This window comes from Chrysemys picta, chromosome 3 (assembly GCF_011386835.1).
Source record: "Chrysemys picta bellii isolate R12L10 chromosome 3, ASM1138683v2, whole genome shotgun sequence".
Taxonomy (NCBI): Eukaryota; Metazoa; Chordata; order Testudines; family Emydidae; genus Chrysemys; species Chrysemys picta.
Window position 1 is genome coordinate 178,235,191 of NC_088793.1, and position 288,358 is coordinate 178,523,548.

Here is a 288,358-nt window from a genome sequence, read left to right on the forward strand (position 1 = left end):
ATTTCGTTTAGACATTAGCAAAAACGTCCTAAGTGTAAGGGTAGTTAAGCACTGGAACAAATTACCTAGGGAGGTTGTGGAATTTCTGTGACGGGAGGTTTAAGAACAGGTTAGACTAACATCGGTCAGGGATGGCCTACTTAGTCCTGTCTCAGTATATGGGACTAAACTAGATGACCTACTGAAGTTCCTTCCAGTCCTACGTTTCTATGAAAGTCCGCAGTTCAGTCATAACAATGTTAGATACTGTGACAGACCCAGACCAGTGGGGTACAGGAGTCTGGTAGAGGACAAATATATTGGTCACTGGATGAGTAGTTTTCTGTTCCCCGAGTGACCAGAGCAGGGGCTGCACTAGAGTAATCAGGAACCTGCTAAAACTAGTTAAAGCAGGCAGGCTAATTAGGACACCTGGAGCCAATTAAGAAGAAGCTGCTAGAATCAATTAATGCGGACTAATCAGAGCACGGGTTTTAAAAGGAGCTCACTTCAGTTTGTGGTGTGAGTGTGAGGAGCTGGGAGCAAGACGTGCAAGGAGCTGAGAGTGAGAGGGAGAGGGTGTGCTGCTGGAGGACTGAGGCGCACAAGCGTTATCAGACACCAGAAGGAAGGTCCTGTGGTGAGAATAAGGAAGGTGTTTGGAGGAGGCCATGGGGAAGTAGCCCAGGGAGTTGTAGCTGTCATGCAGCTTTTACAGGAGGCACTATAGACAGCTGCAGTCCACAGGGCCCTGGGCTGGAACCCGGAGTAGAGGGTGCGCCTGGGTTCCCCCCCAAACCTCCCAATTGACCTGGACTGTGGGTTCTTCCAGAGGGGAAGGTCTCTGGGCTGTTCCCCAACCCACATGGTGAATCTCTGAGGCAAGAAAATCCGCCAATAAGCGCAGGACCCACCAAGATAGAGGAGGAATTTTGTCACAATAGCTAATACCTAGTTCTAAATACTCCAAAGCCACTATTTCAATTTACTTCTAGAAATTCATAATTCAACATTAATATGAAGTTGCCACTCACTTTAACAATTCAGGTGACCCTCCAAAGGTCTAAATGATGCTTTAGGAATGACAGGAACAAATGACGTGGCTGCCATTTTGTATCCTTCATTAGAGGGTCAAAAGGATAGTGCAATGATAATCCTTAAAGTCCCCATATGTATCGGGGAGTATTAACCACAGTTTAAACTCATACAATCAGAGATTAGAAGGCTATGTTCTGTTTAGTGATTTGTCACAGACTTGCTATGTCTCCGGACCTCTCAATGGTGGTTGCTCAGTTTCCCCATATGTAAAATGGGGAATAATACTTACCCACCTCAGCAGAAATGCTGTGCAATAGACAGCTGTAAAGATAGAAACAGATCCTGGAAGGCAGCCCAGGCTGAAAAAATTAATGAAGGCTGGCATAAAAGTTGGAGGAAAAGATAACATGGAAGAGGACCATGATAAAAATGCAGTTCAACTATTAAAAACTGAGGCAAAATAGGTACTAAACTTGTATTTTGCCTTTTCACATAACAACAGGACAAGTTATTTGAGGCAGTAGAAGCCCTGAGGCACCATGTCAGTTTTTAGTCTCTTCTCTTTAGAGGTCAACTGCTGAACTCTTCAGTTGGAGTGGGACCTTGCTCATTTGAGGGTTTTTTGTTTTTTTTAAACTAAGGTTGATGTAGGACATCTTCCTCTGTAAGGTACAAGCCAACATCTATGTAGAACTCTCAATACTCAGTTAAAAAATTAAAGGTGCAAGACAATATTTTAATCTTTAAAAGTTTATCAATCTCTTATATACACATAGATTTACACAAAGTGGTTCATGAGTCCCTCCTAATATATATATATATATATATATTTTTTTTTTCTGCTGGCAAGGTTGGCTGGCGAGTATCTCTTGGCTTTCTATGAATCTGATTCATAGACTGTATTATCCTTTCAATTGGGCACTGAAAGGAGTCCATTTTCATCCGCTGTATCCAAGATCTTGCAGATGACTGGAGATTCCACCTGAACAAAAATAATCAAAAAACCCACCAAATGTTAGGTACTTTGAAACACAATGTTGTCAATTGTTTACAAAAGAAAATGCATAAGCAAGTAATTTGGGCATCACTGTTTTTGTAACTTTTTGGATAGTTATTTGTATTTGTGAAATCTGTAAGTGCAAAGTTCTTTATTTACAATAATGAAATCAAAGTAGCCTTACTCTCCCAAAACAAATACAGATTGACAAAGGGACCACTATTCGCTTAGTGCCAATTATGTATTCAGTTCAAGAGTTCACAAAAGGAGTATGCCTTAAAGAACGAACACACTGAAATCCACTGGTAGGAATGATTTTTTGAAAGTTACTTACTAACTTGTGAGTGAGTGAAAGAGTTGGCTAAAGAGAGGGTGATGGCTTGGTAGGAGACCTGGTAACAGCAAATGTCTGTTTCTCCTCAGCAAATAGCACCTGACCCCACATTTGACACATCTAGAATGCAAAGTATTCCACTCTGGGATCAGAAGGTTCTAAAAAGCTTTAGGACTTTTAGTTCACAGCTCAAGTGGTGATCTATGCAGGTCTGAAAACAGTTACAGGCAACTAACATAACACACCCTCCCTTCTCTTGAAAAAACACAGGACAAGTTTGCGAGACATTCTATACCTTGGGGGAGCATCCTATAACCCCCACATTCCTTATTTATATATAATTGTGATATTGCATATAAAGCATGCTATGTGACGTATCAGGGGAAAGATTATGATCTGCTGAAAGTCATGTTTTCTATCTAAATATGTATATCATTAATGCATATGAAGTTATAAGAATTGTGCTGTATGGTTGTCACTAAAATATGCTGTGGGTTTGGGAGGCACCCAGATACTAGCTCTCAAGAGACAATGACAAGGGAGGTAACCAACACCCAGGTGGGTGCTGCTGAACAGACATTACCAGCCATTGTCCAGCAGAGGAGCTACAATTCAATGACTAACCTGCATGAGGCCGTACCAAGCGAATTGCTCAACCTTGCCTGGGGACTCAGCAATACCCATGAGACATGCCTGGACTTGTGTTCTCCAAGCACATGGGACTGAGGATATAAAACAGAACACAGGGCCCTACGCTTGTCCTTTCTCCTGCCCCAACAAAGACATTCAGAAGACTGAAGACGGGGGAGACTGGCCAGGTTTAAGGGACAAATCTGTACATTAAGGACTGCAATATCTAGAGATGAGGGTGAGAAAAACTGCTTAATCTAGCTCAGGGGTCAGCAACCTTTCAGAAGTGGTGTGCTGAGTCTTCATTTATTCACTCTGATTTAAGATTTCGAGTGCCAGTAATACATTTTAATGTTTTTAGAAGGTCTCTTTCTATAAGTCTATAATATATAACTAAACTATTGTTGTATGTAAAGTAAATAAGGTTTTTAAAATGTTTTAAGAAGCTTCATTTAAAATTAAATTAAGATGCAGAACCCCCCAGACCAGTGGCCAGGACCCGGGCAGTGTGAGTGCCACTGAAAATCAGCTCGCGTGCCGCCTTCGGCACGCATGACATAGATTGCCTCCCCTGATCTAGATGTTGCCCAGTCTAACAGGGTTGAGAGTTTAGACTGTGTGCTTATATTTTATTTTATTATGGTAACTAACTCTGACTTTTTGCCTATCACTTAAAATCTATCTTTTGTAGTCAATAAATTTGTTTAACTGTTTATCTTTACCAGTGAGCTTGCCTGAAGTGTTTGGTAAGGGTGCTTGCTCAGGTTTATAAAGGCTGGGGTGTATTCACTTTCCATTGATGAAGTGGTGAACCAATTAATAAATTTGCACTGCTCGGTATATTCCTGAAGTACCAGGCTGGGAGCTGAGGGCATTTGGCTGTTGCCTTTCTCTGTGAGATTCAGGAGTGGCTCTGGGAGCATTCACGCAGTCTAGCTGGGCATAGACAATGCACCACAGTATTCTGTCCAGATACTATAAGAGGTTATTTCCAGTTCATTAAGAAATTGAGATTTGTTACAATTGCTTAAAAATAGATTACTTTAGAGAAAATTCTAGATGACTGAGTTACTGTAATTTAATTTTTATTTTATGTAATATTTGAACATCAACTCTTGTACTCTGTTAGAATTTTTTTCATGAGATGGAATTCAATTATATAGGGATACATTTAAAATGTCCTAAGGGAACTAGATCTCCATCTCTAACCTTAGGCTACCTTCCCTCATACCAAAGAGTGTACTCATTCAACCGGTATTTTCAGAAAAACAATATTGAGCCATATTTGTCAGGGTCCTGATCAAATCAGTTTTTATTTAGAGGTTGGAAGTATTAAAATCTGACTAGCTTAATATGCTGAATGCCTCACACAGCAAATGAAAAAGTATCTGAGATGTAGTTTTTTCCAGGCTTAACATGTTTATGATTTAGAACTATTTTAAATTTTCTTCTGAATGCTTTATTGAAGGTTACCTACAATACATTAAAATAAGATCAATTTAAGAGCTCAAGCTATTATGTGCAGACACCACCTTTACAATTTTTTTTTTCTCTCAAATATCTGAAAATCTGGTCCTGTGCTTACCAACTATCACATAAATTAGGGTTCTCTGTTTCACCTGCAATGGTTGACTACATCACTAATGCTACAAAAGCAACAAGGAACAAAAACCACAAATTTCTGCAGTGCTTCCAGTGGTAGTGGTGGAGTCATCAACCTATGCAGCAGAAACTCTGGTTTGTTAAGTAAAAATCTGTTTAGTGTAGCTTTAAATCTCTGGCAGATGCAAGTTAAAAAGGCCGTGTCAAAACTGAATATGCATAACTTCTCTAAGTGAAGTCCTGCACCTTGAGAAATCCTATTAGCTAGAAAGGGACTGTGGGCTGAGTGAATTCAAGCATATATATTTACATACCCCGAGAATGTATTGACAGGAGTGAGGCTCCAGCATGTATACTGTTACTGCATGAGGGGAATCAGATTCTTTACACCTAAAAATAGGAATGATTTGAGTAAATATTCTAAAAACCACGGAACTCTAGTAGTGGGTGAAGAGCCAAAACTTATGACTAGATGGTTTACTTAAGAGTGTAACTTACTTCAATTTCACAGTCACCTGCCTTGGCTTGTCAGTTAAGTCACAAACATCTCCATTTCCATAAAAATGAGATACCACTCTGCCAGAAAGGTTTGAAATTAGATGAGAATTTGAACACTCAGACAACATTATCACCTTAAATGCCGAAAGCAAGCTGTGAGTTGAGTAATCAGACCTTTCAAACACTCCCGCCCCCTCAAATGCAAGAAACTTAAATCTATATGAGGAAATAGAAAAAAGGGAAGAAAACACTGACAAGTTACATTTAATTTGTCTACTTCTATAGAAGCAGATAGGACTGTGATTTAACAATACTATTCTCCTTGCATCACATCCAAGAGACAGATGTTGAATTATAAATAGCTTCTTTTGTATTTTAAGTTAAGAGTGCCTTATTCAAAATACTCTGATAGTTTATTGTATTGATTAGACTATAATTTACATGGCCCTGCAGTTTGGACAATGGGGGTGTGAACTGAAGTGTGCAGTAGCCTGCTGTGCTGCAAGTTCCCTGGGTGGATGCTGCTGGTGCAAAGTAAGATACCTAGGTTTGTGTTAACACGTATGCATAGTCCAAACTGTGGGGTCAGGCAGACAAGCCCTTAGTCTACAGCTTTAAGCCTCTCCCTTTCCCTTCCTCTGCAGCAGTAAATATGAAACCAATTCTAGCACTCAGATGACATAACCAGTGGTTCTGGTGGAGGGGACTTGATTGCTCTAATGATTACTGGCTCCAAGCACTCAATATGAGAAATATTAACTTTACAACTTTATTATAATTTTCATGGGGCAATTCATCCAAAGAAAGATTTACAAAACTTTCCCCATCAAATTAAAACAAATTATATGTGCCACAGAACACAACCTCAGTGAAAACCTTAAAGGCAATAGCAATATGAAGCTAAAGCTTTCGAAAATTTTACCCCTTAAGTGTCTACATCATGTAAATGATTTGAAAATTTTACACAAGATGAATTTAGTACTAAATTAAACTGTTTTCAAACTAGTTATAAGTTCAAATGCCACAATTTATGTAAGTTATTTTAAAGGGCGAGGATGAGAATCTAATTTTCTGTTTTTAAAATGCAACATTTTCCATTCAAAAAGGAAAGTAAGATGTTCTCAACCAACATGCTAAGAACTGTTTCTCAGTACGTAAATGGTTTGTGAACAGCAATTCAAACATGCTGCACTGAAATGACAAGCTCTTTTTTTCAACATGTTATCTAAGGTTTATTCAGTCAAAAATTGACTGTACCCTTACCTAACTGTCTGCATACCATCTTCTCGGAGGTGATAAGCTCTAGCAACATTCTTCTTGGCCCATTCAATGTGTTCTTCTTTGCTCCAGGTACCAACAACTACAGAAGTTTTGCCACTTTCCTTATCCTAAAATAAGAACAAACGATGATAAAAATCTTGTATCATGAGGTTTAATGAGTTTGCTGCAGAGAGATCATTTTAAAGATGAGAAATATTAGGGAGTCAAATTTTTAATAATCCGATTTTTTTTTAATCAACTAATTGTTGGCTACATATTGTTACTGCAATCAGGAGCAGCTATGTGAGCATCATTTACTTACCGACAATAGCTTACAAATATGCCTCAGCCAGAAGAGTTGTCCTATAGCAAGAGACTTTCAGTTTTGACCACTTCTGATATTGATTAATGGCAGTGCCTGCATTTCATTGCATAAACTGAAATTGTGCCAGCTTGACATAAAATTTCTCACTGAAGTCAGGAATTTTGCCTAGTTAATATACATAGCCTATAGGCTTGTTCTACACGAACATTTAGTTCATGGCAAGCTAGGCTGAGAATCTACCCCACATTAGCCTGCTGTATGCTACTGTCCACGTGGACCCTGCTGAGATGCATTGACAGTTCGTGAGTTTTGATCTAGGGGATGGTCTACACTAGAAAATTAGATTGACCCAGCTACTTTGCTCAGGGGTATGAAAAATCTGACCTAAGTATCCATGTAGAAAGTGCTAGATTGATGGAAGAATTCTTCTGTTGAGCTACCTTCTGCCTTTTAGGGAGATTGATTTACCAGAGCAATGGGAGAACTCCATTGTAATAAGAGTCTACACTGAGGTGCAACAGCAACATAGCTGTAGCATTTTAAGTGTAGACATTGATCTAGTCCTGTTTCAAAGCGAACTAGGCTAAGTGCACTACTGAACTCTTAATGCGCATCAGCAGGCTCCGTATGGACAGCTAGTGTGCAGCAGAATCACACCCAAGCTTGCCAGAAACTGTTTGTGTAGACAAAACCTAAAGTTTTTTATATATTGGTATGTAGAATGGAGATATGGTGAAAAGAACATTTCCTATAGCTTGTTTGTAAATTAGAGGCTAAATTCCTCTCTTTTGGTCAGATTTACCATACTTATTGCCACATTTCTCCTGGACTCACTCTCCCCAAAAAACCCATAGCAAATAGCCCAGGTAGAGATTATATTTCTTATACATTGGCAGGGCTGCCCAGAGGAGGGGGCAAGTGGGGCAATTTGCCCCAGGCCCCGCAGGGGCCCCGGACGAGAATATAATATTCTATAATATTGCAACTTTTTTTTTATGGAAGGGGCCCCCAAAATTGCTTTGCCCCAGGCCCCCTGAATCCTCTGGATGGCCCTATAGATGGGCCCAAAATGTATGCTGATACTAGAAAGCATCTTAAAAGGCAGCCATCTAGGTTCCATTACTACTAGAGAAGATGATGAGAATGAACACTAAGGACTCCAACCAGAGCTAAGAAATACAAGGAAACCATGCTGCACAGCTTGTAAAATTAGTTCTTTTCCTAAAACCCAGACACAGTAGCTGATTTTAGCAATGTGAGATCAAGCAGGACCGAACAGTGAAACATCTGCTTTGACAAGTGAACTGGGGACAAAAGAGAAAGGAATTCTACTTGGACTCACATCATTTCAAAAATATTGTCACTTTCAAAAAAAAGATCTGTACAAACATTTAGAACAAAATGATCCCCTCTGTTTTCATGACTGATGCGGATTCAGCTCAGGGGAAGGGAAGGGACATAAGGGAATAGTGCTCTTCCCTCCCCCAGCAGAAGGGCTTCCCTGGGTTAAAAGAGGGAGGAGTCAGTATCAAGTGACATACTACACCCCCTGTGCGTGGTGGATATCTGCACATAAGTTAATGCTCCCGAAGCAGCATGTAATCCCTGCACCTACACTCTTGCCATTCACAAATTTAAAGCATAAGTGTGGAGTGAACCCAGTTTTATAGACAAACACTGAAAATCCTATAAGACATACCAAAGGAGTCTAATATTTTTTACACTAATAAGGAGGTGGGGAAATAGTAAAGCCATCTGAGTTAGGTAGTCAAAATAAGAATATGTTAAGCCTATAGCCTCATTCTTATAGTCTGTCCATTCATGTAAATGGATCATGTGACAGGTACAATGAAGGAGCATATTAGCTTGACATTTCTGGTATTATGACCAGTAATTAAATGGTTAATTTTGGCATTAAAACACTCATTGTACTTCCAAGTTTGTATACTAAAATTAATTTCAATATAAGTCTGCAAGACAAAAATACATCAATTGATACTGCAAAGCCAACCTTCGAATCAGAAGGACTATTTCCCCTTATTCTAAGGCACCTGTCACAACATCACTTCTATTGACAGTTAAATAGTAAGGAATGGAGCAAAGTCTGCAGGAACATGCAACCTTCAGTTTCTTTACCAGTGGATTTCTATTGCCCCAGCTCATGAGCACATTCATAAAAGCAACTGTTGGCCATCTAGTGGCAGAAGACTGCAACTGCTATTTAACATACCTCATGATATTGATGTACATATTTGCCATAGCAGAATTCATACTTCCACCAACCAACACCCTGAAAAAAGAAATGGGAATAGAGTTCAAATAATGTGAAATACATTCTTTTCTCATCTATCCTATTGTAGCTTCATAACTGTGTAATAAGGAGCATCATTGCTTTATATAGATTATTTGCCACCAATGACACCATCTACGTATGAACTCCTGGAAAGTTGTAAGTACCCAATACAATGTGTTCCTTCAGTCTTTTTCCTGAACCTCTTTTGTATTTCCTCCTCTTTCAGACATAGCAGTAGTAACAGACTCCCTCTCTCTGCTACCTACCCTCCCAATTTTTTTTGTCTTCCTGCCCTCTTTTCCAATCTCGGCTATCCATTATTTCCTATTTTACGAGGGAGAATCAAAAGAGAGATAAAGTTCTCTCTCAGCTTTCACATTCCTACCTTTCCTTCCTATCTCATTTTCCAAAAGCAGTGTTTAAGATTTCCCTCCTTAATACATTCCACACTCACTTATCTCACCATCCATGCTTCACTACAGAAGACTGAACTTCATTTGGACTTAAACTGAAATGCTAAAGAGATCCTTTAGTAAGATTACTGAAGACTCTTGTTCCACTTTCTATAAAGATTTCTTATTTCAATTCTGTTAAAGCAATAATTTAGCAACTAAGAACACCATTAAAACATTTAACAAATCAGTGGCTTTCAGAAGGTGGACAAATTCTTATTAAGTACAGCATTTAACTTTATATTTTGATCCAAGTGGATGAGCAAGACAAAAAGACTAAGGTCTGTTCAGAAACCTTTCTGAGGGTCAGAGGTGGGAAATGTCACTTCTGAAGAGGGCATTCTGGGTAGCCACTTGAAAGATAGGAAATGACTTTCATTATGGTCTTCAAATAATAAATCTATCATCTTCTCAGACACAACATTTCATCTTACAGAAGTATCAGATTTGGTAGAATTACTCTACTAGAGTTTCAGACTGTAAATAACAAAAACAAAAAATTAAGTTAGCTTTTGAATTTAGTGAAGATAAAACCTTCAGGTCAAGCTCTAGTAATTGGCAAATTACTGTGAGAAAAACACTGATGTGAGAAACACAGCAGGTCTGAGTTAACAGAAATTTTTCAGCTATCCAAGTCCACAAAGGAGAATTGAAACGTGAAACAAATATGGATTTAATAAATGCAATTGTATACAGTTTATTTCTCACCCCATGGAAGCAGTAAGAACCACTAAGAAACTCCTTTATGAGTTGGTCATCAGTCAATTTGGAGATGTGTGTTGTTCCAACAGTTAGCAACTGTTGGGATCCAACAGTAACTGGCTTATGAATGGAGGAAAATTTCTCTTCTTTTGTTGAATGTATTTCTTCCTGAAATTAAAATTCAGACATATTTAGAGTCCACATATCCTCTACTAAACACATAACTGCATGTTAGAAAGTAACTAGTATTAGAATAAATATCAAATGAGACAAGCAGCTGATAAATGTGCAAGAACTTAATAGGTCAGACATTTATTTCACTGCTTTGTGCATTAAACACTTGCATCTAAGAATAGCTGAATGAACAGAAAAGATCAAAAAAGTAATAGGAGATTTGGGGGTTATAGACTAGTAGCCCTAACTTTAACCTAGAGGTTTTTTTTTTTGTTTTTTTTTTTTTAAATATGACTGCAGCTATTGACAATTCCTGCTGGTTTGCCACAGGCTACTTGAAAGATCAATATAATTGTGCAGAGTGACAATCAGGGATATAAACAGTTGCTGTAAATTTAAGGTTACAAGTACTGTAATAAGGAAAATTAAAAAGCTATATTTTCCAGTTTAAAATTACAAAACTCCTACCTCCTTAACCCTTCTAAAAGGCATCTTCAGCATTTCTTGCTGTTGCTCCAGCTGTTCCAGATTATGGGGTTTAAGTGGGGATCCTGGCAGTGACTGGCAAAATATGTCATTCACAGGAGAAGCCCGGAACCTGTCCAAACAAGTTATAGATGCATCACCTGTTTTCTTGTAACACTTATTCCCACTATACATAAAGATATGTCAGCACACACACATTTGTTCTCAGTTTAAAAAAAAAAACTAATACATTAACACTCCAGGGTTAAACTTTGCATGCAATGTGTCAGATCAGGATTTTTTTTTTTTTTTACACTGTTGTTGCTATAAACAGACATTTCAGTTGTCGGAGTGTAAAGAAAATAAAAGTTCATTGGATCGTAACGTTCAACACTCAGGTACTTAAAAACCACTTTATTAAGAAACGTACCAAGTAATTAGTCAATGCCAGGGTTTCTCAAACTGGGGTCTCCACTTGTGTAGGGAAAGCCCCGGGTGGGCCGGGCTGTTTACCTGCCCTGTCCGCAGGTCCAGCCGATTGCGGCTCCCACTGGCCGTGGATTGCTGCTCCGGGCCAATGGGAACTGCTGGAAGCGGCATTGGCCACGGGAGATACTGGCCGCCACTTTCAGCAGCTCTCATTGGCCCGGAGCAGCGATCCACGGCCAGTGGATCGGCCGGACCTGTGGACGGGGCAGGTAAACAGCCCGGCCCGGACTGCCAGGGGCTTTCCCTACTTCAAGCGGCGACCCCAGTTTGAGAAACCCTGGACAATGCAATCTACCCTGTTTTAGCTTTCCTCAGATTATATAACATCTTACTTGCAAAAAGGCAATTTTTGCATGCACTGTTAATCAATTTTAAGTCAGGGAATTCCAAAAGAGTTAAGATTCAATGCTCAGCCTTAACTCAGCATGCTTATACATACATCTTTAAAATATGGTGTCATTATTTTCATCAAATAAAACTGAATGCAAACTAGACTTTTACACAATCTTTCATATAGTACACAAACTATGTGTGTTACTCATTTAAATTTGTCACTGAATATTTAATTAATTACTTTGGTATCATTAAATTATAAATTGAACCTTCACATGGCCAACACACAAGACATATCAAACACATTTTAATAAAGAGTTCACATTGTACTCTAGTTAAACTTGGGACAATTACATATGTCTCTAATCTTGTTCAGAATGTTCTAGGTCACTTATCTTCAACAACATAATCTTCACAAAGTAGCAGTACAAGTTCCTTGTGGGAGTGGCTACTTGGGACCCTGTTTAAAAATGAAACTATAACTCCCCCTGAGCAATGCTAGTTTAAAAGGCATTGGAATATTGACAACTACAAGAGATGGTTTTAGAAGTCACAATATCACTGCTCTTTCCTTATTTCATACAAATTAAGGCCTCTTCAAAGCACCTGAAAAGCCTGAGTGAAAATTTAGAAGTACTAAATATAAGTGGAAATATTTTTACAGTACTATTGAATAATAGTATGTTAGTGATCGATACATTTGCAAAAAATATTAAATTATTGTTTCCTACAATTTTGCATTACTTTATACTCATCTGTTTTGTAAATACACATCTAGCAATTTCATAGACTTACAGGTGCTTCTGAAAAAGGGAACTGGCTTTCTGGACTATCATCAGAGTTTGTTATGTAGGAATATGCGCACTGTACAGAAGGATGTGTAACAAATTTCAGTTTGTATGTAAGATAACTGAAGTTGCTTCCTGATTAATAAGTAACTCTAGATTAAATAAACTCCATGCCTGAAGGCTGAAGAGTTAAGTATGGTGTTACTAAATCAAATAGAACTATCAAGCAATTAAATGCAATTATATATTTCTTTTCACCTTTCCCTCCCATCTGTCAGGCATGCTCTACCGCACCCCCGGAAACAAGTTCACATGCTTAGGGATAAGGACAGATTGTGCCAACAATAAGAATGGTGTATATTAAATTATATTTAGAACTAAAAAGAATACTCTTACTCTCCAACTTCAGTTGCATTACTAAGCAGTAAAGATATGAGAATGGATGGGGAGGGAAATGATTCATGGCTGAAGTACTGTCCTGAGCCACTTTGAGGAGCAACATGAAAGCCACTACAGGAAAGAAAAATGTATTTTTAATACCCCCACCTGTAGGCTGCTCTGAGCAGGGATTGAGCAGCACTTTGGGTGTGCTACTCATGCCTTTGCTAGTAATAGCATGACTGAATCAGGAGAATGAGCCCTTATGTGTTTTGTTTTAGATACATTTTCAAGGCATCCAATATTCTCACTCCTGGCCAAGAAGCCCTCCTCACCTATCTGGTAGTAAAGGTTTTGGGGTTGAACATAGATGATGGGGGAGAGGAAACAGTAACAGCAGTTAGTGGTTTTAAAAAACAAAAACAACAAAAATGAACCAAAACAAACAAACAAGCAAGCAATTTTCTAGCCCACTTTTCTTTCTTCTGAGCAGTTTTAATATTCTCATGTAATATTTGAAGTATTTCCAATTTGTCACTTGAATGGAAGTCGGTAGATCTAATCCTTAAATAAAGTTTGAAAATTCTTAAGAGTGAATCAAGAGCAGAAGAATTATAGCAATCAAAGTAGAGCAACGTATACATTCACTGGTCAGCCACTGGGATAACTATACTCTGGACAATCGTTAGGTAAATCCTTCCCCCTCAGAACATGCCAGCTATATTAGCTAGCTAAGGGATTTGCATATTTTACTGCTAGACAATAACTGCAGAAATTATGCAATTATGCCACCTACCCACAGCCAGAATGTAAGCATTTGCATCAGAGAGAAAACTATAGTTATACATCAGTAGCTGTACAGCACTGCTGTTTAATGGGGTAGTACGATACACTGACATTAAATTATTTGACAAATGTAGGACTAGATGTGGATTTACCACTAGCCCCAAAAAGCTTTGTTATATAGTTCTGCTGCATCAGGAGCAGACCGGGGCCAACTTATGACCAATTCACAATTCCTGGTTCTAAGCTTACTCTAGGCAGGGTTGGCGGGAGGGGAGAAATAGTCTGCACCAGCCCTTCATCTGGCACAGATTATTTCCACAACAGCTCACAGCTGTGTTAGCTGGTGTACTGGGAGGTGAAGTCAAGCCACAACCCACTCCTCACCTCTGCCTGCTCACTTTTACAAGATGGGGGGAGGGGAGGGAGTAGCAGCGCTATAGAGGCTGTTCTCCCCACTGTACAGTAATCTGCAGCAATGAGTGTAGCTGATGCACAAGAGCAAGGTACCTTATGTTCCGGGAAGAAAGGGAACAGGTGCATGGGGCAAGCCACGATTTTGCTCATATGAAGAAGCTACATTGTAAAGCATCCTCCTCAAGAGCAGAATAAATGTTATGTATTCAATCTTATTTCTTCTATTTCCTGACTGTGGAGCGATTAATTTCTCAGCCTGAATGATTCATGGACAATTTTTTTCCTTAATTAATTTTGAAAACACTAAGGTAAGAAAACCTGAGTTATTCATCACACAGTGCTTCTAACTTCCTTGATCTCAGCCTATCTGGCTCAACAGCTCATGAATGCAGCCATTATTAATTGAGCTCTGGTACTCGAATTGGAATTATTTTATTAACGTATGCAATAATACACTTGCACACACTGGCAATTTTTTTTGGAGATTGGAATAACCTATTAACTCCTTATCGCTCTAGCTAAAGGATGCTGCTGAGCTAAGCTCTGAATGCAGTGAACATTAAATTTGCCTGCTTTAGCAGTCAAAGAGGGCCCTGCCTGTGAGCCAAACTTCAGACTTCCAACGCTCAACTACTGAACATTTTCTTCAAGCCATGTCCAGTTTGAAATTTCTAACTTTATCCCTTTCTGAGTTAGTTGAGAGTAAAGTTTCTTTACATTTGAGCATTTTCTATATTTGAGTAATACAGAAGTGGGTGAACCAATTTTATTGAGCCTCTTCAAGAAAAAAAATCCCAAATTCACCTTTAGATAGAGACCCAGTCTGGAAAAATTTCAATCTTCAGTGAACTGGAGGAAGTTAAGAACAAGTGAAGAGACCTGGGTGGGTTTAAAATAAGAGCTGGAATTCAAACTAAACTATACCAGTGCTTTTCCTGCATAGAAAGTCAAATTCTCCATTTAAATTAGAAAATTGGTTGGTAAATAAGGATTTGACAGTGTTACTACTTATTCACGGTATTTTGCAACTATGTTTGCATAGTGCATGACTGATGTCCTTACATCAGAGAGTACTTTTATATCAATCTAGATATTCTCAAATAGGTTACAAATGACTGTCTCTCTACTCATCTCAGAACATGTTGCTATTTAAATGGAAACAGGTCATTTAAAAACAAATTTATTACTTCCACCTTCACCAAGACCTGAGTTTAGGAGTCTGTGTTGACCCTCCAAGAGCTGACAGTTGAGAGACTGTAAAACACAGGTAAGATATTTTTTAGGGATGCATTATGTCAACAATTTGTGCTGGGAAAACAGAATCCTGAACTCAGGTCTCCGCAAGTACTGTTAAATAATGGATTAATTGATTTTCATGTTTTTAAAAAGTGTAACTTATGATTAAATCTACACATACTGGTAAGAGATCTTAACACTTTTTAATAAAGCTTTTAGATCATGTGAATAGGATTAAAGTGTTCAAATACCTAATGCCAATGCAATAGAATGAAGTCCCAGTTCTAAAGCTGCCCCCTCTGTGTCAGGTGCACATAAAGTATGCATGTGTAAAAGATGGGACATGATTTCTAAAGTTAAGTGAACAAAAGCTAAGTGAACATGGAAGCAGTAGCCTAAGTCCCCTCATGTATACACAAATAGGTGACCTGCACATGTACATATGGTATTTTGCGGTATTGGCCACCAAAAGCATTCAAATATCATAAGTGAGGCCCCAAAAAGTCATGATTAGCGTAATAAGTCTTTTTTTTGTTTTGTTGAGTGTGAGAGAAAGTGGTTTTATTTATTTATTTTTAAAAAGAACTAATGTTGGACTCTTTCTTTGCCTTCTGAACCATCAGGCTGCAGTCACATCACATTCCTAAATTTTTCTTTGCAACCACAATGGCTGGAAACTTACCTTAAAAAAATCCAAACCGTGAGGCTCTTATGTGATGTCTTAACTCCAACAGCTGGAGCTTTAAGAAATACTCCAAATATTGTGAAGCTTAAGTAAAAACTGCAAGAGTTGGCAATGCTGTATTTGCAAGCTTGTTAAGCATATGCAAGGATAAAAGAAAGTGTGTCCAGTTTTGCTCAAGGAACCACAACTGCCTATAATTTTTGCACGCACAAGAGACAGCTGACTGAAAATTTGGCCCCATACGTGCAAAAGGATCACTAGAGCCAAAATGTTAAATTTGGAAACTGTACCTGTATTTAGGATGGTTGCATAAGAGAGGTGTCAATATGACCACTTCATATTCACATGTAGTAACTTCTGCTACTGATAGGATCTCATGTTTAGCTTCAGGATGACAGATATACATCACTGTACTTGATCTGGGCAGGTTTTGTCTCAAAGTACAAGGTGTACCATTTCCCATTCCTACAGGATAGTATGGGGTCATCTGCCCTTCTATGTTCTTTGTAGGAATCTAGGTGAAAGCAAAAAAGTTAATTAGAAACTGCAGTAGAGCTGTTTCACTTCTCTGTAATGGCAACACTACAGCTCATTAGATTCCATGTTTCAATAATGTTTTAATCATATTTTCATTTAGGGATTTTTTTTTCTCCTTTTGCCAAGAGGTAGAGTGTGGTAGTTAGCAGGCAGGAACTTCACAGGTAGAAGAAAGTAGAGAGTTAAGGAGCTTAATGTATAATCAGGCAAAACCAATGGTAAAGGTTAGGAGCAATAACAGTTAATAAGATAATGTAAAAGCCCAGGCAGCCTTCAGCAATAGATAGATAGAATTGGGGTAGGGATAAGCAGAGAAATAAAGTGCTACCAGGCCAAAAGATGACTGCATATATGCCCACTTTATAATGCAAAAGTTCATAGGTTCTCACATACCATGGATCTGTCTTAAATTTAAGATTTGTGGTGTTACTAAGGGTTTTTTATAAAACTTAGCACTTCAACAAGAATGTGGAAAGTAAATTAACTGTCACCTTAACCTTAACGTCCAGTGTCTTGGGACTGGACAGGGCAAAAAACTCATTGGTGGAAGAGAATAAGTGTCTCCAAAACTGGACCAGTGATCAAAAAGGGAAAAGAGCTTATTTTCTACTCACACCTGGATTAATGAACTGAACATTTATCATATCTACATTTAGTTGCCTCCATTGTTGATGGCAAAAGTGAAAGCAACGTTTTACACTTGCCTCTTTCAGATTTTCCTTTTCATCTTGATCTACAGAATAATATAAGAATGAGAGAAGTGTAAAGGTCTTTAAAATATATATAAAATAATAAAGATATGAAATTATATACAAAGTTATGCTAGGTAAGAGATTCAGTTTTAAAAATAAAGTCATTTCCTCTCAGCACACCAGCCCTGATTGTACCATACTGACATTTTCAATGTGAGACTAAGTTTGATTACTCAATTATCATTTGCTTAATACCGGTTTTCACTGAAACATGCTTGTACATTAGAAGAATGTTGTCAAATATTACATGGCAAATGTTTGTCCTAAAGTACTATAAAACTTTTATAATTTAATGTGTCAAATCTTCCTTTAATCTTAAATTTTTACTTATGTTGATATGTCTGTCACTTAGGATTTTTTTCTTTTTAAATGGATTAACTTAAATAATATTTGTTCAAAGATTTTTTTGTATACTTCGTACTTCACAGCACTTTGTGTACAGTCAGTTTCTCTATTCAACCTCACCTGTCTGTAGAAGTAGGGGCAAGAAGAAAATGCAGTTGTAAAATGAAGACACTGATAAGGGGACTGGAGCAAGCAGAATAAACTCTTTTAAAATGACTAGTTTCAAAGTTAGTGTCTCGTTAAACAAAGAAAGCCTCTTATGTTTGGGAACTCAAGACAAGCCAGATTCTGCTCTGTGGTAAGGTCACTGTGCTGGAGCAGTGCCAAGTGACCTTACTGCTGCCCTACAGGGGCAACTGACCACATCCTTCATGAGGGAATTCTTTTTGCTGGCACAGCAGACTATGCTTACATCTCCTTCCTCTCCCCACTCTCTGTGCTTAGGGAGCATGCTGGAAGCCGGGCTAGAGTGTACTGCACGCCAATGATCACTTTGTTTATTTGCCCCCAGTTGGGTGCTACAAGTGTCAACAGCTTTAGGATTCTCTAACCTGTGCCAGAGATGGGATCAGCATAATTGTTAGTGAGATAAGAAAGGAGACTTAGGGACATTTCCCCTTGAGCTGCACCAAGCTTGCTTTAGCATACCTGGGGAGTGAGGCCACAATGTTTTGGGATCCTTTCGTACCCTATTCAAGACTATGCTGGCATCAATTATGTTAATGCACAAGTATAAGTTGAGCCAAGGAATTTCAACTCCATATGAAGCATAGAAAAAAATAAAATTGTCACCTAATGGAAAAGGACAGAATAACTCAAAAAAGGATGTTAACATTTCTAAGATCCCAATCCACCTCCAGAGGTGATGCAAGTTTTACCATTGTGCACTAAATTTTATCCAAGATCTGCTAGGTACTGTACATATAACAGTCTCTGCCCTGAATTACTTAGAATTTTAAACACAAAAAACAGTCAAAAACCAAGTGAACAGGTTACAGAATACAAGCAGAGGGATTAGGACAAAGACTGGCACAGGTTCATTTTTAATATTTTGTATATATGTTCTATCCCCAACTGCCCTTCTACCTAGCCGTAATTAGTTGGCAGATTTTTTGTAGGTGGCCTGGCTGAACTGATAGGATGGGGAGAAGGTGAGGCGCCAAGAGGAAATTACCACAAACAACGGAGTTAGGAAAAGTAGCATTCCACTGTGTTCTACTTCTCTCTTCCACTGGAAAGCACATTGGACATTTTTCCATACATAATGTTCTAGCATATTTTTGTGAAAACAACAAATACCAGAATCCATCATCAGCATTTGCAAAAACCCCACAAACAAAAAAAAACAGAGACAAACCTGGGTCTGATAATGGACTCTTTATCAGCATGTTCCCAAGGTAGTACTCTTGGATGTTTATTTTCTACAACCAAAAACAAATACAATTATAGTTTTGTTTGTTAAAGCTAACTTTCCCCACATAAGCTTCAAGAGCGCTTTCTGTTCATTCCCGTCAGAATTCATTTGTAGTAACTTCAGCATCAAAGTGTCAGTTCTAAATTCTTTTATTTTTTTTGTTTGGGTCTCATAAGCTTGTACAAACATACCTGGCCAGTTTCTTTCTCTTCATGGTATTGACGAATATATTTTCCATGGCAAACTTCATAAGTCCAGTAAGATTCAATCTAAAAAAAATAATTCATGTTTTAGTCAGCAACACAAGAGTCTGGCAATCAAAATTTTCCAAAACTTTAGGACTTAATTTTGACAGATGAGTAGCAAAACCAACCCTGTCAGGAGGAGGATGGAACCCTAAAGTAGCAAAAAACTGCAGTGAATTTTCCCAGCATTCCAGGGTTAACTGTGTTCCAAATATGCATAATGTGTCACATTACTGTGGGTTTTTTTGCTGATGTTGTGAAGCATCTTTCACGTATGTGAGAGCCAAATACACCTCCACCAACCCAGAGCCAGATTGTGAGGCCGCAGCACAGACCTGCTGTGGCCACTACTATGCACTATAGGTTGCATTATTAGTTGCAGCCCACTCCCCTTCCCATGCCACTTGTGTGGAGGTGTTGGGACACTGGATCTGAACAATAATGGATATGGAATGTACTCTCCCTGGTCCATCCTCAGTGCTAACATGCCTGGGGCAAGTATTTAGTTCACCTCCACATGGTCCAAGGGGTTGTCCCTCCCCTGCTTTGTGGCCACTCTGCCCAGAACAAATGCAGAGATAAGGTAGTATGGAGGGACTTTAGTACTTGAATGAATTTTATCCCGTGAAAGAATTCTGGATAGCTAAGGCTTTGATGGTGAATCTGGTCTAATCACACTTGTCAGGGTTCACTGGCCACTTTTAAAAATGTAGCAGGTTTTTTTTTTTTTTAATGTAATAATATCAAGCAGTTATGTCTGAGAGGCAAACTTCTGGGGTCTCTGGAGGCACTTATCTTTTAGCCTTGTCATACATTCAAGGCAGGTCTTGTAACCACAAGCTGTCCTGTACACCTCTACCCCGATAGAACGCTGTCCTTGGGAGCGTTATAGGTGAAACCGCATTATATTGAACTTGCTTTGATCTGCCAGAGCGCGCAGCCCCGCCCCCCCAGAGCACTGCTTTACTGCTTTATATCCGAATTCGTGTTATATCGGGTTGCATTATATCGGGGTAGAGGTGTATTATGGTTTGCATACTGGAAGTACGATGACAAATTGTTAGTATAATCACCATATCTACAATTATTTAGAATGCAAATTTTTTAGCAACACTATTAAATATTAACGTTAATGAAGTTTATAAAGCATTCTTGCTTTAACCGCTAAATGGAATCTCATATACATATTTTAATGTTTATTGTAGTCAACTGTAAATAGGTTGAAATGTAGATGGTTTATTCTGCTAATTTGCAAATTTGAGTGAAAACAGAAAGAACATACTCTATATGAACAACTACTTTGTTTGAAAAGAGGTTCCAACAATTCTCCTGGACTAGGCCCTTTATAATCCTTTTCTTCTTCCTAGAACAAAAAAGGTTTGACATTTTTAGCTATATATGCAATATTAAAATTAAATGTACAACAGTCAGATCATTAATTTGAATAAGGAAAAAAAAATCACTTGCAAAGATTAAGATACAAAATCTCTGTCTCCAATAACATGCGGTGTGATAATTAAAAGAATCTTTAAATTTTAGTTATTAGGAAGGGACACTGAAGAAAAGTATAAGAGTCATAAATAAATCAGTCAAACCAAACAAATCCAGGAATTACAGAATTGGAACACAAACTGTAGAAATATGGCTTTTTTGTATTTTTAGAAGTACTAGAGTTCAACCTGCTGATGACAAAATAAGATACAAGCATTCAAACTGAGGTGTGAATAATTTCTATAGCACTGAAAACCATTTAGCACCTGTTTCCTAATTCAATATTTTTGTTTCAAATGTACACTAAAAAGGTAACTGTCACCAGGGTTTTCACAGAACAAAAATCTGAGTCTAATTTAAAAACAAAACAAAACGCAGAAGTAAGATTCGGTGAAAAATGATTTGTGATGTGTGCCATTAACACATGCACACATACATTAGAGAGATTTCCATTGTATTGTCTGTTAGAACTAGCAAACACTTCTTTTTTGTCAGACTTTTTTATTTGGATACTACTATTGTAGAGGTACAAGGTACAGAGGAGAGCAGAAGTGTCAGCAGCACTTATAATGGACATCATGTTGCAAATTCAAAGGTTGTGGACAATTAAGGCAATATTCTCTAATGCAAAGTTCTAGGTCTGTGAGACTCCAACCTGACCTGGTTTTCAACCTTTTTTCAAGTCACTTCTTTCTTTCCTTGCAATGGATTTGTAGATGGGCAGACCCCTATAGCTCTTCCGTGCATACCACATTCTAGCATAGTTGTGGCCTTCTCCTCAGCCTCTCTCTCTCATGGCCTTTTCTGTCTCTTTTTGTCAGATTTTCCTTTTCTATTTTATTGTTGTTGGCTCAATTTTTGCTTCCCTTCTCCACACACCTGAATGCTACATGGTGCTCTGACTCACCTGATAGAGCCATGGGGCTGGGTGGCACAATCTTGTGAGTGAGCCAAGAGCCACAGAAGAGAAGCTAAACTTGTACATGTGAGCTGATCCCACAGCTGGCTGCAAAGGCACAAGCAGCCACCTACTATTTTACATGAAGTAGCTGCAGAAGGATATCTTCAACAGGAAGTGAGGTAGATGTGAAGTTATGTAGCTTGCCTGTCCCCACTGCTTCTTCTCCTCTATCTGCCCCCTCCTGGCCTATTCTTGTGCTACTGCCTCTCCTGTGAAGAAACCACATCCCCTATTTGGGGGGAGGGGAGAACCTTCCCATAGTGACTTTTATGGGAGAAGATGAGATATTCTGAAAGCTCTGGCAGTAGTGCTTTGTTCCTACCTAGTCATCCATCATTGCACAGGAAAAAACCCAGTAATGGAGAAGCAGTAGTATTAGTTATAACTTCTGTTGCCAAAACCAGTGGTTAAAGCAACGGTCCCCAAACTGTGGGGTGCACACCTGAATGTTTGGGGGGCACATGGCCAGGCCTGGGCCAGCCCCCACAGGGGGTGGGGAGGGAGCAGCAACCAGCCCCGCTCTACCCCCAGCCTCGCTCCAATCCCAACTGCAGCTCCATGCCAACCCTAGCCCTGCTCCACCCCCAGCCACAGCTCCACTCCGCCCCCTGCTCTGCCCCCAGGTCAGCTCTGCCCTCATTCCCACTCTGCCCTGAGGCCAGCTCCTTTTCTAGCCCCAGCTCCTCCCTGATCCCAACTTCTGCCCCCAGCTCTGTCTTAAGTCCAAGCTCCTCTGAATGGAATGGAAGAGGCAGACAGATTCCATTACTGATAAGGGAGGGGGGCACGACAGGAAAAGTTTGGGCACTAGTGGGTTAAAGTAAGGGGGAAGAACAGCTTCCTGCTACCATCTTTAGCTGATATAAATAGCTTTCTTCCACAGTTTCCTGCTCCTCCATGACTCTTGTACCAAAAGTGCCCCTTCCTATTTCAATCTGCTTTAAATACCACTTATACCTAAGGCTACATTTATGTCACGGAGGTCATGGAATCCATGATTTCCAGAGACCTCCGTGACATTTTCTGCTTCAGTCCCTGGAGTTGCGGGACTGGATCTAGCAGCCAGCAGGACCCCAGCAGGGTTACAGTGATAGCCTCTTCAGGGTCCCCCTGCAAATTTCCAGGGACAGGTGACAGCCTCCTCAGGGTTCCAGTGACTGGGGACAACCATGCGGGGGGAAGAGGGGCAAAGGGAGGAGGAAAGAACCCTGCAGCTCTCAGCCACCACAGTGTCAGGAGAAACCACAGAGCCGCACCAGCAAAAGTCAGACAGGTCATGGCTTCCGTGAATTTTTGTTTATTGCCCATTACCTGTCCATGACTTTTACTAAAAACAACAACCATGACAAAAATCTTAGCCTTACTTAAACCCAATGTTATTAGTTATCCAAACAAGAGGTGATTCTAGTGGACAGTGCATCTCTCCAGCAACATTAGCTACTACAAGCACATCAAACCTGCCTTTCTACTCTCTACCTTGGCTTCTCATGCCATATCATGTCAAGTTCAAGACTAAATGGTTTGGGCTTAGAATTTCTAAAAGATCGCCTAAAGCTTCAGGATGTAGACCTTGCTCAACAGCGCCACTCCTCAGGCACAACAGAACTTTCTATCATAAGGATAAGCTAATCTGTGCAGGACATATAGCTTTTTCCAGTTTTCTTTGTCCAAGACTGTGAAATGAACTCCTGGAACTCCAGGGGTGGGCAAACTATGGCTCGCGGGCACATCTGGCCCTCGAGCTCACGCTGGGGAGTGGGATCAGGGGCCACGCCGCACGGCTCCCAGAAAGAGCGGCGTATCCCCCTCCGGCTCCTACGCATGGTGCAGCCAGGGGGCTCCGCTACACACGCTGCCCCCCGCCCCAAGCGCTGTCCCTGCAGCTCCCATTGGCCGAGACCCACAGCCAATGGGAGCTGCAGAGGTGAAGCCTGCGGACACGGCAGCATGCAGCAGAACTGCCTGACCATGCCTCTGCATGGGAGCCGGAGGGGGAATATGGAGCCTGCACCCCTGAGCCACCCCTCCCTCCCCCAGCCCTGGTCCCCCTCTCACCCTCCTGCACCCCTCAGTCCCAGACCGAAGCACCCTCCTGCACCCCAAACCCCTCATCCTCAGCCCCCCACCCACAGAACCCTCACCCCCCCAATCCGCTCTGCCCCAGCCTGGAGCCCCCTCCCGCACTCTGAACTCCTCATTTCTGGCCCCACCCCAGAATCTGCATGCCCAGCCCAGAGCCCATACCTCCTCCCACACTCCAACCCCAATTTCATGAGCATTCATGGCCCGCCACCATACAATTTCTATACTCAGATGGGGCCCTTGGGCCAAAAAGTTTGCCCGCCCCTGCACTAGAGGAAGGTGCTCAGATATTAGTGATGAAGGTGGTATAAGACTCTGTAGCTCTGGAATTAAGGCACATAACTGAGACTAGCCAACCCACCAACCATTTTGCCTAATTAAGGATGTCAAGACTGGTTCACATCAAACCCGCCAAGAACAGAACTACCATATTGTCTATAATGAACACAATTAGTTATAGAACTGCCATACTGTGAAACATTTTGCAGAGGAATTCTGTTTTAAAAAGGTAGAAAACTATTTAATTTTACAGATGTGTCACTAACAATCTGTAATTGCAACAACTTGACTTAAGCTTACCTCATCTCCGTTTGCTATCAGTGGAAGTATACATTTATATTTTTCTTTATCTACAGTTGTCATAATGATGTAATTATCTTCTTTGTACAAAACACCAGTTGTAGGCTAAAAGTAGAACAAAAACAAATCCCGTTTAGATGGATTTTTTTTTTTTTGGAAAATGCTATAAAAACTTAAATATATTCCTAGCCCTAGGTACAAAGCAGGTTATTCAAAAGAGTTCCCTGCATCTTCTCAGGTCCTAGGGATGTCAGCAGACTGCTTTTTACCATTTGCTCTGACAGTTTGTCTTCTGATCTTTGTCTTAACCTTTATTTTTGCTCCTCTGCCTTTGTCTAGACTCTCCCTACCCCCATGTTTCTCTACCATCTTTTTTCTTTCATCATATTTACTCATTCCCTCTCTTTTCCCCGTTCAATAAAAATAAGAGAACTTGTAAGACATAACTTCCAAATGAATAGTGTGATGATGGGCTATGTTGTACCTCTTTCCTCTACCTTTTCCTTGTTTTATCTAGGCTATAAAATCTTCAAGGCAGACACAGCATCTTCCTTTGCTTGAACAGAGTTTAATACAATGAACCCCAACTGCCCTTCCAAACAAAGTCTGTTATAAAATAACAGGAGTGTAGAGTAGATTAACATACTTTTCCTTTCTTTTAAATGCACATCTGAATCCCAAACTGCTTCTAACTCTGAAAAAGGCATGGCATGTTGGGGTCCCATCTTTGTATCTCAGTGACTGTCACTGCAAATATACTCAGTTTACAAATGAAGATGATTTTCCCCAACTACAGTCATGCACATTCAGCCTGGGATTTCTCTCTAGCTGGTGCATTCCACTCATGAAGGTTCCTTACATCTAATGTAGTTAACAGTCATGGTGATGATGAACAATGCATAATCCAACGTCTTCTCCTGACAAAGGCATCGGAGCTAACGAAATAAACTCGGGTCCTTTTCAGAAAATAAGCCTTTAACTAAAGATGCACGAGCAGATTTGTAGATTTAAAATATTGATCTAGTCACTCTTCTGACCATAACCCACACTGCGTGACCCCCCGCCCCGCCGGGGCTCCCACCGACGGAATCCCCCCAGGGGCCTTCTCCGCCCACGGAGCTCTCCCCGCCCGCCAGCCCGGGCGCTCCCGCACTGACCAGGCTGAAGTCGGTGCCGGGCCAGTTCACCCTGAAGGGGACATCGTCGCTGAGCTGTGGGAGAGCTCGGCCGCCGCCTCCAGCTCCAGCCCCCGCCAGGACCCCGCCTAGCAGCGCCAGCAGCGCCGCCGGTCCCAGCCGGCACCGCCTCATCCCGCCCGGCGGGGGGCTGCAGAGACCGATCGGGAGAGAGCCGGCAGCCACCCAGTCGCAACCGCAAGCAACCACCGGCCACGTCTGCTTCCGGTGGAGCGCTTAACGCCATTTCCGGGGCGGGCCGAGAGCACATCAACATCCGGGTCACGTCCGAGCAGACCCCCGCTTCCGGAGCGAGGCCGCCAGTCAAACAAGGTAAGAGGAGTTGGGGGTTGTCCTGCTGCGGCCTGGAGTTTCTGGTGGTACCCGGCCTGGCTTTCTATGGACTCCGGGTCCCCAAGCCTGGCTGGGAGCCTCCCGCTGGAGAGAACCGTTCTGCTCGCGCCTCCTCCCGGGCTCGGGCATTGGTGCTCGGCGCTGTACAGAAATGTACCCGGAGCCGGGACCGCTCGCAGGCCGCCGGGACAAGTAGCGCCTGGTGGGGCGGCCTCGCGGTGGCCGTGCGCAGGGAGGGAGTGAGCTCTTCGCGGTTGCGTTTGACTTGCAGTTACATGGCTGGGGCCGGGTGCGCGGGGCAGCCCCGAACTCGCTGCCTGCCCTTGGTCCGTCCTGCGGCGGCCCGGAGGATAACGCTCTACCGAGCCGCTTCAGAGCGCTGCCCCGCTTTGCGCTGGCGGCGGTGAATGCACTAGCGGACAGGTCGGGGCTCGGGCTCTCAACGTGGCTCATTATCACGTTCTCCTGGTTGTGTTCAGAAATACTTTTCTGCCTCTGGGTCTTCATGTGACCAAATTCTCCTCAGCGGGCTGCAGGAGGGCTGACAAGCGGGCAGTGCTGGCACCAGGGTGCAGACAGATCGTCTCTAGTCGGTCTGTCAGCGGGCCTCCCATTGGATGGTTTGCAAGCGTAACTTGTCTGGCGCGCACATACAGGTAGTGAGAGTTGGTCCTTAGCCTGGCAGATGGTCGTGTCCTTATCTCCACTGAAGTCAGTGGGAGTCCAGGGCTCTCAGCACCTCACACAAGTGGTTCCAGAGTTTGTTTCGATTTATGTGGCTGGGGGTGGGTGGGGAGTGGAAACTTTCTTTGTGCTTGCTGGCGATTTTCAGCTCTTCAGAGTTTCCTTATGTTAAGCAAATGGAGTAAAATAAAATAACTTGGACTTCTTTTTTGCTGTCCATTGTTACAGGTAATCCTCAGGGACTCTCTCTAGCTGTGGAAGTGATATGTGTTAACTAATGAAGACTAGATAAGTGTCAAAACAGGTAGGTATTCTGTTTTACTTAAACAGCCAAAGGGACAGTAGAGGTTGTTTTAAGCCCTGTGCTAAAAATGGACTCTTGGTGGAACCATTCTTTTATTAGAATACTCTAAAGCATAGTGGGGTCTGCCTTTGTCCCCTGGCTGCTACCTCATTAAGAATGTTTAATCATAATGTTAATAAGAGTGGTTAATGAGCAAACAGTGAGCCTTATTCAGAGTGTTACATGAATGTAAAGCTGATGTGTGATCAGAATATCAATTGTGTTCTGATTTACAGCAGCATGATATCAAAATCAGGTGTTCAGATGCTATTGTGATGGGAGCTATATAAATACATAGTAAAGTATTAAATTGTATTATTCTGCAGGGGGAGAAGTATGTTCTATTGAGTATTTAGATATTATATGGTAAATATCTGTTAAGCTTACATTATTGTTTACATTTAAAAGTATAAAAGATATTTTCTGAGACCTGTGTTGTTTTAATTAAATAGATTTTATCATGTCATGTTTTTACAGATTTGTGCAGTGGAAATACATTTCTTAAAAAAATTAGAATTGAAATATTTATTGGTGTGCACCCAACACCCCAAATAAACACATTAAGGAGTACCTGGCATGCTTCTAATGAATTGCACACTTGCTCTTCCCCTACTCCTTCTCTGGAATATGATATGCAAACGTTTTCAGTACTTCCTATTTGATGCAACACCATAGCGTGTATTGTACCGGTCATTTCAGACCTGCCATTGAACAGTGATGGAGACTGAAGCCTGTCTACATTGTTGATTACTCCTCCCCCCCACTCCATCCACCCAGCCAGCCACCCACATTGCAAATTGCTTTTTAGTTAAGTTAATATAGTTTGGAGGGGGGGAGGAGAGAGGGAGAGAGAGGAAGGAAGGTGTCTTATGTTCTCTCTTTAGGTAGACTCTGGTCTCTGATACTATTCAGTAATGGATCTGATGTTGCAAGCAGAATTTCAGTATTACAGGCACTTCCACTGAGGACTAGTGTATGCCTTGCTTTAGCATTCTGTCCTGTCTCTGCTGGTTTGACACTGAGAGTTAATTTATATCTTCATTTTCTGTTACACTGTTGTTAGTGCTAAATATTATGGTATCACCCAGAGGCTCCACTCAGGATAGGGGCCTTGTTGTCTTAGACACTAGATAAGAGAGAATCCTTGCCCTAGATGTCTTACAGTTTAAAAGATACAGAACAAGTGGAGCATAAGTTATAGGGATATAACATGCAACTAAATGAATGTGATGAAGAATTGGCAGAATTTTGTTAAAGCTATTTTTAGAAAGTGTATCTAACTGGAAATAGAAGCAGGGTGAGGAATGAGGGGAGTGAAGAAGTTGGAAGAATAAGGTAGTAGGAAAAGGAAAGAAGGGGAAGAGAGTCAGATCTCATCATATGCCTGGAAGGAGTCATGGCAGTGATGAGCCTTAAGGAGGATAAAGTGTGGTAGCTTTATGGCTTATAATATACTCTTCCCCTGCATAAGGAGTGGCATGGGAGAAAGTACAAAGGTGTTCTCCACCAACCAGTCAGCTTTTCCTATTAAAGACTGGGAATGTTGGAGCAAAGTCAAAGGTAGATTTTTTCAATCAGTTGTTAGAACAACTAGGTAAGGTAGGACTAAGGCCTGGTCTATATTTAAGATTTACAATATAACTATTTTGATTAGGGGTGTGTCTTTTTTACTGAAATATCTATACCTGAAAAAGCTCTAGTGTGGATACAATTATGCTATTATAAAGGTGATTTATACTGGTATATTTTATTCCTTTCCCATACAGGAATAGCATGTGTGCATTCTCTCTCTTTCTCTCTCTCTCTCTCTAGCAACTTGTTACTGATATAACTGCATCTACACTAAGGAGGTTGTACTGCTTTAACTATACTGGTGTACTTTTTAGTGTAGGCAAGCCCTACGTTGTGAAAGGCCTTAAAAATACAGAAAAGAAGCCTGTGTTTGATGTGGAAGTGAAGGGGAAGCAAGGGGAAGGATCTAAAGAGGCGTTGATGTCAGGTTGAGGAGCCAGGAAGACTATCTTAGGAGCAAATTTTGAATGGACTTGAGGGGATCAAGTTTGAGGGGAGTCAGGCCCAAAAGGGAAGAGATTATAGTAGTTTGGTTGCAAAATGACGAAGATTTGAATCGGAGTTTTAGCTGTGCGGAGAGAGGGGAAAGGCCAAATCTCAAAGATGCTGTATAGAAAGAAGCAGCAAGATTTAGATATGGCCTGAATGTATGGGTCTAGAGAGAGAGTTGAGGCAAAGGTATCGTGCATATTATGGTCCTGAGCAACAAGAACGATGATGGTGATTTCCACAGTGTTAAAGGAGGGGGAGAAGGGATGGTGGAAAGTGGCTATTTTGGCTTTGTTGAGTTTTCACTGATGGGCTGTATATGAATGATGAGATATCAAGATAAGATGCTAGAGTGAATAGAGGAAGATGAGATAGAAAGGTAGACTGGTGAGTCACTTATATAAGATGATAGTCAAAGCTATGCTTGTAGAAGAGGAGGTAGCCAAGGACAGAGCCTCGGGGAATGCCTATAGAGAGGGGGAAAGAGGAAGACAACAGCCCACTAACCGAAACACATCATAGCCAGTTGCTGTGAAGGTGATTAATGTCATATGCAGAAGATTGTTGGGCAAAAGTCAACATGGTTTCTGTAATAGATTAGTAAGACATGATTTCCTTTTAGAGTTCTTTGAAGGGGTCAGCAAACATGTGGACGGGGGGATCCAGTGGACATAGTGTACTTAGATTTCCAGAAAGCCTTTGACAAGGTCCCTCACCAAAGGCTCTTACGTAAACTAAGTTGTCATGGGATAAGAGGGAAGATCCTTTCATGGATTGAGAACTGGTTTAAAAGACAGGGAACAAAGGGTAGGAATAAATGGTAAATTTTCAGAATGGAGAGGGGGTAACTAGTGGTATTCCCCAAGGGTCAGTCCTAGGACCAATCCTATTCAACTTATTCATAAATGATCTGAAGAAAGGGATAAAAAGTGAGGTGGCAAAGTTTGCAGATGATATTAAACTGCTTAAGATAGTTAAGAGCAAAGCAGACTGTGAAGAACTTCAAAAAGATCTCACAAAACTACGTGATTGGGCAACAAAATGGGAAATGAAATTTAATGTGGATAAATGTAAAGTAATGCACATTGGGGAAAAATAACCCCAACTATACATAAAATATGATTGGGGGCTAATTTAGCTACAACTAATCAGGAAAAAGATTTTGGAGTCATCATGGATAGTTCTCTGAAGACGTCCACGCAGTGTGCAGCGGCAGTCAAAAAAGTAAACAGGATATTAGGAGTCATTAAAAAAAGGGATAGAGAATAAGATGGAGAATATCTTATTGCCCTTATATAAATCCATGGTACACCGACATCTTGAATACTGCATACAGATGTGGTCTCATCTCAAAAAAGATATACTGGCATTAGAAAAGGTTTAGAGAAGGGCAACTAAAATGACTAGGGGTTTGGAATGAGTCCCATGTGAGGAGATATTAAAGAGGCTAGGACTTTTCAGCTTGGAAAAGAGGAGACTAAGGGGGTATATAAAATCATGAGTAATGTGGAGAAAGTGAATAAGGAAAAGTTATTTTCTTATTCCCATAATACAAGAACTAGGGGTCACCAAATGAAATTAATAGGCAGCAGGTTTAAAACAAATACAGGGATGTTCTTCTTCACGCAGCGCACAGTCAACTTGTGGAACACCTTGCCTGAGGAGGTTGTGAAGGCTAGGACTATAACAGGGTTTAAAAGAGAACTGGATAAATTCATGGAGGTTAAGTCCATTAATGGCTATTAGCCAGGATGGTTAAGGAGTGGTGTCCCTAGCCTTTGTTTGTCAGAGGATGGAGATGGATGGTAGGAGGGAGATCACTTGATCATTACCTGTTAGGTTCACTCCCTCTGGAGCACCTGGCTTTGGCCACTGTCGGTAGACAGGATACTGGGCTGGATGGATCTTTGGTCTGACCCAGTGTGGCCATTCTTATGTTCTTATGATTGTGACCTTAGGTGAGGACTAAGCAAGGGGAGATAAACTTTTAAAGGTATTTTCATGGAAAAGTTGCTAGTAGTAGTTAAGAATGAGGGTAGAAAAACAGAAAAATCATACAGGAAGGAGGCCTCAGTAGCTCTAACATTATGAACCCTTTCTTGCTTGCTAAAAATTAAACTTTTTAAAAGTGCATACCTCCCGTCTACAAGGTGTCAGCCTGCCAATACTGGAAACCAAAGTCCCCTAACCACAGAACAAATAGATCATAAGCAATGAGAGTGTTTTTCCTCACGCAGCCTTGATTATGTTCCTCTACTCTGTTTTAAGACCACTGGGGAGAGAGACAAGTTCAGTTTCCATTTCTGTTCGATTTTTAGCCTGTGTGCGGAACTGGCCAGCAGTGATAGGCATTATGAGGATAATTTTTAGCTATGTGGATAGCTGTCCACTGAAAACACGATAAATCTGATTTGTGTAATGCACCAAACAACTGTCATGTGGAAACTTGTACTTACTACAAATCTTATTATAGACTTTTGATTTAGTGTTGAAAGGACCTGTCAATACAGCCAATTCACTGAACTATCCAGGCATGTTTTTTTCCTGAATCATCACCAAGGGTATATGATGAGGATTCTTCCCAACCTGGGGCAATGACAGGCTGGTCTGAGGGCTATGATTTCCACCCATAGCCTCCCACTTTATAGTCCACTTGTACAACAGAGGCAGCTGTAAATGCAGCCAAGGCCCCAATTTTTGCTGAGAATATAACATTGTTTTGTGCACATCACTGAGAATAGCTGAGGGAGAATGCAGTAACGTTCCTATCTGATTCTCACAGCTCTGCTGGCCTAAAATTGACAGGTCCATAGACTGGACTCTTGGACATCCCCAGCCTAAAGTTTTTAGCCCCTTACCTGACACATTGTAATGTAAAATCTCTTCCAATTCGGTCAGCATTCAGGAATCTTATTTCTTGTTTAGAGAGTGATCCAATGCAGTACTGACTATTTGTCACAGGAGGTGTTGCTGATGTTAAATTTTCTCTTGGTATATTCTAGCAAGAGTTCTTTCTTTTTAAAAAAGAGAATTTTGTATTTGTGCATTGTAACTATAGAAATAAAATACAAATATTGGGTATATTGCCTCTTATGATCTGACTAGTGTCTCGTTCATCATTGCCCTCTACAATCATTTACACCAGTGCAAAATAAGTGCAAAATGTTTCCGCATGTTAATTGTAACATTTTATACCTCATTAGCAGTCAAGTCTGGTCTGAACTTGAAAGTTATACTGGTATAAATATTTCAGATACCAGTGTGAATTTTTACCAAAATAGTTGTATTGGTACAAATCCTAGTATGGACTCAGTTAAACTGATGTAAAGGTGCCTTATAGCAATATAGCTTATTTTCCTTCCCACATGAAAATAAGGAGTAATGGTACAAGCACATTTATCTCAGTATAACTGCGTTCACTTCACCCACTTTAACTACATCCATATAGTTAGAGCTCTACAGCTTTTGTGAGCAGGTGAGCACGTAGTCTTGGTGAGAGTTAAACTGAAAGGGAAACAGCATTAAGGACCTCAAAATTAGGAAGGGTCAGTGTTTAGATGGAAGATGCACATAAACAGGTTAACCAAATATAGTATCTGACAATAAAGGAAGATGAAAAAGGAAGTCAGCTAAAGTCCTCAAATTAAGAAATTGTCTAGTAGAGATTAAATTAACAAATATAATTATTTTGTAGCACTCACTTCTCTTGAGGGACAACTCAACTGCATCTTTCTTTTATCTTTCATAAATGGGAATTTAGAATGACTGGGAAATTATTCTAAGTGAATTTTGAAAAACTTATTAAAAAAAATTTACAATAAGTGTTTAAGGGTTACATTTCTAAAAAGACCTGAAATCTGCAGACAAAAATGCATGCACACACTTCTTTTCAGACAACAGGATATTCAAATTCCTTCCTCTAATTGTATACCCACATTTGTAGGCATAATTGTGTGTATGTTTTTGCATGAGGACTTCTACCTGTTTTGAAATTTTGTCCCTCTCATTCATTTATAGTCACTTGTATTACAGAAATACGTATTTTGTTCTCTTTTGGATTACAGGGATTTACAAACAGTTTAAAAGTAAGTCAGGAAGTCATAATTACTGTGTCACGATTTCAGGAGCTAAGCTATTTGAATGTCCCAGGTTCTTCACAACCTGTTACTCCTAAAGCTGTGCGGCTCACTGTTTCTGATATCTGGGACCCTGCAGCACTGTGAGTGGAATCATAGAATATTAGGGGTGGATGGGACCTTAGGAGGTCATCTAGTCCAACCACCTGCTCAAAGCAGGACCAATCCCCAGACGGATTTTTGCCCTAGATCCCAAAATGGCCCCCTTAAGGATTGAACTCGCAACCCTGGGTTTAACAGGCCAATGCTCAAGCCAGTGAGCTATCCCTCCCCTGTCATGCGAGCATACACCTACATCATCAGACAAAACAGAAAGCACTAGGCAAACGGTCCTGGTGGGAGAGCTGCTGCATTTAATTTCTCAGCCTCCCTTCTCTGCCTCTTGCCTTATGAGTGGAGCTTAGACCCACACACTGGCTATGTCAGTTTTTCACCAGAAGTTAAGAAAGGATGGATGGAATTGGAAGGGATGCAGATCTGATTTCATTAAACTGATGACGTGATGTTGAACTGAATGACAGTGTTATCAGCTATTGGTGCTGGAGGACAGCATGACGTGACTATTTTTAGGCTGTGATGCTCTGGTTTTTAAAACGAAGTAATATTGACCTAAGGTGTCCTTTACTACACAGAGACAATAAATTGTTCAAGCTATTTTAAGTAAAGTTCAGAAGGGTATCATTCATCCTTTCATATTTCAGGTTAACTTTTTCAACATGTAATACATTTGCAAGGGGAAGCAACCTATTTTGTTTAGATTTGAAGTGTACGTCTGTAGGATTGATCGTAGGAGTGCCACCTTTTAAGATTTACGCCAACAGTTCTACTGGTTGCAGTGCTACATCTCTTAAGTCTCAGAGTGCGTAGTTCTATGTTTCTAATGAGAAACATGTTTGAGTATGCTAATTTCATTGCTTCTCAGTTTTTACATTTTTATGGGTGTTTAAGGAATATTGAACACTACATTCTTCTGCATGGTCAAACTAGATTGTTAGTCAACCCTGCCTAAAACAGACCTTCATCAGATTGTCAGCTTCTAGTTAGTAAGAGCCTTTATATACACTTACAATAAGAGAAAATACAGGGAATAAAAATGAGAATATGGGAAGAGTTGAGGAAAGGTTACATGGGCACTGAAGTCTTTATAAAAATGTTCTCTCCCTCCCCCCCCCCAGTTAATAAACCATTGCTGTTTTCCAGATTTTCTTCATGCTTGCCCTTAAAAAGTTGGATCTTCCCAACTTCAGTAATTGCCTCTTGCATAATGACCTTAAGCCTAAATTGTGTGTGTGTAAAGAAGTTTAAGGGCCACTTTGATTGCTCCTTCATTATGTCCTTTGGGGGATTCCTCCTCATCCTGCCACATAGCTCTGTCCTTGGTCCCCATCTCTTCTCCCTCCACATCTTTCTTGTTTGTTAACCTCATCTGAAAACAAATTCAACTGATATAACGCAACCCAATATAACACGGTAAAGCAATGCTCCAGGGGGCGGGGCTACGCACTCCAGTGGATCAAAGCAAGTTCAATAAGTTTCACCTATAGCGTGGTAAGCTTTTTTGGCTCCCGAGGACAGCATTATATCAAGGTAGAGGTGTATTTCTGTGCAGAGTACTTGCAGATCTACCTACCTGCTCCAGACTTGTCAGCTTCTGTCCAAGCTAAAGTCTCAGCCTGTCTCTCTATATCTTCTTTGGATGTGTAGCTGTTAGCTCGAGCTCAATGTGGCTAAAACAGAGCTCTTAATCTCTTTCCCCACCCCCTGCAAGCCCTTCCTGGACAACACCATCATCCTGCCTGTCAGACCTGTAAATGTGGGTGTTCTCTTCGACTGGGACTTCTCTCTAGGTCCTCACACCCAGCCGATGTCCAAGTCTTGCAGATTCTTTCTGCATAACCTCTCTAAGATATGGCCTTTCCTGTCCATCCATGCAGCTAAAATTCTTTTCTGGGCTCTCATCTTGAGCCTCAATTACTGCTACCTACTATTCTCTGGCCTTGACAAATGCAATCTTGCCCCACTCACATCCATTCAGAATGCTTCTGCATTCTCACTACATCACCTCTCTTTTTGCATCCCTCCATTACACTTCCCTTTTCTCAATTGCATCAAACTATACTATTTGTCGTTGCATTCCAGGCCCTTCACGGCCAACCTATCCTCTCTCATTTAGTATTAAGAACTTGACTCCTGCTTACAATTGCCCATGATGACAGCCTCCATTGCCCACTTGTTAAATTTTCAAACAAACATCTTCATGTTTTCTCCTGTGCTGCCCCTCGTGTGGGAGGAATGCCCTACAAACATCTGCTAAGCCACTTCATTGTTCTCCTTCAAACTCTTCCTTAAACTCTTTGCCATGATGCCTACAAAAAACTTGACAATGCTTAGGGCACTGGTGTTTTGAGACCACTAGGTATCATACCAACCAGTATTATCACACTGTTGCCTTGTAGTATTAATCGTTTGTCTCTTTTCTGCTTTCGTTGACTCCTAGGTGCTATGATAATACAGATAATTAGTAATAATAATGGTTCATATAAATAATTCCTACTATCCTCAAGGGGTGTGTGTGTTGTACTTGTGTGTGGAAGGCAATATGATCTTGAGTAAATGAAAGAACCTAATGACTTCACTGTCTCTTCAGTTATCTGCTCACCTAGCTTTTATCTGCTTTGTTTCCTGTTCATCTGCAGGAAATGTGAGGCAGGGAAGAAGTTGAAAGAAGAAAGCAAGAAAATGAATTTGTTATTAGGGAAGTATAAAGAATCTCATAACTGCAGATCTTTTCTGCTTTTTCATATTTTTCCTCATAACAAGCAGGGCAAATTTACAAGTAAATTGGAGCAGAGTTTTCTGGTTTCTCTGACACCAGCAAAGGTAGATGTGAGGCACCTCTCTGTTAAAAGTTAATAGTCTGAGAAGATGGAAAAAATATAATATTGCAGCTTCAGGTTAAAGATTTATATTGCATAGTCATCTAGTTCTGTAATTATACATTTTAATAACTGTCTTTTAGTGATCATGTTAAAGAATTTCAGGCATAGAAAAGGCTTACCCTTATATAACATGCTGCCTTCTAACTTTTCTTCACTTTGCAGCACAAATAAAGGTGAGTTCTGTAGTCATTGCAGTTCCTGTGCTCATTTGAATTTTTACAAAATAACTTAAATTTATATAACACCTTTTATTTTAGAGCTCCCCAAGTACAATGCTAGGGGATGGTCTTGACCAATAGCAGGGCAAGCTCCTCTTACAAAAGGACCATGCACATCAGATAAGACTGTTGTTCTACACAAACTGCACAGTATTTGTTTAATCAGTTTCACAGGGATGAAGGCTTTAGGTGACCATTTTGGGATTAGACCTTTATGCTGTCTCCTCAGTCATTGTTTTGGAAAGAAGTTTAGAGGTAGATTAGTGTTTGTTTTGTTTTTGTTTTTTTAAATACATATTTAGGATAGGATTAGAATCTCTAACTTTGTCACAAAAATTAGACACAACATTAACCAAAAGGAAAAAATATCAAGCACATAATGTACAGAAGATGTATATAAAATAGCTTGTGGTAAAGAATTGAGCTGATTGCATATTCAGCTCCATGTAATGGACCTTGTTTTGAAAGCAATGGTGAGGCATAGCATTGAGTGTGTCTTCTTCCCTAAGTGTATTGTTTCTAACTCCCATGCAACAAAGGGAAAAGAGAGCTTTAACTCCAGTGCTTTAACTAGTATGTTGACATTGATAATCTGACTGTTTTCTATGAACATAATAATACCTAGTTCTTATATGGCACATTCTATCAGCAGATCTCAAAATGCTTTACAAAAGGAAGTAAGTAGCATAACCAAAGCATTTATTGTCATAATATTCAGGTATTTTGAAAATGTCCCTCATAGTTGAGTCTGTTCTTAAATATGAAGGTAAAATTTCTGAAAATCTCTCTCCAACACCATTAAATAAATACGCGATGCATTTTATTGTACTGAAGTTATATGCACAAAATGGAATGTATCATTACAGGTATTATTGCAACTATTATGAATCTGGAAAAGAGATTGAACCAACAGTGTTTTGGAGATGAATAGAATTAAATTACCAAACTTAGAGCCATACAGAATCCCAATGCCCCGACACTAGTGCTTAAATAAGCATAATATTTAAGAGTATCATCATTGATGTGATTGGGGAGTTCTTGAACTGATAAAGGGGTTTATACACTTCCCCCACCGTCTCATGACAAACAAAAATAAGCCTTTGACTGAAGAGAGAAAAATTAATGAAAATGCATAGATTTTACAGCTCCATCTGATGTACGCTTTAAATTTACAACAGTGTATTCAAAGCCTAGGTATGCACAGGAAAGGAACTGCTGGCCTTTTTGAAAACAAAAATCAGTATCCCTTTGCAGTATTTACATAACATTTCTGGAACATTAAAGTATCCAATTAACATTTTGTGAGTATTTATTCTCCATGTCGAAGGGAATAATTTTTTTAAAGGATCTTGATACATTGATGTAGGTAAACTTTTTCAAACTTTGATGCCTAAAATCCTAAATCCATCTTCAGGCACCATAAGTGACTGGATTTTTCAGAGGCTCCCATTGGAGTTAGTGGAGATGCATCACCTTTTAAAATTTGGTCACTTTATTTAGGTGGCTAACATTAGCTACTGAAGTCTGAATATTCTGATCTTATACTTAGCCTTACTGTCCAGCTGAATTTACTGGGCCTGATTCTCAGCTCTGTTATTTCAATCTTGCATCAGTGAAACATAATGGAGAATAAAGACCTTTGAAACCAATAAGATCTATTTCTCATAAATTAGCAAAAAACTGAAGTATTAATGGGAGAATAGGTCCTCAGTATATATGATATGAGGCAAATCCCCTGTTCAGCTGATTAGACTGGTCCATCAAGTTTGATATTTTATGTACTCCTAATATAGTAGAATTAAAGCATTAACCTCTACTTTTGTTCTCCTGTCATTAGTAGCTTTGAAAATTTAACAGGTAGACTTGTGCTTTCTAGATCCACATTCCTTTGATAGATGCCAGAAATATGGTGACTAAAATTTACAATCCTGGTCATAAATGCAAAAGCTTTGCTTCATGTTTTAAATCAACTGTTTGAATGTATTTTATGTACTGCAGCCTATTTATGTAAGTGTCTGACTTGAATGTCATTTTGTAACATTCAGTTTACAATTTGTTTTCTATAGGTGGAAAAGTATAAATTTATAGCAATCTGTCATTTTGAGGACTTGACTTTTTTTTGGCCAGCTACAAATATAAAACTGAAAGGAAAAGAGGAAAAGACTACCTGTGTGTACAAACATAAATCATGTAATGTTTGTGCTATTACTGATGGAAAATAAGACACATTTTCATGTGATTACTGAACATACATAAATACTCTTGCTGCATGATGTGGTACTACAATACATTTCAAAGAGGACCTTTTATATATTAAAATACAAAAATATGCTTTGTTAAAGGATTAAAGAAATAACTTAAACTCTGAGAAGCAAGAAAATTCATAGTTGGGACGGAAACTCCTTATGCCTCTGTATTGCAATAGTTAGGCCAAATTCTGCCCTTAAAAGTTTGAAAAATCCCCTTGATTTTCAGTGGGATTTATGCAGGCGTATGAAGGCAATCCGTGATTAAAGATGAGTTTCAGAACATTCTTGCTATATTGCGGATTCAAGTCATATCCTCAGTTGCTTTAACAGTTTAGGTTTATTTTTGTTTACAGTAATTTTAAAATAAAAGAAATGAGGCACTGATACGGTATGGCTTATTTGTGTCAGTGTACCGTATTTTTGTTTCTAAGGGTTTGACACCATGAATAACCTAATGCATCAAGGGAAAGAGTAATTTCTTTGATAACCCAACTGTTTGCCCATTGTGTCTAATGACAAACTGTGATATACCAAGCGTAAAACTATTGATTCACTGGAATAGCTTAGTTCTAATGGAGTTGAACCTTTATACGATAAATGTTTTGCCATGTACTTACTGTACATGTACAGTAGCTGCATTAAGGACCTAATCCTGCAATCTTGACTCTGAGAGAACGACCACTTTAATGGGAACTTTGTCTGAGTGCAGGACTTGGTCCTAAAGGTAGTTTAAAGATAACCTTTTTTTTTTTTTAGAACAACTTAAACCTGAAATCACTTTAAAAAAAAATTCCCCTCAAACAAAAAATAAAGGGCCAAAGTTGATTTTCTTCACATTTTGAAAAAGAAAAATATGCTCTTTGGCTAAAATCTTGTATACCAAATTCAAACCTGAAACACCTCTGCCCCCCCATTGTTATAAACTCTTGAAAATATGGTTTTACAATGGACTCTTCTAGTGACCCTTAACTACAGTGTCTTGAATGTAACATTAAAATAAATAAGATAGTGTAGTACAGATAAACATGCCTCCAAATCATATACCCGTTGTGCAATGAAACCGTAATTCTGAAGATGAAAGGAGAAGCCTATTTGAAACTATTAAATGATTTTTATATGCAATTGAGGTTTTGGTTTCTTTCCAAGAGTTCCTTTACTAGTTTCTCTAGAGAGAAGAGATGCTCATCCACATCTTCTGGTACAAGATTCCTGATGGAATTGGCAAGTTCAAACAAGTATTCTGTGTTTCTTCCACTAGGACCAACTGCATTAAAAATCTGTTCAGCAATGTCTTCTAGGGGTGCTGGACCAAGATAGTTAGGATTATCACAAGTTCCAATATATAATAATACATTAAATGGTTTTATTGAGGGATCTTTTGGATAGAAAATGACAGTTGTAGTCCTGTAGCCTCCTTTCTCTCTGAAGTCGAGGTATGCCTTTACTTCAACTTCTTGTCCTGCAGGCAATCTGTAAGCAACACCCCATACACAACCCTGTTGAAGAACACAACCAGAAAGGTAAATCCAAACACTGAAAGGATACTAGCAATAAACTTAATTTAAAACCTATTTTGTTGGTAGAGCCCTTTCTACAAATAGTTTTCTCCCCGTCACCCTCTCCCTTCTTTATTTAGGAAAAGAGCTGAAATCAAAATGGTGGTGGTTCTTTAAGAACTCTCAGTTGACGTTAATTATGCCAAATTCTTTCTGCACCATATTACTGATATTGGGCTTAGTTTTAGAAATAAAGGAAATTTGGTGCAATTTATTTCTGCTAACATTGTCTAGTTGTTGCATCTGAATTTAGAGCACTAAACACACAGGTTCATTTCTGTTAAATAATGTTTGCTAAAGCATCAGCAGAGGGAATACAAAATGAGTTTTCACAATCTCACAAAAATAGATTAAAAATAAATTCCTTAGATGGAGTGGCAGATTTAAAAGTAATTTTCATTAGATTATTCTTTTTAGGTATGTCAAGCTTCATTTCTAAAACCTTGAATATTGCTTTATTCTGAGACCTGTATTTTAAAGGATTTGTGTTTTAATTTATATGTACCACCAGTGTGTAGAATTCAAAGAGAGAAGGCTATCTTTAAGTTTAGGTTTTATTTTCTACTATTGGGGAAATTCTGCGCATGCACATAATTAATGAGCTGCACATATTTTTAATTTTTTGCACAGAAAAAAGCTTCTGCTGAAAAGTTGCTGCAGTTCCATCTTTTGCTTACCAGAGGGAGCTGTGGTGATAGAATTCAGCAGCTCCCAGCCAGTAGCGAAGAGAGAGCACCTTCTTCACAGCACTTGTAGGGCCAGGTCAGGAGACAGGACTATGGGGAGGCAGACAGTGTGGGGTGACGGGGGTTCAGACAGGGACTCGTAAGGACTAGTCAGGGAGGACAGACTGGGGCAGGGGCTGAATGGGAATGGAGGCACAGGGCCACATAGTGACAGGGTTCGCTGAGTGGGGGCACAGAGACAGATGGGGAGCGGGTGCAGGGCCACAGGAGGTAGGGAGTGGGTGTCTGAGTAGGGGAGGAGGGACATATGTCTGATGAATGGGATAGGCTTGGGTCTGCATGGGGGAAGCTCCCTAACAGGTCCCTTCCCCCCTTCCCCCAAACAACCCATACTTCTCCCACCCACATCCAACAGCTCTCCAAGTTCACACCCAGGCTCCTTTCCAGCAATTATTTCCTCTCCCTCAGCTCTTCCGTTACCCCTGACTCCCCCCAGCCTTTGCACTGCTTCTGGGGTGTGTGGGAAATATGGTTCTCTATTGTAGTTTTAAATGAATTATTACTCAGTGTATTAATATGCCTAGTGAAGCATCTATTTGTCAAAAAAAATTCCTGAATTTTTGTCGTCTGTATTGTTACAGACGTACTTGCTGACAGGTATTTTGAAATAAATGATAAAAAAAAAAATTGAAACTGGTGTGATTATATTGTGTTATTTTGACAAATAAAATATGAAGAATTTTGCAGAATTTGAAAATATCGTGTGCAGAATTTAATTTTTTGGTGCAGAATTCCCCCAGGAGTAATTTTCTCAGAACTAAACCCTATATATCAACCCTATATGCCAACAACCCTGTTAGCAGAAATGGTATTAAAATATCTTTCAGAATCTGGATGTTTAGCTATGTGTCAGAGAGCTAGGTAGGAATTTTCGGAGGAAACGTTTTTTGGTCAGAAAATGCTGATTCATTAAAACCAAAACTTCTAGTGGAAATGTATCTTTTTCCCCCAAAAAAAAAAAAAAAAAAAAAAAAAAAGCCAACAAAAAAACCTGAAGGTTGCGCAGGTCCAGGGTGTAATTTCTGGTCAAAGATAGAAACCTGAGCCTAGAACAGCCAACAGTTTCATGCTTGGGGCACTCACCTGAGATGAGGGAGACTCAAGTTCAAGTCCCTGGTTTGACTCAGGCAGAGTAGGGACTTGAACTTGGGTCTCCCTCATCCCAAGTGAGTGCCCGAACCGCTAGGCACTTGGCTGTTTTGGGATAGTCTCTCTCTCCTTTTTTTTTTTTTTTTTTTTTTTCCAAAAATGTTTTTTGAAAGGTCTAGTATTTGTTCCAATGAGAAACAAAACCAAGGTTGAATCCTCAGTTCTTCACAAAACAGAATTCTTGTTTTCTGGCCAGCCCTAATGGTTTGTCTACAAAGCTACAATTCCAAGAGCTTTAATTTTATTTTGGCTTTGAGATAGTAATCTCTCCCTCCCTTTTATATTTTCAAACAAGAAGAGAAACCCTAGTGACTAATCCCAGTGAAATCTGTATACATACAGTGATCATGCCACCAGTGCTTAGCAGTGATTTTTAGATGAGGCCTTAATTTTTTGTTACATTCCCTGTCCAAATGTCTTCTCCTGCAACTTTCCAGAAGGCAGAAAAAAGAAATGGTGATTTCTAGGATACCCATTAAGGCAATGATATTGTTTCTTACTAAAGGAAGTTACTTATTTCTGAATTAATTGAGAAATAGCCTCAAATTTAACCTGCCCTTCATAGGGCACTACAAGAGGAATCCATTGTTGACATGAAGTTGGTATAAAAATCCTTGGAAAGTTACTTATTTTGCAGTTAGACCATATTGTGTACAACAGATATTATTAAAAATACTTCAGTCAGAAAAAGCAACTACTACATGTGTGTGACGGTTACTTGTCATAATGAACTGTTTTATTTCCTTCCCCTGGGACTGCATCTGGTTCAACCATGCAGTCTCTGATGAACCAGAGGAAACTACTGTTTTCTGTTTTATCCCTTTCAGATGTAATAGTTTTATCTTTGGCCAGTACTACTTCAAATGGGTATGTCAGTACCAGTAACACACACCTCTCCCCAGATTGTTTTCTTATGTGGATAAGCTCTAAGAGTTTGGGTGCAGGAGAAATTTCTGTTTGCTTCTAGATGCAAGTCTCCTCTTGAGCTGTGGGCTTCGTCTATTGCTTATGCATACTGATGCTGAAACAATGAGAATAAGTCTTGTTGTTGCAGAAACAAGGATGTTATAATACAACTGTTATGGGCAAAACAGTTCATGGGTTTGGTATTGGATCTAGAGGAGTACTGGCTCAGATGTCAAAAGGCGGAGGCAATATGACAGTTTCAAGGGAAGCGTTCTAGCTCCTACCCTGAGTTATTTTCCCTTTTTTAAAATAATTTTCAATGAATTACAAAGGGAGAGTGTTAAAAGCAGTTCTCCAAAACAACATTTTTAAATTCAAGTTACCTCTCCATCTTTCATTCACTTTTGTTTTAGCCATTTGCGCTCAATTTAATTACAAACAAACCAACTGTTGAATCAGTTGATGGTCTGTCTATAATGTGTGATATTCTCAAAATAACTTAAGGTTGTATCTAGATCAAGATTTAAAAAAAAAAGAAAAATCTGGTGGTTTGCATTGGGACTCCTGCGATCCCAAATAAGTTGGTTTAACAATACAAATACAGCAAAAACAAACATAACCATTCTTTGCTTATATGGAAGTGTGTGTATAACATAATGGTATCCAACAGTACTGTAGTGTGAAAAAAATTTACCAGAAAGATACAGAAAGTCACATTGACAGACACTGTACTGCATTGTGCTTGTTTTGTCAGCTACAAAAACAGTTGAAGTTTATGATTACGGTTACATTTACCTCTATTCATTGCTACCATTTCAGGGAAATGTCAATGTTACAAGTATTTTGCCTCACTGAATAATAATTAAAAGTACAGTGAATCTTCACTGTTACGTCAGGCATGAGCCCTGTTTAGACAAACTCCCTCCAAGGTGCCCAAGCCTCTGCACATTATGTACACTGGCTACACACCAGGTCCCCCTAGCCCAACTGATAACTAGGCTAGCATGTATGACCTAAAAAATGAAAACTACCTCAGCTCTTTGCAAGGAATTTATTTAAATGAGCTCCCTGCCTCTTCTCACACCACTGCTCACTAGCTTAGTGTCCTCCCTTTCCCAAATTCAGTTGTACTTGATAATCCCCCCTTCCTCCCCAGTCTAAAATAAATGAAAATCCAGGATGTCTGATGGAATTTACCAGTGGACTGTTGTGGACCCCATGTCTAATAAGAGTGGAGTGGTGACTCCTACTATTTCTCCCTCTGCACACTGATTCTTATTTGGGTTTGTGGAAAATCTTAAGTTTGGACCTTGTTTCCCCTTCCTACTTTAGCATTGCTCTGGCTCCTCTAACGTTTCCTCCGTGACAGATTGACATTTATCAGGCAGCTAGGTAAGAATCTGCCTACCATCTCCATCCCCATCTAGCCTCTTGGGCCTTACCCACAGTCTCTATTTACATATTCAATTCATCCCTGGAGCCATATTTTTCCTGGCAGCAGTTCTAAAACCAAAACCTGCATTATCATATCAGAGGGAAATCCCTGTTGAAAAAGAAGTAGCCTTTGGGTTTACATAGCTTGGGAGGCTTGGGAAACTTTAGTGGGTCAGCAACCACAAACAATTTTAGGCTGAATAGAGCTGTTAGATGGGAGAAAAGTTTGGCAAACTCTACCTATTATTTAAATCTTCTTTTGAGATTTTGTTTCCATTCTAAGACCAGTGCTCTGATTTGGGTGTCTTGAAACGAAAACAAAGAGTTGTCATATAACTATTGCAAAAAAGTGTATGCAAGATCATCCACTAGTCTCAGGTCTTTGGACAGACTAAAATGGTTCCAAAATTGTCTGTAGACTGCTGATGCTCACTTCCAGATAGTTCACAATGGTGAAGCCTCTGTCAGTCTTCAAGCAGTAATGATTCATGCTAGGTATAGCTTAATGCCAGACTCTTGGTGCTTATGGAGGTGTTTTAAATGGCTGAACTTAAACACTCATGCACCTCTGCATCCTGCACAGATTAATGTTTTCTTGCGTGGAAGCTTCTTTGTAAATTTAACTGAAAGTTCTTGGAATGCATGAAAATGTAGCAAAGGCACAGAATGATAGTGTAAAGTGACCTGGACTAATTTGAGCAGGGGAGGCTGCAGGATGGGGGATGTTTTGTGCTAATAAATGTAAAATTTACCCCCAGAGAGAGGAAATGAACAGTAGAGTTACACAACTGGGGATGTGGTGAGTTTATAAATCCCTCATTACCTGTGAGAAAGTGACAGAGCAGTACTGGCCCAAGAAGGTCCTGCCCCTCAAGAGTTGCAGAAAATGCTCCAAATGGAGGATCTGCTTAAAAGGGGACTCTTGCAGTCGAGGGGCAGAGTGAAGAAGAGGCTGCCTGCAGGAAGGAAGCCAGTTCCTCTTTCGCCAATTCCTCTTCTGGGACAGGAATCCACAGGGGAAGGCTTGGACTGTGGGTAAGGCCCAAAAGGCTAGACCTCTTCCCTCCTCTCCTCACCTTTTCCTCCCTCTTTGACAAAGGGGAATCATTGGACACTAGGAAGGGAGTTGGGAAGCCCCTACAGACTATATAGATAATTGAGACTGTTTGACCAATCTTCCACTGGGAGGGAAGCAGAGTGCTGTGACCTCACCCCAAACTGAGGAGAGAATAGGGGAGGTAGGAAATACTCCAGACCAGCTTTCCCGGCGCCATCTCCCTAGCGGGGACTGAGATACTCCTCATGTCTTCCCCCTTGGCCCTCCCTCTCCACCAAGTCCAGGCCCCAGGTCCTCGTCCCCTGCCTTCCTCCCCTTGTCTGACTGGGGGAACCTGAAGAAGGATGAGCTATAACTTAGCTGCCAGTCCCTGAGAGTGCCCCGCAAAGCCACACAAGGACTTTGGGTGCTGTTGAGCCATGGCCTGCCCTCTACTACAGGGGGACAATATGGTCTGCACCTCTGCAATAAATTTTATTTTGTGTTGTCTCATAATATTATCCTATTACATTGTTTGATTACAAGATGGTGTATTGCTTCAAGAAAAGGATGGGAGAGGATATGACCGCACAAGATTTGATGGGGGTGTTAGAACCTTTTAATTATGAAATAGCATGTACTCTGCCCAATTCTTTTCAACTGAGGGCCACAATGACAGCACCGTGCATCAGTTGAGAATTGTCTCTAACTCCATGTCAGACCTATTAGTTCCAAACTAAGGGACAGATTCTGTGATGTGCTGATATAGCTTGGTTGATATCAGTGGGAGATGAGGACACTCAGTATCCTGCAGGAATAGGCTGTAGAAAAGGACTCCTGCCATAAATTTAAATCTGGAGGAGAGAAGGAAACACAGCCTCCCCTTAGAACACCCAGATTCATAATTCATGCACTGTATAAGTCTGAGAATGATCCATGCTAGACCATTTGCATTAAGGTCATGTGTATGAAAGGATAAACGAATAGCACTCAATGATTAATATGGTTTCATATTGCAGTTCATATCCATTCAAATGGCTTGAATACATACAAACCAACTATATGAACTATACACCTTATAAAGATGACATGCTAAAAGAGGCTAAATAAATCTAGTCCTGCTACCTAAGAGTACAGTCCTGTTGCCCTAGCTCATGTGGGTAGTCCGACTGGGAGTCATGGGAACCCTTCAGTGGACGGATTAATGGTGAGCAAGAATACCGGACTAGGCCATAATAAAGCAGTTGCATGTAAAATCATGTTTCCTTGTCACAATCTGACAAGGGAGGGCGTTTGCCCAGATATCTGATCTTGTCTCCCCCAAAATAATAATAATACTTCTTGCTCTTTTATAAATCTGAAAAAAATGGAGGTTTTCTTTTACATGGACAGATTTAATGCGCAATTCTGCTGTTCTTCCATGTGTTTTACTCTGCAAATATTACAATGGGACTTTTCATGGAAAAAGGGCTTGCCCATCTGTAGTAAGACTTGCAGAATCAGGCCTCTAACCATTCCCAAAAAGGAGTTTTTTTGTTTAAGATCACAATATTCATCAGTTCATCTTTGAATCAAAGAGTTTAAGCAAGAGTTACTGTGGCTTAATCTTGACACAGGCCAGATTGTATTTTAGGGAAGCTATTTTATGGGATGTTCCATCAGAACACTGTCTCAAACTGGTAATAGCGTCCAGGTTGTATAAATTTGACAGTAGCAAAACTCTGTTTGTTTAATCAAGGCAGTTAATTTGAGTATTCAGGAAGATGCTTAAAACTCTGCCTTCAATGATCATAAAGCCAAAGCACTTTTAGTTGCTTTTAGACTAAATAGCTAAACTAGATCAGTTGAAAGCCATTATATGTACAATTTTGTATAACATTCAGATTTTAAGAACATGTTCTGAAAGGAAGAAAAAATCAGTTATTTATCTACACACTAAAAAGATAAGAAAATGCAGATTCATAGAGACGTTAAGTTCTGAATGCAGTAGGACATTCTATAGGCTTAGAATAAATATTACGTACAAAAAAGAAGTACTATACCTCAGGATCTTCAACAAGAGTCACAACTCTTCCAGGCTAAAATGAAAAGAAAGATTGCTAGTTCAGTGAAAAGCTTTTTTTGTCAAATCATTAGCAAAAGTGAAAAGTGTAATCACATCCCGTTTTCTAATATTTTCAGATTTTTTATTTGCACAACTTGCATTTGCCCCTTCAGTTACCAAACAGTCCAGGGGGAAAAGACACAAAATAAGTTAAAACTTTAAATTCAGTGGTAGGCCATAAAGATGAAGAGTGAGTTTCTGATATTTCCAGTAAGCGTGAATGATGGCGCCAAATTGTACATTCACTTAAATACTTGTCATTCCCACTGATGTTCATGGGAGCTGTGACATACATCTGAAAGCAGATTTTGGCCTTAATGGTTTATAGTACCAGAGGAGTTCTTATCCAGGGAGAGGATAAGGATAACCAGTTCCTACTGGAGTTTTTGCAGTAACATCAGTCTAAGACGTTATACTTAAACTCCAGCCTTTATCTGACAGTGTCTCTCTCTGGAGGGTGCAGGTTTTTAGGCAGACATCTTTATTGCATTGAAGTCAATGGGGAGTCACACGTGCATCTAGGAGTAGAGTTTCTCTGTTGTAAGTTGGCCCTAAAATAAAATTTAACTCAACAGGGATGAGCTCTGACCTGTCCTTATGAGTGTATATTGTTAAAAGGGGGAAAACATGAATTCATCTGGTTTATGCCAACTAGCTAACAGAGAGAAAATTAGTAGAATTGAAAGTATATAACTTTGCTCCTGTACCAATACATTTACATATAATATAGTGCGCAGACTTTGAACATGTAAAGAGCCTAGCTTGTATAGGCCAAAGCAAGATAATCAGACTTCTGGCTGACAGTCCTTGATTCTTTCTCAGAAAAAGTTGACGTTACTTTTTACGTGTACTGTAATATCTCAACTCTGATTGCTTTGCTTTCTGTTCTGGGGAAGATTGTTTAATCTATTTTTTTAAAAAAATACTGTAGTACTAAAAAGCTGTTCCTATTTAACACCATCACACTCTGGAGTTAGACAAAAACAAGAAACAAACAACAATAACTTAAAGTCCAACAGGTCCATTCCTTCCTTCCTTCTAATTTGACTTTCTTTTTGGCAATGTGCCATGTGACTCTCTTTAGCAAAATTCATTAGTAGCATTCACTTCTGCTTCAATTCATTACTTTAACATATTTGAATCCTTTGGGTAATCTCCTAGTCCAAACGTTGGGTTTTTCTTTTTCTTTCATCTTTAAGTATATCTGACAGTAGTCCATTTCTTCCATGATGATTGAGAACCACAAAATCTCTTCCCCTTCAAGTCCTCATTCAAAGTGTTTAATACTCAAAGTTGTGTCGATGCTTCAGTTTGGTAGCAGTGAATGCTCTGTATCCAAACAAACAGAAGCTAGACTTCTCAGTATTAATTTATCATAATTTTCTCTTCTTGTTTGTCTAGTGATCAAGTTTTCCATTACTTCTGAAATCACAGGGATAGAGGACTTTCATTAAGGGTGCCACCAAACACTAATTCATCAATGAGTGGTAGCGGATTTCAGTGATATGTAAGGGTAGCCCTAATAAAATAACAAAAGGATATTTGACTAGCATATCTTTTATTTGTTCAGTTTCTTCTGTCAATATTTTTTTGAATGAGTGGGCACCCCAGATATTGGAGGTAGGGAAACCTACCCCTCCACCCCCATGTCAGTGGAGGTATTAGATATATTTTTATTTTCACTGTTTTAAGATGCAACTGATGCAAATAAAAAACCCACACCAGGTTTTGTATTAAACAACAATTAAGTTATGCTGTACAAATAGTCTTATAACAATATTTTCTGTTATTTCTGCTGAGCTCTGTGTGTCTGCCTTTCTCTCTCATTCTTTTCCTAAAAGTATACTTGTATACAGGGTCTGTTACATTTAAAATTCTGTCTGTATGAGAGTTCATTTTTCTCTGTCATACTTTTCCCAAAGCTGAGTTCAGGTTTTGTTTGTTTTCTTTATGCCTATTCAGTCTGAGAATGCTGAACTATGTAGTGTTGAGTTTAATCCGCAAATATTGAGACAATGGTAGAGGACTGTTATACAAAAATTAAAAACAAATGTAATTCAAAACCTATATATTTTGTATATCTTCAAAAGCTGAGAGTTTTTTAAAACCTACTCCTCCCATATTTTTTTAAACTCCGTATTCTTGTGTTCAGATTATAAATTTCTCTGTGTAGGATTATAAGAGACATTAAAGAGCTAAATTCCCTGTATGTTTTATTCTAAATTTCTAAAGTTTTACTGACCCCAGTTGGATAGATGGACTTTGGGATACATAGCTGTGGCCAGATGTCTCTTAGATTCTGGACATGCTACTGTTTTCAATCCAGTGTTTTCGTACTTCTTGGTGGTCAATCTATAATTTCTGCTCATGTGCCCAGTAGTGTGTTAGGGCCAGATTCTGCCATTCACTTGCTCTATGGAGTGCCCTAGGTCTCTTGTAGGAATCACAAGGACTTCTGAAGGTATAAAGCACTATTCAACATGAGTAAGAGTGGAAGAATCTGTCCCATTGTTTAGCAATTTCTGATTTAGCCAAAGTATACAGGCAAACAGACTAAGATCTTTACTTGCTAGTTGAATAAAAAAATTTGGCCTATGTGATGGGCATGCTACTGGTTCCCTTCCAAGCTTGGGAATGATAGCTATTGCAAACTTTCATATAGAGGGATGGTTTTTAACTACCCTTTTAATGCCACATTAAACACAGGAGGGGGCCTACCAATTTCTTTAAAATGTATATTAACAATCTGTATGGACCAAAGGTTTGCCATTTTTCATACAGTTATGATTATATATGACTCTTTTTCTCTGAGAGATTGTTCATATGTCTGTCTAAAAATAATTCTGGAAGTTTTGCTTTATTCACATGTATTTTTTAAAAAAATGGTTCTCTTATGTAAAGTTTTTTTTTTTTTTTTTTAAATCGGGGTCGGCAACGTTCGGCACGCGGCTCGCCAGGGTAAGCACCAATCGGCCGAACCTGCTACGTCAGCAGGTAAATAAAACTGGCCCGGCCCGCCAGGGTGCTTACCCTGGCGAGCCGCGTGCCGAACATTGCCGACCCCTGTTTTAAATGGTAGATTAAATTATTTTGGATGGGAAACAATTATCTCTTCTGTATTCCTAACTGTATCTAGTTTGTATTCTTTTCTGTTTTTTCTATCCAACAGCTTATCTCATTTCCTTTTTTTGTATACCTGAGCGATCACATTTTCAGCACCTCAGTTTCCATATATGTTGCTTTGTGGATCTATCAAGATAGACAAATAGCAAACTGGAACCTCTTTTTTAGTCCATGCAGTAGTGCTTTGAGTATGTCAGTTTATTAAGCTTCGGCAGAGAAGCATAAATGGAAACAGGTACTAAAATGCATGCCTACTCGTCCTGATGCATACTCTTCAGGAAGGAAAGTGATGGCAGAGGAATGAGTTCTAAAGGCGGTGCAGAATATTTTAATTGTTGTGTAGAGTGCCTATCTTACATAAAACCACCCATGACTGACCGCATTAAATACTTACTTATGGTCCCTATATTGATGTAAACAATCAGTCAGAAATAAGAAAGTTACAGTAAAAGCTGTGTTATCTGGCCCTGTACCAACTGGAAAACTCTATAAACCAGAATTTCTAATCTTCATAGAAAGTCTGGCTTATATAGTCTGGTTCGTGTGGGTCCAGCAGGCTCCCTACCGGCTCCATGTGGCTCCCTAGAAGTGGTGACATATTCCTGCTGCTCCTAGGCGGAGGAACAACCACAAGGGGTTCAGAGTGAGGGAGGAGGCTTGGGGCAGAGGCGCGGGAGGGGGCTCGGGGTGCCGGATCCGGGGGGTGCTCACCTTGGGCGGCTCCCCACAAGCGGCAACCTGTCCCGGCTGCTCGTAGGCGGAGGCGAGGCAGGCAGCTCTGCGCACTGCCTTCGCCCGCAGGTGCCCCCCCATAACCTCCTCTCGCGCCCCAACTCGCAGCCCCTCCTGCACCCAAACTCCTTCCCAGAGCCCACACCCAACTTCCCTCCCTCTTAGTTAACCGGCATTTTTCACTTACCAGCACCCCAATTTCCCCAACATGATGGATAAAACAGCTTTTACTGTAAAAAGAATGAGAAACCATATATGTAAATGTCTTGTGTTATACCCTGAAGCTTATTAGATGAGGGCAAACTTAAAGTGAACTTCAGAGTCAGGTTCCTTCAACTGAGAAAGTTCTGCCACTGCTCCTATGGAGTAAATCTCCAGGAAGACACAGGAATCTCCTAGCTGATCTTAATGGCTGCAACAGGGTGTAGTTTGGAGATGGCCTTTCATAACCAGATTCTAAACCATTCATAGCTTTAAGGGCCTCTTCACTTCTGAGAGAAATTCCAGTGCAAATACTAAAGTCCATATGTTTGAGCCCACCTCACTCCAGGTGTACAGCCATGTTCTGCACTAGCTGGAGTTTCCAGGTAAATCTGAAGGGTAATCCCATGCATAGCAGTCCTTGGCCTGGAAGTGACAAGAGGCATGGATGACAACAGTGAGGTCTGCAGTGAAGTGGCCAGTTACCAGGGTGAATAAAAAATAAATAAATAAATAAATAAATACGGTTTTTTAATTTAAATCGGATTTTTTTGATAAAACACTTTTTGAGGAAAAAACCTATCTAAAGATAGTTTAAACTAAGATATCTTTCAGCTATAATGTATCTCATCATGGAATAGGGATTTTAAATTCTAATTCTATAGTATGAGACAATATATTCATGTAATGTTTAAGAAAAGTTTTGTAAATGACTTCCAATAGTTCATGGATTAGGGACCCAATCTTATGGGGTTCCACTGGCTTCTGTATAGAATATTTAGGTTAATCTTTCTATCTACCCAATGGGACTCAGTGCTCAGTCTAGAAGATACCATCAGAGATGCATAGTTTTGCAGTTCTCAAACTGTGAATTTGTGTCTCCAGAGGTAACATGCTTGTAAACAGCAAAAATGATTTTAAATAAATAACAGACTTCAACTCTATTGTCCCTCTGCAAATTTGTGTACACAATCAATCCCTTACCTCTCTTTAAAAGTGCAAAGTTTCAAAAAGTTCAATAAATAGAAGATTGTTGGGAGCAGAATAGATCTGGATAAGGAGAAGAAGTCTGGAGATAAATGTGAGAAGCAAGGGACATGTGCTTGTTTTCTTAAAATATTATAGGTTTGCTGTTGAAGAAAAAAATCCAGAATACTGATAATTTTTTTAAAAATTAAAAAATAAGAAGTTTGATTCTCTTCCCCCACATGCCAACTGTTAAGTCAGATCTTGGTCTTTTTATATTCTGTAGATCAGAATAAGCTGGAGCATTTAACCTAGGTCTGAATTTTGCCACAAACTCCCAAAAGATGGACACTCGACATTCCTAGATGGGAATTCTGCCCACAAACTACAAGATTCTACCTTCCACCCGTATGTTTGGTTAGCTGCCCAACAACTGGTTGATCAGTCCCAATCAGGCACAACACAAAAGGTGCTGTAGTGCTACAACAGTGCTGCACAATATGCATCTCTATAATCTTTGAATGTTTATGGCTCAAAAGTCAAATGGAGTATTTGATCAGTGGAAAAGATGACATTTGTCTGTAGACCTTTGATGGTGCTTAATCCCACATACTTTAGTTAGCATACTGAATCCTTGTATCACATATGCATTGCAACTATGAGCACACTATGCAGTTCATGAAGACAGTCTGCCAGATAATCACACCCTCTGGAACATGAGAATTTTACAGATAAGAAAACTGAGGCACAAAGATAATAGCAAGTCTGTGGCAGAGCTAGAAGTAGATCCCTTGACTCCCAAGCCTGCACTTTCAACCCCTAGACAATATTTATTGTTAAACATGCTTAGTGTAATTTCTGTGGTCTTTAACAAAGGCATGGAGAAAGAAGTTATTTCATGTTCCACTGTAGGATAGGAAGTATTCAAATTCCATGCTTTGGATACTCTATTAGTAGCATTGAATTTTGTGTATTATCTCATGAAAGATAGGCCTTGAAGCAGCTGAGGCAGAAAACAGCTGTGTTTCTATCTAGCCTAGTCTTCAACTAAGTGTCTGATGTGTTACCAGGTTATAAAGGCATTCCAAAGATTCCAGTGATAAACCACAGTGACCATACTTAATATTTATAACCCTATGACCTTAAAAATAATATATACTTTTATGTGAATAAGGCTTATAAAAATAACTTTTAGAGTGTGTGTACAGGGGGAAATACTTTACAAATTGTTGATACACTGCAAAAGCATAACTCACACTGTGTTTGAGGATTCAGTAATTCCCCAGAAAAAAAAAAAGACGCTAACTCCTCTGCAAGGCCCTAAGTAATCTTGACTCTGACCTGTAATTTCTTTTACCCTTCTCCCATTCCTTTCACCCCTACAGCTTCCTTCGTTTCCTTTTTTCCAGCTTGATTGCATACTTCCAGCTACCCTGCCTCTTATACGTCAAATGTCTTCCTGCCTAGTTTGCTCCTCTAAACCCACTTCTTCCAACAATTCCCACACATAACCTACCAGCTATTTTTCAGTGACAAGGAACATGTTTAATTGGTTTGAAGAGTGCCATGAAAATTGCTGCAAGATACTATTTTTCATAACTTTAAGTGTTTTCTGAATTTTACACAAATAACTGACATTTCTGTTTTCACAAAAAAAAATTTATACATTCATCTCTCTTTCTGGGGAAGGATATGATGTAGCAAACCACTGTCTTGTTTTCTGGTGCAGAAGTACTTAATGAAATGTCAGTGAACATCACATTAATACCTGCTAATGTACTGGCCACTCTCATGTAAGACTCTCAGACTAATCAAATCAGCATTGTAAAATATAATGGCGCTAGTCTACTTAATGCAATGTGTTTTGCAAGAAGGTATTAATAGTAATTTACATTTTTAAATTTGCCTTCATGCGCAGTGTTAACAAGAAGAACAGGAGTACTTGTGGCACCTTAGAGACTAACAAATTTATTTGAGCATAAGCTTTCGTGGGCTACAGCCCACTTTTTTGGATGCATATTCGTTGTGTTAACAAGGAATATATTTCTAATGTAGCATCCTACGTATTATATATTATGGCAGTAATAGCAAGCATTGCATTTTTAACTATTGTTTAACTACATTATTACAATAATGTAAGTTGAGCAGTTAAAGTATGAATACAAGGTCATCATTATGTTAAGCCGAGTTTTGTACAAAAAAAGCTTGCAGTCATTGTTGTACATAAAAATGCTCATTATGTCGTCTTTGTTGTACTGACTATGGAATGTTGTAGCAGCAAGTATTTTCAGTAGGTTTTTCAACTTGTAGGCTGGTATTTCACTGCTATACTTTGAAATGGGATAATAGTGTTGAAGGATTGGTTTCACCTGCAATTTATGCACTGTGAATAAATCTGTCCCTGGTGTAATTCCTTGGATTTTAATTCAGTGGCGGGCAACCTGCAGACCGCAGGCTGCACGAGGCCCGTCAGGGTAATCCACTGGCGGGCCGCGAGACAGTGTTTACATTGACTGTCCACAGGCATGGCTGCCCACAGCTCCCAGTGGCTGCAGGTTGCCCACCACTGTTTTAATGGGTTCACACCAGAGATAAACTGACCCGGTGTAAGGGACACTCCTGACTCTGCATTTGCTTAGTGTATGTTAAAAATAAAATTGTAACATCTTGTATTAGCAGCAGAGTGGCTTTCAGAGCAGTAATAAAGTCACACACAGGGCGCTGTGATACACTTGTGTAGTAGGTTGCTGGTTGCAAGTGATAAAACTTCAGAACTAATTATAAAACCTAGATAATGTATATTGTGTATTAGCTCAGTTTTATAATCAACCACAGACTACAGTGTCATCAATCTGACAAGCTAACAATCAAAGAAATTCAGATTGACTTTACATTCTTAGCTCATTTTTTTCTTTAAAGCACCAGCTCATTTAGGGTTAGATTATGCTTTTAGATCCAGCCTTGAGTCAGTGTGTAATCTGCTTTGCCCCAGTAGTAGTCATAGGAGGCATGGTGTCTCAGAGACTCTCCCCTAAGGAACAGTTCCCCTGGTGCTCCCTTCTTGTGCAGGAAAACAAGTGAGAGAGGAATCTGCCATAGCCCTTTTACAGGATTCTTCATGCACACCCACTAGAAAAGGGGTAGACAACTTATGGCACGTGTGCCAAAGGTGGGACGCGAGTTGATTTTCAGTGGCACTCACACTGCCCCAGGTCCTGGCCACTGGTCCGGGGAGCTCTGCATTTTAATTTAATTTTAAATTCTTAAACATTTTAAAAACCTCATTTACTTCACATACAACACTAGTTTAGTTATATATTATAGACTTATAGAAAGAGCCCTTCTAAAAACGTTAAAATGTATTACCGGCACGCGAAACCTTAAATTAGAGTGAATAAATGAAGACTCAGCACACCACTTCTGAAAGGTTGCCGACCCCTGCGTGACTAGAACCCACTTCGCACACTCCTCTGCACAACCATGGTAGATCAGGGCACAATCTAGTCCATAGTAAATTACAGCTATGACTTCTTTAAAGTCGCCCTGCAAAACAAAGAAATTGGGCATATGCTGTTTTTGCTGCTTTATGGTGTATAAAGGAGGTCCAAAAGGATTTCTCTGTGTCGTTTTACATTAAAAGATCTTGTCAGTCCTGGAAAAATGCTTGTCTTCTATATATGAGGGAAATTTTACAGAAAATCCCACCTGTGTTAGCATCAGTTCAGCTGCATGAGCATTATCAAAACTATGAGTGCTAAACACAAAAGTTTCAGTAATTTAATTATGTTGGTATAATTAAAGAAGTACAAACCCAGTAACATGGACACAGTTATACTGATATAACAATCTTTTTCTCGTATAGCTTATTCCAGTAGAGGAAGGGGAATAAAGCTATATCAGTAAAAGGCACATTTATACCACTAAAAGTGCATCCACATTTGGGGAGATGTACCAGTATAACTATTCCAGTAAAGAATTACAGCCATACCAAAATAGTTATATGGGTACAAAATCTCTATGTAGACCAGGCCTAAGAGGTCTTCCAGCAAATGCAGGGAAGATTGTACTTGATATTTCCTGTAGCTCCGTTTGTAGGTCTGTATTGGCATTCCAGAAGTTCATCCTGAGTTGATAAGGGTCCTAGAAATCTGAAAAAGCTCTTCAGAAATAAAATATGGATCATTATTTTGCTGTTTAATGATGGGATTGTCTTGGTGTTCAAAAAAAAAAAAAAAGACATAAAAATGTTGTATAAATTAATTACTGCTGATTCATGTTTGCATGAACCTATGCATCCTCCTTTTGAAAATGCAGCATTTCCTTTTTCAATTAGTATAATTCTTACATCTTCACTGGAGCTGCTCTCTTTCAAAGTCAGACTCCAGTTTTAGCTTGGAGTTGCCAATGATGTGTAAATGAGGTGACTGCTTTGGGGGGAAAAACCTCAATGAACAACAGAAAAGTATATTTGAATTAAATAAAATTAGCATTTATCATTTTTCTTTCATAAAGTAGGGAAACTTACTTGAATATTTGGCCCATTTTCATATACAAGGTCCAGTATGTTAATGATTAGTTAAGTATTTCTGATGACTAAATCATTAGCTACATATGCAGCTGTAAATAAAATAGCCCTGCCCCATCAATGTCATTCCCCTAATTTGCTGGATGTTTCTGTAACCTATTGTTTCCTTAGCATTTGTTGAGCTATTTAGAATTATATAAGGGTGATAGCTCTTGTGCAGAGCGATGCAGGATTTTAAAATGCAGTAAAAATATATTATGCTCCTTCCTGGGGCTTGAAAAATATACCTGTCTACAGGAAATTGGAAAGGATGCTTACAACTGGAAATTGTTTTAGACTTCATAATCCTGTGGTTTATTTTTTTTAACACCAGATTAAAAAAAAAAAATAGGATAAAATCTCTCCTCTTAGTTTTATTAAAAGGCTAAAATTTATAAAGCTCACGCAGAAGGAAGTAGTTTGCGCACATCTCTGCTTTGCTTTAGTGTCCTATTTATAGATTCATACTTCCTGCTTTTAAGATTCAACAAAAATGAGATTTATTTTCTCCTGGCTATTTTGCTAGATGCACATTATCATTTGGGATATGTTTCTTGCTGCCATTACTGTCTTAGAAGTCTTGCATTGCTTAAAAGATGTCTTATAATGTGAAAGTCTACGATTTAGCTACAAAAATTGACTTTAAGACAGTAAGGATCTCTGAACTATAAGGAGCAGTTAGCACCTAGTACATGTTGTCATCCTACAATCATAAATTGAATGTCACACTTGAAATGGTCACTTCCTAATAATTATGAAAGGAAACTATTTTGAAGCAGAAGGCATGACTTATTCTTAGGATGTATTTGGTGGTGTGTGCAAGGTAGATAGGTTTTCATAAGTTTTGAAAAAGTGCTGATAGGATCAGTATAAACACAATAAAAATTAATAACATCAGCCTCCACTAGGTACTCCCATTTTAAGTGATCACTTAAATTATTTCCTTGCACTTCTACCTTAAGTTAAAATAAGTTTCTCCCTACATGTTAGCGCAGTGCCCAACACAATGGGACCTCATTCTCCTCTGGGATCTTCGGGTGTTACCACCATATAACAAAAAATGTTGATAATAATCAATTTGCATTGGTCTCTATGTTGGCTTACGATAAACTTAATTATATAAACAGATCAAATTCAAATATATTTGTCTCAAACTTAGTACTATCACCCTGGTCTTCTTTTCCCTTCTCCATTTTGTTTTTGTTGCATCTTGTCCCTACTTATACCCAGTTCCTGGAACTGCATCCGTGTAGATGGATGCCACCGAAGTCAGTGAGGCTCCACATAGGCACAGGGGAGTCCATCTATACTGAGGCAGTTGCAGATAGGGATCTTAGACTATAAGCTCCAAGGGGCAGCAACTGTTTTAAGAGTATGTTTGTACAATGCTCAGGATGGTGAGGCCCTGGTCCTAACTGGGGCCTCCGGGCACTAATACTTTAATATAAAAATTAATACAAGTATAAGAAATGCACTGAATTTCAGTGTGTTGTTAAAATTATATAGAACGTAGGTTTCTCCAGGGAATAGTGAGTGTGTGCTGCCCACACTGATGGCAGTGGTGATGGTAATGGGATGGTTTACACAAGTGGTGAGCCAGTGTAATTGAATCCACATGTAATAGGAAAATATTAATTTTGGAGCTTTGCCAGCTTTCTTTAGAAGCCCTTTTCACATTGTGAAGTCCTTCAGTTACTCTGATACTACTCAGATTTAGAAGTGGATCAAGGAAGGATCAATTTACTTATTTCATGCCAAATGGCAAATAGTATTTGTATATAGTATTTTGGATCAGTAATTCCATTGGTAATTGCATCAGTGCTTGAGGTGAGAAATGAACTTCAGTTGAAAGCAGCAGAATGGATTTAGTTTGGGAGGTTACAAAACTAGCACTACAGGATCTGAGGCTTGGTCTACGCTACCAATTTATGTTGGTATAACTAGTCCACACCCCTGAGCAACACAGTTATACTAACCTAACTCCCTGGTGTAGATAGCACTATGTCGATGGGGGAAAGGTAGAATACGTACGCCAGTGGGAGAAGCTCTCCAGTCAATGTAGGTAGCGTCTTCAATAAGCGCTATAGCTGTGCCAGTGCAGCGCTGTATATAAGTGTAGACAAGCCCTAAGTATTGTATTGGAAATATAGGGGCATTTTCTAGTTTTGGAAGGCTGCATATGCGGAGTTCTTTGGAAGTTATGTGTATGTCTCCAAAGCCCTGACATAGCTGGTGTGGCTTTGGGATTTCTGAGGTATAACTATTACTGTAGCACAAGATTTCTCTTAATACAAAATTAGAACCAATCATTTAAAATTTCTAGCTATGCAGATGATCGTAACACTGTACTTTTAATCATATGAATATTGAAGCTGTTTTTGGCAATTATTCACAAATTACACAAATAAAGGAATACTGTGCTTCTTTGAACAATGCCATAAGAGTGAACCCATTTTACTTTTCAAAAGTTTACTTTTGTATTTCAATAGACTAACAAAATAGAGAGCTTGTACATTTATTACACTGCTCCCTGACCTCCTTCCTTCTTTAAAAGGATACTGCCAACTCAATTTTTTTGAAATTAAGCAATTAAACAAAAAAAAATCCAGTTTTTAAAGCATTCTTTTAATATATTCTGAAATTCTTTTAAAAACATTCCTTTAAAAATAGTGTTTCAACTCCTGTTTCAGATTATAGAAGGATCTTTTTAGCAAGGTTGAAACTGACTGAGGTCCCAAATATGCAAACACCAAGTGATTCCGTGAGAAGTCCCATGTAAATCAAAAGGACTTAAAAATACAAGTAACTACTTACTTGTAAATGTTGGCAAGATTGAACCCCAAGATTGAACTCTGTCTTGCAAGCTGTTTCTGCCCCCCTGTGCCAAAGCAGACCTCCATTGTGTTCGGGGTTGTTGCTCTGCATAGTGTATACCCGGCAGATCAGCTTTTGTTAGATTGGGGCCTTAATGACTATAGGGGGAAAGGGTGAAACTAACTGCACAGAATGCTGACAAATACACAAAATAAACGGGGGGAGGGGGGAGGGAATAGAGATGTTATTTGTTCTGTTAGTGTCTAACAGAAAGCTATTAGTTGTTACATGCAACTAATAGTAGGTACAAAATGTTCAGACCAGTGTGATTCTCCAGCTGATAGTGCAAAAGATTACCCAGTCACTTTGATCATGAAGATGATGTAGGAAGGTAAAAGGGGTGGTGTTTTGTATAAATTTAGGGGTGGAGGATTGTAAAGCTATATATGTGAAATTGATATTAAATATGATGCATTTGGAAGGCAGGGGAAAGATAGAGGGTGTTTTAAAACTATGAAGTTTTGAAATGATGTGAGTGTGTAGTAGAATGGAGATGGAACCTGGGTGAGAGGAGTTTGATTGCGTGTGTGAATGGGACCTGCTTGTACATGAGAGAATAGTCGAACTGTGGAAGTGTCCTTTGGTGCAGAGAGGACTTAGGGTGTGTGTAAGGAGGACCTGTGTGCCTGTAAGGGGGGGGGGGATCTGTTGGGGGTATGTGGGTGCGTGTTGGGGGTGTGGGGAGCTGCATGCAGGAATTATGTGTGTATGGGGTGTATTCTAGTGGGGGAGAATGCCTGAACTGAACGTAGGGATCGTTGGGAGGAGGGGAGGCAAAGGTTGGGGATCTCTATATATGGAGGGGAGCTGAAGAGCGGCCCGTACCTGTATTGGGGGTATGTGGAGGGGTTCCGCTATGGGATTTGGGTTAATTTCTGTATAAACTCATCGGGCTTAGCTCAGTGCTCCTTGCTTTGGATGGGACGCTGGTCAGCATAGCGTTCCCCCCTCCGCAACAGATTAAATCTCTAGAACGGGGAGAACGAATAGCAGCTGCCACCGGCACTTCCCCTCTCCTGCCCCCTGGGGGCGGATGATGGGTGCTTCCCTCCCCGGCCGGGGCACCGGCAGGACACGCTCCCTGCTCCCAGCGCTCACCTTGCCTGGCACCCCGCGGTGGTCGGTGCTGCCCTGCCAGAACCTCCTGCTATAGCCCGTGATGTACCCGACCATCTTGTCCTCGTAGGGGAAATCCACCTTCCAGATGAGGGAGCCGTAACCGAACACCCACATGGTTCTCGCCCTGCCTGCGTCCCGCCGGCCGGCAGCCGCCCCTGCCGGTCTCTGCTGCGTTTTCCCCGGAATAAGGGCAGAGCGGCCCCGGAGCGCTGCGTGTCGCACAGCGCCGCCTGCAAAGCACCATGGGGCTTGTAGTGCATGGGGCCCCTGGGCGCCTCTCCCCGGCCGGTGTCCCTGCCCTGTCCCGCCCCCGCGCGGGCGTTCGCCCCTCCGCGCTCACTCCCGGGGCTGAGGCCATGGGTAGAGGCCACGCCACTCGCAGCCCGGTGATGCTGAAATGGACTACAACTCCCAGCGTCCCTCTGGGTGCCTAGGGAACACCCCCCCCCCCGCGCTTCAAAGGGGCGGGGCGGGACGGAACGGTCCGGGGCGGGAGTGGAGAAAGTGGACCGGCTGGCTCTGCAGGGTACTCTGCCGGCCGGGGTGCCAGCGCTGGCCCTGGGCGAGCCTCGCCTGGCTGCGCCAGCCGCTGTCCGTCTCTGGCATGCGGCTCTAGGGCGGGGTACGCGAATGACGAGGCAATGCAGTAGGTTTCCTACAGATATTTTTTGTCACCTACATGTAAGACCGGTGTTTTCTCGGTTGTAGGATATATGGCATAATAAGTTACTAAGAAAGGGATTTCACGGGTCTTCCGTCTGCCCCTCTGCGGGACTCCTTGGGAGGCCCTGGATCTTGGTACCCATTTAAAGCCTGCCTTTCCTCTCTTTTGCTGTAGAGAATGTTACTAACGCATACATCCAGGGGTGCAGTAGTTGGGATTTCTTGGGTAGTCAATTACTTTTTGTCAAGGTCTAAATTTCTTGGTCAAGGTATGGTCGAGGTCCATACTCCAGAGAACATCATAAAAAACAACAATGATGGTAATAAGTAATACAAAGATGTTGGGGTCCATTCAAAAGTGCCTGCTGGTCCAGCTTTGGCCTGCAGTCTGTCTGTTGACTACCCTGCTTTAACTGGTGGGACAGCTTTCAGCAGTGATCTAAATATCAAGTTTGCAGGTCCTAGATTTTATGCAACAACTGATTCGAAGCATGTGCACAGCTCACTTCAGCCCCTTATTCTAAGCTAAGTTCCATGAAGTTTACTGCATGCAAATTTTTGGACAAGACACTTTTTTAATTACTTACTTATTTGAACAAAACAACGAGGAGTCCTTGTGGCACCTTAGAGTCTAACAAATTTATTTGGGTATAAGCTTTCGTGGGCTAGAACCCACTTCATCATATGCATGGAGTGGAAAATACACTAGCAGGTATGTTTATACATAGTACATGAAAAGTACATGAAAGATGAGAGTAACAGTAACTACACATCACACAACAAAAACAGTAACCCAGGATCCAAACCCTGCAACAAACCCCGGTGCCAACTCTGTCCACATATCTATTCAAGGGACACCATCATAGGACCTAACCATATCAGCTACACCATCAGGGCTCGTTCACCTGCACATCTACCAATGTGATATATGCTACCATGTGCCAGCAGTGCCCCTCTGCTATGTACATTGGCCAAACCGGACAGTCTCTACGCCAACGAATAAATGGACACAAATCTGACATCAGGAATTACAACATTTAAAAACCAGTAGGCGAACACTTCAATTTCCCTGCTCACTCAATAACAGACTTAAAGTGGCAATTCTTCAACAAAAAAACCTTCAAAAACAGACTCCAATGTGAAACTGCAGAACTGGAATTAATTTGCAAACTGGACACCATCAAATTAGACCTGAATAAAGACTGGGAGTGGATGAGTCATTATAAAACCTAATTTTACCATACTAATTTCCCCCTACTGTTACTCACACCTTCTTGTCAACTGTTTGAAATGGGCCACCCTCATTACCACTACATAAGTGATTTTTCCTCTGTTGGTATTCTACTGTTAATTGAATTGTCTAGTTAGACTGACCCCCCACCTGGTAAGGCAACTCCCATCTTTTCATGAAGTATGTATAAATATACCTGCTACTGTATTTTCCACTCCATGCATCTGATGAAGTGGGTTCTAGCCCACAAAAGCTTATGCCAAAATAAATGTGTTAGTCTCTAAGATGCCACAAGGTCTACTCGTTGTTTTTGCTCATACAGGCTACCACGGCTACCACTCTGAAACCTGTTACTTGTTTGAGATGCTGTGCATGGACTTAAAAGGTGGCATGGGGTCTTGTGAGAGTAGAGTTTTGCCTTCATGTCTTCTTCATTAACATTTTCTCTCCGTTATCATGTGCAGTATGCTGTCCCTTCATTTTCCACTCTAACACCAGAATTGTCTGTGCACTGTGTGTGTTTCTGAAAAAGGATGACACCAGAGCATCTGAGACATCAGATGTGCTGGAGTCCTTTCAGAATGAGACCTTATATACAAATTTAAATAATGTTTAGTGGTAATGTACTTATTTAAATAAGCAGTGTAATTTAGTGGTTAGATCATCATAGCAATTGGGAATAATGACTCAGTTCTGCTGCTGACTCAGCATGATGTTGTGTACATTAGGGAAACTTTGCAAAAAGATCCCACTCTTGCTAATGCCAATTCAGTTCCGTTGCTGTTAGCAACATTGGAAAGCATAGTGTAGACAAGCTGCTGGGTTCAGATGGTGTTTTAGGGTTTGTCCACACAATGGGTTTATTTCAGACTAACTGGCATTTTTTCAAATTAAAATGGACTGCATCCACACAACACAATTCTTCTGAATTAACTGGCTAGTTAGTGCAAACTGGATAATCCACTTTAATTCATTCCAAAATTAATTTCCAGTTGTAATATTGTGTGTAATTAATATGGAGTTTGTGTGGCTGCATCAGTATTTCAGGTTAATTTTTTCAGTCCTCCCACTGGTCGGACACTGCATTGTTTTACACCAGGACTGAACTGTCTGCTCACCTGTGTGCCCTTTGCTGCACAGGGGTCATGATGACCAGATGTTACCTCCCTATTTAAATGCTGGTGTGCAGCCAGAAACGCTCTGTTTGTGATTACACGCTCCTGGAGCATTACAGCAGTGCTATAGCAACCATGCCTTGTGCGTCTGTGGGGAGTCTTGCAGAGGTCATGGATTTTCTTGTGATCTGGGGGAAGGAATTGGTGCAGTCCTGCTTTAATAGTAGCCACAGTAATAAGAAAATATTCAAGTATATAGCTAATCAAATGACCAATTGGGGTCACTCCTTGGACTTGGCTCAATGCTGCAATAAAGGGCAGAAGCTCTGTCAGAATTATAAAAAAAAACAAGGACAGAACAAGGACCTTTGGCCATACTCAAACTACCTGCCCCTACTTTGAGGACCTGGATAGGATTTTTACCATCTAGGCCACCATTGAAGTTCAATATGTTGTGGAGAACACCAAGGAGAATCTTGACTAGTACTCTGAAGTGGAGGATTCCCTGCAAGCCAGGATTTCTTTCCCATGCAAGACCCCAAGCCTGACCTAGAGGAACAGACTTCTGATACCCAGGCAGATACCAGACTGACAGTTTTGAGGAGGGGACCTCTGCCTGTAAGTATTGCGTGCTATATTACAATAAAATGTATAGGTCATTTTAACATATTGTTCCAGGTGCCCAATGGAAGCCACCAGTTTGTGTGGATGAGAGCTCAGCTTCTCATCCCCACTTCCCTTTTACTCAGTATGGTAGCTGTGCCAGGGAATTTCAGCTCTGGAGGGATTATATCCCTGATATTTTCATTTCTCACAGCCATCTGCCACCTCATCTTCCTCATGCTCCCTCTCCTGGTCAACTGCCATGGTCTCCCAGGCTTCCTGCCCTGGTTAAAGTAGGAGTGCCAGAGTGGTTTTTTTTTTTAAAAAACAACCAAACAAAAAAACACAGCATATAATGCAGGCACATTTATTGAAGTTACAGAAAAATAATGCAGCATAAAAAATACTTTGTTTCAGAGTTTGATCAATGCCCTGAGCTTTCAGTTGTCATAGCATTTTATGAGGTATGTTTCCAAAAGGGTGACAATTAATGCATAGAGATGCATAGGCACTTGGCTAGCTGTAATAAGACCATCAGCATTGTTAACAATTACAGCAGAACTGTATTTAGCAGTATACTTTGTGCATGTTGGCAGGTGATTTTAAACAGAATTTAAGGCAAAGATAATGCTGTATATTGGCAGAAACACTGCAGAGTACACAGCCTTCTTAGGATTACTTCTGTGGGTAGCCTACCTCTTCCAGTCCTGCAGCATTTCTGGGGGTGAATAAAATCACTGCATAGATTTCTGGTTTGCTCATCCCCTTTTTCAAAAAGCCTCTTATCTGCCTCTGTATTAAGGTTGCATTGTCCAATGCTAGGACTGCCTGCAGAAGTGGACGGGCAGACAAAGTATGGCACCTGCAAACATCCTAGCCCCTGTCCTCAGCCCAGGTAGACCTCCAAATCCTTCTGCCCACCCCTAGGTTCCTTGCCCCTGCAAACCACCAGTCCAAACCCCTGAACTCTGCTGCCCACCTTAGCCAATCATAGCCAAGGCTCCTGTACAAAGGGAAATTCAGGTGAAATACTTATCTCCCCAGTTGGCAAGAGACTTGAAATAGCATTCTAGAACTGAGGAGAAAGCATCATTTTATAATTGTTGCCATGGAAACTTGAATCACTTCAATAACTACTTGTTCTGTTTCTCAGCTCCCCCTGCTTCTGCATCTGACACCCTATGGCCCCCAAGGGCAGGAACATTGTCAAATGCAGAATACCTGATCAATCAGAAAAGGGAAGACCAAAGGCGAAGCGTTTGGGGACTTTGTGACAGCATCCCAGAAGTGGGATAAGAAGACAGAAGAGTAAAGGGAAATTCTTCTTTCAGAGAGACAGGACAGAGGTTCTCCGTGCTGACCGAGAGGAAGGCAAAAAACATGCATAGAGAGGGAGAGATGCTGATACAGCTCCTGGAACACATGCAAAACCAGACTGTCTTGACTGAGAACATGTTGGCACAATGTTCTGCTACAGCACCACAATCCCAGCACAGACATGTTCTGCAGCCCATAGAGAATAACAGGTACTGGGAGCAGCAGTACCCTTCTCAAAACTCAAGCCACAGGCATTTCCCTCTCCCCACCATATCACAGGACTCTGGAAACAGTGACTTCTGGGAACCCTCCTTCACCCTTACAATGACAGATGATAGTTTCTTTTCACGCCATCCACAACCCAAGGCAAAGCCAACGTGCAGAAATCCTGCACATACAGATGCTTGTGACAAGTGTAGCACCAGAACTTTTTTCTAATGTGGTGAATATCTGCACGATGATGTTGTATAAAGTTTGCGATGTTTTGCATTGTTTTCACTGTTTTACGTTGTGGTTCATGTTGCAATGGCTAAAAATGTAGTTTTGTTCAACTAATGTTTTTGTTTGCACTGCTTGATGTTCGGTAATGGTTAATTTTGACAAAAGTTCAATAAAGGTACATAAAATACCACATATCCTGTACATGTAACAAAACACTCTTCCAAAAAAGTACCACAAAGCATTTAAAAAGCAAAATAAACTTCTGTTTAATTAAATCCCTACACACACACTAATGAAACCATGCCACAATTCAGCTGCTAGTCTCAAAGTAGGTGCACAGAGTGTCCTTGACCGTGTGGCCTTGACTATTTGCTGCAGTTTGCAGAGGGAATCTCTTGGCTGTTCATAGTATCAGTCATGAAAGTGTCTGGACCTCCATCTCCCACCCATCAGTGAGGCTCTCACAGATGTTGTGCAGACCATAGCAAGCAGTTGTCACATATGGTATATATTGCTCAGCAGTCTTCAGCCTCTCCCTCTCAGATCTCCAAACACACAGTCCATTGTCATTCTTCAGTTACTCAGGGTATATAGTAGAACAGGTCCTTTCTCTTGTTCAAGTGTCCAGGAAAAAGCTTTATATATAAATCAGGGGATTAGGAAAATAAGATGAGTCTCCAAGAATGATGGAGGGAATCAGAATACTGTTAAGGTCCATAGAGATCCTGCAGCAACTTTTTCCTTAAATAAAATAAGTGTGATTTTTGAAAGATTCTAGTGTCATGGACCTTTCCATACCATCCCACGTTAATATTGGTGAACCTGCCACAGTGATCAACTGCACCATGGAGATGTACTCATTCTTTTAATGAAGTCTGAGCTCTGGGGGTGATGAAAATGGATATAATACCTCAAATTGGTGTTGCAAGACTTAAGCAATCAATGTACCCTAGTGATGTCAGCTTCAGCAACCTTGTATTTTTTTTTCTGTCATGCCCCCTTCTGTGCATTCTTCCATGTTCCCTTTAAACCTCTTCTCAAAATTTATTTTCCAAGTCACCTCCTTTTCTTCAAATGATTGCTCATGTCAATTCCAAGTAGATGTGTACGCGCCGCCTGCACGATCGATGGAAGGTTTTTCCACTAGTGGTACCTGTTGGGTCAACTGTGGAGCCCTCTGGAGTGGCGCCATTATGGCAGCGTATGTAGGTTCCTGCCGACCTGCCGCTTCTTCAGTTCCTTAACGCCAGTGACTGTCGTTGGAGCTACTTCGTTCTCTTGCTTTGCTTTTCATAGCGAATGTTTATTCTTGTATTGTATATAGTTCTACTTAGTATAGTTTTTCTAGTATTTTAAGTAGTTAGTTCATAGACTAAAAGAACAGGAGTACTTGTGGCACCTTAGAGACTAACAAATGTATTTGAGCGTAAGCTTTCGTGGGCTACAGCCCATTTTTTCGGATGCATAGAATGGAACATATATTGAGGAGATGTATATACACATATAGAGAGCATGAAAAGGTGGGAGTTGTCTTACTTAATTGGCCTCTCAGAGTTGGTAAGACAACTCCCACCTTTTCATGCTCTCTGCTCTACCTTTCTTGGAAAGTGGCGTTCCTAATGGCTATAACATCAGCGAGGAGGGCGTCTGATGGCCGAGCCCCCTTATTCCATGTTTTATAAGAACAAGGTACAATTGCGGCTGCACCCAGCTTTCCTCCCAAGGTAGTTTTGCAATTTCACGTGAATCAGGACATCTTTCTGCCAGTGTTCTACCCTAAGCCACACGCCAATGACAGGGAACGCATATTTCATTTCCTGGATGCCAGACAGCCTTTTACATTGATCGAACAAAGCCGTTTAGGAAGTCGATGTAGCTCTTCATCGCTATTGCCGAAAGAATGAAGGGTCTCCCTGTTTCATTCAGGAGAGTCTCCTCTTGGATCATGGCCTGTATCAGAACATGCTATGACCTAGCAAAGATTCCAGCCCAAGCATTGGCAGCACACTCCACAAGAGTGTATGCTTCATCTGCAGCATTTCTGGCATAAGTCCCAATTCAGGACATCTGCAGTGCAGCAACATGGTAGTGTATCCACACCTTTATGTTGCACTATGCAATCACACAGCAGGCTAAAGATGATGTTGCGTTTGGTAGAGCCGTGGTACAGTTTGCAACTCTGTGAACTCTGACCTCTCTTCTGGGGGACTGCTAGGGAGTCAGCTATTTGGAATTGACATGAGCAATCACTCGAAGAAGAAAAAACAGTTACCTACCTTTTGTAACTGTTGTACTTCGAGATATGTTGCTCATGTCCATTCCAAGACCCACCCACCTCCCCTCTGTTGGAGTATCCGGCAAGAAGGAACTGAAAAGATGGCAGGTTGGCAGGGACCTATATACACTGCCATAAGGGTGCCACTCCAGGGGGCTCCACAGCCGACCCGACTGGTACCACTAGGGGAAAAACCTTCCGATGACTGTACACATGGTGCGCACACACCTACTTGGAATGGACATGAGCAACACATCTCGAAGAACAACAGTTACGGAAGGTAAGTAACTGTTTTTTCCATATCACTATTAAAAATCTCACTCTTGTCAAGTTGCAAACAAGAAGAAAGTTATAATATAACTGACAAACAAGCAATCTGATGTAATGGAATCAAGTTGTGCAAATATCTTACCTGAGTAACCTCATGTTCTTATTATTGTAACCCCTGTCTATCTGAGGTATATATTTTGCCCTCATTACTCTAATAATATAAAGTTATTTAAGGCATTGCTCTGCTCAGCATTGCAAGACCTAAATGATGTAGACAGCTAAGTCTCCATGACTAAGTCACTTTTTGAAATAGGACTTAGCTGTCTAAGGCTATGTCTACACTACTGGCCCCCGAATCGACACTCCGGGGATTGATGCACTGGGGTCGATTTAGCGGGTCTAGTGAAGTCGACCCCGCTACTCTACCCCAAACAAGAAGAATAAGGTACGTCGACTGGGAGTGTGTCCCGTCGACCCAGCATTGCGTGAACCCCGCGGTAAGGCGACCTAAGCTACATTGACTCCTGCTACGTTATTCACATAGGGAGTTGGCTGATGTGATTGCAGAGCCATTGACCATTATCTCTGAAAATTCGTGGCAGTTGGGGGAGGTCCCGGACGATTGGAAAAAGGCAAATATAGTGCCCATATTTAAAAAAGGTAAGAAAGAGAACCCAGGGAACTACAGATCAATCAGCCTCACTTCAGTCCCCAGCAAAATCATGGAGCAGGTCCTCCAGGAATCCATTTTGAAGCACTTGGAGAAGAGGAAGGATATCCGTAACAGTCAACATGGATTCACCAAGGGCAAGTCATGCCTGACCAACCTGATTGTCTTCTATGATGCGATAACTAGCTCTGTGGATATGGGGAAAGCGGAGGACATGATATATCTTGACTTTAGCAAAGCTTTTGATACGGTCTCCCACAGTATTCTTGCCAGCAAGTTAAAAAGGTATGGATTGGATGAATGGACTATAAGGTGGATAGAAAGCTGGCTACATTGTCGGGCTCAACAGGTAGTGATCAACGGCTTGATGTCTAGTTGGCAGCTGGTATCAAGCGGAGTGCCCCAGGTGTCGGTCCTGGGACTGGTTTTGTTCAACATCTTTATTAATGATCTGGATGATGGGATGAATTGCACCCTCAGCAAGTTTGCAGATGACACTAAGCTGGGGGAGAGGTAGATACGCTGGAGGGGTAGGGTCCAGAGTGACCTAGACAAATTGGAGGATTAGGCCAACAGAAATCTGATGAGGTTCAACAAGGACAAGTGCAGAGTCCTGCACTTAGGAAGGAAGAATCTCATGCACCGCTACAGGCTGGGGACTGACTGGCTAAACAGCAGTTCTGCAGAAAAGGACCTGGGGATTACAGTGGATGAGAAGTTGGATATGAGTCATCAGTGTGCCCTTGTTGCCAAGAAGGCCAGTGGCATATTGGGCTGTATTAGTAGGAGCATTGCCTCAGATCGAGGGAAGTGATTATTCCCCTCTATTTGGCAGTGGTGAGGCCACACCTGGATTATTGTGTCCAGTTTTGGTCCCCCCACTACAGAAGGGATGTGGACAAATTGGAGAGAGTCCAGTGGAGGGCAACGAAAATGATTAGGGGTCTGGGGCATGTGATTTACGAGGAGAGGCTGAGGGAACTGGGCTTGTTTAGTCTGCAGAAGAGAAGAGTGAGGGGGGATTTGATAGCAGCCTTCAACTATCTGAAGGGGGGTTCCAAAGAGGATGTAGCTAGGCTATTCTCAGTGGTGGCAGATGACAGAACCAGAAGCAATGGTCTCAAGTTTCTGTGGGGGAGGTCTAGATTGGATATCAGGAAACACTATTTCACTAGGAGGGTGATGAAGCAGTGGAATGGGTTACCTAGGGAGGTGGTGGAATCTCCATCCTTAGAGGTTTTTAAGGCCCAGCTTGACAAAACCCTAGCTGGGATGATTTAGTTGGTGTTGGTCCTGCTTTGAGCAGGGGATTGGACTAGATGACCTCCTGAGGTTTCTTCCAACCCTAATATTCTATGATTCTATGATTTACCACGGTAGGGAAGACATAGCTTCAATCGCTTTAAGCTTTGCAATGATGAGCAGAGCATTCCTTAACTACCTTTTAAAAATCTGGGCATGAACATCTCACAGTCTATAATGTATTCATCCTCACAATACCCCTCTGAGGCAGCAAAGTACAACAGTGCACTGAGACTAAGGCCTGGTCTACACTAACGAGATAAGTCGATCTAAGTTATGCTATGTAACTTAAGTCAACATAGCTTAGATCAATTTACAGAGGTGTCTACATGATGCTCTCCCATCGATATAGCTTCTGCCTCTTGGGAAGGTGGAGTACTGAAGTCTATGGGAGAGCACTCTCTCATTGACTTAATGTGTCTTCAACAGACAGCCTAAATCAATGCCTGCTGCATTGATTACAGAAGCTGGATTTAGCCGGCAGTGAAGACAAGCCCTAAATGATTTGTCCTAGGTCACATGGGAGGTCTGTGGTAGAGTAGGGAATTGAATCTGGATTTTTGAAGTCTTAGGCTAGCACCCTAGCCACTTAACCATCCTGCCTTACCCTCACCTATTTTCCCTGTATCACCTGTTTTATGTCTGTATATCTGCAATCAGATTCATGCAGAGCCTGACTGAAATCTGTAAGATGCTACATGGGTGGAATGGTCTATGCACCTCCAATTGCAGGATCAGGCCAAAGGTTTGTATATTCTTTTGGCCCAAGGATTGTGTCTTTACTTGTTAATATGAAGTATGTCTTGAGTGTTCAAAAATTAGTAATTTGTAAAGCATTTGAGAAATGGTATCTTTCATTCAAGGATAAGTGCAAAGTATGTATTATCCAGGGATAGTGTCAAGATAAACCAGTTTCAAAACAATTTGAAGAAAGACTTTAAATGTTACTGAAACACAAAGCAAAATTTTACCTCCCAGGATGGCAATAGTGTAAATACTGCCTAAAATTAACCCAAAAAGGGAGTTCCCATTAGATGAATTAAACTGGGCAGACCTGACAATCTTGGCTCAGATTTTAAGAATATGTTGTCTGTTGTAATTACAGACTTGCTGGACTAATAGTAACTTTTTTGCCCTCTATTCTCAGAGTGAGCTGAGGAAGGATGGATTTCACAGAGGCCTATTCAGACAGATGCTCCAGTGTTGGACTTGCAGCTAGAGAAGGAAATGTCAAAAGTTTGAGGAAACTAATTAAACAGGGATACAGCGTTGATGTTCCTGATAACAGAGGGTGGATGCCAATCCACGAAGCAGCATTTCACAACTCCAGTGAATGTCTGAAGTTGTTAATTAATGCAGGTAAGGAAAACTTGATTCAGGATGAGGCAAGTTATTTTTATTTTCCCTGCTCACTTCCCCTATAAATAGAATATAACATAAGATAAACCAACCTCATTCACTTTTTGATTTCTTTTGTGAATTTAAATGTGGTTAGGGTGAGAAAAAATATATGATAAAAATGGCACCTTTCTGCTCAAGGGTAGGAATACTCTATGGATGTCTTTGAAATATATATTCTTACTTTTCTGGAAAAAAAAGTTTTCTCTATTGTTAAGCACTGCTGATCGAATTCTGAGATCCCAAGTGGAGTTTGCAGTGCTGAAGTAGTAATTATCTTATTATATTACATAAAAAAACATGTTAAAAGAATGTTATTTAGGTTGCAAAGTCAAGCACTCATAAATAAGGAAATGCCAAATTTAAGGTTGCCAGAACCTGTTTACTTCAGATGGAACAGGAAATGCCAAACATTCTGTTCAAGTGGGGTTTACAGCGCAGGCTTTCTTTATCTCATGGACTCTGGTGATAATGTACATGTACAGCATTAATGATCATACTAGGCCTAATTTGGCCTACAGGCAACTTTGGTATTTTGACATAATGAGTCTGTCAGTCCCCAGTAACACTAACTGTCCTGCCTGATGTGAGCTCCCATAACAGAGGTCAGATCTTACATCTGAACCCAGCATCATTGCATTTGATAGTGTGGATGCTGTCTGGTTAACTACCATCGGAAGAAGCTGTTCAGCTGAAGTCCAGAACATATTGCTGCATAGCCAAGGCCCTCATTTTCAGGGAATGTATTGATCTTTATTACAAAAACTAAAGAACAGGTGAAAATTAGTGTAAAAAATTAATTTCAACGGTTTTCTGGATGTAAATATCAGGGTTAATATTGGGGGAATGGGAGGACAGAAAAAAACAAAATAAATAGAGAAAAATATAAGAATACTTCTGACCCAGCTCCCCATTCTGGAAAGAGATGACAGCTCAGTAACTTCAGAACTGGGTGTCAGGTCCAGGGGATTGCCTTGGGGTCTGCCCAGGTTACCTATCTGCCATCTTTCCTTTTGGAGCAGGGTCTGGGGAGTTCCAGCATTTCCTTTTTTTAGGAGTCGAGCACTGACATCCATAGGGTAACCAGATGTCCCGATATTATCGGGACTGTCCAAATACTGGGGTTTTGTCTTATAGAGGCAATCTATTACCCCCCACTCCCATTGCCGCCCCATCCTGATTTTTCACACTTGCTATCTGGTCAACCTAGAAATACCCACACACACATGTGCATGTGTACCTTCCACTACATTGCCTTACTTTAATAGTCTCACATTTACATTTAGACTAATGTATTAGTAACATAAACACATCTACATAATATAATATATTGTTTTTTTTTTAACATAATCAGTATTCTCATGTACTTGTGTGGTTCAAAATTAGTGTGAAAATTGGTAAAAACTTAATAACTTTTGTAAAACCTGGGAAATTTTTGGTAAAAATGGTAAATACCGAAAATGAAGGGCCTTGGGCATAGCAGAAAAGACTTGATAGGCGACTTGTGAACTAAATGGAAGAGGTGTTCCCTATTTGGACAGCAGAACTCCACCTGACTCCCTTAGGAGTCTTGATTCCTATGGTTCAGGACTATCTGCTATCCCTAAAGCATTCAGGGCTATCCATCAGCTGCATAAGGGTACAATTTACAGCAAAATCAGCTCATCATCCTCTCATTCAGGGTCACACCCTACTGTTTCCCACCCTACTGTTGCTAGATTCTTCATGTTTCCCCCAGTCTGGGAGCTTCCTCCTTCCTGGAACATCAGTATCATTTTAGTTGGTTTAATGGGGACCCCTTTTGAGCCCTGAGCAGCTTGCTCTTCACACCATTTATCTATTAAAACTGCCTTTTTAGTTGCTATACATCAGCTCAAAGGGTAGGGGAAATTCAGGTCCTCCTGGGTAGGGTTACCATATTTCAACAATCAAAAAAGAGGACGGGAGGAGCCCCGCCCTAGCCCCGCCCCTGTCCTAGCCCCGCCCCGTCCTGTCCTAGCCACGCCCCTGCCCCTTCCACTCCCTCCCACTTCCTGCCCCTTCAGAACCCCCAACCCTCCCCCCCACTCCTTGTCCCCTGACTGCCCCCCAGGACTCCACCCCCTCCCTAAGCCTCCCTGCTTCTTGTCCCCTGACTGCCTCCTCCTGAGACCTTCCCCACATCCTAACTGGCCCCCTAGGACCCTACCCCCTACCTGTCCCCTGACTGCCCCAACCCTTATCCACACCCCCACCCCCTGACAGCCCCCCCCAGAACTCCTGACCCATCTAAACCCCTCTGCTCCCTGTCCCCTGACTGCCCCCTCCTGGGACCCCTGCTCCTAACTGCCCTCCAGAACCCCACCCCCTACCTAAGCCTCCCTGTTTCTTGTCCCCTAACTGCCCCCTCCTGAGACCCCCCCACCTGTACCCTGACTGCCCAAAACCTTACACCCCCCAACCCCCAGACAGCCCCCCCTGAACTCCCTGACCCATCCAACCCTCCCCCCTGTTCCCTGTTTCTTGACTACCCCCCCCACCCCAGAACCTCCCTGCCGCTTCTCTGGCCCCCGGCCCCCTTACTGTGCTGCAGAGCAGCGCGCTCGGCAGCGGGGGAGAGCAGCAGGGTCGGAGCTCCAGACCAGCGATCAGTGAATGCAGGGAGGGAGGGGGAGGAGGGGAGTGGTGTCAAGTTTCAGGAGAGAAGTGCAGGAAGGGCTCTGGCTCTGGCTCTGGCTGTGGGAGCCCCGGCTGCTCTGTAAGCCGTGCGCACGCTCTGCATGGGGGAGGAGGGGAGGAGGGGAAGTCCGGACATTGACAAATTCCCCCCAGATGCTATTTTTAACCCGAAAAAGCCGGACATGTCCGGGGGAATCCGGACGAATGGTAACCCTACTCCTGGGTAGTCTTCCTTACATTGTTACATAAAGACAGTGACTCCCCCTAAGTTCTTACCAAAAATGATCTCAGATTGTCATTTAAATTATGTGATTCACCTGCTGCTTGTCTTTCCCAAGCCTCACTCAAAGCAAGGGGAAGCCAAACTGGACCCCTTAGTGTGGTTAGTGCTCTCTTATATTACTTCAGCAGAAAAGACCCTTCAGGAATTCGCCAGGCTATTTGTAGCATTTCCAGATAGGGTGAATAGTCAGACAATAGCTATCCAAAGATTGTCTAGATCAGTGTTTCTCAACCTTTTTGATACCAGGGACTGGCTTGCTGTGTCAGAGAGATCTTGGGGACTGGCGCTTGTCCACAGACTTGCCATTGAGAAACATTGGTCTAAATCAGTACGGCAGTGTTAGTGTCAAACTTTCTAAAGGGTCACAGTGAGCTTTCCCACTAACCTACTGGGTTGCAATGCCACTCACCCAAATTCGGCCTGGCTGCCCCTCCATCTGATGGCATTGTGACTTGGCACAGAAGGTCACAGTGCCCACCAGCACTCTGATGCTGAAGCTGAGAATTACTGCCTGGAAACTTTGCAAATATTTAGATGTATGCGCTTTTAAAAGGTTTCCTAGCCTGTGCACGGTTAGACAGCAGAATCAAAGGCCTGATTCCTTTATTGAGATCAATATATTAATGGCCCCAGTTTCACCTAGATTACACTGGAACATCCCACTTTATAAATGAGGGGGATGGAAGACTCCAAGTTTTAAAAAATAATAAAATTGGCGGGAGGGCGGGCTGATTCAAAAAAAGTTGAGATCCCCTGGCCTAGACTGTATTAAATCATGCTGCGCGATAGGTAGTTTAGATCCACTCATGCTAGTTAGAATCCATTCCAACAGGGCTCAGGCAGCTTCTGCAGCTTCTTTGAAAAGGATCCCTATTTTATATTTTCAGGGCAGCTATGTGGGATGCAGTTTACACTTTCAGCCAACACTATTCCTCAGTTGAAACCTCAAAAATCTGATGCCTGCCTTGGCCAAGCTGTCCTGCAGTCATTATTTAAATAGGACTTCTAATACCAACCTCCTGACTATGAGGTCTTGCTAGTCATCAGAAGTCGAATCCATGTGGACAATCACTCAGAGAAGAAAGAACAGTTACTTACCTTACAATAACTTTGGTTCTAGAGAGGTATTGTCTGCATGGATTCTACAACCTGCCCTTGTTCTCTGCTACCATGGAGTCATATACCATCTGGATTGTGTCTTGGTGAAAGAACTAAGGGATGGTTGAGCCTGCTTCACCCTTTGTGCCCTTGGGTGGGGGTTATGAGGGGATCCAAGGCACAGGAATCCTGTAAGGTAAGTGACTGTCCTTTTTAGAATTTCATGTTAGAAACATCTTTTTTAATTCTCCTTATTCTTAGCTCCATCTGATAACTACATAAAATCAAAGACATTTGAGGGTACATGTGCATTACATCTTTCTGCAAATAATGGATGTTTGGAAAGCATCAATGTTCTCTTGGAGGCAGGAGCTGAGACTAATGATGTTACTTATGAAGAAACTACTCCGCTATTCCTAGGTGATGTATATATATATATATATATATTTTTTTTTTTTTTTAAATCAAACAATGCTGGATATGTAGGAAAAAGTCATGGTATTACCCCACAATTCTTTCACTGTCCAGCAAGTTTCACGTTCTTTTGTGGCCTGTATAGTGGCATGGCTTTGATTCTGAGATGCAGACATTGCTGAAAACTTCTTTAACTTTTCTCCTTTTCTATCTCAATGCATCTGATTCAAACAATGTTTTTAAAGGGAACCCACAAAGTGGAAAACTTTTTATTTTATCCCTTTTTGTTTCTTTGAAATATAAACAAAGACTGGAAGTTATATGACTTTTAAATGTAAGTCTTCTTTGTTTTGTTTTATTCCTGCCTACTCTTACATTAGAAATTCAGGTCTGTCCACTCTTGGTCTGTCCACTCTTACTCCTAGAAGACTTGTGCATGTTTATTTATACTATTAGCATACTGATATTTCTGGACTATGCTGGGGGTTGTTGAGAAAAAATTCCTGTCTTTAAATTGTTAACTTCAGTGCAGCTCCAAGCCAAAATCCTTACAGCTGCCAGCATTTTTAAACAACCTATTGATTAGAACTTTCATAAGCTGAGTTGGACAACATGGTATTAAAGAGTCATTGGCTGTGGGAGCCTTGTCTATGATAGTGCCCCTTCGGTCAATATTCGTCGTGGATCCCTGCTGGAGTTAGCAATGGCAGAACATTTTTGCTAAAAAAAATCCATACCATACACAAAGCCAGATGACTGGAGGACTAGTAAGACTTATGAGGTCATAGGAGTAGGAGAGCAAAACTTGAGCAACTGACAAGGGAATTTTTTTAGTCAGCCCTTTTAAAAACATTTTATTTTATTTTATTTTATTTTATTTTATGTTTACACTACCTAACTCAAATGCCTGATAAGTAATTGGGAGGAAATATTTCTCTTTGTAAAAGGTTCTGCAAATTCACTTCTTCAGTTGAGAGCTGTTCCTATTCCAGTCTGCCACAGAGTCCTGCAGAAAAACACAGAAGAGAGAGCTTGATATTCTTGATCTTTCTAAGTTTAGGAAAAAGCTCATCCCTAAAGGGGGTCTTCAGCCATACCTTGCAATCTACAACCATGATTTTGCCCTCTTTAGATGATTATTATTACTCACAGTCACAACTCACATACCTCTTCAGTCTCCACATGGAACATGCAACCTTAACTCTGACCACAAACATCAGCTATTGAAAAAACATAACATCCCATACTCCTTCACTTACATCAGCTAAATCAAACAATTAGAAATATTAAAAATGGAAACTTTCCAAAATGATAAACATTATTACAGACTGTTTCCACTTAAAACAATTCTTTCCATTTACCATACTGTAACACAGCACTTAAATCTAGCTCTCAGTTTAAAAAAACTCCATTGTCATGCACACTAACCAGCTACTTCCACAAACATCAATTCAACATTCTGAACAATTGTAAATCATCCATTTTAAACCAGTCAACATGTTGCAATTAAAAGTTGCATGTTTTGTGTGGAAGTGGAGGATGGAGGCACTTATGCTATGATGTGGTTGTGGCAACATGGAGAAGGTGAAATCATGGCTATAAATTGCAAGGGATAGTTGAAGTTTCAGGGTTCGATCCTGCACCATTGAAGTCAGGAACAGGATCAGACCATTAACGAGGGATTTCCTGGATTTTCATGTTTGTATTGGTGGAATATGAACCTGAACAACTGTTACTAATTATTTTTCGTGAAGATATTTGTTTTATTTATATTCCTCAATCAGTCTGGGATATATTTTCCTCTGAATCAGAGATTCTTTTTTGCCTACTTTCATCAATATTGAAAATTATGGAAGATTTGACATTTGCAAGTAGCGAGAATTTATTCATACTTCATTTTTTCCTGCCATCTTTTGTTGTTTTGCTTTTCTGTATGTCATTGGTTTCTTTATTTTGCTTGTGTTAATTGTAAATTCCATTCTTCAAATGATGCACACTTGGAGGGAAATCTTATTATCTCTTAAAAGTAGTTATACATATAAATTCCTTCTGCATTTGTAAGAGAATCAAATTATTCACATACTGAAGGGAGTAATTTTTTTCCCCAATTGGCATTGAATGCTCTAAAAAGGTTATGGTTTTAGTAAACAATGTCTGTGCAGTGTCAATACCACAGAAATAAGTAAACATTTACTCTTGTAAAATGATTGGTTTTCTCCTGTGTTTTGAAATATTAAAGATTATTTTTGACTTTGTAACCCTGTAGAGTGTTTTAGTGGTCTTCTGGGGTAAAAAATTGCCAATGCACTTGTCAGGGTTCCTTCCCCACTCTGAACTCTGGGGTACAGATGTGGGGACCCGCATGAAAGACCCCCTAAGCTTATTTTTACCAGCTTAGGTTAAAACTTTCCCAAGGCACAGGTTCCACCTTGTCCTTGATTGCTGCCACCACCAAGTGGTTTAAGCAAACATTCAGGGAGGGCCACTTGGAGCCCTACCTCCCCCCAAAATATCCCCCCAAGTCCCTACACCCCCTTTCCTGGGGAGGCTTGAGAATAATATCCTAACCAATTGGTTACAAAGTGAGCACAGATCGACCCCCCCCGCCTCCCCCCCCCCCCCCGGGTTTTTAGGACACTGAAAAACAATCAGGTTCTTAAAAGAAGTTTATTTTAAAAAATGATAAAAGAATCACCTCTGTAAAATCAGGATGGAAGATAACTTTACAGGGTAACAAAAAGATTCCAAACACAGAGGATTTCCCCTCTAGGCAAAACTTTAAAGTTACAAAAACAGGGATAAACCTCCCTCTTAGCACAGGGAAAATTAACAAGCTAAAACAAAAGCTAATCTAATGCATTTATTTGCTATTGCTTACTATTTCTGCAATACTAGATGCTTAGTCCAGATATGGCTTAGGGAGATGTATTTGCTTTGCCCTGGTTCCTTTGCTGACTCTGAGAGAACAAAACAAAGACACAAACAAAAACCTTCCCCCACAGATTTGAAAGTATCTTCTCCCCTTATTGGTTCTTTTGGACAGGTGCCAACCAGGTTATCTGAGTTTCTTAACCCTTTACAGGTAAAAGAGGAATTAACCCTTTACAGGGTAAAGAGGGATTTTATGCTCCCTTTAGCTGTATGTTTATGACAGCACTGAATTGTAAATTCTCACTGGATTTGGAGGATGAATATTTTTCAGGTTTGTCGTACATACATTAATTTAACAAGAGGTAAGTTTGTTCATCACTTGTGAGTCAGCATCAATTATCGCTATGCTCAAATACTCTTCTCTGATAAAATGGATGTAACTCTAATTACAGGAGATTTGTCATAATTGGACCTCTAAAGTCTAATTTGTTGTTTTATAGCCAGTTATTCGAGTTGGATAAGTTAAAAGCCTTATTGCCTGTTAGTTGATTCTGGAACCAGGTTTTTAAAATTGTCAGAAGGCTGAGGCTTTTCATCCCTATTACAATCTGTGTATGTTTAGTTATATTATTAGCATACTAATTAGAAAAATAATTTAGTATTCTGAGGCATTTCTTAGGAATACATGCAAATGAAGAAGTGGTTAAAATAACATCATTAGAACTTAATAAACACAATATTGTTTGGCAAGTGAGTACTTGTATTGAACTAAGGAAAATATAAAGTTATATAGTATGTTTAAATAACTTCATACTTGGTCAGGGAATGTATCACTTGATGTTTACCTGTTCTGTTCATACCCTCTGGGGCACCTGGCATTGGCCACCGTCGGAAGACAGGATACTGGGCTAGATGGACCTTTGGTCTGACCCAGTATGGCCGGTCTTATGTTCTTATGGTCTCATACTGACATGTAAAAGCATCTGCCTTAACTTTGTATTGCCCAAACAAGGGCAGCTAAGGTCACCAAACTGTTGTTTAAACATAATTTTGTGTGAAATTGTCTGCTAATGAAGCAAAATGGAATCAAAATATCTGGGGGGTTGGAGAGCAGGGGCGGCTCTAGGCACCAGCTAAACAAGCTGGTGCCTAGGGCGGCAAAATGTATGGGACGGCAAAATGCTGGGGGGGAAGTGGCCACTGCCTGCAGGAGAGCGGCGCGAACAAGCCGAGGAGCGGCCCGTCCTCTGCAGCCGGGGCAGGGCCGCGCTACTGGCGCCTGCCTGAGGGGGGAGGGGTGTGGCCGCTTCCCGCTGCCCGCGGGAGAGCGGCGCGAACAAGCCGAGGAGCGGCCCGTCCTCTGCAGCCGGGGCAGGGCCCCACTACCGGCTCCGCCTGGGGGGTGGGCGCTGACAGAGGGAGAGCGGCGGGAGCCGGTAGCGCAGCCCTGCCCCGGCTTCAGAGGACGGGCCGCTCCTCAGCTTGTTCGCGCCGCTCTCCCGCGGGCAGCGGGAAGCGGCCCCCCCCAGGCGGGAGCCGGTAGCGTGGCCCTGCTCCGGCTGCAGAAGACGGGGGAACATGGCGCCCGGGCGGTCCACTCCTCCTCAGCTTGTCCCCGCCTCTGTCTCCTCCTCCTCTCTGTGCCGCCTCCTGCCAGGGGAGGGGAGAGGGGAGCGGAGCGGCAGCCCGGGCTGAGCCCAGCTCGTGCCAGAGCCAAGGCGAAGCCCAAGGATTAACAGGGCTGGGATCCAGCAGCAGCCCCAACTCCTGGCCCTGGGAGCGGCAGTGACCAGAGATGACTCCACCTCAGGCCAGATCTGCAGCAAGGTAAGAGTCGGGCCAGGCGGGAGGGTCCCCAGGACCCCTAGGGAGCTTCTGCCTGCTGGAGCCCCAGAGGCTGCTGCCTCCCTCCCCAGCCCCTCACAGCACTCCAGTGCCTGGAGTGTCCTTCTGCCTCCCCTCCTGCAGGGGGCGAGCGACCTGGCAGAGAGGAGCAGCATCTGCCCAGCAAGCCCAGCACCTGACCTCTTCCTTGGTTCCTCCAGCCCCAGAGCTCTCTCCATTGCATGCTCCTCGGGCTCCCAGCAGGGTGGCCTCAGGGTGCCAGTGCCTGGAGTCTCCTTCTGCCTCCCCCCTGCAGGGGGCGAGCAACCTGGCAGAGAGGGGCAGCATCTGTCCAGCAAGCCCAGCACCTCTTCCTTGGCTCCTCCAGCCACAGAGCTCTCTCCATTGCATGCCCCTCGGGCTCCTAGCTGGGCGGCCTCAGCGCTGGGAAAATGCCAGCAGGGCTGGGTCCAGTGTGTATCCGAGCTCGTGGGGAGCTCTCTCGCCCCAGTGACTAGCGCCTTATCTACGGCAAGTACAGTAGTGCAATAGGAGTGTGACGTGAAAAATATCATGTCATGTTGTGACACGGTCACTCAAATCACGATTACGTGTGTGTACTGTGCTGCCCTATCGGCGCCATTCGCGCTAATTTCCGTTTCGCGTCAGTGCCAGTGGTTATAGGGCTAAAATGCCGGGACAAAAACGAAAACGACTTTCTGGTGCTGCTTACCGGCAACAAAGAGAGAAATGGCAAAAAGAATTAGAAAAACTATCTAAATACAAAAAAGTATTTAAAAAAAGTCGGCAATCAAGGAGAAAGCTCTAAGCAATGCAATGCACTGAAGGTGATTATTCATCAACTGATGAAGACCGAGCCAACCAAAGATTACCTTTATCAACTGATAAAGATGAACAACAATCTGACCAAAGATTATCTTCACTAACTGATAAAGATGAACAATCACAATCCATCCAAAGATTTACTACTTCAGCTGAAGAGTCCAGAAATGAAGAACTGTTATCCAAATCTAAAACTGAAGAACAAATATTGGAAGGTGGAGAGACTGACATAGGATCGGATCCAAGTACATGGCCGACAATAATTACTGATACAATGCGAATTATTATTGTGAAAAAAGGTCCTTCAAAACTAGATCCTACATTTGAATATCCATTTAATGAGTCAAATCGTCGATTTATGCCATCCAGTATGAAGAAAAAAATGAAAAATGGGGAACAAATTAATAGATCGTGGTTAGTGTATTCACAGACCAAAGATGTAGTTTTTTGTTTTTGCTGCAAACTGTTCTGTAACTCGGACATTTTTCTGGCAACTGCACGTTTTAATGACTGGCGAAATTTGCATCAGCATTTGAAAGAACATGAAACATCAAAAAATCATTTACGCTCATTGACAAATTGGATTGAGCTGTCAAACAGATTACGTACCGGTACAACAATCGATGCGGTACAGCAACGTCAACTAAATTCAGAAATTCTACGTTGGCAAGCAGTGTTGGAACGTTTACTGGCAATCATTAATTTCCTAGCCGAACAGTGCCTCGCATTCCGTGGAGCCTCGGATATTTTATATGAGAATAACAATGGAAATTTCTTAAAATTGGTTGAGTTATTGGCAAAATTTGATAATGTTATGGCTGAGCATGTACGAAGAGTGAAAGATGGAGAGATTCACACCCATTATTTGGGTAAAAATACACAAAATGAGATAATATAATTAATTTCTAATGGAGTGTGTAATGAAATTTTATCGAATTTGAAACATGCCAAATATTACTCAATTATAGTTGATTGTACTCAAGATCTGAGCAAAACCGAGCAAATGTCAATAGTTTTACGATTTCTGAAAATTGATGAAAATGCAGAAGTGAAAATTTGTGAACACTTTCTAGAATTTATACCAGTGAATGAAACTACTGGGAAAGCCCTCACAGATGTAATTCTACAGAGATTGGAACACTATGGAATACCTTTAGAAAATATGCGCGGCCAAAGGTACGATAACGGCTCAAACATGTGAGGACGACATGCAGGTGTACAGCAAAGAATATTGAATTTAAATAATCGAGCTTTTTTCATTCCTTGACATGCGCATTCGCTCAATCTGGTTGTCAGTGATGCCGCCAAATCATCTAAAGATGCCGTTTCATATTTTACCACAGTGCAAGCAATTTACAACTTTTTTAGTGCTTCCACACACCGTTGGGCAGTCTTGAAGAAGCATCTTGAACAAAAACTCACACTTAAACCTCTGAGTCAAACTAGATGGGAAAGCAGGATAGAAGCTATTAGAAGCTATAAAATTCCGATATTCATCAGGAGAGATTTATGATGCACTATTCGAAATAAGCCAGGACTTGTCGTATGATCCTTCATTTCGACATGAAGCTGAAACATTGGCTCAGAAAATGATGCAGTTTCAATTTTCATGTTGCCCGGTTATTTGGCACAATATTCTAAATCAAATTAATTTGACCAGCAAAGTTATGCAGAACATAACCATAGACCTATCCGAGGCAAAGATGATTTTGAATAAAACGCTGGAATATTTAAAAAAATACCGTTCAGATGAAGGATTTGAAGAAACTGTCAAAGAAGCAACAACAATAGCAGAGGATCTTGATTTTGAACCAACGTTTGCACCTCAAAAATTCATTCGTCCTCGGCAAAAAACAAGACAGTTTTGTTATGAGGCTCATGATGATCCTATTCTCGATCCAAACGAAAGGTTTAAAGTTGAATGTTTCTATTGTATTTTGGATGTAGCTATAACTTCCATTGAAGAAAGATTTTGTCAGTTGCATAGTCATTGTGAAACTTTTGAATTTTTATACGATATTGGAAATATTAAAAATCAGTTTTCCAAAGAAGACCTCATGAAGCAGTGCCAAGACCTACATTTAGTGCTCAGTACTGATAACACTGCTGACATTGATGCAGTAGAATTGTATGATGAATTAATAGCTTTATCTGAGCTAATAAGTCCTAAAACTTCTCCTCTAAAAGTATTAGAATTTATAGCAAGAAATGATTTTTTCACTCCAAACACTGCTATAGCATTACGCATTCTTTTAACATTACCAATATCAGTGGCTTCTGGTGAGCGCAGTTTCTCAAAACTGAAATTACAAAAAAATTATTTGTGGTCCACCATGTCTCAAAATCGTATGTCAGGACTGGCATTAATTTCAATTGAAAGTACTAATTTAGATTTCACTGACTTATTAAAAGACTACGCAAGTATAAAAACCAGAAAAATTCAGTTCATATAAATTCTTTTAATTTATGAGAAACTGGAAGACACTAAAGTTTTTCATTACAGTGTATAGTTGAACTCAAATTGTTTGTTATTGTGTTTTTGTTAAAATTAAATGTTAAAATTACACTAATAGGAAATTGTTTTATTTCACTAACTACAAATTCTCTGTTTTCATTTTTTAAAAATTTTAAACAGTCAAAACAAAACTGCAAAGTGCAAACATGTGTAAAAGCCAAAAAAAAAGCGCGGGGGGGGGGGGGGGGGAGGGGCAGCCAAAATTTTTTTTGCTTGGGGCAGCAAAAAACCTAGAGCCGGCCCTGCTGGAGAGGTGTCTGTTTTGAAAAATACTGTGAGCTTAAGGGATCTTAAAGAAAACTCGGTCCAGGAAGTACCTACTGTTAGGGCACATAATGTGAAAGTCCTGAGTAAATTTCTTAATGGATGCAGGCACCTCTCAATGCTTCCTTTTTAAAAAGACAAAATGCAGGGTACACCAGGCATTGACTATTTATAAGCCTATTTCTTTCTTTCTTTTTTTTTTTTTTTTTACAACTAAGTCACTTATTCACTTAAAAATAATTGGGGGGAAAAAATCTTTGAGGCCTTCTGATACTATGATGATGAAAATAGTATAAATGATTAGGTATGTTAAATTGGACCAAAGGATAGGCTTGAGGATTCATAGTGACTAGATTAAAAAATAAAAAAGTTTAGATTTGGATGAAGTTCAAAATCTCTCTCAGATTATATTGGACCACAGCAAGACTACAAATTAAAGATATGGAACAGCCATTTGTTGGAGACATTCAAAGTACTAGAATTTGTAGGCACTCATCAAGTGTGAAGAGCTTGTGCGTTAACATTCCAAAGAGAATTAAATCAACAGAGAAACTCTATTGGTCATTTACCATATGTTTACTATCAGACTGATGAGCATTCAAAGGCATTCTTTTATGATACTACAAAGCATGTCCTGTTAAGTTAGTTTGTTGCAAAAATGGAGGGACTGGTAAATAAACATGATGGTACTACATATGAAAAAGCAAATTTGGATCATAAAATAGAACAGATTTAGGGAAGAGCCTTTCCTGAACCCTTATGCCTGCCCAAAGTCCCTTAAAATCAGTGGAGTTCTATATGAGCATAAGTATTAATTCATGTGGATCACACCAAATGGTTGAGGCTCAGGCAATGAAAATGACACACAAAAATCCTTATGCAATGTTCCTTAAATAAACTCACTCTGCATAAACAACAAGGAGTCTGGTGGCACCTTAAAGACTAACAGATTTATTTGGGCATGAGCTTTCGTGGGTATTGTGAACTAAAAATAGATCTCGCTTCTCTTTTCAAAACACACAAATGATTTTTATTCCATGTTATAGAGTTATTTTCTTTAAAACTTTCCTTTTTAAAGATTATGCTTTCAAAATAATTCCAGTGCACACACGCATCTGAACAACTTTTGTGTATTTAGTTGTTTGTGTATATAATGTGCTAGAGAGTTGCCATCTCTGTTGCATTGGACACTGAAAGTCCTCTTGTTATGTAATCATAGAGTCATAGAATTTAAGGCCAGAAGAGATTACTAGATCATCTAGTCTGATCTCCTATATATCACAGACCACCAATGCCCCAGCCAGCATCTGCACAATAAACTCAACAATGGACATGAGACCAAAGTAAATGAGATCCACAGAAGACTACAGGGAGAGAATAGGAGGGACCAAGGTGCACCAGGCCCCTGCAATGCCAGAGACATGATAAAGGAGATATACCCAACTCACCTGATCTACACTCACATGCTGCAGAGCAGTGGCTCTCAACTTTTCCAGACTACTGTACCTCTTTCAGGAGTCTGATTTGTTTTGCGTACCCCCAGGTTTCATCTCACTTAAAAACTACTTGCTTATAAAATCAGATATAAAAATATTAAAGTGTCACAGCATGCTATTACTGAAAGACTGCTTACTTTCTCATTTTTACCATATAATTATAAAATAAATGGATTGGAATATAAATATTGTACTTACCTTTCAGTGTATAGTATATAGAGCAGCATAAATAAGTCATTATTTATATAACATTTTAGTTTGTACTGACTTTGTTAGTGCTTTTAGGTAGCCGATTGTAAAACTAGGCAAATATCTAGAGGAGTTAATGTACCCCCTTGGAAGATCTCTGCATGCCTCCAGGGGTACGCGTACCCTGGTTGAGAACTACTGCTGCAGAGGAAGGCAAAAAAACCCAAGGTCACTGCCAATCTGACATGGAGGAATTCCTTCCTGACCTTACATATGGCAATCAGTTAGACCCTGGGGATGTGAGCAAGAATCAGTTAGCTAAGCCTCTGACAGAGAGAGAGCGAGAGAGAGAGAGAGAGAGAATGCTCGGTGCCACCTCAGAGCCCTGGCCCACCCCACCCAGTGTCCCCTCTCCAGTCATGGCCATCCCTGATGCTTCAAAGGAAGGAGGTGAAAAAACGTCCCCAAATACATTTGAGAGGCAGGGGAGGAAATGCCGTCCTGATGCCTGCTGGTGGCCAGTTGAAACCCCGAAGCATGAGCTTTAGGAATGTTAGATAGAAATCAGAAGGGAATCCCAGGGCTGTTGAGCCCTGTCCCCCGCCATCACAAGTAATTGCACTAATACATTTATCCATCTCTCTGTTAAAACTAATTTAAATTGTTTGCCCCCTCAACTCCAATTGGGAGGCTGTTCCAGTACTTCACCTGTCTGATGGTTAGAAACCTTCTTCTAATTTCCATCTTGAATTTGTTCTTGAGTGAACATTGTCTTTTAGCTTAAATACTCTTCATCCTCCCTGGTATTTGCCCCCTAATGTATTTATAGAGAGCAATCATATCCCCTCTCAGCCTTCTTTCTGTGAGACTAAACAAGATAAGCTCTTCTAGTCTCATCTCATAAGAGAGGCCTTGCATTCCCTTGATTTTCGTAGTAGCTCTTCTTGGCACCTGTTCCAGTTTAAATTCTTCTTTTTTGAACATGGGTGACCAGAATTGTTAACAGTACTCCAAATGAGGTCTTATACAATGGCATTAACAGTCCTCTCTCTCTACTGGACATGCTTTGCCTAATATATCCAAGGATTGCATTTGCCTTTTTAAGAGTCACGTCACATTGGTGACTCTCAGTCATACTGTGATTGACCCACCCACCTACGTCTCTCTCCTCTGTTGCTTCCAGCTTGTATCAGAAATTCTTATTATTAGACCCTAAGTGTGCAAGACCTTGGACTTTATACTATTGAATTTCATTCCATTTTTGCCACTCCAGTCTTCAACTTCATCCAGGTCTTCCTGTATAATATTCTGATCCTCCTTTGTATTGACAATGCTTCCCAAATGTGTATCATCAGCAAATTTCATTAGCACACTCCTACTTTTTGAGCCAAGGCCATTAATAAAAAAAAATGCGTAATATTGGTCTCAAGACTGATCCTTGAGGAACTCCTTTAGTAAGATCTCTCCAGTCTGATAATTCACCTTTCATCACAACCTGTTGCCTTCTCCCCTTTAGCCAATTCCTTATCCACCTTACAATTCTTGTACTAATCCCAATCTTCCCTAATTTAATTAATAATTTCCCATATGGCATTGTGTCAAATGCTTTACTGAAGTCCAAAGATATTAGATCTACTGACTTCCCTTATCTAAAAAATCAGTTATTTCCTCAAAGAAGGAAATCAGGTTAGTCTAGCATGACTTTGGTAAACCCATGTTGCATTACATCCCCTTTATCATATGAATTTAATTATTCTTTCCTTCACAATTTGCTCTAAAATGTTGCATACTATCGAGGTCAGACTAACAGATCTATAATTGCCTGGATCACTGCACCCCCATTTTTAAAATGTATGTATGTATGACATCAGCTATTCTCCAGACATATGTACCACCCTTGAATAGATAATTTATTAAAAATCCTTGCTACTGGACTAGCAATCTCATGTACCGGTCCCTCAGTATTCTGGGATGGAAGTTATCTGGTCCTCTCAATTTGAGCGCATTAAATTCTTTAAACTTTTCTTCCACCTCAGAAGTAATTGTTTCCATATCTAGACATTAATTTCCATCAGCCATACAGCCTTCATGCACATATTCCATATTATCATTGTTACTGAAAGCTGAGGTGAAGGGTTCATTTAGTTTTTGGGCCATACCTAGATAATGTGTAATCTCTTTCTTCCCATCAACACAAGAACATAAGAATGGCCATACTAATGATCAGACCAATGGTCCATCTAGCCCAGTACCTTGTCTTCTAAGAGTGGCTAATGCCAGGTGCTCCAGAGGGAATGAACATAACAGGCAATCACCGAATGATCCATCCACCATCATCCACTCCCAGCCTCTGGCAGTCAGAGGCTAAGGACACCCAGAGTGTGGGACTGCATCCCAGACTGTCTTTGTTAATAGCCATTGATGGACTTATCCTCCCTGAATTTATCTATCTAATTCTTTGCTGAACCTCATTAGAGTTTTGGCCTTCACAAAACATTCCCTGGCAACGAGTTTCACAGGTTGACTGCACGTTGTGTGATGAAATACTTCCTTTTGTTTGTTTTAAACTGGCAGCTATTTATTACGCTGCATAGCATCCCAACCTCATCCTTTCTTATACTCTATTTATTTATATAATTAAAAACCCTCTTTATTATTTATATTAGTTTCCTTGGCAAAACCTAATTCAGCTTGACTTGTAGCAATTCTCACTTTATTCTCACATTTTCTAACTTCCACAATATCAATTTCTTTGCTAATCAACCCCTTTTTCCATTTCCTATAGGCACTTTATTTACTTTTAATTACCTTTTCAAGGTGATCATTCATCCAGCTGGGTCTGGAGTCTTTCCCTATAAACTTCCCCCCTTTCTTAGGATGCAAATTTCAGATAGTATTTATATAGTTGAAGAAGTTCCAAGCTTCCTCCTCATTTAAGTCCATGAGCTCTTCAGTCCAGCTGACTTCTTTAACTAATTCCTTTAATTTCCCAAAGTCTGTCCTTTTGAAATAAAAAATCATAGTTGACAACCTGGTTTTGATTATTCTTCCATTTAATTTAAACTGAGTCAACTCATGGTCTCTCAATCCAAGGTTATTTTCTACAATCAGCTCTTCTATGATATCCTTGCTGCTTACTAAAACCATGTCTAAAAGTGCATCACCTCTTGTTGATTCAGTGACAATTTGATGAAGAAACTATCATTTATTATATCCAAGAATAACTGGGTCCTACCAGTATCAGTAGCTTTTATTTTCCAGTCTGTATGCAGTAATTTAGTCTCCCATTATAACACAATTCCCCGAAGTAATTCTCTCTCTAATAATATGAATAATATGAATATTAAAGAGATCACTATCCACATCTGAGTCTGATCCTGGGGCTCTGTAGCACTCTCCCAATAGAACCTCTTTTACAATCCTTCCCCAAAGTGATTTTGACCCAACAGATTCTGTTTTGACCATACTATCACTTTTTATTTCTTTACAGTTTATTGCTTTGTTGATGTACACCTCTACCCCATGAACTTTACTTTTATTCCTATCTCTCCTAAACAGTGCATACCCTTCAATACCTGTATTCCAGTCATGAATGCTATTTCACCATATTTCTGTAATCCCTAAAATTTCTGGTTTGACCTCCTGCACCAGGAGTTCCAGTTTCTCCATTTTGTTGCCCAGATTCCTTGCATTTGTGTACAAGTATTTCAGATGCTTCCCTCAGACGACACTCACTTTTCTGGTTTGTAATATTCCATTATCCCTTACTAATCTTCATTTAGCTGATTTTTTTTGCTCTTGTGTATTGAAGCCTGGTGTGGAAATTTCACGAGTCTTTCTTAACCTTCTCTCCTCATCTCCTAATTTAAATCTCTTATCAGTCATGCCAGCCTTGATCCAGAAGATTAATACCCCAGGTTACAAAGTGGAGCCCATCAGTTGAGATGCCTTCTTTCCAAAAATGCCTCCCAGTGGTTTTACAGCATACTGTACGCATACCATTCTGCATTTTCAGATATATGGGGATTTAAATCAGTTTAGGAATATGTTTCATTATTGTATGATAAACCTTTCTCATAGCACCATCTTTGAGCCATCTGTTGATCTTCATTATCGCGTTACGTCTTCATCCACCTTCTCTAGGGACCAGAAATATTCCACTGAAAATCACCTGAGCTTCCATTTCTTTAAGCATCTTACCCAGCTGAGCATAGACATCCTTGATCCATTCCATTGGGAATCTAGCAGTGTCTTTCGTCCTGACATGCAGCACAATCGGTGGATTTTTCCCCACTTCCTTCGGGATCAATCCTAGAATATCAGGGTTGGAAGGGACCTCAGGAGGTCATCTAGTCCAACCCCCTGCTCAAAGCAGGACCAACCCCCACATTGGTCCTCTGTAGCCTTATGTCCACATCTCATATCTTTGCTCCTGGCAGACATTACATCTTAAGTTCTCTGGATCTATTCTGGTGACAGGCCAGTTCTTCTGAATATGGAGATCCCAATCACATAGACCTGTCTCTTCCTGGAGTTGGTATGAATCTGTTTTAAGTCCTCTCTCACAGTCCTCTGAACATCATCCTCATTTTTCCTTAGGCTTTAGTCCATGTTTATTTCCATAATCTCTTCCTCTTTTTTGCAGGCACCGGCTTCCATTCTTTTCTTCCTCACCACACCATTTTCTGCCTGTTTCTCCTCCTCATTCCTTAGTGCAGCAAACCTGTTACTCAATTTAATTTCACTACCACTATCTAGTCTCTTCTGCCTTGTGCTTGTGGTTATATTCTTCCATGGATCAGCCTCCTCTTCTGGCAGAATGCCCTCTAGATCCTTTTGTTTGGTAGGTTTCCACAAATCTTGAGTTGTCTGTATCACCTCCTCACTCCTCTCCTGCATCATATTTTCAAATCCCAGTCTGAATGCCATCATTGTCTCTAACTGTATCTCTAATCCTTGAAACTTCTCTATCATGAGCTCTACCAGATGACATTTCATGCATAAGTAGCTTCCATCAGATATCCCCTCAAGGATGATGAACATCCTGCAGCTTCTTCATCCAAGCATCATCTTTCTCTCCTCTCCTCTCCTCCTTGGGGAGCCATCATTATCTTCTCTTCCTAGACCCTATTCTTAGTAAAGAAGAAAGGGGAGGAAAAAATCCCAAACTCCCACTTACAAATGCCCACAGAAACTCTGCTGTTAGATGATCGTTAATGAATAGTAAAGCACGGGGGGAACTAATTTATGTTTGAAAGAGTACTTCAGTCTCCATTCCCATTCAATTTTTCCCCTTCATTGCTGAGGCTACCAGAACAATGCTAGCCAGCTCCTGTTGTAATGGGATGGCAATATGATGTAGCTGCAAAAAGACTAATATAATTCTGGGGTGTATTCACAGGAGTGTTGCATGTAAGACACGGGAAGTAATTGTCCCGCTCTGCTCGGCACTGGTGATGTCTCAGCTTGAGTACTATATCCACACTTTAGGAAAGATGTGGACAAATTGGGGAGAGTCTAGAGGACAGCAACAAAAACAATAAAAGGTTTAGAAAACCTGACCTATGAGGGAAGGGTTAAAAAAACCTGAGCATGTTTAGTCTTAAGAAAGGAAGACTGAGCAGGTACCAGATAAGTCTTCAAATATGCCAATGGCTGTTATAAAGAGAATGGTGATCAGTTGTTTTCCAGGTCCACTGAAGGTAGGACAAGAAGTAATGAGCTTAATCTGCGGTGAGGGAGATTTAGGTTAGATATTGGGAAAAACTTTCTAACTAAAGGTAGTTAAGTTCTGGAATAGGCTTCCAAGGTAGGCTATGGAATCCCCATCATTGGAAGTTTCTAAAAACAGATTGGACAAATGGATTGTCTAAGTTTACTTGGTCCTGTCACAGTGCAGGGGGCTGGACTTGATGACTTCTCGACGTTCCTTACAGCCCTACATTTCTTTGATTTTTTTTTGAATATTTTTCTATCAGAAAATGGACTGCATTTTTCATATATACAATTGAACAGCTGGTAACAAGTGACCTAGGAGAGAAAGGCCAGAGCCTGTATCCTGTTATCAGCCCTTGAGGTACCCATGTAATGCAAATCTGGCCAAAAGTTTAAAAAAAATAGGGGGAAAATTATTCCTAGACAAAGTGGTAGTATGTCACCTCAGAGCAGATTTTACTGGCAGATTATGAAAGCTTGAGTAGAGGGCCTTTATAATAGAAGTGCTGACTATTAATATTAAGATACCTGAGGTAATGACATAAAATAGCTGAATAAAATAATAACTAAACTTATAATAACCTGTAGTTTTGAGAATTTTCTTTAAATGCCACCAGATGTCAGTGTTACCAAAGGACCAGAAAAATACTGCAGTGGATTAAAATAGCTTTCATTAAGGTGTGTTCTTTTGAAGAAAAAAAAAAAGCAATTCATTTTGACAATGATAAATAAAGTAGATGTTTTCTTCAAAAAAATATGTATTTGTAACCTCTACTGCACATTAGATGTTTTCTCTATGCAAAAACTTGTGTGCCTAGGATTCTGTACTGAATATTTTTATGTGCTTATTACATATATGCATAAAACCCAAGCGTAGTAAACGGCAAATATGTGAAATTAGCAATGATTGGTACCTACACCACAGAAATCATAGATCTTCTATAAATATTAAGATAAACTGTTGCGAAACAGTACAGCACTTCACACTACAGTCTTGCTATATTTTCTCAGCAATGTTTATCAAAACCTGGCATTCTAGATGAGACAATGTTTCTGATACATTGACTTAAAATTCTGTTTCCTGTAGTTTAAAATTGGAATATAATGCATCTTTTTAGCTTTTTGCACTCTTTGGGGTATTCTCAATGGGAATTTTCCTGAACAGTGTTCCCCAGGACATGTTTTGTTTGCTTGTGTGGTCTAAACAGATAAATCATTTTTATTTTCTTCAGTGGTCTTTTTTTTATTTGATACTGAAAAAATCTTAAATATGTTGATAGATTTTCTGTTTAACATTCATATGTGTGGGATATAGTACAGGTATATGTGGGGTTCAGAAAAGGGAGACTTTACACACATTAAGGAGTTACAGCATCAAGGTAACTGAAGATGTGGAAGCTTTAGTGTTTGTGACGTGATCAGAATCTCTTTGTGTATTAGTTAATTTTGCTTTGTTATATTTCTTAGATCATATCTTTTTTTTTTTTAATTTGAGAGACTGACAAATATCTGCAAAAAGAAGAACAGGAGGACTTGTGGCACCTTAGAGACTAACAAATATCTGTTGTCTGAGAAAAGTGGCAGTTGAATAAAGGGGAGCAGAATTGTACTCAGTCTATTTAGGTATATTTTCAGGACAGGAGATTGCCCCCATAAGATTTTATTGTACAGCATACCATTCTGCATTTTTAGATATATGGGGATTTAAATCAGTTTAGGAATACGTTTAATTATTGTATGATAAAATGTGGCATTGGAGATAGCTGAACTTATCAGAAGCCAGACATATTTAATGTACAATGGACTTTTTAGTTTATTTGTATACTACAGTCATATTTTAAAAAGCTATGATATCTGCAGTTCAATTGAAGGGTTATTTTTAAATACTTCTTTGGTTCAGTGCTGGTTTAAGATAAAAGATATAAATACAAAGAGCAAGTACATTTTGATATTAATTGTGAAAGGCATTTTCAAAATTGTTCATTTCTCCAGTGAGGGTGGAACTTTCAAAAGCACATGGGGGAGTTAGAGGAACAACTTCCATTAAATTTCCTTTAGGTGCTTTTGAAAATCCCATAGTAAATATCTGCCTACAAATATAAGTTTCAACAGTGTTTATGAGTGGGCACAGAATTCTTCAGCTTTTGTTTTTTATTTACAAAGCTTCAGAAGGGGCAGCAGAACCTGTAGCTTTTCAGATAAAATAGTTAAATTCTCATTCATATCCAGTTGCGTGATGGAAGGCAGGGGAGAGGAAAAATATATTAATCTCTGGGTTCTGTGTATGGTGTTTACTACTGTACATCTGCATTGAGTTCTTGGTTTCTGTGTTTGCGTTGGTTTGATCCATTCATGAGGTCCAGTCAGGTTTTTCCTTCACATAGTTTCCCCACCACAACTTCTAGATGGATTGCATGGGCAGGTGTATAGTCCCTGCAACTGAGTCAGTTAAAGGACCAATTAGCATAGGAGGATTGGGTATGTATTTGGTGTGATTTATGAACATGTGAGGAACTGTTCCTTCTGTGAATTCCAAAAGAGCCAGTCATTAGAGGCTGATGGAAGGTTGGTTAGGCACACAAGGATCTGAGGTTTCTGTATGTGGGAGTGGAGGCCTACACGTTAGTATGCATCAGCGATTGGGCCTTGTGATGCTCTCTGATGATGCACCGGGGCAGGACCATGGGTTCCCAAGTTCAGGGTCAAGTCAAAGGGAAAGAGGTGGAGGCAGTTCCCGTCTCTACAGTGAGTTTGCCAGGATGCCTAACCTTTGGGCATCTGTTGTTGTTAGCTTGTTATTGATAAAGTTTCGGGCAGTTCAGGCAAATTCCTGAAGAATTTATTATGTATCTTCCTTCCCCTTTGTCCAATCAAGTGAAGCTAAATTGTTTGACTCATCTCTCAGCATGCTATGTATTATATAATTACATTATACAGTCTTCATTTTTGTCATGGATTCTGTGCTTTCCATGATTTTCAAAGAATTTCTGACTCTGAACCCTTGACACTTTGGGATTTCTGCATATGAGAAGTAGATGCAATGGGTAAACTGTTGATCTAAACTCATTGAGAAACTTTAATTAAGTCGAGTCAAACTTTGGATTGCATGGGGAATAGGAGCTCCTCAACAATATTGTGAAGCACAAACAATCTGACCAGTGAACTCTCACTGAGAGCTTGAATTCCCATTGAGACAATGAAGTTTCTCCCTCACCTAAGTTCAAAAAGAGGAAAAATTCAATTCTGATATGACAAACTATTGTTCAAATCTATTTGCTGTTACCACAGCATAAGAATAATACTTTGTTGACTAATACGAGCCATTAAAGTTGTCAAGGCTGATTCCCCACTCTGGCACTTTGAGTGCAGAAGGTGGGGACCCGCAAGGATTCTAAAAATTAATACTTGCCACTTCAGGCTTGTATTAAACTCCCGAGATTACAGCAAGGAAAATAACCACCCTGACCTTAGGGCCTAATATCCTACAACCCTCACTCACTCTGAGCAGTACTTACACCAAGCAAAATTTGCAGAGAGCCAGAACAAGTCCTAAGCGCCACTAAGATACCTTGGAGAGTAGATTCTGCCACCACCCAAGTGCAAAAACCCCTTTGAGAACCCAGGAAGGCGCACTTGGGAATTCCTTTCTGTGGGGTACCCTCAAGCCCTTTCACCCCCACTTCCAGGGAAGAGCTGAGAAAGGAAACAGAGGAAATCAGCTGTTGCCACCAGCTAATTAAACTATGTGTACACAAACCTCTTAAGACACAAAATCCAATCCTGTTCTAAAAAAAAGGTAAATTTTATTGAAAACAGAAAGAAAGAAAATACATTTGAAAACTCAGGCTACTGCTAGATTTAAAACACCCACTTACAATAATTAAGCATCAAGAAAAACCTTTTTGAGGTCCAGCTTAAAGGTTACAAGCAAAAGAAAAGCATTTGGGGTTAGCAAAGAGGAGTCCACAAGCCATAAAGAAATAAAAAAATAAATAAACCTAATTGCGTCTTCCTGGACATTTCCTGATCTACTTACATATCTGGGGGTTTCAAGTGAGTAGTTTCTAGGTATGATTCAGATGATTTTTCATACCTGGACCCAGGCTTCTTACAACATAGTTCCAGCCCTGGCTCTGCTTCTCCCCGAGAACAACAACAGAACAGACAAAGGGGAAGTTTTTTCCCCATTTTAAAAAGTTCTAACCTTCCAATTGGCTCTTTTGGTCAGGTGCCCACTCCCTTCTTTTACCTATGCAAGGAGACTTTTTAACCCTTTACAGGTAAAGCAAGTAGAGAACAATTACTAAGAGAGATTTTATAGCTAACTGGCTGGCTGGGTGTCCATAAAAGGGAGCTACCGCCCCTTTCATTTATCACAAAAGTGTCACAGGATATGGAACCCTTTTGCCAGTGGGATTTGACAGCTTTTAATTATATTTTTAAGATAATGTGCTCTTCACAATGACCAGTCAATGGCTCGTCCTAAAAATTACCATGATTGAACAGCTATAACAACTTGCACTTCTGCAGTGTAGACGATCTGGAAGTATTTGCCAGAATTTCACCCAGTTGTATGCAGAGGGCACCTGAATATAGGCATGTATAGAAAGGGATGGTGATAGAGTCACAGAGTTGTGTGGCCTTCAGTTTCTCCATCCTGTGAATCCCCAAGTTCCTTCCCTTGAGAAGAACAATATATAGGAAACTGAGTTTTCCCTCTGTTTATCTGGCCTTTTATACCACCTCTTATGAGTTTTTCTTCAGGAGAGGTGATCTGGGCTAAGAGAGTGGGAGGGACAAGAAAAGATGAAGGGGTGAGTCCTCCCAATTGGAAAGCAATGGGAAATCAGCAATAGCTAATCACTGGGGGAAGATGAAGTTGTTATTTGTTAACAAATGGCATAAAAGGGCATAAACATTGCAACAGAGGGCTTGGGATTTATAGGTTCAGGAAACCATTACAGCTGCCACTTGGCAGGCAGGGGTGAATTTGTAGATAGATGGCCTGCAGCATGTCCACTTGCTGCAGAAGTTCGTCAACATGCTCACTAAAAACAGGCTGGTACTTTGCCTTTTTTTTGTTTGCTTCTACTCAGGATAGGTAGGGTTTGAATAATAACCAAAAAAATAGTATGTAAGAATTTTTCCTTTTCATCTCTAAGTTCTGTTGCTGTATCACAAGCATTCGTTAATAATATGAATGTTAAAGAGAAATTATATATTTTCAGGTCATGGTTATTTTGTCAAAAATGCATTAAAGTTAGCTAGGATGTTGCCACAAAGATTTAATAGTACAAAATGTAGTGATGTGTCATTGATGATAAAAATCCATAAATAGTGTAACCAGGGTGCTTTATCTCCAGAGTAACATCATTATATCTAAGAAAAATTGTCCTAAAATTGACAACCTACTAAATTCATTATTTTCAATACTGTGGTGATCTATTGATGAGCAGATTGGTTTGTAGGACAGTAACCCATTAAGTGATCTAAAGGCAAGTTTTTGTGTGAGTAAAAGTTAGGAGATCAAAATTTTGAGGCAAGTAGCTTACAATCATATTTACATTACCCTTTGATTTATTTTCTTTCTGTCTTTGTCACCCCCTTCTTTGACTCACCTTTCTGTTACTTAGTACCTTTTTTCTGTTCAGGTTAGGCTGCAGACCTCAGGGAAAAATAGTGCTGTTTTTCCAGTAGGAAACACTTCACTAGTGTTTCTTAGTGAGTGGCAAGGATTCTGCCTTCATACTGAGTGAGAGAGACTAGGATCACATTATTATAGTCTGTCTCACTCTCTTGAAGCTCGATAGTTAGAGCACTTTTATTAATATTATTATTGGTTATTACTTTTATTATCATAGCAAAATTAGCCTGTTAGCAATGGGTGCAACAAAAATGGTGCTGAACATAATTTAACTGCAAGTGTAGCCAAGGAATTCAGAACCAGCCCAGAATCTGTGGCTAAAACCAACCTAACTCACTTTCTGAAATGAAGCTGAAAAGGGTTTGTCCTTGATGCATTTGCATTTAAACTGTGTTCAGCACCAGTTTAGTTTCACTTGTTGGTGACACTTGCTGTCAGTAACAGGACATTTGCTGGTGTAGACAAGGATCTCAGGCAAGAAGCAAGACTATGTTCTTATATTGTTTTGAGTGCTGATAGTCCTTTGGACCTATGTTGAACAAAGAAGGAAGGTATTGTTTGTCAGGTGGACTGACAACCAATTTGTTCTTCCCTATATTCTCTATAATGCTTACTTTAAATATAACTTGCAAATATGTAACCAAAAATTAGCTAAATGTATTTTTATGTTCTGAATGGCTCAGATAGCTAAAGGAGGCCTTTGGCATGTAATTAACTCTAAACAGACTTTGTCTTTCATTTCAGTATCCTCAAAGTCAAGCTGGCCAGTTCCTGCCGCACTTAACATTGCATCTGCTATGGTGCCTTGTTGGGGAAAATAGAGCTGTCCCAGGGGCTCACATAAGTGTAATTGTTTATTATATAGCATGGTTTACAAAGTGTTTTTTGTGTTGTTTTATATATAGGGTATAAAAATAATATGAAAGACCCTATAAAACTGTGCTATATAATGAAAGGAAAAAAACCACTTACCTGAGCTATCATGAGTCAGTTCCATGCCCCAGCATGGTTCTTCAAAGCCTCTGAAATTAAGGCATGCATTGTGCGGGGGTCTGGCAGCTGAAAGTGGGGTCAGCTGGTGTGGCTTTGCAGAGGCTGAAATGAGGTGAAGAGTGCACTTCTTTATACAATCTATTTAGGGTTTTCAGAACATAACAATATATGTAGCTGTGTGTGTTAAGAAAATATTCTCAGCTCACCTTTTAAATTCTACCTCTATACCCCTTAACATAGGGTTACCATATTTTGTGCCTCCAAATGGAGGACACTCCACGGGGCCCCGCCCCCAGCCCCGCCCACGCCCCCGCCCCAACTCCGCCCCCTCCCCAAAGTCTCCGCCCCCTCCCCTGCTTCCCGCGAACACTTCATTCGCGGGAAGCCTGAAGCAGGTAAGGGGGAGTGTGGGGGGAGGAGGCGTGGCCCAGGCTGGCCCCCCGGCGGCTCCAGCCTGGGTCGGCTCGGGCCCTGGGGTGCCGGCCCCGGCCGACCACCCCCGGCCCGCCCAGCACTGCCGGCCCCCGGCGGCCCAGCGCACCCCTCCGCTATCCCGGACCGGCTCCCGGCCCCGCGGCCCAGCGCACCCCCCCGGCGGCCCGGCCCCGCTACCCCGGACCGGCTCCCCGCCCGGCCCCGCGGCCCGGCGCACCCCCCCGCTACCCCGGACCGGCTCCCCGCCCGGCCCCGCAGCCCGGCGCACCCCCCCGCTACCCCGGACCGGCTCCCCGCCCGGCCCCGCGGCCCGGCGCACCCCCCCCGCTACCCCGGACCGGCTCCCCGCGGCCCGGCGCACCCCCCCCCGCTACCCTGGACCGGCTCGCGGCCCGGCGCACCCCCCGCTACCCCGGCCCGCGGCCCGGCGCACTGCCCGGCTCCCGGCCCGGCACCGCGCCCCCGGCTCCCCGCCCGGCCCCGCGACCCCGGCCAAAGAGGCCCCGGCCGAGCCCTCCATCCCTCCCTCCCGATTTTCCCGGACATGCCCGGCTTTTGGGGATTTCCCCCCAGACGGGGATTTGAACCCCCAAAAGCCGGACATGTCCGGGAAAATCCGGACGTATGGTAACCCTACTTAACATGTAAATGCCATTAGAGAGAATTTCAATTGAACTCCACAATTTAAGATGTTTCTATAATTGTGTAAGTTACCATAAGTAAAATGTAACAACTGTCTGTGGTCTAAAGAACTCTGAAGTAGGGGTCTGTCACTGAGAGTAGAGCAACTTTTTTGGCTTGCAAGGAAGGCAGGATGGGAAGAAGACAGATTCATATGGGCAAAGGGCACTGTGAGGCCCTCTGATGTAGCCAATACAGTGGCCTGCTCCCTGTAGATATATGAATAGCTATTCTATTTTAAATAGAATTCATATGTGAATAAGTGGAAGTCTTTAGCATCTAGAATTGTCCAAGTGAGTTGGGTTGGAGAGGGTAAAAAACAAAAATAAAGAAAATAAAAAAAGAAATACTGTGTATCAGAGAAAACATTCAAGAACCATTCATCTCTCTGAATGTGACCCCTGTAATGCCACCAAAGACAGCAAGACTTATGGTGATAGCCTGGCCAAGCAGTAGCTGTGCACAGGGCTGCTTTAACTTTTGCACATATTCAATTTTTCAAAGATTTAAAAACATTTTAGACAAGATAGTATCAACAGCTTGCTCCAGAGGCCAAGCTGTTTCCTGCTTCCCTCAACTGGAAATGCATAACCTCATATCTCTACCAAAATGTTAAAATGTGCAACACATTCAAGGAGGCAGAATCATAACTTCTCCTTATTTGCTTCTGAGAAGTACATGTCATCAATTTTAATGAACAGCTGAGGTATATGGATATAAAAAAAAATGAAGAAGAACCTCTCACTTTGCTGTTTTTGCCTTCTAGTTCAACAATTTTGCTCTTAAAGCCAAACAGTTTTTATTTCAATATAGTGTACGAAAGTGCTCTGAAGTTTTGGTTTTCTGTTAGTACAGTTTATATATAATATCAAAATTTGGTAAACGGACCTCTCAATAGCGTTCCTACTGTCTTACCTGGCCAATAGCAATCATGTTTCCAGCTGCTGTAACCAAGCTCAGGAGAAAGATAATGCACAAAGCATTGGGTCTTAAGCAGCGGAGTTTTGACTGTAAACAAGAGTAGTTTACTAACTTGTTTTCAGCACCAGGTGAACTGTGAGACACATGTGACTATTCCATATAGTGGCACAAGTTGGTGGCTGGATAAGTAAATAAGTGGCTATTTTCAGTCGGCAGTTTTTTTCTTGAGGTGAGCCACTTGTCTCATGGGAGGGGTAATGGGGTTCTAGGTTAGCATGTTGTCAGCTAGTTCCAAGGTCAGTGTATAGTAGAGGTCTCTGAAAAGGTACGTTTGAGTTAATATAGAGGCATACAAGTGTTAATATGCTCCTTTTTAGTTAGAGACTCTTTATACCGAAGTCCAGTTTTAAGTATCCTGTAAGGTTTAGACTAGGAGTCTCAAAGTCCCGCCCTGCGGGCCATCTGCAGCTTGAGAACCTCCCCACTGTGGCCCCTGGAGGAGAGACGCATGTAGCCATGCTGCCGGCTCTGTCTGCTGCAGGCGCCGCCCCATGCAGCTCCCATTGGCTGGGGGAAAGGGACAGAGATACCATCACTAGTCGCCATGCAGAGTCAGCCATGGAGGCAGCATCATTAGTTGCCGGGCAGAAGCAGCCATGGAGGCATCATCACTTTTTTCCACAATGAATATAAACAAGTCAAAATACCGAACACAACTATCTGATGCACACCTTGCTGCAATCCTGAAGGTTCCAACTGCTCAGTCACTGAGGCCAAACATCAACAAACTGACAGAACTGAAGCGTTGCCAGGTATCTGGCAAACACTAAAAACTCCCTGGCAGGCGAAGAATTGTATAAAGTTGTATGACAGTTTTATTATTTCTAAGAAAACTGAACTAAAAAATACAATATAAACGTTTTCTTTTCTGAACACCATCTTCAGTGACATTATTGGCCCGCTGGGAGGATTTGAGGACTGGCACTGGCCCTAAGGTAAATTGAGTTTGAGACCCTTGGTTTAGACAGACTTTACATTGGATGTGCACACTTAATATGTTTGACAAAGGATCTACCTGGAGTGATTTCAGTGACCCAGTCCTTCCTTTCTGACAGGTGCAAAGAGTGGTTCTTGAGTAAGGGAAATGAACAGTCACTTAGTCCTTCACATGTGAGGTACCACAGGAAGCTGGTTATCCTCCTAAGAGAGCATAATAGCTGCTGAAGAAGGTTGTGAGGCATTTTGGTCTGTGGTAATGTTTGTATGGTGATGGTACTTAGTTCTAGGTTTCTTATTCATCAGATTCAGTTAGTTCAGTTTCCTTGCTTCCATAGCATCTGACCCAAATAGGGTCAAATGAGAAAGAGCTGGCTGATAACACTGGTCTACAATTTTTGAGAAGTCGTCTGCTTCAGAGATAAAATGTGCTATTTATTATGTATTTTGATGTGGCTGAATTCAAATATGACAAAACAAATGATTGGCTACTGTTTTTAAGATATTTAAGTTTTTACATTTTATGTCTATGTATATTGTGTAGATAGTAGAGTTTTAATCATAAATTGTAAACCTAGGTCTTTTCATGTGTTTATGGTTGCTTTACGTGAAAATATTTCACCTGTCCTGTTTATGTAACACTTTTTAAAAATCAGCAAAAGGGTTATAGAAATAAAATGTATTATGAAACAAAAGGCAAAAAACTAATATGTACATAGTTTAGTCCTATTCAGTGTCTACTCGGCGCTTCTTGGCTTGTCTCTTGTATTCATTAAATGGAGCATCTCTTGTCACTGTCCAGCAATAGTCTGCAAGCATTGATGGGCTCCATTTGCCCTGATAGCGTTTCTCCATTTTTGCAATGTCCTGGTGAAATCGCTCGCCGTGCTCGTTGCTCACTGCTCCGCAGTTCAGTGGAAAAAAATCTAGATGAGAGTGCAAAAAATGTATCTTTAGTGACATGTTGCAACCAAGGCTTTTGTATGCCTGGAGGAGGTTTTTCCACCAACAACCTGTACTTGTCTGCCTTGTTGTTTCCGAAAAAATTTATTGCCACTAACTGGAAGGCTTTCCATGCCGTCTTTTCCTTGCCACGCAGTGCATGATCAAATGCATCATCTCAAAGAAGTTCACGAATCTGAGGACCAACAAAGACACCTTCCTTTATCTTAGCTTCACTTAACCTTGGAAATTTTCCACGGAGGTACTTGAAAGCTGCTTGTGTTTTGTCAATGGCCTTGACAAAGTTCTTCATCAGACCCAGCTTGATGTGTAAGGGTGGTAACAAAATCTTCCTTGATTCAACAAGTGGTGGATGCTGAACACTTTTCCTCCCAGGCTCCAATGACTGTCGGAGTGGCCAATCTTTCTTGATGTAGTGGGAATCTCTTGCACGACTATCCCATTCACAGAGAAAACAGCAGTACTTTGTGTATCCAGTCTGCAGACCAAGCCAGAGAGCAACAACCTTCAAATTGCCACAAAGCTGCCACTGATGTTGGTCATAGTTTATGCACCTGAAAAGTTGTTTTATGTTGTCATAGGTTTCCTTCATATGGACTGCATGACCAACTGGAATTGATGGCAAAACATTGCCATTATGCAGTAAAACAGCTTTAAGACTCGTCTTCGATGAATCAATGAACAGTCTCCACTCATCTGGATCGTGAAGAATGTTGAGGGCTGCCATCACACCATTGATGTTGTTGCAGACTAAAAGATCAGCTTCCATGAAGAAGAATGGGACAAGATCCTTTTGACGGTCACGGAACATGGAAACCCTAACATCACCTGCCAGGAGATTCCACTGCTGTAGTCTGGAGCCCAACAGCTCTGCCTTACTCTTGGGTAGTTCCAAATCCCTGACAAGGTCATTCAGTTCACCTTGTGTTATGAGATGTGGTTCAGAGGAGGAGGATGGGAGAAAATGTGGGTCCTGTGACATTGATGGTTCAGGACCAGAAGTTTCATCCTCTTCCTCTTCCTCTTCCTCATCTTACTCAAGTGAGAATGATTCTGGTGCATCAGGAACCGGCAGTCCTTCTCCGTGGGGTACTGGGCGTATAGCTGATGGAATGTTTGGATAATGCAGAGTCAACTTTTTCTTCTTTGACACACCTTTCCCAACTGGAGGCACCATGCAGAAGTAACAATTGCTGGTATGATCTGTTGGCTCTCTCCAAATCATTGGCACTGCAAAAGGCTTAGATTTCCTTTTCCTGTTCAACCACTGGTGAAGATTTGTTGCACAAGTGTTGCAGCATATGCGTGGGGCCCACCTCTTGTCCTGATCTCCAATTTTGCAGCCAAAATAAAGGTGATAGGCTTTCTTAATCATAGTGGTTATACTGCGCTTTTGTGATGCAAAAGTCACTTCACCACAAACATAGCAGAAGTTATTTGCACTGTTCACACAAGTACAAGGCATCTCTGCTCACTTTGGCTAAACAGAAATGTGTCCCTTTGCAAAATCAAACACTGACAAATAAGAGAGCATGACACTGTATGATTTCTAGAGCTGATATAGGGCAATTTGTTCAGCAGAGTGATGTAAGCTTCGTTATGATTGCATCATCCATGACTTCTAGGAATAACATGATGCAATACATATCATGTATGACGCAATACCAGCTTCAGATTGCATCATTCATTGTTTTGCCTAAAAAGCAAGTACTTTCCAAACCCAGTCATAGATTTATTCATAGATCCAGTCAAAGATGTATTTTAGTCATTTCTGGTTTAAATTGAGATCCCTTCCCTTTATATCTCATTTATCCTCCGCCATTCCCAAGTCAAGGGTCGTATATACTGACCCAATAGCATATCTTGAAAACTAGAGCCAATCAACAATTTTAAGCATCATTTTCGTTCTCAGTGACCCAGAATTAGTAAAGTTTGACTACATTTATTTCAGAAGCATTTTGGCTGTAGAGCAGTATAATTAATCTGGGTAAAACAGAGATGTATTTGTTTGGTTGGTAATCTAGAGAAATTAGTGAGGGTTGTAACTGCTCCACTTATTCATGAAATGAATCCCATCCATGCCAAAACAGTTTGGGGTAATTTGAACCCAAGATTTCTCTTGGATTCCCAACTAGCAAAAGGGGTACATAAAGCTTTTTGACTTTGTGGTTGGTTGAAGTGTTGCAGCCTTTCCTCACCGAAGCAGATCTTACGAGTCATCCAAGCCTCTATCACTTTTAGGCTTGGGCTACTTCATTTTCTCACAGTTAGGGTTACCCTTGAAGACCACTTGGAAACTTTAGCCAATGGTGAATGCAGTAGCAACATGCTTACAGTGCAGTGGATCAGCCATGAGCACATTAGGCCTGTGTGCCATGCACTTTACTGGCTTCCCATCTGCTTCTGATTACAATTCAAATAATTAGTTTTAATCTACAAAATCTTCTGTGGTATGGCATTTAGCTGTCTTAGAGTTTGCAGCTCTTCCTGTGCACCATCATGCCAACTGAGGTCTGCTGAGGAACTTCTGCTCACGGTCTTTATATGATTCTGGATTAGAGGTAGGGCATTTATGATTTGTTTTGGAACTTTACTACCTCTGCCACATCCCAAGTTTGCTTCACTGTGTAGTGCAAGACCCCTCTCTTTGACAAAGAATGGCCTCTTTTACAGAAAAAAGTACCTCTTTTACAGAAGAATGGCCATACTGGGTCAGACCAAATGTCCATCTAGCCCAGTATCCTTTCTTCTGACAGTGGCTAATGCCAGGTGCTTCAGAGGGAATGAACAGAACAGGTAATCATCAAGTGATCCATCCCTTGTTGCCTATTCCCAGCTTATAGCAAACGGAGGCTAGGGACACCATCCCTGCCCATCCTGGCTAATAGCCATTGCTGAACTCCACGATGGACTCCATGAATTTATCTCCTTCTTTTTTGAACCCTGTTACAGTCTTAAGCTTCACAACATCCTCTGGCAAAGAGTTCCACAGGTTGACTGTGGGTTGTGTGAAGAAATACTTCCTTTTTTGTTTTTGTTTTAAACCTTTTGCCTATTAGTTTCATTTGGTGACCCCTAGTTCTTGCGTTATGAGAAGGAGTAAATAACACTTCCTTATTTACTTTCTCCACACCAGTCATGATTTTATAGACCTGTCATATCCCCCGTAACTAACTCATATCGACCTAACTCTAGAAAAACTACTGACCGACTATTGATTTCATATATCACCACTGCAGCCTGATTACTAGAAAACAAGTTCAAATTGTGGAATAATTTTTGCTACTAAGTGTTGGCAATAAATGTATAAAGCAGATACCGAGCAGTTTGATTTTAATAAGCTAAATTGACGTAGACAGAGATTGGAAAAATAAAATTGGATTGAAAATTTAGTAAACATGAACTAAGAAGATGCATTTTGTAGAAACTTATTTTTTTTCAGTGTGATTCTATGAGGTCCTCTATGGAATTTTACAGGTTGTTATTTTACACTTTATAGGATTTAGAAGTCTTTTAAAATTTTTACAAATATTTCCTAAGCTTAGGAACTCTCCAAGAAATTATGTACTGAAGGTTGTATCATACCTATTTTACATATAGTCAGATCATGTAATCTTTGTTCCTCAATTTACCTGCGGGTTACACAGTGTATTGGTGGTAGAGCTACAAATAGAACCCAGAATTCGTGACTCTATTCTTTCCTGTAATCAACAATCACTCTCTGTTATGGGTATTTCATTTTCAGCGGTGTCTGCAATATTGGTACACTAGTAAGTGTCATCACATACTCTAGTTCCACTTCCTTGTCTTCATGCTAAATGTGAGGGTAAATGGGAAGTTGTCTCTAGGGCTAGTGTGGCTGATTGTGATCTCTCATCACAGAGTATGATCAGGAGTATGTCCACTGGTGTTGATGTAATTTTACACCAATGTGGACTAAGGGCTTAACTTCCATATGTACAATGTTTGTTGTGTTTTTAAGTTAAAAATTATTGAGGAAGAGGAGAAATTAAAATTACTAGCAGATGTTTCCTTAAATTATGGTTTCCATAGACCTCCACCTGCTGGAGAAAGAGATGTTAGTTTTGCTGTACATTGGAACTTTTGTTCCCTGTGAACCACATTATCAGATTGATAGTACTTTATGTTCATTATCCATGTACTGACTATCATATTCTTAAAAGATAGTTATCAATGTCTCCATCTTGGAGCTTATCATAGAATCATAGACTTTAAGGTCAGAAGGGACCATTATGATCGTCTAGTCTGACCTCCTGTACAACGCAGGCCACAGAATCTCACCCACCCATTTCTGCATCAAACCCCTAACCTATGTCTGAGCTATTGAAGTCCTCAGATTGTGGTTTAAAGACTTCAAGGTGCAGAGAATCCTCCAGCAAGTGACCCGTGCCCCACTCTGCAGAGGAAGGCGAAAACTCCCCAGGGCCTCTGCCAATCTGCCCTGGAGGAAAATTCCTTCCCAACCCCAAATATGGTGATCAGCTAAACCTTGAGCATGTGGGCAAGACTCACCAGCCAGACACCCAGTAAAGAATTCTCTGTAGTAACTCAGATCCCATCCCATCTAACATCCCATCACAGGCCATTGGGCATTTTTACCGCTAATAGTCAAACACCAATTAATTGCCAAAATTAGGCTATCCCATCGTACCATCTCCTCCATAAACTTATCAAGCTTACTCTTGAAGCCAGATATGTCTTTTGCCCCCACTGCTCCCCTTGGAAGGCTGTTCCAGAACTTCACTCCTCTGATGGTTAGAAACTTTCGTCTAATTTCAAATCTAAACTTCCTGATGGCCAGTTTATATCCATTTGTTCTTGTGTCCACATTGGCACTGAGCTTAAATTATTCCTCTCCCTCCCTGGTATTTATTCCTCCGATATATTTATAGAGAGCAATCATATCTCCCCTCAGCCTTCTTTTGGTTAGGCTAAATGTTTTGCTTCACAAAGATGCAACGCTAGATATAATTTCTGTTTCATATGCAGAGCCTTAGAGAGTAAATTTTGTGTGTTTGGGTTTAGATCTGTAATCAAAGCTGCACAGTCACTCAAAGTGAATTAGTTTTGATGTCTGCTGTAGGGCTGTAAAACAGTTCTGATTACTGAGGTGAAAATTTGATGACTAAACCACTGAGCTGACCAGTTCCTTCAATTCTGCCTCTTTGGTAAGAGTAATTTTTTACTACTTTGTTTGAAGCTGTAGAAAATGGACATCCAGAAATTATAAAGCTTCTACTTCAACATGGAGCAAATATTAATGGATCCCATTCTTGGTCTGGATGGAATTCTTTGCACCAAGCTTCTTTTCAGGTAACCTATAAATTTATTATTTCATTTCCATGTAAATAGTGTGTTTTACCCTTTTAAAAGGACAGGTTGTACAGTTTTTGCTTCCTACTCTGATGATTTATGATTGTTAGGCTGGGCAGAAAAGGCAGTCTAAATGCTAATGATCATTCTGAATATGTCATAGTATGCTACAGCAGCGATAGAAGGTGTTAGGCAGCAATGATTATTTAAGTATTAATAATACTGCATGTACTTAAAAAGTGATCAGATATAATATTTGGGAAGTAAATCTGTTATAAGATACACTTAATTTTTTGGGGAAGACTTTCATTGTATCATAGATGTGGCCAACCTGCTCTCTTCTGAATTTTTTTTTATCCAGCATAAAAATTTATCAGACTTATAGTTCCAATATGCTAATTTAATTCTATTTATACACCTCTACCTCGATATAACGCTGTCCTTGGGAGCCAAAAAATCTTACCATGTTATAGGTGAAACCGCGTTATATTGAACTTGCTTTGATCCACTGGAGTGCACAGCCCCACCCCCCCGGAGCATTGCTTTACCGCGTTATATCCGAATTCGTTTTATATCGGGTCGCGTTATATCGAGGTAGCGGTGTATTTATTGGACTGGGTAAATGTGCAAGATGAAATAAAACCTATCTGATGATTCTGCCACAGACTTTCAGAATACCATAGAATATTGAATGTACTCTATATTTTAGATTTATACACAGAGTAAGAATGAAAAAGCAGGGTTATATCAATTCCACTGCTCTTTTTCTAACAAAACAAAATATATTTATTTCAGGGACATACTGAAATAATAAAATTGCTTCTTGAAAAAGGAGCAAACAAGGAATGTGTGGATGACTTTGGAATCACACCTCTGTTCATTGCTGCTCAGTATGGGAAGCTGGAGAGTTTACGCGTACTTATATCACATGGTAATTTTCACCTTTCATTTAGCATTAGTAATACTTTTATAATGTTAGTGAAACACCAGCTATGAACTGGTATATGAAATTATCACAAAATGCTTAAATCTTGCTATTCCGGTATCTTGCCTTGCATTCCCTTGAATCAGACCAAGAAACAGGAAATAAAACATAAGTGCTTGTCTACAGTGGAAATGCTACAGTGACATAGGTAATCTGCCTCCCTGAAAGGCAGTAGCTAGGTTGATGGAAGAATTCTTGGGTTGACTTTGCTCTTTGCTCTGTGTGCACCGGGAGTTAGGATTATTTTTACACCCCTGACCGACTTAGTTGGGTCGACCTGACTTTTTAGTTAGACCAGGCCTAAGTAAAGACCTAACCTAGGTAAAGATTAAGGGTCTGATCGTGACCTTAATCACACTGAGTAGTCCTTTACTACATGAGAAGTCCAATTCATTTCTATGGATTACTGCAGGAGCAAATACTACTTAGCATGATAAAGGGTATCACAATCAGATCCTAAAGTTACAGTAGTAATTTCTTCAGAATCTCAGACCAACAGACCTTGGTGTGCATCTCTGAATAGTGTGCTCTCACTAACCTTCCCACACAATCAAATGAAAATTAAACAGTCAAAACTATTAAATTGATGAGCACCCTAAACCTGGCCAAAACATCACACACAGGTCAACAAATCTACAGAAAGTAATTTCTAACAAAATATTAACTAAATCTTTGAAATTTTTCCACAATGTCTATCATTTATCTGGTATTGCCCTATTCTACTACATAGTGAGACAAGTGCTTCCCAGTCGCATACAAAATCTTTCTCTCATTTTACAGTAGGAGTAAGAAACCTAATGTAAAGTTCATCTGTAAAGATGTAAATAAAAGTAACGACTCTATGGTTTATAGTTCTGTTCATTAAGTATCTTCTACTACCAATATATAAAGCACTGCTATACCAGAATTCAAGCCCAACAATCTGCCAGCGTAGCAGGATTATTGGCATGTTGAATGATGGGAATGTCTTCCTTTGAATGGAAGAAAGTGGTTCAGCTCTCCAGTGTGTAATGTTATTTTAGAGTTTGTTTAATTTATTAATTTAATTACTTGCATTGCGCTGAGGATTGCATATTTTTGCTGTATTTGTGATTAACTTAAAATAATGTTTTACATCATTCATTCACTCTGTAACCTCATCAGGGTTTCAAGTGACCCTAAAGGAGAATTTTAAGGGACTAGCATTTGACATCAGTGTTTTCTTCCTGTCAGATTTAAATGAAAACCAAAAATACTTTGAGAACTTTAGTTCTAATCACTTTAGCGTATGAGCAATTTGAAAACACGTAGCAGGTTAGTAAAGTAAATATGATTCTTCTTCGAGTGCTTGCTCATATTGATTTCATTGTAGATGTGCACCCGTGCCCACATGCACAGTCGTTGGAGACTTTTTGCTTAGTGGTGCCCGTAGGGCCGGCTGTGGTGCCCTCTGGATTGCCATGCTTATGCGTTGGTATATCAGGCGCCGCCGGTCCTGCGCCCTTTCAGTTCCTTCTTACTGCCCATGGTGGTCAGTCGGAGTGCCTCTGTCCCTTGCTTCACAAACAGTCAGCGGTTTCTCTTCTATCTTAGCCTTGTGCTTCTAGCTGTAAATAGTTTAATCATTTATTAGTTAGTTGTTAAGTACCTATTAAGTCCCTGGAAAAATCATGGAGCAGGTCCTCAAGGAATCAATTATGAAACATTTAGAGGAGAGGAAAGTGATCAGGAACAGTCAGCATGGATTCACGAAGGGGAAGTCGTGCCTGACTAACCTAATTGCCTTCTATGATGAGATAACTGGCTCTGTGGATGAGGGGAAAGCAGTGGATGTGTTATTCCTTGACTTTAGCAAAGCTTTTGATACGGTCTCCCACAGTATTCTTGCCACCAAGTTAAAGAAGTATGGGCTGGATGAATGGACTGTAAGGTGGATAGAAAGCTGGCTAGATCGTCGGGCTCAACGGGTAGTGATCAATGGCTCCATGTCTAGTTGGCAGCCGGTTTCAAGCGGAGTGCCCCAAGGGTCGGTCCTGGGGCCGGTTTTGTTTAATATCTTTATTAATGATCTGGAGGATGGTGTGGACTGCACTCTCAGCAAGTTTGCAGATGACACTAAACTAGGAGGCGTGGTAGATACACTAGAGGGTAGGGATCGGATACAGAGGGACCTAGACAAATTAGAAGATTGGGCCGAAAAAAACCTGATGAGGTTCAACAAGGACAAGTGCAGAGTCCTGCACTTAGGACGGAAGAATCCCATGCACTGCTACAGACTAGGGACCGAATGGCTAGGTAGCAGTTCTGCAGAAAAGGACCTAGGGGTCACAGTGGACGAGAAGCTGGATATGAGTCAACAGTGTGCTCTTGTTGCCAAGAAGGCTAACGGCATTTTGGGCTGTATAAATAGGGGCATTGCCAGCAGATCGAGGGACGTGATCGTTCCCCTTTATTCGACATTGGTGAGGCCGAATCTGGAATACTGTGTCCAGTTTTGGGCCCCACACTACAAGAAGGATGTGGAAAAATTGGAAAGAGTCCAGCGGAGGGCTACAAAAATGATTAGGGGTCTGGAGCACATGACTTATGAGGAGAGGCTGAGGGAACTGGGATTGTTTAGTCTCCAGAAGAGAAGAATGAGGGGGGATTTGATAGCAGCCTTCAACTACCTGAAGGGGGGTTCCAAAGAGGATGGAGCTCGGCTGTTCTCAGTGGTGGCAGACGACAGAACAAGGAGCAATGGTCTCAAGTTGCAGTGGGGGAGGTCCAGGTTGGATATCAGGAAAAACTATTTCACTAGGAGGGTGGTGAAACACTGGAATGCGTTACCTAGGGAGGTGGTGGAGTCTCCTTCTTTGGAGGTTTTTAAGGCCCGGCTTGACAAAGCCCTGGCTGGGATGATTTAGCTGGGAATTGGTCCTGCTTTCAGCAGGGGGTTGGACTAGATGACCTCTTGAGGTCCCTTCCAACTCTGATATTCTAAGTGTTTAGTTAGATAGTGTCCCAGCAGGGACTTTGCCCCAGGAGGGGCATGCCCTGGTCTCCGGGTTTCAAGCCCTACTCTTCATGCCTTGTAGTGACTCACAAAAGGGCTCACCCCTGGGGAGTTCCTCCCCCCGAAAGGACCCGCCACTGACTCCGGGGAGTGGTAAAGGACCCAAGCGGACAATGCAGTCAACGCACTCTGAGCCCCCGGCACCTAGAGAGCTAGGAGTGCCTCTGTCCCAGCCGGCACCGCGTGTGGCAATGGAACCGGCTAAGGCACCCCATGAGGGCAAGCCCGCTGGCAAGGCCTCGCACAAAACAAGCGAGCGCCACCAGTCCCCAGAGCCAAGACAGAGCCCTAAGTCGCCACGTTCTTGATCTTCGCATCCGCCCAGGTCTTTGGTTCACCGCTACGAATCATCGGCTCTGTGCTCCCGATCCCTGTCTTCATGCCGGAGCTTGCCCAGGCATCGATCTCCCCAGAACTGGTCTTTGTCACATCGTTGGTTGCCGTTGCTGAGACCTCGAGGTTGCTCCCTGGCACGGCACCGCTCGCCCTACTCCTGGCACCAGTCGGACCGTTACCAGCACCGGTCACTGGCAGCGACAGTGAGCCACCAGACCCAAGCTTCCACAGCCCCGCCTTGTTCACTGATCTGGCAGCAGGACCAATGGCTGACCCAATGGCCTTATTGGAATGTCTGGGGCATTCCCATCATGCCATTGCCCCACTCCCGCCAGCCCTCAGTCACCACATCAGACAGGCCAAAGTTGGCACCACGGCAACGATGGCACTGGGTTTGGTGCAGGACACTCTGGCAGCCGCCGTGGATGAGGAGCCGTCACCCTCCCCGCAGGTCGCCCTCTCTGACAGGTGAGGACACTGCAAGACCACCCCCGGTCGTCCAATCAACCTCCTCCTCTCCAGACGAGGCGGTGACGGTCCCCTCCAGAGCTAGCCCGTCGGACGATTTTAGGGAGCATCAGGCGCTGCTCCGCAGGGTGGCTTCCAACTTCAGCCTCAAGGCGGAGGAGATGCAGGAGCAGACAGACGCATTGTGTAATGTGCTCTCAGTGTCTGCCCTGGCTTGCGTTGCACTCCCAATACATGAGGGGGTCCTGAACATTTCCAAAACGATCTGACAAACCCTGTCCTCCATCCTGCCCACCTCTAAGAGGGTGGAAAAGAAGTACTTGTACACCCACCTGTCACCAGGATTGTTGGTTGTGTTGGGGCCAACGAGAGGGACAAACAGGGGCCCACCAGTTCCACCCCTAAAACTAAGAAGGCCAAAAGGCTGGATTTGTTTGGTCGCAAAATTTATTCTATGGCCAGCCTTCAGTTTCAGGTGGTGAACCACCAGGCCCTTTTGGGTTGCTACAACTTTAACTTTTGGGACGCTCTCCTCAAGTTCAAGGACTCCATGTCCCAGGAGACGGCCTAGGAATTCACAACCCTTGCGGAGGAGGGGACTGCGGTGGCTCGGTGCTCCCTCCAAATGGCCTGGGATGCGGCCAATTCACCTGCCCGTATGGTCACTTCAGCGATGGTCATGCGATGCAGTCCTTGGCTCCAGACGGCTGGCCTGTCCCAGGAGATGCAGGCTTCTATTCAGGACCTCCTGTTTGACGGTGTTGGCCTGTTCTCTGACCAAATGGATGCGTGTCTGCACGGCCTGGAAGACATGCGGACGACCCTCCGCTCTCTGGGATGCACACTCCTCAGGCATCGCGACAGCCGTTCCGGTCTCCTCTGCCACCTCGACTGTGGCAGCCTCAACAAGGGTCTGCAAGGAAACAAGATGTTGGGTTTAGCCACCGCCGCCCTTCGGCGTCCTGGTCTCCTGCACAGCCTGGCCCAGTGAAGCACCAAGGGGGCCAGAAGCGATCATTTTGAGGGTGCGCTCAGGAACGACACACCAAGTCAACTGCCCGGATCCTTCCCTTCTTTTTCTCAACCGCCTTTTCCCCTACCACTCAACCTGGTTGCAGGTTATGTCAGACTGCTGAGTCCTGGACATAGTGGCTCGGGGCTACACCCTGCAGTTTCTGGCTGCCCCTACCTCCCACCCCCCACATCCCCATCCCTCTCCAGGGACCCTTCTCATGAGCAACTCCTTGTTCAGGAGCTCAAGAAGCTCCCAAGCTTAGGATCTGTGGAGGAGGTTCCTCGGGACATGGAAGGAAGAGGATTCTACTCCCGCTACTTCCTAATCCCGAAGGCAAAAGGGGGCCTTAGACCCATTCTGGACCTGCAGGGCCTCAACAAGTCTCTCAAGAAGTTGAAGTTCCACATGGTCTCCCTGGCCTTCATCATCCCTTCCCTGGATCTGGGGGGCTGGTACGCCGCTCTTGACTTCAAGGATGTTTACTTTCATGTCTATGTATTCCTGGGACACAGGCGTTTCCTGCGTTTCATAGTGGCTGGGTGCCACTTCAGTTCACGGCGCTACCCTTCGGCCTGTTCTCGGCCCCCAGGGTGTTTACGGAATGCCTGGCACTGGTGGCGGCTTATCTGAGACGTCGAGGGGTCCAGATCTTACCATATGTCGACGACTGGCTCATTGAGGGCAGGTCTCCGGAGCAGGTGCAAAGAAGCCTCAATTTGGTGTGCTCTACCTGCAGCGACCTGGGCCTCTTAATAAATACAGAAAAATCCACATTAATGCCGGTCCAACACATAGAGTTCATCAGAGCAGTTCTCGACTCTACGCAGGCCAGGGCCTTCCTTCTGGAAGCATGTTTTCAGACCATGACGGACTTGATTTCCCTCATAAAGAGCCAGCCACTCACCACAGCCCACATGTGCCATGTGCGCATACGTGGTCAACCATGCCCAGCTTCATCTGAGGCCTCTGCAAGCATGGCTGGTCTCGGTCTACATTCCCAACAGGCACCCCCTGGACCGAGTGGTCACGGGGCCGAGCCACACTCTCTCATCTCTGGACTGGTGGCGGGATCCTAAGTCAGTGCTGCAAGGAGTCCCCTTCATGACCCCGCCTCCGTCGCTCAACCTAGTCTCGGATATGGGCTGGGGAGCCCATCTGGGTGAGCTCAACACCCAGGGTCGCTGGCAACAACACAACCTATGACCCACGACCTTCACATCAATCTCAGGGAGCTCAGAGTGGTTCGCCTGGCCTGCCAGCCTTTCTTGCCCCACCTGGAAGGCAAAGTGGTGCAGATCCTGATGGACAATAGTGCCACAATGTATTACATCACCAGGCAGGGTGGCGCCAGGTCTTGGACCTTTGTCAGGAAGCGCTCAGCCCCCGAGACTTTTGTGTGCAACACGCCATTTATTTGGTGGCTGCCCACCTGCCCGGAGCCAAGAACGTCCTGGCAGATCGCCTTAGCAGGGCCTTCTCATCTCGCCACAAATGGTCACTCCATTCGGAGGTGGTCAGCCTAATCTTCTGCAAGTGGGGGACTCCCCTGGTGGACCTGTTCGCATACTAGCAGAACAGGAAGTGCCACATGTTCTGTTCTCTGCAGAGCAGGGGGGAGTGATAGCTCAGTTGTTTGAGCATTGGCCTCCTAAACCCAGAGTTGTGAGTTCAATCCTTAAGGGCGCCATTTAGGGAACCGGGGTAAAAATCTGTCTGGGGTTTGGTCCTGCTTTGAGCAGGGGATTGGACTATATGACCTCCTGAGGTCTCTTCCAACCCTGATACTCTATGATTCTGTGAAGGGCTCCCTGTCGAATGCCTTCCTGATCCCGTGGTCGGGAACGCTGATGTACGCCTTCCTGCCGATACCATTAATCCCCAAAGTCCTGCTAAAGGTGAAGCAAGACAAAGCAACAGTCATCCCCATAGTCCTAGTTTGGCCTCGTCAACACTGGTTCGACATGTTGCTGAGTCTTTCGGCAGCCACCCCACTGCAGCTGCGTCTTTGGCCAGATCTGTTGTCCCAGAACCACAGCAATCTACTGCATCCAAATCTGGTGGCGCTGCACTTGATGGCCTGCGTGGCTAAGTGGGAAAGAATGGCGGTGTTCTCTGCAGAGCAGGGGGGAGTGATAGCTCAGTTGTTTGAGCATTGGCCTCCTAAACCCAGATCCTGCTGGGCAGCAGGAAACCCTCCACCAGGGCTACCTACGGTTCTCGTGGTGGGCCTCAGGTCGCCACATTCGTGCAGAAGAGGCCCCGCTGCAGGACATCCTGGACTATTTGCTGCACCTTAAGCTCCAGGATCTGTTGCTGTCTTTGGTCTAGGTACACATGGTACACTTGGTTCACCTAGTGGCCATTTCAAGGCAGGTTGGTCTTCGCCCATCCTATGATGGCACGGTCATCCTGCTCCCTCCTGTTTCTCTCCTGGAGGGTCTCCATTCCATTACCCGCCCTCCTGCCCCTCTGTTGGCAAGAAGGAACTGAGGGCTGGCAGTCCCTAATATACAATGCCATGAGTGCGGCATTCCAGAGGGTGCCACAGCTGCCCTACAGGTACTGCTAAGGCAAAAGCCTCCAACGAATGCACATGTGGGCGTGCGCACACCTACAATGGAATGGACATGAGCAACACATCTCAAAGAACAACAGTTACGAAAGGTAGGTAACAGTTTTTTCTTTAATACCTGTGGAAAATCTTCTGAATGATGAAGCAATTTTGTGAAAGCCAGTGCCTAATTAATGCTGTAATTTGTTTATTCACTTTTGTTATGACAATCAGGCATCATATTATATGTTTTATTCTGTGTTAGGTGCAAATGTCAATTGTCAAGCCAAGGACAAAGCCACTCCATTATTCATTGCTGCACAGGAAGGCCATACCGAGAGTGTGGACCTATTGTTATCAAAAGGGGCCAATCCAAATCTCTACTGTAATGAGGAGGAATGGCAGTTGCCTATTCATGCAGCAGCCCAAATGGGCCATAGCAAGTAGGTGATATAAAAATCTAATAAACGATTCTGCTCACTAACTGGTAATCAAGAATGAGAATTTTCAGCTATAAATGGAAGGGAAATAATGAGTTATGGACTCTGTTTTTTAGTTTAGAATTTCTTATTCTCTTCACATTACAGTTTCAAAGCCTGACTCTGCAGCTCTTGTCCATGTGGAACTCTCATTGAAATAAGTAGACATTTTGCATCGGAGTCTGATCCAACTCCCATTGAAGTCAGTGGATGTCCCACAGAGATTGGGGCTGCAGGATCAGACATCTGCTCACCTGATAAGCATATTACTATTTTGTTTATTTTATGTTTTAGGTGTAAATAATGATAAAGTATTCTTGTCCAAAACTCTTTAGGAGCCCTTAATTAGAAATACAGTTTTAAATGATAACCATACAGCAGCAAAAATAATCATATACAAATAATGAATAACTAAATGAGCCAGTAAATCAAAACAGCAGAACAGTCCCTTTAATCCATCCAAGAACATAGCTCCACCCCCTCACCCCCAAAAGCAAACAAACAAACAAAATTTGGCTTTTGCAGTAGAGTAGGTAATGAAATTTGAGGTATTTCACAGCAAGGAGGGGCAAGCAAGTTTCAGATCCCCAGGTTCTCACAGAGATCCCTCTGCCATCTCTTTTATAAATGGGGGATCCAACTAGAGTGGCTCCACTGAGCACAGTTTTGGCTGTATATCACAGGGAAAGAGGTACATTCTCACATTCCAGACCATTTAAGGCTCTATAGCTCATGATCAACACCTTAAACTCCACCTGAAGAGCCAGCACAGTTCCCGGAGCACCGGTGCCACATGTTTCCACAGAGATGCCCCACTCACTAAATGAGCTGCTGCACTCTGCACCAGCATCAGTCTGTGAATGATTTTAAGGTGTAGACCCATGTAGAGTGCATCTTGGGGGTGTGGAGGAAGCATGGAAAACAGTGACAAGGTCCATTTGTGAAATAAAGGATGCAACTTCCTAGCCAGCCTGGTTATAGCTGTCTAACAGTCTCTGTGGGGGGGTCTTAACATTTTCAAGTGTCATGCTCTGGTGACCAGTGGCAGAAACTCCCAGTCAAAAGGGCTAATATTGCCTCTGCCATGTCCTCCAGCTACTTCACCCAAGCCACCATCACCTGAGCCTTGTTTGGACTGAGCTTCAGCCAGCTCACTCTCATCCATTCTCCAACCTCAAGAAAGCATTGGCTGAGGAAACCTTATTGTCTGGGGTGTTATAGATGAGGGGTTCTCAAATGGGGTCATGACCCCTCAGGGTGGTTACATGGCGGTCATGAGCTATCAGCTTCATGGGGCTGACAGTTCCCAGCCCCCATTAAATTAAATTAACCTCCAGTTTTTAAAGTAAAGGGGGGAGGTCACACTTAGAGGCTTGCTGTGTGAAAGGGGTCACCAATACAAAAAGTTTGAAAACCACTGAGATAGACACATACATTTGGTTGTCATCAGTATACTGAAAACACTGCACGCCCATATACGTCTGGTTTGGGTGGAGAGGAGAGATGTCAGCATGACATCCTGCAGTAACCCGCACTTGAGAGCCCTTTGGGAAGAGGAGCAAGTGCCCATAATTATGTGGTGCAACCTAGGCAAGAGAAAACAAAGCTACAGAAGAGCAGAACTCTCCTCTCCCACCAATGTTTGCAGGTGAGTCAACAGCATTTCACAATCAGTGGAATATAATAATACCTGTATGGGGGCTTGATCTTCATCCATTGCCAGGAGGAGGTCATTGACCAACATGACCAGTGAAGTTTCTGTGTTCAAACTGATAAGGGAAAAGATGTTTCAGAGGAATCTAGATAGTGTGATAGATGTCTTGCCACAACTGCTATCTTACTCAAAAATGGAAAGTGAATTGGCAAGATTGTCAAGGCATGGTTTCTTGAGCAAAGGCTGTGTTAATATTTCCTTCAAAGCAACAGGCAGGCTGCTTTCTCTAAGAGAAGCTTTGACAATTTCCATCTTCAAAGGACCCAGTACTTCCTTACTGATCTTCATTAATCAGGAAGGATATGGGTCCAAAGTACAGGGTGTGATGCCAAATTCTCCCACCACTCCCAACACTGAGGCTGAATTCTAACAGAGAAGACATCCCCTTTGTCTACAGTTTGTTAAACCAAACCCCCAGATCTGAACACCCATTCCTACTACTTTGTAAAAGTCTAGATCCAAACTTTGCAGAACAGGCATATCTCTGTCAGTGTAAATCAATCCCTGACTAAAACTAATTAGAATCTGAGATGATATTGCGAATACATCAATTCCAACTAATTTTGAATAAGAAATCATAAAAGATGTTTAGAAGATTATTTCAGTTTATATTTGCAGGCAGTTTTACACTGATGATATTAACAGTTCCATATGCTTAAGCACATTAGAAGTTTTTTATGTCAAAATGTCTGATATTATGAATGTTCTTTTTTTACATATTTATTTAATTAAAAGGATGTGATTACGTGTCATGTGTGATTTTGTTTTAAACAATAATGTCCATGGGAAAAATAGCCAGGAAAAATAATATCTAATTTTTCCATATATGTGAAAAGATTCCACAATAAACATAGTTTTAAATGTTACAGCATATTGGGATTGCTAATACCAGTTACTGATCGGACCTGTGACACAGGAAAAGACAAAGTGAGCCCTGTCTATTCAGCAGTTTATGGTGGTAATGAAGAGTGCTTGGAAATGTTACTTAAAGAAGGCTATAGCCCAGATGCTCAGAAGTGCCTAATCTTTGGCTGCATATCACCTATGTGCATGGTTTTCCAAAAGAAGTATGTATATCTCTAGTGTTTTTTCATTTGTCATAGGTTAACTATACTGCTGTTTATCTCAGGCTTACTTTTTAAAATATATACATTTTTTTTCCTTCTCAAGTCTTGAGACTACAGAGTAAACCTTAAGTACCTCTATAGTGCACTAATTCTGGGTCACATACATGAGATAAAGAACCTTGCTAAAATCTCCTTTGGGAAGCTCTGTTCTTTGAAAAGGAGTCTTGTAGAACATAATTGCAGTCTAGTTTCCTGGCTTTCAAAAGGCCTTATCAACCATCTCTGTCTTCTGGGAACTTGACATGATGCTGTAATTGAATCAAACAGATTCTTAATTAGCTAGATTCTTTTCAATAAGATTGAGTTCTTGGAAAATACTATTTTACTTTCTCTGTATGCCAGTCTTTTGTGTAAAAACAAAGCAACATAAAATTGTTTTAGACAAGTGCCCCCTCCTCCTCCAAATCTCAGTGTTCTGGGGACAAGACTGTCCCATACCCTGAAAGCAGAGCTTTCAGTATGTTACAGGTGTTGTGAATTACCAAAGAGTTTATACTTACCGTAGATTATAAATCCCTTGAGATCATGATCACTGTGTCCCATTTGTTCTGTACAGTGTGTATGACATGCTGTTGGTGCTCAACAAATAGTTATTTGATACAACAGGAGGAAAAATTGTAAAATGTAACTACCGTTAATTCACATTTTAACTTCATTTACTTGATATTGAAAGTATATTCATGAGGCAGGACGTCCTTCCTTCTGCCCTTCAGTTCACTATTTTGTAGTTATTAATTTTATTAATAAAATTGGTAAATCTCTTCTTCCACCTAATTCTGTATATAGTTGGGTTTGTGGGACCTTTGAACAATAAAACCAACATGATAATTATCTCATTATTCTGTGTCTATTATTCCCTCCTCCCAAAACTTGTCCTTAGAGAGAATGCATTACACATGGAACCAAATCTAGATACCAGTGAAAATAATGGTGCAGGATTAGCCCCCAAGACACTTATTGAGAACTCTGAGCTTCACATGTGATATCTTAATGGATCTGATATTGGACTAGGCATTAGAATGATAGAGATATTCAGTACTTGCACATATTGGAGAATAATATTTGATAAACATGTACAAATTATTTTTGCAATAACTACATTTATTATTAATTTAATACTTTGACAGAATGCAATTTTAACTTGTTTTTTATGTACCGTAGATCACAGTAATGTTATGCATAGTAATGTTGTGTGGCTAATGTGCTTTTTTTAAAGGAAAATTGTTTAGGCTATTAAATTAGATCTACTTAAAAATCACATTCTAACAGAAGAATGACTCTCGAACACAGGGTTAAATTATTTCCTGGCACAGTGCCACTGAAGTCAAGGAAGTAATGGGAGCAGAGAATTTGGCTTGTCTCTAATTTTAAAAAATGCATCACTTAGTTGATCCAAATAGCACCACTTTTTGGTGCTGTCTTCATTTTGTGCATTCAGTGCTTTCATCTCCTCATTCTGATTTCTTGCCCTGTCCTGATAGGGCAAAAGGCGTAACTGCAGCAAATTTCTGGCAGAAATTTTTTCAGCGGAAAAAAAAATTATGTGCAGCACATGAATTATACGCGTGCACGCAGTGTCGCACAATTTCCCCAGGAGTGAATATTGGTGGAGGAGCCTTATTTTTAGGCTCCTACATTTGAAAATATTAAACTGTGTATAAAAATAATTCATAAAAACTTTATTAATGTATTGCAAGTTTAAATAACTTCATTTTTTTCTGATGCAATGTTAGCTTCTGGTGCTGCAGACACTTACGCACATGCATAACTAGAAGCAGATGAGTAGTCCCATATAAGTCAGTGGAACTGTTCATGTGAGTAAAGTTATGTGCCTGTTGAACTATTTGCAGGATCAGGATCTGAAGTTAATTTTTTTTCATCTGTGGCAGTTTTGTAAAATTCAAATAAGATACCATACCAGTATTGACATGTTTCGGGGGTTGGGAATACAGGAATTTTGTTCCTTATAAATTTTAATCTAAAGTTGCAATAGCATAGATTTTCAAAGTAGTTTTACAAAGCCTCAACCTAGTTTAAATTATGATTTAGATTACTTAATTAAAAAAACCCATGGATTTAAATTGGCTTGATTTAAATCACTCCACCCTGACTTGATCACATTAATTACTTGGAATTTTCTGAGCACATAGAGACTCTTCTAAGGGTCCATGTCTGAATTTTAAAAACCCTTCTAATTCCATATAGCAAATTTGAAGACTGTTTCCTGTGAAACCATCTTGTCTGATTAGCAGTTGGGGAAAATTAAAACCTGTTCAGTATAATTGGTGTTCTGTGAAGAAAATGTGTTTTATGTGCCAGAACCTCTTTCCTTCCTTGCCTCAGCTTTCCCCTAAGGTTGTTTTGTTTATTTGTCTATTTTATTTAATTTTTTTGCCATCCCTTTCAGTTTGTATTGCCTTTGTTTTATTTTTCAGTTAGGGTTGTATTGTGGCTTTGCCACAAATCCCGGGTAAGGGGCAGCACATAGTTGTGCTGCTCCAGGAATAAACCAGGAACCAAATTGTGACTCTGAGTCACAATCTGATCTCCCATTCCCCGCTTGATCTGAGTGGGAAGTAATTTATGCCAACCCTATAAATGACACAGATTACCGGTACTTCCCCTTCTATGTTGGTTCAGCTGGGCTGGCTAGAGCATTGAGCAGATGAAGTCCAAAGTTCTGCCCACTCTTGCTGCTATGGCAATACAGATAGATGATGCAGGAGATAAAATGGACACTTTACACCTCCTTGTTCCTCTGCATGGACATGTTACTAGGGTCATGATTGTGCCCCTTGAGATTTTTGTTCTTGTCTACCTTTCCTTTCTTCATTCTTTGTCTCTTACTTTGCTTCCTTCTTTCCTCTGTTTTTCTCTTATTACTTTTTTCCAACCAGTCCTCTTTTCCCCTTTCACTTTCCCCTTATTTTAAATGTTAGTTTTTCACAATCTGCTGTATATATTATATGTTGTAAGGTCCCTTTATAATATGACATTACAACTCCTTTTTTTTCCACATAAAGCAGCATGAACAAAATGTAGCATTCTACCCAAATCAAATGCAAATACAGACCCTTAAGGAAAAGTCCCCTCTGTTTTTTAAGCAGCTTCTAAACGTTTCTTTTTAATTTACTGCTGTTGTCATTTGCTAAGGGAAGGTGTTGCTTTCTTGAGTGCTGATTCCAAAGTTACCATGGAGCTATTTCGCCTTTGGTTATTTTTTTAAGGCAAAGATAATGATGAAGACTGAATGTGATTTTGATCATTCATGAAGTACCATGTACAAGATGTTTAAAGCAAGACAAAATCAAATTAATCAAATTATTTGTACAGTGTTTTAATTATAGGAGTTTATTCAATTGCTAAATTACTAGGGTATAAAGTACATGGCTATCTATGATTATTTCCTGATTCCTAGTATCAGATGAGCTGTATCCACACTACAGAAGACACATTTGTTGTTTCATATTATGAAAGAGGTAATTTTGTGATTACCTGGGAAGTTCTCTTATTGTATAGGATGTTGGTCCTAGAGTGGTTGTAACCTTTGATAGGTAGGGAACTGGCAAAAGTGTTCTATGCTGAAGCTTTCAGTAATGTCAGAATTTGTTATCCCTGAGAGTTTGATAGTGGTATTGGAGTATGCATCCTGTACAGATTGATGTTTAGCTAAATTATGCTCAAATATTAAAATTTTCATGACGTTAAGCATATAGTGTGTGTATAATATATGTGAAAGTTATAATGTGCATGCATTTCTCTCCTCATCAATATTCTTGAGTGTCGCATACGTTCTTCAACAGGATAGTAAACTCTTAAAAAAAATCTCTCTAAACATATTGTAAAATTGCTTCACAAGAATCTCTCAATATGTGCCATGTATCTAGAAGCAGTACAGAATTTTAATAAATAACCTGCCAGTTTAGTAATTTTCCCGAGTGAAAATGCTGCAGCAACATTTGGCTTAAATTTATTTCGCTTCAGCTAAAAGGGCATATTTCAAGGGAGGAAATCAGCAAGGACATAATTTTTTTTTTAAACAGTGAAAGCATGTCCCTATGACTGTGCCTATTATAGCTAATATTTCTCTGGTCAGGCTGCAAATGATTTTGAATTGCTTGAGGCAGGAACTCATGCAGATCCTGAACTGCGCATGTGAAATCATACATCTGGATAATAGCCAGAATGTGCTTTGCCATGTCTCCTATAAATTATGTATAAGGTTTGCAGTGAAGCAATGCCTAGAGTTTATTGTATTAAATTTCACTGCATACCTCTTAGACCATGTCTTTAAAAATCAATGAGCATCATTTCACTGTTCTATCCTGTTCTTAGTGTATAATAAATATAGTTTTTAGAAAATGAATCAGCCCTGCTAATAGTACTCAAAAATGTTGCTACAAATGAGACAGGCAGCAGAGGATTAAATTCCAAACTGCCTCATAGAAGCAACATTCTGTAATCAAATTATTAACTAAAGGCCACATGTGCAACCAACACACAAATGATTGGTTATATCATCATTCATTATCACAATATCATTAATAAAGACTAATCACACAGATGTTAAAATATGTCTTGCTGATAATTGCAATGAAGGCAAAGAAAAACTAATGATTTTCACCTTACTTTTTTATCTTTTAAATGAATCAAAGGAATCGAAATAGCTATTTGGATTCAGCTATCTATGCACAGGTCTTTTAGCCTGCAAAGTCTTGATTAAAATCCAGTATAGAAAAAAATGGATCTTAGTTATGAGATCTTGGGTGACAGCATTTCAGCGTTCTAACACAGCTGTCTTCTTTATTGCATCCCACAAAACTCATCTGGACAGCAGATTTTCAAATTAAAAGCAAGATCTTTTTTAAATGGCTCTAATAGAGTTGGGAACTAACTTAGTGTCTCACACAAATCATGCTAAATATAAACCTTAAGGAAAAATGTTAATAGGTTAACTGGTTGATTGCATTACTCTAACTTCAATACCCAGAAAGACAATGGAAAATATTATTGAACAATCAGTTTGTTCAAACCTGGAGGATAATAAGATAAGTAATAGCCAGCAAGGATTTGTCAAGAATAAATCATGCCAAACCAACCTACCGTAATTTCCCTCTTTGACAGAATAACTGGCCTAGTTGATGGTGGGAAGCAGTAGATATGAGTTATCTGGACTTTAGTAAAGCTTTTGACACTGTCCTGCATGACATTTCTTAAATAAACTAGGGAAATATGGTCTAGATGAAATTACTGTAAGGGGGGTGCACAACTGGTTGAAAAAACATACTAAGAATAATTATTAATGGTTCACTGTCAAACTGAGAGGTCATAGCAAGTGGGATCCCACAGGGGTTTGTCTTGGGTCTGGTACTATTCAAAATTTTAATTAACGACTTGGAGTGAAGAGTATGCTTATAAAATGTGAGGCTGTCACCAAGCTCGGAGCACTTGCTAGCACTTTGGAGGAGAGTATTAGAATTTAGAATGCTCTTGATAAATTGGAGAATTGGTCTGAAATCAACAAGATGAAATTCAATAAAGAGAAAGGCTGCACTTAGGAAGAAAAAAAATCAAATGCACAAATACAAAATAGGAAATAACTGGCTATGTAGCAGTACTGCAGAAAAGGATCTGGTGGTTATTATAGCGGACCACAAATTGAATATGAGTCAACAGTGTGATGCTGCAGTAAAAACAGCAAATGTCATCTATGATGTATTAACAGGAGTGTCGTATGTAAAATGTGGGAGATAATTTTTCTACTTTAATCAGCACTGGTGAAGCCTCAGCTGAGTATTGTGTCCAGTTTTGTGCATCACACTTTAAGAAAGATATGAATAAATTGGAGAGATTCCAGGAGAGAACAACAGAAGTGATAAAAAGATTTAGAAAACATGACTTATGAGGAAAGATTGAAAGAATTGGGCATGGGGGGAGGGGGGAGCCTGAAAGCAATTTTTAAATATATAAAAGTGGAAGCTGATCAGTTGATTTCCATGTCCACTGAGTGTAGGAGAAGTAATCGACCTAGTTTGCAGCATAGAAGATTCAGGTTAGATATTAAGAAAAACTGTCTAACTACAGTATAAGGATAGTTAATCATTAGAACAGGTTACCTAAAGAGATTGTGGAATACCTGTTAATGGCGGTTTTTAAAAACAGGCTAAACAAATACCTGCCAAGTATGGTCTAGGTCTACTTAATCCTGCCTCAGCACAGGGGATGGACTAGATGACCTCTCAAGGTTCCTTTCAGCAGTACACTTCTATGATTCTGTGAATTTCAGGACATTTCCAGGATTCTCAGAAATGGGGAGCATTTTGATCAAAATGTTATGTACATTGTCTATAAAAGTGAATATATTTAATATATTAAAGAGAAGTGTAATGAAGTGCGTATCCTGTCTTCTTATAACAGAGACATAGGAGACTGGGTAATAGGACTGGTATTTCAACACAGGCTTTCACTTCTAGGTTACCAATTTAAGTGTGAACGAACAAGTGGTGACTGAATATGTGAAAATGTGAAGTTCAGTTCAGTACTTGTTTGGTATTGGAGAGATGACACCAGTAAACTGGTATTAATTGTTAGTCTCAGTAGAGAGTCTAGGAATTGAGAGAACAACCTTGCTGCATCTAGGTGATCCATACAAAGCTGGTTTGAAGCATACTGTCAGGACAATATAAGTAGAGCCTTGGTTTGATAAATATTTGTATCTGCATCTGATCTGCAAACATGATCCACGGATATCTGCAGATTTGCTGGGTTCTAGATATAAAATTTGGAACCAGATCCATCCACAATCTACAAACATGGTCCGCCGATATCCGCATCCACGGGATACAAAGCAGATATCTGCAGATTTGCTGGGCTCTAAGTATAAGAAAGCTTGACCTGCTGCTTCCTTGGCTTCAGCTGTTCTGTGGATAATTAGAAGGCTTAATTTTCCAATACTATACTGATCCAGCATCTTTCACAAACATTACTTAAACTAAAAATTATTGCTGATATAATTTAATTCAGTTTCTTTTTTAAACAAATTTTCAGGAACAAAAATGCAAAAGTTTTAAATTTTAACACTGATCTCTTTTGGGGAATACAGACTACTTGAGTGACGTTTTAAGGTGATGCTTTCTAGAAACAATCACTGTTGCAATAGTCTAAAATGGTTTGTTACAAAAGGTTCTCTAGTCTGATTCTATAGTAACTTTAGCAGTGTATTTTCAGTATTATTTTAACAAGATGTCTTGTTTCTGTGTGATATTGTAGGTTTTATGGTTTAATTCCTATTCTTCTGAAGCATGGGATCCACCTACTCGGGATTAATTTAGGATATTGCCTGCATCACAAAAAGTTTTCTTGGTTTCGGCATTTCTTGAAGGTGGGCTGCCCAATGCCTTCTGGGGAATGCTCACTAGAGTTTACAAAATATGCTGTTAAAGCGCAAGAACAGTACAAAGAATGGCTACCATATCTATTGTTGGCTGGATTTAATCCACTGAATCTGTTGTGCAGACTGTGGTAAGAAAAATAATACTGACTTGTATTTTATATGTTGTGTACTAAATACTGATCTCCAAATTCATGACTAACCTAGTTTAACAAACGTTTTCACTGAGCAGCACATCATAACCAGTGCTTACAGTGAGCCAGGTGACAATGGCTTTCAGACCCAGGAAATAAAATTTCTAACCAGCAAGCCAGATTGCTGAAGGGTGGGTGGCACATTTTAGTACCTCTGGGGGAAAACACCTTCTGATTTGCTGCTTTGCCCACCTCCTGGGAAAGAGCAGCCAATCAGAGCTGCTGCAGGAAACAGGCCGAGCTCTCCCCCTTCTGTCATGAGCCCACACTGTTTTCATAGGACAGCAGGGAGCAGGAAGAGACCAGCTGCACAGAGCGACTCTGCCCTCCCTTCCCTCTTGCCCCTCTGAGCTATTGGACAGCTCCCCTGCTCCCTCCCCCTGCTTTCCCCGCTTCCTCCCAGCAACACCCAGCCTGGGAAGAGGGAGAGGTTCCCCTGCTGCACACCCGCCTCCCCGGTCTGGGGGAGGGGGATAGAGAACTCCAGGAGCTGCAGGAGGGGCAGAGATGAGACTGGAGGGGACAGGAGTGATGGAGACAGAACAGATGGGGGCACAATTGATATGGGGACTGGAGGAGGCTAGATTGAGGGGGCGGAATTGATTTGGGGCTTGTAGGGTAGAATTAATTCACCAGGGGCACAGGCAGATTAGAGGTGATGACAGACCCCTCCACATTTTTCAGATCACTTTAAGCACTGAATTCAGTTATCTAACTCAGGATCATGACTGATAGAGATTTCAAATGTCTTGAATGAAAAGTTCACACTGAAGGGCAGGGTTCAATGTTGTAAAACTTTTCCCCTTGTCTGGGAAGAGAGCCAAAGCAAGGCTTGGTCTTTTTTTACTCCATGGAATGGGGTGCTCTGCGTTTTTCACTAAACAGTCTTTCTTCCCTATCAGTTCCCTCCTCCTGTGAAAATGGTGTGCTACCCACCCCAAATCAAATGAAAGTATGTAAGTGCAATAAAACAACGGTATAAGAAAAATCTCGGATAATTCTGAGTCAAATGGGAATTTAAACAGTGTGGGAGGGGGAATTCCTCTAGCATTCAGTTCAGTGGCAGGGCGAGAAGGAAGTGGGTAAAATTACAGATTGTCATTGTCACTTGATTTTTTGCCTTAGTACCATAAATTTTATGTAGTTTTATACAAAGTGTTAATTAATTCATTTCCGATAAAAATAACTGGATTGACTGTTTTTACATTTAATTAGGCATTATAGAAATTATTCTAGTATTTAAAGGGGTCAATATATTTATATTCTGATTATTTTTTTCCTTTTTCCATGTTGTCATGCAGAGTGAAAGCTTTGACTCTGCTCTTCCATATGGATGACTTGTAACAAAATATTTTGAAACTATACAAACACATGAAATAGAAATAATGGATTAGACAGAGTCCGCGGATTTGGTATATTCGCAAAACTTTGCATATCCTGTTAGTAATTCCATTTACATGTCATCTTTAATTTGCATAGAAGGAGTTGAATTTTAATGTCCACTCAGTTTTAAACATTGATTTGTTTTAAATTTTGTGATGATATTATAGTTGAATTTGTCATACTGCTTACAATGTTAACTTCATCATTTGACTGATTTTCTTGATTTAGTGAAATTTTATATTCATTGATTTTCTACTCAGCATTTAAAGCAACATATTTTAAGCCTGACATGATAAATGGTATTTGTGATTACACTGTACTTACAAATAAAGAGCAGTGTAGGATTACAAGAGAAAACAATATAAAAGTCCTAATTTTTGTGACTCTTGTTGTCCATTTGTATTGTATGTAACATTTTTTTATATTGTCAGCTAAACTATAAGTGCTTTTATACGTTTCTTGACTTAAATTGTTTAAAAACATTCTTGTTAAAATAACTGCCTGTTACAGTGTAATCTACAGATCTGATATATTTTTGCAACTTTAAATGCAATGCTAGGTTTTTTTCCTCCTGGAAAATAATGGCAGAATAATAGAAAGTAAATGCCATCTGTGCCTATGGTTTATTAACTGTCACTTGCTTATGGTTGTACAACTGTACAATATAATGGTAAGTGTACTACAGTAACAGTAAATTTTAGTGGGAGTATCAAAAGTGGTAAGCAAACTCACCATTGCATTAAAGAAAGCAATGCAACCAGATTCATCACTCCTGTGCGTTGTTCAGATAAATGCATGAAAATGACTCTGTTGGTCACACATGAACTAAATTAATGCTGAAAAATGAAATAATAGAAAAAATAGAACAGGCAAGGAGTTTTTTTATTATTAATTTTAGTCACCAGTACATTTGTGTGTTTCACAGCATTTTATGTTTTATCTTATTGGTTGAGTCAGATGAAAATGGAAGAATACATATATAGCATAGACATTATGTGAAAGTGCAAGTATTGTATTTCAGTACATTTCAAATACCTTTTTTTAAAAATAACTCCTTTAGACTTCCTGTGTAACCCACTTATTCTGTGAAGGCTATTGTTTACCATTTTTTACACATTTTCTTGGAGAAATGAGAGATAAATCACCCTAAAATCAGTGTGTGCATAAAACTCAATTTTTTTTATTATTCATTAGGTTTTGGTTTGATTATTTTTTAAATTAAATAAGCCATTAAACATTTTTCCAGATGTCATGGAAAGACTAGGCAATAATGTGAGACACTCATTCACCCTGGTGTTGAGAGACCTTATAAAAACCTAGATAGAGATGGAATAAGCAATTCTTGCACAGAAAAATACTGCCTATTACTAAGGCAGATACATTTTAGAGTGTATACTTTCTCTTACAGTGTAGCTTAATTCTAAAAGTAATGGAGGAAGATATAATTGCTTTAGTAAAGTGTTATGCTGTCAAAGTTATTTTAGAATTCCCTTTGATGTTTTGTTATGCTTAGGATGTAGATTTCCAGGAACTTGTTATAAAAACATAAATCTTTCAATATGTTTCCTCCTCTCCCCCAAGATTATCTTTGTGGTAGTGTGTACAACAGTTGACAATGTTATGTGGTAATTTTTTATCGTGTAGGATTTATTCTGTGAATGATGACATCCTTAATTTCACTCTGGAGTTCACTAACTGGAAAAGGCTTCCTCCAGCTGTAGAACAAAATCTCTCTGACCACAAAGAAACCTCCACCTGGGTTCCACATAACCATTTTGGTAAGTAAAACAACCAATCAGCTGATTTCTGCACGTACCAATTTCCAGAATTTAAGAGGAAATAGCTTTTTGGAACAATATGTGAAGATTGCAGAACGTAAAATTAAATTGGATAGAAATTTTGTTTTCATACTTGGGGAAATCAGTAGTTGTCCTAAACTAAGATCATATTTGAATTAATAAAATAAACAGTATAGGAAGTAACAGAGGGTCCTGTGGCACCTTTAAGACTAACAGAAGTATTGGGAGCATAAGCTTTCGTGGGTAAGAACCTCAATTCTTCAGATTCTTGCATCTGAAGAAATGAGGTTCTTACCCACGAAAGCTTATGCTCCCAATACTTCTGTTAGTCTTAAAGGTGCCACAGGACCCTCTGTTGCTTTTTACAGATTCAGACTAACACGGCTACCCCTCTGATACGAGTATAGGAAGTGAAATACATAATGTGTTTCAAACTGATACTTTTAGTCAGGATTATCCTCTCCATGTAATAATTGTTATACAGATTAAATAAAAAACTGTCTAAGATAAATATTGTTTTAAGTGCCCTTAAACATGAAAAGGCAGCACGATGGCATCATAACACATATGTATGAAATGAAATTCAGAGAGCCTATTGTTTGGAAAGATTTTGAGGACTGTAATCTAGTTAACTTTGATCTTATTAAGTAATCTTTACAGGTCAATTAGCTTGACAATTGGTATGGAAAAATCTTCGTAGCTAGTTCAGGGGATTAGTTAGGTATGCCCTTTGGAGGGTTGGTGTAAAATATATTGTAAGGGCACCAAGTGTAAGATAATAGTGAACCTTACTAAAATGATTTGTTCTGCCTATTTGAAGATTTAAGGGGAGATGATGGATATTACTTTATTACTTTTTCTAGACAATGTTCCCCTAACTTTGTTTATTGAATTTGATTTATACACTCAATACAAAAATGCCTATCCACTGATCTAAGCACTTTTGACAGTAATTAAAAATACAAACCATATAAATATTATAATAAATACCTAGAAATCCAGCAGCCTCTCTTCCCTCCTATAATTAAAATATAATCAACCAAAAAATGAATAAATATATTTCCACAAATATTCTCTCTCGCCACACACACCCTTCCCAAAAGCCAGTCAGAACAAATGGGCTGTGCAGTACCGAGCTATCTGAAAAATTATGCAATACTCTTTCCTATTGATTCATTGTAAAACTAATTCCTTTTTAAAGTGGTGCTAAAACATCTTTGCAGATGTTATAGCACCGCTTTAAAAAGGAATTAGCTTATGTTTATTTTATAAGACTATTTATGTTTATTTTATAAGACTTTCCCTGGAGTAGTGTATTTAATACTATTCAACATACACCTCTACCCCGATATAACACGACCTGATATAACATGAATTCGGATATAACGCGGTAAAGCAGTGCTCCGGGGAGGCGGGGCTGCGCATTCTGGCGGATCAAAGCAAGTTCGATATAACGCAGCTTCACCTATAACGCGGTAAGATTTTTTGGCTCCCGAGGACAGCGTTATATTGGGGTAGAGGTGTATCTCATTGGAGTGGGGTATTACATAAAGAAATGTACTTGATCAAAGTTTTTCTGTGTTCCCTTAGTTATTAGTGAATATATTTATATTGTAATTAATGCTGCTTTCTTTGCAGTCAATTTCTTCCTCCTGCTTGATCCTTTGGTGGAGTTTTAAATCTGTGTTTTGTTTAGGACATCAGTCTGTTATAGAAATTAATGTGATGTCCTAAATTTAGCATTAGGACTTCACTGCAGGATCTGCTGGGAAAAGACAAGTTATTATTCATAATTACCAAGCATAGTAAGAAAAATATGAAAAAACATGAAATTGTTTCTTATATATTTTAAGTTTTCCTAGTATGAAAAAGTATGAGAATGATTATACATTTAGAAGACTTAAAAGTGTTCCATTTAGGAGCTAGAATATGGGGGCAGTTAGTAACTCCTACATTTTTGGTAGTCTTCCTTGGTGGTCTTAGTCAAATTGTAGAAGGTAGAAGCAGACCATCCTCAGACAGTGTGCTTGATTTCCCAGGGCCAGAATGCTTGCATAATCAAGCCTAGTGAGAAAAGTCAGAGAGAGAGAGAGAGAGAGAGAGAGGGATCATCCTAAGCACCTCACAATTTTTTTTGTTTGTTTTTTATTACTGCTCAGTCAGCTCTAGCCAGAGAGAGAGGAAAGGCAGGCACATTGAGGTACATCCTGCATGTATGTGGCATGTTACACTGGACATTTGAATGTTACTAGGCCTTGAATGGTACTAAGAATCCCAGAAGATTTAATATCAGAAATTAAAAATGAAGTATTTGTGCTAAATATAAAAGAACCTGTCATTACATCTCATTTCTGATATGTTTGTTTCAAGCACTCCAGACTGAGAACATTAACCACTGTAGGTGAAATTCACCCCAGTGCAGAGGAATAGTACAGGTCTATGTATAACTTAACTTCTACTATAGCCCTATTTTGATGCTTTAGTGAATCTCTATGAGTATGTCTACACTGCAATTAAAAACCCATGACTGGCCCGTGCCAGCTGACTCGGGCTAAGGGGTTTTGGGCTAAGGGGCTGTTTAGTTGCACTGTAGATGTATGGGTTTGGGCTGGAGCCCGGGCTCTGGGACCCTCCCTCCATGCAGGGTTCTATAGCCCAAGGCTCCAGCCTGAGCACAAACACATACACTGCAGTTAAACAGCCCCTTAGCCCAAGTCAGCTGGCATGGGCCAGCACAGATGTCTAACTGCAATGTTTACTCTATATCGGTAATTCTCAAACTTTTGTACTGGTGACCCCTTTCACATAGCAAACCTCTGAGTGTGACATTCCCCCCCCCTAAATTAAAAACACATTTTAAATATATTTAACCCCATTATAAATGCTGGAGGCAAAGCGGGGTTTGGGGTGGAGGCTGGCATCTTGCGACCCGCTGAGGGGTCCCAACCCCCAGTTTGAGAACCCCTGCCCTATATGGTGTACAGGCAGCATTTGTACTCTTAGGGTATGTCTACATTGCCATGTTAGCCCTGGGTTTGTTAACTGAGGGCTTGAGCATCTACATTTATTTGTAACCCTAGGATAGGAATTGTTGAACCATGGGTCCCAACCTGGGGCTCCAGCATCTACACTGCATTATGCGGGCCCAAGTCCAACTATCCATATCCCAGATTTTCTAATGCCCTCCCAATAACATGGCCACTCTTTGTTCATGGTACAGCATAGGAAAACTTGACTGTCTGCCAAACTTGACTGTTTGGGGCAAAAAAAAGTCAGCCTGTGGGATTGTGGAAAACTTTTGGTGGACTCCCAGAGCACGAGTCCAGTGGAGCATCTGTGCTGCAAAATGATAGGACTTGAACCCTGGGTCCCAGCTTGACTTAGGCTCGGCCCCTCTCCCCTATGGGGTCCCAGGACCTGAGTACAAGCCCTGGCTTAGCATGATTTGTGTGTGGACGGAAGGAGGATTAGACTTGAGCCTGTGTTTGCAGCCTGGGCTTATACTGCAGTGTAGACATACCTCAACAAAAGGCAGCTTTTCTTCACAAAACAGTGGAGGTGTACACACTACAATGCTACTTTTGCCAACAAAACTCTCTTGTTTTGGCAACAAAATAAAACCACCTCATCCAGACACACAGAGCTTTTTGCGGGAGAGTTTTATCAAGTTTCATCAGTGTAGACACCACTCTTGGTTTTGTCACTGTAAATGGCCTCCAGGAGGTGTCTCACAATGCTCATCCTGACTGCTCTGGTCTTCAGTTCAAACTCTGCTGCTCTGCAGCCAGGTAAACAAGCATCTGTCCCTCCCGCTTTAAAGGCCCGGGAATTTTTGAAGTTCTACTTCCTGTTTGCTCGATGTGGAGAGCTCACATTGCATCTTCCCAGCTGACCTTGGCAGCTCCACGCAGCACATGTTCTCCCGCTTGGACTACTGCAGAGTTGTTGAATCTACTGAGTACATGGGGAGAGGAGGCTGTCTAGATCCAGCTTCTCTCTAGCCATAGGAATTTTGATACGTATGGTCAGATTTCTCGCGGCTTGTGTGATAAGGGCTATGAATAGGACACAGTGCAGTACCAAGCGAAGGTAAAGGAGCTGAGGCAGGCATACCAGAAGGCAAGGGAGGCAAACTGTCACTCCACTGCTACGCCGAAGACCTACCGCTTCTATAAAGAGCTGGACACCATCCTTGGCGATGATCCAACCTCCATCACTAAGAGCCCCGTGGATACTACGGTGGGGCTGGAGATGGCGGACAGTGGACCTAACCCCGAGGACGAAGTCATGGATGAGGAGGTAGAGTTGGAGGACAATGTGGAGCCCATTGGAGGGTTGTCCGGTGGGGTGGCGAATCAGGAACTCTTCTCCACTCTGGAGGTGTCTACCCAGTCCCAGCAGTCCTCCGACAAGCAAGAAGCAGGAGAGGAGATCCCTAGTAAGTGATCTTTTTGAGTTGATGCTGCTCAGTTATATGACATATGGCTTTCTTTTGCTTTGTATAGTATAGAAGTAGATGAATGGTGAATGGATAGAAATGTGCAAGACTAGCTGTGTTTGAATGTGCTCCAAATTCCCATGCAGTCCAGTAGAACAGTATATTGATGCACACCAAGATTTCACCTGAATCCTCCAGAGAGATCTCTAGAAAACATTCCTGGAGGTACTCGGCAATCCTCTGACGAAGGTTCCTTGGCAGAGCTGCTTTGTTCCTTCCCCCATTGTAGGAAACTTTCCTGCGCCACTTGCCAATGGGACCAAAGCAGCGTGCAGGGACCAAAGCGGCACACAGGCGAGCAGCATATGGATCGGGTCAGTAGATGCATCCTTGCTTAACCTCAGCAGTGTGGAAAATGGTGGCAGAATTTATAATATTGTCCCTACTCGTCTGTACTGATCTGCGTGAATCATCACTAACACTCTTTGCCGCAGCTTGAACATCCCCCACTCTCCCGAGACAAACTCACCATGTTTAGGGTGTTCGCCCAGATGTGTGCTTGCCAAGGGTCAGTGAGAAGGTAATTGGTATGTTACAAGAGATAAACTTTACTGTAATGATTCAGTGCTGTGCATGAACTAACAATCATACTTCTGTGTATTGTATCTTGTGCTTCTGCAGATGTGGCCTTCAGGGGAACCCTCTACACATCAGCCGATACAGAACTGTTTTCCAGGCCCTCCCTAAACTCCTCCCACACATTCCTTTCAACTTTCCGGAACATCTCAGTATCACGTTCACTTCATCGCTTCGGACAGTTTCCAAAATGCTAGCTGGACTTGCGCACAGCTATGAGACCCTCTAATGTCCTGCTCTGCTATCTCCCTTCCCACCAAGCCATGCTAATTGGTGTTTAATAAAAACAAACACTCCAAAAGATAACCAATCTTTATTTGTGTCCTACAAATTGTCATTGCAGCCAATAGGAAAACATATACATGCAGTTTAATCATTTGCTTACTGCAAATTCTGCTCAGGAATCATCACAAGTGTTAGGCAAACAAACAAAACTCAAATTAGTGAAGCATGGCTGTATAGAAATACACATTACTGGTTCTCATTCTCAAAATGTTGCCTCAAAGCCTCCCTGATTCGAGTGCCCCCTGTTGTGCCCCTCTAATAGCCCTGTTATCAGGCTGCTCAAAATCATCAGCCAAGTGATCTGCCTCAGTGTTCCACCCCTGGGCAAACTTTTCACCCTTAACCTCATAAATATTACGGTGAGTGCAGCAGGCAGCTATGACCATTGGAATGTTTTTCTCACTTAGATCTAACCTGCCATAATCGCCAGCACACTTCTAATTGGCCAATTTCACATTCCACGCTCATTCTGCACCTATTTAACCTATTGTTGAAGGGCTCCTTGCTGATGTCCAGGTTTCCCATATAAGGCTTCATGACCCATGGGAGTAAAGGGTACGCGAGGTCTCCAGGATCACTATGGGCATTTCAACATCCCCAAATGGAATCTTCTGGTTTGGAAAGAAAGTCCCTGCTTGCAGCTTTCTGTACAGGCCAGTGTTCCTGAAGATGCATGCATCATGCACCTTCCTGGACCACCCTGGGTTGATGTCAGTGAAATGGCCATGGTGATCAACAAATGCCTGCAATACCATGAAGAAGTACCCCTTTCGATTGATGTACTCTGTCGTAAGATGGTCCGGTGCCAAGATTGGAATATGTGTTCCATGTATTGCCCCACTGCAGTTAGGGAATCCCATTTCCGCAAAGCCATCCACTATTTCACACATATTGCCAAGAGTCACAGTCCTTTGAAGCAGGATGCAACTAATGGCTCTGCACACTTACGTTAACACTGCCCCAGTGGTCAACTTCCCGTCTCCGAATTGATTTGAGACCAACTGGTAGCAGTCTGGAGTTGCCAGCTTCCACACTGCCATCGCCACGCACTTCTCTACTGAGAGGGCTGCTCTCATTTTGGTGTCCTTGCACCTCAGGACTGGGGCAAGCTTCCAAAGGAAGGTGGCTTTCCACATCCAAAAGTTCTGCAGCCACTGCTCATCATCCCAGACGTGCATAACAATGTGATCCCACCACTCAGTGCTCGTTTCCTGAGCCCAAAAGTGATGGTCCACTGAGTTCAGCTGCTCCGCGAATGCCAAAAGTAATCTGATGTTGTTTCTTTCCATAGCACACAGCAAGTCAGGCAACTCTGATACCTGTTCAGATGGGGAGCTCATGATATCCTTCATGACCGTCCGTGATGTGTTAATGACAGTTACCACAACAGCAGAGAGCAGTGCAGTATCCATCTTTTCACACACACAGGGCGGGTGCACAGTAAACGGGGGCCGTTGAAAAATGCTGCCAAATGCAGTCGGAAGCCCATAGAATGCTGGGACAGAAATAACTGCATCATGGGACATTGAGCCTGCACCCATGATGCGCTGTGATCCACTCCACCATCCCACAAGTTCTAGCTGCAAGGTGGCAAGTAGCACAGTGGGATGGCTACCCACAGTGCACTGCTCTCACTGTTGATACTAGAGCACCAACTGTGGACGCGCTCTGCCGATAGGAGGAGCATAGTGTGAATGTGCAATAGCAATGTTATTATAGCGCTTTTTGATCATCGACATAATGTTTGTTGACAAAACTCTGTAGTATAGACAACGCCTTAGTGTCTGCATAAGGAAAACTGAAAGTGTAAACCGAAACCAGGATTGTAATGTGATAATACCAAAATATAGGGTGCTTTAGTGATTTTTCCCCCCCTTTAAATGGGCAGCTGAGGGGGGGAAAAAGATGCACAGGTCAGTTCTGGATTCATGAAATTCCTATATTCTTTTTCCATCTCTTCCTCCCTCACTCTTCCAAACCTCTGATTTCCTTCTAATAGTTGTGAGAACTGTGCTTATTATCAGTCAGAAAGTGGGATAAGCAGCCTCCTCAGAATTTAATGCCACTGCTTTCAAGAGTAACATTTTTCAAAAAATAACTGATAAAGAGTTAGTTTCTTTCTTTTGGGGGGGGGTGTCCCATCATCATGAGGGCTAAAAGGGACTCTCATCCCTTTTAGAAAACACCATGTTACTGCATTCTATATTTTTGTGCTACATTTTGGATGGGACTGTTTGTTGGGACAGAATACTTCATGTGTAGCAGCAAAGTTGGTTGAGTGTGGTATGAGGGTGAAAGGTGACATAATATTTTTTTTTTGTAAAGTGGAACTTTTTTCTTTGAAGATGCTACATTTTAGAGAGTTTTACCTTAAAAGAATATTGATTTATTGCAGCTATTAAACTGCTCTCCACTGTCTCTGCAATAAGTTCATCTTATTTTTTTACTTGAGGCTTTTTTAGGAAAAGAGGCTATGTTTTTAAGTCAAATGAAAAAGAGGGAGATATGAAATAGATCTTGTCTCTTTATAGTTAATGTGAGTTTTGAACTGTGCTGTACTTTAAGTTGGTGGAAGATCATGGAAAATTTCAATATAACTGGCAACCTTTTTTGCTTTTGTAGTTAAAAGGTCTCTTTTTGTGTCTTGTATTTGTGAGGCAATCTTCAGCATGTATATATGGTATTAAGTATAAAACTATACTAGTAGTAGCATTTTCCAGGAAATAGAAGTATGCTTCATGTCAAAGTAAAAGTGGCATTTTACAACCTATATGCAGACTGTGGAACATATAAACATGATGACTGAAAATAAATGAAATGGAAAGCACCCAAGGCAAACATCACATTGTATAACCATTAAGTACTGTATACTTGACTGAATATATGAGTAAATGAATTGTTTGGGAATGAAAGGAATAAAGATAAATACAGTAGAACTTCAGAGTTACGAACACCAGAGTTAGAAACTGACCAGTCAATCACACACCTCATTTGGAACTGGTAGTACTCAATCACACAGCAGAGAACCCAAAAAGCAAATACTGTACAGTACAATACTGTGTTAAACATAAAGTACTTAAAAAAAAGGGAAAGTTTAAATTTTTTTTGACAAGGTAAGGAAACTGTTTTTGTGCTTAATTTAAATTAAGATGGTTAAAAGCAGCATTTTTCTTCTGCATAGTAAAGTTGCAAAATTGTATTAAGTCAGTGTTCAGCTGTAAACATTTGAAAGAACAACCATAACGTTTTGTTCAGTTACCAACATTTCAGAGTTATGAACAACCTCCATTCCTGAGGTGTTTGTAACTCTGAGGTTCTACTGTACTCTATAGTACATTACTATAGAGAGATTGGATATGGAATTCATATTGGGAAAACTATTGTCTCTTGGGTTAAAAACATGATCCTAGGTATTAAATTGCTGTGGATGATCTTCCTCAATGGAGACTGATCCCAAAGATTTGTCTTATGTGCTAAAATCCTATTTTTTTGTGTTTCATTCTGTCCCATTGAAATATGTACTATTATCCTATACTTCTGCTAAGTATTCTGTATTTTACTCAGAGGGTTAGAGGACCTTGTGTTTGGCAGTTATAGAATTCCATAATTAATACTGCTGTTCACAAAGGAAGGAGGCAATTGCACATCTCTAGTAATTACTTAGTATTAAAAGTTTCAAGAATTTTGAGCATGTAGCATTACAGTATGTGTGTATTTAATGGTCATAGTATTCAGTGACACATTACAAACTATATTAACCTATAGGATAAACAGTCCCTTAGTTACTGTGAGACTGATCCTCAGCTGTTAATCTATCAGGTTAAGGATCATAGAACCAAAAGCCCGAGCAGATGTGTTAGTCTCAACAATAGAACCAAAATGATCCTATTGAAATTATATCCTTGCAATTGTAATACCATCTTTGAGGCATTTTGACCTCAAAATGGTACACCTTTTCCAAAAAATAAAAAAGAAAGAAATTGAACTCAAATAACACATACAATTAATAACAGTACTCTGACTTTAAGATACTATGCAAATAAAAGAGAAATTAATCACCAGTAACTTATTATTTATAGTGTGTGTGTACATAAATAAATAAAATATAGTAACTAGTTGCTTGCAAATCAACATTCTTGGCATATACACACCTACTGTTATGAGCTTGGAAACATCTAAAAGAGCAGTGCCCATTGGGGCCACACATGTATTGCAATCCCCAAGCATTCAAAAGCAATGAGTCTGACTCCCCAAAACTCATGAGATTGGCTTAAAACTCATGAGATTAAAATAATAAATTTTATTTCATTTTATTTGTTTTGTGCCTTTTGAGTTCACATTTTCAAGGCTTTATCCACAAATATGAGGGCTAGAAACTTTTTTTTTAATTGGTTAGTTGAGATTCTCATGTAATCATGTTACTTCAGGAGCTGGGACTTCAAGAAAAACACCAAATATTCTAAGACTTGTGATGAAGTTGCAGAGCTGGCAGCGTTGCAAATGCCCCTTTTCAGATACAAACAAAGAGAGGCTATAAAAGGAACCTTCGCATGCCTCCATCCACAACTTTTTCTACAAAATTAAAAAAAAAAATTGGGTGAGGGAGATGGATCTGCAGATGCAATGTACCTGAACAGCAGATACCAGCAAAATAACTTTTCTTTCTCCTTTGCTAATTGTTCTGCAGATCCTCAATCACAGGGGATACAGAAAACCAAAACCCAACATTAACCACCCAAGAAGGAGAGCAGAGGAGGCCTAATTTAAACAATGATTGCAGAATTGCCATCTGAAGGGAGCATTTTAAGAGAGTAATGCCTGACTGGCAATTCATGTGGTAGTTTTACAAATCTTGATCCTAGGCACACTAAGCATGCCATTGAAGCTGTAACTAGGTCTACTAGAGTGAAGTATCTGATCCTAAAGAATACCAGCTAGATCATAACAAGCCTGCATATACAGCCTAATTCATTTAAAAAGTCATTCAATAAAACTAAGATTCCTTGTAAGATAAGGGTGAAATGAGAGCAGTTGGTGCTGTGGTACCCTTTTCAATAATCTTAGTTGCTAAATAGTCTTGCTCAAATTGTTTGGAGGCACTAGTATGCCGGTGTTCTGCTAAACTGTGATGGGGAGGGCTCATACATCATAAAAGTGTGGATCTGTAGAGGGCATTCTGAAGGAGAATCAGTTGCTAAGGCTGTCGCTTAATCATTAACTCACAGCATACTCTTCAATTTTGCTGAAATCTGCTGGTTTCTTTCTGATATCTGCTGCAATATCTAAGAAACATGTCAGACCTTTGCTATAGTTTTTGTGTGCGTTGATAAATAATACATAATCCAGGTCTTGCATTGAGCCATTTTGACAGTTGTTGCCATACCAACATTTCTCCACCAAAGCAGTAATCTGCACCGGGGGCCCGCCTACTTCATTGGAGATCAGGTGAAATATGACACTGAACAGTAGTAGTGCTGTTGGGTGACCTCCGGCAGCTATTCCACTGTGGCCTCTTGTTTCCTGACTGACTCTTTCTTCTCCTGGAGAATAGAACTGATGTCCACTCCCTTCTGAGGGTATGTCTACACAGCAGCTGGGAGCATACTTCCCAGGGTGGGTAGACAGACACACACTAGCTCTGCTTGAGATAGTGTGCTAAAATAGCTCTGTGGCCATGGTGGCATGGATGGTGGCTTGTATTACATAACCTGGGGGTTGGACAGGTATGTATAAACTGGTCATCCCTCTGCACCGTGGAGGAGGAAGTTTCCCCTGTCCACATAAGCCAGGGGATGGGGAAAGGAAGAGAACTCCCCGCACCCATTTTGTGGGAAAAGCCAAAGAGGATTGTCACCATCAACAAGGCTTGAAAAATATACCCTTTTACTCCTATTAGCCTGAGAGAAAAGGCAGTAAAGAACTGGCAGGGGACAGAGAGAAAACAACTTTAAAGTTAAGACATTGTTCTAGCTATTCATGTTACTGTCCTTTATTATATTTCCTTGGCAAAAAGGGGACCTCAAAGGCAGGGAATTCCACTTTAAACCTTTGGAGAGACAACAGATTGTTTGTGGCCTGAGAGGAAAGGAACTCTGAGGTGATAGTAGCCCGGGAGTAGGGAACATAGATACAAGTTTGTTTTTTTCCAGTTAGAGCACAGATATTTTATACAAGTTCTTGTTGCTCTGTCACACTCCTAATCTTGAGATAAAGGTCAGCCAATTACTTATGGAAACCACGTAGCCACACACCACCCATTGGGAGAGTGTGGGTAGGAGTGTGAAGATACAGTATGTGATCGTCATTTGCTAAATAGACCAACCGAAGAATGAAATACCATCTTTTAATAATGAAAAGGTTAAGTTAAATTCTGATCAGAAATTGTTTTTTCCTGTCTTTTGTATGGGTCGACTAGTATAACGTAATGTCTGCACTTGGGTAATAGTTAATTTAATTAACCTTCACTCTTCTCTCCATAGCTTTCCCCTCTCTGTTAGCTCACTCAATAGATGGACGATGTCCTCTTTTAAGCTTGATTACTTTTCTTTTATTCCTCCTCATTCCCCTCTCCCCCAAACTGATTTAAACTCTTACCATGTTCCCTTGATCCGGACTCTCTTTTCCTAACATTTGAAGTCTGACACCCTTCACTAACTCCATTGCTTCTCCTCTTCCTTTCTGCCACTGAGCACTGTTGGCAAAAAATCTGGCATGCTGATTCTTTTTATGCTTTTTAAATCTACCTTAAATTCCATTCAAACTGGGCTCTTTGTTCTGTAAGCAAGTCCTAATGCCATTCTGGAGACTTGGCTTTTAAGGCTTAATGAAGCCTTCCATTTTAAACCAAGTTTGGATCTTTTCATTGCACCCAAATTTATCAATCTACCTAACATTTTTGAGGTTTTATGTTGTGCCAGGGCAAAAATTTTCTAGAGCATCTGAGGCAAATCTGAGAGACTGGGGAGTCCAAAAAATGACACAATCTCACTTTATGGATATATTTATAATATATTTATTTAATTTTTGCTCATCATAACTCAAAAATGGGTTGGGCTAGATACTGCTGCTCTGGTTTAAACCTTGGTTTTGGCAAAATTACTGTAGCAGCAGAATTATTGTAGATGATTATACCACTTTGCGCTGTCAGATTGGTGGTAAAGAGGCCTTAGTAAAAATGAGAATCAGATCCTTAAGTGTTTATAAAAGTCATGAATTTTTATAAGATTGTGACCAAGAGATTGTTAGTGAGAAATGTGAGTTTAAAACAAATTTTTCTATAAAATAAGAAGGGGAAGATGAGAGAGGAGGTGATGAAAGGAGAGAATTACATTATGGAAGATTCAACACAGTTAAGTCTCCCTGTCTCCTTTCTCTTGTATAATCAGATATATTTTTGTTCTCTTCTGGTGTCTGTCTGAAACAAAAATTGAGCTCGTACCAGGCCATGATATTCCTTAATATAAGAGAGTGTCTATGGAGACATTGCTGCTTATTCAATTTTTAGCAGATTGGTCATTCTTAATTAATCAGATTTATAGCAACATTTTAGGTAAAACAAAATCTTAATGTATTATATGAAGGCTTAAAGCTGCATTTCAGCATCTGTATTATTTATTTATTTGGCGTATGCAATCTGGCCAAGCCGCAGCATTCTTGTAAACGATGTTCAAGGTACGAAGACCTCCAGGATGTTGAGTCATTTTGCAGTCTCCAACAATGTGTGTCATGGTTTGTGGTTGTCCACATTGACATAATGGACTGTCTGTAAAACGCAACCAAAATTCCGCTGTTGCATCTGTATAAAATAGTAACAACATATTGCAATGTATTTTCTCTGCATTAGTACACCACTTGACTCTTGGGCTGCAATTTGATGAGACACAAGCCAGGGATATATAGATATTCATATTAGCTATATTGTATCTATATGTGTGAGAGAGAGAGTTTGCACAGGGATGGTTTATAATTTCTAATTTCACAATAAAACATATTAGCCAACACAATAGGTTAAGACAACTCGTAGGTATGTTTTACAAAAATGTAATTGTGAGTCTTGGTTCATTAAACGAGAAGCTGACTAGTAATAGCCTGAATAATAATAAATAATAAGAAAAGATGGCAATCATACTATCATGAACCAACTACTTTTGTCATCAATATTTACTCTTTTCTCCCCACAGTAAATTAGTGTTTCCATTGTTGACTTTCCATCATCTCAATTTAATTTTATCACTCCCTGTGTGTACCATGACATCTGCCAATCTCTGTCCAAGCAACTGGCGGTTTAGGCGAATTGAGTGGAACTTTTTAGTAGAGGGTGAAATAGTTTGTTTTCATATATGTCAAGATTAAGGTATTTTTATCCAGCTGATACAGAGACATTCTAACATGCTGGTTTTAAAACTGCTAGGCTTCTTCAGACATTAGAACTCTAATTAATCATCTGGCAAGTGGTTTATTTAATGTTCTTTTATCAAAGGAGAACTGCCTAAGAGAAGCAAAAATATAAGAACATAGTTTAATCCCATAGTTCTTTTCCTCAATTTGATTTTTTGTTTCTTTCATTTTACAGCCTTTATCCCTTCTTTGGCTCACCTTTGTCGTCTTGAGATCCGGTCCATTTTAAAAAGTGAACACCTACAATCTGACCAGTTTATCCGTAAATTGCCCTTGCCCACTTGTCTACAGGACTATCTGCTGTATTTAGATATATTGAGAATAAATGGCATTCCAGAACTGGTGGATGTTCAGGGTGAATGGGATGAAGGAACATTTTACCCAACTCATTCCAGTTCAGAAGACACCAAGAAGGGAAGCATGTGTTGCTGATGCTTGATAGTCCAACTGCCTGAGACTGGACCCAAATGTTGCAGACTTTATGAATGTTGATTAGCAGACTCCACAGGAGAGCTACTGTATCTGCATATTTGCTACTCTAGTAAAGGGTTTTTTTCACATTGCAGTGTACATTTTAATTAGAAGTATGTTGCAAGTTATGATGTACTCAACTACATGGAAAGCTTTTAAAAAAATCTGTTCTAGTTCCTTCATTTGTATTCTTTCTTTCAAAAGAAAATTCCTTCCTCTTATGTGGTAAAATCAACCTGTTCAGTGAACATAGTTTCTAGATAGCTATCCCTGTCAGTCACTAAGTTAATGTGAAAAATCCTATTACAGATACTATACATGCCAAACAAATTATGTTTTAAAGTAAAAAATTACAAATTATATGAGTATTCTGTATTTACACGTTTAGAAATGGCCTTGGTGAGCCAGACATCTGAGATCACTGAATGTCCAAAAGGAAAGTGCTTGTTGAGGTAGGTCTGATCCTTGTGATAATGGACAATAATCTGTTTTAATTTGTATGAATTAATTACTCTATAATTAGTTGCTTCTATTCTGTCTTCCATGAAAATGCCTTAGGATATTCATTTTATTATAAAAATATACATAGTATTTTATTTGCAAACCAATAATACTTCCTCCCTCCCAACTTTAAAGACATGAAAATGAAATTTTTGGTACTTAACAGATGTAGATCAGGGTTCATGCACATACTTGATAGAAGAAAAAAGCAGTATTCAGATTAGTGTTTGAACAGCACATACTATAGTGGTATTTGGAATGATGTTATAGTAGAATTGAAATGCTGCAATAATCCCAAATTTCATGTTCACATTCATGGACTATTTATTCTAGTTTCTTAGAAATTAGAGTACAAAAGGAATTCAGGTTCAATATGAGTGTGGTGATTTGTCCTATTAATTACTCTAAAAAGTATTTTGGAGTTTCTTACTAATTCTTTTATCAGGAGATTATCTGCTGGTTGCAAAGGGGAGTTTAATCTGCTGAATGTATTTATTTTTTCTTTAATTACATAGCATTAACAATCTCTGTTCTGACTGGTAATGACTTGAGTTCTGGTCCTGTTTGGGATATTTCTGGAGATGGAATGTCTGTTCTTGCTGGCTATCCTCACTCACTACTTTTCTGTTACTAAAGTCCCAACTATGTCATTATCTAGAGCTGGCCATGGTCAAGAATGCAAACAATGGTGAATATTGTAGCTTAAATTAAAAAAATAATTACTGCTGGGTTGGAAAAGTTAGCCATCCTTCATAAATGGAAATGCAAACTATAAAAATGAGTGAGAACAGTCTACTCAAGTTCCTTCATGCCTTCAAAAGATCTTATTAGCTTTGTACCTTTATTTCCGCATGAGGTTTGTACTGAGAGGAATTTGATAACACTGAGTAGAGATGTTCCTGTGTACTGTGCTCTACCAGAGTGCATATGTTCATTGTTAGGATACAATGCTAATGTTGTAATCTTTGGTATCACCTATGTTTTCCATGTGTTATCAAACCGTTTGTCTCATTCAATAAACAATTTAAGAAGAAAATTTCCATGTTGGAGTTCTTATCAAATTTCAACATGCTTGCCTATGAGTCAGTCTCATTTAGTCTCCCTGCAATTTTCATAGGAGTGATTCTCAGACGATCATAGTGTGCACCAATGTTCCCTCTAATTTTTTCCATGCAGGTGCGGAATGAATTTTGTTATGTGCACCAATATCGAGGTAATGTGCGGATGTGCGCCACCAGTAGAAACAAAAAGCCTAGATATAATATATATATTTTTTAAAGTTAGCATAGGGATAATTACTCCAGCCAGGACACGTTAGACATTTTAGAACTCACTACTCAAAGAATTAAATTTAAGCATAAGAGAAAAATAAAATCATGAAATGCATAGACCAGTCAAAAAACTGAAATAACAGCACTTTGAAAGAATAAAATGACAGAGAACATATGTGCATTGCAGGAAGTACCAAGAAGTAACAATAACAACAGCAAAACAAGTATGTGTTGGAAAGGGAGTGTGAAAGAGACTGTGTGTGTGTGTGTGTGTGTGTGATAGATAGAGACTGTGTGCACGCGCGTGTGTCAGAGATAGACAGACTGTGTATGTGTGAGAGAGACAGAGAGACAGACTCTGTGTGTGTGTGTGTGTGTATGTGTGAGAGAGAGGCACACACACAGTCTGTGTGTGCCTCTCTCTCACACATACACACACACACACACAGAGTCTGTCTCTCACAGAGACTGTGTGTGTGTGTGTGCTGGCTGCTGGGGAAGCCTATGAGAGACTGTGCACTGTATCTCTAAGGCACCCATCAGGAAGCTCAGACCTCAGCAGCTGAGCTCTCCTGCTCCTGAGTCCTGTCCCCTCTTCCCTGCTCTGCGGAGATAGGGTACAGGGGGAAGGGGTCACCCTGACATCAGCGCCCCTTCCCCCTCCTCCCCCGCTCTGCACAGCCAGCAGGAGGGTCCCAGGGGCTCCAAGGCAGAGGGCAGGAGCAACACAGCTGCAGAGCAGCGGAGGGAGAGGCACCTGAACACACGCCGCTGTGCGCCATTCTGCTAATCAAGTGTGCGGCACTTGCTTCACTCCGGGGCAGCTGCACAAGGGAACACCGGTGTGCACCACATCTTAATAGAAACAGTTTCCTGGATCACATCCATTCCCTTTCACAATTGTGCAGCCCATTTCCCGCACCTGTAAGTGATCACATATGCCCAGTGGCAACACAGCAATTGTTTATATGGAAAAGTAAGAATAAAGTATTATGTGGTTTTTAGCTGTCTTTCAATGAAATTTAGCAGCTGGAAATAGGAGGCAATTGCCAGCCAGCTCCATCTCATTGTGGATCCCAATAATTGCTCTATAGACCACCAATGGACCAAACACCACAGGTGGAACCTATGCTTCAGAAACTCGTCATCTTTGGTTTTAAACTCAAAGCATTGTTAAATAGCGGGTAATTAAAAACAGAAGAGGCCAAATGTAAAGTAAGCTGATAATTGGAATAAAAATATATCCTTTTTACATTATGCTTGTATTGATATCCTTCAAATGCCAAAATGATTGTGTTTTTAGTAATGTAGAGTGCAGATGTGTGTTTGATAAAATGGTAAAACAGTGTAACACAAATGCATTATTGTGCAGATCTCACCAGTCAAAACTTTCTGTCTCCTGGCTTGTATTTCACATATGCCCCTAACAGGTGAAGTGGAACAGGTGGTAATTGCAATTGGAACAATGAGATTCATGAATAATATGTGTTTGTCTCTCTTATCAGTCAAGGGTTACATAACGTTTTACTCACTGGTTTACCATTTGGATGATAAAGCCCATCATGAGTCAGTAAAAAATGCTAATTTTCACTCTGCTTAGAAACAAGACAAAGTATGTGGAGAAGAAGGTATATGTGGTAACCTTATAGGCCAATTATTTCATAACTATAATTAATACGAAATTCTGAGGTTAATATGCATGTTTGGATCAAATAATGTGAACGTTCCTCTTGAACTAATTCAGAGGATCACTCTGCCAAAAGAATTAATAAATAGAGGTTAGTTTGTTAATAGTATTTTCCCTCCCAAAGTGCATACAGAACTAAATCTCAGGATTTGAGCCCCCTACTCCCCTCTCAAGTCCAATTTTCAGAGTGGTGGCCGTGTTAGTCTGTATCAGCAAAAAGAACGAGGAGTACTTGTGGCACCTTGGAGACTAACAAATTTATTTGGGCATAAGCTTTCATAGGCTAAAACCCACTTCATCGGATGCATGCAGTGGAAAATACAGTAGGAAGATGTATATACACAGAGAACATGAAAAAATGGGTGTTGCCATACCAACTCTAACGAGACTTATCAATTAAGGTGGGCTATTATCAGCAGGAGAAAAAAAACTTTTGTAGTGATAATCAGAATGGCCCATTTCAAACAGTTGTTAAGAAGGTGTGTGTAACAGTAGGGGAAAAATTAGCATGGGGAAATAGTTTTTACTTTGTGTAATGACCCATCCACTCCCAGTCTTTATTCAAGCCACAAATACTCCTCGTTCAAGTCCAAATGTTACCTTAAATTTCTAATTGGGCTGACTTCTGTCTCCCCTTCCATTTCTGTTAGCATGTAAAATGGAAAAAAATCCATTTGCCAAGGCCAAAGTCTGGTAGATTCTGAATTTCAAGACCCTAAATCCAAAGAAACTGCCTCATGACACCTTGTCACTGCTGAGCATTTTGAAATATGAGCACTTATGATGCTCCCATACATTTCTTCAGCTGGATTACCTTCAATCCTTGGAATCCATGCCAGGTAATGTCTTAGAGTGGTTCATCATGGGTGAGCATGTCATGCTCTATGTTCCAGAAATATGGAATGGTATATGGAGTGTGCCATGGTGCTATCATTTGGATTACTCTGAAACCAGAAACTCTCAAGAATTGGGCTCTTAGCCTCCGCATATGCAGTTGCCTCGTAGAAGACACTGAAACATAAATGACACCTATCAAGCACAAATACAAGAGATCCATAAAGAAGAAATGAAGTCAAGAATTACTACAGATACATAGCTCTGGATTCCTACTAATGGCTTCTCTATCCATTGCATTGATCTGTTAGACCTCCCACTAAGCACCCAGAGCAATAATAAATGTTGTCAGTGGCTAAGTGGCACTACCATCAGTCAGTGTGGATGATGTACTTACAATTCGAATTGCCAAATGGAAGCTGTCCCCACAGGGTTCTGTGATGAAATACCAAGGAGAGTAGAGATACTGAAAATGACAACAACAACAAAAAGCATATATAGGTTGACCCAGCAAAGGTATTTGACTCTAAACTTATCTATTCAAGAGCGATAGGCCTAGAAACCAGTTCATGAGAGATTGACGACAAGCATATTTGATCACATGTATTGGCTCCTGTACCAACATCAGTGTTCAATGACTGGTTTCAAGTCTAAAAAAGCAGCTGCAGACAGTGTTGTCAACTAGACATATTTCACAAGAAGTCACCTGCACAGTCACTGACAGTTCCACAGTTCTTTGGCCAGCAAGTAGTATCATCAAGAACTTTGACCAATTTCAGAGTCTACACTCAACACAAGAAGGCAGCAGATATGTATACCACCTTGTCTTTGACAGGTACAAAGATATGAGCGCAAAGAGTGTCACAAGATCTAGCAGAGTTACAAAAGCAACCAGAATGCATCACTTGAGTACAAGTGCACAGGTATCTCTACAGAAAGTTGTCTTGGTGTGTACTGAAAATAAGAAACAGTTGATTTGATATCATTTGTTAAGAACTCATTCAAGACAAGAAGTTTCACCAATGACACATTCTATATCACAAGCTAGACATCACAGGGAGAGACAACAAGCCAGCTGAAATAAAGCAGGAAAGTGTTGTGATTAACAGAGAAGATGTGGCCACTTTGCACGAGGAAGTGACAACGTTCTTGTATAAGAAATGGTGATGATTACAAAAGAGAAACTAGTGGGAATATCAGTATTATTGGATGACATTGACATATTTTTCGTACTCTTGCACCATTATCTTGAACAGGGCCTAACATCTTTAGTGATTATGGAACCCCCAACCCAACCGAGTGCTGTAATAGATATCCATGCTACCTCAGAGCAACACTTGAGTATTGTACCAGGACTGTTAGCTGACCATGCGCTCTCAGGCTGTGATACAGTAACTTCCTGTTTTGACCTTGACAAAGGCACTGTGTTGAAGATTCTGTAAGCTGGATACTCCCTCTCTCTGCTGCATGACATCAATGCAGCAATGCTTGGCTACATGGTACAGACAATTAAATTGTGCCATCATGGCAGAAATCATGGGCAGGGAAAATTGGCAAAAGTATCATGTCAATGCCAAAGCTGAAGCATTTATAGAAAATGTAAAACTAGCTCATATTCAGGCATTTATGTGGAAAAGTGCTGTGGATCTTCTAGATGCACTGCCACTTGATCCACTGCAGTATGGATGGATACACAATGACAGTTCCAAGTCTTTGTTTCCAAAAACTGTACCAGACAATGTTTAACTTGCTCCTTTAGATATTTTGAAGTTAATCAAGTGCTCCTGTGAGAGTGATGCACCTTGTAAATGAGATGTGTTTGTTGTGACAGTGCCAAACTGCCAGGCACCACGTTCTTTGGAATGGGAAGTGGCAAGGGGGGATGAAATGTCAATATTTCAAAATGCTCAACAGTGCCATCAGGCAGATTCTTGTGATGGATGGTCTTTAGATACTGAATCCAGAAAAAAAAACCTTGTGTGGATCCTAAAGGTTGACCAGAATAGCTGCTGGACTACCAAGGAGAGTTGTACATATGAACAACTGACAGAACCCACTGTGCTGTTCCACAAGCAGCCCCAAAAGGGCATCCTTTGTAGAAAAAGTGGGGATGGCTGAGCAGTACCCCTATGGCCCACTCCCTGCTGCTTATTCTTCACTTAGCTTGTGGTAAGTCCATGTAAGAGTGAGTTCTTACATACTCCACCCCCCACACAAGTAGTAGCTGGTACAGGCCAATTGCACAGTCACAAATCCAAAGAGCAGTAGATAGGCAACAGTGACAGCAGCAGCAGCACTTACCTTTTACAATGAGCAAGGTACCAATACAGCATCCCCCGACTGAACTGGTCAGGAGTTTAGCTTGCAACAGTGGTAAAAGTGCACTCCCTCTATTCCAACCAAAGAAAAGGGAGTTAGTTTATTAGTCACTGGTACATGCTACTCATCTCTCTGCTGCTACAGTTTGTCACGAGTGAGACAGCTGCCATACAACGCAGCCCCAGTTCTCAAGGGAGATGACATATATTGGCACATCATGAGCGTATAGGTAGACAGTTGCAGAGAACTTGAGTCCCAGTGCTGCAAACTCCATGCTACAGGAGCAAGGAGGTGAATGTTCCATACCACCATCTCCAACTACAGCTGTGAAAAGTTAGCCTTCATATTAGCACATAACAAGAAAGAAAATGCAGTGTGATAAACCCAGCCAGCATACAACAGATCGAATCTAAGAAAATATGCTCAATACACCATCAAAATACCCTGATTATCTCACAGGAAGGCAGCCCAGAACATGAAACAAAAGCCACACATCTGCAAGGTAGCATGGCTACAGGAATTTCATAAACCAGTCCCACAGCCACATCTAGCATTGCTGACCTGGAAAATCTACCCCCTAATTACTAGGAGGAGACTTATCAATTTTCAGCCTGCACCGCCGTCTCTTCCTGGAAAATCTACTGCCAGGAGCAGATGGGGGTGCAGGCTGAAAATTGCTAAGTCTCCTCCTAGTACCGTACTGTGGAGCAGATGCCAAAAAGACTAATAAAAATGATCCCACCTTCCAGCTGAACCTGCAAAGCACTATTAGCACCTATAGGCCTGAGTTCACAAAGCAGTAGCACACAGCAGTTCATGGAAACAGACACATAACTATCCAACTGACTTGCAGCTGTAGTCAGAACTAGTGTCATCACCATGTTACTCGCCAGAGCAGCATTTCATAAGCACATTCAGGTATGGCAACAATGGGCTGGACTATTGTTTGTCATATAAAAAGACCTGCTCTTTCACCCACCATCTCCGAAGGACAAGATGGAGAATGGAAATGCTGGCAGATGAGTGGGGTAACCTAAAGATGCTTCTGTCACGTTGCTACTGCTGATGTAGCTAACATTGTACAGGCTGCTATATAAGATGTATTATATAAGTAACTGTCCAAAGGCCTAGACTGCCCCTCCAAGATCATTTCACTTGTGATTATGCAAAGTAAATATATTGACAGAATAAAGCACAATTTCTGAATCATAAGGTACAGTGCTTTCTTATATTGTGTTTCAAAGTCTCTGTACATTCTGCGCATTGCAGGCTCCATTGTGTTAAACTGTGGCGTACTAGTTAAACTGAGGCTATTGCAAAGATTCTCATGTGTCCATTGTACTAATGCAAATATATCTGGGAATCTCACACATGTTTGAGACCACCCATTCTTATAAGACTACATGTTGGTTTCCTAAAACACAAAGCACAAGTGAGGTTCAATCTGCTTCTGATGGGGTTCGGTTCTGTTCTGTTCTGCTCAGGCTATGGTGACGTGCTCAGGGCAGACAGAGGAAAATTATGGTTAAATTACCACTAACCTAAGGAAAGGAATAGGACTAAAATATTAGGCCACATTTTTCATGCAAACAGCACCATAATTTAGGAGGGTTTGGATGTCCTGGGAAACTGAAAAGAGAAATGAGAAAAGGAATGTGTTACAAGGAACTCCCCAAAAATCTTTTTACAAATGAATGATATCAAAGCAGAAACAAACAGCTCGCAGCAGCACTGGTCTCTATTCAAACTGGCCCACACAGCTATTGTCACTACAGGGAATTGTTACAACACATCCAGTGTGCACGTGTGTGCTAACAAAGTGCTGATAAGAAAGCCCAAGTGTTCACTTACAATAACTCTGAGTCTGCAATGTGCACATCAGTGGTGTTTAAATACAAATTTAGAATATTACTCCACTTCATCTTTCTGTCTATCCATCCGGCTACTTATATTCCCTCATCACTGTTGTATCTGAGGCCTTGGTGAGTGGAATTTGAGAGAAAAGGGTGGGGTGTTACCTTGTAGCTTAACTCCGTAACTACAGAGCCATAATGTGCTATCAGGAAGCCATGGGATCACCATCATACCACTACTGTGAGGAAAGATAGATGGTATCTATTTATTTCACTGTGTCAGTTTAACCTGTCATTACCTCTATGGGCAGGTGGAAAGATTTTAAAAATAAACAATTTATTCATGCTTTGTAAGGACATTAAAAAAGCCTGCCTAACACCAGACGAAACCCCTCCCAGATATGGTTTTGTAACACTGGTCTACAATTTTTGAGAAGTCGTCTGCTTCAGAGATAAAATGTGCTATTTATTATGTATTTTGATGTGCTGAATTCAAAAATGACAATTAAAACAACTAATTGGCTACTGTTTCTAAGCTATTTAAGATTTTACATTTTATGTCTATGTATATTGTGTAGATAGTAGAGTTTTAATCATAAATTGTAAACCTAGGTCTTTTCATGTGTTTATGGTTGCTTTACATGATAATATTTCGCCTGTCCTGTTTATGTAACACTTTAAAAATCAGCAAAAGGGTTATATAAATAAAATGTATTATGAAACAAAAGGCAAAAAACTATTATGTACATAGTTTAGCCCTATTCAGTGTCTACTCAGTGCTTCTTGGCTTGTATTCATTAAATGGAGCATCTCTTCTCACTGTCCAGCAATAGTCTGCAAGCATTGATGGGCTCCATTTGCCCTGATAGCGTTTCTCCATTGTTGCAATGTCCTGGTGAAATCACTCGCCGTGCTCGTCGCTCACTGCTCCGCAGTTCGGTGAAAAAAAATCTAGATGAGAGTGCAAAAAATGTATCTTTAGTGACATGTTGCAACCAAGGCTTTTGTATGCCTTGAGGAGGTTTTCCACCAACAACCTGTAGTTGTCTGCCTTGTTGTTTCTGAGAAAATTTATTGCCATTAACTGGAAGGCTTTCCATGCCGTCTTTTCCTTGCCACGCAGTGCATGGTCAAATGCATCATCTCGAAGAAGTTCACGAATCTGAGGACCAACAAAGACACCTTCCTTTATCTTAGCTTCACTTAACCTTGGAAATTTTCCACGGAGGTACTTGAAAGCTGCTTGTGTTTTGTCAATGGCCTTGACAAAGTTCTTCATCAGACCCAGCTTGATGTGTAAGGGTGGTAACAAAATCTTCCTTGATTCAACAAGTGGTGGATGCTGAACACTTTTCCTCCCAGGCTCCAATGACTGTTGGAGTGGCCAATCTTTCTTGACGTAGTGGGAATCTCTTGCACGACTATCCCATTCGCAGCGAAAACAGCAGTACTTTGTGTATCCAGTCTGCAGACCAAGCAAGAGAGCAACAACCTTCAAATCGCCACAAAGCTGCCACTGATGTTGGTCATAGTTTATGCACCTGAAAAGTTGTTTCATGTTGTCATAGGTTTCCTTCATATGGACTGCATGACCAACTGGAATTGATGGCAAAACATTGCCATTATGCAGTAAAACAGCTTTAAGACTCATCTTCGATGAATCAATGAACAGTCTCCACTCATCTGGATCATAAACGATGTTGAGGGCTGCCATCACATCATCGATGTTGTTGCAGGCTACAAGATCACCTTCCATGAAGAAGAATGGGACAAGATCCTTTTGACGGTCACGGAACATGGAAACCCTAACATCACCTGCCAGGAGATTCCACTGCTGTAGTCTGGAGCCCAACAGCTCTGCCTTACTCTTGGGTAGTTCCAAATCCCTGACAAGGTCATTCAGTTCACCTTGTGTTTATGAGGTGTGGTTCAGAGGAGGAGGATGGGAGAAAATGTGGGTCCTGTAACATTGATGGTTCAGGACCAGAAGTTTCATCCTCTTCCTCTTCCTCGTCTGACTCAAGTGAGAATGATTCTGGTGCATCAGGAACCGGCAGTCCTTCTCCATGGGGTACTGGGCGTATAGCTGATGGAATGTTTGGATAATGCACAGTCCACTTTTTCTTCTTTGACACACCTTTCCCAACTGGAGGCACCATGCAGAAGTAACAATTGCTGGTATGATCTGTTGGCTCTCTCCAAATCATTGGCACTGCAAAAGCCATAGATTTCCTTTTCCTGTTCAACCACTGGCGAAGATTTGTTGCACAAGTGTTGCAGCATATGTGTGGGGCCCACCTCTTGTCCTGATCTCCAATTTTGCAGCCAAAATAAAGGTGATAGGCCTTCTTAACCATAGTGGTTATACTGCGCTTTTGTGATGCAAAAGTCACTTCACCACAAACATAGCAGAAGTTATCTGCACTGTTCACACAAGTACGAGGCATCTCTGCTCACTTTGGCTAAACAGAAATGTGTCCCTCTGCAAAATCAAACACTGACAAATAAGAGAGCACGACACTGTATGATTTCTAGAGCTGATATAGGGCAATTTGTTCAGCAGAGTGATGTAAGCTTCGTTATGATTGCATCATCCATGACTTCTAGGAATAACATGATGCAATTCATACCATGTATGACGGAATACCAGCTTCAGATTGCATCATTCATTGTTTTGCCTAAAAAGCAAGTACTGTCCAAACCTAGTCATAGATTTATTCATAGATCCAGTCAAAGATGTATTTTAGTCATTTCTGGTTTAAATTGAGATCCCTTCCCTTTATAACTCTCTTATCCTCTGCCATTCCCAAGTCAAGGGTCATATATACTGACCCAATAGCATATCTTGAAAACTAGAGCCAATCAACAATTTTGAGCATCATTTTCGTTCTCAGTGACCCAGAATTAATAAAGTTTGACTACATTTATTTCAGAAGCATTTTGGCTGTAGAGCAGTGAATTAGCCCCATGCTTATGGTGACCATTCTGAGTTTTCTGGGGTATACACAAACAACTACTTGAGATGGTTATAGGGCATGTACCTAGATAAATAGTATGACTGACTGCTAAGTGTTAAACACTGAAAATTCCCCTCCTGGTTTTGGGCTGGCTGGATGTAGGGGTGATGATATAGATTATTAATACAACATAAGATTTGTGGCTTATGCTACAGTGAAATCCTGTGTAATTACAGGCACCACCTATTATTAAGGTTGCCCAACACTTCCTATTATAACACCCTGTTTTCAGTTGCTTATAATTTTGCCAAACTTTAATAATTTGGGTTGACATTTTTCATGACGTGTCTGCCTCAGGCTGTTTTTTGTTTGTTTGTTTGTTTTTAACCAGAATGGTTTAGCCTTTTTCAAGAATAAGGTTAGGAAAAAATATTTTTTGCCCATGTGAGATTCTGGTGGCCTTTTCTTTGAACATCTCTAGTGCCCAATACTTTGGAGCAGGGTCTTGAAATATATCGGGAGGGTGGCCTTTATGTCAGGGATGAGCCTTTTGCTATGAAAATCTGCCCAAATTTGGCCAAGTTACAAGCCATTGCAAATGGTAGTTTGCACATGCTCAATAGAGCCTTCTTAGATTTTAGCAGTTTAATTTTCTGAAGATTCCATCTGCATTGGACATGTTCCAGCCTGGGACTAAGCAGGATTTTCCATGCAATTGTATATCTGAGCTGCTGTGGGTCAGGTTGGGTCTAGACAGTTTGTCTCTGCTGTGCTCTCAGTGACCCTGTGCTGGGCCCAACCAGGTTGGAGGAACAAGCTGCTTCAGTTGAATGCAGAGGGGTAAAAGCTGGACTTTTGGGAGTGATGGGGGATTTCATTGGGACAAGGAGTCTTCTGGGGGGATTGGGATTGGGGGTTCTGGTGGAAGGGGACTGGGAGTCGTGGTGGGAGATAGACTGGGCACTGAAGCGGTATGGGGGCTGGCTTGACAAGGAGATTGGAACTGAGAGCCAGTGGGGCCTGGGAAGGGGGGGGAGAGGCAGATCTGATAAGGAGCTTTAGGGGGAGGGCAGGAATGGGGCCTGGCTGGACAAAGACTGGGAATAGGAACAAGGGATTTTCCAGACTAAGGAAATGCAATTGATCTAATCTACCTGGATTCTAGTAAAGAATTTGATATGGTTCACCCCGGGAAATCATTAGTTAAATAGAGAAGATGGAGATTAATATAAGAATCAATAGATAGGCGAGGAACTGGTTAAAGGGGAGACTACAACAAGTCATGTTGAAAAGTGAACTGTCAGGCAGGAGGGAGGTTACTAGTAGAGTTCCTAAAGGACTGGTTTTAGGGCCAATCTTATTTAACATTTTCATTAATGACCTTGGCACAAAAAGTGGGAGTGTGCTAATAACATTTGTGGATGATACAGAGTTGAGAGGTACTGCCGATATGGAGGAGGACCAGGCCATGTACAAGATTTGGAAAAACTTGAAAACTGGAGTAATAGAAATGGGATAAAATTTAATAGTGCAAAGTGCAAGCTAATGCAGTTAGGGACTAACACCACAAATTTTTGCTATAAGCTGGGGATTTATTAGTTGGAAGCAACAGAGGAGGAAAAAGACCTGGGTGTATTGGTGATCACATGATTACAGGATGATTATGAGCTACCAATGTGATGCAGCTATGAAAAAGGCTAATTCAATCCTAGGATGCATCAGGCAAGGTATTTCCAGTAGATATAAAGTATTATTGCCATTATAAGGCATTGGTGAGACCTCATCTGGAATACTGGGTGCAGTTCTGATCTTCCATCTTTAAGAAAGATTAATTCAACTGATGATCAGAGGAATGGATAATATATTTTACAAGAGGAGACTCGAAGAACGTGGCTTGTTTAACCTAACCAAATGAAAGATGAAGGGAGATATGATTGCTGTCTATGAATACATCAGAGGATAAACACCAAGGTGAGAGAGGAGTTATTTAAGTTAAGGACCAATACTGGCACAAGAACAAATTGATATAAACTGGCCATAAAAATTTTTAGATTTGAAATTAGATGAAGGTTTCTAACCATCAGAGGAGTGAAGTTCTGGAACAGCCTTCCAAAGGATGTAGTGGGGCCAAAAAACGTAACTTGTTTTAAGCCTGAGCTTGATAAGATTATGGAGAGGATGGCACAATGGCACTACCTGCAATGGCATATGGCTCATCCACAATTGCTATAAGCAAATATCTCCAACGGCCAGAGATGGGACACTTGTGGGGGAGAGCTCTGAGATACTCTGTAGTAATCTTTTCCCTGTGTCTGGCTGGTGTGTCTTGCCCACATACTCAGGGTCTAACCGATTGCCATATTAGGGATCAGGAAGGAATTTTCCTCCAGGTCATATTGGCAAAGATCCTGGAGGAGGTTTGCCTTTCTCTGCAGGGTGGGGCAGGGATCACTTGCTAGTTTGAACTAGAGTAAGTGGTGGAGTCCTGTGACTTAAAGTCTTTACATCAAGATTTGAGGACTTTGGTAACTTAGCACAGGTTATGAGCCTACTACGGGAGGGAAGGATGAGGTTCTGTGGCTTGCAATATGCAGCTCAGACTAGAAGATCATGATGGTCCCTTCTGGAAGATGGTAGAGGAAGGTAACTGGGACTGTGATGGGAGTCCAGAGGACTGAGAGGGACAGAGCAGAAGGGGCCATGCTTTGGGGAATAGGCATGAGAGTCTGTGTCCCCTAGAGCACACACCACTCCAGAACCTGGAATGGAACCCAAGATTCCCAAGTCTCACCATTCCTCTGCTGTCAGCAAATATCTGCAAAACCTACTGGCAACACATGTGTCTCACCCCCTCTACTGCTGGGCTACACAGAAGATGACCGCCTATTGCTGCTGTCAGTTACTCCATTAGCTTAAGTGGCAGAAGTTTGGGCAGTGGAGCTAAAGGTCAATATGAGGCCAAAAGATGGAATTTCTGTGTTTTCAATTTGCTTTTTTAAAAACACATGCAAAAACTATATTAAAAGAAATGCCCCCTGAATAAGAACCCTAAATTAAAAGAACTTTAAGGTTGCAAAATCAAGCACTCAAATATTAGGAAATACCACAACTGAGGTTGCTTGTACAAATCTGCATAATCGTGTGGCAGTATCGCTACATAAGGCAGGATTCCTCTTCCACTTCGCACTCTCCTGTGTGATTCTCCCCCCCCTCCCCAGTTATTAAAAGAGCAACGAAGGCACCCAAGCAGTACCAATGCAGAAACTAAAACCACAGAAATGTACCATAATATATATGCTACATAAAAAAGCAGCCATGGACAGCAGATACAAATAAAACCCAAGCTCCCCCACACCACCACCAATCACAAGAAACAATATTAACCCTGGGGAGCCAATAAAAAGCCACATCTGTTTTTACTGATTTCCTTTAGAACAACTCCACTTGAAATTAATATTGATCCTCAAAATTGGCCTGCGCTTTTCACTAGCTGCAAAAGATGATTTGCATCACAAACTACCAGAAACTGTAGAATTACAGACGCATCCTTTTACAATGTGATTTTACTCTGTGGGGAAACTGCAATGAGAGCAGTTTTACTACAACAGGAGTAACCATAAATATTTTATGTGCATTTCAGCCTTGGGAGGGAAAATGGGAGAAGGGAGAACCTCTACAGAAAGAATTGTACCTTTTCAAAGTGTGTTGGGTAGCAGTTCCATTATGCGCTGGAAGCATGGATGTCAAGTGTGATTGATTTCTGTGCCTGCAAAAACTAAAACGTATAAAAATTCAAATGGCATTGGCCCATGCACCAAGCTGAACAAATTGAACATGTCAGTCGAATATTTAGGGACAAAAGAAATGGGCTTGTCCAGAGGCCCAGGGCTGGGTTAAGACATAGGCACTAGTGGTCCATGCCCATGGCCCCAACTTGGTGGAGTCATGAGATTATATCAGAATCACATCTTTTGCTTCCTTATATAAGTTTCTAGCCATCACAGAAAAGCTTGACAATGTGCCCAGAGTGTAACCAATTCAGCTGCCTGAGTCTGCAGAGAGAATGATACAATAGCTCTGGGAGGGGAACTGCCTCATGCAGCCTGCTAAGGTGTTAACTCCAGGGCTCGCTGTTCTGTAGTGCGCCCATTAGCCCTCCCCCACAGTGGTCACTGTGTGGCAGGAGGAATAAGTGCCACAGGACTGGAATACCCACCCACCCAGATATACCCTGGCTACTAGAATAACTAATGGTGAGCTTCTTTGTTGCAACCCCTGCCTGACTGGGCCTAGGGTGAGGATCCCTGTGGCCAGCTCTGCTGGTTCAGAGCGGAAGAGATTCCTGCTGTTGCGCCTGGGAGGCAGAATGTGGGTGGGGGGTGGGGTGCCATCCAGCTGCAGCTACTTGTTTGGCCGGGGAGGGCAGAATGTGTGTGTGGGGGAGGACCCCCTGCTGCCACCACTCCAAGGGGCGTGGGGCCAAGTTGCATGGTGATAGGCGGAGTCACTACACCCTGTGTCGTGCTATATCGAGTTTCCTGAATGCTTTGATCAGGCTCTGACGAGTTTAGCGTCATCATTTTGTCTCATTTGTTGTCCTCCAGAGGTTCATTGCCAGCACTAGCTGATCATTTAGATCTTGGATGACTATTACCTAGTTATCAATATGGACAATGATATTTTTCATTTCAGAGCTGCTCTGGCAAAGTCTTTAGACCATCAGCAGAGCATTTAAAATCTAATACAAGTGCTGTTACTAGTTCAGTAATAAAAATGAAACAGGTTGGTAGCCATTCAAGTTGCACACTATGAATTTTATTTTAAGTCTGGGGTCTTGTTAGGATGCAGGAGCTGTTAAATATGTAACTCCTTCTAGGCTCCAATGCCAGTGAATTCAATGGGAGGCTCTTCATTAACTTCAGTTTGGCCCATAGAGAGGAGGGCAAGCCCCTGGGGGCTAATTCTTCAGGCGTTACTCATTGACTTCAATGGGAGTTGTGCCAAGTAAGGACTGCAGGATTTGATCTTGTGTGCAGGGCCGGCTCTAGGTCTTTTGCTGCCCCAAACAAAAATTTTTTTGGCTGCCCCCCACCCCATACCAGTGCCCTCCCCCACCCACACCCCCTGCCGCCCCAGCCCTGGGCTCTCTCTTCCCCCCCCATCTGCACCCCCTGCCGCCCCAGCCCTGGGCTCTCCACCTCACCACACCCGCACCCCCTGCCGCCCCAGCCCTGGGCTCCCCCCACCAGTGCTGACTCCACCCACTTCCCACTCGCCTCCAGCCGGTCTGGCGCTGGCAGAGTTGGGATAAGCAGCGGGGCTCCCGGGCCATGCCTCAGCCCAGGGTCCCTCCAGCCGGGGCTTCCACCTCCAGGACTGGCCGGGACCCAGGAGGGCAGAGCCGGGGGGACCGCCCCAGCAGGGGGCTGAGGAGCTGGGGCAGGGCAGCCCCAGAGGGAGCAGAGCGCCAGAGAGCGGGACGCGGGCCCTGCACGGCAGCGCCCCGCCCTCTATGGCCCCGCTGCTGCTGCTGCTTCTGGCCACCCTGCTGCAGCTCCTGGGCGGCTCGGGCCGCTTCGCCCAGCCCCAGCTGTGGCGCTGCAGGGGTGGTCACCCTGTGGCACCTGCAGGCAGTTCCGTGTGCCCCGTGGGGTGGACCCCAGCCAGAGTTTCCCCTGCTCGGAGCCTGCCTGGCCCAGCCACAAGATGCGGGCGCTGCTCCCCCGCGGCTGGTGGTGCGAACCGCAGCGGCCCCGGGGCACCTCCAGTGAACGGAATGCCGCCCCTGAAAATGTGCCCCCCCAAGCACGTGCTTGGTTTGCTGGTGCCTAGAGCCGGCCCTGCTTGTGTGCAATGGGGATAGGATTGTACTTTCAGTTTTGCAGTGGCTGTCCCACAGTCCTTCCACAGGAGATTAGAATGAATGGAAATCTTACAGTCTTTAGAACATAAATGCAAGACTTTTTTCTCTGCCACAGCTTCCACACTAACAATAAAAATAAAATAGATGGGAGGGAACCAAAGATTAACATCAATTAGGTGACATGGTTAACCCAAATGCATCCTGAAGCCACAGATATGAGCTCAGTATAGACACATTATCTAGAAAGATAGAGTAATGCTGCTTTTCAGCATAATTAAGACTCACTTGGTCACAAGGGAATATGCCATGGAGAATGACTGCTCTCTGCTGTACCTCTTTCACCTCTCTCATTCTGCCCCTAATTCTTGCAGAGCTCTAATCAAATGAAGTCAAATGCAGATGTTTCTGTGCTGAAACATCCGTACAATCCTCGGGAGCAGAAGGAGCACACTACAAAAAAAGCTCTTCCCTGCTCTGCATCTGCCTACTCAGTTCAATCTGCATCATCTGGGACATGAGGGCAACACCAGGGCACTAAGATCTTTAACTGGACCACATTCTTTAAAATTGCTGGAGTAATATCTCCCTGCAACTCAAATATTTTACATTTTGTATAATTATTTGCTGGTGGGAAAATACACATTTTATATCTTGGGATGGAAATGAAGCTTCTAAGTTACAAATGACAAGAAATGCACTTAAACTACAGCATCACAGAGCTCTCATTTGGAAAGCATAGGGTGGCCAAACAATGTTCTTGGGGTAGAGAGATGCTCGGAGTGTTTGGCCTGGGAATAAACTCTATGAGCTCTCAATTTTGAGTCAATAAATGTCTCAGCCTGTGTCTACAATGACATAAGACTACTGTTCTCTAATGGAAAAAATATAATTCAACATAATTTAATTAGGGAAAAGAAAGGCTGCAGTTTGTTGACAACAGCTATTGATTGGTAATATAATTGAAGGCTTGTTGGAAAATTATTGAAAATTAATGACATAATTAGCTTAAAAATCACTATTCCTTAAAAAAGAAATGGTACTGTAATCTTTTTTTACTGATTTGTTATTTCCTTGCTCTTTTGAGGCCTTGATTTGACAACAGAGAAACTAATGTAAAGGAAGACTTTTGATGACTAAACAGTCACAGAACACAACAAGTATCAGGCTAAGATAGAGGGGGAAAAATCCTACCACCCAAAGGAGGCCACAAATCTTCAAGGAAGGGGTGCAGAATGGATCATGAATATTACTATAGCCTATAGACAGTAGTAGTAGTCATGGACTGGCTCCTTCCCTTATGGAAACGACCGATAGAATTTAACTGAAAATTATATCTTTTTGATAGGTGCTTTGGACCATCCTATAGAATTCAATAGAGAATTCTACATTGCAGCAATATCCCTACTATATAAATTCTATAGGATGGCTCAAGTAATCTAAGGAAAAGATAAGGAATCTATAAGTTAACAAAGCAGTTTCTAAAGAACCGCATTACATTTCTATAGAACACTCCTGGTTTCAGAATTCTCAAATTCTAAAGGACCGTTCCATATGTGCATAAGTCTGTTTAGTCAGGGTTGGTGCAAAGGATGAGGATTTCACCCCTAGATAGCTGTGGAAGCCATCTATCTTCAAGGAACTTATCTATAGAGCTCTGCGTGGATAAAAAATTTGTATCTGCACCCGATCTGCAAACAAGGTCTGTGGATATCCGTGGATATAAAGTGGAATCCGCAGATTTGCAGGGCTCTACTTATCTAACATGGGACAAACTCCCCTTAACTTCCGTATGAATTGGATCAACTCTAAATGTGCGTCTGCAGACATAATTTGCCACTGCTTATGCTCAGTACAGTTACCAAATGCTTGCAACTTTGTCTATTTGGTCTAACCACATCACATCTCCATTTGTGTCTATTTGCTCCCCCTTCACCACATCAAACAAAAACTACTTGGCTTCACTTTTACAGACCTTCATGGCTTAGTTCTATCAACTGTTAAACACTATTGAGTTTCAGAGTAGCAGCCGTGTTAGTCTGTATCCGCAAAAAGAACAGGAGTACTTGTGGCACCTTAGAGACTAACAAATTTATTTGAGCATAAGCTTTCGTGGGCTACATCCCACTTCTTCGGATGCATAGAATGGAACATATATTGAGGAGATATATATACACACACATACAGAGAGCATGAACAGGTGGGAGTTGTCTTACCAACTCTGAGAGGCCAATTAAGTAAGAGAAAAAAAACTTTTGAAGTGATAATCAAGATAGCCTAGTACAGACAGGTTGATAAGAAGTGTGAGAGTACTTACATGGGGAGATAGATTCAATGTTTGTAATGGCTCAGCCATTCCCAGTCTTTATTCAAACCTAAATTGATTGTGTCTAATTTGCATATCAATTCGAGTTCAGAAGTTTCTCGTTGGAGTCTGTTTTTGAAGCTTTTCTGTTTTAAAATAGCCACCCGCAGGTCTGTCATTGACTGACCAGACAGGTTAAAGTGTTCTCCCACTGGTTTTTGAGTATTATGATTCCTGATGTCAGATTTGTGTCCATTAATTCTTTTGCATAGAGACTGTCTGGTTTGGCCAATGTACATGGCAGAGGGGCATTGCTGGCACATGATGTCATATATCACATTGGTAGATGTGCAGGTGAATGAGCCCCTGATGTTATGACTGATGTGATTAGGTCCTATGATGATGTCACTTGAATAGATATGTGGACAGAGTTGGCATCGGGCTTTGTTGCAAGGATAGGTTCCTAGATTAGTGTTTTTGTTCAATGATGTGTGGTTGCTGGTGAGTATTTGCTTCAGGTTGGGGGGTTGTCTGTAAGCGAGGACAAGTCTGTCTCCCAAGATCTGTGAGAGTGAGGGATCATCTTTCAGGATAGGTTGTAGATCTTTGATGATGCACTGGAGAGGTTTTAGTTGGGGGCTGAAGGTGACAGCTAGTGGTATTCTGTTATTTTCTTTGTTGGGCCTGTCTTGTAGGAGGTGACTTCTGGGTACTCGTCTGGCTCTGTCAATCTGTTTTTTCACTTCAGCAAGTGGGTATTGTAGTTTTAAGAATGCTTGATAGAGATCTTGTAGGTGCTTGTCTCTGTCTGAGGGATTGGAGCAAATGTGGTTGTATCTTAGAGCTTGGCTGTAGACAATGGATCTTGTGGTGTGTCCTGGATGGAAGCTAGAGGCATGTAGGTAAGTATAGCGATCAGTAGGTTTCTGGTATAGGATGGTATTTATGTGACCATCGCTTATTAGCACAGTAGTGTCCAGGAAATGGACCACTTGTGTGGATTGATCTAGGCTGAGGTTAATGGTGGGATGGAAATTATTGAAATCATGGTAGAATTCCTCAAGGGCTTCCTTTCCATGGGTCCAGATGATGAAGATGTCATCAATGTAGCGCAAGTAGAGTAGAGGCGTTAGGGGAAGAGAGCTAAGGAAGCATTGTTCTAAGTCAGCCATTAAAATGTTGGCATACTGTGGGGCCATGCGGGTATCCATAGCCAGGGCCGGCTTTAGGAAGTGCGGGGCCCAATTCGAACAGTTTCGACGGGGCCCCAGCAGGGATGACTAAAAAAAAAGCCACTTAAAAAGAACCCTTTCATTTCTTCCATGTATTATTTACTTTCCATGACTATATAAATAATAACAAAATTATATATTAATTAGCTGATTTTCACTTTCATATTAGGAAAATAATTCATGTTTTGATAGTTGTACAACTGATTTTCTTCAATAATGTTTATTTTATTAAAATTTATAAAATATTTCCTTATTAATATAAAATTGTGCCCTCCTCCTCCCCCCCCCAGCGCCTCCCGGCCCACGGAAACAAACTCTGCTTCCCCAGGGCCGCCCCGCCGAAACAGCTGTGGGCCGAAAAGGAAGGTTTGGGGGTGGGGGGTGACATAGGGTGACCAGATCACAGCAGTAAAATAGGACCCGACCCCTCCCCGCTCGGCCCCACCATCACACCCCTCTTCACCCCCTAGCCCCCCGCTGGCTTGCTGTGTCCCTCCTAGTCAGTCTCCCACCCACCACTTGCCTCCTTTCACCTTCTCCCTCCCCCGCCAGAAACCCCCATGCCCCCATCCCCTAGAACCCCTGCTGGCTCACTGCTTGCCTCTTTGCCCACCCGCTGCTTGCCCACCCGCTCACCGCCCCCCAAGTATAAAGCCTCATTCAAAGACCCAGGGGTCACTATATTACTGCACACAGCAGTCAATCAGTGCAGTTGAAGATAAATCTCTGCATTATGCATTTTTGTATAACTTTTATATGACTTTGTATTGAACCTTGGTAATGTTATAGCTGGCCCCTAAGGTAGTATAATTAAGGTAAAAGAAAAATGTCTTTTTGCTAGAAGTAGAATAAGTTCTTCCCCCACTTTGTAATCAATTGACCTGTTGAATGAATGAGGTGTGAATGAGGAAGGTGTGGAAGGCAGGCACTTCCAGACAGCTGCAACCCTTGGAGAGGGGCTGGGAGCCAGCCAAGGAGAGCTTTGCCCAGGGCTGAGTGGGACAGAGTTTGGGTGCAGGCTCCGGGCTGGGGCACAGTGTGGGGTGCAGGATGGATGGAGGGGTGCAGGCTCTGGGAGGGAGTGCGGAGGGGTGGGTGCAGGCTCTGGGACAGAGTTTGGGGGCCGGAGAGGGGGTTGTGGGTGCTGGGGGGGAGGGGACTGCCATCACATGTGGCTTCCTTCCTCCCCTGCTGCCCCTCACCATAGCCTCGGTGGGGGATGGGGCTGCCCCTTGCCCAGTGTTTGCAGGAGTGGTGGCTGGGGGGAAACCCAGTCAAACTCTGGTTTTACTCTTTCGTTGATGGGTCACTTTAACCCCTTACAAACCCCTTCCCACCTCTCTCACCCCCCTTTTCTACTGGGCTTGTTTGATCTTTTCGGTGGAGCCAGATGAAAACCACAAACCCCAGCGAGAGCAACAGGCTGGAAGACTAGACTGAACCCACCACCCACCCAGTCTAGTCCATCCCAGAGCCCAGGACTGAGGGCAAATGTCCCCCCACCCCCGGGCCACGTGCTTCCACTCCTGGCCTCTCCTAGTGCCGCCAGAGATTCTGTGTGGCTGCATCGGGTGGGATTTCAACCGGACCCCCCCCTGCTAAATTCACCCCTGTTTTGTGACCACTCTGCACCAAGAGCCCCTTCCTTCCCTACCCTAGAGCTGCTGGATGGCTAGAAAGCTGAGCGGGGCGTTTGATCGATCTGGAATGTTATCGTGCCCCCCCCCCCCACCAAAACAAACCTTAATGTCCACACAGCTTGGGGGGGGGGATATTCCTCCCCTCGAAGCCGGTCTATTTTATTGTTGTAGGGCAAATGAAGGAGCCAGAGTTTAATGGAAATATTCAGCCCCTACAGCAGTCTTGCAGCAGGGGAAGCAGAGTTGATGGGAAGGGAACTGGTTTGGATAGGAGCCCCCCGTCCCCCTCCTTTGCAAAATAATTTGGGGAGGGGAATCAAATCACTCCATGCCTCAGTTTCCCCTCTCTCGGGGGAGAAGGGAGAGATAAAAGTCTCAGCCTGCCGTGTTGCAGACCTTTCGCATTCTCCCCTCCTGATGTATTTGATTTCCTCCTCCAAACCTCCCTGTCTCTCTCTCTCTCACCTGGAATTCACAGCACTAAGTACCGGCTCGGGGCTTTCTTCCTGGGTTACATGATCCCGAGTTTAGTTTTGAAATAGAGGCAGGCAGGCACAACTCACCCTCAAACAGCAACACCACCGAAAACCACAAAACCAACCCAATATTACAAACCTATGGGGAATCACGGGGTCAAACTCTCACCGACCGAAGCCCCAGCAGCTGCTAAGGTGAGTGAGGTCCACTGCCGAGATTCCTGTCTCCCACCGGACCGGAAGCCCCCTTGGTGTCTCCTCCAGGTGAGTGCTGGGGGGAGGGGAGGGGAAGGCTGCAAAGCACATGTGCCTTCTCCCCCCTCCCCCCTCCTGACCTGCAACAGCTGCTGCTGCCTCTGCCTCAGCCCCCTGCCGGCCAGCGTCTCTCGCTGCCTAGCAGCAACAGCTGCTGCTTCCCGGAGAGCCACAGAGCTTTGCTTCAGGCAGGGACACTGCCCGATCTGCGCGGGGCCCTCTTAGGGGCGGGGCCCAATTCAGGGGAATCGGTGGAATTGGCCTAAAGCCGGCCCTGTCCATAGCAGTGCTGCTGACTTGAAGGTATATATTGTCCCCAAATGTGAAATAGTTGTGGGTGAGGACAAAGTCACAAAGTTCAGCCACTAGGTTAGCTGTGACATTATCAGGGATACTGTTCCTGATAGCTTGTAGTCCATCTTTGTGTGGAATATTGGTGTAGAGGGATTCTACATCCATAGTGGCCAGGATGGTGTTTTCTGGAAGATCACTGATGGACTGTAGTTTCCTCAGGAAATCAGTGGTGTCTCGAAGATAGCTGGGAGTGCTGGTAGCATAGGGCCTGAGGAGAGAGTCCACATAGCCAGAAAATCCTGATGTTAGGGTGCCAATGCCTGAGATGATGGGGCGTCCAGGATTTCCAGGTTTATGGATCTTGGGTAGCAAATAGAATACCCCTGGTCGGGGTTCTAGGCATGTGTCTGTACAGATTTGTTCCTGTGCTCTGTCAGGGAGTTTTTTTAGCAGATGGTGTAGTTTCTTTAGGTAATCCTCAGTGGGATCAGAGAATAATGGCTTGTAGAATGTGGTGTTAGAGAGCTGTCTAGCAGCCTCTTGGTCGTAATCCAATTTATTAATGATGATGACAGCACCTCCTTTGTCAACTATTGAGTTGTTGATCTCTGCCTCTGCTTTGCCAATGATGCTAGCCTTAGTTATGCATTAATCAAATTATCCCACAAGTGCCTTTGCTCTTTCTCCCACACTGCCCCCAATGCATTGGAAGAGCTCCCCATAAAAATCTACAATGCTCCTATGCTGTCCTCCTTCAAATCTCTTCTTAAAATACACTTCTGCTTTGATGCCTTTAAAGCACCAGATAATGGCTAGGCAGCTGGTGTACTGTCATTTCTGCTTATCTCACTGATCAGTGCCTCATTGTTACCTTGTGCTCCCCCCTCTGTTTGTTGCATCCACTTCTTGTCTTTCATCTTATACTTAGATTGTAAGCTCTTTGGGCAGAGGTTGTCTGAATGATATGAGTTAGTACAGCACTAACCTGTACTACTGCAATACAAATAAATACTAAAAAAAAACCCCAACATATTCTTTAGTATCTTGCAATCATGTAATAGTTGTACTGCCATGTTTTGGTCGATTTACTATAGAATGCTATAGAATTTACTATAGAATAAAGTGCCACCAGACTCCTTGTTGTTTTTATAGAATACTGTACGGTAATTTGGCTTTTTTTAAATTTAAGGTATCGATATTTGGTTTCAAGTCTAGAAAGAGGCCCAGGTGTTAAGTTGATAAGTGCCGAATGTATTTTTATTATAATTAATGTACTATAGTCTATCTGTAAAATCTTTATTGCGTGAGATCTTGCTACAACTATCTGCATTTCAATCTTAGCTGAGAAGTGGTATGATGCTGTAGGTTTTTCTGTCCAATCTACTTGTATCTATGGGTTTTCCATGGTGTTTCTTGCCATAGTGCAGGGGTAGGCAACCTTTCAGAAGTGATGTGCCGAGTCTTCATTTATTCACTCTAATTTAAGGTTTCGCGTGCCAGTAATACATTTTAACGTTTTTAGAAGGTCTCTTTCTAGAAGTCTGTAATATATAACTAAACTATTGTTGTATGTAAAGTAAATAAGGTTTTTAAAATGTTTAAGAAGCTTCATTTAAAATTAAATTAAAATGCAGAGCCCCCTGGACCGGTGGCCAGGACCCGGGCAGTGTGAGTGCCACTGAAAATCAGCTTGTGTGCCGTTGCCTATCTCTGCCATAGTGTTTCAGGCTCTGTTTCTGCACACAGATGCCCTAAGGATATCTTTGACTTCTGCTGGGCTTCATACAGGTATAGGTGTGCATGCTTGTCCATCTGACTAACGTTTATGAGAACTATCAAATTTGTGGATTTAGCAAAGTGAGACTGTGTTTGGTTCTACTGTATTCTAAATTGAGCAAATCACAGGATTCATGACAGCCATAGCAAGGAGCTGGTCTTAATCACTGCTGAATCAATGACATGTACATACATTCCATAGGCTGATGTGCTACATATTTTAGTCTGAATGGCATGCTAACATGTTGCCTGATTCTGGAACTACTCTGAAATTAATCAATCTTCTAAATTGACAGCAAGAAAATGAATTTTGAAGGTTTTTGTTGATGTTAGAACAAGGTTTTTAGGCACACCTGTTGACAATAGCAAACAAAGGATTTCAAGGTCCTTAAGAGCAGAATTGTGAATTTGAAAATTCTATTCTTGTATTTTCTGCCACACAACAGTAGTTAAGTTACAAAGTACAGAGCCATATAAAAGACTTGAGACCTTGACTTGTTTTGACTGCCTTTCAGATCTGAATTTGGGGGAGGGAGTGATTGTCAAATTAATGCATGAATTTGCTGGCACTGTGTTTCTGGAAGCTTTTGCTTTTTACCTTAATGTAGTAGGAATTGCCAACAGAAAGAAAATATACAATCAATAAATATACAATAGCATCCAGGCTGCTCAAGGCCATATTTGGTACTATGTGGACCAATAGAATACTAATAAATGTATGTTCTACACTGGAAAAAAATTCCCTTATAAAATATGAATGAAAAGGGGAAAAATACAAAATATTTTAACAGCAGAGGGAGCTAGATAACCTTCTATTGGTAACAAGCACACACCACAGGCAAGGTTGATTAGGCACCCCATGGAGATTAAGCATTGTTTGACAGTATATTGCACAATATGCATAAATACAGGTTCTATCATCAAATTATTTTATTAAGATAGCAACTGTTTTGCTATGATGGGAGAGAGGGGTTGCTTTTCAATTTACACTTTCGTGATACAGACCCAAGTGAAATCTTTCCAGAAACCTAGTGCTTGCAATGTGGGCTATTGGGCTAATAAAGTAAAATCTATGCAGCCAGATACACTGATGTATTTTGCTTCTGCTGGATAATTGGGGATAAAGAGTGGGAACACTGAGAAGAAGTAGGCTAAACTCTCTTTTCCCTCTCCTCTCCTTTTCATGGCTGAAATTCACCCCTGTGCAAAAGGCTTGTTCAAGTTGCATGTGTAATCTAGTGGTCAGAGATAATTGTGCTATGTCTGACAATCTGCACAGGCTACAAAGCCTGGCTGGCTCTTTAGCTTGAACTGTAGAGGTTCAGGCTTTCAGCTCTGGAGGTCCCTGCTTCAAAGGCTTGAATTATCCAAGATGGTGACCACCACACATGTATTATATAAGTTCTCAAAATTGGTCATGAGTGGTGCATAGGGCTCATGCTGGTCCTCTATACAAGGGGGGACTTCACTTTGTGTTTCAAATTTCATTAAACCTACATGAACTGAGCAGCATGTGAATTACCATCAAGAGAAATATGGCATTACTTAGCCATGGAAATGATGAAGGGGTGAAAATGGTGTGGTCGTGAAAGATGTTTGGATTCATTATAGAGGAGGCTCCAAAATGTGGCTTCCTGTTATAGGTTATTATTTCAAATCATGATTGCCAACCGTACCTAGAATGTTGAAACCGGAAATAGAAGTCCCACAATATCAGGCAACATTTGAAATTTTCCTTTGAAAAAAATCTATCTTATCAGCTGCACATAAAGAGAAAACCCTGACTTGCTGCTCAAGGGCTCTTTTAGGTCCAGATCAGCTAAACTCTCTGTATGTGGGGCTCCCATTGACTGCAATAGAAATTTTGGGACTGGAAGGATTGCAGGGCAAAGCCTGAAGCTATGAACACCATGGCTGCAACTTAGAAAAGCACATCAGCAAATGCTTCCATCTCTATTCAGCAAAGCATTTAAGCATGGGGTTATTTTAAAGCCAACTGGACCAATTCCACCTACAATGTCTATGGTGGATAATGGGAATTAAAGAGTATGATTTTGTTCCAAACACTGAGGTCCTTGAGTGCAACAACATCACAGGCATTGAAGATTTTATATGAGAGCACAGCTGAGATGGTGCAGCCATGTGGTTCATATGTCTGATAGTAGAATACTGAAGGTGTCTTTTATGGAGAATTGCAGATTGAAACTCATTTTAGGGGAAGACCGAGAAACATTCCAAAAACACTTTCAAGGCCAACTTCCAATCTTACAGTGTTGGCCTTAGCATCTGAAAGCTCTTATCCCACTTTTTGAGAGCTTGTGGATTGCTGCAATCAGTAAGGGACATGTGAGACGTAAAGCTAAAAGCAGCCCACATTCATCTGCAATTGTTTTCACCTGTAGCACTTGCGGATGGGGCTGCATGTCTGAAACTGGTCTTTGGTCTCATTTCAGGACCCACACTATTAGTGAGGAAATTAATGTCAGAAAATAATGCATTTCCCCCCCCCCACACACACACACAACCCTGTTCAATGGATCGGTTTGAAATAGCTGTGACTATAAGCAGAAGGTCTAGCCACATACTGTAGTTACATAAGAATGCATCAAGGGCTCATTAATATTTCACAATGAAGTATTAAAATGAAACGCCAGCCTTTTAATGTGTTTAGCAATGGAAAAACTACAAGAAGGCAATCTAAGGGAAAGCATTAGTGCAGACTTCACATTTAAATAAAATGTAAGGCGTGAGCAATGGGAAAAAAAAGAGATTAGAAAAAAAGGAAGGCAAGTTTCAGATTCTCTTCCTGGCTTTAACAGCTGTGCTTTTGTTTAAATTTATTTTATATACCGGTGAATAAAGCCAACTAATTATTGAATTGTGTGTATTCACTCAAGCCAAAACGGTCACATTTCGGTGCCTATATTTAGGCTCTATGATTAGATGCCATAACAAAAGAGGTCTGGTTTTCAGAGCCACTGGTTTCATTGGGAACTGTGGGTGCTCAGCAACTCTGAAAATGAGGCCATTTCATTGAGAAACCAATGGGCTGGATTGCGACCTCTTTACCCCCATTGTTGAACAGTGATTGAAGTCAATGGGACTATTCAGGTGAGTAACTGCTCACCAGTGTGGATAAAGTCTCAGTGTGGATTTGGGTGCCTACAATAACTTTAGGTACTGAAGATTGAAAATGTTGGCTCTAGTCCTTTATAGGACATCAGGTGTAGTAGCGCAAAGCAGCTGTTTGCATGGAGAGCATTTATTGTTATTTTTTATTTGCATTACAGGTAAGTCTCAACTGATATTAGGGCCCAATTGTACTAGGTACAGTAAAAACACAGAGACAATTTGATTTAATGGATAAAGCATTGGACTGGGATTCAGGAGAATTGGGTTCTATTCCTGGCTCTGTCAGTGGTCTGCTGGGGACCACTGATGAGTCACTTCAAGTCTCCGTGCCTCAGTGTCCCCATCTGTAAAGTGGGGTTAATAATACCTACCCCTTTGTAAAATGCTTCAACATCAGCTGATGCAAAGTGCTATAGAAGAGCTAGGTATTATTATTATTATTATATTATTATTTTATTTTATTATAGTGAGAAATTTATAATCCAAGAAGTTATAAACCAAACAGACAGAACATGAGAGTGGAAGCAGAGGTTAAATGACTTTTATCCAAGGTCACACAGCAGGTCAGGCAGAACAGAACTTAGGTCTTCAGAAGTCCAGTCTAGTGCCCTACTCACTAGACCACTGTGACATTCCCCAGGGTGCAATGCAGACTGCTGTGTCCCTTTAGCTTTCCAGCCTGGGATGCCTTTTACACGGCTTTGTCGGTGAACAACAAACCCCTCCAGGCTTTGTTCCCTCACAGCCACCGGCATGTAAGGTCACTTCCAACTGAATGCTATGCCCAGCCATTGGTGAATTACATATAGGACTACGCCCGCATATTCCTAGTCCCAGCCTTGCACCCAGAAATGTGTGTCTTATACTGCTCAGTAGTCCCCTGGACAGTATAAACTCATAGATAATCCAACATTCCAACAATGGGTAATGTTTATGCATTAGCATTTTGTCCTAAGTAGAGGTTTCCTAAACACTTTAAACACACAAATTGAACATATTTAGATAACACAATAAAACAAGTTTATTAACTAGAGAAAGATAGATTTTAAGTGATTAGAAGTATAGATCATATAGGTCAAGACTGGTTACAGAAGAAATAAAAAGTTAAACATGCAAGCTAATTTGTAAACATTACCAAAGCTAGTAGGTTTAAAAGCAAAGGATCTGTCTCACTGTAAGGAGTAGTAAAATTTCACAGGCTTCATCTCTTTCCAACCTGGGACCACTCCCTTCTTTGTTCAGTTCTTTGAGAATTGTTGTTGTCATGAGCAGAGCGATGGAAAGGAGAGAGAGGTGGCTAGGGAAATTTTTTCTCCCTTCTTATACCTCAATCCTTTGTGCTGGAAAAATCCTTGCTGGGTCATGGGGGAAGGCAGTTCCATGGTGTACATGAGCTGCAAACTGCCCTTCAGATGAATTGTAAATTTCTTGTTTGCAACTCTCCTCCTGATGGAGAGTGTCCAATTAAGCCAGTAATGGCTCTTTAGCACTTTGCTGGCATGCTAGGGTGTCTTTGTCAGGGCCGGCTCCAGGCACTAGCTTGCCAAGCAGGTGCTTGGGGCGGCCACTCCGGAGAGGGGCGGCAGGTCCAGCTGTTCGGCGGCAATTCGGTGGACGGTCCCTCACTCTCACTGGGAGCGAAGGACCTCCCACCGAATTGCCGCCGCAGATAGCGATCGCGGCTTTTTTTTTTCTTTTTTTTCTTTTTGCGCCGCTTGGGGCGGCAAAAACCCTGGAGCCAGCCCTGGTCTTTGTCTCTGAGAAATTGGTTTGTGGGAGTTACCCAGAACTACAACATGTTTCAGTAACAATCATATAGCAAAATTTCATAATTTTACATGCAGTGTTGTTACATACATTTCAATGGGATAATAATATTCAGCAGTTTATGGGTTTTCAAATCATACCTCACAGGGTATACATTCTACAAAATACCACATAATCATATAAAATTGGTGAACATGGGATACAGGGTGTCACATGGAGTAGAGGGTATCTCAACCACCCTGCCTCCCCAATTGTCCAAACATTGTAAATGCATCCCTACAAATAAGACTCAGGCTGTTGATTTTTGTCAGCTGATGTCCTCACCAACATACTGGAGCACTTAGGGTATGTCTACACAGCAAAGAAAAACCTGCGGCTCGCCCGTGCCATCCAACTCGGGCTCATGGGGCTCAGGCTGCAGGGCTGGTTCATCGCTGAGTAGACATACTCTTAGTTTTTCCTTATGCGGCCTCAGCTGTCTTCCTGAGGCCTGTCTAGCTGACTTCCGACACACACGAGCTCAGCAACATCTTAATTTTTGACCTAGATTTGGTGATGGATTAGTTCATACAACTGCTCACAGTTGCCTTAGTCCTGCCCAGTCTCTGCTCACATAAGCAAAGGCTCTTGCTCTAGTTTCCACCACATGGGAAATAGAAGCAAAGCAATAAGCGCTAGCATGGGTAGCATGGACTGGATCCTCCTTTCTCAGTAGGATTTTCTTATGGAGCATTCCAATTCTTGCTCAGCCTATCACAGGCACTGGCTTCCTCCAGGGCCCCACCCCACCTCTTCCTGCCTATGCCATTTCCCCACTCTTCTTTCATGGTCCTGCTTTCCCATGAAGAAGTCCCCTCCAATAGCTCACAGACTCGCCTAAACCCACCATTTCTACCCTGGAGGAAGCCACAGCCTCAGGAAAAGATTTTGTGAGTCTTGTGCAGCCCCCCAGAGGAATGGATGGGGAAATTATCCTCACTCACAAACACTTGGATAGCAGAGCAAAACTCTCCAGTGTTTAAAGTAGATTGACAGTGCCTTTCATTCATACCTCACTTGGTAGCATAAGGGCTGGGTACCAACTCTATTTCCCACCATCCCAACCCTTACGTCTCAAGGAGAAGTGGAGGGGAAATCCTAGCCCCATTGAAGTCAAAGGGAGTTTTGCCATTTACTTCAATGAGGCCAGGATTTCAGCCATTGTGTTGAGTGGGGGCTCCAAATGGTGACTGCCTTGAGACCAAATTTAGAGGAAGCAGTTCCTACAGTCCAGAAAAAAAATTTCATAAGAAAGAAATGGGCTCTAAGCTCACTGAGCAGAGCAAAGCTGAGAGCAGTGCATTGTGGGCTCTTTCTTGAGGATGCTGGCCTCTTTAGAAACTGAACAAAGCCCTGGGAAATGGGATTCCCTAACTGAAACCCAGCTGAGGGTCAGGGTCTCTTCCATAACAGAATGCGGCATGAAGTCCCTCCTGAGGGCTAAGCAGACTCACTGCTGCATTACAGGGTGGATAACATGATACAGCTGGCTGGGGTAGATAATGGGGCTAAAGTCAGCTAAAATCTGCTGACTTTCCCCAACAAAATCAAATTCTGACCCTGAGCAGTCAGATACTTAGGCAGTCAGGAAGAGACACTGATAAATAGAAAAGCAGCCAACAAGAAATCGAAGCTTCTATTTCTGCCAGCAAAGAAATCCTACAGTTCCTCCCTGCTCAAGACTCCCTCACTGCTTCCTGCTCCTGGCAGAGGTAAACGGTTTCCATTCTCTCTTGTTTATAAGCTTACCAAAAAAAAGAAAAAAAAAAAGTCAGACGGGCAACTGTGTTTGAGGGGAATACAGACCTATTAACTCCCTCTTTCTTTTCTTTCTTTAAGAATAACAATCTGTATATTTGTAGGATATGCTGATAGCATGCACATAGAGCCATGTTTATTTTTCCACCCATGCTCACATACGTATATCTAAGTCTCTTGTTTTTTCTGGAGCAGGTAAGCTCTTTCTTCCTTTTTTGGTGTTGATCTCTGTGGTAAGAGGCTGGACTGGAAAAAACCTCCCACAACCCCTAAAACCAAATATACCACCTCCTCCTCCTCCCCTCAAACTTTAAAAACAGGGCCATGGATCAAAACCCCAAACTGCATAAAGGTTATTTCTGCTGATCTCCAACATGCCTTCTGTGTGAATTTATTCCTCCATTTACACTGAAAACTGTTTCAGATTTGAAGTCAGATGTACACACTCTGGGTCTGATTCTCCTCTCTCTTACATCTGCTTTACATTGGTGTAAATCTACTGACTTCACTGGAGTACAATAGGGCAAAGTCCCTCTCCTGTCTTCTTCTCTGTTTACATAGGCTATTCGGAGACCTTTCAGCGTTAAACACTACCATGGACCGTTGCTCTTCCCACCACCTCTACTGACCCATATAACACATCATTTATAACAGTAGTTTCTCCTCAGCCCTCTGCTGAGGAGAGGAGCAGGAAGAGAGCTCTCAACCCAGAGATCCGCCTCGGTTCTGGGTCCACTAGTCTTTCTTTCCCCATCACTTACTTCCTGTGCCTTGTTTGTTTTCTTTTTCTCTCTTGTTTATGTTGAAGCAGATTTGACTGAATAGTCTATAGCCGCCACCAGCTACAATTCCTCAATATGTAGCGGTTTATATCCTCTCGCTCTGTTTCAGGTCATGTAACAAGGCCTTTTTAATAATACCCTTTTGATTTCACTAAATAACAATGTAAAACTTGCATCTGAAGAAGTGAGGTTCTTACCCACGAAAGCTTATGCTCCCAGTACTTCTGTTAGTCTCAAAGGTGCCACAGGACCCTCTGTTGCTTAATGTAATTTTTGTTACCTTAAGACATTTGAATTCCTCAGAAAGCTTTTCCCTTTTTTTAATCACAGCCCTTACATATCCATCAAAGGTGATCAATTGTTTCTTCCACCTTACAGAGCGCAGAGTCCATCTTTGTGTCTAGTTATTTGAAAAAGGTTTTTGTTTAAGCCAGTTAGTACTCTAAAATAAAGCACTTCATTAGTCCTATCCAGGCCATGAAGTATGTCGTTATGCTCAACTCTAGGGCACAATTCAAAAAATCTTCTTCCTTTTTTTCTGTTAATCCAATTTTTTTGCCATTCCTCTTTTAAATCTTTCTGTAGAAGGCTTTTGAATTCTTGTTAATAAAAGGGTATTTCTGTATCAACGCTTTCATTTCTTACAGCGTTTTTAGCTGCTTTATGTGTCATTTAATTCCCTGTTATCCCCAAATGCACTGGGATCCAAACTAATGCTACATGTATCCTCATCTGTACTAACTGTTATTAGAAATATAATTTAATTGATTAAATGACTTCTACATTCTGAGACACCCTTTTTTATCACCACGAGGCTTGAGATAGAATGTGAAAAAATGACCCTCATTGCTGAGTGGACATCTCAGATCCAATTTAATGCTAGCATTACTGCTACTAGTTCAGCTGTCATGACAGCTACGTAATCAGATATTCTCTTAGATGTACTAATTCTCAATTTTGGTATACAATTTTCTGTCCCTGGTCTTCCTGTTTTTTTTTTTTTTGGGACCCATCTCTATATATTTGACAAAACCGACTCCACTTTTCATGTATATACTAGCATACATCTTTTTTAATGCATAGTGTCTTTTTTACCCTTAAATTTATAGAATAACTCTGAATCCATGTTTCTTGGACATGCAACTTTCCATCCATAACTAATTTTCCCATGACTAAAAGTTTTGATCTCATTCAGCTCTTCCTTGTCTTTCAATTCCTACATCCACACTTAAGCTCACACAGCATGTGGAGTTCTCACATTGTGTGCTATAGTTCACCTCTTGAATTCCCACAAATACTCTTATATTTTTTTGGTACTTTCATCATTGCAGTTCCCATTAACTTTGGCCTAGAAAGTTAGGTCCAGTAGTTTCATTCGTAGTGTAAATGGCATTTCACTAGCAGCTCTCTGTAGTGTGCATATAGGTATTGTAATAAATGCACTGCACACAATTCGTAGTGCCTGGGCTTGTTCTAAATCAAATTTTTTAAATTCTGATTTTGATTCTGTTCTAAAAGCTTGGCAGCCATGGCCAATACATGGTCTGATTAAGGCGCTGTATATCATCAACAGTGTTTTTTCCTGTGCCTGCTTCTACCCTTTGTGTTAATGGGCTAATTAGCTCTCTGGCCTCCCCAGCCCATACTAATCTGCTAATTAGATACTGTCAGTCCACCCTGGGGGAGTTAATTAGTGTTTAAGTGATCAGAGTGCTGTCTTAGCTGTTGATTCCCAGCACTCTGTCACATGGAGTCACTAAGGTAAATGAGAGGAAAATCAAGCCACCTATTTCCATTGTATTTTATATTCTTATTTTCCCTTGTGAAGGGACTATTTTATTTCTGTTTACTTAGGCCAAAATGTTTAAACCTGGGTGCCTAATGTTAGTCTCCTAAATATTGAAGCACTAAAGCAAAGTGGGATGATTTTTTTTTTTTGCTGAACACCTGAAATTCTCATTGACTTCACTGGGATCTGTGGGTGCTCAACACTTTTGGAACTCAGGCCACTTTGATTTAAGATTTAGTTGCCAAACTTCAGGCTACCATGCTAAAAAAAGGGGCCTCATCTATACCAATAAGAAAAATCTTTGCCTCGTATATTTATTAAACATGGGGCCCAATCCCCAAACTTTGTAGGTGAGTCATTACTCAGATTGAATTTTGCAGCTTTGGCCCATGTCTAATAGTCATTCATGTCACTTACTAACCCATTTGTGGTGGAGGGAATATTAAATATTTCATTATGTTTCAGGCATCCTAGTTTTCTTCATATATTGATCTGGCTCAAAATCATCATGGGATACCAGCTAAATCCTATTTATAGAAATGTGTGCGTGAGCTTTACACACAAACAGCTGCTCTGCTTTCTCACACGCGATGCCATTTAAAGGGCAAGCAGAAACCTAAAAATGAAATCCAACATTTTTGTTTCCTTCTGATAACACAGACATTCAGTGAATGCAGAGGTCTGGCAAGAGTTATGGTTAGCAACAAATATAGAACAACATTAGTTTCTCAGGCTCAGATGAATTTTACGAAGTTAAATTGTATTTTGGAATAATACAACTGCAGTCATTAGAGTGGAGATATTCAAAAGAGTCTGAGAGCTAGGTGCCCAGTTCCTACTGAATTTCAGGGATATTTGGTCTTCAGATTCCCTAATGCTGCTTTGAAAATCCCAGCCTGATTTTGAAAACTGAAGTGTGTGCAAAAAGGCACAGGGGGAGGGTTTTAAATGCATAATTGGCACGTCAGAGCTGCGGGAAGCCAGGATACAGAGACAGGTTGGCTCTTCCCTCACCAGGGGCCACATTGGCTGTTTACAGTTGCTGTGGCTACCACAGCTTTGGGTTGTTGCAGGGCTGCTCCGTGACATGCTCTGAGCACAAGAATAGGAGCGAAGTCCGGATGCGCTGAATGGGGAGCTCTACTTCCTACCGCCTTCCTACTACATAAGTAAATTACAAAGATTTGGTCACATATATATGCATATTTATTTGTTTTTCCTACAGTTAATTAAGTATTTTAGGAAAAATTGTCAGAGAGGCCACCAGCAAGAGTTGGTGGCAGCACTCTGAAGCCACCAAAAGATTTGTGAGAACCCCTGTTCTATATCATCCACATCCATTGGGTGGTCTCTAGTGTCAGCCTTCTCTGTTCTTCACCTGCACTTGGCACCAGATGGACTTCCAAGAAGTTAGCTTGCATTGGCTCTGTCTTTAGTTGTTTTCCCATGGTATTACATTTATCTTTGATTCTATTGATTCTCCCTCTCTCATGTCATTAAGATCCACATGGACTCAGCGGAAATTAAATGGAACATCCCAGGCATACTACAGAGTTCTTTTGTTCTTCTTGGTGTTCTTGGTGTTCTTTATCTGGATCACAGATGACCTAAGAAATTTGATCATCTCTAAATGCATGCCTTGCTATGTATCATTGTTTACATATTTCACAGCTCTGGCCAAAAATCTATCAGCTGCTGAAAAACAAAAGGTTTTATTTCCGAGGTATGTTACTAAGTTGAAAAATTTTATATTAATGAAAAGCATTGCAGTCTGAAAATGGACTAAAGCAATTTGTATTCCAATTGACTGAGTCATCTGTTATCAGTCCTACAGTACCACAATACAACTGTCTGGAAATCAAATTGTAAGTGTAAAAGAGAACTGTAAAGCCCTTACTACTACAATATCTAATAAACTGTAAACATAAACATGCAGGAGGACATTTTGCATAGAAAATATTTTTTCCAACAAGTATTCAAACATATAAAATACAATGCAAGGAAACTATGAAAAGTGGTATATTCATGTCAAAGGGCTCAAAGACATTACACATGTTTACACTTTGTTTGCATGTTTACTCTGATGCTATCAAAATCTCTTGCTGTTTCTATGGTCTTACTCATTCTCCCAATGAACCTCTCGCTTTCCTCAGTGGATAAGATACTGATGAACTGAATACATTGCCACATATAAATGTTTTATTACATATAAAATGCACCCAGCCTCAATGAATATTTTTTGATGTTCAGAATCATACTAGGATTATCTTTGAAACCTACTGAAGGAAGATTAAAACAAGCTACAGGCAGTCTGGGCTCAAAGGTCATATAAGTCAAGTGAGATGAGATGTCTGGACCCAATTATGTCCTTTAATCAGGAGCTAATACAATGTTGTTGAATTGCGGAACCAGAAACTCAGGTTGGGAAAGAGAAAATCTCTGGCACGGCCCCACATAGTACTACCCAAAACACATCTAAAACTTTCCATTCAGAGACCCATTCAAAGGGCAAGGAAGTAGTATGTGAAGTACGGGCAGGCTGAGGTGTTCAGAATTCAGGTTCAACTGCACTGAAATATGACAAATTGTATTCATGAGATTTCAACTAAAGCTTCCAAAATCACCTAAGTCACTTTGGCATTTCAAGATTCAGCTTAACTTGTGGGCACCGTGCTGCCCCCTGGAATTCACAGCCCCAGGTTGGGCACCCAAGCTCCTTGTGCATTGTGTGGGGAGAGTTGAGTGCTTAACAGGGATTCTCACAAGCTAGCAAACTGAGCAGGGAGCCACCTAATCCAGCCAACAGTGAATGTCAAAGAAAGGGGAAGGACTTAGAATCCAGGTCTCCAGATGGACTTAGGTGCCTAATTCCCACAGATCTGGGCCTTAGGTACCTTCAGTCAGGCGTCTATCTATGCTTGGGATGAAAAGCCATGAACCCTTTTCTGGAGTTAGGGACCTGGTCAAGGTCAGCCCTTTCTTGCAAAAAAGGCAGAGAGCAAGCCCCCCACCCTGTTATAGCCAATAGCCACAGCGTTATTGCACTCATAGGGGAGACCGTTTTTCAAATTCGTGTTCTGTCTGATTCAGCACAGGAACTTAAACTCCGCTTACCAGATCCTCGGGACATGCCCCAACCATCAAGGCTACTGGGTACAATGGCAGTGGGGGTTTAAATCTCTCCAGCTGGAGCTGTTCCACTTTGTATTAATTATTCATTGGACTAGAGAAAGAAAAAGTAAGAGGCTGACTCATAGTGAATAGAACACTCACCTAGCATGTAGGAGCATCAGGTTCAACTCGCTGCTCCAATTAATATTTATACACAATGAAACAGCTTCAACAGGAGAGATTGAAAAAGCCCCACCTGAGCAGACCCAATAGCCTGGTGGTTAGGGCACACTCTTGGAATATAGGAGACAAAGGTTGAGGTCCCTACTCCAAAGCAATCAGAGTCTGGATTCAACTTTGGCCCTTCCAGATGTCAAGTGAATACCTAAACCACTAGGCAAGTGGGTATTTTGGGTGGGACACAGACACTGTCAGCCTGAACTGCTCACCCTATCTGTCTTTTGTGCTGGTTAGGCATGCTCTGAGCACAGCTACCAATCAGGTCCCACAGGTGAGAAAATGCCTCCTTTGAGAATAGTAGCAGGGGTTAAGCATGAGCAAGGGCTCCAAGCAGCTCATTAGGCATGGGGTGGGATCAGGAATTAGGAAGCTTTGTGCATTCCCACCAGGAGAAATTTAGGCATCTAAGAGACTCTAAGCACCTACAGGGTTAGGCAGCAGCTTAGCAGTGGTTTTGTGAATGTCAGTGGCAGGAGTTAGGTATGGTGGATTTAGGTAGCTACGTCCCTTAGGAACTTAAGTCTCAATTTTTTAAAAATATGCTTTTGAAAACTTTACCCTTCAGCCCCAAATGACAGAAATGTCCTGAGATGAGCAAGGTTATCACTGCAGTTTTTAGCTGCTTCCATACCAGAAAGCATTTTGAAACTAATCCCAAATAAAACCATAAAAGTGGGTTTGGAAGTGGTCATTTGAATTTGGTTCCCCTCCTGGGAAATAATGGTCAGACTTTAAAGCATTGTTAGCAGTATCGAGTGGACCTTTAAAAAACAATGAGATTTACAGAAGCCCCAGCAAGACTTGTAAGCACAGCAAGAATTGTAAATAACGATACAATACAATATAAACAATGTTCACCTACTTTATTAGGTGGCATTGGGATAACAGTATAACATCTAAAAAGAACAGGAGTACTTGTGGCACCTTACAGACTAACAAATTTATTTGAGCATAAGCTTTTGTGGGCTACAGCCCACTTCATCGGCTGCATCTGGTATTAAATACATGTTAAAATGTAGATAGTAAACCAAACAGACCAGCCTCCAAAGGCAGCTGTTGGTGAACATCCAGCTGGCTAGCCATAAAGATCCAAGAAGAAAGAGGGAACAGTCAGCACCAGAAGATGTCAGTATGCAGAGCAGAGCAATTCAGGCTCAATGCCTGGAAGTCTAGGTAGACGATAATGTGGATGGTGCCCTTGGCACTGCTTATTGGCAGACTTATCAGCGTGGAATATCTTCTTAGGCGGTACTGACACCTTGTTGCTGGGGTCTCTTGGAGCCTCAATGGTACCTATTTCGAGATATGAGGTCTCCTTGGAGTTAGCTCTGACTTACCCCTTCTTCTGTAATTTTTTTTTCCTTAGAGCACTTCATCTCTGAGGCAGCCTACATCACTGGGATGGCCTGAGTGGAAGAGGCCAAAGTTCAGGAGGAATTGGAGGGACTCAGATCCCATGGACCTTAGTGCCCCATCATGAGGAGCTTCAATCTCACCTTTTTTTTAAAGTTAGGAAATTACATCAGAATAAAAAACCGCTGTCAAAAGCACATCAACGTTGCAAAGTAAAGCACTCACAAGTTAGGACATGCCAGAAATAGGGTTGCAGTGCATCTCTAATTTGGCCCCCTTGTGGGTGTGTGTTATGATAGTCTTTAGTTACATGATCATACATTACTTTTTTCTGGACTATAAATTCATTTTATTTCTCTCCTTGGCCCAACACACAGTTATACAAAGCGGAACAGCTTCACTGAAAGATCTTGAGACAGCTCTGCCCCAAAGTACCCCATAGCCCAGTTAGTGGAGAGGTGGAAGCCCCAAGTTCAAATCCTTTCTCCACAACAAGCAGAGGTGGGAAACTGAGCTAGGTGAGTGTATCAGCCATTGTGCTAAGAGCTATAAGGGAGGTGGTTCCTCCTTCTCAGTTTTTCTTGAAAAAGGACTAACATGGCCTAGGGACCTAACTGCAGGAGAGGGTTCGCAGCTGGAAATTTAGAGTTAGGCACCTACATCCCTTTGAGAGGGAAGGGAGCTTTAGGCCACACCCCTGTCCTCAGCATTGCCTACTGGTTAGCTTGGGCAGCTCCCAGCTCACTGCTTAGACTGCTGACTTTTGTGGATCCCATTTTTAGGTGTCAAACTCTCCCCATGCATAGTTAAATGCCTAGACTCCCTTTACACTGGATTGAGAAGTCCACTGGGTGGCAGGACACCCTAGTCCTCCTTGTGAATCCCAACCTCTTGTGTCTCAGTTTCCCAGCTGTAAAACGGGAATAATAATACCACCACCTAATCACACAGGCTTGTTGTGAAGGTAACGTCACTAATATTTATGGAGCACTCAGAGGCTATAGTCAGAACATCATAGGCACTGGGAAGTTAATCTGTTTTCATGCGATATAGAGAATGGTGTGAGATAAATGAGGCCTAGGACTACAGACAGAATGAGGAGGATAGGAAATATTGAATAACTACTCTGTAGATGAGTAGTCTCACTGCTGACACAGCCCCTCATGGCCAGCCTCAGCACAGCATGCTTGCCTTCTCTAGCGTCCTTGCCAACAGCTGCTCCAGCCCTGTAGCATTCTGCCTCTTCTTGTAACTCAGCCTCTGGCCAGGTCACATTTAGTCCCACCCCTTCCAGGGAAACAGTCAAATAAACTAAACTCAGATAAACAAAACTCTTTGCCCCTACCCAGGCTCTCTCTGGTGCAGACTCTTCACACCTTCCTGGACCCTGAAGGACTGTCCTCCTGCTCTTGTGGGGCGCAACACTTCCAAGGCTTTCTCCTTGGATGCCCAGCACTAAACTTAGCAGCCCTTCTCCCTCGTGCACCAAGGTGTTTCCACACCACCTTTTCAGTGGGCCAGCAGAGGAGCGCAGCCTTCTCTCTAGTGGGCTCCAGTCCAGGGGTGCTGGGGGAAGCATCTAAGTCTGCTCCCTCAGACTTGTCACTGTCTTCCTGGACTTTTTCCTACCTTGGCCTTCCTTTAGGACCTTACGCACATCTCCTCCCTAGGTTTACTGTACATTGGCCTTTCCTCCACTCTATAGCAACCAGAGAGGGACCACAGAGTTCTTCCTCTTTCCCTTCAGCCTCCTCCCTTGATGCTCACCGCCCAGCTCCTCCATTGGTTGGGCTTCATCTTCAGTGGGGCCCAGCCCATCTCCAGGTATGCTAATTGCTCTGTTTCTGGTACACTCTTTCATTAACTGTGGGGTAGATAGCCCATCACATACTCATTCAGTGAACAAGGCAGGAGACTTGTGGAAAAAACAGAGTATGATCATGTAACTAAGTATTATCATATGCTTATAAGGAAGTCAAATTAAGATTCCATGGACATCCATTATTCTGGCATTTTTGAACTATTGAGTACTCCGCTATGCAACACTTACATTCTTTTAGCATAATTTTTTGGACATAATCTATACACTAAAATTAGGAACAGTGGTAACTGTGACATTCCTTTCTGAATCACTAACTGAAAAGTTGGGAAATAGACTGCAGTCTAAGTTCATATAATTCTTCCCCACCCCCTGCCCCACCTTGCCCTGTAATACTAAAGCTTCATAAGTTTTTACAAAAATCTCTATCCTTTCTCCTCCCAGACAGAGAAAAATTTGATATAGAAGAAGAAAATGTAACACTGCACTCCAGGAGTAAGCTAAAAAGACATCCCCTGCCTGTGTGCTCATTTGTAGTGCAGGTCTACTGATTTGAAAGCCTAGGATAATGCAGGGAAGCAATACTTTCAGGCTTTGAATTCTTTCAATTATTATGAACTCAGCCTAAGATTGCATTAACTGATTACATGGTATTTTTATTTGCTGTAATTTCTACCCTTTGTTCAAAGTATTATGCTAATGTTAGTCAATGTACAAGTAATGGGAAATAAAGTTTTGCTCTCCAGCCCTTCCTACTGTTTCACCTCTGCTGCAGAAAGCTATAATAGAGCACACACAAAGCAGTAAATGATTTCTCACAATGCTTTGGGATATCTCAGAACTCAAAGTATTCTGTATATTATTTATTACCACCAAGTGCTGTGGCAGAAGAAAAATGCAGTTATCCATGAAAATGTGGTAAGTAACAATAAGGCATCAGGACCTTAAATTATAATATTTCAGCTCAGATATGAAAATGACTAATAATGAGAAAAAACACTCTGAAGGACCACACTTAGCTCTGCAGGGGAATTATGGGAAGAAGTGACATGGGAGATCTAGACACAAACATTCAGACATGGAAAAAATTGTTCACGCTCTTTAAAAATAATTCCAAATACTCTGGATGTCACTGACTAGAAGGGCAGTGTGACTGGTTAGCACAAGGGACTGGCGTTAGGACTTCTGGGTTCTAGGCTTGACTCTGCTATAGATTCAGTTGGTGACTTTGAGCAATTCATTTACCTGCTGTGTACCTTGTTCACCCATCTGTAAAATTACTTTAATTTTAATTTTCACAGTGCCTCAAAGTGTTAAGAGACTTTTTAAATAAAAAAGTATTTTAAATCTATTTGTTGCCCCATCATCCCCACTCCTTCCTCTCTCCCTGCCCCTCACATGTTTGTTTAATTCACTTGTCATTTCTTGCCTTTACACTGTGAGCTCTTTGGGCAGGTACTGTCATTTGCTAAACAGTCGTACACCACTTAGTCCAATGGGGCCCAGACCTGGTTGAGGCCTACAGGCAATACTGCAATATAAAGGATAAATAACATGCAACGAAATGCAATGATCTAGTTCCTGCAATGTATAGCAGAAGGCACAATGCGTTAATTGCATAACATCAAATGATTCTCAGAGGCTGTGAGCCAAACTATTGGCTCACCAAGGTCAACATTTATACAAGCAAAAATACAGGAATAGCAATTGTTCACTTCAGTGAGACAGATACCCCTTTCAGGACAAGGCCCATAGTGTGGCGCTATAATCTTTTAACAGTGTTGGTGTCACAGCTAATTCCCCACCTTGGCACTTTGAGTTCAGAAGGTGGGGGCCTGCAAGGATTCTAAATATTAATACTGGCCACTCCAGGCTTGAATTAAACTCCCAAGGTTGCAGCTTTTCTCTGACCTTGGATGGGTACATGCTGCCACCACCCAAATGCAGAACTTCTTTGAGAGCCCAGGAAGGCACACTTGGGAATTCCTTCCTGTGGGGTACCCTCAAGCCCTTTCACCCCTCCCCCCCCTCCGGAGAAGAGTTGAGAAGAAGAAAAAAAAACTCAGACTATTGTTAGATTTTAAAAGAGCAATTACAAGGATTAAGCACCAAGAATAGCTTTCATGAGGTCCAGCTTAAAGGTTACAAGGCAAACAAAAGCACCTGGGGTTAGCACAGAGGAGTCCACAAGCCATAAAGAAATAAAAAGATATAAACCTAATGGCATCTTCCTAGACATTGCCTGATCTACTTACATATCTGGGGTTTCAAATGAGTTGTTTCTAGGTATGATACTGATGATTTTTTCATACCTGGCCCCAAACTTCTCACAGCATAGCTCTGGCCTGGCTGCCTCTCCCTGGGAGAACAACAACAGACAGACAAAAGGGGAGTCTTTGTTCAATTTTAAAAAGTTCTAGCCTTCCCATTGGCTCTTTTGGCCAGGTGCCCACTCACTTCCTTTTACGTATGCATAGCAGTGAGGCTTTTTAACCCTTTACAGGTAGAGCAATTAGAGAACAGCTACTAAGAGGGATTTTATAGCTACTGGCTGGCTGGGTATCCATAAAAGGGGGCTACCCCCCTCTTCATTTATCACAGTCCCCCCAAAAATCACAGATGGTGTTGGCCAGAGTGGTTCAGGTCAGGTCCACACCAGCTGGGATTTCTTCCTGGAGGTTTAGGAAAACAGAGTTAATAAGGTATATGCACCTCTAATTTTACTACTAATTACATAAAAAACTAAACAATAATTTCCACATTTTAAGGATTACAATGACTTAGAATACAGGAACATTTTTACCTGGCTGATTCTGGGAAACCTTCTCGGGAGAGTGCATCCGCCACTTTGTTGGAGGATCCTGAAATATTTTGTATTTCAAAATCAAAGTCTTGAAGAGCTAAACTCAACCCGAAGAAGTTTTTTGTTAGTCTCTTTGACTGTTTGAAGCCACGTCAGTGCAGCATGGTCAGTCTGCAGGTGGAAACCCCATCCCCAAATTTATGGGCGTAGCGTCTCCACAGCATACGCAATGGCATAACATTCTTTTTCCGAGACAGACCAGTGGCTTTCCCTCTCAGAAAGTTTTTTGCTGAGAAACATGACAGGATGGAATTGTTGATCTGGTCCTTCCTGCATTAAAACTGCTTCTACACCACACTCGGACGCATCTGTGGTTACGATGAAAGGTTAGTACAGGGTCAGATGTAAGGGTTGCTTTAAGCTGGTTAATGGCTTTCTGACACTTCTCAGTCCACTGAACTACATTTGGCTGTTTTTTCCTGGTCAGTCAGTGGGGTGGCAATTTGGCTGTGGTGTGGTACAAATCATCTGTAATACCCAGCCAAGCCCAAGAAGGATTAGACCTGCTTCTTTGACTTAGGGACAGGCCAATTTTGGATAGCATTTACTTTAGTCTGAAGGGGGTTGATAGTTCACCTGGTGTCTAAGGTACGTGACCCTGTTTAGGCCTATTTGACTTTTTTGGCCTTAACAGTTATTCCTGCCTCCCTTATGCACTGGAAGACATTGTGGAGGTGTTCCAGGTGTTCTGCCCATGAATCTGAGAATATGGCTACATCATCAAGATAGGTGACTGCAAATTCCCCAAATCCAGCCAGAAAGTTATCTACCAGCCTCTGGAAGATGGCGGGTGCATTTTGCAGTCCAAAAGGGAGCACATTAAATTCATACAGCTCTAGATGGGTGATGAAGGCTGACCTTTCCTTGGCTGGGTCATCTAGCGGCACTTGCCAGTACCCCTTAGTTAAGTCTAAGGTGGAGATGAATTGGGCACATCCCAGTTTCTCCAATAGCTCATCTGTATGTGGCATTGGATAGTTCTCTGGGTGAGTTACAGCATTTAGCTTATGGTAGTCCATGCAAAAGTGGATTTCCCCATCTGGTTTGGGAACCAGAACCACTGGAGAGGCCCATGCACTCTCAGAGGGGCAGATTACACCCATCTGTAACATGTCCTTCATCTCCCTTTTTATTGCGGTTTTGGCTTGAGGAGCCATCCAGTACGGTTGAGCTCTAATTGGGCGAGCATCACCTGTGTCAATGGAGTGGTACACCTGTTCTGTTCATTCTGGGGTGGCTGAAAACATTGGTGTGAAGCTGGTGAAGAGCTCCTGGATTTGCTGTCACTGCTTACGCCCAAGGGTTATGGAAAAGCTCACCTCTTCTATGCCACTGTTGCTTTTTCCTTCATAGTAGACTCCTTCAGGCCACTCAGCGTCGTCTCTCTCCTGGGCTGTAAACTGGAGAACCTTGATTTCTCAGGTATAAAAGGGCTTTAGAGAATTAACATGGTATACTTTAGGTTTTAGGGTAGGGTCTGAGAACGCTATGAGATAATTAACAGCTCCCAGGTGTTCTTGGACCATAAATGGCCCCTCCCATCTTATTGTCCTGGAGTGCTTTCAGGACCATGACTTGGTCATCTACTCTGAAGGAACACTCTGTCATGTTTATCACACCAGGCCTTTTGCTCTTGTTGAGCATCCTGTAGGTTTTCTTGAGCAAGGGCTAGAGAGTCCTTGCGGGTGTTTTGCAGGTTGGTTATAAAGTCCAAAATGTTAGTTCCTGGAGAAGATGTAACCCTCTCCCATTGCTGCTTCACCAACTGTAATGGCCCCTTAACTTCATGGCCATAAACGATTTCAAAGGGTGAAAACCCTAAACTGGGATGTGGTACAGCTCTGTAGGCAAAGAGCAACTGCTGCAACACTAGGTCCCAATCATTGGAGTGCGTATTCATGAATTTACATATCATGACCCTCAAAGTTCCATTAAACTTCTCCACTAGATCATTCATTTTATGGTCGTAAGGGGTGGCAACCAAGTGGTTCACCCCATGAGCTTCCCAAAGACGTTTCATGGTCCCTTCCAGGAAAGTTAATTTCTGAATCCGTAAGGATGTTGGAGGGCCAACCTACCCTGGCAAAAATGTCTGTCAATGTCTGGCTCACGCTTTTAGCCCCCACTTTTTTTAATAGAGCTACTGCTTTCCACTATAGGGTGGCAAAATCCATGAAGGTCAGTATCAATATGTACAGCTTTCTTCTGGATGTCTTCTTATGGAAAGGACCCAGAATATTCACAGCTACATGCTGAAATGGAACCTCAATTATGGGGAGTGGCTGGAGAGGGGCCTTGACCTGGTCTTGGGGCTTTCCCACCTCTGGCACACCTCACAAGACCAGACATAGGGAGAAACATCCTTGCCCATTCCTTCCCAGTGAAATGACTTTCCCAAGAGGTCTTTGTTCCTGTTCACTCCAGCATGGCCACTAGGGATGATCGTGGGCTAAGCTAAAGAGCTTTTCCTTATACTTAGTTGGAACTACCAACTGTCTCTGAGGATGCCAGTCCGCCTTGTGCCCACCAGAAAGGGTTTCCTTGTATAAAAGTCCTCCTTCTACAACAGACCTGGACCTATTAGAAAAGCTGAGAGGTGGTGGGTGGCTACATGCTGCCATCCAAGTTCCCTTGAGGCTTTCATCCGCTTCCTGCTCGGCCTGGAACTGCTCCCTTGATGCTGGAGACATTAGTTCCTTGTTGGGTTGTGGACTTGGTCCCGCTGGAAGAGATGCAGGTGATGGGGGTGTCTCCGTCAACTGTGAACCGCTCTCCGCTGGTACACTAGGTTGTATTTCAGGTGCCAGTTGAGCATCTTGTGCTGGTTTAGCTGCTGCTGCAGATGCAGGCTCTGTGGCGCCCTCTGGTGCTGGCTCCCCTGACTCTGCTGGGGCTGCAAGCATGGGCTCTGGTGCTGAGTGCTCTGCCAGTTCCGATCCTTGGGCTGGTCCTGGCTGGGTCCCAGGAACTGGATCTACAACCGCTGCCATAGACTCTGGTCTGGGGTCTGGTTCCACCACCTCTGGCTGGGTCCCCGGGCCTGTGGTATGAGGGGACACAGACTGAGTCCTTTTAGGAGGCTCAGGAATGGAGTTAGATGTTGAGGCCTGTTTAGTCTGGCTGCGGGTGACCATCCCCACCCTTTTTGATAGCCTTACATGGTTGGCTAAGTCTTCTCCCAGCAGCATGTGAATGGGATAATCAACAGAGACTGCAAAAGTCCATATTCCTGACCAGACCTTGTACTGGACAGGTAACTTGGCTGTAAGCAAGTTAAAAGAGTTGGCCTTAAAGAGTTGCACTGTCACTTGAGCCTCTGGGTTGATGAATTTGGGGTCCACCAGGGATTGGTGGATAGCTGACACCTGTGCTCCAGTGTGTCTCCACACAGTAATCTTCCTCCCACCCACACTCAAAGTTTCCCTTCACTCTGTGGGTTTTGGGAGGCATCTGGGCCTGAAGGCTCTCAGTGGGGTCCCGGGGTGATGAGTTGCAGTTGGCTGGTGCTCTTGGGGTTGTTGGAATTCACATCCCCAGCTCATTACATTTAAAGCATCGCCCAGCTGACTGGGGGTTGGGGCAAGATGGGTGGTTGGAGTGTAGGGTGGTGGGATGAGAAGGCATCTGGTGTCGCCCTGGCTGGTCTGTAGGGATGTTGTATCCAAGACAGGCCCTTTCAAAATTTTCTAAGAAGGCCTCTGTATCATTGCCTACCTTGTATTTCTTGGGGAATTTCTTGGAATGGGGAGCGGTACCTGGAGGAGGTCTGTTAGGGCTACCTGGCTGACTCAGCTTAGCTCTTTCCAGTTCTAAGCACCTCAGCTCTGTGTCCGCTTTTAAGTGCTTTGCCTCCATTGCTGCCTCCAAGTGCTTCATCTATAGGAAAAAATTCCTGTCTTCTGCAGTTAGAACTCAGTCTGGGTTAAGGGCATCCCTCCATCTTGGCACCTGGATCTCAGGTTGGGGAGGGCTGACCATTCCCTCCAGGGGAGTCTCTGGTCCCCCATCCCCTCCCTGCATTCCTGTCATGGAGCTGGATGTCTGGGCTTGATCTGGGTCTGACTTCTCCGTGGCGTGCAGCTTTGGGAAGACTGGTTGCTCTAGGGTTTCAGTGCCTGACTGCAACCTCATGCACAGGGCTACCCTACTCTAGCCTAGCTATTTCATTGCCATGAAGCTAGAAAAAAAAATAAACTGCTTGTTGGACTGCCTGGTTTTTCAGGCTGAACCCTTTGTGTGCCTGTTCCCCCTCAGGCAGCAAAGAAAAGACAAAACAAAAAAAACAAAACAAAACAAAACAAAAACACCTTGGCTTTGCAGGCTGCCAAAAGGAAAAATGTGTCCTTTTAAAATCCTGAGGTCTGTGCCTCTGGTTCAAAATGATCCCACCACTGTGCCACCATGTCAAGACTAATTCCCCACTCTGGCACTTTGAGTGCAGAAGGATTCTATAAATTAATACTGGCCACTGCAGGTTTGTATTAAACTTCCAAGGTTACAGCTTTTCTCTGATCCTTGGATTGGTAGATGCTGTCACCACCCAAGTGCAGAACTTCTTTGAGAGCCCAGGAAGGTGCACTTGAGGGTACCCCACAGGAAAGAATTCCCAAGCCCTTTCACCCCCAGTCTGGGGAAGAGCAGAGGGGGAAAAAAAAGGAAATCAGCTGTTGCCACGAGCTAATTAAACATGTGCACAAACCTCTTAAGACACAAAAATCCAATTCTGTTCTTAACAAAGGTAAATTTTATTAATAAAAAAAAGAAAGAAAATACATCTGGGAACTCAGGCTATTGTTAGATTTTAAGAGCAAATACAAGGTTTAAACACCAAGAATAGCTTTCTTGAGGTGCAGCTTAAAGGTTTCAAGCAAAACAAAAGCACCTGGGGTTAGCACAGAGGAGTCCACAAGCCATAAAGAAATAAAAAGAGATAAACCTAATGGCATCTTCCTAGACATTTCCTTATCTACTTACATATCTGGGGTTTTAAATGAGTAGTTTCTAGGTATGATACTGATGATTTTTTCATACCTGGCCCCAAACTTCTCACAGCATAGCTCTGGCCTGGCTGCCTCTCCCTGGGAGAACAACAACAGACAGACAAAAGGGGAGTCTTTGTTCAATTTTAAAAAGTTCTAGCCTTCCCATTGGCTCTTTTGGCCAGGTGTCCACTCACTTCCTTTTACCTATGCATAGCAGTGAGGCTTTTTAACCCTTTACAGGTACAGCAATGAGAGAACAGCTACTAAGAGGGATTGTATAGCTAACTGGCTGGCTGGGTGTCCATAAAAGGGATCTACCCCCTCCCTTCATTTATTACAGTTGGGCAGCTGCATTTCATTAGTGGCAATTTAGACATTTCAACATCAACCTCATATTTTCTACATCAAAATACTGGACACTTTTGTGGCAACTTTTTTAGGTCATAAAATATACAAGAGACAAAAGTACGTACACTATTTTTGAGATATGTGCTAGTATCACATCTGCCAGCTTCTGACTCTGCACCAATACAAATATATTTCCCAAAATGGAGGATTTCTGCCCCTCCCCCAAATAGTGGTTTAAATGACTTCATCAGGAAACACTGAACAAGTGTTGTTAACATTCACTTTGAGCAGAAGAACAGCTTTGGTACTGGCTAAACTCATTTGGCTTTGCTCTTCAATCCAAAACACTGTTCAGTGCACTGAACACTTGTTCCACTGGACTGTTTGTTCCTAGTAAACCCAGAGCAAACTCTCCTCAGTAGAGCAATATATCCTGAAACAACAGTTTGTAGTTATGAAGTGACAAAGCATTTTCAGTGATGATATGAAAAATAGGAACATTACAAGTGTCCAAAAAGAAGTTCCCATGAAACAATATGAAAAACTGGGGTTGTCCCACTAAGACTGGGCCTATGGTCACTTTAATTACAGAAGTGCATTAAATATATTGTCAATGAAAATTACTTTTTTCTACTATTTAAGTTACCAAAAGCTAAAAAGGAAAATGTATTCTCTCACTTACCCCTACCTAAGATACTGAGTCAATGTTATCCCAAGGGGAAGGAATATTGGAAGACTTTAGTTTTCAGTAGAAAAACATCCCAATCTACATATTGAAAAAACTCTCAAACCTTGAAGAAAAGGATCACAGGCCAAGTTCTTCATTGCTGGTGTAATACTATTGACTACACTAGCCTTACCCCATGAGTGAATTTGGATTCAGGTGATTTCTGCCTTGGTCATCACAGACATCTAATTTGAAACTAATACAGGAATGTGGAGTAAATTGAAGAAAGCAGTAACTAAAAAACCCTACAAGCACAAAAATGAATTCAAGCAATGTATCGTGGACACTTGGAAGAAGCTGTCTTCAATTTGCAAGAAATGTATAAACAAAAATGTAGCAAGAGTGTTGTGAGGTTTCAAGGTATGTAAAAAAGTAAATGGTAGATGGACACACAAGCAAAGTACTGAACAGGATAACTAAAAATAAATATAATTTATCCACTTCTAATGTTTTTTTGTATTTGTCATTAAATCATAGAAATGTGGGGCAGGAAAGGACCTCAAGAAGTCCTCAAGTCCAGCCCCTGTACACTGACAGGATCAAGTAAACCTAGACATCCCTGACAGGTGTTTGTCCAATTTGTTTTTAAAAGCTTCCAATGGGGGGGACTCCATGACCTCCCTTGGAAGCCTATTCCAGAACTTAACTATCCTTGTAGTTTGAAAGTTTTTCCTAATGTGTAACTTAAATTTCCCTAGCTGCAGATTAAGACCATAACTTCTTGTCTGACCTTTGGTGGACATGGAGAACAACTAATCACCATCCTCTTTATAACAGCTGTTAGCATATTGGAAACGTATCAGGTCACCCCTCCGTCTTCTTTTCTCAAGACTAAGTATGAACAGTTTCTTCAACCATTCCTTACAGGACAGTTTACGGAACCTTTTATCATTTTTGTTGCTCTCCTCTGGACTCTTTCCAATCTGTCCACATCCATCTTGTGCCCAGAATTGGACAGTACTCCAGCTGGGTCCTCACCAATGCTGAGTAGAGTGGGACAATTACCTCCTGTGTCTTCCATACAACACCCCTGTTAATACACCACAGAGTCATATTAGCCTTTTTTGCAGCTGCATCACATTGACAACTCATATTCAGTTTGTGGTCCACTGTGACTCCCAGGTCTTTTTCACCAGTACTACTATCTAGTCAGTTATTCTGCATTTTGTAGTTGTGCATTTGATTTTTCCTACCTAAGTAAAGTACTTTGACTTGTCTTTATTGAATTTCATCTTTGAATTCAGACCAATGCTCCAATTAGTCAAGGACATTTTGAATTTTAAACCCGTCCTCCAAAGTGATTGCAACCCAGATTGGTGTCATCTGCAATTTTTTTATAAGCATATTCTCTACTTCATTATCCAAGTAATTAATGAAAATATTGAATAGTAGTGGACCCAGGACTGACCCCTGGAGGCCTCACTAGATATGCCCACCCAATTCGACATCAAACCATTGCTAACTATTCTTTGAGCATGGTCCTTCAGACAGTTATGCACCCACCTTAAATTCATTTAGACCACATTTCCCCAGTTTGCTTATGAGAATGTCATGCAGAACTGTGTCAAAAGCCTTACAAAAATCAAAGTATACCATGCCTACTGCTTCCTCACATCCACTAGGTCAGTAATATCAAAGAAGGAAATTACAATGGTTTGACATGATTAATTCTTGACAAATCCATGCTGACTATTCCTTATAACCCTGTTTATTCTAGGTGCTTACAAATTGATTGTTTAATAATTTGCTCCAGGGTCATTACAGGTATTGAAGTTTGGCTGACTGATCTATAATTCCCTGGGTCTTCCTTGTTCTTTTTAATGATAGGCAAACACCGTACCTTTCTCCAGTCTTCTGGGACCTCTCCTATCCTCCAGGGAGTTCTCAAAGATAAATGCTAATGGCTCTGAGATTGCTTCAGCTAGTTCTTTATGTACTCTAGGATGAATTTCATCAGGGCCTGCTGACTTGAATACATCTAATTTATTTGAATATTCTTTAACCTGATCTTTCCCTATTTTGGTTTGCATTCCTTCCCCTGGTTATCATTATTAATTATGCTGAGTATCTGGTCATCATTAACCTATTTTAGTGAAGGCTGAAACAAAACAGGCATTAATCACCTCAACCTGCTTGTTGCCATCCATTATTAGCTCTCCTTCCCCACTAAGTAAAGGACTTACACTTCCCTTTGTTTTTCTCTTGCTCCTAAAGTATTTACAGAACCTCTTCTTATTGCCTTATGTCTCTTGCCATGCATAACTCATTTTTTGCCTAAGCCTTTCTGATTTTGTCCCTACACACTTGTGCTGTTCTTTTATACTCCTTACCAATTTAACCATGTTCACATTTTTGCAGAATTCCCATTTGATCTTCAGGTCATAGAAGAGCTCCTGATGGAGCCATCTTGGCCTCTTACTATTCTTCCTGTCTTTTCTGTGTATATCAGAATAGTTTGTAGGTGTGCCTTTCTGCATAGTTGTGCATATTGTCTCCTTGAGGAACTGCCAGCTCTCCTGAACTCCTTTTTCCCTTTGATTTTCTTCTCATGGAACCTTACCTATCAGTTCTCTGAATTTGTTAAAGTCTGCCCTTTTGAAGTCCATTATTCCTTATTCTGCTGCTCTCACTCCTTCCTTTCCTTAGAATCCTTGGGTGATCACTATCACCAAAATTACCTTTCACCTTCACATTCTCTACCAGTTCCTCCCTGTTGGTCAGATTGTGGATGACTAAAATCATGTGCTCAATCACAGCCTTTCTTTACAATTCCAGTTAAGCAGTTAAAAGATACTTTCATCCTATAACACCTGATAAAAATAAATAACACGAGGAGAACAATATAGGGCCCATTGAAGTCAGGGGACATTGAACCCTTTATGCTATGGGTTCAATCCAGCACCTTGCAGGATTGCATAAAGCAGGAGTTTCTCATTTCCAGCCCAGTGTCTAAATGTTGGGAGGCAACTGTACTTTCAAGAATCCAGCAAATCCAGTGACTGTAGTTTGGCTTTTGAGAATTGTTACTGATTTTGCCACCCGTACGCATGTTAGGTAGTACCTTACTTTAAGAGTTATCCCCAAGATACTACTTTTTCAGAATAAGAATGGAGAATCACACATTCATTAGTGCATCTTCATTCTGCTTACTAGTAGGAAAAGGAAAATCATTTGCAAAGTCCCTCAAATCAAAAAGGATTTTAATTCAATTTTAAAAAAAGGTATAGCTTTTTTTCTTCCTATCTGGGGCCCCAGTTAGCTCCATACTTGCTGATCCAGCCACTGGAGTCAATTGGTCCCCCTGCATAAAGCCAGTTGCAGGCTGTTTTTTTTTTCTGTCTTCAGTCCAAATATTTGCAATGAAGTTTCTAGATTATAAAACAATAAATGTTCACAGCTCCCACTGAATTTAGTGGCACACATCCCATTCACTTTAAGGGGAGAAGAATCAGCACTCAGGTGATTAACCAATCATTTTTCAATGGGACTCATGCTCTTAAATGATTAGTAGAAATAGTATAGAGGGTTACTAGATGATTCTCTTCTGGAAAACTGACTTACTAGGAGGGTAAATCTAATCAGCTCTTATGCATCAACCATCTACAATACATTTATTTTGCATCCTTCATAGAAACTCTAGCCCCAAAGGCTTTCTAGAGTAAACAAGAGCTACAGAGTCACAGATTTTAAACAGCGCAAATGCAGAGTCATATAAGTACAGGCAAAGAATAAAAGATGTTTAAGACTCTCTGCTGTGCCAAGATCCATTCAGTTCCAGAAGGAGGTGGAGGAGATAACAGGACTCCCTGATTCTTAAACTACCCTGGCGATGGCATAATTTAGAGCACCATAGGGGCTGCTTTAATTTATGCCAGCTGATTCAGTCACTAAGAAACTATATATCATTTAAGAACTGGCCAAATGCAGGCATACTTCACCCCACCCCCTCGAGCCCTCCATAGCAGGAAGAGGGAACAATTGATGTAGGGGCTATGCCCATGCTGGAGGAATTTTCCGATTGTCAATTAGGGCATGAGCAGAACAAAAATGATTGGAGCAACAGAAAAGAATTTCTCCCTATAAGATTTACTCGAGCTGAGAATCTGGATCTAGATTTCTAGGACCATTTGATTTGGAATAGAGGCAGGGATTCTTCTCTGATAGCCAAGGAAATGATTTTGCAGTGATAGACAGCTGCTGCAGCACCACATGGAGAGAGCTGATGTATTGAACTTGTGATCTGGCATCTTAGGAGAGACTAGCCTACAACAAATGGCAGAATAAACTCCAACATTTTGAAAACATCTGGATGGCATTTCTGGCTATACACAGTAAAAGGAAATTGACATCAGACCTTGTAATCCTTATATGTAACATATATGTGTACTGATCGATCAGTGCAATTCACCTTTGTCTACATCAAGTTTCTTTATACCTCCTAAGCATCTATTTATTTTTCCTTTGTCTTACCTTTTCCTCTTTCCTTCTCCCTCTGTCTAATTGAGTGACTACATTTCTTCACCTTCATTCTGCTCTAGTCTCCCCATTCCTCTCCATTTTTGTATTGTTGTTTTTCTGAAAAATTAAAAAAAGACTTGATCAGACAAGTCTTTTTGTATATAAATAAGCATATTGGATTAAATAAGTACTGGAATGTATTTGACTTCATGTAAAGGGATGTATACACATCCTGAACCTTTCTGCCCATTTAATATGGTATCCTAGGCAACCTGCATTTTTGTGTTGGGGATAGAACCATTTGAGCTATTTTTTTAAATAAAAAATTTAACCTTTGCACACCTGAGAATTTCACAAAGCACACAACTTGATTATGCCTAAACCCCATGAATTATTCATTTGACTTCAAGTGAGAGAGATCACATTTAAGTATGTTTGAGGGGCATCTTCTATAGAATTAGATGGCAAAATCCTCATTTGTCTATCTAGCAGTTTTGAGTATAACCTATAGTGGGCTTTAAACTTATATATGCATGCTGGAAAAGAGTGCTGGTTCAGAAAATTTACGAAGGGAACTAAACAACATATAAATACTACCCTTAACATTATAGCTGATACTTATAATCTACTTCTGTATTAAATCCAATGAAAGGTTGCCTCTATTGCCACAAAAATAAAAACCTGTAATAAATTAGTAATACCAAGATATTTAGAAGGTGATCATGGGGCGTAGTCTCTATGAAATTATTTTTATAAATGAAATGCATAATTATGCAAAAACAGCAATAGGCTAATGAAGGATTTATATGAATAGCAGAGTAACTATCTCATGTCACATTTGGCATGCCAGAAATTAGCTTCAAATGCAGGACTTCCGTTTAAATAAATATTAGTTGTCTGTATAAACACTTTGCAATACACTTTTTCTGTAAAGCACTTTGAGAGCTACTGATGAGAAGTATTGTACAAGAGCTATGTATAATATCATGTAATATTAATGACCCTCTATAGTTTCAGAGGAACTCATTGCCAAATAGCCCAAATTTAAAGTACGATATTGCCTTTCCCCCATGCACACAATTTATATTTTATGAGACTGATTCGCCACTGTTTTACTCTTGTTTTATACGGGTGTAACTCAGTCAATTTCAATGGAACTGTGCTGATGTATAACTGGAGTAATGCAGTGAAGAATCAGTCTCTGTATTAATATGTAGTTTGTATTTAGTTTTAGAGAATTTCCATTTTAGTTCAATATGGCAGTGATAACGTAACAGGATAGATTTACAAATGAGGACTACTTTGATTTTAATGTTTGAAACAAAGTTATTTATCTAACAGAACAAAGACTGGTTAACGTGGGCCTAAAGTCATCTGAAGAAAACGATAAAGGAAGGTGTTTTCAAAGTGCTCAGATTTTCCCTAAATTTGCTCCCACTGAAGTTGGTGGTAGAACTCTCCTTGACTTCAGCAGGAGAAGAGTTAGGCCAACACTGAGCATTTTCAAAAATACTGCCCCATTCCTGCAACTGGAGCCACACAAATGGACCCAAGCGACTCCACACAGACGTGAGGGTCCACCTGCATGGATCTCACTGCAGGATTAGGGCCTAAGAATGGGGCAAAACAATCTTTGAAATCCTTGCTGTAAAAGAGAAATGAAAATAAAAGTAAAACAGAACCACCACCATTGCCCAACACATTTTGACTACAATTTCTCACATCACCATGCCTATTTTCCTGGCAGTTAATTTTCACTTAAAATGTCCAACGTGGGAACAGTTTTTAATCCAAACAAGAATGAAAACAAAACACTTGAGGACGGATTCTTAAGACAAGTAAATAATTGCATGCAAAAACATGAATTTCATAGATTTTAAGACCAGAAGGGACCATTGTGATCATCTAGTTTTATCTCTTGTATAATACAGGCCATAAAAAGTCCCCAAATAATTCCTAGGTCATATCTTTTAGAAAAATCTCTTTTTAAAAATTGTCAGTGATGGAGAATCCACCATGACCCTTTGTAAATTGTTCCAAAGGTTAATTTACACCTTCCAGGGCACTGGAACAATTTGTATAGCGAGGGTGCTGAGAACCATTGAACCAAACTGTAAACCCTGTATATGCTGGAAACCACTTCAAGCTAGGGATGTGGCAGCACCTCCAGCACCCTTAGTTCCAGCACCTATATACTCCTTATTTCCAGTTTGAATTTGTCTCTCTTCAACTTCCAGCCATTGTATAGTGTTATACCTTTCTCTGCTGGATTGAAGAGCCCATTATTAAATAGTTGTTCCCCATGTAGATACTTACAGGCTAATCAAGCGACCCCTTTATCTTCTCTTTGCTGAGATAAACGGCTCAAAGGAGATTGAGCTCCTTGAATCTATCACTAGAAGGCAGATTTTCTGATCCTTGTGGCTCTTCTCTGAGCCCTCTCCAATTTACCAACATCCTTCATGAGTTGTGGGCATCAAGCCTGGATACAGTATTCCAGCAGCAGTCACACCACTGCCAAATACAGAGCTAAAATAACCTCTCTACTCCTACTTGAGATTCCCCTATTTATGCAACTGAGTGCAACTATATGCTTAGAACCTGATCTTGCCAGGCTTCTATGCCCAGAACTACAATGAAAATCAATGGGAAATCCAAGTGTAGAGAGTTTGAAGGACTGGTCCACTAATGTGAATGCCCAGTTACCCCAGCTGCACATACCAATTGAGTAATTGGAAATGCTACTTTCCAATTAGGCATCTTCCTGGCCATTTGAACACAATTTCTATGTACAATTGGATTATCAGGTCACCTCTCTGTGCCTCAGTTTCTCCATCTGTAAAATAGAAATAACGATGCTGACCTTTGACAAGCATTTTGAGATCCACTGATGAAAGATATTATTATTACCTAGGTATTATTAATTGTTTGTGGAGTGGATCTTCAAAGGCCCTTAGGCATCTATTGTTTTTTAGGGGTGTGATGAAAGCCTGCCCCGGGGACAGTGGGTTGGGATCTCTCCAGCCACCTGCGGAGTCCCAGGCTCCCCATGCCCTGGCTGGGCAGGCGTGGGGAGCTGCCCAGGAGAGTGCCCTGGTGACTGAATACTGCAGCCGTCTCTACTGACAAGAGCTGCCTCTGGCCAGTGCAAACACTAAGGCAGCACATCTCACCGCCCTTGGTAACAGCTATTCAGGAGCAACAGCTGGGAGCTGCAGGGAGAGGGTGCTGCTTTGCCCCTCTCCAATCTCTGTCCATGCTTTGGAGGCTGTCATGGCCACAAAAAAATCTGCTGGTGGCCGCATTTGAGAAACGCTGGTATGGAGTTCACAGAGCACGGGCTAGTCTTCTCTGATGAGAAATATTTGTTTGCATTCAGTGGACTTGGTCCTTAACTCCTGAAATTTGGTAATCTTCGTTAACTTCAACAGAGCTACACAGTTTACACCAGTTGAGGATTTGGCTCAATAATCTCCATTTAAGCAGTGGGGATACTAGCCTCCAAGTTCGAAAACAGCTGTGTCTAATTCAACAGGCTTTTAATTAGGAAAGAAAGCTGCCCAAGGGTAGGTTTTTCTTAATGCTTGGATGCCTGGCAAATAGTTCGTGTGAATTAAAGGGAAGAAGCTGGAACTATTCTTTAGTGAAAGGTGAAGATTAAAAATTAAGAGGTGTGTAAACAAACTTGCAGGGCTGATGGGGCAATAAGCAAGATGCACTGTAAGTGCTACTAAATGATGACAAGTGTGACCTAGTTGGGAATAAGTGAAACCAGTGGGATGCTAACATTGGTGGGTATTGTCTGAAGAGGGTTGGCGAGATGGGAAAGAGGAGTTATATAGGTGGCACTGTATGTCAAAAATCTTGTACAAAACCAATGAGATACAACTTAATAGTAAAGCTCATAGCAGCTAACTGCAGTGGTTGTTATTAAAGAGTCAAAGTTTGTCAATTACAACACGCTGCTACCTAAACCATCACGTTTCCCCCATGTACTTAGAATTGAAAATAAGTGATCTCAGATCCCTCTGTGTGATAACGGTTAGATAGATACTGACTTTTTAAGGGTGATCTATGTACGCCAGGTAATGTTACAAGGAGCAATTATATTTTGCAGCTGATACAGCTCCACTCAGACTGGAAAAGAGTGGAAACAAACTTACTTCCTGGACCACCCATTAAGGAGATAATAGGAGAAGCTCCTTAATAATACTTCAGAAAGTAGATATATCGGCTAGATGCAAAACCATCCTGCATTTACTGCTTGTAATAGGGAGGAGACGACAGAGCATGTAACTGCAACAGGGAGGCTTGTTTCCAAGGATCACAAGCTACTTGGGTTCAATGCACAACTAGTATGTGCTATGTGTATTATAATAGTACCTAAGTCCCCTGATCACAGACCAGGACCTCATTGTGCTAGGTGCTGTACAAACACAAAACAAAAAGACAGACTCATTTTAAAAAGTGATTTAGGCACATTGCCAATGGGATTTAGTCTAATAAGTGCCTAAATCCCTTTGGAAAGTGAGTCTTAGTTTCCTAAATCAGTCAGGCATTGCAATGCTGAGCACAGCAAAATCTAAATACTTTAAAAATCTGGGCCATAATTCCTAAATCATGTCATCTAGCAGTAAAAAAGCAATGCTTGCTCTAGACAACTAGAGACTCATTCCCCTAAGGTAAGAATGTCCAGGTCTCTCCTTCTGTTGTAAGTGGCTAGGAGAACAAGGTGTATCTATAGCTAGTTTCTTCTTAGCTTTCCTCCACTTTCCTGTGGGGCTACATATTAGGCTTCAGGGAAGGGGATTTAATATAACTGATGTGCTTCCAGCTTAAGCCCTTCATAACTGCCCATGGGGGTCTTCCGTTCCCAGGGGCAATTTGCTCTGTCATGCTGTTGTAGTTGCAATGCAATGCTCCTGTTTGCAATGGGGAGAAACCAATGTTGGTCTCTTTCTTCAGTTCAGATGGACCTGAGTTAAAGACTTGGTCCCTGGGGTTACAACTGGTTCTTGTAAAAGGGCTGTTGGGTGCAGGCTCCCAATGCATGTTTGTTATAAGCTCCAGGCATTCCAAGCAATTGCTTCTTGCAAAGCTAGTCTGTTGGCATAGCCTAAAAAGACACCTTAAAAGTGATTTCTCTCCTGATTTCTGTCTGGTCTTACACTAATGCAGACGCTTGTGTAACTCCGTTCTGTAAATGGGTGGCCACATGCTGGAGATGAGACAGGTGGATAAAAATACCATTAAAGCACAACTCAGTGTTTTCCTGAGCTCTCCAAAGTGAAAGGCAGGAGCTATTGGTGGCCGAACCTACAGCTTGGATTAAAAGTGGATGGTGCGCATTCCCTTCCTCCACTACTTTATATAAAGAAGGTTGAAAGGTAAATACCTCCTTTTCATTTTTAGAAATATCAGGGATAGCAATTTTGATCTTCTCTGTTCTGTGGGAGATTTTTCTTGGAGGACCCAGGTGTGTGGGAGCTCCCTATACCCTTAAATGATAGGACAGGAGTGTTCAGTCTTAACATTTTCAAAAAACAAATCTTATTACTCCAAAAAAATGAAATGAACAAAATTATAAATTGGGGGATGTGAGAAAGTAAAGCACTGAAAAATGTGATTATAAGAACAGCTATGTGAAGATTAAATGAGCTCACATGATTAGATACTCACATTTGTACATTTCCTATTATTAAACCATAACAGATATGTTTGTAATGAGTGCCACAAACTTGCAATGGTGAAAATAAATAAATAAATAATAGAATATTAAGTGTAAAGGCATCTATACATATTGTACGTTATTACTTCATCTGGGATGACAAACTCTTAAGTACTTAATTACAATCATATGCCTACTGCATGCTGTCACTACAGGTCAGAGTTAAGGTTACCCGGGTACCTTCACTGTGCATTTCCATACCGTAATGTGTTTGCATTTAATTTAAGTGTGACCATAACTCTGAATTTCCTGAGTGTATAATGCTTGGTTTTGGGATAATACCACCATCCCTTCAATGTTCTTTTTACCTTTAATTTTCTGATACATGCTCTGAACCTCCACTCCAGCTTCATGTAGTTTTTTGTTTGAGAATATTATATATTGTTAATAATATTTACCTTGGGACAAGAAATATATGAGCAATGTATAGGATAAGATAATAATCAATGACATTTTCAGTCTAAAATGAAGTGAATTGATGCAGTTTATTCTTAAAATTAATTGCTGCATATTAGGGAGGCCTGCATTCATTCTGCCCCATCTCCACATGCTGTCAATTGGTGACCCTCCTTAGAAGTCAATGGAGTTTCACTGATTTGCATCAGATGAGGCATTGGGCCCATATATTTTTCATTAATTTAATTACAAAATAGTACTGTGCAGCAACAACATCCTGACATTTATCCTGTAGGGACAAGCTAAATGTATCCATGGTTACAGAGAACACTGAGTTAAGAGCAGAGCCCCGGGGGTAACAGAATGCTGGTGGAGGGGTGTGAAATACTGGGGTGACAGGTGGACCTGGGCCCAGGGATACGGACCACTACACATGTACACTCATGGGCTGGCGTGCACACAGGTACTGTCTCTCAACACTCACGCACTTTTATGCTATATATGTAGAACATGGTGCTAATAGTGGTTTTGCAAGGAGAGCTCATCTATGGCCTCAGCTCCTTCCCCACTTCCCACTCCCAACTTTTGAGTAAAAATTACTCCACTGAGTTCAGGGCTCTTAGGAGCAATAGGGAAAAGGGGCACATTGTGGTGGTCTGGTAAGAATATCATTGCAAATCTGCTCAAAGGGTTCCTTTGCAGGTACTGTACTACTAAGCTAATAGGGGTATTAAAGTTTTTGATGAGGCAGATGAAAAGACAGATACCATCAGTGTTGGGACCACCTGATGTGCACCTAAGTGCTAGTAGCACCAATTCAGCAAGTATCTAAATCCATTAACCACTGAGCACACAAAGCTCTGGCACAGCTAGGCTATTCAAGCGACAAGGTAGTTTGTTCCCAAATTTCTCTGCCCTAATTTAGTGCTGAGATCATCTCAGTAAGAAGAATAGCACTCACTGACTTAACAGAAAAATAATGCTAGAGATAAGTTACTCAGGGTACTAAATGTAGGGTGATAGAGAATGGGTTAAATAAGCATTATAGCTAGGAGCAGAATGTAATGTAATTCCAAGGATGTCGCTGCCATGCATTGCAATGGTAGCTGTGGACACAACTATGTAGGTTTCATGAATTAGTAACTGATTAATTAAAAGCCATCTTGACATTGCAGGAGTTCACTAAACAACATAATCTCTCCTGGCTGAAATATGCGTTACAAATCAATAACTGAAATGGGATTTATTTTCCTAGGGTGGTTTTTTTTTGGTTAAAATAGACACTATTTTTACAAACTGGAAAAGTGGGATGGAAACAGAATGAAGAACAATCATCGTTCTGTACATATCTTCACATGACTATCAGGAGACAATTTTTTTTCCTGATGTTTTTTGTTTTAGATGTACAAGTTACATTTTATCCTTTGTTTTGAGCACACGAATGACAACAGCTCTAAATTAGAATTTTTCTAGATTTTACATAAAAGGAATTGCAAAATGTATGGAGTCCACATTGATTTACACGGGACATATGTGCTTTATCTAGAACTTAATTTTAAACATATACAAATCAGTTGTGCTTAAAGTGCTGTACACTGGCCATTTGTACAAAGTACAGAATAGAAACACGTCCGCTGAGGGAGGGGGCCAGTAGAGTTTGTCATGGCTGCTTGAACACATTTCTAAACCAGGATATTTACTGATGATGTCTTTGAGTTCCCCACTCTTTTTAATCTGATGATAAGAAGTTACTCCTACTGGCAAATACCAGCATTTCAAAAAATAAATATCATAATGCATCTCAAAAATTGAAATTTGCTTTCTTATTCATACACTGAGTTTTTAGAAATATACATTTGCAATAGAACCTCACAATCAGAAATGCATTTCCCAACTTGTGAATATTTTTTTCTTCTTCTGCTTTTAAACTAGACTTTCAGGACAGTTATACTCAGAGGGTTCTATAATTTGTTATGCTTCCCTCTATGCCTGGAATTGCATTTTTAATATCTTGGCAGATGGTGTTCAAACACTTATCAATTTTACACCCACAGTTCCCTGGGTGCCAGTTCGGTATTACTTTTGAGCTGTCTTTTTTTTCTTTTCTTTGATTACACCACATTGCAGGGTTTTTTAAGTCACATATTTTGCAGTTTTTAGTGCATTAATACACTATGTCACCAGCTTGCTAGATGTATATTTTCAAATCCCAGATTTTTTCCCCTCCCCATTTATTTGAGTATCTACACTAAAGTCTTGCAGTTCTTTTTGCTAATAGTGCATCTGCTCAAATGGTACAAAGGCACTGCAAGGCTGAGAATGAAGGTAGGAGAATTTAGATTTCAGTGGGTGAAATCTGAGCTGTGCAGAGTGCCTAGGTATAAATAAGCCTACAAGCTGGAAACGTAGTTATTTGTTTAAGTTAGAGAGAGGGACAGTGTCACAGGGGGTTACTCATCACACTGGCACCTCCTTCTGGCCATTTTGGGAATTAGCTCTGATCAGTAGGTGTGGTGGTAGAAGCTCTCCCATCCTTGTCTCCACCTGCAGATCCATTGCAGTTCCAATCTCACTGCCTCTGCTTCATGGCACAACCCTCCGGCAGTGTCACAATCCAGTGGACTCCTTGCACAACAGTCTAGCTGCTTCTCACAGTGAGAGGTTGGGGAGGGGGGGGGGGGGAGGGGGAGGAGAAGGGACCCAGGCCTGCCCACTACTCTGGGTCCCAGCCCAGGGACCCTGTAAACAACAACTTCCCACTGCCCCTCCTTTCTTTCTCCACCAGTCTATCTCAATTCCCTGGGCTACTTCCCCGCAGCCCCAGCACCTTCAGCTCCTGCCTCTGGCTTCATCACCCTCTTCCCAGGGCCTCGGGACTGCAAGCCATAGCAGCCCTGTTCATGGTGCTAGTTCTACAGCCCTCTAGGAAGTCAGTCTCTACCCTTGGGCTTCCTGCAGCAGACTGACTTGCTCCGGCCTGCAGCTCCCTTTTATATGGACTGGCTGGGCCCTGATTGGCTTGTCCAGCCACCGCCCTCATTGGTTGTTTCCTTGCAGCCCCCAAGGCTGGGTTTTAACCCTATCAGGGCCAGTGCTGGGCAGACGCCCCATCACAGCTTGCACTGGAATGTAAAGATCCCAGTGAGGATGACATAATTCATGAACAGGTTAATTTGGAGCCAGATGATATCTTGGTATAATTTAAAAGAGATAAAGAAGAGCTCCAGGATTAGGAGTCGAGAGCTGAACTCCCCTATGCTTGTGAACTTTGGAAGACAGTGCAACCCATGTCTGAAGGGATGACAGGTAGCCAGAAAACACAAATAGAAAATATGTTCCTGTACTTGGTCTTAAATAGTTCAAAGGGCGAATGAAATCACTCAAACAACTACTGTAGCATGCTTTGATTAAGACTTGGAGAGTGGAAGCTGCAGAACAGTGGTCTTGATTCTCCATTCCCTTGCCTCTTAGTCATTTCCACTGGCATAAAGAACACTCCTTGTGCCCAGGTATGAGTGATTATACAAAGTGCAAAGCCATGGAGAATCAGACCCCGTATGTTTGAAGGACAGTTGCTCTTGAGGCAGAGTAGCCAACTGCACACAGAGATTTTGCTAAACAAGGTTATCTGGTGAGAGAATCTAGGTTCCAAAGAAGTAGCCAGAACTGCCAGAGAAACCACAGAAACAATGACCAGCAGGAGCCAGCCACAAGGAGCTCTCAGGGTAGATAGCTTGCTTTAGATGAAAGGAAACGGAGAAAGAAAAGAGGAAATACAAAATCCCTGTGAGACAGCATGTTGTAACAATGGCTATTCTTGATCTAATGCACTTGGAGTGACAGTGCAGACTGGTGGAGTAGCTCACTTTACATTTACAGGTGCAGTACTTAAGAAACAGCCTTACAAAGGTAAAATGACATGCACTACACATCGAGTCCTAGAGCGAGTTGTTCAGATGTCAGGTCATTAACTACAAAAAATTCCATCCTGCTACCAAAGATTGCTTAACCACGAGGACTGTCTTCAGAGAGTGAGAATTGCTATCAAAATACTCATTGATGTCTATGTACCTAGAGTTACCATACGTCCGGATTTTCCCGGACATGTCCGGCTTTTTGGTCCTCAAATCCCCATCCGGGAGGAATTTCCAAAAAGCAGGACATCTCCGGGAAAATAGGGAGGCATGGTAAGGGGACTGCCTCCTCCCTGGGCTCCAACTTTCCAGGGCCAGGTGGCGGCTGTTCGTTCTCCCCACCTGGGCAGCCGGACTCGGGAGCAGCCACTGCTGCAGCTCCCACTGCCGTGGGGGGAAGTGGGCAAGCATGTGGCGCTCGGCGGCGTGAACCCCCTGAGCCTGGACCTGCTGCGGGGACCCAGCTGGTGCAATCCTGCGGGTGGCCCTGGAGTGGGGGCAGCAGGTCCCAGCTCCCCTGTCCCGCTCGGGTCCCACAGGAGAACAAACGGGGCTGCCGAATGCCGATGCCTCCGCCCCGGGGCCGCCCACGGGATTGCACCAGCTGGGCAGCCAGCCCAGACGCGACTGGCCAGGGGCTGGGCGCAGCGTGCGCGCTGCTGGGTCCCCACACCAGGCCCGGGCTCGGAGGGTTCGGGCCCGGGCGCCAAAGCAGCAGCCACCGAGCACCACGCGCTTGGCCGCTTCCTCCCCCGCGGCAGTGGGAGCTACAGCAGCGGCTGCTCCCGAGTCCGGCTGCCCAGGTAGGGAGAACGAACAGCCGCCGCCTGGCCCCACGGGCCGCCCACCTACTCTCCCTCCAGGTACAGCCCGAGTCCTGCCTGCACTGGGGCCAGGCCGGACTCATTCACCCTGGCCCCGCGCTCCCCCCTGCGTCTCCCGGACCTCCCTCCAGTGCTTGCGGAAGTTGTGGAGGGAGGAGGAATGGTGGTGGTGGGGGGGGTTGTTTTTTTTTTTTTTTTGCTCTGGTCACCCTGGGGGCGGAGTTGGGAGGAGCGGAGAAGGGGCAGAGTTGGGGCGGGGCCGGAGCCCCGTGGAGTGTCCTCTTTTTGCTGGATTGAAATATAGTAACCCTAATGTACCTGTCTTAATGCTCATACTCCTGAGGGAATTCTGTGCCAAAAAATTAAAAATGATGTGTGTGTTTGGGTGGCCCGGCGCGGCACTGGGGGTGGGGTGGGGGGTGTGTTTCAGCGGCCTGGCGCAGCGCTCGGGGGGGGTCAGCGGCGCTGTGGGGGGGAGGGGTGTTACGGCGGGGAGGCGCTCTTCTTTTTTGCCTGGGGTGGCAAAAAAGTTAGAGCCGGCCCTGCCCCTCACTCCCACATTCCCCTCCCCCTGCCCTATTCCACCTCCCCTTTCTTCCCCACTGCCTCTCCCCTCATCCCCCCGTGCCTCATTTCCACCACTCCTCCTTACGCAGCCCCACTGCGAGCACCCACTGTTGCACAGAATAGAAAACAGGAAGGCTCCCGGCACACAGAAGGGAAGCACGACTGGCACTAGGACGCAGGACAGGTTCAGCTGCAGAGTCAGGGGAGCCCAGACAGTGGGCAGTTCTGCACTTGCAGAATGAAGGGGGGGAGTAGTGGCATGTAACCCCGTGTATCCCCCCCATGCCTCGCCTCTGTTTGGAGGGAGGCAATCCCTACCCAAACTGCGCCCATGATCCTCCCCCCCGCCGCACTCTCCCCCCACGTGGCTTCTCTTTTGCTTCCCTGCCATTTTCTGCAAGGAAACACAGGAAATCTGCAGGGGAGCCATTTTCTGCAGGTGCGCAGTCAGGCAGAATCCCCCCAGGAGTATCTCTTGTTCTCTTGAGACTATGACTACAGGATCCAGATGTCAAACTGGGACAGTAGATTTTCCTGCATCAACAATTTGTCCATTGATGAGCTCCTAATGTCTATACAGGAGCTACATTCTTCTACTTAAAATATGGCCCATTATTTTCAAATTAGCATTCCAATAAGTGTTTTCAAAGGAATGTGAAAAATCTGTTTATATGCAGTAATGGAAAGAGTCTTCTGTAGATTAGATGATAATCACAGTTAATTGTAAAAGGATTATTTTACTACAAACATGGAAAAATGAAATTTAAATACCTTATTTTTTTCCTTTCAGAGTTCATGTGTTTTGCTGTTACAACGTCTCCCATATCTTTGCTAAAACCCATTCCCAAATAAGATTATTGTATGTTAGAAGAGTGAAGTTAAAGCCCTGCTGTGTTTACTTGGTTTTATTTGTTCCGGATTTAGAATTAAAACCTTCAGTAGACCAAGTGTATCAAGGGCTTTCAGTTTCATATTATGAAGTGTGTTGTTATGCATAGTTCATTCTGTTAAAAACTAAACTAAAAACTTAAATTAAAATGCAGGGGCTGGATCATTCAGAAGGGACCTCTGGAAACATTGCAAAATTTTCTCATTAACTAGAGAAATATTTTAACTGTTGCTTATTCTCAAGGCAACTGATGAGAAGAACCTGGGTGGCAAGAGTCTTAAAAGCTGCAAGGTGGGGTTCTGACTGTTATGGCTATTTATCTTATGTTACGTGCCTCTTCATGCTACCATCTGTCTCAAGACCTAATGGGAACTGCCTGTAGTTTCAGGGGTTGGAAAAGATCTGAATTACAAGGGGTTTTAGAGAAAGATGCACACATTTAATATTTGCAATTTTTCTTTCTTTCAAGTCTCACTTCAAGATTCCACATGTGATATAAGAAGCAAGAAAAACACTGATTCTTTTTTTTCCAGTTTTTATGGTGTCCTGAAATCTATAATTAAAAATAAAAAGTTTTAACACATTCATTTTCTGACTGTGGAACAGCCATACCACATCTGTTAGATCTTCATTATGATTTAGCCTCTTACCAGGGACAGTACTGGGGGAAGTTGATCATTTTGATTAAAACTTTCCCAGACAGGCAGATGGAGAGAACTCATTGATGAAGTAATCATTGTGGTGTTTTGGCACCTGTTGTTAATTCATTATTATTATTTGATTAATGCATGGCACTTTGAACACACACAGCATGGCACATCCCTTTTGAAGCAGGATCTAGGGAAAGAGGCAATCTCTGAGAAGACTGGGTCCCAGGCTGTATAACATTCTTGTCAGGTATTCCAGTTTATCTCTATAATGTGATGATGCATTCTGGGGGCGGATTTTCAAAGGCAAAAATGAGAGCTAGCTAGGTGCTCAATCCATCGGGTTTCAGTGGGAGCTGGGTACCAAACTTTTCCTTTGTGCATTTGAAAATTTCCACTCATGACTGTGTGAAATAATTCTATCATACCACATATTTTATTATCTGAACAGTATATTAAGAACATAAGAATGGCCATACTGGGTCAGACCAAAGGTCCATCTATCCCAGTATCCTGTCTTCTGACAGTGGCCAAGGCCAGGTGCCCTAGAGGGAATGAACAGAATAGGTAATCATCAACTGATCCATACCCTATCGCCCATTCCCAGCTTCTGGCAAACAGAAGCTAGGGACACCATCCCTGCCCATCCTGGCTAATAGCCATTGATAGACCTATCCTTCATGAACTTATCTAGTTCTTTTTTGAACCCTGTTATAGCCTTGGTCTTCACAACATCCTCTGGCAAGAAGTTTCACAGGTTGACTGTGCATTGTGTGAAAAAATACTTCCTTTTGTTTGTTTTAAACCTGCTGCCTATTAATTTCACTTGGTGACCCCCAGTTCTTGTGTTATGAAAAGGAGTAAATAATGCTTCCTTATTTACTTTCTTCACACCAGTCATGATTTTATAGACCTCAATCATTTCCCCCCTTAGTCGTCTCTTTTCCAATATATTACATTGGGTAGAGTTATATTAGCATGTAATGACAGCCCCAGTTGTGATACACACATACACAAGTTTCAGAGTAGCAGCCGTGTTAGTCTGTATCCGCAAAAAGAACAGGAGTGCTTGTGGTACCTTAGAGACTAAAAAATTTATTAGAGCATAAGCATATGCATCCGAAGAAGTGGGCTGTAGTCCACGAAAGCTTATGCTCTAATACACATACACAAGGTATTTCACAATAAGATTTTTTCATATCACTGGTTGTCACTGACATATTTGCCAACAGAACTTTGTCATACTTGATATCATGTTTCCTCTACACTTCTATATACAGTACTTCTTATAGTCTCCTATCAGGCCTTTGATTAAGTGCATTGAGCAAGTTTGTAGGGATCTGACAAGATACTTGGTGCCCCTGGGAAGAGAGTGTCATTGATAGAAGAGCTCTATCATTGAATGGAAAGCTGTGTTTGAGTCAATGGCAGATATGCAACATGGTTTCCTATTTCCGTGGGAGCACAGCAAGCTGTGTTCTGTTACCATCATTATTCAATATCTGCATTGATTGGTTGATGGATAAGCTTAAGGAGGCAGCTCTTGGTGGCATTGAACTGAACACCTTCTGCTATGAGATCTCAAATACATCAATGATATTGTCTTGTTGTCTCAGTCTGCAGTTGATGGCTGATCTGGTCATGCCAGAAACAGTGTGCATTGGTCTGGTTATTAATCTGAATAAAACTTAGTCATTTGGCACTACCATCAAGCAGCCTCCAGTTCCAGATTACAACCAGCTTAGTATTAACCTGTCTGGATGAGACACTGAGCAGGTGGCAACTGTCAAATACTTGGAAGTGTGATTGATTGTGCTGGAGGATACCTGAAAGATGTGGACATTCACAAAGCAGCAGCTGTGCCATGTTTTGGTGACTTTGTGGGGACATTGTGACATCAAACTTGCTACATACCCCTGTTATATTATCTCTGCTGTATGGCAGTGAAAGGTGGGCACTGATGAAGGCCAAAGAGTGGCAGATTCATGTTTTTAATTCTCATCATCTTTGTCGGCTGTTCCACTTTAAGTAGCAGGACAAGATCAACAATGAAGATTATTCATAGCCAGACCTAGCAATTATCTCCATCAGCACTGGTTAGATTTTGCACCTTTCTTGGTACAGACATATCATTAGGATGGAAGACCAAAGAATTATGAAGTTTGTTTACCAAGGAATGTTGCTGCACAGCCACCAAAAGCTTTGGTGATGCAAGAATATCACTAGTGATGGACATAAACTGAATATCCAGCCAGACTACCTTAAGGACCTAACTAGAGAGTGATCTAAGTGGCATTTGATCTGCAAGGAGGCTACTTTCCTTTAGGATTTGCCGTGATGATGATGATGATACATCTGTTGTAATGTCCTGGGTTGCATGTACATGGGTCATCCTTAAAAGCTTCCCAATTGTCTCAGTCAATGTAATGATGTGACCATTTTATTTTACAGAAATCAAGGTATTTCCTGTAGTCTATCAGAAAAGTACAGAGAATATTGCAAAATACTGAGGTAACACTGACTCTTTAGTGAAGGAAAATCAGCAGGGTTTTAAAAATGGTTACTGTAATTGTACCACTACTCTCTTACTGAATGGAATGTCAGACCTGTTCAAGTGTGAATATCATAAGCCATAATAGTGTTGCAGCTAAAAGAGACTTTTCTCTTCCTCTCTGCTCAAGACATCTGTGTATTTGGAGCAAAGTATCTAATGACAAATATACACATTTTAAAATGACAGATCTGATTTCTATAGAATTTCTATGTGTCCATGGTGTGCAGGATAGCAATGACTGTGAAATCCCAGACAGTCCTTGGTATGTTACACCTTCCATGGTGCCTTATGTGTGTGTGTGAGAGAGAAAGAGCAATGGACAGTTAACTGGGAATTTTTACTTTTAATAAAAACAAGTAACGGAAGTTGTTATGAACGAGAACATGAAAAGCAAGCTCAGTGAATTTTGGTGCTCTGTAAAAGCTCTTTGCATTCGCATGACAGATATCACCTGACAAGATTTGTCACCATATGACATAGCATTTAAAATAATGATACCTTTTTTGCAGAACTGTGATTAGAGAAATGCATTTTGAAAAGATTATGTCTTTTTTGTACTTTTAAATAACTCCAAATCAATAATTTTTGGCAATTTTTAAAACAAGTTTTGGAACTTTTTTGTGTATGAGCAATCTTTGCTGGGGACACTCAGATTCTTGCTCTGATTTGAGTCAGCAGCTAATGCCTGTTGTACAGAGAAGCCTTTGTTTTGCAACTCGGTCACATCTCTATTCTGGAAACGAGTAGGTTTATCTGATGATGTGCAGCTGACAAAACTTGACATGACATACAGTAGCTCAAATGTGTGGTTAGAACAAATGCAAATTTTGATAAGGTTTAGATATTTTCCATATAGAGTTATTTTGTTATTAACTAAGTTTTACATCTAGAGGAACTTGGAAGAATATTAAATTATCATGTTGTGTACCGATTTTGTTTTCCTATATGCAGAATAAAGCTTTAGCTGTCTATTAAGCTGGCTTGGCAGCCTGTGGGCTCTTCTTGGGCTTGCTCATGCAAGGAGTTGAACATTGTACACCTGATCCAGCAAAGCACTTAGCATGCAAATAGTACTCTTGACATCAGACTACACACATGATTAAAGTTAAGCACGTGCTTTACCAAGTTGGGTGCACAGTGCTCAGCACCTTGCTGGATCAAGCTTTCAACCAGGCATCTCTGGATCTTGCAGAGGTGTTGAGTTCAGGTCCAGAATTTAGTCTTTTTGTGCTGGGGATGATAAAGGGTGGGGGTGGTGTAGTGCCATTCTGTCCATCTTATGCCACCAGGGTCTCTTCCGTACACAGGGATGTTCTCTGATGAAACTTGCCAGCTATTTTAAGCTGTAATATCCATGTTATCAGTACTGTAGTGCTGAGGATTTCAGTGTGTATTCTAATATATGTATTACAAATATTTCCATTTAAAAATGTTCTATGGGTTCAGTCACATGAGACGATATTCCTGTGAAAATCAGCAGAATTTTAATTGGCTTCATTTCTACTAGTCAGCAGATGATGCTCTGCTCGCACTTGTAGTTTATTTAGCAATTTACAATTTTGTTTTCCTGCTGTCCATGTGCAGTTGGCTTTGTTAGGGCACAGTGCAATAAATTCAAATAAAGATATTTATGAGCATCACTCATATTTGGTAGAATCAAATTATTCTGTCTTCAAAATCATTTAAAATATGTTATCTTTCCCCAGTCAGCATCTTGAGCTAGGAAGTTATCGTCATCAAACACCATTTAATGAATATTGTTTGTTTATATTAAAAAGTTGGTCTTGACTTGTTTCCTTCAGATTAAAATTTCATGTGGTTGCATCTAGTATTATTATTTAATATTTCTATTATAATCAGATTTGGGATTCCTTTATGCAAGGTAATTTACAAACACATGCAAAGATGCTGTGCTATCTCTGGCCCCAGGAGTCCTGATCCAGTGAATAGTTAGGGAACTTGACCTGACTAGCTATTCCAGGATAGCTCCCTGAGAGGACAATCTGTTCTTGAATAAAGTCACTCTTATGTCCACACAGGGTTAGCTATTCAGGTCAGATTCCTTAAGTAGATGAGCCCTTGCGCACACACACATAATTATTCATTGAGACGACTCACACAAGTAAAATTACTCAAGTATGTAAGTGTTTGTAGGACTGGGGCCTTAGAAGACATCTGACATATGGAGGGAGAGGGATACAACCAAATGTATGCTTTATAACTGTTTGTTTCAGAAGTCTGAGCAATTTTATAAATCACTATTATTCAGGCATCAATGATAAAATACAAACTATCACAAAAATGAACATATCACTTTTTCTTTAGAGAAATATTGTACAGGATGATCCTCCCCACATAACCATGGCACATTATTTCTGGATATGTTCTTAAATTGAAAGACAATTCTACCTTTATAAATATTAGTAGAATTCAAAGAAACTTTTCAAATGGGTTTTTTTTTAATGGAAAGTATACTACATAAATGGTAACTAAATATTAGAGTATGATATAACGCGACCTGATATAACATGAATTCGGATAAAACATGGTAAAGCAGCGCTCGGGGGGGGAGGGGCGGGGCTGCGCGCTCTGGTGGAATAAAGCAAGTTCAATATAACGCGGTTTCACCTATAACACGTTAAGATTTTTTGGCTCCCGAAGATAGCGTTATATCGGGGTAGAGGTGTATTTGCCCTTTGCCTATTTTGCTTATATGCACTTGGTACATTAATTTTTCATAGCAGAAGCATTTCATGTTTTTTGAGCCATCACTTCTAATTTTGGATTATTTTTTTCTTTTCTAAAGAGAATCTACAAATAATCTAGTAATTACTAACAGATGAGAGATGAAGGTATTGTTCCCAGAAAGCATGTAAGCACATGTGTAACTTTAAGGACGAATACCATTGTTGAAATCAATAGGGCTATCCGTGAGCTCCAAGTTATACATATGCTTAAGTGATTTGCTGGATTGGGGCCTAGAACTATTTCCCTGAGTTAGACGATTTCCACGAGGAAGCCCCTAAAGGATCATTAATAGATCATTTAGTTATAAAATATCTAACAAATTGAAATATTGGTGACAAATTGCACCCTACTTCTCTTTAATAACTGAACATACCTTATCCATAGCCCACTGAAGTCAGTGTAAAGTCTCCCACTGGTTTCAATCAGCTTTGGATCAGGCCCCAATCATTTCTTTCCTTCAGTTTCTCTAACACAGTGGTTCCCAAACTTTTTCTGTCACGCCCTCCTTAGCCACCATAATGGAATCTGTCCGTGCCCCCTAGGAGCTGGGGTCTGGAGCCAGGCTGGTATTGGAGCTATGGCTGGGGTCGGGAGCTGGGGTCACAGCTGGGAGCAGAGCTGGGCGCCAGAGGCCAAGGCCAGGGCCAGAGTTGTGGCTGGGGCCCGGTTAAGACTGGAAGCTGGGGCCAGAGCTGCATCTGGGGCTATGGCTGGGAGCAGGGCCACAGCAGAGGCCTGAGGCGTAGAGCTGGGGGACAAGGCCAGGGCTGGAGCTGGGGGCTGAGGCCAAGAGTTGGGGGCTGAGTCCAAGAGCTGCAGCTGGACCTGGAGGTGGAGCAGAGCTAGGGGCAGAGCAGGGCTGGGTGGTACTTCTTTCTTGCCCCCCATGGGGACTGGCCTGGGTCCCGCCATGCCTTCCCAAACATTCCTCCATGCCCCCTATGGGGGGCGCACCCCACAATTTGGGGACCACTGCTTTAACGGGCCCACCCAGTTTGTGTGCATGCGCATGTGTTTACACATACACAACGTAAAGTACCATTGAAGAGTATATTAAGCATCTTTTTCTTATCATACTTCAGATCAAAGCTTATTCATCAGCATAACTTGCTATCCATTCTATCATTATGGACAACTTCCCGAGCAAGGAAGTATCAGAAATATTGATATACATTAGTTATTCTTTTGTTTCCTATCAGTCCAGAAGCTATTGCTTCTGTGGGCCAGATTCTGCAACCCTTATTCATATTTAATAGTACTTTACTCCCCAAGTATTTTCACTGAAATCAATGGGATGGAATAAGATACTCAAGGGGGTGCCACAGCCAACCCTTCGAATACCACTAAGGCAAAAATTGCCGACGACTGTGCACATGGGTATGCACACACCTATTTTTTTTTAAGGGAGGAGGGATAGCTCAGTGGTTTGAGCATTGGCCTGCTAAACCCAAGGTTGTGAGTTCAATCCTTGAGGGGGCCACTTAGGGGTCTGAGGCAAAAATCTGTCTGGGAATTTGACCCTGTTTTGAGCAGCGGGTTGGACTAGATGATCTCCTGAGGTCCTTTCCAACCTTGATATTCTATGACTACTCAATATGAGTAAGGGCCACAGTATTGGGACTTATTCAAGTTTGTGTCCTATATAAAACACTTTTCTAGAAAAGTTGAAAGACTTAGGGTGAAATCCTTGTTAGACTAGAGTCAATGGTATTTTTGCCATTAATTTAACCCTAATTTGTACCAGGATTTCACCCTTTATGCCTCAGTTGAATGTACTGGTACCATATAAAGCCTTGGCCTGCACCCTCATTCAAAGAGGGCTGGTGAAGCCACAATGGCTTATCCCTGGGGTGCGAATGAGGCTCGAGTGCATCCAAGGTGATTGGAGGCCCTGCCCCGTGGCCCAGGTGCACCTGGAGGTTGGGGGCCAGTTGCTTGAAAACGGGTAGGGGTGGTAGAGAAGTTGCCGTACCTCGTGGTCCTGGGGACAAATTAGGACCCCATCCCAAAGGGGAAAGGAGGCCATGGGAGGGGACCGTCTGATAGGAAGAGGGGGAAGACCTCATTGAAGCGAGAGGAAACCCCTACACCCTTAGCCCCATTGAGGCGGAGGACCCAGGTCCCCTGAGGACAGAGCAAAATCCTAGACAACAAAGCCCAGTCCGAGGACAATGGGGGGAAGGCCCCAGGGAATGCCTGGAGGTGGAACCTCTAGTAGTGGAGGGCCAGACTCCCCTGGACCAGACAACTGTGCCTGAGGCCCTGGGAGGCTGGGGCGAGGTCCAGACCCACCGGGCTCCCCTGCCAGACAACAGGGGGAGCCCGGTGGGTCTGGACAGTGACTGGGAGCAGCCGGTAGAGCGACTGAAAGGCTGCGAGTGGTGCAAGGACCTGTGGGTAGCTGTAGATATGTGGGGCAGTCCACTCCCTTCCCAGTGTGCCTTTTATGGCCGGGGGATGGACAAACCCTGTGAGGAAGACCACAGGGACCTCCCAGTCGGGGGAAGTGGGCGTCCCCGAAGTAACCTCCAGGGCAGGGGGAGAAGGGGCCGAACCAGGTCCCCCCTTGCAGTTGCTTAAGGGGGAAGTGTGTGGCAGGGCACTGGTAGGAAAACCCTTAATCAGCAACTGCCACCCCAGCCCCAATCAGGGGAATGGATTGGGGCTGGGTAAATAGCCAGTGCTTGCCTGGGAACTGACCACACCTGCCAGCCTCATTAGCAGGAGCTAAAAGGCTGGGAGGAAGTGTAATAAGGGGGTGGAGAGCAGGAGGGGAAGGCCCGGCCCGGCCCGGCTCAGCTCAGCTCAGCTCAGCTCAGAGGTAGGAAAGAGCCTACTAGTCTGTTGCTGGTCAGGCCGATGTGGGGACAAGCTGTGTAAATAGCCTGTAAATAGTGGGAAACCTGTGATGGGAAACGGACACAAAATAAAGAGCATGGGTGTTGCACCAGCCTTTAAGGAGCAGGGCCAAGGGGGCTGAAGCCAATGGGGTATGGTGTGCACCCTGTTACAGTGGGTCATTAAAATTTTCCAGTTTATTATCTGAGTTAGTCTGAATTCTTTCAGAATAGGAGTCACTAGTGATGGGAAATTATTTTCTCTCTATTTCTATTTATTTTATTTTTAATTACTCAATGGTGATTTAGAAATGTTCACATTTAGAGCTGGCCAGGAATTTTTGGATGAAATTTTTTTTTTTGTCAAAAGCTGAAACTTGTCAACTTTGGGTTCAACAAATTTTCCAACTTAAAATGTAGAGAAAAATGTTTAGAAATAATCAAAATTAAAAATTCTGGTTTTCTGGTTTGCAATGACTTTTTTCATTGTGAAATTTACACTAGAGTGCAAAAAAGGCTAAAAAAGTAAAGTCAAAATCAAAACAAAAGGTTTTGAAATTATCAAAATGAAACATTACCATTGACACAAAATGAAGGTTTTTTTGGCTCATGAATATTTTGAGATTTTGATTATATTTTTTTTGGTAATGATTCGAGATGTGGGAGGGGGGGAAATGTTCAAACTCTTGAAGTATTCATAGGATGGGAAAACTGTTTCTCACCCAGCTCTTTTCACGTAACTCCAATTTTCTTGTTACTGGCTCCTTGGATAAGTACCATGACAGGTAATCCACACTGCTGAGTGGGTCTTGATAAAGTAGCTGCACTCACTCTTGGTCTTTTGTAATTCCATGTATGTTCTAACATTTGCTAAAGTTTTATCTGGGATGATTATAAGAAACGTTAAAAAAAATAAAAAGAGATCCCAAGCAAAATATTGCTCTTGACCATGGTTATTTTCCCTGACTAAGAAATTGCATAGTTCTCCAGCACTCCAAAACTCTTCAGTTGCTGAAGGCACAGGTGTGATATTTAAATAATAGACAAATCCTGTATGTCAGAGATGTCTATTTCTTTGCCTGCTCAATACATTTAGATGGCTTGCAAGGGATGCTCAGATACTGTAGAATCTTCAAATATTAAGTTTCTAGCTCTCATGGTTGCAAAGATATCCTTCCATATGTGCATGAGTGTAAACCAATGCAGCGTTGTCTTCTTGAACTTGCAAACAGCCTGATCTAATAACTTTGAGAGGTGTGAAGTACCCTGCCCAGATGCACACATTCAGGGCCAGCTCCAGGGTTTTTGCCGCCCCAAGCGGCGCCAAAATAAAAGTCGCAATCGCTATCTGCGGCGGCAATTCGGCGGGAGGTCCTTCGCTCCCAGCGAGAGTGAGGGACCGTCCACCAAATTGCCGCCAAACAGCTGGACCTGCCGCCCCTCTCCGGAGTGGCCGCCCCAAGCACCTGCTTGGCAAGCTGGTGCCTGGAGCCGGCCCTGCACACATTGATCTCTCTGTGATGTTAACTTCAATGCCTAATGATGACACTTAAAATGTTAGCATTAACTAATTTATTGCTGATCATTTTAGCAGAGGGAATGGAGATGGGGTGACCATGAAGCCTATGAGGAATGTGAATTGGGATTTGTTGCAGGGGAAAAAAAGGCAGAGGAAAAGATTGGAAAGAGGGGAGAAACTGAGTAAGGAGAATGAGAGATGGCAGAAAGAGTAGTGGTCCTAATGGTTAGCATGTTATCCCCAATGAGTGGTGCTGATTGTGACACTCAGGTACTGAACAATAGCTAACTAATGCTAACATAGATTGGGTTACGTTATTACGTAAAGGGCATAGTTATTCTTGATTTCTGTGAGACCCTCTCACTGACATCTGCCCAAGTTTCTCTGTGGTTTGAAGGTTCTGTGGAGTCCTAAACTTTTAACCAGGCCCATGGGTCATAATATAAAAATGGAGCTCATTCTCACAACCCTAATCTGGTATCTGAGATTTGAATTCCTGTGTGCCTTATAGAATTTGTTATCCCTCCAGAAAAAGTGGGTGACTTCTTTGTCTCTGGTTAATTTATAGCTAGCATTTGAGATTTAGCATAATTTATTTTAAAGCCAGATACTTTCCCAAAATCTGAATATCTTGAAATAATAATTGTAGGGAAATGTTTGTATTAGATAAAATACAATACTATGTCACCCAAATATAAAGCTATTAAGCAGTGTATAGCTACCAGTTTTATTCCAGTAATATAGTTATTCATTTTTCTTTGTATAAAAGACTCCCTGGTCAATGCAAAATATGAGAGCCAGTGTTTAGTTTCCCTATAGCTCAAACAGTGGAGATGTAACCAGTGTGCACATTTTTATATCCATATACATTTGCACACTATGTATTGGTCATTAAAAAGAATAATGTCCCAACTAACACTGTCTCCCCTTCAAAACAACATTAATTAGCTGAAACAAAGGAGTCATCACTGTCTACATTAATCAAATTATTTTTCTACAGCAGCATAAAAGTCAGACTGTCATCAATGAGAGATAAGTGCATTACACACATAAAAAAGAAACACAGTCTCCAAGAAAACCCAGAAGAGAATAGGAATTAAAACACTTTATTAATGAAAGGTGATATGATAGAAAAATGTCCTCTCTGCATATTATAATATCTTGCAAATAAAAGTTTTAAAAAAATTTATGTGCTATTCCCCATTACTAATATCTTCCTTTCCTTCTTTAGAGTTGCCTCTTGGCATAAGAATAAAAACAACAATGAGAGCACGGGTTTAATGATACAGACTAATCATTTCTTCTAATGCATCTCACAGTAGGAATCATTCAGAGGAAGCATGAACTTGTGGCTAAAGCTTAGGACCGGGAGTCAGCAGACTTGGATTCTAGTCCCCACATGCTTTCTGTGTGACCTTGGGTACGTCACTTATGTCAAAATATTCAAATGTGGGAGTGATGGGATGTTCCCACGGGGTGAAGCCTGGAAGCTGTTGGAGCTGCTGTGCCCTCTAACTATTCAGCTGGGTTGGCCTCTCACTCTGCCCTGCTGGTGACACACAGCCCTCCAGGCCCAGTTATCACCCAACATGACAGCAGGTGGCGCCAAACACTCACCTGAGTGCTTTACCCAAGCCACTCATAGACCAGGGATGGAGGCACCAGTCAATTTCCCAGCTCCCCAGCTTTGCACCCTACTGGAGTATAAAACCAGAATTATACTGTCTTGCACTGCACAGTGATCTGTACAGTGCAAGCTCATTAATTAGTCTGCTCCCCCTTCAATGTGGGGAAGATATGCACCAGCCTTCATTAATAGAGCTAAGATTCCCTAGCATTTCACTCAAAAACACACTGGTTAAGATACAACATAAAACAGATTTCTTAACTACAGAAAGATAGATTTTAAGTGATAACAAGCAGGAAATCAAACAATCACAATCTAAGTCTCATACAAACTAGATAGGATTTGAATCAGCAACATCTCACCCTGACTGATGATACTAGCAGGCTTACAGATTCTTGAGGCACAGGCTGTATCTGCTTTGCAACCTGGAGTTCCCCTCCCCCATTCAAAGTCCTTTGTCTTCCAGAGTTTTCAGGTGTTGAGCTGTGGGGGAGTGAAGACAAGTGATGATGTCACTCCCCGGGCCGTCTCCAGGTACCAGCTTAACAAGCAGGTGCTTGGGGCGGCCAAGGGAGGGGGGCGGCACCTGCGGCAATTCGGGGGCGGCAGGTCCCTCAGTCCCTCTAGGAGCGAAGGACCTGGCGCTGAACTGCCGTCGCTGATTGCGGCTTTTTTTTTTTTTCCAATTGCCGCCGATCACGATTGCGGCTTTTTTTTTTTTTTGCTTGGGGTGGCAGAAATGCTGGAGCCAGCCCTGGTCACTCCCCACCTTTTATAGTCTTTTCCAGCTTTCTGGAAAGTTTATGCATGTTAGGTGGGGGGAGGGTCCACCCCCATTGACCAAACATTCTCCATTGCCCACGTGCCCCCTCCAAGGAAACAATCTTTACAGAGTTCCTGTGTTAGTGGATTCTTCCCTTGATGGGTGTTGATGACAGCAATGAACACTGTCTGGTTACTCCATTTTTGTACCTGAAAGGCTGGTTTTGGGTGTTTCCAACCTTACATCATACTTTAATAACTCACACATAGCAAGATCATAACTTCACATACAATGATAGCAGATACAATCCAATGAGATATTAATGTTTAGCAGATCAAGAGTTTTAGAATGATACCTCACAAGGCATACTTTATACAATACATCATAATTATATCACCATGGTAAATATGGGGTACTTTAGGGTGCAGAGTATCACAGTGGATGCCTAAAGTTATGGACTTAAATTCATATATAGTCACCCAAATAAGTGGCCTGATTTCCAAAGTTGCTGAGCACCCACAACTTCATTGATTGCAGTGGGAATGGTGGGTGTTTAGCATCTCTGAAAATTAGGCTACTCTGGTTAGGTACCATTTAAGCAACTATCAGCATTCAGGTTTGAAAATATTTGATTTAGCCTTACTTTGCCTCAGCTTTCCCATCTGCGAAGCTGGGATTATACCCCCAACCTCATGGAGGGGGCATTAAAAAGCGTAAGGAGTCAGTATTATTTCACTTTGGGAATCCCTGTTGGCTCTTGGGGATGATATACTTGGTAGCGACCATTCCTCAGCCCATCCCCTCATAGCCCATGTATCCTGATTCCTAAGGTGCTTCTGCTGTGGAGCTTGGGAAAAGGGTGGATTATGCGGCAGAGTTGGAACCACTCTGTCTCCAGACCCACACAATGCATGTCCTCTCTGCTAGTGGTAGGGAAAAATGAGGCCCTTATCTCTTATGGGTTCCCATTAAACTTATTAAAATAGACTTTTTTGAATGTAGGGGATATACATTTATGGTCTTTAATTATGCTGGGGGAATCCAGGCACTGGGTTTCAATCCATATCTGTTTTCACTAATATAATCCAGAAACTTTCTCTGCTACAACTAGAAACAGCAGGTTTCATAGCTTGAACATTTGCTCCTTCCTCCTGGTATCGTCCAACCCCAATAATAGGACAAAGTTGGATTTTGGGGTGGGTTTTTTTGATTCAGTGCTGCTTTAGCTGTAAAAATACCTCTCAGCATTGACACTTCAGTTCAATAGTACCATATTCCCATCAGCTCTGAGCTAGCGCATAACTCAGAATCTTTTTCCTTGTTCAGTAAACAGCATTGTAGTAATCTGCCCTGCTTTTTAAGCCACTTGTCAGAAAATGTTTAGGGAACAAAGCTTCATGGGAAGATGCCTGCTTAGTTTGTGAACCTTAATAATAGAATTATACACAACTGAATCTTGCATGTTTTTGGTAACTTAGAGAATACAACTTTTCCAGGAAAATAGTTCTCTAAGGCAGTGATTCTCAAAGCTGGTCCGCCGCTTGTTCAGGGAAGGCCTCTGGCGGGCCGGGCAGGTTTGTTTACCTGCCGTGTCCGCAGGTTTGGCCGATTGCAGCTCCCACTGGCCGTGGTTCACCGCTCCAGACCAATGGGGTCTGCAGGAAGCAGCGCGGGCCGAGGGATATGCTGGCCGCTCTTCCCGCAGCCCCCATTGGCCTGGAGCGGTGAACCGCAGCCAGTGGGAGCTGCGATTGGCCAAACCTGCGGACACGGCAGGTAAACAAATGCACCTTGGGAATTTAAAACCTTCGCCTTTCCTGACAGGCCTAGTAAAATACCCCTTCATTTAGCCATGTGTCTGCATTGTTATTGTGACTCACCAGGGCCAGTACTTGTAGGGCCTAGCACTGGACGTTCCTTCAGTGCTTGATTCTGAGCCCTGGTACTCCTGGCACGCTACTGGTAACTTAGAGGTTTGGTATACTATGGCACTAGCAGCTGTGATAATTGCACACAATTTTAATATGAAACTGTGAGGATAAGCCTGGTTCTGATTTTGCATTGGGGTAAATCTGGAACAGCTCCAGCGGTGGATCTCAAACACATGTGGGTCACAGCACTGTGAAATGCTGGGGGAATCCAGGGTTTGGAGCTGGGGTTTTGGATTAAGCTCATCTCTAGAAGGAACAGTGACCCCTGAGATCCACACATAGAGAAGACCCTCCATGAGCTGTATGGGAACATGTGACAGGGGATGGATAACTTGATGATTACCTGTTCTGTTCATTCTTATGTAATGGGGCTTAGCAGCCTTCACGGTGATACCTCCCTTCCCTAAATGTTAAGAACATAAGAACGGCCGTACTGGGTCAGACCAAAGGTCCATCCAGCCCAGTATCCTGTCTACCAACAGTGGCCAATACCAGGTGCCCCAGAGGGAGTGAACCTAACAGGTAATGATCAAGTGATCTCTCTTCTGCCATCCATCTCCACCCTCTGACAAACAGAGGCTAGGGACACCATTCCTTACCCATCCTGGCTAATAGCCATTAATGGACTTGACCTCCATGGATTTATCTAGTTCTCGTTTAAACCCTATTATAGTCCTAGCCTTCACAACCTCCTCAGGCAAGGAGTTCCACAGGTTGACTGTGCGCTGTGTGAAGAAGAACTTCCTTTTATTTGTTTTAAACCTGCTGCCCATTAATTTCATTTGGTGGCCCCTAGTTCTTATATTATGGGAACAAGTAAATAACTTTTCCTTATTCACTTTCTCCATACCACTCATGATTTTATATACCTCTATCATATTCCCCCTTAGTCTCCTCTTTTCCAAGCTGAAAAGTCCTAGCCTTTTTAATCTCTCCTCATATGGGACCCATTCCTAACCCCTAATCATTTTAGTTCCCCTTCTCTGAACCTTTTCTAATGCCAGTATATCTTTTTTGAGATGAGGAGACATGCAGTATTCAAGATGTGGGTGTACCATCAATTTATATAAGGGCAATAAGATATACTACGTCTTATTCTCTATCCCTTTTTAAATTATTCCTAATATCCGGTTTGCTTTTTTGACTGCCGCTGCACACTGCGTGGATATCTTCAGAGAACTATCCACGATGACTCCAAGATCTCTTTCCTGATTAGTTGTAGCTAAATTAGCCCCCATCATATTGTATGTATACTTGGGGTTATTTTTCCCAATGTGCATTACTTTACATTTATCCACATTAAATTTCATTTGCCATTGTGTTGCCCAATCACTTAGTTTTGTGAGGTCTTTTTGAATTTCTTCACAGTCTGCTTTGGTCTTAACTATCTTGAGTAGTTTAGTATCATCTGCAAACTTTGCCACCTCACTATTTACCCCTTTCTCCAGATCATTTATGAATAAGTTAAATAGGATTGGTCCTAGGACTAACCCTTGCAGAACACCACTAGTTACCCCTCTCCATTCTGAAAATTTTCCATTTATTCCTATCCTTTGTTCCCTGTCTTTTAACCAGTTCTCAATCCATGAAAGGATCTTCCCTCTTATCCCATGACCACTTAATTTGGTGAGGGACCTTGTCAAAGGCTTTCTGGAAATCTAAGTACACTATGTCCACTGGATCCCCCTTGTCCACATGTTTGTTGACCCCTTCAAAGAACTCTAATAGGTTAGTAAGACATGATTTCCCTTTACAGAAACCATGTTGACTTTTGCCCAACAATTTATGTTCTTCTATGTGTCTGACAATTTTATTCTTTACTATTGTTTCAACTAATTTGCCTGGTACCGACGTTAGACTTACCGGTCTGTAATTGCGGGGATCACCTCTAGATCCCTTTTTAAATATTGGTGTTACCTTAGCTATCTTCCAGTCATTGGGTACAGAAGCTGATTTAAAGGACAGGTTACAAACCATAGTTAATAGTTCCGCAATTTCATATTTGAGTTCTTTGAGAACTCTTGGGTGAATGCCATCTGGTCCCCGGGACTTGTTACTGTGAAGTTTATCAATTAATTCCAAAACCTCCTCTAGTGACACTTCAATCTGTGACAATTCCTCAGATTTGTCACCTACAAAGGACAGCTCAGGTTTGGGACCCTCCCTAATATCCTCAGCCGTGAAGACTGAAGCAAAGAATTCATTTAGTTTCTCTGCAATGACTTTATTGTCTGTAAGTGCTCCTTTTGCATCTCAATTGTCCAGGGGCCCCACTGGTTGTTTAGCAGGTTTCCTGCTTCTGATGTACTTAAAAAACATTTTGTTATTACCTTTTGAGTTTTTGGCTAGCTGTTCTTCAAACTCCTTTTTTGGCTTTTCTTGTTACATTTTTACACTTAATTTGGCAGTGTTTATGCTCCTTTCTATTTACCTCACTAGAATTTGACTTCCACTTTTTAAAAGATGCCTTTTTATCTTTCACTGCTTCCTTTACATGGTTGTTAAGCCACGGTGGCTCTTTTTTAGTTCTTTTACTGTGTTTTTAAATTTGGGGTATACATTTAAGTATATGCAGACCTCTACAGCCCCCATATCCCCGATTGCAGATCCCAAGGACACTCTGTAGCAGAGATGGGCAACTTCAAGGTTGCAGAGGGCCACAAAATCCACTAAAATGCTTTGGCAGGCCATACATTTTTTTAGAGGCTATATATTGCATAACTCAGAAATGTTTGCTACAATACAGCATGTTAACACACAATTGACTATGTATTAATAGTGTAAAATTGAAGTGTTCTTAAATAGAACAGCCCCAGATAGCACAACTTTAAATAATAATAAAAATTTAAAACATAAGTCTTTCACTAACCCTTTTTTCAGTGTGCAGAAAAGCAGTGGATTAATAAATGAGAAAAAGCAAAAAATGAAAACATCTTTCTTAATGATTTTTTCCCCCTCTGCTGCTCCCAGTCTCTGCCTCTACTCTGCTCCCCTATGGCAGAATGGAGCTTATCCAGAAAAAGATAAAACATCCTCATTTTGCATCATCCTTTCCACTTACTCTCCCCTTTCCCCCCAGGAATCTTGGGAGGCAACTCCAGTGGAATTGCACAATGGTGAGGAGAGAAGTGGTGTCAGTCTGCAATGAGAGATGCTGCACAGACATGGGAACATCCAGATACGGGGGAAGGCCCTGTGGTTTTTTCTAAGCCCATACGCCCAACCCCACTGATGGAATGGTAGGGATGGAACTCTGAGGAGGATACTTGGAGGTTTCCTCCTGCAGAGTGCCCTTCTGTGGGTTTCACAAAGGAAGGGAATGATGCAAGACTCACCACTTACTGAACCATTCTTACTAGTGAAGTAAATCTTGCACTTTTCTGTGCAATAGACCTGGCTTATATAGCAATTGTTTTGAAACATAAAGAAAATACTTCTTGCACACCAGAGGCCTGATTCTTACCTCACTTTAGGCAGCATTTACACTGCTGTGGCTCCACAGATATTAATGGAGTAGCTCATACTTTATATTGGGGTGAGATTAGAATCTGGCCCCAGGACTCTTTCAATGTGAAAACAGAAAATGCTTCTTTGAGCCTTCATCAGGTGAGAGCACTGCTCCTTATCAGCAAGGCATGTTACTTTTACTAAAATGGTATATCATTATTTATACCCATTCCCTGTTTGAAATGATGGCTTCTGAAGAATGGTTTCTTAGCTTCCTTTTGTAGCAGGGAGAACCTGTGGGAGAAGGTTACCCCTCCTTCTAGGGTACTCTTGTTCCCATTACAAAATCCATTATACCCATTTCACTTTAACACACAGTTTGCTATGGCAATCAACCTTATCAAGAGTTATCTCCTATGTTAGTCCAGAAACTACTTATGAGTGTAAAACTGCCATGCACAACCATGCCTAGAGTAATAACTTAAGTAATAGACCAAAGACTGGTATTCTTCTTGAAGACCTTTAGTAGTTTTTGCTGTCTGCTGAAAAATCATTCTCATACTTAGAGTATTTCCCCATTCACCATTATTGTATGTCATACTGAATTGAACTGTCAAAAGGCAGAAGATTATAATGCTAAACTCCTGATGGGGTTGAATAGGTTTTCAAAATCTGGTCTGTTCTTGCTATACAACTACTTTGGATCCTGTAACTTAATCTAATTTGTCAATATGTAGTTGAGTTTTATGGCAAGTGCAACTTCTATCTGTCCTTCAAGTATAACTGGAGAATTTGATAGTAATGTTCATATAAGAGGCAGATTTTATTGTTAAACAGTTTTCTGTAGCGTTTTTCACAAAGAAATAAACCCACTTGAGAGCTCTCATTGACACTTTGGAAATCAGCAATCAAAGCCAGAGCTTTCAGATTCTCAGCATCATGATAATGTGTCTGTTTTGGCTTGCACTGAGAATTCATTAGTGTACTGTAAGCAAACACATTTTTTTTTACTATTATTGATTTTTTTCTAGCAGTGAATGAATGTACCTATTCAGCCTGTTCATTATCACTATGAAGCATCTTGATATATTCAATTTTAGAAATACTTAGAAAAACAAGAAACAGGAGTTTGAAGGAGTAGGTCACCAGTATTCTCCACTATATTCAAAATGTGAATTTCATTAGACATCAGAACTAGAAAAAAATGCAGATTTTACAATAACTCTAAGATTCTAACATAAAATAATTCAGCAGGCTTGTATCTATTTCTTAAGTATGCAATTCACTCCAGCTGTCTAAATCCTCTTTATTCCATATTCAGGTTCAAGTATAGTTCATGTCATGAATATTACTACTTTTTCTGAACTTTCAGAATGCTTTTAATTTATTACTAGAGATGCATAATGATTATAATCCTTTTTGACTAACCTTTCTAAAAAGTATAAACATTTAGGTTCAGAAATATATAACAGGTGCTGTTTTACAATGAAGCTATGGCATTTTTTTATTCTTACTCTGCAAATAAAGTACAGAAGTAATGAATGTACAGAGTATGAGTTATAATAAAACAGGATTTTGTATTCTCAAATCTTCTTCATGCAACAGTACTATGCTTCATTTTCATTAGATCATTAGAACTGTAGTATTCAACGGCACTGGAGAGCTTTACTTTGTAGTGAGGGGATAGCCCTTATACCTGTCATTCATTAAATATATGGAAATCTGTTTCTAAATTTCTTGAGGCCTGAGTTCTACTGCCTTGCCTGTTGTATAGTCACTTAGGCTTGGTCTACACTACCCCCCCTAATTCGAACTAAGGTACGCAACTTCAGCTACGTGAATAACGTAGCTGAAGTTCGAAGTACCTTATTTCGAATTAGTTGAAACTTACCTTGGTCCACACTCGGCAGGCAGGCTCCCCCGTCGACTCCGCGGTACTCCTCTCGGCGAGCTGGAGTACCGCAGTCGACGGCGAGCACTTCCGGGTTCGACTTATCGCGTCCAGACTAGACGCGATAAGTCGAACCCAGAAGTTCGATTTCCAGCCGTCGAACTTGCCGGTAAGTGTAGCCAAGGCCTTACCCTTGGCAAGGTTAAGCCACCATTCTGATTTGGTGGCTCATTTTGCACAGGAGTAAAGTGACACCATTGCACAAGGTGCAAGGCAGCAGAGAATCAGACCCTGAGTATTTCGCTTTCACCTGTATAGGGAATGTCTATGCTCCCTGTGTTGATAGCTCCAGAGGACACTGAGGGTTGGTTGAGAAAGGCAATAACTTAGTTTGATTAGTTCCTTGAAAAAAGGAGATGCTATGTTCCTCAAATTAAATTTAGAGACCAGTTAGATCCTGCAGACATTAAGTGGAGCTGTCTGTCTGCCTTTCGGCCCAGCCATGAGGTATTCTGAGCAGGTAGAGAGATAATCATTGTTGTCCAGGTGGGCAGCAACTCCATGGATCCCCCTCCTGGTGGGATGGGGACTGCAGAGGGCAATGGAACCAGGTGCCTTTTAAAAATCCCTGCTTGGTGTCAAGAACCTGGGGAGACAGAATTGTCCCTGGTTGACACCCCTTGTTGGCAGATTAAATTAAGATGGAGATTAAAGTACTCTGATCCACTAGAGATGTTCCCTCCAGCATCTGGTTGAGGCCTGCAGGGGTAAGCCCTGTATTGCTGCCCTCTGCAAAGTATTGTTGATACATTTTGCTCCCTAAAACACTCAGCCTATTAGAATGCTGAATTTAAGTTGCTTTTAAAAAGCTTTTCGCATCTTTAAATTCAAGCTTTAAAACAGTTCAGGTAAGCTCAGAATGAGAATCAGGCAGCCCAATTCCTTACATTAAGACATCCTGTTCCAGAAAATACAGGTTTGTGTGTGGGCTGGTAAAATGTCCACGGTGAGTGGTAAAATAACCAGTTATGCTAAAATGTATTCATGGAAGAAAACAGTCTGCACAATTTCCATTGGCCTGTAAAAATAATAATGATTACTGAAGACTGAATACGGCAACCTCTAGCTCAGGGGTTGGCAACGTTCGGCACGTGGCTCGCCAGGGTAAGCACCCTGGCGAGCCAGGCCAGTTTTATTTACCTGCTGACGTGGCAGGTTTGGCCGATCCACTGGCTGCGGTTCGCCGTCCCGGGCCAATGGGGGGCGGCGAGAAGCGGCGTGGGCGAGCGATGTGCTGGCCGCGGCTTCCCTCCATTCCCATTGGCCCGGGACGGCGAACCGTGGCCAGTGGGGGCCGCGATCGGCTGAACCTGCTGCGTCAGCAGGTAAATAAAACTGGCCCGGCCCGCCAGGGTGCTTACCCTGGCGAGCCACGTGCCGAACGTTGCCGACCCCTGCTCTAGCTGATAGTCTCTTTAGTAAGTGACACTACAATGTAAATTTTGGAATAGTGATGAATCGTTGTAAATGACAATACATTAATAACATAATGTCAAGATTCCCTTTGTTGACACTGTGAATTTTATAAGCCTAGAATATGCCAGCTTTAATTGTAATACTACCATATGGCTGTATACCTATATACCACTTTTGCTTTCACCTATGTTATTTTGTTGAGGGGATTTTCATATATATTTAAGATCATTAGTCTTTGGTGCAATTTGTTTGGTAACAGAACTGAGGTCACAAATATAAAATAGACTCTTGGAATGTCAAAGTGAGGTAGCAGAGCTGGCAAATGCTGCGGTGCCAGGTTATACTGCAGAGGAATTATGGGAGTTGCATAATACTTGGGTTCTTGACAGAGCCAAGATTTTCAGAAGTGACTGGTGATTGAGTCCCTCCATTTTTGGTTGACCCATTCTAAATACTCTCTAAAGATTCCTTTTTTAGAAGGTGCTCAGTAACTACCTGATGAAATGTATACCTTATTAAGGTGTCTTGTTAGGCACCTTAATTCACTTGTCACTTTTGAAAATCAGGTGTTTGGCAGGTTTTTCGAGGAAAAACAATCATTTAAACTCTGGCTGAATGAATGATCTTTACGTTTATTTAAAAAATCTCATTTTCTTTCAAGTCATAAATTGTGAACAGTGTATGTGTGTTTGTGTTTGAAAATGTTCACGAATTTCTACCAAGAATTCCCGGTCTGCCAATTATTTGTGAAAAGTTAATTGCATATATTTAAAATTTGAAATCAATGAGAGTTTTGCCTAATGACTGAAGACTTTGACCCAATGAAAACGTGAACTTCAGAGCTATGTGAGGCATGGATTCATACTATTATAATATTATAACTGATTTCTTCAGCTTGCTGGCAGTTCCAAAAAAAAAAAAAAAGTCTGTTCATGTCAAAATCCAAAACGTGAACTGAACTGGAAAAAAATCAGTTGTGGCTGAGGAGCAGTTGATATAGGTTGCAAAGGTGTCCTTTGCATTTTCTCATCCTGGAGCCAATCTGAACCAGTTCATTCCTCTAGTTTAGCTTACAGTAGCCTACTGTCTGTGCCAGTTGCTGGCAGCCCTAAGAGACCATATAGTCTCCATTGATCACTTGAGCATAATGGAGCAACAGCTATACTCCCTTCCTTGGAAATACTCCTTTCCCCCCAGCTAACAGCCGCTACACCAGCAGCTGAGTAGAATGGGGAAGAAGCTGTTGATGCTTCTCTGCCACATGAGACATCCACAATATAGGGACGCTCCTTCAGAGGTTGGACCTATGATCCTAGGGCTCTTTAGAGCTGGTGGAGTGAAGAAAACTGGCCTATGTCCCAGGATCAGTGCCACTAGATGTTCAGTTGCTTGTTTAAATTGCAGTATTTGCTTTAGTGGATTGTCAGTGTTAGGATTTAGTGCTGACCGCCTTTCCCAAACAGCAGGCAGAGGGAGACTTCTGAATTTGGACCTAGAATTCTAGGCAGTATGTAGCAAGTTATAGCACTTTACAGACAGCATGGAAGTTAGTGGCAGGTCTTACAAAGGAGATATTTTATTTTCAGAAAGAGCATTCAGACAACAGGAGTAACTAGATGGAAGGGAGGCAAGGGAGGAAGCGTAATTAGAGATAGGGAGATGGAGAGAATTAGAGAAGAGGTCCGAAGAGGACTGGGTGAAGAGAATAAGCTGAGTAATTAGAGACACATAAAAGGGAAATCTCCGAGTCAGACTATGGCGAAGGTGGAACTAGTGGTGGAAGAGGGAGAGGAAAAAGAGGCGTTGTTGTAATTTCCTGTTTAGACTATAAGCTCATTGTGGCAGGGTCTGCGTCTTCCTATGAGTTTGTGTAGTTGTAGCACAATGGGGCCCAGATCCTGATTGATGGTTTTGATTGCTACTGCAGTACAGATACGTAATAATAATATAGAGTCACTTTTGTGCAATGGCTCTAAATGTTTTCCTGGATGTACATTATGTCCCTCAAATCTCCTAACTGTCAGGAACAGAGTACTAAGTTTCTCTAATATACTGGGTAAAACACAAAACTTCATGGAGAGTTGTCTAAAAATGATCTTGTGAGACTGTCTTGACAGCCCATCTGTGCAGATGGATTAGCATACTGTTTCATTGCAGATTACAAACAAGGAGGTAAAAAATACAAAGGAAACTCTCGCTTTTAAGGGATTTCTTCATGCACAAACAAATGAGATGTAGATGCTGAGCCATTTTCAATCTGAAGGAAACCATATTATGCCAAACCAATTATGATGCCAGTCTTCATTGCCTATTAATTCAGCTTTCCCTCAAGCACATTCATGCTTTCTCCAACACTGCCCCTAATGCATCAGGAAGCACCCTATAAAAAATCTGGAAAGCTACAACACTGTCCTCCTAAATCTCTCTGCCCTGTTACCTACAAACCACTCAGCAGTCGCTAGGCAGAGGGGTTGAAACAAAATGTTTTTTTCTTAGAAAATGTCAATTTGTCAAAATCAACATTTTCAGGAAACATTTCAAGTTTTGACAAAATGTTTGTTGATGAAATTTGTGATCAAAACCAGACAGTTGCTTCAGGGACTTGAACACAAGTCCCCTATAGTCTAGATAAGTGCCCTAACCATTGGGCTATTGGCTCACCTCAGTGGGCTTTTTTTTTTTTCATGAAAAAGTTTGAAAGGTCTGAGCTTTGTCCCAATGTGGAACAAAGCCAAATATTGAAACCTCAAGAATCTTCATGAAATAGAAATCTTGGTGGATTCTCTGTGATTTGAAGTCTTTAAATGAATCTTTGAGGACTTCAGTAGCTCAGCCAGAGGTTGTGGGCCTATTGCAGGAGTGGGTGGCTGAGATTCTATGGCCTGGATGTGCAGGAGATCAGGCTAGATGATCATGATGGTCTCTTCTGTCCTTAAAGTCTGAGTCTTGTTTTCTGGTCAGCTGTAGTGAAACCTCAACATTTTTCAAGAAATGGAATTCTTGTTTTCTGGCCATCCCTGGTTGAGACTGCCATATTTGGACCAAACAACTGTCCTTCTCACCTGTCGCATTTTTCTTTTTCTCTACCTGTTTTCTCTCCTTATATGCTAAACTCTTTGGCCCTATAGGCAGTATCATAATGAAATATTATTATATTTTTGAGAACAGGTCAGCTTTGTTTAATTGTATTTCCTAAACCGTTGTACCAGTACTGAGGACATGCTGGGTATGGGAGAATGCAAGGCAAACACTCTGCAGGCAATTTTATTGCACAAAGATTCTAAAGAGAAACAGGTGTGAGGAATTAAGTATAAAAAGAAAATGGTAAAGTTTTGCACCCATCAAAATGAAATTGGTCCAAACCACCTATGGATAAAAACTAGTTACTCTCAGTGATTATCAGATGATGAAATCTAAGGAAGCAACAAGCATATATGGAATAATTAGGGTTTACTAATTTGTGTCACTTCCATGTAGTCATTTGTTTACTCCCCTCTATCAACATTATCAGACAAATCCCATTAGATCTTACTGGTCTCACTTATGGCCATGTCAGTATCATGTGGTGAGCTGGTAAAGGCATTGTTTTTTTCACTATACACTTGTGTTAGAAAAGTGGTTTGAACATTGGTGTGCTAAACTCAGGGTTGTGAGTTCAATCCTTGAGGGGGCCATTTAGGGAGCTGGGGCAAAAAAATTGGTCCTGCCTAGTGCAGGCAGGGGACTGGACTTGATGACCTTTTAAGGTCCCTTCCAGTTCTATGAGATAGGTATACAAGTATTTCTTAATTAGCATGGTAGCTGTTGATACAACCGCTGGAACATATATTTCTCTTAGTACAGCACCACAAGAAGTTGTCCTTGTAGTAGCTACAGTTGGCATATTTTCAAGAACTGGGAAATCCTTAGAGAATTCATCCCATACCATATTTTGCAACACATTTCTTGATCATCAATATGGCATGACTCTCACCGCTGTTAATATTTACTTGGGATTTGCAACCCCTGTAAAGAAGACTTGATCAAGAGGTACCAAACACACACACACACACACAAGCAAAATTGTCACTTAAACAATGGGACAGCTATCTCACCCTGACAGCTCTTTTTGCTTATGAGAAAACAAAACAGTTGCTTAACTGTGTAGCTGTCAAGTAACCCACTAAATAGATACCAAAATAGTTCTACGATATTCTATGCTTCAGCAGAGGGGATGACATGTCACAGTGTGTGGAGAAGCAATTAAGAAACACTGAACCATGAAGTTAGTGGATTTAAAAAAAAAATCTAATGTGCCATCCAGCCTGGTGAAGAATACACAGCCAGCTACAGAAATGGTGGTATTCATCAATACATTCAGTGTACTCTTGATAGGATATCATAGTCAAGTTTTCAGGACATGGGTGCAGTTACAGATGTGCCAGGTTAAGTTGCCGATGGACATCTAGGGCTTCAGAGACAGACTGCTCTTTTCTAGCCTGTCAGTTGCATGGGCAAGGCCCTGTGTGCAATATGAGTGCATAGCTACATATATGTCTAGTTGGCAGCTCGATGTCTAGTTGGCAGCCAAGTGGAGTGCCCCGGGGTCGGTCCTGGGGCCGGTTTTGTTCAACATCTTTATTAATGATCTGGATGATGGGAAAGATTGCTCCCTCAGCAAGTTTGCAGATGACACTAAGCTGGGGGGAGAGGTAGGTACGCTGGAGGATAGGGATAGGGTCCAGAGTGACCTAGACAAATTGGAGGATTGGGCCAAAAGAAATCTGATGAGATTCAACAAGGACAAGTGCAGAGTCCCGCACTTAGGATGAAAGAATCTCATGCACTGCACAGGCTGGGAACTGACTGGCTAAGCAACAGTTCTGCAGAAAAGGACCTGAGGATTACAGTGGATGAGAAGCTGGATATGAGTCAACAGTGTGCCCTTGTTGCCAAGAAGGCTAACAGCATATTGGGCTGTATTAGTAGGAGCATTGCCAGCAGATCGAGGGAAGTGATTATTCCCCTCTATTTGGCACTGGTGAGGTCACATCTGGAGTATTGTGTCCAGTTTTGGTCCCCCCACTACAGAAGGGATGTGGACAAATCGGAGAGAGTCCAGTGGAGGGCAAAGAAAATGATTAGGGGTCTGGGGCATGTGACTTACGAGGAGAGGCTGAGGGAACTGGGCTTGTTTAGTCTGCAGAAGAGAAGAGTGAGGGGGGATTTGATAGCAGCCTTCAACTATCTGAAGGGGTTACCTAGGGAGGTGGTGGAATCTCCATCCTTAGAGGTTTTTAAGGCCTGGCTGGGATGATTTAGTTGGTGTTGGTCCTGCTTTGAGCAGCGGGTTGGACTAGATGACTTCCTGAGGTCTCTTCCAACACTAATCGTCTATGATTCTATGATTGTGCTCCAGGAGCTAAGCTTTCCTTTAAAAAAATTCTCTCTACCCCTTCAAAATGTGAAACAAATATATAGCAATGAAGTATCCTATTCTTGGTCCTGCATGAGACCTGAAACAACAGCTCTAAGAGGTCCTGTTTATATTAATTCTGAAGCCTAATGATGCTACTTGAAATGCAGACATTATTTGTGATGATTATTTACTGTGATCATTTTAGCAGAAACATCAAACTAAAGCGCCATCTTTATTGGCTCTAGTGGTAGACATTAGGATAGGGTGAGATGGAGTTGCTAGTTGCTGCCAAGTTCTGCTGCAGTGGAAAACATAGAATTCAATCCCACCCCTTTCAGATCTTTCAAGTCTCCTCTGCCTGTGCTTGAAATGGGGAGACAAAGAGGTGAGGTATCCTTTTCTCCCCAGTACATAAAGCCTTGAATTCCACCTTGGCAGGGCAGGTGCAAGGATGTTTCGTGCCCTAGGCGAAACTTCCACCTTGCACCCCGCCCCTCCCCGAGCCCTGTGGCAGCTCTCTGCCCCCCCTCCGCCCTGAGGCACCCCCCGGCAGCAGCTCCCTCCCTCCGCCCTGACACGCCCCCCCCCCCGCAGCAGCTCCCTGCCCCAGCTCACCTCTGCTCCGCCTCCTCGCCGAGCACGCCATCGCTGCTCCACTTCTCCCGCCTCCGAGGCTTGTGGCGCCAATCAGCTGTTTGGCGCCGCAAGCCTGAGAGGGAGAGAAGCAGAGTGGGGTGGCATGCTCAGGGGAGGAGGCGGAGCAGAGGTGAGCTGGGGCGGGGAGTTCGCCTGCGTGCTGCCCCCCCCTTACTTGCTGCAGGTGGCTTTCCCCGCGCCACCCTGACCCAGCTCCCTCCGCCTAAATGCCGACGACGACCAAGGCAGCTGAAAATCCGGCCGCTGCGGTCGCCACCAAAGGACCCGAAATGCCGCACCACAAATGCTAGCACTCTAGGTGACCACCTAGGTTGCCTAATGGGTTGCACCGGCCCTGCACCTGGGTTCCAAAAGACACCAAATGCTCATGTCTCCCAGGTGCAAATAGCCCAACTATCAAAACCTCCAGCTTCCCCATGGCAACTTCTTTAAGGCAGTATTGTATCTTCAGCACCAAAATCTAGTAAAGTGGAAAAGTGTAAATTACTGGGTAGCATAAAATTGAATTTGTTTAAATAAGAGATCTTATACTGGAATGGGGTGGGGTGAGATGGATTGAAATGATTCCTGCTGCAGATGGTGCAGGGTCTTGACCTGACTGACAAGGAGAATGATTAAATGAGTTGTGAAAATGTCTCTTATCTAATGGTTTTTGAAAATAAGGTAGGGTTTGAAAGTCCTGTGAGTTAGCCTGGGTCAGGAACAGGATTGGAATCATGTGACAAGTTAAACCACATTGTCAGTGGGTCAAGAGACACCTTGTTTGTAACTGGGTCCCCTGGATGCAGTTCTGCTTGTAGTTTACATAGGCTTAAAGATGATCAGGACTCAAACCATACAAAGCATTAAAATGAACATCTTTAACTGCTTCTGGAAACACACTGGTAGCAAGCTCAGTCTATGCAACATATGGAGTAATTTCCTTTCACTTGTAATATTGAAATTTGACATTTTAAAGTCCTATCCCCACTTGAGTTCAAAACCAGGTTTAAAAATGATTCCTGTTAAGTGACACTAACACTGTGACTGTCAACCCGGGCTGCAGCATGATTATAATATACCCCTCTACCTAGGCAAGAGAGCTGTTTTGTTATTAATAAAACTGAGCAAAATTTTCCTAAATTTTGAGTTTTTGACAACCCCCCCTCCCCAAACAAAGAAACCCAGTCAACTCTCTCAAAAAAAGTTGTCAAAAAACTTCAGCGATTTCAGCCAGTTGTAGAACTGGTGGATGTTTTATGACAATCAAAACTTCTGATTTTTTTTTTTAAATTAAAAAAACTAGTAAAAATTGCAAAAAAATTCCTGTGAACTTTGTACTGTTTTTCCTCTGTAAGCAGTTCTTGTTATAGGACAGTTTCCCCCAAATATCAGTTTTGATAGTGTATGATCTTATTGTTTCAAATCCTAATATAAACATGGCATAGCCATGCTGTAAAATGGTGATAAGCCATTTAATAGCATGCAATTCGGATTTGACTTCATGGCCTGCTATTATTTCTAATGGGTGGAACCAAATACCCAGATCAAAACACCACTGAACTTTGCGTTCATTCTGATCCAAACTTAGTTGCTGAAATCCAACTATTAATAGAAGAGAAATTAAGGATGTTATGTATTTAATTTTTTTAAAGTATATTTTTATCTATGAACAGAGCTAAGAATATCAAACCTGGAATATAGCTAAATGTTTCTCTGTCAGGTGTGAAATTCATAATTCTACTTAATTACAAGTTTTCTGAAACCATAACCTTGGCTTCTAGCTGCAGTTCTATCTTTTCCCTATGTGAACTCTGATTAGTAACTCAACTTGTCATCTATATAATAATGTCAATTATCCTTTCTTTTCTTTTTGAAAGAAGCCATCCCATAAATCAATTTTCTTTGCTTGTAAGACAAATTCATTACAAAGTGTTTCTTTGGTATACAAATCCTTTATTGTAATGTGAACATATTGTACTTTGTGCACCTCCAGTCAGTGTACACTTTATGGTATTTTTCAGACACTAAGTAAAGCAACTGTGAATCAAAGTTTCATAAATAATGTATTTATTTGAAACCAATGGTGGTAACCATGTGTTCACAAGTTTTATGACAATTTTGACATTTTAATGGGCCCTTAAATACACAGAATCATTAAAGTACAATCCACATGAGGTTTCCAAGTCATTAGATCAATTTCAACAACAACAACCCCTCCCTCCAATGCCTGTAGAAATGGGAAAGTTTGCTAGTACTTGGAGAGATCTAAACACAACATTAAAAAAAAAAAAATCCAAAGAGCCAAACTTTGATCCACCTTTATAGATTACTGTTGTTAGACTGAAGTATTTTGAGGTAAAGTCTACACTGCAGCTGAGAGGTGCTGCTCAGCTTGGGTAGACAGACTCTCACTAGGGCCTGGTCTATACTACGAGTTTAGGTCGACTTTAGCAGTGTTAAATCGAATGAAGCCTGGACACATTCACACGACGAAGCCCTTTCTTTCGACTTAAGGGGCCCTTTAAACTGGTTTCTTTACTCCACCTCCGACGAGGGGATTAGCGATAAAATCGGCCTTAGCGGGTCGGAATTGGGGTAGTGTGGACGGAATTAGATGTTATTGGCCTCCGGGAGCTATCCCACAGTGCTTCATTGTGACCGCTCTGGACAGCCCTCTCAACCCAGATGCACTGACCAGGTAGACAGGAAAAGCCCCGCGAACGTTTGAATTTCATTTCCTGTTTGCCCAGCGTGGAGAGCACAGGTGACCACGCAGAGCTCATCAGCACAGGTAACCGTGATGGAGTCCCAGGATCGCAAAAGAGCTCCAGCATGGACCGAACGGGAGGTACGGGATCTGCTTGCCATATGGGGAGATGAATCAGTGCTAGCTGAACTCTGTAGCAGTAAAAGAAATGGCAAAATATTAGAAAAGGTCTCCAAGGCCATGAAGGACAGAGGCCATAACAGGGATGCACAGCAGTGCCGCATGAAAATTAAGGAGCTAAGGCAAGCCTACCACAAAGCCAGAGAGGCAAATGGAAGGTCCGGGGCACAGCCGCAAACATGCCGCTTCTACGCGGAGCTGCATGCCATGCTAAGGGGTGCAGCCACCACTACCCCAACCGTGTGCTATGACTCCTTCACTGGAGAAACACTCAGGGAAGAGGGTTCAGGGTACGAGGAAGAGGAGGATGAAGATAATGTGGATAGCTCACAGCAGCAAGGAAGCGGAGAAACCAGTTTCCCCAACAGCCAGGATATGTTTATCACCCTGGACCTGGAGCCAGTAACCCCCGAACTCACCCAAGGCGTGCTCCCAGACCCTGAGGGCACACTGGGGACCTCTGGTGAGTGTACCTTTGTAAATATTACACATGGTTTAAAAGCAAGTGTGTTTAATGATTAATGATTAATTTGCCCTGGCAATCGCAGCCAGTACAGCTGCTGGAAAAGTCTGTTAACGTGTATGGGGATGGAGCTGAAATCCTCCAGGGACATCTCCAGAAAGCTCTCCTTCATGTACTCCCAAAGCCTTTGCAAATGGTTTCTGGGGAGGGCTGCCTTATCCCGTCCGCCATGGTAGGACACTTTACCATGCCAGGCCAGTAGCACGTAGTCTGGAATCATTGCATAACAAAGCATGGCAGCGTATGGTCCCGGTGTTTGCTGGCATGCAGACAACATCCATTCCTTATCGCTCTTTGTTATCCTCAGGAGAGTGATATCATTCACGGTCACCTGGTTGAAATGGGGTGATTTTATTAAGGGGACATTCAGAGGTGCCCGTTCCTGCTCGGCTGACCAGAAATGTTCCCCGCTGTTAGCCACGCGGTGGGGGGGAGGGGTGAAGTGATCATCCCAGAGAATTGGGTGTTGGGGGGGGGGTTAGTTGGGTTTGTGCTGCATGTTAAACCGGAAACCGCAGCCCCTCCTTTTACATTGCAAACCCATTTTAAATGGCCAACCCAATGGGTGCTTGGTATGGGAAATGAGGGCGCTACTGTTTGAAACCATTCCCACATGTTAAGAAGGTTAAAAAAGCCAAAAGACTGTGGCTTACCATGGCTGCCTGCAAGCCGAAATCTGTTGCCTGGCACTGCGTGAGTGATCTCTCACACGAAACCGGCAGGCCCTCAATATAAGAAGAAAAATGCGACTTTGTAACGAAAGCACATGTGCGGTGTAATGTGAACAGCAAAATTTAACGTGAAAGAGTGTACCCATTGTTCTCTAAAATGTGTCTTTTTTAACCACCTCTCCCTTCTCCTCCACCAGCTGCAAATGTTTCTCCTTCACAGCGGCTAGTGAAGATTAGAAGGAGAAAATGGCGGACTCGGGATGACATGTTCACGGAGCTCCAGATGTCCTCCCACGCTGAAAGAGCACATCAGAATGCATGGAGGCAGTCAATGTCAGACTACAGAAAAGCACAGTATGAACGAGAGGAGAGGTGGCGGGCTGAATCGCGGGATGAACAGAGCAAGTGGCGGGCTGAAGATGATAGGTGGCGTCAGCTTGCAGACAGAAGGCAAGAGTCGATGCTCCGGCTGCTGGAGCATCAAACTGATATGCTCCAGCATATGGTTGAGCTGCAGGAAAGGCAGCAGGAGCAGAGACCGCCGCTACAGCCCCTGTGTAACCAACAGCCTTCCTCCCCAAGTTCCATAGCCTCCTCACCCAGAAGCCCAAGAACACGGTGGGGGGGCCTCCGGCCACCCAGTCACTCCACCCCAGATGATTGCCCGAGCATCAGAAGGCTGGCCTTCAATAAGAGTTAAAATTTTAAACTGCAGTGTGTCCTTTTCCTTCTCTCCTCCCCCACCCATCCCGGGCTACCTTGGCAATTATCCCCCTAGTTGTGTGATGAATTAATAAAGAATGCATGAATGTGAAGTAACAATGATTTTATTGCCTCTGCAAGCGGTGCTCGAAGGGGGAGGGGAGGGTGGGGTTTTTGGTTTACAGGGAAGTAGAGTGAACCGGGTGGGGGGGTGGGGCGGAGGGTTCATCAAGGAGAAACAAACAGAAGTTTCACACCGTAGCCTGGCCAGTCACAAAACTTGTTTTCAAAGTTTCTCTGATGTGCACCGCGCCCTGCTGTGCTCTTCTAACCACCCTAGTGTCTGGCTGCGCGTAATCAGTGGCCAGGCAATGTGCCTCAACCTCCCACCCCGCCATAAATGTCTCCCCCTTACTCTCACAGATATTGTGGAGTGCACAGCAAGCAGCAATAACAATGAGGATATTCTTTTCGCTGAGGTCTGAGCGAGTCAGTAAGCTGCGCCAGTGTGCTTTTAAACATCCAAATGCACATTCCACCACCATTCGGCACTTGCTCAGCCTGTAGTTGAACAGGTCCTGACTACTGTCCAGGCTGCCTGTGTACGGCTTCATGAGCCATGGCATTAAGGGGTAGGCTGGGTCCCCAAGGATAACTATAGGCATTTCAACATCCCCAACGGTTATTTTCTGGTCCGGGAAGAAAGTCCCTTCCTCCAGCTTTCGAAACAGACCAGAGTGCCTGAAGACGCGAGCATCATGTACCTTTCCCGGCCATCCAATGTTGATGTTGGTGAAATGTCCCTTGTGATCCACCAGGGCTTGCAGCAGCATTGAAAAGTACCCCTTGCGGTTTATGTACTCGGTGGTTTGGTGCTCCGGTGCCAAGATAGGGATATGGGTTCCGTCTATCGCCCCACCACAGTTTGGGAATCCCATTACAGCAAAGCCATCCACTATGACCTGCACGTTTCCCAGAGTCACTACCCTTAATATCACCAGGTCTTTCATTGCCCTGGCAACTTGGATCACAGCAGCCCCCACAGTAGATTTGCCCACTCCAAATTGATTCCCGACTGACCGGTAGCTGTCTGGCGTTGCAAGCTTCCACAGAGCTATTGCCACTTGCTTCTCAACTGTGAGGGCTGCTCTCATCCTGGTATTCTGGCGCTTGAGGGCAGGGGAAAGCAAGTCACAAAATTCCATGAAAGTGCCCTTACACATGCGAAAGTTTCACAGCACTGGGAATCGTCCCACACCTGCAGCACGATGTGGTCCCACCAGTCTGTGCTTGTTTCCCCGGCCCAGAATTGGCCTTCCACGGCATGAACCTGCCCCAGTAACACCATGATTTACACATTGCTGTGGCCTGTACTTTGTGAGAGGTCTATGTCCATATCAATTTCCTCATCACTCTCGTCGCCGCGCTGCAATCGCCTCCTCGGCTGGTCCTGGTTTTGCTTTGGCATGTCCTGGCTCTGCATATACTCCAGGACAATGTGCGTGGTGTTCATAGTGCTCATAATTGCCGCGGTGATCTGAGCGGGCTCCATGATCCCAGTGCTATGGCGTCTGGTCTGAAAAAAGGCGCGAAACTAGTATCTGACGGAGGGAGGGAGGGAGGGAAGGAGGGGCGAGTGACGACATGGCGTACAGGTACAGGGAATTAAAATCAACAAAGGTGGCTGTGCATCAGGGAGAAACACAAACAACTGTCACACAGAATGGCCCCACCCAAAGATTAAACTCAAAACCCTGGGTTTAGCAGGCCGTTGATTTCACGGAGGGAGGGGGAAGCAAATGAATACAGAACAAATCTATTTTTTACATCTTAAGTTGGCAGATGACGGTGCAGCATGACTGATAGCCCTCGGCATCTTCTGGGTGCTTGGCAGAAAATACTGGGCGCTTGGCAGAAAATAGCATACTACGACTGATAGCCATCATCGTCGAGACTTCCCAGGTGCCCATGATTGACAGCCACTGCAGTACGATGACGATGGTTACCAGTCGTAATATACCATCTTCTACCAAAAGGCAAGGGGCTGCTGTTGTGTGCAATGCAGCCCCATGTCTGCCAGCCCCATGTCTGCCAGCACCCAGATCACCGATGAAGGCTACCAGTCATACTGCACCATCTACTGCCAAAAGGCAATTAGCTGCTGCTGTGTAGCAATGCAGTACCACGTCTGCCGGCACCCAGAGGACATATGGTGACGGTGAGCTGAGCTGAGCTGAGCTGAGCGGGCTCCATGCTTGGCGTGGTATGCTGTCTGCACAGGTAACCCAGGTAAAAAGGCGTGAATCGATTGTCTGCCGTTGCTCTGACAGAGGGGGAGGTGCCTGACGACATGTACCGAGAACCCCCCGCGACACTGTTTTGCATCATTCAGGCATTGGGATCTAAACCCAGAGTTCCAATGGGCGGCGGAGACTGCGGGAACTGTGGGATAGCTACCCATAGTGCAACGCTCCGGAAGTCGACGCTAGCCTCGGTATTGTGGACGCGGTCCGCCGACTTCATGCACTTAGAGCATTTTATGTGGGGGGACACACAATCGGCTGTATACAACCGATTTCTATAAAACCGGCTTCTATAAATTCGACCTAATTTTGTAGTGTAGACATACCCTAGGTCTGCACAAGCTTGTGTGCTATAAATAGCCAGGTGGCCAGCAGACACATGGGTGGTGGCTTGGGTTAACCTCATGCACGTATATCTGGGATGTTGGATTCAGGTGGCCAGCCTGAGTTGCCATCCATGGTATCCCTGACTACACTGCTATTTTATGCTAGCTTGACCAGACCTAGGGTATGTCTGTCTACGCAAAATGGGAAGCATAGTCCCAACTGCAGTGTAACATACCTTTAGGGCTCAGTCCTTCAGCTGTTTACTACTGGGTGTAAAACCTTGCTACTATGAGTAGATCAGTATTACATTCAAGAGTATATTTTGCAGATCAGGCCCTACATAAACTATGTGCAAATGAGGGGAGGAGAATTGCAACACTGTCAACCCCAATTGATTAAAAAATTCCTGCATCATTTCCCCCAGAATCATGAGAGGGGCTAAATATATGTATTTCTTTTTATTAACCTTCTAGCTTTGAACCTTTATGGTTCACTTTCAAACTGTTCTCCACAAACACGAAGACTTAGAAACCTCTTTTTAATTACAGATGATTCTCACCTATTCTTGTGACTGCCGGAGTTGGAGTTTGAAGAAAAACACCTAATATTGTAAAACTTGTAATAAAAATCAAGATAGTTGGCAGCACTATGATTGGATGCAATGAAAAACCATGGGATAGAACAGTGAGTCTGGCTAGCGCAGTTAATTTTGTTTGGATTTTTCTCTCTTAAGTTATGTTTCTCTCTTGGTTTATAGGTCTATTGGAAGATGTGTTTTAAAGAGGGTCTTGAAAGAGAAGAGGGTGGAAGCATTGTGGGCTGAGATAGGGACGAGTTTCACGCAGAAGGGATGGTGGGGAGAAAGGCCTGGATGCAAGGGGTTAAATCTTGGCCCTACTGAAGTCAGTGGGAGTTTTGCTATTGACTTAGGTGAGTCCAAGATTACGCTCAATAATGGGAAAAAGACATGAAGAACTCACTATGTGCCATGAAAAGGGTGAGATGAGAACAGAGAAGTAGGCAGGAGCAGGCTTTGCAGGGGCTCCAAGGCTGGCACAAGAATTTTATTTTTGATGTGGAATATAGGAATATATCTAATTAGAGTATACTGGGCCCCTGGCCTGAGGAGATGATTTGAGAGAGTAGTTACCATTCCACCTGTTCAGGGAAGGAAATGAAGTAGCATTGGGAAAGAGGAAGTTGGTCCTGGGGAGCAATTAGTGTCTGGAAGAGGGAAGGTATAGGACTTTCCCAGACCACTGTTCCTTTAGAGACCTGGGACCAGGAACCTTGTAGTGTGAGGAGACAAGGTTCCCGTCTTTCCCAGCCAGTGCAGACAGGCTTTGGGGGTTATTAGACCCATCTAGGGAGTATCAAGAGACTGATTAGTTAACTAGGTAGGTGACTCCAAAGGAGGCTCCAAGCCCAGTCAGGGAGAGAGCTGCAGAAGGTGCTCTTGAGAGGGAGAACTCTGCTGGTACACAGCTCGAAGCAGGGGGGCTGTGAAACCCTAAACTTGAGGGGTTTACAGTCCTGGTCTACAGGACAGGATTTGAAACACAGTTCCAAGAAGGAAGATTGAGAGATCCTAAATTTGAGGAGTGAGTTATGGGCCAAGGAAGCCAGGACTTAAAGCCACAGTCCGAAGTTAGGGGACTATGAATCATAAACCTGAGGAGTAATTGGAAAGGGGCCTTTTTGGGAGCTGAATGATATTGAATAAATTAGACCCCCACAAGAGGGGGAATATTGTTTCCAAAGACCTTTTCTGTGACTGAATTAATTCCAGGAAATTGAGGCAGGGGCTGCAGTGGCATGCTATGCAACAAGGGGGCATGCTCAGAGATTGTAGACCCATTGAAACAGGCCTATGGTGCCTCTAATCCAGTATTCTTTTTCTTAAAGTGGCTGGTAGCTGGTATTGCAGAGGAAGGTGCAGGAAATCCTGTGAAGGATATTTAGCATAAAATCTGTCCTTAGAGAAAGTCTCTTCCTCAGGCACATACATTAGAGGCTGGGTTATTCCCTAAAGCCATGAGAGTTTATAGTCAATCTAAAAATGGGTAAATGCTGTCTAATGTAACTGTGGATGTTAATTCTCCATATAAATAGCTAGTCATAAAAATCCTTCTAAGCTCTTGGTCTCAGTAATATCTTGTGACAGTGAGTTCCATAGGGCGATTATACATTGTGTGAAGAGGGATTTCCTTTTATCAGTGTTCCTTTTACTTCTGTTTTGTTGACTGTCCCCTTGATCTTGTATTGTGAAAGAGGGTAGATAGAAACTCCCGATTTACCCTAATGACATTAATTATTATATCCCCTCTTATATGTTTCCTCTCTAACAAAAAACAGCTCCACTCTTTTCACTCTCTCCCACAATGAAGTTCCAAATCTCTAATTTTCACTGCCTCTTTGTATACCTCTTTCAATTTTTGCTGTTTCTTTCCTGAGAAAGGGTGCTGGGAAGTCCACACAGTTTTCCAGGTTCAGCATGTTATGAATAGAATGGCATATATAGCATTTCCAGTATTATGTTTCAATCTCCTTTCTTCTACATCATAACATTTTATTTGCTTTTTTATTTTGCCCACCTCTGCACAGGTTTTTTGCTGCACTGTCTCTGGAATGCCAGGGAAGGGATTTGAGGAGTGGACCAATGTGGGCCGAGTGCTAGGCGGGATAAAAGGGTTTTATTTTTTGTACAAAACTGGGGATAGATTGAAGGGGGGTTGAAAGGGCCATTTATGAGTCCAGGAGGAAATTCATGTGGACTACCTCAGACATAACAAGCACCTGGACAAGGGTTTGGTGGTGGCAATGGAGAGTAAAGGGCAGGTTCTAGAGATCTAGAGGAAGAACTAGCAGGATTTAATGACTATGTGAATGAGGAAGGGGAAAAGGAGGGAGAGGAGCAAAAGTTACCCACAAGTTACAGGCCTCAGGGGTAGGCAGAGTGACTAACAGTGAGCAAGAGGAAAGGTGGAAGGTTTGGGAAGAAAGACTACTTCACATTTACCAATGCAACTGAAGTGGTGTAATACTGCACTAGTATTGATGGCAGGGCAAAACTTAGAAATTCTGTTTTGGTTTAATGTGGAAACACTGCACCATTGATACTTAGACTGGTGCTATCCCACTGGTTCAACTAGCAGTGCTTCAATTTCCTGTTGTAGAGATAGCTTGTGAATATTTGAATCTCCTCCTTCAGTAGCCTCATAGATTTATGCCCTTTTAGCATAGGCATATACTCACCTTGTGACAGTGTTAAATAAGGTGACACAGATATTGATCCAGCTAGGACAAAGAAGAGTTATTTTTACCTCAGCTTGACTTGGAAGCACAGGTGGATAAATGACGTGAATTTTTAGGGAATATTCATATACCAGCTGCCAAAAAATTTCACTTCTAACACAGAGGCCGCTTTAGTGTACCATTTCCCTTGGAGATCTCTGAGGAGCAGAATATATTACAAGGCTGACAAGAATCTCTTGTTACTAGGTGTACATTTTAAGTTAATGAACAATACCTTCAGGGCATCACAAAGCATTTGGAGCTAGATTATTATTTTTTGAGCAGAGAACCTTAGCATCCACCATGGGAAATGGAAAAACAAATATCTGCTAGGGCGACATCTACTTACACTAATAGATTAGTAAGACAGTCGACCATTCCTAAGAGTGAATTCCTAACAGTGACATTATGATTCTGTTGCAACATAGCCCTTTAATATGTTTGATGAAAAGCTCTCAGAAGCTGAGAAACTGAACAGGTTTTGGCTTCAAAAATGATTTTATATTTTTAACTGGAATCTTTTGTTGGTAACTCTTATTTTGCATGAAAATGAAGGTCATGGTGCAACCTACAGCGCTTTAAAAAGAAAACATTAATAAAAATAAAATGCAACCATGTCAATGTCCCTCAGACTCACCTGTTTTTTTGTGGAGAAGGCCTGCCTCTGCTGCAAATTGGTTGCTATAGGCCTGACCCACGGCCCAAAGATGCCAATGGAAAGTTTCCTCTATTGACCCTAGTGTGTTTTGAATGAGGTACTAAGTGATCAAGGGAGTAGGCCAGTACCCGCAGAAGGAAGCAGTGCAGGCTGCTTAAATAGAGTATCTGGTCCCTGCAACTGTTTCCAGGAGCAGAAACAGGAGCAGGAACTCTAAGGTCTGGATGAAATCCCTGCAAGCTGCATGGGCACTTTTTAAAGACATCATAATAGAGGCCCAACTTAAATGTATACCCCAAATTAACAAACACGGTAAAAAAACTAAAAAAGAGCCACCGTGGCTTAACAACCATGTAAAGGAAGCAGTAAGAGATAAAAAGACTTCCTTTAAAAAGTGGAAGTCAAATCCTAGCGAGGTAAATAGAAAGGAGCATAAACACTGCCAAATTAAGTGTAAAAATGTAATAAGAAAAGCCAAAGAGGAGTTTGAAGAACGGCTAGTCAAAAACTCAAAAGGTAATAACAGAATGTTTTTTAAGTACATCAGAAGCAGGAAGCCTGCTAAACAACCAGTGGGGCCCCTCGATGATAGAGATAGAAAAGGCGCGCTTAAAGACGATAAAGTCATTGTGGAGAAACTAAGTGAATTCTTTGCTTCAGTCTTCACGGCTGAGGATGTTAGGGAGATTCCCAAATCTGAGCTGGCTTTTGTAGGTGACAAATCTGAGGAACTGTCACAGATTGAAGTGTCACGAGAGGAGGTTTTGGAATTAATTGATAAACTTAACATAACAAGTCACCGGGACCAGATGACATTCATCCAAGAGTTCTCAAAGAACTCAAATGTGAAATTGCGGAACTATTAACTAGGGTTTGTAACCTGTCCTTTAAATCAGCTTCTGTACCCAACGACTGGAAGATAGCTAAGGTAACGCCAATATTTAAAAAGGGCTCTAGAGGTGATCCCGGCAATTACAGAACGGTAAGTCTAACGTGGTACCGGGCAAATTAGTCAATACAATAATAAAGAATAAAATTGTCAGACACATAGAAGAACATAAATTGTTGGGCAAAAGTCAACATGATTTCTCTAAAGGGAAATTGTGTCTTACTAATCTAGTAGAGTTCTTTGAAGGGGTCAACAAACATGTGGACAAGGGGGCTCCAGTGAACATAGTGTACTTAGATTTCCAGAAAGCCTTTGACAAGGTCCCTCACCAAAGGCTCATATGTAAATTAAGTTATCATGGGATAAAAGGGAAGATCCTTTCATGGATTGAGAACTGGTTAAAAGACAGGGAACAAAGGGTAGAAATTAATGGTAAATTCTCAGAATGGAGAAGGGTAACTAGTGGTGTTCCCAAAGGGTCAGTCCTAGGACCAATCCTATTCAACTTATTCATAAATGATCTGAAGAAAGGGATAAAAAGTGAGGTGGCAAAGTTTGCAGATGATACCAAACTGCTCAAGATAGTTAAGACCAAAGCAGACTGTGAAGAACTTCAAAAAGATCTCACAAAACTAAGTGATGTGCAAACTAAGCAACAAAATGGCAAATGAAATGTAATGTGGATAAATGTAAAGTAATGCACATTGGGAAAAATAACCCCAAGTATACATACAATATGATGGGGGCTAATTTAGCTACAACAAATCAGGAAAAAGATCTTGGAGTCATCGTGGATAGTTCTCTGAAGATGTCCACGCAATGTGCAGAGGCGGTCAAAAAAGCAAACAGGATGTTAGGAATCATTAAAAAGGGGATAGAGAATAAGACAGAGACTATATTATTGCCCTTATATAAATTGATGGTACACCCACATCTTGAAGACTGCATGTCTCCTCATCTCAAAAAAGATATACTGGCATTAGAAAAGGTTCAGAGAAGGGCAACTAAAATGATTAGGGGTTTGGAGAGGGTCCCATATGAGGAGAGATTAAAGAGGCTAGGACTTTTCAGCTTGGAAAAGAGGAGACTAAGTGGGGATATGATAGAGGTATATAAAACTATGAGTGATGTAGAGAAAGTAGATAAGGAAAAGTTATTTACTTATTCCCATAATACAAGAACTAGGGGTCACCAAATGAAATTAATAGGCAGCAGGTTTAAAACAAATAAAAGGAAGTTCTTCTTCACACAGCACACAGTCAACTTATGGAACTCCTTACCTGAGGAAGTTGTGAAGGCTAGGACTATAATAGCATTTAAAAGAGAACTGGATAAATTCATAGAGGTTAAGTCCATTAATGGCTATTAACCACGATGGGTAAGGAATGGTGTCCCTAGCCTCTGTGTGTCAGAGGGTGGAGATGGATGGCAGGAGAGAGATCACTTGATCATTACCTGTTAGGTTCACTCTCTCTGGGGCACCTGGCATTGGCCACTGTTGGTAGACAGGATTCTGGGCTAGATGGACCTTTGGTCTGACCCAGTATGGCAGTTCTTATGTTCTTATGTTCTTATTGGCAGGAGTGTAGCTACTTCCATGGAACTTGGAGGGAGGAGGAAGCAGCCCTGCAAAATAGATCGGAAGGAGCAGGTAGGAGACGTGCAGAAGGGACGAGGGAGCTCTGAGTGATGACCTGCTTTCCTGCCCACCGTTCTTGAGCTCTGCTGCCGATGAGCCTGTGATGTGACACTGAGATCAGTTGCTCTGCATCTTGTATTCTCCAGCCCCAGTGCAGAGATACAATTTCTCCCTCCTCCCCACAGCAGATTGTTAAGGGGAAGGAGAGACACAGAGTGACCAAAGGATTGAGGTGGATAAGGAGCATGCAGCTAGGCAAGGGAGCAGGAAGGTGTAGAATCATAGAATATCAGGGTTGGAAGGGGCCTCAGGAGGTCATCTAGTCCAACCCCCTGCTCACTGTAGGCTTCACTGTATGCTGGTCTCCTGTATTTCCCTGGTAGGGTCTGCCTCTTTGTGAAGTTTGGATTACCAGTATATAGATTTATATAGACACCTACTCATCACAATCAGCTTGGTTATCTTTAGCCCCGTGACCATGTCTCTCTCACCAACAGAAGTTGGTCTAATAGAATATATTACCTCACCCATCTTGTCTCTCTAATCAAACCAATGTCATTTAAACTGGATATTGCCCCAAACTTGTACTACATTTATCCCTTCAGGTGAATCAATTTGACTCTCTGCATTTACTCTGACAGATGACATACAATGTTGCTTGAAATAGACTTCAGAATGAGTGAAGTGTGTGTGTGAGAGCACAGCTCCATATGGTCGGAGAGTGGGGTTGATCCACATTCTAAATAATGTGGAAACTGTCCTCCTGCTTTGTCACTTTGACTGTATTTATTCAGCCAGATGAGCTCTGAGATTTGGGCTCAGAGGGGCAGAGGGGCATTGACTTGCATTTTGTCAGAGCGGCACTGACTTGCATTAGGGATTGTGCAGACCCTACCCCCACAAGGGAACTCATGGAAGCAGTGTTCCTCATGGAAGGAGTGTTCCTCAAGGAATGTCCCCACTGTGCAAGGGGAATGTGTTTGCAAACTTCACCATCCTTTGGGATAGGGATAGGGATAGGGTAGAACCTACCTCGTTGTGGTGATGGTAGTAGGGGGGACACGCACACAAGATGCTATCCCTACAATCCTCTGATCACAGGGGCTGTGACTGCAACAGGCCCTGGTCCAGGGAAAGCTCCTAATTACCCTCCCCATCCTGTGTCTGTCTATCCAGGCTGGGAGGAACACTCCCAGCTGCAGGGTAGACATACCCCAAGATGCCACCTGACCACACATCTAACATGCACAGAGATTTGACAGAGCAGAAGATATTGTCCTTCTATTTTCTCCATTTTGCAAAGACTTCTACCAGTTTTTTGCTTTCTCTGCATTAATGAACCCCTCTACGTTAAATGCATCCTCTGCATTAAAAGATGAGATGCAGGAGGACAGAAGCAGAGGTGTAAAAGATTAGCGTGTAGAATAGCGGTAGAGTAGGACACCAGTATCAAGCTACACCTGGGCTTATTGTAATCCCATTTAAGTAATAAATTCTCTCTCTCTCCCTGTGACACTTTTGCAATTATGGTGTGCGTGATGGCCTGGCTTAGCTGCCTACATATTACTCCAGGGGGAATTCTGTGCCACTGCACACATGCAGAATTCATGTCTCCCCACAGATTTTTTTTTCTCTCACAGAATATAGATTCTGCTGGAGAGGCACTGCAGTTACACTTTCCACCCACCTGGGGCTGCTGTGGAACAAGAAGAGAGGGCAGCCAGCTGGAGAGGCTGTGTCCCTCACAGAGGCACCAGGTGAAGAGGCAGAGGATGGATAGAGTGGGGGCACACGGGGCTGCTTGGGAGGTCACGGACTGGGGTTCAGAAGGGTTGGTGGGGGGACAGACTGGGGTGCAGGCTCAGGAGCTAGTGGGGTGACAGCATTAAGCCAGGAGCTGAATGGAAGTGGGGCTGCAGAGCCATATGGGGATGGAGGGTAGGGGGTGCAGGGCCACAGGGGGATGGGGGAGGGGACTTCAGGGACACAGGGATAGGGGAGGGGTGTGCATGGACACAGGGGGATGGGGTGGAGGGGGGCTGCAGGGACACACCTAACAACCCTCAAGGTTCACTCCCAGGCTCCTTCCCTCTCCCTCATTACTCCTGACTCCAACAAGCCTTTGCACTGCTTCTGAGTGGTGTGGGAAATATGGTTCTGTATTGTAGTTTAAATGAATTACTGAAAGTTCTATATTAATATGCCTAGTAAGGACTCTATTTGTCAAAAAAATGTTCCTGAATCTTTTTTTTGTATGTACGCCTCTACCTCGATATAACGCGACCCGATATAACATGAATTTAGATATAACGCACTAAAGCAACGCTCCGGCGGGGGGGGGGGCTGCGCACTCCAGCGGATCAAGGCAAGTTCGATATAAAACGGTTTCACCTATAACGTGGTAAGATTTTTTGGCTCCTGAGGACAGCGTTATATCAGGGTAGAGGCGTATTGTTACAGACATACTTGCTGACGGGTATTTTGAAATAAATTACCAAAATAATTGAAACTGGCATGACTATATTGTGCCATTTTGACAATAAAATATGCAGAATTTGAAAATATTATGCACAGAATTTTTATTGTTTTGGTGCAGAATTTTTTATTTTTGGCGTGGAATTCCCCCAGGAGTAACACATCATCTGAGGATCAAATAGCTAATAGCATTTTCATGTTAAGGCCTATTAACTTATCCAGCTAGTGCATAACAAGGTAATAGGTTTATCCATGGACCACATGCTTAGTCTTATTCTCCTCTTGCAGATTTAGACCTTGACTCTGTCTTGTACTACATACCTGTGCAAAGGAGCAGTAATAGGCCCTCCTTGCATCTCTATGTGGACTACCCATACCTTAGGTGTGCTGAAGTAAACTGTTTGCCAGCATACTCTTCCCCCAGAGAGAAGGGTCAGGGAGTGGGCAGAGCTTTTGCTGGAGTAACTGGGTTAGTTTTGGGATTGGAGGGGGAAGGGGAGAGGAAATAGTAATTTACTGCTGCCAACATCAATTTACTACTTCCTACCCACAGGCAGGAGGAAGCAGGAGAGGAATTGTGTCTTACAGGTATGTGTGAACAATGCTTCCTGGGGCTGGTACTTCAGGTCATATGCTCCCCTGGTCAGGGCTGTGCCTAAAGGTACATAATCTAGTTCTTACTGATCTCCTGACTTATGCTGATGTAAGTGAGAGGAGGCTTAAGCCCTTAATATTTCTCTTGTGCATTAACTTTATTTTTGTTTTACTTTCCTGAAGTTGTTGGATAAATTTAATATTGTCATGTGGAAGCTAAAGTCCTTGGCTGTCATGGTGATGAAATTGTGACTCCTAAGTTTTACCTATATGTCCCATATCTGCTCTGCCTACTTCTCTAAAATCCTCTGCCTATTCCTGCATAAATAGGTAGAGCTAGAAGTTTTGTACTGGAATTGGGTGACAAAAATTCCCGACTGACCAGATGAATAGTTATCAGAAAACCATGTGATTTATAAAAAATAGGGCTCCAAAATTCTGGTTAGTTTTGTATTTCTATTTGTTAGATTATTTTCATGTTATGTGGTGGTGTGATTTTTTTAAATTCATTTTGTATCTTTTAAAATCTGCAAATAAATCTCCTGTGTGGGGAGGCCCAGAAGGCCTACCATGATCTGCCTGAAGAGGCTGCGGCAGACTACCCCCAGCTGAAAGCAGAGATCCTGGCCAGATCTGGGGTAACGACAGCAGTGTGGGCCCAGCAGTATCATGGTTGGAGGTATCAAGAAGACAAAACCCTGCAGTCCCAATTGTATGACCTCATGCATCTCGCACGAAAGTGGTTGCAAACAGAGTCCCGGAGTCCGGAAGAGATACTAGCGGTTCTGGTCATCAGCCGATACATGAGGGGACTACCACCAGACCTTCGTGCCTGGGTAAGCCAGAACGAACCCTCCACCTATGATGAGGTTGTCGCCCTGGTAGAGAGGTGAAGGACAGCGAGGGAGCTGACCTGACCAGTTAAGGAAGAGGTACCCCGGGTTAAACTAGCAGCACCAAGCCCTAAAGTTCAGGTGACTGGGCCACCAGGAGGGCCCAGGTGGAAAAAGAGAGAGGCTGAAGGCCCATCAGAGGCCACAAAGAGTCGGAGCACTGAGGGAGAAGAGGATCGTGATGTTAGACTGCCCAAACCAAGAGACCGGGGAACGCCTAGGGCTCCATACAGATGTTATGCCTGCGGGGAGTGGGGACACATAGCTGCACAGTGTCCCAATGCTGAGGAGCCTATGCAGTGTAACCTGGGGAACTGGGCAGATCCATGCTCCCTAATCCACGTTGTGGGGGTCTCACTAACTCCACATATGTATACCAGACCAGTGAAACTAAATGGGTTAGGGACCACGGCACTGGTTGATTCGGGGAGTGCTATCACGCTTATCTCAGGGAAGCTCGTGAAGCGTAGTCAGCTGCTGTAGGCTAAACGTATGGGGATAACATGTGTCCATGGGACAGTTAGTTTCTACCCCACCATCCCAGTAAAAATTGAGATCCAAGGGAACACTACTGAGGTAGCAACAGGTGTAGTCCCTAAACTCCCATACCCGGTGCTCATAGGGAGGGACTTCCCAGGGTTTGGAAACTTACTCCCAGTAGGGGGATTGGAGAAAGATGGGGACCCTAAAATTGGTGAGGCATCCACAGCAGACTGTCAACCCCCAATCTTCTCTGAAATATCCCCAGATTTGTTCTCCACTCCCAGACAGGGTAGAAAGACAAAAAGGGAAAGAAGGGCAGCTAAGGCCTTGGGAACCTGAATACTGACCCAAAGCCAGAGGGTCGCTCTTGTAGGTAGGCGGACCCATGCAGCTGAAAAGGAGGCCACGCAGGAGGGAGAAGCACCTGAGTCTGACCCCCACCCTAACGCTTCTGAACCAGTAGAGGCAACAGAGACTGAGCCCCTAGATCTTGGGCAGATTAGCCCCGGGAGAGGAAATTTTGGATGGGACCAGGCAGAAGACCCAAGGTATGACAACATTAGGAAAGAGGTGACTGAAATAGATGGGGTCCCCATGGAAGGAAAAACCCAGGGACCAGGACCCTACCTCATAATGAAGAAGGATCTCTTATACCGGGTTGCACCAGTACAGGGGCAGAAGGTACAGCAGATCCTAGTACCTTAAAAACACCAGAACGCTGTATTAAGTCTGGCTCATAGTCATCTTTTGGGGGGGCATTTGGGGGTAGAGAAGACCCTGGCACGAGTCCTACGACGGTTCTTCTGGCCCGGAGTACATGAAGAAGTGCGGAGGTATTGTGCCTCCTGCCTGGAGTGTCAGCTGCACAGTCCCCGTCCCCACTTGAGGGCACCTTTAGTACTCCTTCCCATCATAGAGGTCCCCTTCGAGCGAATAGCCATGGACCTAGTGGGACCCCTGGAGAAGACGGCTCGGGGCCACCAATATATACTTGTTGTTTTGGACTATGCTACTCGCTACCCAGAAGCTGTCCCCCTGCGGAACACAGCCTCTAAAACTATAGTCAAAGAGCTGGTGGGGATCTTTGCCCGAATGGGGCTACTGAAGGAGATATTAACCGACCAAGGAACCCCATTTATGTCGAAGTTAATGAAGGATCTCTGTATGCTGCTCCATATACATACCCTGAGAACTTCGGTCTAACATCCGCAGACTGATGGGTTGGTAGAAAGGTTTAGCCGAACCCTCAAGGCTATGATAAGGAAGGTGGTAAGTTGGGACGGGAAGGATTGGGACACCCTACCTTATGTTCGCTTTCTGGGAGGTACCACAGGCCTCAACTGGGTTTTCCCCCTTTGAGTTATTATATGGGTGTCACCCCCATGGCATACTAGATATCGCCAAAGAGATCTGGGAAGAGGAACCCAATGAGGGGAGAAATATAATAGAACATGTAATGCAGATGCGAGACCGGATAGCCCGGGTTACCCCTATTGTACGGGAACATTTGGAGAAGGCACAGGAGGCCCAGCGAACCCATTACAATCGCCAGGCAAAAGTGCGACAGTTCCAACCAGGGGATCGGGTTATGGTGTTGGTACCCATGGCAGAAAGCAAGCTTCTGGCCCAATGGCAGGGGCCCTATGAGGTGGTTGAACCCGTGGGGGAAGTAACCTACAAGGTGTGGCAGCCAGGACGCAGAAAACAAGAACAGATTTTTCACTTTAACCTTCTGAAACCCTGGCATGCACAAGAGGCATGCACAATGGTCCAAAAAGACCTAACCCAGGAAAACAAGCCTTCCAAACAGGTGAGAGTGTCTCCCGATTTAACACCAGACCAGAAGAATGGGGTGTCTGAGATGATCTTCCGGAACCAAGATGTGTTCTTGACAAAACCGGGTCGAACAACCGAGACATATCACCACATCGTCACGAACCCTGGGGCTATTTAACAATGAGGCCCTATCGGGTGCCAGCGGCAAAAAGGGAGGAAATAAAAGCAGAAGTAAAAAAAATGCTGGAGTTGGGGATCATCGAAGAATCCCACAGTCAGTGGTTCAGCCCAATCGTGCTGGTGCCCAAACCTGATGGCACCACAAGATTTTGCAACGACTTCCGGCGACTAAACAAAGTATCCCATTTCGACACGTACCCCATACCTCGCATAGATGAGCTAGTGGACCGTCTGGGTAATGCCGGTACTTGACTACCCTAGACTTTACAAAGGGGTACTGGCAGATTCCCCTTGCAGAAGACGCAAAGGAAAAGACTGCATTCTCTACACCAGAGGGTCTTTTTCAATATACTGTCCTCCCTTTTGGACTACATGGGGCCCCAGCTACCTTCCAGCGCCTCATGGACAAGCTATTACGCCCGCATAACAGTTATGCTGCTGCCTACTTGGACAATGTGGTCATTCATACCCCAGACTGGGAAACCCACCTGGAGAAGGTGGAGGCAGTCCTCGATACCTTCAGACGAGCTGGCCTTACAGCAAACCCTGCCAAGTGCACTGTAGGGTTTACAGAGGCGAAATATCTTGGCTACGTTGTGGGAAAAGGTCTGGTAAAACCCCAAGTGAACAAGTTAGAGGCCATCCAAAATTGGCCCCGACCAAGTCGCAAGAAACAAGTCCGGGCGTTCCTAGGTGTGGTGGGGTATTACCGATGATTTATCCCCCACTTGCCACAAGGGCAAGCCCCCTGACAGACCTAGTGAAAGCCCGTGTATCTGATCTGGTGAGATGGTCTGACGCAGCAGAGGAAGCATTCACAGACCTACGGATTGCCCTCTGCAGTAACCCCGTACTGATAGCCCCTGATTTCACCAAGGAGTTTATCCTGCAGACGGATGCATTGGAAGTAGGGTTGCGGGCCGTTCCATCACAGATGGTCGGGGAGGAGGAACACCCAATTCAATACCTCAGTCGGAAACTCCTTCCAAGGGAACAAAAATATGCAATGGTGGAGAGAGAATGCCTCGCTGTAAAATGGGCCATGGAAACATTGCGCTACTACCTGCTCGGGCACAGATTTGTCCTCATGACCGACCATGCCCCCTTCAATGGATGCAGTGGAACAAGGAGAAGCACACAAGAGTGACCAGATGGTTCTTATCCCGCCAACCTTTCCAGTTCCGTGTGCAACACAGATCAGGGAGCCGTCATGGCACTGTCTGGCGTCCCAAGCTGCCCAACCCCTTGGCGTTGAGCAGGGGGGAGGGATATGTGACAGACCCAGACCAGTGGGGTACAGGAGTCTGGTAGAGGGCAAATATACTGGTCACTGGATGAGTAGTTTTCTATTCCCTGAGTGACCAGAGCAGGGGCTGCACTAGAATAATCAGGAACCTGCTAGAACCAGTTAAAGCAGGCAGGCTAATTAGGACACCTGGAGCCAATTAAGAAGAAGCTTCTAGAAACAATTAAGGCAGGCTAATCAGGGCACCTGGGTTTTGAAAGGAGCTCACTTCAGTTTGTGGTGCGAGTGTAAGGAGCTGGGAGCAAGAGGCGCAAGGAGCTGAGAGTGAGAGGGTGTGCTGCTGGAGGACTGAGGAGCACAAGCATTATCAGACGCCAGGAGGAAGGTCCTGTGGTGAGAATAAGGAAGGTGTTTGGAGGAGGCCATGGGGAAGTAGCCAGGGAGTTGTAGCTGTCATGCAGCTGTTACAGGAGGCAATATAGACCGCTGCAGTCCACAGGGCCCTGGGCTGGAAGCTGGAGTAGAGGGTGGGCCTGGGTTCCCCCCAAACCTCCCAATTGACCTGGACCGTGGGTTCTCCCAGAGGGGAAGGTCTCTGGGCTGTTCTCCAACCCACATGGTGAATCTCTGAGGCAAGAAAATCCTCCAATAAGCGCAGGACCCACCAAGATAGAGGAGGAACTTTGTCACAACACCCTTTGCAAAGAATTTTAAATGTTAATGAAGCTGACAGTATAATTTGCATATCACTGCTTAACACTACATTTTGCTTTGTAATTTTTGCCTTGATGATTACTAATTATTGCAACACCTAGGGCAATTTTTCAAAAACTCATATTCCAGTAGTCTGGCTTTTGACACAACTTGCTCATGTAGGTTTGTTGGTCACACCAAAATGAAGGATTCTCACACTTTCATAAATGATCACAGTCCAATAATTCCTTGTTTAAAAATGACTCACTTCTCATTGTGCCCATTAACAGTGATGAATCAAAGAGGAAGACAAAATCTTTTGAAAAACAGAGGAGCACATATGCAATAGAAAATAATGCACCTATTCAAGGGAGAAACGCAAATTTCCAGTAAACAAATTAGAGCAGATTAGGAACAACCTTAAAATGAATGTTATTCCTTTGTGTGACACTATACTGTATTTACTCCTCTGGAGTGCATTAACTGACTCTACAACAGTCTGTGCACTAGGAGGTGTTCAGATACTAAGGCGATGGGTGTCATTAAAAAAAAACCCAGATAGATGTTGGAGATCACTAGTCACTGTATTCTTAACAGCCAGTCAGGTGTTGAGGGAGTCCTCCATGTTCTGAATTATAGCATGGAATAAGCACACCAGGCCCTTCACGGTCTCCCCACAAAATCTTAGTTATATTCATTCTTTAGATTAACCTTTTAAAACAAAGCCATTTTGTGTACATGTGCTGAATAGCCAAGTAAATGCCTAACTCGGTATGTGTGTAACTTTTGTGCTTTGTTCCATTACCTACTCTGTGCTGTTCGTCTTCCTTTATAACATCACAACTTTATTAAGGCCTCGATCCTGCAAGGAGATCTGAAGGAACAGATGCTTCCTCCCGGGCAGAGTCTCAGTGAAGTCAATGAAGAATGTTTGCAGATCTCTGTACGGAATCAGAACTTGGGACTGTAAAGGGGTCAGTAAACATTTGTTGTTGACTGACTTCACTGAGACTTTGCATGAGAGAACCAGAGCATGGGACTGTAAACTGAGTGGGGCAGGGAGTTACTCCTTTCTAAGTCTGTAAAACAACTATCATGCTATAAGAACTATCCAAATAATAGTAACCAAATGCAGTTTTCAGAAGTACAAATTAAGCCCCTGTTGCATTATTTTGTTGCTTCTAATGTCCTCTCTACAGCTCTTGTGAAAGTGAATCCTCATTGCCTGGTGAGAATAGTAGAACTGTAGGGCTGGAAGGGACCTCGAGTCATCAAGTTCAGCCCCTGCACTATGGCAGGACCAGGTAAACCTAGACCAACTTTGACAGGCTTTTGTGCAACTTGTTTTTAAAAGCTTCCTATGATGGGCACTCCGCGACCTCCCTTGATGTTTGATTTCTAGCTGGGGGAAAAACTTCACTGTAGCAATCCCAACCAGCCTGTTCTGGCCTGACACAAACTGTATGTAAACTGCAAAAAATGCAGAGAATAAAAGAGACCCAAACAGCTAGAGGAATGGCTGACCCATTTCAGGTGGGGACCCATTGTCCAAACCTGAACCAGCCATTTTGTGGTTTGAAAATGGTTAACATTTTGTTGTCATGAATTTCTGTACAGCTGCAGTAGGTCCAGAAATGCAAAAGGCAAAATAACTTCACAGGCTTTTCTTATGCTATTTCATATAGAGGTTTCTCTTGCTTTTTGAGGTGCAGAAGGGTAGAATATGGTTTGGTATGTCCTCAAGCTTTGGTACTTTGGGTGAAGTGAAGCCTGGATCTAAACCACTACATCTTTTATTCAACAGAAATTAGATTGTTTGAACTTTGCAAAACCAAAATTATTCCAGTTTTCCTGTTATATAGATGTTCTGGTCTTGTCCTAATTATCCTCCCAAACTTTGATTTGAGTACAATGGGACTCATCTCACTCTCACACAACCAAAACCTTGCCTCATTCTCTCTGTCAGCTAAAATGTATGTATAATAGTGTTTGTCTATAAATAGACAATAATTGGGAGGCTGCAGAGAAGTAAACTCTCTTCTAAACTGTTTCGGCTGCTGTTTTTAACCATTCTCACTCTTTTTGGAATCTCTTTTCTATTAACTGTTAAATATAAATCTATCTAAGAGGGCTCTTTGTGCTACTTAAATACACACTACCCCTTCTGAACTGATCTTGGCTTAGAAGCTTATGACATGTACATCTCTTGTAAATGCTACACAAAATGATGATAGAATAAAAGGACTTGCTCCCCAGATTACTACAAATCAGTCTGGTAATTGCAAAATAAAGGCTTTGCATGTGCTTTCAAAGAAAACAGTGACCCACAGGGCAGTTACTTGCTGTTATGCCATGGGGCAGTTACAGCTTGGTAAGTAAACCTGGCAGACTGCTGCACAAAGACTTATGTTTTTACTTTCCCTGATTAACCATGAGGCCTATTATCATTTTACTAGTGCCTGCTATTCTACTAGTGTATGTATCCAATAGACAAACCATAAAACATAACGTTTGCAATGTACATAATGTAGATGTTGCAATTTAGCACTCGTGTTTGCTAGTCTAAAGCACCACTTAAGAATTATGTAGACTTTCACCATATTTTTTTTTTAATTAAAAGTGGCTTATAATTAGTGTCTCCTGCACAGAGGGAAGTCGTGTTGAAGATATTGTACATAATAACTGTCCTGGAAGAGAATACATCACTCGCTTCTCTAAGGTAGAGGTGTTATGCAAACAGAAGGAAAGGGTAATGAAGCTCAAACTATCAGACACAAATGTATTAGAGAGAGAGAGAATAACAGATGCCAAAAGGGGTGCTATTCTCCCCTGGTGGGAGAAATGTAATTCTCAAGGGGGCAGATGATGATGTCCAAGGAGAATTATTTCTACTGCATTAGAGAGATGCTTAAAAGATTATCTTGAGAATCTCAAAAAGCTTACACCAGTTCCCTTTTTAAATGTCTATTTCCATTATTTTTCTCCCTCTAAATGGTTGCTTTGTTGCTGCAAGGAGCAGAAAGTGTTAGAGTGAATATCTTTGAGTAAAAATAGATTCTTCAGGGACTGCTGGAGTGGATCACAAAGAAATATAGAGCCATTTTTAGTTAAAGTGAGTCAAATATTTGTCTGAAGCTACTGATTTCTTTTTTACGTAATACTGTTTTTGACAGCTCTATAACTAAAGCGTGTTTAAAAGCCATTTTTAAAGAATAAAATGTTCATTTTGTATAGGAATCAGAGGGCCAAGAGGACATAATGTGAATGTAATTCCTAAGAATGGGAACTTGCTTTCTTGTACACTTTGGGGAGACTGGATATTGACTCAGCCATGAGCCCCATATCAAAGCTTAATTGGTAATGCACTTTTCAAAGGTGATGTTGATATTGCAGCAGGATCCTCCATCCTTCAAGAAAGACATATGTAATATCCTGACAATATTCCCAACCAAGAGTTGAGAGAAACCAAAGAAGAGAGTGGCTCCAGAGAACATATCCATGTTTTAATATATGCCCAATGCATTCTGGTAACGGCCTTGGGAGTTTATTAATTATGTCTATACATCTCTGTACTGACTACAGCTGATAGTATCTCACTATAAACATCAGCAATGTAATGTTCTCAGAGTGCTTTACAAACATCTAGTTTACCCTGATGTAACCTCTCAGAGGTACATAAAAATGATTATCCATATTTTATTAAAGAGGATATTGAGGCACAGAGCGGTTGATACTCCTATCTAGATACTACCTCAGAGTTATTCTGTCAGTGGCAGGTATTTCTCAAAGACCCCTGAGAGATGCCAGAAGGTGCGGTAGACACTGGAAGATCCAACCATGGTACTAGCTGTAGTATGTAACATATGACTTAAATTACCTTCTGTACCAGATGACTGGAGAATAGCTAATGTGACACGAATATTTAAAAAAGGCTACAGAGGCGATCCTGGCAGTTACAGGCCAGTAAGCCTAACTTCAGTACAAGGCAAATTGGTTGAAATTGTTGTAAAGAACAGAATTATCAGACACATAAATGAACACAATATGTTCGGGAAGAGTCAACAGAGGTTTTGTAAAGGGAAATCATGCCTCGCCAATCTATTAGAATTCTCTGAGGTTATCAACAAAGATGTGGACAAGGATCATCCTGTGGATATAGTTTACTTGGACTTTGAGAAAGCCTTTGACAAGATCCCTCACCAAAGGCACTTAAGCAAACTAAGCAGTCATGGGATAAGAGGGAAGATCCTCTAATGGATCAGTAACTGGTTAAAAGACAGGAAACAAAGAGTAGGAATGAATAGTCAGTTTTCAGAATAGAGAGAGGAAAATAGCAGTGTCTCCCAAGGGTCTGCAGTGGGACCCGTGCTGTACAACACATTTGTAAATGATCTGGAAAAAGGGTAAACAGTGAGGTGGCAAAAATTTGCAGATGTTACAAAATTATTCAAGATAATTAAATACAAAGGAGAGTGTGAAGAGTTACAAAGGGATATCACAAAACTGGGTGACGGCAACAAAATGGCAGATGAAATTCAATATTGATAAATGCAAAGTAATGCACACTAGAAAACACAATCCCAACTGTACATACATAATGATGGGGTCTAAATTAGCTGTTACCACTCAAGAAAGAGAGCTTGGAGTCATTGTGGATAGTTCTTTCAAAACATCTGCTCAATGTGCAGTGGCTGTCAAAAAAGTGAACAGAATGTTAGGAACCTTTAGGAAAGGAATAGATACTAAGACAGTAAATATCATAATGCCACTATATACATCCGTGGTACACCCACACTTTGAATACTGAATGCAGTTTCATAGATTCATAGATTCTAGGACTGGAAGGGACCTCGAGAGGTCATTGAGTCCAGTCCCCTGCCCGCATGGCAGGACCAAATACTGTCTAGACCATCCCTGATAGACATTTATCTAACCTACTCTTAAATATCTCCAGAGATGGAGATTCCACAACCTCCCAAGGCAATTTATTCCAGTGTTTAACCACCCTGACAGTTAGGAACTTTTTCCTAATGTCCAACCTAAACCTCCCTTGCTGCAGTTTAAGCCCATTGCTTCTTGTTCTATCCTTAGAGGCTAAGGTGAACAAGTTTTCTCCCTTCTCCTTATGACACCCTTTTAGATACCTGAAAACTGCTATCATGTCCCCTCTCAGTCTTCTCTTTTCCAAACTAAACAAACCCAATTCTTCCAGCCTTCCTTCATAGGTCATGTTCTCAAGACCTTTAATCATTCTTGTTGCTCTTCTCTGGACCCTTTCCAATTTCTCCACATCTTTCTTGAATTGCGGTGCCCAGAACTGTACACAATACTCCAGCTGAGGCCTAACCAGAGCAGAGTAGAGCAGAAGAATGACTTCTCGTGTCTTGCTCACAACACACCTGTTAATACATCCCAGAATCATGTTCGCTTTTTTTGCAACAGCATCACACTGTTGACTCATATTTAGTTTGTGGTCCACTATAACCCCTAGATCCCTTTCTGCCGTACTCCTTCTTAGACAGTCTCTTCCCATTCTGTATGTGTGAAACTGATTTTTTCTTCCTAAGTGGAGCACTTTATATTTGTCTTTGTTAAACTTCATCCTGTTTAACTCAGACCATTTCTCCAATTTGTCCAGATCATTTTGAATTATGACCCTGTCCTCCAAAGCAGTTGCAATCCCTCCCAGTTTGGTATCATCCACAAACTTAATAAGCGTACTTTCTATGCCAATATTTAAGTCGTTAATGAAGATATTGAACAGAGCCGGTCCCAAAACAGACCCCTGCGGAACCCCACTCGTTATGCCTTTCCAGCAGGATTGGGAACCATTAATAACAACTCTCTGAGTACGGTTATCCAGCCAGTTATGCACCCACCTTATAGTAGCCCCATCTAAATTGTATTTGCCTAGTTTATTGATAAGAATATCATGCAAGACCGTATCAAATGCCTTACTAAAGTCTAGGTATACCACATCCACAGCTTCTCCCTTATCCACAAGACTCGTTATCCTTTCAAAGAAAGCTATCAGATTGGTTTGACATGATTTGTTCTTTACAAATCCATGTTGGCTGTTCCCTATCACCTTACCACCTTCCAAGTGTTTGCAGATGATTTCCTTAATTACTTGCTCCATTATCTTCCCTGGCACAGAAGTTAAACTAACTGGTCTCTATTTTCCTGGGTTGTTTTTATTTCCCTTTTTATAGATGGGCACTATATTTGCCCTTTTCCAGTCTTCTGGAATTTCTCCCATCTCCCATGATTTTCCAAAGATAATAGCTAAAGGCTCAGATACCTCCTCTATTAGCTCCTTGAGTATTCTAGGATGCATTTCATCAGGTCCTGGTGACTTGCAGGCATCTAACTTTTCTAAGTGATTTTTAACTTGTTCTTTTTTTATTTTATCTGCTAAACCTACACCCTTCCCATTAGCATTCATTATGTTAGGCATTCCTTCAGACTTCTCGGTGAAGACCGAAACAAAAAAGTCATTAAGCATCTCTGCCATTTCCAAGTTTCCTGTTACTGTTTCTCCCTCTTCACTAAGCAGTGAAACAAAGAAGTCATTAAGCATCTCTGCCATTTCTGAAACAAAGAAGTCATTAAGCATCTCTGCCATTTCCAAGTTTCCTGTTACTGTTTCTCCCTCTTCACTACCCTGTCTTTGGTCTTCCTCTTGCTTCTAATGTATTGATAAAAAGTCTTCTTGTTTCCCTTTACTCCTGTAGCTAGTTTGAGCTCATTTTGTGCCTTTGCCTTTCTAATCTTGCCCCTGCATTCCTGTGTTGTTTGCCTATATTCATCCTTTGTAATCTGTCCTAGTTTCTATTTTTTATATGACTCCTTTTTATTTTTTAGATCATGCAAGATCTTATGGTTAAGCCAAGGTGGTCTTTTGCCACATTTTCTATCTTTCCTAACCAGCAGAATAGTTTGCTTTTGGGCCCTTAATAGTGTCCCTTTGAAAAACTGCCAACTCTCCTCTGTTGTTTTTCCCCTCAGTCTTTTTTCTCATGGGACCTTACCTATCAGCTCTCTGAGCTTACCAAAATCTGCCTTCCTGAAATCCATTGTCTCTATTTTGCTGTTCTCCCTTCTACCCTTCCTTAGAATTGCAAACTCTATGATTTCATGATCACTTTCACCCAAGCTGCCTTCTACTTTCAAATTCTCAACGAGTTCCTCCCTATTTGTTAAAATCAAGTCTAGAACAGCTTCCCCCTAGTAGCTTTTTCAACCTTCTGAAATAAAAAGTTGTCTGCAATGCAGTCCAAGAATTTGTTGGATAGTCTGTGCCCCACTGTGTTATTTTCCCAGCATATATCCGGATAGTTGAAGTCCCCCATCACCACCAAATCTTGGGCTTTGGATGATTTTGTTAGTTGTTTAAAAAAAGCCTCATCCACCTCTTCCACCTGGTTAGGTGGCCTGTAGTAGACTCCTAGCATGACATCTCCCTTGTTTTTTACCCCTTGTAGCCTAACCCAGAGACTCTCAACACTTCCATCTCCTATGTCCATCTCTACCTCAGTCCAAGTGTGTACATTTTTAATATATAAGGCAATACCTCCTCCCTTTTCCCGTCTATCCTTCCTGAGTAAGCTGTACCCATCCACACCAACATTCCAATCATGTGTATTATCCCACCAAGTTTCAGTGATGCCAACAGTGTCATAGTTGTATTTATTTATTAGCACTTCCAGTTCTTCCTGCTTATTACCCATACTTCTCGCATTTGTATATAGGCATCTAAGATACTGGTTTGATCTTTCCTCCCAGTTTTGTCCTGACCCTCCTTTCTCTCTGCCAAGATAGCCCACACTCCCTCTCGTTTCTGACCCATCTCCCAGGTCTCCATGTTCCCCACTTACCTGTGGGCTTTGCTCACCTGTCCCCGTCAAACCTAGTTTAAAGTTCTGGTTGCCCCAATTCAAAAAGATATATTAGAATTGGAAATAGGGCAACAAAAATGAATAGAGGTATGAAGCAGTTTCCATACGAGGAGAAATTAAAAAGACTGGGACTGTTCTGCTTAGAAAAGAGATGACTAAGGGGGGTGGGATATGATACAGGTCTATAAACATAAGAATGGTGTGGAGAATGTGAATAAGGAAGTGTTATTTATCCCTTCACATAACACAAGAACCAGGGGTCACCCAATGAAATTAATAGGGAGCAGATTTAAAACAAAGTAGTACTTCATCCCATAACACACAGTCAACCTGTGGATCTTGTTGCCAAGGGATATTGTGAAGGCCAAGGGCATTACTGAGTTTAAAAAAAAGAATTAGATAAGTTCATGGGGAGTATGTCTATCAATAGCTATTAGCCAAGATGTCAGGGATGCAATCACATGCTCTGGGTGTCCTAAGCCTCTGAGTACCAGAAGCTGGCACTTGACAGGAAATGGATCACTTGATAATTACCCTGTTCTGTTCATTCCCTTGAAGCATCTGGCGCTGGGCTAGATGGACCCAGAAAGACCATTCTTATGTTCTAAGCTAACTTGGCAAATGTGGTGATACACTAACCAAGTGGTTCTGGGGAGACCCATTAGCACCTTAGTTGTTGTTAAACCTGATGTCATGCTCTGAAAATGGAGAATAATGTGGACAGATGAAAAGCTTCTTTGCATAATTAAACAAGACATACACGTTCTTTTCCTGAAGGGTCTTCTAATTTGGCTATGCTTTCTGTACATTTCATCTGGTAGCCGGATATTTCCTCCCAACCTCCTTCATGCTCAAAACAGGCTTTGTTGCTGGGACAAAGTGGGATAGATCCATGGTTTGTTACTCATTAGATTCCTTGACCAAAACGAACTTGCTGAGTTTATTTGATTATTGCACTATGTTATTAGAAATCTCCTGTGGATTTGACTGAGTAAGGCCTGCAGATTTAGCGCCTCCTACAGGCCTGAGTTTTGTAAAGGGACAGGACCTGGAGTTCCAATTCCTGCTCTTGTGACTGAACTGCTTGCTCAGCTCTCTCCCTTTTTCTCTACCTGCTCTTTTTTCTCTCCTTTGAGTGCATCATTCCTCAAGGAGAGGTTCTCTGTAAGTGAGGCAGCAAATGGAAATAAAACTGAATTCCCTGGCAGCTGAAACTGCTCCACTTCTGGTGGAGCTGATTTTGGTGTTGGTTTTTTTTTTTTTTGCTAGTTCTGGTCATTTTAATAATTGGTTACTCAGAAGCTGTAGGGAGAAGTGTGCCAGCTGAATTCACCCTTGTATTTTCAGCTTTCCCTTAACTGGAAAGGAGCAGGATTTTCTTATGGAGCTTGACTTCCTTGTTTAACCCCCCTTGGAATATCTAGTGGCAGGCTTATTAGCCACCACTAATTTCAACAATACAAACACCTAATTTATCAGGCGGGTTCTGGCTGATCAGCAAATTAATCAGATTTCTTGGTTCATGTACATGTTGAACATGATCCTTTACCTCATGATATTTCCTGTGCAACTGTGTCATAACTCAGTTCCCTAGGATATATTTAGTACAGTCTATCTAATTACTGCAGTACATAATATTCATGTTACTGAAAGGTAATCTGAACATCAGAACTGTCCATTTGGACTTTAACTTTATTGACATTCAGGAAAGCATATGCTAGTTTTGTGTCATATACTGGAAAATATATAAATATTGGTTGATGTGATTTGATATATGTTAATAATGACTCTTTGCACTTTAAACACTGGAAGCCACTGGAACCTTGTCTACATTAGAACTTCCACCAATGGACCTGAAGTGTGGCATTACATATATGCATGTGTGTGGTTTGTGTTTTTTGTTTTGTTTCTTCTGTTAAAACCCTTTAGTGAGACACTGCTTTCTGCAATAGCCAGTGAATAGTGTACATTATTGTATGGGAGTATTCTATAATAGCTTAATTAGAAGTTGTCTGTATTTTATGTAGTGTGACTGTGCCTTTAACTAGAAAAGGAACAAATTTTGGTATGTTACAAGATTTCATAGTTAAGACTGTGGCTGAAGATGAAGTCGGTAGTATGTAAACATTTTCTAACAACTATGAAAACTGCAGTTATTGAGTAACGCATAGGTAGTTTTGCTTTAAGTGGTTTATTAGTCACAGTACAACAATATTAAAATTTGGGGGCATGTGGATAATTATAATTTTTTAACTTTTAGGTTTTTTTTTGTAATTTTACATATCATTTGAAGAGAAATTTTATCTTGCTGTTTTTCTGCAGAGCTTTTTTTAATGAGTATATATTACTAAACACTTCTGTCTCTCCAGTCAGGCCTCTGGCTACTTATTTCCATCTTCCTCTTTTCCCTCTTTGAAGCAGATTGCCCCCCTGATGAGCTGCAAATGGCAAGATGATTATGAGAGCCTGACTGAATGAAAACACATATTTTTGCCTCCATATGAAAAGTGATAAGAAGGAGCAAGATACAAAATTACTCTTCTACTTTAAATATAATCTTTTCTTTGTCAACTTGCTAACTCTAAAATGGAAATCTACCCAGACTTGTTTTCTGTATTGGGTGTTGAAAGTTAAAAGTTCAGTTTGAGGGTATGCTAACACAACATATGAAGGAGTGATTGTAGCAATGGTAGGCATACCAATGCTAGCTTTAATCTAGGTAGCATGGGTAACAATTAATAGTGAAGACATGATGACATGGGCTTGTATTTGGGTGAGCCACCCGAGTTCAAGCCCAGCGGAAGCCCAGGTACATACTTCAGTTGCTAGCACAATCTGAAGCTTGTCTTGCCACATCCTCACTATTGTTACCTGTGTTAGATAAAAGCTAGCATGGGAATGTCTACCAATGCTACAACCACACCTTCACTTGCAGTGTAGACATACATTTAAAAGCAAACATAGAATCTGTGAATATAAAGCCAGACTGGACCACTGTGATTATCTAGTCTGACCTCTTGTATAACAAAGGCCACAGAACTTCCCCAAAATAATTCCTGTTTGAACTAGATAGTATCATTTAGAAAAAAAATCCAATCTTGATTTAAATATTACCAATGGTGGAGAATCTACTATGATCTTCGGTAAATTGATAGATACCCTCACTACTAAAAATGTATGCCTTATTTCCAGTCTGAATTTATCTAATTTCATCTTCCAACCATAGACCTTGTTATATTTTTGTCTGCTAGAATGAAGTACTCACTGTCAAATATTGGATGCTACTGCTAGAGCTTGTAGGGGTTATGACTTCAGGAAGGTCAATGAGAGATTATATATAAGGCTACGTTTTTTTCCATGGAGGTTGTGGAAGTCACGGAAACTGGACTTCCAATGACCTCCGTGACTTCAGCTGGGAGCTGCAGGGTCCCCCTATGGTGGCCGGAAGTTACCCTGCAGTTCCTGGCTGCCATGCGTGGTGGGACTCCTGGAGCTCCTAGCGTTCCCCTGCAGCTACCTAGTCACTGCAGGCGGTGTGGGGACCCCCCAGCTGAGCTCCCCATTTTGTCATGGATATTTTTAGTAAAAATCATGGACAGATCATCTGCTTCCGTGAATTTTTCTTAATTGCCCGTGACCTGTCTGTGACTTTTACTAAAAATATCCATGACAGAATCTTAGCCTTAATTATATACAATTAAAACAGTGTTATGTCTTTTCCCCAGGAAGGGGAAAATGACAATGGAATCCTAGTGTGGAACTTTAAATACTTCACCACATTAGTCTCAGCAAGGAGTTGAAAGTCTGTGGGAGTCAGCAGTTATTAAATAAGACACCACCTTAATATACAGCACACACACACACAAAAAAAGGACTTTTCTGCTGTGATCTAGAGTGCTCACTGCGGGGACATGCAAGTGAACAAACAAAGCTTACTCTATGTGGCGATGCAGCAATAATATGAAAATGTTTTGAGATGAATATGAAGAAACTGAGCTTTGTTACACACATACACACATGTGTATGCAATGAAATATTCTGGTTAAATCCAGGAATATTATTTCAAAGTTCTCATTCAAGTCCTGTTTTCTTGTGTGAGGAAATTTATAGACAGTTGATAGTTTCTTAAAATGGATTGCTTATATCTCTGCTTTGGTACAGCTTCTCCCACTATTTCAAAGCCAGATTAGAACTGTATTGCTAAAATGTGTTTTGTAGACATGGGTTGCACCAGGAGTGGCAGAAGTGCTGTAAAAATGGGGGGCCACCGTGGCCCCTGCTTTCATGCCACTTATTCCCCCCAAAGCCCTGCCCTCGTATTGCTCCTTCCCCTGGGCCCTGCTCCCGTGCTGCCTCTTCCCCACAAGACTTGCCCCCCTGCTCACTCCTCTCCCTCCCTCCCCCTTACGGCCAGTAAAAAGTGATGGGCCCATGGCCCTCTGTCCCCCCGTTCCGTCACCCTGGTTTGAACCAACAGAAATATACGGTGGGGTGGGGTAAATGGGCAAGGCCAGAGCAGTGCTTAGCACAGCTCGGGAAGGAAGGGTTCAAAGGTGGCTTTTAAGTGACCTTTACACACAAGCACACCGGCCCATCCTGCTAGTATCACAGTGCACCTTAGGACAGCCTCAGTGCTGAAAGAGATAGGCTTTCAAGCTCCACAGAAAAAGAAGACCTGAAGAAGAGCTCTGTGTAGCTTGAAAGTGTGTCTCTCACCAACGGAAGTTGATTCAACAAAAGCTATTATCTCACCCACTTTGTCTCTGTGGTAGGTATGTACACTGCTATCACTTAGCAAGTCTACTTGCCTTTTGGAATGAAGGTCCCCTTTTTCATGGCACAGTCCCTCCTCATCTGCTGTTGGAGGGCAGGTGGCAGAGCCAATTTAAGATTCCACTGTGCTGGAGGAATCCTCAGCTGCCAGCTTTAGGTCTCCTTTGTGCTGCTGTTGTGGTGGAAAGGGCAGGACTGAGCCTGAAGTTGTTTGTTACAGGAATATCTCAAAGTATGATGATAGTCAGTAAAGAGTCCCTAAAAATAGCACACTGCAGTGCAATATTTACTCTCTCTGATGTTAAATTAGTCAAGTTTACAATGAAACTAACTGCAAACCCAACCTGAAATATCAGACAATGTTCTTTCTGCCTCTTATGTCATCACTGCTAGTAAAGACTTCAAACAGAACTTAACAGTTGATGACACCTGAGGCAGAATCTGGCTTGGTCTAGTGGGGTTTAGTAACAATACTTGCCTTTGTAAGGAAGTAGCTATGACTCAGACATGTGGGACAGTTACATTGAAAAAGAAGATACTGTTTGCACAAAGTCACTCTGCTGAGTATAAAATAATCAAAACGGATCCTAAAATGACTAAAAATATTGCTCGGAAGAGTCCATTACTTTGAAAAGAATTCAGTCATTATGCAGACAAAGGCAAAGGTGAGCACTGAAGCCCAAACTGAGGCTGGATCCAGCTCCCATTCAAAATTTGTGTCAAAACTCTTAACTGATGTCAGTACGAACTGGGCAGGTTCAGAATCCGGTCTACGTGTCTCAGAGTATCTGTGTTATCTTGTGTAACTGGGGATGTTTCCATAGAAGATATAGATGATGGCTCAAGGCAAATAAAAATGTTTTAACAACTTTTTTTAACAATCCGTGAAAATGTGTGTATATTTTTGCCCTCTTCTATTTTCCATTTAACACCAAAAGTTGCTGAAGTTACTTAGTTCTGCATTTGAGCTTGTAACAATTTACATAGAATGTATATAATATGTAATTTTAAAAATTGCCCACAGACAAGGCAGATGGATAAACCTTCCCAAGCACTCAGATGAGATTAACAAAATAACAGGCAACCTACACATACACAGTCTGACTTTCTCTTAGAAAAAGATTCTAATTTCTCCAATGTTCAAAGGCATGCTAGTACCTTCTAGAGCAGGGGTCCCCAAGGCAGTGTCCATGGGTGCCATGGCACCCGCCAGGGCGGCTAAGTGTGCCCACGTACTGGCCAGCAGATGAGCATCTGCCAAAATGCCGCTGAACGACGCCTCTGGATGACACCGCTTGTCGGCAGCATTTCGGTGGATGCTCGTCCACCACCTCTGTTATTCTCATACAAAGCACACGGGATCTTTATAGAGGAAGGCAAATACTCAGCATTTATTGAAAATACAACAGGTAGCATATGCTTTTCAGTCTCTCTCTTTCTCTCTCTCTCACACACACACACACACACACACACACACACACACACACACACACACACACACACACACACACACACACACACACACACACACACACACACACACACACACACCTTTGATGTCCTTTAAGTCTCTTCACTCCTTCCTTGGCCATCTGGCTATAACAACGGCCTTCACATCTTATTTTTTCCTGATGCATGCATTCCTCATTCACACAAACGATCTCTTACAGAAACCTTCAAAGGTATACAGACAGCATTTTATATTCAGCAGAGTGTATCAAGCCTACAGTTTACATTGGGGCTTCAGGCCCTCAACATTTCTCTAATCAACTTAACATAGATACAATACAAGATCTTGTCTCTTACTTACTAAAACCTTAAAACAAAGAAATGTATATTTAACTAGAGTGCCTAATTTGTAATACATATAGGAAACCATAGTAGACATAACTTATCCTAAAAGGAAAGGGGGACCATAATCAGTCAGAAGGATTGTTCTGGTCTTTCATTCCTTTCTGCTATTCAAAAAGGGTGGCTGACAGGATGAAATCAAATCATACATTAATTCTCATAATACATTATAAAATCCAGCTCCTACACCATGGTCCTCCATGGCTCATCATCTGGTGCCCGCCAGATGAAAAAAGTTGGGGACTACTGTTCTAGAGCTAAGCCCAGGCAATTTTTCAAGAATAAATTGTTGGAGAAGGTAGAATGCACTCTATGGTGAACTCAGCCAAGTGTTATTTGTGTCTGTCTTGTCTTTTTTTTTTTTTTTTTTTTTAAAGCAGAGTTGGAGCCAAGCTATGAAGTTAGCATCCAGATCTGAACTTCTCCAAAGTTCAGGGCTGTTCAGGTCTAGAGGTTTGATTTGGTTTGGGCTGCTTTCTTTGGACTGTTTTCTTGTCTTCTTAAAAAAAAAAAGCATGTGTTTTTAGTACTCAGAAAACTGAGAGGTTGATAATGCTGTTGAGAGGCACATGCAATGCAATAAAGTACTTCCTTACACATTGCCCTCTCCTTTTCCTCCAAAGCTTAGTATACAACAAACCACATTCATCTCAGTACAGAGATTCCCTGAAGATAAGTCTAAAAATAATGCAGAGTTGAGCCAAACCATGTGGACAGTTTTGTAATGTGCAGATCAGGGGCCAGACATGTGCAAAGGCCAAGGGGATGTGTGCTACTCATGTGGTACCCCAACCTCCACTTTCCCCTAACCTGTTCTGTACTGCTGGGGGACCCGTCTCTCAGAGGGGATGATGCAACAGAACAGGTTCTATCTGCTGGTAGGAGAGGCACATCTTCAGAGGGTAGTCCTACTCCTTTCACACCTTTTCATGTCTGAAGGAGAGAATATGTAGCTGGTATTTTAAATGTCCCTGTTTGTTTGCATTTTGGCTGACCTGTACTCTTTATTCTTATTTTGTAAAATACAATCTCCAATCACCTTTCCCCTTCCCTATCTGGTCATATCTTGCTGTCTATAGATCTGTACTGCACCAATGACCTGAGCATCTAATCTCGCATCTAGAGCCCATGTAATCTGCCAAGTCCCATCTATATTTGGTGTATAGCGTGGGTGCAGCTCTAAGTGTTATTACTAGCATGTTAAGCTGCAGTTGCGGCAGAGTGCAGAAATTTTTAGCATCGTGGCAGTTAGCTTTGCTCCTGAGGCCTCCTTCATCCTGTTCTCCTAGGTGAACTAGAATGTGCATACCAGAATCAGGACATTTCTGTAATGCCCTTGCCAGTTGGTTTTAAAGGGGTTTGGGGTCACAGAGCCTAGTTCAGAACCCACTAAAGCCAGTAGAAGTCTTTCAGTTAAATTCTATAGGTTTTGGACCATATTGCTCCTCCATGTGTTTGTTACGTATACTGCTCTGGTGCTTCTGTGCAAGTGCATTTTGCAGGGCAAAGGCTCTCTGACCACAAGGAAGGATTTAGCCCATCGTATTGTGACCTCATCATTTCAAAATGAAATTTGATGAAAGGAAAAGCATCTTCAAATCAGTGAAGCACAATAAAAATGCCCCAAAACAAGTCAACTGTTTTAATCTCCATTGTCCCACCACAATTTGTGGTAGAATTGGTTAACTAGCTAGCCTTAATAGCAATAAAGCATTTGGGTCCCAAGTTTGTTTCATCCATGGGTTTGTGGCCAGGCACACACCTAAAAAGAAATAAAAACCTTTATGTTTGTGTGGCAGAACTCTGACCTTGCCCCCATGGGTCCTGTGCTTCTAGGCGGTATATGCTAGCCTCAGTGGCTCACTGTGACCCTCCACATAGCCCTTCTCTTTCTAGGGCCAGGGTTACAGTCTACTGAGCCCTTTTCATCATAGGCCAGCAAGGAGGTTGGTGAGATAACTCCCACAGTCTCTGCTGTCTCTAGGGGCTTGTTTTAGAACAGTTTAGCCTCCTGTCCTGACAGGGGCCTGACTTCCCCTCCCAGGAGATGTTCCTGTAGTGGTGGGTTGGGGGGAACCCGGGCCCCCCTTCTACTCTGGGTTCCTGCCCAGGGACCCTAATGGTAGCAGCTGTTGGCAGCCAGCCTTTCACTGCCAGAGTTGCTACCTTTCCCTGGGCCACTTCCCCACAGCTCTCCTGCGTCTCTCTTCTTCACCCTTACCTTGGGGCTCCCTTATCAATAATTTGCAGGTGTCTTCATTAACCAGCCCTTCAGCCACACTTCCTCTCCCCTGGCTCTCCTCTCCCTGACTGGAGTGAGCCCTTTTTATAGTATCAGCAGGCCTTAATTAGAGTCAGGTGGTCACATTAGCTTAATGGCCTCACCAGACTCTTTGCAGGTTAATTGGAGTCAGGTGTTCTCATTAGCCTGGAGCAGCCCCTGTGCTGGTCGGTCAGGGAACAGAAAACTGTTAATCCAGTGGCCAGTATCTCTGCCTTCTGCTATTTTGCTGTACCCAACTGGCCTGGGTCTATCACAGTTTGTCTACGCAGCAAAAAATCCCATGGGGCAGTAAGCCTCAGAGCCCAGGTCAACTGACATGGGCTTGCGCTACAGGTCTAAAAATAGTAGCGTAGGCATTCCCAACTTGGCCTGGCTGGAGCCCGGGCTCTGAAACCTGGCAAGGGGGATGGGTCTCAGAGCCTGGGCTCCAGTCTGAATGAGAATGTCTACACAGCTAATTTTAGCCTTGTATTGTGATCCCCATTAATCTGAGTCAGTTGATCCAGGCTCTGAGACTTGCTGCTGTGGGGTTTTTTTGTTGTTGCTTTTTTTGGGTTGTGTAGCTGTACCCTTGGAGACGTGTATGTACTGTTACTGTGTAGGGCTGGGAATGGCTTCACACAAATGCAATATCAGCCTGACAATTAAGGGCAAGAGAGCTTAACCAGGCTGGGATGACTAAATACTTCATTAAATGCTACAGAGGATCTGCTCTCACTGCTGCCAGAGGCAAATTGTCTTCCACAAAGATCCCAGTAAAAATGTCACACCTGGAGATACTTTCTAGTTCATTTCACTTTTGACAGAGCAAAATTGTTTTAAATGGCTTTGTGTCTTATCTTTTTCAAGAACTCTCCAGTAGTTCTGAAATGTGTGTGTTTTATGGTTTCCAGAACCTCTTTGAGCTGGCTAAAATAATATATCTGCCCCTATGCAGTGAGCAAAACGTCCTTTTCCACATAGCTTTCTTGATTTCATTTGATTAAATAAGCTTTTTTGTGAGAGCAATTATGTTTCTTTTTGATGATGAAACATGCAATTGTTTCTTAAGATTCTTCTCAATAAATATAATTTTAACAATGATATATTCCATTTGATCCAGCTCAGAAATGATAATTCAATTATGTATTTCTCTCCTACCTATAAATGGCAGGCTACCTCTTCAATTAAAGAAAAATCAGATGTCCTCATACATAATTCATGACATGCAGAAATCTCCTTTTACCTGACAGGTGTAAAGTAGAGTTGGGCCTAATGTGCAGTATTGATCACCAGAAGCTTATGAAATAGAATGGGTGCTGGAGGTCAGAAAAATGATGGGATATTTTGCCTATGACGTTTATTTATAAATTGCTAGCTATCAGTGTAGGATTCACATCACTGAAGAAGATTCCTGAGATCTTTCTAGAGGTGGTATTTTTTTGTAGAAGTGATGGATGAACTGCTTCTTTGGTATGGCTAAGTAATTGTATCCAAATGGCTACCCATGAACCATGCCATGATGAACAATTCAATCCCTGTTCTTCACTATTTGAAATTATGATGGTGGTTCTGAGAATGACTGTTAACATGGCAAAAGTCTTGATGCTCCATAGTGGATAAGCACAGAGGAGTGACTGATTAGTGCCTTACTCATGTGTTGCTGGGTGAATTCTCAGAGAGAGCACTGACTTGTAGGTGGGCCAGCACCATTTCTAGTTTGGTAGACTGTATCCATTCAAAGATATATAGAATGAATGTGGTCATGAAAACTGGCGTATTTCTACTGTTAAACTCGATCTAACTCCAATTCCCCTACTTTTGATTTGTAATGTCTCTCCAGTGCTATTACTATGGCCTCTTCATTCTTCATGGCCACCTTGGTTTCCAAGCAGCTGACTCCCCTCCTTTTGATGCCCGCTTTCATGCACACTGTGTGATGACTGATCCGACTAATTAATACTGCATTTGGCCCCATGTAGATTAATCAATGATCCTGGATCTATTGTCTGCTCCCTCAAGCCATTCTGCTCTGCTCCTTTTTACATCCTGCATGTTTCATTCTTCCTGAGACATGATGGCAGGATTATTATTTCTTTTTTTTTACTTTTTCTGCCTGACTTCTCCAGTATTTCAGTAATTACTTTCATAGCATTTTCTGCGGGTTGATGTTCAGCAGTCTTTAGAGCTGAGAAGGTTTTTATATAGATACAGATAATGTGTGTTTCTGTTCTCTCCACTTACCCCTCCCCACATGCATCCCCCAACCATACCAGAATGTGAAAACTCCGAATGGGAACAGGGAGCACATCTCCATCTGTGACATTTGGGCTTTGCACTGTTTAGTACTTACTTAGGTGAATCTGATGACAGAGACTCAGTAATAAACTAGTGACAAGAAAGGGAGGAAAAGGTTGTCAATTAATCTGACAGCTTGTCTTGATGATGCAGGTCATAAGGAGCATATTTGTGGCAACTTGTGACACATCATGCTGGGTCAGTAGCATAGAAGCAAATATTTTATAGCATATTGAGAGCGGAAGGGGAAGAAGCAGAAGCTGTAGTGTCTGGGTTCTGGAGGAGACCAAGAGCTTGTACCAAAGGAATCTTGCAAGTTAAAGTAACACTCTAAGCAATTAGGATAAATCAAGGAAGGAGAGCAGGTGCCAGCTACATGAAAATGGACAAGAAGTCCACAACACCCTCAAGTCTGTTGAACATAAGAGATATAACACATACACTAAAGAGAGTAAAATGCAAAAAGTCAATCGTTGTGTACCTGCCCTAATTTTAATTGCTAGGTGATGGATCGGAATCACCCTGGGCCAAAACCTTAAACAATAGGGAGGCTATTAAAGTTAGGCTCCTAAATCCATATTTAGGCTCCTAAATAAATTATGTGATTTTCAAAAGTGTCAAGCACCCAGTAACTTCAAGTGACTTCAAAATAATTAATGCCTCCCATGGGGACTCTTGAGCATACAGAACTTTTGATCCTGGCCTTGGTCATGTTACAAAGGCACTCTAGATCAGTGGGGGGCAACCTGCAGGCCACAGGCCACATGCAGCCCATCAGGGTAATCTGATTGCGGGGCATGAGACATTTTGCTGAAGTTGACTGTCCACAGGCTCCCAGTGGCCACGGTTCGCCATTCCCAGCCAAGAGGAGCTGCGGAAAGCCCACCACTGCTCTAGATATTTCCAAAAAGATGTGGGTATTTATTTTGTGAGTGAGCTCTTCTGAAAATATGCCTCTGTAGGTCTTCAAGTTGAAAATGTATCTTAATAAATAAGGAATGCAAAGAAATGTGCATGAATTAAAGCTACACAAAAGAAGGCGACTTAAAGGACCAGTTGCTCTAAAGTGTTCTGCCCCTAGCAGCTCCCAATGTTCTCAATTGTTAGGCTGCTGTTGCCTTTTAGGCACCTATATTAAGTGAAAATAATGGAGCTGCTGGTCCTTGGCTCTTTTGAAAACCTGGACACTTCATTTAGGTCCTCAGATGGGAACATTTGGGTACAAAATTTTTCTGAAAATCTGGCCTCAAAGATATTCTTAAAGGAAAGCTTCAGCATGATTTTGAATAGAAGCTGTTCATGCAAAAACAGTGGATCTTGAAAAACTACCATTACAAGTTCCTCACTCTCCAGCCTGAGCAGGGCCAGATTAATGCAGGGGCTTTAGGGGCTGCAGCCCAGGGCCTTGGACTAAGGGGGGCTCTGCAGGCCTTTTGGCTGGATGCGGCCCACTGATTCTTTTCATCTGACCCATGGCAAGTCTCCGTGCTGTGATCCGGACACCGGTCTCCGAGCCTCAGCTTCTCCCCCCACCCCGAGGCTGTAGCCACGAGTGCTGGCTCACTGATGTGCCGTTGCGGCCCCTAGGTGAGGGGTGTTCAGGGAATCTCTGCGTGCTGTCCCCACCCCCAGCACCGGCTCTGCAGCTCCCATTGGCCAGGTGCCATGGCCAATGGGAGCTGCAGGGGCAGTGCCTGCAGGCAAGGGCAGCGTGCACCGTGCAGAGCAGCCTGGTCCCTCTGCCTAGGGGCTGGACATGCCGGCCACCTCGAGGAGCAGAGCAGCGCGGAGCCAGTGTTATGCTTATAAGAAGCACATGGAATCTTTTTTGAAGGGGATAAGGCAATACACCGCGTTTATTGAGAGTCCAATTTAAGAATTAAAATCAGCATATGCTTCCATTCTCTCTCTCTCTCTCTCTCTCTCTCTCTCTCTCACACACACACACCAAAAAAGGTTCTGCAGCTGGATTTTATAGTTATCAGTCCTTAGTGTTACTCATTCAGTTCCAGTGGCCAGCTGAAACTGCACACCAGGGAGGGGAGCTAAGCCTCTGTCAAATGCGTTCGAAGCTCTGATGTTGATGCAGAATGAACCCAAAGTGCTATGGCAATACGCCCTTCTTTTATAGTAATAAGTTCCCATACAAGTCTATGGACCTTGCTGTGTCACTGGAGCTATTAATCATGAGGTAGTCAGGGTTGCTCCCAATCAGCATTATTTGGGTTGTTACTGGGAGTATCCGCAGCTGTTTCTTATCTCGTCCCTCTGGCTCCACCCTTTATCTTGTCCTTGGGGTGTATGCCTTTGCTTTAGGGTCGTCAATCTGCCATCCGGTGATTCTGATAATAAAGTTGGTGCCTCTTGACTTGTTCATTCCCTTCTTGACCATCTGGCCCAGCTGTTTTTTCTCAGTTAATTACCATATATTCTTCATTCACATACCAAACAGTAAATAAGGCAATAATTACAGCCATAAAACTTCTGTCCTTCTAAGAACAGTCATTAACACAATCAGTAAAGAATAACCTCAAAACAATTTCTTCTTACTAATTCAAGGCTACAATTCCTTCTTACTAATTCAAAGCTAGCAAAATGGAGTATAAAGAAAATAAGCAAAAGGGAGTACAATTTACTTGAGACAATTTCTTCCCATTAGGCTTTTGGCCTACACCAGGGCAGGCAGGGATCCTGCATTAGCCCTGCTGCACCACCGACCAGGAACCATCTGTGGTAAGCGCCTCCCGGCCGGATCCTGCACCCCGCACTCCCTCCTACACCCCAACCCCCTATCCCATCCCTGTCTCCACCCCAGAGCCTCCTCCCCCCAGCTGGAGCTGCACCCCCTCCAGTTCCCATTCCCCTGCTCCAGCTCTGAGCCCACTCCCCCACTCCAAACCTTCAGGGGCCCCACAAAGTCTAATAACCCCAGGCCCATAGGAGAGTTAGGAGAGTATTCAAGTCAGGCCCTGAGCCTGACTTGAATACTCATAGCTTGATTTTCAAAGATATTGAGCACCTCTATGTCCTGTTGATTTCAGTGGGACTTGTGTATGCTGAGTCACTCTGAAAATCAGACTATCAAATGCTGATGTAACTCTGTAGAGAAGTATAATATTTCCTTCATCTCCCTTTCTGTTCATACTAATGGTATGTTTGTTTGCAGTGAGATAGGTTGCTTTGCAGAAGTTGCATAGGCACAGGTTATAGAAGCTATAAATGGAAGAGACCCCTGAGATTATCTCCCTGAAAACACAGGATATATTTTCCAGATGGACTATGTTTCAAATGTTAAACTGATGCTCTACTTAAATTTATACCAAATTGCATGAACTGATCCAAATCTTAAAACTCATGTTACGTTTAAAACCCTAATCCATACATTACAAAATGATAGCAAGTCTTGAATATTTTCAGCATTTTTTGGTTCTTTCATACCTGCCGGCATTTCATTGCAAATCATAGCATGCCAAACAGAAAAGTCAAGGTAACTTTTGTTTGATTGTTATACCATGGAATTTTTGTTGTTGTTGACATCCTACATTCACTGATTGTATTGTTTCCTAAAGATAAGTTTATGTTGATCTGCCAATGTCAGCTAAACATCCCCTTATCATTTTTCTCAGATATTTGTCTGGGTATTTTTAAACTATTCAAGCTGTGGATTTGTTGACTCTTTCAGGTCATTCCTACCAAAAGAGATAAGAACGTTTATTAAGTGTGCACATGCAATGGTGTTGGGGAAAAAGTAGATGGAGAGTGTTTGTTTGTCTATCTTATCTTTATTCATGAAGCCCTTGAGGGTGATGGAAAAGGGTACCAGGAATCCATGCAGGCTGTTGACTCATAGGGACACATTTAACTTTGTTCGTCCTGGTTGCCTTAGCTAATGCACGGATAGGGCTGTGGTAAGCCTTGTATGCTGCTTATTCTGCATTTGTAATGCTATCAGAAGTGTTTACTTTTGTATGCTATGGGCTGAGGTAAGATTGGTAGTGTTGTATCTCCACTGAACACTGCATTCATTGCTGTGACATGGTAGTTCCCTGAATTATATTAGTACTGAGTAAGCACAGCTGGAGCACAGCAGTATCTGGTATTTTTCAGTGCTGCCAAAGGCTATGGTCCAGAACTAAAGGCCCCTTTTGAATTGCTCATTATAAAATATATTAACCGGTGAGCTGTAGACACATGCATAGGTAGGAAAATTTAATCAAACCAGCGTGGCCAACTCTTACGATTTTATTGTGAGTTTCGCAGTATTTAATGTTTTTCTTAAAAGCCACAGCTGTTGGAATCAAGAGATTGCATGAGAATCTCACCTTTCATTTTTAAAATATGTTTGTTTCCAGCCCTCATGGTTGTGGAGAAAAGCTTGAGAACATAAAGCAAGTGGAACCCAAGGGCTCAGAAACCAGAAGGGAAATAAAAGAACCCAAAATATATCATTTTAAAAACTAATCTCATGATTTGTATGCCAGTCTAATTAGTTTTGAATGCCTGTCTCATGTTTTGAATGTTTGGAGTTAGCAATACTGCAAACATTTGTTTTCACATATCTTTGTAGAGCTACAGCATATTTTTGGAATTCCACCAAAGTCACATGCTTACTTGAAATATGGGCATCTATATTATACCTTATGATAGCTAAACCTGTAGTCATTGGTAGGGTTTTCCCAGACATGACATCTTTTTTGGTTGTCTGTTGCCAACTCCACATAACAGGAAGTTGTCAGAGAAACCCTGAAAAGTCACTAGATGTCGCTATGTAACCTACATGAGAGAACCTTTCAGACAGATGCAATAAGAAGTGCCCATCTCACATGAGGGGAATATCTCTCCCCTCAATGAGCAAGGGGCACCCAGGGCAACACTGGAGTGAGGGAGTCTCTCCCCCGGACGGGGTGAGCTGGGGCAGAGTCTGGGGTGGGTGGGTCAGGTTCCATGTGAGGGAGTCCCCCCCGTTACTCTGCCCTCCCTCGCTGGAGGGGAGATACCTCACACGAACCCAGCCCTGCCCCCAAGCTCCCCTACCCCAGCTCCCTCCTGCCACAGTGGGAGAGACTCCCTCACTCTGATGTTGTCCTGGGTGCCCCTCGCTCATTGAGGGGAGAGATATTGCCCTCATGTGAGATGGGCACTTCTTATTGCATCTCCGAGCGAGTATCCCTGGGAGGGGGGTGTGCACTCACTGGAAGGCAGCTGCCATGGTGCCCGCAAGGCACTGGTTCTCCCAGAGCTTGGGAGGTGGCAGCTGAGACACCATCTTATTATAGAATCATAGAAGATTAGAGTTGGAAGGGAACTCAGGAGGTCATGTAGTCCAACCCCCTGCTCAAAGCAGGACCAATCCCAACTAAATCATCCCAGCCAGGGCTTTGTCAAGATGGACGTAAAAACCTCTAAGGATGGAGATTCCACCACCTCCCTAGGTAACCCATTCCAGTGCTTTACCACCCTGCTAGTGAAATAGTTTTTCCTAATAGCCAACCTAGACTACCCACTGCAACTTGAGACCATTGCTCCTTGTTCTGTCATCTATCACCACTGAGAACATCCTAGCTCTATCCTCTTTGGAACCCCCCTTCAGGTAGTTGAAGGCTGCTATCAAATCCCCCCTCACTCTTCTCTTCTGCAGACTAAATAACCCCAGTTCCCTCAGCCTCTCCTTGTAACTCATGTGCTCCAGGCCCCTAATCATTTTTGTTGCCCTCTGGTGGACTCTCTCCAATTTGTCCACATCCGTTCTATAGTGGGGGGGGGGAGGGGCCCAAACTGGACACAATACTCCAGATGTGGCCTCAACAATGCCGAATAGAGGGGAATAATCACTTCCCTCAATCTGCTGGAAATGCTCCTACTAATGCAGCCCAATATGTCGTTGGCCTTCTTGGCAACAAAGGCACACTGTTGACTCATATCCAGCTTTTCGTCCACTGTAATCCCCAAGTCCTTTTCTGCAGAATTGCTGCTTAGCCAGTCAGTCCCCAGTCTGTAGCGGTGCACAGAATTCTTCCGTCCTAAGTGCAGGACTCTGCACTTGTCCTTGTTGAACCTCATCAGATTTCTTTTGGCCCAATCCTTCAATTTGTCTAGGTCACCCTGGACCCATTCCTACCCTCCAGTGGATCTACCTCTCCCCCCCCCCAGCTTAGTGTCATCCACGAACTTGCTGAGGGTGCAATCCATCCCATCATCCAAATCATTAATAAAGATGTTGAACAAAACCAGCCCCAGGACTGACCCCTGTGGTACGCCGCTTGTTACTGGCTGCCAACTAGACATTAAGCCATTGATCACTACCTGTTGAGCCCGATGATCTAGCCAGCTTTCTATCCACCTTATAGTTCATTCATCCAATCCATACTCTTTTAACTTGATGGCAAGAATACTGATCCAGGATTTTTCCAGGGATTGAGGTGAGGCTGACCGGTCTGTAGTTCCCCGGATTCTCCTTCTTCTCTTTTTTAAAGATGGGCACTTTTCCCAAACATCCGGGACCTCCCCCAATCACCTTTTCCTTCAACGGGGAGGATGGATGAGAACACGACTTGTGCCTCAAACTCCTTTATCCTTCTTCCCAGAGCCACGTAGTCTGCATTGACCACTCAAGGTCATTCAAGGTAATTTCCTCTGCTTTGGCTCTGCTATGCCTACTCAGCTGAGCAGCTCCCCTCCCCAGCCTCCTCCCTCCTCACCTGATCCTGGCCTTCCCAGGACTGACAGGGGGAGCACCAAGCTGTTCATCCGCTGGAGATGCAGCAACTCCAGGCCCGGCTGCACCTGCGGATCAACATCTTGGCTGCCGCTGCTTAGACCTCCCTCAGCTCAGTGGGTTTGCTGGTCCGGAGACTTTTCTCTCTTCCACAGCTCAGGGCTGAGGGCTGCCGGCAACAAATTGGTGGCTTCCTTCTCTGAGTATCACTGTAATCGGCAGTGAAAGCTGCTAGATTTGTTGCTGGTTGCTTTGACACATATTTCCTCGCTAGGGAAATAAAAAAGTCACTAAATTTAGCAACAAAATTACTAAGTTGGCAACACTGCCTCTGGGTGGATTTTTTAAATAAGAGTCAAAGTCTGAGGTTTTTGCAGAGCAGACTTGCAGCTCAAAAAGAACCCCGATTAGTCTGCTTCCTGATTGGTCCCTCCCCTGCATCTGGTTGGTCCATTCCCTTGCAGCCCTGGTTCCCAGCCCTAAGAGGGGGTTCCACAGGGAGGGGAGGTGCTGACTGATGGCTGGCACTGGGTCCTGGGCTAGCTGCCCTGCCACCATGACAGGGAGTGACACTGCCCCCCACCTCTAGTGAGTATCCCTCCTGCAGGTACCACCTCCAGCACTGCCAAGGCACAGGCACCAACTTTCCTTGGCACCAGTGGGAGCTCGCGCCTCCCCCCCCGCCCCTCTGTAGCTTAGTGTATGAGCCTCTACTGCATGAGCTGAAAACCAACTGGCTGTTAGCTAAGGCTGTAGAGCAAACTTATTAATCTCTCTCTCTGGGACAGAACAACACACCTAGGAGGTGTTTGGGTTACACATGCATGGGATGAAGGAGGTTTGGAACTGGTTTTTCACATGATCAATCATTGTGCTATAGTTTTTGAGTTCCCATCCCCTTTGGCTCTGCCTTTTTAATGTAAATCTGAAGTTGAGAGCTTAGTATTCTCAGCTTGGTCCTTTATGGAAACTAGTTTACAGAACTAGATAGTGTGGTCAAGATTAGCGGGGCTGAAGAATTTGTTGCCAGGACAGGGGAGCTGGTAT

At 42.1% G+C, this 288,358-nt stretch overlaps 4 protein-coding genes across 30 annotated transcripts; 1 reads left to right on the forward strand and 3 right to left on the reverse strand.

Moving 5' to 3' along the window:
- Positions 1 to 1,478: 1,478 nt before the first annotated feature.
- Positions 1,479 to 25,574, reverse strand: ERLEC1 (endoplasmic reticulum lectin 1). Of its 4 annotated transcripts, XM_065590721.1 has the most exons (15): positions 25,422 to 25,574; positions 24,265 to 24,369; positions 20,434 to 20,514; positions 19,098 to 19,175; positions 18,850 to 18,913; positions 17,100 to 17,128; positions 16,149 to 16,372; positions 10,753 to 10,882; positions 10,117 to 10,278; positions 8,894 to 8,953; positions 6,342 to 6,466; positions 5,079 to 5,156; positions 4,895 to 4,970; positions 2,349 to 2,468; positions 1,813 to 1,999 (listed from the first exon to the last, which is right to left on the reverse strand). In XM_065590721.1, the coding sequence occupies exons 1-14, from the start codon at positions 25,572 to 25,574 to the stop codon at positions 2,376 to 2,378; spliced, it is 1,458 nt and encodes a 485-aa protein (XP_065446793.1). In that variant the 3' UTR covers positions 1,813 to 1,999; positions 2,349 to 2,375. The 4 variants fall into 4 exon arrangements, with proteins under 4 accessions (XP_005307412.2, XP_023965450.2, XP_042717130.2 ...); XM_005307355.4 differs by lacking the exon at positions 2,349 to 2,468 and having other exon boundaries at positions 1,479 to 1,999; XM_024109682.3 differs by lacking the exons at positions 2,349 to 2,468; positions 4,895 to 4,970 and having other exon boundaries at positions 1,479 to 1,999.
- Positions 25,575 to 25,632: 58 nt separating this feature from the next.
- ASB3 (ankyrin repeat and SOCS box containing 3) lies at positions 25,633 to 184,518 on the forward strand. Of its 22 annotated transcripts, XM_065590711.1 has the most exons (12): positions 25,697 to 25,772; positions 26,706 to 26,781; positions 71,968 to 72,179; positions 76,519 to 76,677; positions 108,243 to 108,355; positions 109,151 to 109,286; positions 117,010 to 117,187; positions 119,792 to 120,004; positions 127,334 to 127,585; positions 130,676 to 130,809; positions 135,558 to 135,642; positions 144,762 to 144,944. In XM_065590711.1, exons 3-12 carry the CDS (start codon positions 71,984 to 71,986, stop codon positions 144,796 to 144,798), a joined length of 1,503 nt encoding a protein of 500 aa, XP_065446783.1. In that variant the 5' UTR covers positions 25,697 to 25,772; positions 26,706 to 26,781; positions 71,968 to 71,983; the 3' UTR covers positions 144,799 to 144,944. The 22 variants fall into 22 exon arrangements, with proteins under 22 accessions (XP_008171274.2, XP_065446783.1, XP_065446787.1 ...); XM_065590715.1 differs by lacking the exons at positions 135,558 to 135,642; positions 144,762 to 144,944 and adding an exon at positions 184,302 to 184,518; XM_065590704.1 differs by lacking the exon at positions 135,558 to 135,642 and having other exon boundaries at positions 144,762 to 146,594.
- CHAC2 (ChaC glutathione specific gamma-glutamylcyclotransferase 2) lies at positions 36,978 to 61,212 on the reverse strand. Of its 2 annotated transcripts, none has more exons than XM_005307353.4 (3): positions 60,913 to 61,212; positions 47,293 to 47,328; positions 36,978 to 39,919 (listed from the first exon to the last, which is right to left on the reverse strand). In XM_005307353.4, the coding sequence occupies exons 1-3, from the start codon at positions 61,045 to 61,047 to the stop codon at positions 39,536 to 39,538; spliced, it is 555 nt and encodes a 184-aa protein (XP_005307410.1). In that variant the 5' UTR covers positions 61,048 to 61,212; the 3' UTR covers positions 36,978 to 39,535. The 2 variants fall into 2 exon arrangements, with proteins under 2 accessions (XP_005307410.1, XP_065446796.1); XM_065590724.1 differs by lacking the exon at positions 60,913 to 61,212 and adding an exon at positions 59,755 to 59,991.
- A 56,645-nt stretch (positions 184,519 to 241,163) lies between the features above and the next one.
- Positions 241,164 to 245,332, reverse strand: LOC135982533 (uncharacterized). 2 transcript variants are annotated; one of them, XM_065589575.1, is made up of 2 exons: positions 243,344 to 245,332; positions 241,164 to 242,178 (listed from the first exon to the last, which is right to left on the reverse strand). In XM_065589575.1, the coding sequence occupies exon 1, from the start codon at positions 245,284 to 245,286 to the stop codon at positions 244,315 to 244,317; it is 972 nt and encodes a 323-aa protein (XP_065445647.1). In that variant the 5' UTR covers positions 245,287 to 245,332; the 3' UTR covers positions 241,164 to 242,178; positions 243,344 to 244,314. The 2 variants fall into 2 exon arrangements, with proteins under 2 accessions (XP_065445647.1, XP_065445646.1); XM_065589574.1 differs by lacking the exon at positions 241,164 to 242,178 and adding an exon at positions 242,832 to 243,021.
- Positions 245,333 to 288,358: the final 43,026 nt, after the last annotated feature.

What these genes read in the sequence shown, in the direction of transcription:
- ERLEC1 (XM_024109682.3), bottom strand. Translation starts at nt 25,574, where the DNA reads ATGAGGCGGTGCCGGCTGGGACCGGCGGCGCTGCTGGCGCTGCTAGGC. An exon ending in AAAAGGAAAATCTGAAAGAG is followed by an intron (nt 16,373 to 17,099) that starts GCAAGTGTAAAA and finishes GCTTTCACCTAG; the next exon opens with ATTCCTACAAAGAACATAGA. An exon ending in TGCAACCATCCTAAATACAG is followed by an intron (nt 10,883 to 16,148) that starts GTACAGTTTCCA and finishes TTGTTTGGACAG; the next exon opens with GTTCCGGGCTTCTCCTGTGA.
- CHAC2 (XM_005307353.4), bottom strand. Translation starts at nt 61,047, where the DNA reads ATGTGGGTGTTCGGTTACGGCTCCCTCATCTGGAAGGTGGATTTCCCC. An exon ending in ACCGCGGGGTGCCAGGCAAG is followed by an intron (nt 47,329 to 60,912) that starts GTGAGCGCTGGG and finishes TTTTCATTTTAG; the next exon opens with CCTGGAAGAGTTGTGACTCT. An exon ending in CTCTTGTTGAAGATCCTGAG is followed by an intron (nt 39,920 to 47,292) that starts GTATAGTACTTC and finishes GTTCTTCAACAG; the next exon opens with GGTTGTGTATGGGGTGTTGC.
- ASB3 (XM_065590704.1), top strand. Translation starts at nt 71,984, where the DNA reads ATGGATTTCACAGAGGCCTATTCAGACAGATGCTCCAGTGTTGGACTT. An exon ending in GAAGTTGTTAATTAATGCAG is followed by an intron (nt 72,180 to 76,518) that starts GTAAGGAAAACT and finishes CCTTATTCTTAG; the next exon opens with CTCCATCTGATAACTACATA. An exon ending in TGCACCAAGCTTCTTTTCAG is followed by an intron (nt 108,356 to 109,150) that starts GTAACCTATAAA and finishes TATTTATTTCAG; the next exon opens with GGACATACTGAAATAATAAA.
- LOC135982533 (XM_065589575.1), bottom strand. Translation starts at nt 245,286, where the DNA reads ATGTGTAAGGGCACTTTCATGGAATTTTGTGACTTGCTTTCCCCTGCC.